Source organism: Sarcophilus harrisii, chromosome 2 (assembly GCF_902635505.1).
Source record: "Sarcophilus harrisii chromosome 2, mSarHar1.11, whole genome shotgun sequence".
Classification (NCBI taxonomy): Eukaryota; Metazoa; Chordata; class Mammalia; order Dasyuromorphia; family Dasyuridae; genus Sarcophilus; species Sarcophilus harrisii.
In genome coordinates this window covers 447992174-448209078 of record NC_045427.1, presented here as the reverse complement: position 1 = coordinate 448209078, position 216905 = coordinate 447992174, and the positions used below count along the sequence as shown (strand labels likewise).

The 216905-nt window shown below is 38.6% G+C and overlaps 2 protein-coding genes across 5 annotated transcripts; one reads left to right on the top strand and one right to left on the bottom strand.

Moving 5' to 3' along the window:
* The first annotated feature begins 7458 nt into the window (after nucleotides 1–7458).
* PSMB7 (proteasome 20S subunit beta 7) lies at nucleotides 7459–88377 on the top strand. Its single transcript, XM_003757110.3, has 8 exons — nucleotides 7459–7576; nucleotides 11264–11357; nucleotides 12171–12268; nucleotides 13875–14015; nucleotides 24589–24704; nucleotides 45311–45369; nucleotides 84352–84503; nucleotides 88160–88377. Exons 1-8 carry the CDS (start codon nucleotides 7515–7517, stop codon nucleotides 88269–88271), a joined length of 834 nt encoding a protein of 277 aa, XP_003757158.1. The 5' UTR covers nucleotides 7459–7514; the 3' UTR covers nucleotides 88272–88377.
* An 888-nt stretch (nucleotides 88378–89265) lies between these two features.
* NEK6 (NIMA related kinase 6) lies at nucleotides 89266–215983 on the bottom strand. 4 transcript variants are annotated; one of them, XM_031954281.1, is made up of 10 exons: nucleotides 215502–215983; nucleotides 170717–170821; nucleotides 149717–149857; nucleotides 147508–147570; nucleotides 142945–143055; nucleotides 127588–127696; nucleotides 126629–126736; nucleotides 110919–111013; nucleotides 94853–94966; nucleotides 89266–90808 (listed from the first exon to the last, which is right to left on the bottom strand). In XM_031954281.1, the coding sequence occupies exons 2-10, from the start codon at nucleotides 170786–170788 to the stop codon at nucleotides 90698–90700; spliced, it is 924 nt and encodes a 307-aa protein (XP_031810141.1). In that variant the 5' UTR covers nucleotides 170789–170821; nucleotides 215502–215983; the 3' UTR covers nucleotides 89266–90697. The 4 variants fall into 4 exon arrangements, with proteins under 4 accessions (XP_031810141.1, XP_031810140.1, XP_031810139.1 ...); XM_031954280.1 differs by lacking the exon at nucleotides 215502–215983 and adding an exon at nucleotides 215116–215214; XM_031954279.1 differs by lacking the exon at nucleotides 215502–215983 and adding an exon at nucleotides 186989–187100.
* Between the last annotated feature and the right edge of the window lie 922 nt (nucleotides 215984–216905).

The following is a 216905-nucleotide window of genomic DNA, read 5'->3' as shown; positions in this document are numbered from 1 at the left end:
AATAGAAAGGAAACTGAGCAACTTCCAGAATTGAATAACAAGGAGTCAGTTTGGTTCACTCTATTTCTACACCACTTGTTATTTTAATCCCCTCAGTTTCTACATGTTCATTATTTTTTCTATGCATAAATTCTGCTCTCATATTTATCATTTCTCTTTTTTTAAAAAATAAATTTATCATTTATTTTTCATATTCATTTTTTTAAATTGATTTCCAGATTCTCTCTCTCCTTCTATTCCTTCCTTTATCTACTGAGAAGACAAAGAAAATTGATACCAATTATACAAGTGAAATCATGCAAAACCTATTTACATATTAGCCATGTTGCAAAAAAAAAAGCAAGAAAAATAAAGTATAAAAATAATATTTCAATCTGCCCTCAAACTCCACCAGTTCCCTCTTTGGAGGTGGATCATATTTTTCATCATAAATCCTTTGGAATTGCTTGGATCATTGTCTTTATTATTATAACTATCATTCATAGCTGATCATCTTTACAATTATTCTGTGTACAACATTCTCCTGGTTCTTCTCACTTCACATTACATTAGTTCTTATAAATCTCTCCAGGTTTTTTCTAAAACCATTCCTCTCTTCATTTCTTATAGAACAACACTATTCCCACAAACTCATATACCACAACTTATTCAACCATTTCCCAGTTGATGGACATCTCTTAAATTTCTAATTCTTTGTCACCACAAAAAGAACTTCTGTAAATATTTTTATACATTTACACTTTTTTTTCCTTTTTCTTTGATATCTTTTGAATCCAGAACTTATAGAGGTGTTGCTGGGTCAAAAGATATACAAAGTTTTATAGCCCATTAGGCTTAGTTTCAAATTATTCTCCAGGATGGTTGGACTAGTTCACAACTCCAACAGTGCATTAATGTCTCAAATTTTCCACATCTTCAACATGTTATTTTCTTTTTCTGCCATATTAGTCAATCTGAAAAGTATGAGATGACATCTCAGAGTTGTTTTAATTTGCATTTCTCTAATTAGTAGATTTAGGACACTTTTTCCCATGACAATAGTTTCAAATTTTTTCTGAAAAGAGTCTCTTTATATCCTTTGACCATTTATCAATTGAGGAACGACTCCTATTTTTTATAAATTTGGCTCAATTTCCTATATAAGCAACAAGGTCTTTATTAGAGAAACTTATTATAAATTTCCTCCCTGAAACCATACCTTCCTCCTGGCCCCTTCCTTTCCCCTTTTTCTTCCCCTTTCCCCCCCAGTTTCCTGCTTTCCTTCTAATATTGGCTGCATTGGTTTGTTTGTATAAACCCTTTTTAATTTTATGTAATCAAAATTATATATTTTACTTCCTGTGGTCCCCTTTATCTTGTTTTTGGTCATAAATTCTTCTCTTAACCATGTAAATTTTTTCATGTTCCCCTAAATTGCTTATGATATTATACTTTATGCCTAAATCATATATCCATTTTGACCTTATATTGTTATACATTGTGAGTTGATTTATACCCAATTTCTGCCAAATTGCTTTTTAACTTTTCTAGTGGTTTTTGTCAGACAATGAGTTCTTGGTCCAAAAGCTTGCATCTTTGAGTTGATCAAATACTAGATTACTATATTCATTTACTACTGTGTATTATATACCTAATCTATTTCACTGATCCATCCCTCTATTTCTTAACTAGTACCAAATTTATTTGATGATTATTGCTTTGTAATATTTTGAAATTTGGTACTGCTGTGTCATCTTCCTTTACATTTTTTAATTGATTTCTTTGATATTCTTAATTTTTTGTTCTTCAGATGATTTTTTTATTATCTTTTCTAGGACTTTAAAATAATTCTTTGGTAGTATGGCATGTCACTGAACAAATAATTAAGGTAGAATTGTCAATTTTATTATATTGGCTCAGTCTATTCATGAGCAATTAATATTTCTTCATTTATTTAGATCTTTCTTTTGTAATTGTGGTCATGTAATTCATGGGTTTGTCTCAGCAGGTGAATTCCAAGTATTTGTCTGCAGTTATTTTAAATTTTATTTCTCTGTAGTCCTGCTGGGTTTTGTTGGCAATATATAAAATACTAATGATTTATGTAGGTTTATTTCGTAACCTGCTACTTTGCTAAAGGCATTAGTTTTTTCAATGAGGTTTTTCAGTTGATCTAATATTCTCTAAGTATATTATCATATTGTCTGCAAAGAGTGATAGTTTTGCTTCCTCATTGTCTATTCTATTTCTTTCAATTTCTTTTTTCTTGTCTAACTGCTATGGTTATAATATCAATCATAATATTGGATAGTGATGATAAAGGATGGATATGCTTGCTTTCATCTGTGATCTTATTGGGAAGGTTTCTCGCTCAAACCCATTGCAAAAAATGCTTGTTGATGGTTTTAGGTAGCTGCTACTTATTGTTTTAAGGAAAACTCAATTTATTCCTATTCTTTCTCGTGTTTTTCTAACAGGAATAAGCATTTTATTTTTTCAAAGTCTTTTTCTGTGTATTATTGGGATAATGGCATGATTTCTGTTTGTTTTTGTTGTTGTTGAAGTGGTCAATTATGCTGATAGTTTTCCTAATACTGAATCAGCACTGCATTTCTGGTATAAATCTCATCTGGTCACAATGTGTAAGCTTTGTGACATATTGCTGTAATCTCCCTAAAAATATTTTATTTAAAGTTTTTACATTGATAATTATTAAGGAAAATGGTTTACAGTTTTCTTTTCTTATGTTCTTCCTGGCTTAGGTATTCAAAACCATATTTGTGTTGTATAGGAGAAAGAAAACTATCGACCAGTTTCTTGTGTCTCCGTTACCATCTGGCCAATTCTGTTTTTTTAAGGTGCGATACCAATGAGACCAGTGAGAATCTTCTTCTTAAATATACTGAAGGAGAGAGAGGTAAGCGAGTTGGTGGACAAACTCCACAAGGGAGTGGCAGAAATTACTTAGAGGAGAGGAGAATGGATACTTCAAAAGTTCTGATTGCTTGAACGATACAAAGAATCACGAGTGACTAGGTAAATACAGGAATCATGAATAAGAGAGTGAGGGTCTGGAGTACACAGAAAGGAAAGATATAAAGTAAGGAAAGTGAGGGAAAGAGATGTTCTTTGAACAAGGGTGCAAAAATAAAATTAAAATTAATAAACAGAAATAGTTGAAGGGGAAGAGAGGAGAAGGAAATCCTTGACTGATTGAGAAGGAAAAATAGAGGGTAGTGATGAGGTATGGAGTAATTGGATGCAGTTGGCAGAAAGGGACTGGACAATTGATGGAATGACTCCCTGAAGCAGGTAGGGAAGGGCACTGATGAAGATCAGTTTAACCTCACAGTCCCTCCTTCTGTGGAGATCATGAATAGCTTTACCTTGCTATATCCAGTCAGAAATCTGAGTTATGTCAACCCCCTGAGGTTACATTTCCCCTATAAAGCTGTCTTTTGCTTATGCCATCTTTGCTGAACCCCTTTTGGGTTATAACCCACCATAACATTCTGCCTCTTGATGTCTTTCCCTTCCCTGGTCCCCTTCCCCTATGTCTCTCCCCATATCCCTAAATGCCTCTTACTGTCTCTCCTCTCATTCCACCATGCCTCATGGTGTTTTTCTCCTTCTTAGAGCTCACTAACTCTTTTTAGAGTGCTAAACTTCTCTATAGATTTAACCTGCTAGCCAAAGGCATACTTCAACCTCATCGAGTATTCCCTTTCTCTGGGTTAATTCTGAATTCCACTAAGGAATTTGTCTTTTCCATCATTAATTATTAAAATCCCTTTCCTTGCTAACTATATGCTCTCCCAATTCTATTTCATATTTACCACTCCCAGTGTCTATTTTATATCTTCATTTTATCTGTAACCTCTTCTCTTAAATAAATCTACTTTTGTGAATTCTTCACAACATTTGGTACCTACAATCTCATTATTTGGTGCTAAACCCCAAACACACCATTTGGAACCAGGAATTACTCTCCTAATTCACATCAGTAAAAACTAAAAAACAGATAAAAGTAGGAGAGAAAAAGGAAACGATAAGCAAAACTCCAAAGAAAAAGAAGTATCAAATAGGAGGAGGGGATCAAGCCTGAGAACAAGAAAGCCAGTTGAAATAATGACACCTTGTAAAAGAATAAACTAAAATAACTGAAGAGACATAGTATTATGTTTACCCTGGAAGAGGAAAAAACCTAACTTTTTAAAAAAGCCTTGTATTTTCAAAACATATGCATTGATAATTTTTAACATTCATCCTGTAAAACCTTGTGTTTCAAATTTTTTTTCTCTCCCCCTTCCTCCATCCTCTCCCCTACACAGCAAGTAATCCAGTATATGTAAAACATGTGCAATTCTTCTGTACATATTTCCACAATTATCACGCTGCACAAGGAAAAACAAATCCAAAAGGAAAAAAATGAGAAAGAAAACAAAATGCAAGCAAACAACAACAAAAAAGTAAAACACTATGTTGTGATTCACTCTTAATTCCCACAGTCTTCTCTCTAGGTACAGATGGTTCTCTCCATTGGAAGATGATTGGAACTGACCTGAATAACCTCAATGTTGAAAAGAGCCACATCCTTCAGAATTGATCACTGTATAATCTTGTTGTTGCTGTGTGCAATGGAAAAAACCTAACTTGAAAAGAACACAATATTAGAGACAAATGGAGGAAAACATAAACCTGACTCATAACTTTCAATATGAAGGGATTAAACAATCCAATAAAATGAAAAAAGAGTGACAGATTGGATAAGAAAACAAAGTCCCACAATCTGTTGCTTACAAGAGACCCACTTTAAAAAAACAAAGACATATGTATGAGGGAGTGGTGAGAAAAAAATTTACTATGCATCAAGTGAATCCAAAAAAAAGTAAATGTAGATTTCATGCTATCTGACAAAGAAAAAACAAACATTCAAAAAGTTAAAAAGGGAAATAGAGTTTATCAAAGGTTATTAAAATAATAGTAAGTTCTAAGAACCTCTACTGGACTTCAGGATCTCTTGAAACTATTTCCTGGATACCTTATTTCACCAACTTTGGAACCATTGGTTTAAGACTGGGCTTACCTAATTGTCAAATCAGCTAGTGCAAAGGTAGCTAACCTTAGACCCAAACAATGTTTCATAGACCAGGCTGGCTATTGACCCTGACATCAAACTCTTAAAAGTCCTCTCTCTACAGCCCCTTTTCATTTCTTCCTCTGTAAATAGCTAAACAAAACAGTACTACTATTACTTCTGGAGAATGTGAATCTGTTGACTCCTTTATGCCTCTATTCACTATCCCTGTGACTGTTCAAATAAAAATAGCATGACCTTGCAGGTGTATTCTTTTTCTTCTACAGGGAGCCTTGACTTCTATTTAAGGGCTGGGACCACTATTTCTGTATTTAGATTCATAGCATTAGTCCGATACACATAGTAATCCCTTAAATTTTTCTCATTCATTTTTACCAATTAACACAGTTGTACTTTGCTTATTTAGTATCTTTCAGAAATGGGCTGTTCCATAAAAGCAAATAGCATATTAAAGATATGGATTGGTCCATATTATCAGCAAGGTGTATGAGCCTTGGCAAATGATTTTTAGACATTTTGTTAAGCATTTATTATGTGCCAGGAACTTTGCTAAGCACTGGGGACATGCTTTTCAAAAGTTCTCCTCAAGGAACTTACATGGTAATTGGAGAAGACAAACTACATATATATATGTTTATATACACACATATATACATGTACTTTTGCATATCCATATATATGTACGTATAGGTGCATATATATCTGTATCTGTAGATGTATACGCATGTATGTACACACATACAATGGGAGGGAGTGTTTTGTTCAGGAAAGTCACTGAGATAGTGAGTGAAGTCACAGGGCACTTAAATAACCGTCCCTGTTCTGGAATGACAGTATTGTTCTGAGAGATGGAGATGGAAAGGAATAAAGAGAACTTGTGACTGCTCGGCCCAAAGACAGCTTAGTAAGGATAGTGTAGTTCTGGGTCTAACTAGGAAGTTTCATCACTTGGAAGCCCGGGGAACTAAGCTGGGAAATAGAATTCTGACTCAGCACAGTGGGAACATGATTAGAGAGTAGCTGTCAGTGCCTGATTGTTTCTGTTTTAAGTATTCAGAGAGGAACTTGAAGGGACTTCCTTTCTAACTGATGACTGACTCCAAATACCCAGGAGATTTGGAATTCTTGAATAAATGATTTCTAGATACACGAGATGTTATTACTGATGAAATCAGTTCATTTCTACTACTACAACTAGTCTACAACTAGAAAACTAGAATCTGGAAAATCCACAACGGCCATTCACAATGGTGAACGTTAGAGGAGGTTACAGACAAAATGAAGAGGCAAAATAGGCAGCAGGAGCGGTAAAAATGAAGAGTTTGGGAGAGGAGGGTTACCAGGGAAAGGAGTTGGGAAGAACCCATTAGGGAATATGCTATGAGGCTTGCTTACGGGCCAGCTAAAATCCGTAGAAGAGTTTGACAGACTAGGCGGAATTAGCTATAGTAAAGAGAAAGGCGCCATTGAAGGGATGAGAGAGAGTACCTGGAAAAGACTCAGCAAGGCTCTACAACACGAATGCACATTTTATAGGGGAAATAGTCTTGGAGGGAGAAGGGGAAGGATCTGGTAACTGAGGGAGGGATCAAGGAGGAGCCCGATGGAACGCACCGGGCAGACCAGATATGCTAATCGATGTCTCAAAGGTAGTTGGGATGCCCGGAGCGGGAGGGATAAACAAGGGAAGCCGACCAAGACTTCCGCCCTTACGACGACACCCTATAGCCACAGGATGCTTGCGGACTGGGCTAACCCTGATAACAGCCAGCTGGGTAGGCTTCTTCCTGACGTGGGAAGGCAATAAGCTCCAAGTGCACATTTAGTAAATGCTTAATCGTTCCTTTCTGCGCTTCTAGTTTTTTATGACCCTGGCCAACCGCTCTGCCTCAGTTTCCCCAACAGTAAAATGGGAATAACAGCGCCCACCCCAACGAGTATTTGCGAAGTCCTTAGCACGATACTTGGCGCATAATTTGTGTTTAATAGGCGCCTGTTTCCTTCCTTCGTCCCTTGCTCTCTCCCTGCCTTTCAGCTCTAAATGCAGTGACACCGTGAGATACTGTGAGACCTGAGACATTAGAAGATAATGTAACGATAGTTAAAATAGGTACCGGAGAACTGCCTAGCGGGTAAGGGTCCCCAAGCCCCGGTGTTTTAGGTCCCTCTCCCCTCGGCAATCACAATACGAAACATTAGCAGTTACAAAAGAACGATCCCGCTATGTGGGACCGTGTAAGGAACAGCGAACGCGGGGAGTCGGAAATTGGAACCGCAACTTCCTGCTTCGTAAAAGAGCCCGAGAACCTACGCGCTCTGCGTCCTCCGAAGGCCCGCCCCCTTCTCTTTCCGTGGCGCCGACGGCGGCGCCGCGCCGGAAGCACTGCGCCTGCTCCCGAGTTCCCGCCCCGGCCCCGGAAGCACTCCCCAGGGAAAGATGGCGGCCGTCTCCGTGTGCCAGGCTCCGGCCGGCGGTTTCTCTTTCGATAACTGCCGCAGGTGTGAAGTAGGATGGGCCCAGGGCGACGGATGGGCCCGGGAGGCGGAGCCGGACTCCGTGAGGGTGGCCGGGGAACCAGGCGCTGGCCGCGCCGGGCGAGGACGGAGGAGGGTTGGCGGACGCGGCCCGCGGGTGACTCAGGGATTCGAGGTGCCGAGCGCGGGGCCCGCGGTAGCTGCGGGGGCCCCCCGCCCTCTGCTCTCCGCAGCTGCTAACGTCGGGGGCCTGCGAAGGGGGTTCTCACTGACTAAGCGCCTTCCTCGTGCGCGGCACCGTCCCGTGTGGCGGGAGGACAAAGAAAGGCTGCGGCCCCCGGGGCGCTCGCAGGCCGCGGGAGACAGCGCGCTACTGCAGGATAAATCGGAGATGGTAAAAGGAAGGCGCTGGGAGTGAGGCTGATGAGGAAAGTGAGCTTCTAGCAGGGAGGAGAGCCGGCGCACCCTGGAAGCAGAGAATGAGGAGGGAGAGCCTTCCAGCCCTGTCCAGTTGAGAGACGCTGGATCTTGTTTGCGCAGAATGGGTCTTTAAGAAAAGTGCAGAGGCTCACGAAGGGCTTTGCATTTCAGAGGATGCTGTATCTGGACTTGGAAGTGAGGAGGAGTCATTGGAGTTATTGAGTAGGGGTGATTAAGGAAGATAGATCGCTTTGACAGCCGAATGAGGATGGAAAGGAGCGGGAGAGACTGGTGTCAGGCCAACCGCCAGCAAGCTATTAAATATAGTCCTTGCGCAAAGATGGGCCGGCCTCAGTTTGGGGACGGTGTCAGGGGAGAGGGGAGATGGGTTAGCTTGTATTAGATGTTAAATCGACAGACTCTGGCAACAGATTAGATTTGGAAGGAGGAGGTTGGTGAGTGTGAGGAATTAAGAAGGATAACTAGATTTTGAGCCTGTGTGATTGGGAGAGTGGCTGTATTTTTGGAAGAAATAGAAACATTAGAAAAAGAGGAGGGTTTGGGGAGAAAGATGATGAGTGGTCTGTTGAACGTGTGTATTTGTGAAAGCCTCTTTTTCCATCTTCCCCCAAAGGAAGATCACTCTAAGGCTAAAAGGGACCTCAAAGGCTTTCCACTACAACTCTCTCTTTTTTATTAATAAAGAAACTGAGGTACAGAGAAATGAACTGACTTGACCAAAGGGTATCATATAGTAAGCATCAGAGGTAAAGCTTAAACTCAGGAGACAGTGCTCTTTCCACTATTGTAGTATACCGTGTTCTTTATCCTGGTTTCCTTTTTTTTCCCTTCGTATCTCCCCAATCTCTTGTCCCTTTTTATTATCATTTCCTTTCCTCTTTCTTTTTCTTCTTCCTCCACTCCTTTTCTGTTGCCTCTTAGCATCCTCTTATTTGCATTGAATTTTGATCTTGTACTTTTTTGCCCTCCTTTTTTTGTTTGTTTTGTGTTGCTTTTACTTTTGTTATTTTTTTTTAAATTATAGCTTTTTATTTAAAAAATATGCATGAATAATTTTTCAACATTGACTCTTGTATTCCACTTTTTCCTCCACTTTCCCTCACTCCCTTCCTTACATGGCAAGAAATCCAATATATATAAAACTTAGTAAAAAATATATATTAAATTCAATATATGCACACATATTTATACAATTCTCTTGCTGCACAAGAAAAATCAAATCAAAAAGTGAAAAAAATGAGAAAGAAAATAAAATGCAAGCAAATAGCAACAAAAAGAGTGAAAATGCTGTGTTGTGATTCACACTCAGTTCCCACAGTCCTCTCTCAGTGTAGATGGCTCTCTTCATCACAAGCCCAATGGAACTAGCTTGAATCATCTCATTGTTGAAAAGAACCATGTCCATCAGAATTGATTATCAGATAATCTTGTTGTTGTTGTGTACAATGAGCTCATTTCACTTAGCATCAGTTTATGTAAGTCTCTCTGGGCCTCTCTGAAATCATCTTGTTGGTTGTTTCTTATAGAACAATAATATTCCATAACATTTACATACCACAATTTATTCAGCCATTCCCCAACTGATGGGCATCCACTCAGTTTCCAGTTTCTTGCCATTACAAAAGGGGCTGTCACAAACATTTTTGCACATGTGGGTTCCTTTCCCTCCTTTAAGATCTCTTTGTCCTCTTTTTTTTTTTTTATTTGGCAGATTATCGTATCACAATAATTTCCAGATGCATCCTTCCCCTTAGCAATAGTTTAAAAAGAAAAAAAAAAATTGAGCAAAAATAAATAACGCCCCTACCAATTTTGATAATAATATCTATAACATTGGACATTCAGTGAAAGTAACCCTTTTCAGTTTCAAACTTGGTTGTTAATAATTACACAGCATCCAGTTTCCTTTAAAAAAAAAAAAAAAAAAAAACTTCCCCCCATCTTATTTACAGTGTAGTTGTTGTGTATATTGGTTTCCCAATTCTACTTCATTCTTCATTGTATAACTCTTCCTATATGTCTCTTGATTCTTTCATATTTCTCTTTGACTTGGTAAAATCCCTTTCTTAAGATCTCTTGTTTACATCTCTGAGTACAGTTTTTTGGCCTTCCTTCTTGCAAGGTTTCTTCAGGCAGAGACTGTTTCTTTGGACTTTTGAGTCCTCACTGCAGAATGTGGAGTTTTAATGTCTTTGATAACTATTTGTTTAATTAAATTGAATCCTCTATTCTTACTGGCTGTTCTTCCTTTTCCATTTTCTCCCTTATGTACTAGGATTACTTCCAAAAAGTCTGCCCTCCTTCTTAAGCATGATGATGAGTGTCCCCACCCAATAGAATTGATTTTATTTAACCTAATCCTATGCTGATAGGTGGAGAATTTACCTGTTATTTCACTGTAGTAGATTTTTTTAGGTGCAGCCTCCAGTAGTTCATTTCTGAAAATCTGGAGAACTGGACTATACCACAATATTACATATCATGGGTAAAATTTGAATACAATTTTACTTTTTAAAAGAACAGTTAAATAATTGTTATTTTAGTTCTAAACTCATTGGTATAGTATTTTATCCAAATTTACTTATAAGCAGTAGTTTTAAAAAGAAATGAGAGTGGCATAATGATTAAAGACCTAGCTTTGGAATCAAGACCTGTATTCTAGGTTCTTTTCTGAAATACACTGGCTGTGTGACCCAGGCAAGTCACTTTGCCTTTGATGCTGGAGGTGATTCTTCAGTTTCAGAGAAGGTGCTGATTTATATTGGTTGAGGAAATTTTCTCATCCAGTAGTACCTTAATATCAGTGAAATCATGATTTTCTAAAAAAAATGTCTAGCTGTATTTTCCATTTTGCTTAAGTAGTATAGACCCTAGATCCTGGTTTGGGTATCATATAAGTCCTTACTGCTCCTCTCTTCATCCCATCCCAGTTTGCTTTTGATAAAGTGATATAAACATTTTAGAATTAGAAGGTATTTAAGAAATCATTTAGCCCAATGCTTTATTTTAGACTTGAGGAAACTTAGGTGAATGATTGACTCAATCACAGAACTTGACCTCAGGTCTATAAGATTTCTTGCAGAAAGAAAGCTTTGTGCTATACTACTCAGTACAGTCAACTAATTCTTCATCCTGTGCTCTTTCCACTCAAACAAACTGGTGCCTCCTTTTTCCAAGTTTTTCTACTGTGAATTACTTCCTCCTTTTAGCTAATCTCCCACACAGAAGTAGGATGCCGCTTAACCAGATTTTTTTTTCCCTCAATGTCAGAAATGCCATCATTGAAGCTGAGTTTGTGAAAAAGGGCTATAAACTTCCAACAGCTCGGAAAACAGGCACGACCATCGCTGGAGTGGTTTACAAGGTATAGAAAGAAAACCTAGAATGTTAAAATTTTTATCAGTCTATTAATATCTGAGAATTGTCAGACTATATATGTCATACTGGATTCTGGTGAATAAAGAGTGCTGTGTGGGAGTTAGCTATAATTTAATACTTTTTCTATCTTCCCCAATGCTGTCACATTAACGTTTACATGCTGAACATTCATTCAGTAAATACTTGCTGAATTGAAACCTTTTAATTGGAAGCATTTTGGTAATCATTTGATGAAAGTGATGTTTGATTTCCTTTTGTAATCATAAGATTTTAGAATGGGAGTGAACTTGGTAAATTGTATAATTCTCATTTTTATGGAAGAGGAAACTAAGCTCCAGAGAGATGGGTACCATGTTTAAGTCACAGAAGTGACAGAACTTTGATTTGAACCCAGGTCTTCTGATTTTAATTTGCCATTTCTTGGGGATGAGTCCAGTAAAAGTGTATTTTAGTAGAACATCTTTTTTAAAGCATGATTATAGATGTTTTATTGGGAAGGAATGCTAATTTTTTTTTGTTGTTTTGTTATCCATGATTTGTTCTTTTAACCATTCTCTTAATGTGTACAATGTGTCTGATATGAATTTAAAAATTGTTTTAAACTCTTGATAGCCTTATTATCCCTTTTTTAATAGATGAATAAATTGAAATGTATAGTGGATTTGATTCGTATGTATGTTTTCTGACTCAAATTCAGTGTAATTCCCACTATACCCCACTGACTTAAAACATGTTTTTGTGGTATGTCTGTTTGTTAAATATGTTTGCTTTTTCCTTTTTTTTTTTTTTTTTTAAATAGGATGGCATAGTTCTTGGGGCAGATACAAGAGCAACAGAAGGAATGGTCGTTGCTGACAAGAACTGTTCAAAAATACATTTCATATCTCCTAATATCTAGTAAGTATTGATTGTTCATATTTATAATTCTTAGTGTTTTGAGAGTTTGGTTTTAGTCATTTAAACTCAGTGGAAATGAAAATATTTGGATCATAAGATTTAGAACCAGAATAGACGTTAGAGATCATCTAGTTCCATTTTCCTTATTTTATAATTGAGTAGGCTAAGGCCCATTTTGGTTAAGTGGCTAAAGCCACACAATTCATATTAAGCTGAATTCTTTTTCTTCAAGTCCAGTGCTATTTCCACCATGTATAAGATCTTTCAAATATAATACTTTTCTAAAATTCCTTCCAACTCTCAATTTATGATCCATGACTTCATGAATTAGACGTTCTGTTTTAAAGATCTCATATCTTTAAGAATATTAATACTCAAAAAACATTGAAACAGAATGTCAGAATAGTAGTTCCTAATCTGTGCCGTGGAGTTACTGCAAGGAATCCTAATATGGAATCTAGGTCTAAGATTTCCTTCCACCAGACTTTTTAGTCTCTGAAAGCTACAAAATGGCATTGGCCACTTCATATAGCCTCAGTATAATCAATAAGGGAATGGCTTTTCTCTGGACTGGGTAACTAACATGTTTCAAAGATAAGTATTACTTTTTTGCAAAAGGATGTAAATTCTGTGGTTAATAAAATACATGTTCACTTAAGTTCATAATAGCTTTTTTGTTATATATTTTCCTCAGTCTCAGATGCTAATAGTATAGCTATTGTTATCCTGTGGATCCAGTGAAATATTTTGATATTTATGAAGGTTCATTATAGTTGTACAAGTTGGGACCTGTGTTAGAAAATAGAATATTAGAATGGGAAAGTTACTTTAGAAATAGGTTGTTAGAAAAGAGAATTTTGTAAACTGAGGAGCTGGACCTTAGAATAACAGAATGTTAATGCTAATAAGGATCTTGGGACTTGGAATATCTGAACTGAAATCATAAAATGTCTCCTAGAATGGACAGTAAAAATGACCAGAAATGCCCAGGTTTCTCAATAATGAGCCATGTGTCCAGACAGCGTGAATTTATTATATATCGATTTTCAGTGATAGTTGCTAATAATTGTTCTGAACTCACTAATATGACACGTGGAAGTATTTGGATGCAGAGGGACAGTGAGCAAATGTTTAAGCCCTATGTATTTACTTCCCTACTTTCTAGCTTCTTGCTAAAAATATTTGGCAGACTGTGTACTCCAAGGTCAATTAAGTTACGTTTGGATTGTAGACTGCATGTTGGATTCTCAGGATCTAGTCAGTTCTCACTTTTTCTTTTGAAAAAGCTGATTCCTTTATTAGGTACAGTGACTTGCCCAAGATCACACAAAAAGTTAATGGAGGAGCCAAGATGAAAACCACTTCATTTCATTCCTAGATTAGTGCTTTTTTCATTATACTTAGAGAATTTTAGCATTTTATCTATTGCCTTTAACAGTCCAGATCTTAAATCTAAGCAAGGGATAGATTGAGTAATTGGGCTTAACAGTCTTAATATCATAGCCTCACCTTTCTTTTTCTTTCTTTAGGAAAGTTATCTGAAAGTTTTCTATTGACTGAATGGGTAATTGAACCTTGACATTTCTAAATTGCTCCTATTTTCCAGTTGCTGTGGTGCTGGGACTGCTGCAGACACTGACATGACAACTCAGCTGATCTCTTCCAACTTGGAGCTCCATTCCCTTTCTACAGGACGTCTACCCAGAGTTGTCACAGCTAACCGAATGCTTAAACAGATGCTTTTTAGGTAACTTGATGACTTACTTATTTTCATTGTAGTATTATACTACTTACTAGGGTTTTTTTTTTTTTTTTTTTTTAAATCTTACATTAAGTGATGAACCTTGTGCTTAGATGCATTTAGAATTGTAAGGAGCTTCTGAATGAACTAGTCCAAACCCCAGATTTTGCAGATCAGACTGATTGAGTTCTGAGAGGAGCATGAGTAGTAAGGAGTAGAATTAGAATTCCAGCCCAGGTTTTTTAAATCCCTGTCCTATACCATCCATTCTATGACTTTGTCTCCTAGAATTACAGATTTAGGGTTAGGAGGATATTAGCAGAAGTATAATCCAAATCTCCCATGTTACAGGGAAGAAAGTGAGATGAGAGATGATTGTGTCCCCAAAGTCTTGTAGCCCAGGAAGTTGTCTCTTGTGAAATCCATTTAATAAAAGCAGGGCATGATTTGCCCAAGAATTTTGCCTAGGGTAATGCAGCTAATTAATAGAGTCAGGATTAGAGACTAGGTCTTTAGATGACCAGACCAGTGCTCTTTTTTGTGATATCCTGTTGTCTTCCCTGTCATTTAATGGGTTAGAATAGTTTTAATTCAGAAACAAAAACAGTTGACTGTTTTGGTAATCCATTGGATTCTGTGAGTTGTCTTTGTTCATTCATTTCCACTAACATTGTGCCCCTATTGTGTATAGAACAGTATAATATTAAGCACTTATGGGAACGCATGGTTTAGATAAGACATGGTCCCCTATCTTCCTGAAGGTTAAAGTTTGAAATATTGAAGTATATAATAATACATAATAGGTTTCAAATGCTATGTGAAATTGAAGACAGGAAGCAAACCTTTGAGCACCTTCTATGTATTAGGCCCAGTGAGAGACATTGGGAGAAATACAAAAAATAGGGTTCTTGCCCATGAGAAGCATAGTTTCTCCGGTAAGCCTAGTTTTCACATTGTGAACAAGGCAATCTAAAACAATATGATGACTGAATTTCCTTGTGTTGGTTGGGGGTGTGTGTGTGTTCTTTATGTTTAGATATGTATAATAGATCTGTTTGATTTATATCCACTTTTTTTTTCTTAAGGGGGTTTGTTAAACTTAAAAAAGGTAACTTGCTACTATGAATGGAATTATAGAGCTGGAATATCTAGACTATAGAATTTTAGAGTCAGAAGGGACCTCAAAATATAGAATGCTATTAAAACTTCAGTATGCCCTAGGCACACTCTTTAGTCCAACTGTTTTTGTATTATGCACTCCTTTGATAGTCTGATAGAGCCTACGAATCCTTTTCAGATTAATGTTTTTAAATTCATAAAAAAGAAATGATATAAAAGAAGCCAATTATGTTGAAATAGTATTATCAAAATATTAAAAAAAAAGACAATCCAACAAAAACGAACCCCAAATTCATAGATCCTTGGTTTAGAATCTAATCAAGTATGCCCTGTTTTACATATTAAGAATCTGAAGCCTCTTGATTTATCTAGGGTCTTATAATGAGTTAATAACAGAGCTAGGTCCTTGCCCCGTTTGTCATTTCACAGATATAGAATGTATGGAGTTCATAAACAGAAAGTAAATAGCTCCTTGTTGTACCTTGGAAAAGCATTGTGGAAAGACTGCTGGAGTTCAGGTTAAGATGTGGGTTTGACTCCTGCTTGCACTGCCTAGTAATATGTGCAAGCATGGGCAGATAACTTAACCTCTGAGTTTCCTCATGTTGAAGTAGCGGTTATACAGCTTGTAGTATGTCTTCCTCACAGATTGTAGGGCTCAAAAGAGAAAAAATAGTGTCTCATAAATCTTAAAGTCTAAGGTGAGCCATCCATGAATACAATTGCTTCTTCTTAGTTACCGCTAGACATCTGATTTCTAAGTAGTACCTCTGTTTCTTCCTTCTCTTAATCTTCCATTTTCCCTTTTAAGTTTCAACTTCTCTGTGAAGCTTCTCATTCACCCAGTTGTTTTTGTTCTTTCTCTCTTCAAATTAACTTGTGTTTACTTACCTGTGTACATTTTCTTTCAGTAGTAGAATAAAAGCTTCCTGAGGGCTGGCATTCTCATGATTGTCTTCACATCCAAGGCGGATCATGATACCTTGCTCAAACCAAAGACTTAACAAATTTTTTTTAATTGAATGGAATTAAACCATGGGTGTAGCCCTTTGAATTGTTGAACATTCATTAAGTGCCTACTGTTTGCCTGATGATGTGCTATCTGGATGTACAAAGATAAAACTACCCTTCTCTTTGAGGAATTTATATTTTACTGTGGGTGATACATGTTCACAGACTAAGATTCTGAAAAGGAGAGGTGAAAAGGTCAAGTATTTCTGGAATGGAGCCAGTGTGGGAAGTGAAAAATGGAATGTTACACATGGGGAATTGTGACTGGAGCATAAATTGTATAAGGGAGAATAATGTATTATAATAGTCTGAAAAGATAGACTGAAGCCATATTATGAAGGGCTTTTTTTGGAGGAAGATAATCATAAATTACTTATCTTTAAACATTCAAGTGGTTGCAGAAGAAAGATCATTCATAAGGAACAATCAAAGTGTTAATTTCTCCAATTCCATGATTCAGTCCATAAGAGAAAATTTTTCATAGGAATTCTGAAGCAGAAGTTCATGGTTCAGTTTCCAAACTTCATCATTCAGTAATTTGAGAAAAATCCTTTCACCTCTCCAAATCTCTTTATCTTTTTTGTATACCAAACTATACACACAATGCTATTGAATTACACAAATCAGTATTTAAAAAATTTCTTTGGGTGAAGTGTTTCTTAATCCTCTTATTAGAAGGTATTACACAATTCATTAATGTCCAACTTGCCTGATCCTTGCTTCCCTCCTCCCCCAAGCCATTGGGCATTTCTCTATCCCTCCTCTTACTGTCTTCTCCTTAACAGTGTTTCATTTTTGCTAATTATTTGTAAAAATAGTTTTCAACATTCACTTTTATAAGATTTTGAATTCCATATTTTTAGTCCTTTCCCAAGACGGTAAGCAATTTGACGAGAGCTATATATGTAAAATGGTGTTAAATATATCTTCACATTGGTCATGTGAAAGAAGAAACAGAATAAAAGGGGAAAATCACAAGAAAGGGGGGAAAATGAAAATAATATATTTGATCTGCATTCAGACTCCATAGTTCTTTCTCTGAGTATGGATAGCCTTTTAGGAGGGGCTTTAAATACCATAGGAATTTATATTTTATCCTAGAAGTAGTTGGGAAGCCACCAAAAAAATTGTAGGAAGGATACTAGCAAATTAGAACTCATCTAGAGAAGAGTAACCAACAAAATAGTCAGTGGACTAGAAGACTATACTTTATGGTGATGAGACGAAGGAACTTAGGATATCTAGCTTATGAGGGAAGAGAGAACTGGGGAACCTGATAATTCTTTTCATTTAGAAAATAAATTAAATTTATTTTGTGCCCTCAGTGGGCAGAACATGAATAGTGAATAGAATTTTTGAGAGAGGCAGATTTTGATTTGGTGTAAGGAAAGTTTTCCCAGCCGTTTGAACTGTCCAAAATTGGTGTGGTTTGGCTCAGAAGTTACTGAGATCTTATTGAAGTGTTTCAATTGGAGAGTAGGTGATCATGTGAAGATGAGAGCACTTTTTTTTCAGCTATGGATTAAGGAAAGACCTTTGAGGTCTTTTCAAGCTCAGAAATACTTTGCTTTTCTGAATGACTGAAAGAATATATCTACTTAAGTTTCATTCAATTAAAAATGTCACACACAAAAAGCAAGTTGATGGAAATTAAAGGAAAAATTGCTTTTTTTTTATTTTAAATTCACAAGACTGTAAGAGCTCCCTCCAGTGGCTTGTTAAATATATTACAAAATTTAAAACTGAATTCTTGTCAGAAGAGGATAGTTTAAACATTTAGAACTGGAAAGAATCTTAGACATCATCTAGTCTAAACCTCTTCTCAAGAGAAGGGAAATGACTTGTGTAAGTTCCCACAGATAATTTTCCAAGTGGGGATTTAAATCCAAAAACCCTAACTCAAAACTAAGTTGTTTTTTACCCTCTAATATTAGGTCCTTAGATTTGGTAGAGGACCATAGAGGCAATTCAGTCCAGTTAATATGTTGAGTAACATAAGAACAGAGCGAACATGCACATTTCTAGTCTTGGAATTCAATGTTCTATATATTCTAAGATAGTTATCAGATAAGTTATTCTAGGTAAAGAGCTTTACAACCTTACTAGATATTACGAACTCAGAACTCTTAGGTAGGAAAAAGTTCAATGACTTTTTCTAATGATCTCCTTATATTATTTGAAAGGACAATCATATCACCCTATATTTGTATACAGTGTTAAAATTTAAAAAGCCTTATGGAAGTGAAAGTGATTTAGGTGTTCAAAGCTTAAACCAGTGGAATAAAAGCTTAGGCTAGTTACCATATTGGAAAGGCTTTGGTATTGTGCCAGCAATAGTTTAGCTAAGAATGAACAAACTTAAGTTATTTGCTTGGTGATGAATTATTTGGCCATGGCAACTGTTGAAATGAAAAAGAAAATGGCTTTTAATTTTATTTGTTTTCACTGTAACTATAATGCAGTGGTAGAACAAAAGGAGTTTTTAAACCATTTGTAAACATTAACTTAATCTTAGATACTCTAGAAATGAATTATTTGTCCAGTGGATACCATTGGAAGAATTTAACAATGAACAACAGAAGACAAGTAAGTTGCAGTTAAAATGAAAGGGTAGCTCACAAATACTCCATAAGGAGGCAAAGGGATTGGTTTCGTTTTGTCTCTAAAGGCAACAAGAAACATTTAGTTCTCTTAAAAATATATATTTTTCATTACTGTGAACTAAAACAAACATACAAATAAAATAAAAATTTTTGTGAAACCCTTATTATTTAAATAAAGTAAAAAGATGAATTAAGAAACAAATAAAAATGCTTTTATTCCCTCTCTCCTAAATATGACCGAAGTTCTACAATTTTTGGTCTTGTTCTTTCTTTCCTCTCTCCCAGCATAATTGTAGTCAACATATGCACAGTTCTGGTTCTGCTGACTGTACATTTATTTTCATGTATATAGGTCTTTCCACATATCCTTATATGAGTCATTTTTTTATATCACAAAATTGTATTACATTATTGTACACAGCAGTTTATTCAGCATTTCTCAGGTTTTTTTACATATAGGTTCCTCATCTATTTTCTGCTATTACAAATAGAGAAACTGTGAGTATTTTTGTGCACATAGGTCTTTTTTTCCTTCCTTTTATGTGTTTTTGAGGTAAAGTGCTAGCAGTAGAATTACAGAGTTGTTAAAAGCTATGTTTTACTACTTTTAATGCATATCACTGTATTGCTCTCAAATGTTTGTACTAATCTGCAGTCCCATCCACTTCTGTTTCTCCACAGCACTATCAATTTTGGTTTTATAATTTTCTTGCTATTTTGACAATTCTAGGTAGTGTTTTAAGGTTGTCCTGATTTGCATTTCTTTGATAATTAGGGAATTTCAACAAAGTGTCATTTGTTTTAACAGTATTTACCAATTATAGTTTGTTTGTTTGTTTTTTGAGGAAGAGAGGTGAGATAGTTGGAGTTGAGTGATTTGCGCAGGGTCACACAGCTAGTAAGTGTCAGCTCACTGAGGTGGGCCCTCCTGATTCTGGGACCAGTGCTCCATCCACTGTAACATCTAGCTGTACCTAGAAACATCATTTCTTAGGACAATTTATTTTAAGGTGGTGCTTATTATGAGCATAAGCAAAAAGACTACCATAAAAATAAAATGCAACTTATGCAGTTATTATCTAATATGTTTTTTTAAGTAAAGTTTTTATTTTTTATTATTCTGAATTGGATTAATACTAGGATTATACGTGAAATTTGGACGGTATGTCTCTCTTTATATATAAATATATACATCTATATATATCTTTTTTTAAGATATTAATTCTAAAGCTATATGAGTTTCTAACAAAACTCATTTCTTGTGCAACTTTTAAAAGGACTTGATGTTCCTATTCTTTTGAATGTTCCTGTTCTTTTTTCGGCCTTATTACCCCAAATCTCCTTAAACCCTCTTTTACTGTTTTCCCTCTCAAAGCAAATTTGCATTTTGAGTTAAGTCTGAAAATATATGTCTCATTTTAGTCCTTAATTTCTTTGTCAAGAAGTAAGCGTTTTCATTTCTTAGGAATCGTGGTTGGTCATTACACTGGACACAGAGTTCTTCACTCTTCAGTTTTTCTTTACAATACTATATAGTCTCTCTATATTGAAGCAACTTTTAGGTGCAGTGAATAAAGTGTTGGGCCCCTGGTTAGCAAGATCCATGTTCAGATGTGACCTCATATACTCACTAAGTGAACCTGGGCACATCATTTGACTTCTCTTTACCTCAGATTCCTCAACTCTATAATGGGGATCAAGAAAGCACCTGCCTCAAAGATTTTTCGTGATAATCATATGAGGTATTAAGCACTTAGCATGGTGTCTTGCACATTGGAGCTATTAATAAATGCCATTATTACTGTTGTTCTCTTTGATTTACTCATTTTACTTTTTTTAGGTCTTGTTTTTATGGCTTGTTAGGTCATACAAACTTTTAAGATTTTTCTAAATCTTCCCCTTTAGTTATTTTTTTATGGATATGCCAACATCTGTTTTAAAAAATGAAAAACAGTCATTCTTTGAGGAACTTGACGAGATCTTCCAGGCAGAGTCTTTGTGTGCTTGGTTCCTCAGCAACATCAGTGAGAGAGTGGGGAGAGGGGTGAAGAATGTGGCAAAACATGACTCAGTTTTGAGAATCAACAGAGACCATATAAGCTCACAAGCTTCAGAGTTATATGTCATGAAATTTTTTTTTTTTTGAGAAAGAAAGCAAAGTGATATGGGATACATGAGAATCATGTCTTTTTTTTTTTTTTTAAAGGCAAACTATCAGCTGATAAGAGCAAAGTTTAAAATAGCCATCAAAATAGAAAGGATATATAGGAGAATATATTTTGTAAAGTTGTAACAGCTTTCAAGTTGATTTATCCAGATATATCCTTTGATGTAGAAAAGTTGGGAAAACAGGGAAAGATATTGACTCTCATTATCACCATTTCCTGCAAAAGCTCAGTATGTAAAATTCTTGTCATGGTGAAGAAACCAAAGGAGCCTGGAAATTGACTTAGCCGATAAATACTTGCTTTTCTTGCTAGGTAAAGAGCAGTGACTGCCAAGGGTAATTTCAGTTTGAACTGCAAGCTCATTTATTAAATAATACTGTAGCATGATGGAAAATTATGAGCCAGTATAGCTCTGTAAAATACTGAAAAGCTGTGGAAGTAAAAATTAATTTATAAAAGTTGGGTGTGAGAGTTAAATGAGCCAGATCATCTTGAAAGCATTCATAGATGAAACTGTAATGATGGCAGATATATTTAAAATGGAATAATTTATTGGCATTTATTTCATGACCTATTCTTATAGTCAGTGATAGAAAACACCATATTTGGATCATAGTGTTTTTGTGGCATTTAGGAAGACTAAGGTGAAAAGAGTAACTGGACCAGATCAAGTGAAAATTTAAGGAAGGTGGGAGTCTTGAAAGAATTGAGATTGATTTATAAATTGTCTCAAGGAGGAAAGATAAAAAAAAGAAAAAGGAAAAAATAGAAGACTATAGTAATGTGCCTCCTCTCTTTCCTCTCTCCCCCATCCCTCCCTAGTAATGGAAAGAACATAAAATTGACCACACTTATCAGACAGAAAAATACTTATGGAGATGGTAATTATGCTTGTTTTCTGTCTGTGCCCAGTTAGATTGTTGACTTGTTACAGTTAAGATCAGAATTAATAGTCAATCAAAGGAAAAAACAGTAATTAGAAAAACATTCAGTATGCAATGAAGATTCAAACCTGAATTATTTAAGCTCCTAATCATTAAAAATTGGAAGTGGACAGTGGAAATAATATCTCTTCCATCTATATTAATTTTATCTAGACGTTAAGACAGTGTAAATTAATTGCTACAGCAAGGAAACCAAAGAACCCCAGATAGTGCTAGTCAGTTAGCAATTGTCTTACTTGCCAAATGGAAAGAGGTAGCTGCCAAAAGCAACAATGGATTAGAACATAAATTTGTATATAAAATCACATTAAAAAAAAACACAATTTGAACAGAATCATCTTTATAAAATACAGAAGTAGTTGGGAAGAAGGAAGTTGGCAAGATAACCAGCTAAGCAAAGTCATCCCAAGGACATTAAGGATTAAATAAGAAAAGGAAATACAAACAAGAAAAATGGAAAAGATTTGCAAAAATTATTACAGAAAACTTTTCTCCCTGAAGAATAAAGAAAGAGTCACATAACTTGGATTCCAACATCATAGTTTCTGGGGAACTTAACAGAGGAAATAGAATTGACAGTAAAGAGCACAGATAAGGGGAAAGTATTTCGATTTGATCAGGCATATAGAGGAGGTTCATGTTAGAGGTGATAAAATTATGACAGCATCAAATGAACAATATATAAGATATCTAAAGGAGAGAAAGATACCAGTGACTTGAAAAAAAAATTCATACCTTATTGATACCCCAAAAAGCAAATAAGAAAATATCATTTAGAGATCTATATATCTATTCTCCAATCTATAAAATCTTTATGAGTGTTTACCATACATAAATTAAGGGTATCTTTGATGATGATAATAGTTGAGAATAAATATATATTCAGATTTATGTCACATCTTTACCACTTCATAATTGATTGTGTATTTCCTTATTTTGGAAAAAATACATTCAACTTGGTAAAAATGAAATGCCACTTTATAGGCCACTTTATAGGTTTTTTACAGCAAGGTGTCTTCCATTCATCAAGATCTTTAAGAGTCCCACATTAGAAATGACCCTGTTCAAGAACCTATTAACATTAAGCAAGGCATAATAAACAGATTTCTGCTTACCAAAAATTATGCCACCATAGTGGCAGATATATGGAAATTAAGAGTTCTTTCTAGATATTACTGTTTATAGATGACATTGTATTCATTGCTCCTACCCTTCTGGAAAAGTTTGATAATCACATAACTCAGTTTGGCCTGTTCAACAACACAGGATAGACTAAATGGATGAAAAATGTTTGCTTTCCAGATCTCTTTGTGCCTCTGAATGGCTATCCTGTAGTACGTCTATCTGGGGCAGACAATATAAAGGAACAGTGAGCTGGCTCCAGTGTTGAAAAGGAAGAGAGACGGCTATATTGCTTCAATATACAGTATTTTGATCTATAAGCTTCCTATACTTTACTAGGGCTTTTGTATGATAGCAAGATCTGGAATGCCACAGTCTCTGAAGAAGCAAAGATGGATAATCATCAAGAAAATATAAGATCAGAAAAGGATGAGAGCAGGGTTTAGCAGATGGATTGTCTGAATGTTCTCTTGATTCTCAAAACTGTAAGAAAGAGCACCAGGGAAGTCCTTCAGTAAATTAGAATAATCCTCTGATATGTCTTATGAACTGGATAAGAAAACATGGATGGGTTGTACTTTGTACCAGTGTACCAGTACGTTTTGAAGTTCACAGATCCATCAAAGCATTCTTAATGATCTCTGCATTTCAGAAGTGTAGCATTTATATATAGTGTTCCAGTTTATAAAATGTGCATCTCTGTCAGCCCCTCAAGGCATAGGAGAAGGGATTTTGTATGGCTATTCATTTGCTAAATAGGAGCATATACCAAAGTTTGGTTTGCTCTTTTCCCTTTTGCCCCCATGACTTATTTCCTCAAAAATAGTTTCATGTATGATAGAGTCAGTGGGGAAAATAGAGTTTTTCTTTTCAGGGACTCTTTGGCACTTTCTTTTAGTGTGAGGCTCCATTTTTAGTGAGTTGATTTAACAAAGAAAGACAATGTGGCATAGAAAAAAAGAGCCTGGTAGTTAACTGGTACTTAGGGGATGGTGATTTGAACCTTGTCATTAGATGTGCAACCCATTTTCCTTCTGTAGGCCCCATTTGCTGTCAGTTGAACATGTTTTGTGGAAACCAGTGAGGTGGTATCCAGTGGATAAAATACTGGGCTTAGAATCAGTAAGTCTCACTATCAGGAACTCAAATTCTGCCTCAGACACTTATTAGCTCTGAAACTTGTCCTGTTTGTCTCAGTTCCTCACCTGTAAAATGAGCTGGAGAAGGAAACGGCAAACCACACAGTATCTTTGCCAAGAAAACTCCCAAAATGGAATCATGAAAAGTCAGACAAGACATAAACAACTGAACAATAATAAGAGTTTGTAAATGCAAAATTTTATCATTGTTCAGATATGAGTAATCATTCAGAACACACCTTGAAAAAAATGATTTGGGGCATAGTTTTGGAGAATCCTACCTTTAAAAAAAAGCCCAGGTAAAAAAGAAAGCATCATTTTGCCATCTTTATATTATAAAGTGTTACTGAATGTCAGTGCCTTCCGTCTTAATTATTTCCTATTTTTTCCAGAGTATAACTTGCTTTTTTTATATTAAAATTTGTTTAAATGATGCTTTTTTTTTTTTTTTTTTAATGTATACTGTCCATTAGGTATCAAGGTTACATTGGTGCAGCTTTGGTTTTAGGAGGAGTGGATGTTACTGGACCTCACCTCTACAGCATCTATCCTCATGGATCAACTGATAAATTACCTTACGTCACCATGGGTGAGTTGAACTAGATATTTTAGAATGGTGTTCTTTTCCTTTGTTCTCTTTTTCTTGAACAGGTGTCTTTTATAGCCTTCTAACATTTCTTGACTTGTATTTTGGCAGCTACTCAAAATAATGCTTTAAAAAAATCACTTTGAAATCAAAACCTAGCTGGTTGGAGATGGTAATGACCATTTGGAGTATTGAATGCCAGGACATAGAAACTTATCATTAGAAGAGACTTTAGAATTTAAAATAGTAGATGAGACAATTTTAGAGCTGGAAAGGATCCTTGAAGTTATCTAGTCCAATACCACCCTAAACTGTGAGCCCCATCAACAGTATACAGGACAGCATCTAGTTTTAGTTTGAAAACATCTACTGATAAAGGAATCTGCAATTTCCAAAAGCAGTCTATTTTAAAGAGAGTTTTTCTTTATTGAATTAGGAGAATGAAATGATAGTTGTCAATATGTGCTTTTATTTTATTTTATTGCTTTTATTTATTTATGAGATTAATGGGCACAGAAACATAAATACAGGTGTGTGTGTATGAGAGAGAGAGAGTGAGAGTGTGTAGCTAGTTCTTTAGTAAGCTCCATAAAACTGGATGTTTTCTGCATCTTAAAATTTTAGTAATTGGTATCTTGGCACCACAGAATCTAGGAAACTACTATCTCGAGTCATTTGGAAATTGTCATTTAGAGACTCTTTAATCCCATTGTGTTATCTGTCCTCTTATAAGATTTTTACATAACAGCTGTTCTCTCTTTGGTGAGAGAATGATGTGCCCCCTAGATGCTGTACAAATGAATCCTTGTAATTATTTTTAAATGAAGGTGCTTAAAATAAATTTAGAATTGCATTCAAAACTGTTTCCTTAAAATGTATTCTCTACTGCTAGTTTCAGCCCTAAGTACTGTTTCCTTCTTTTCTGATTCCTTTAAATTGTGGGATAGTAATGGGATAGAGCTGATTTTTAAAATATTTTTTAGACAATGTAAGGAAAACGTATCTGGTTTCCTTAACCTTTGGAATCATCCTGTTTGTACCAAATCACTCACAATTTCCCTAGTATTTTATATTTTACAAAGCACTTTTCTTACATAAACACTATAAGATAATCCAACTACTACCTCCATTTCACAAGTGTGCAAATTGATAAGAGAAATAATGCTTTTTTCCCAACAAACCTATAAGAGAGTTTTCATATAGACCCATTTTATAGACTGAAAAATTTTAGCTTAGACAAAATGGTTTGCCCCAAATCACACAACTAATGAGATTATTGAACATTAATCTCATATTTTATTGGGAAAAAATCATAGTAATGAAATAAAGATTTACTTTCATAGTTCACCCACATTCTTCAATATACATATGCTTTGTATTTACCTAGCTACCGAAAACAGTTCTCATTTATAAATTGCATTGTAGGCAAGGGCTGTATGTGATTCAGTATTTCCATTTTACAAACCACTTTAATAGGTTAGAATTGCCCATATATATTTTCTTGGTTGTTAGGTTTTGTTTTTTTTTAAGCAGTATATATATATTTTTTTTCTTAAAGAATTCACACACACATACAAAAAAGAATTCACTATTCATTCACATATTTATTTATTTATGGTGGAGGCAATTGGGTTTGAGTAACTTGCTCAGGGTCACACAGCTAGGGTGTGTTAGATATCTAAAATCAAATTTGAATTCAGGTCCTCTTGACTCCAGGACCAGTCCTCTTATGTACTGCCATCTAGCTGCCCTAATTAGGTTCTTTAGAAGAACGTTACATTGTCTAATTTCTCATTCAAAATTTGTGTGGATGAGCCTTTAAAAATATACTATTTTGATTAAATTTTGGGGGACATACTTTGACCACCAGGTGGTGATATTGCTGTGTGAGAAGTAGTTTTTTTTGTGTGTTTTGTTTTGTTTTGAGGTTTTTTTGAGGGGCCATAGGTTTTAGGTCCATGATTTCCTCAGTGTGGGGAGCTAGAGTGTTAGGAAATCTTTTTGTTCCAACCATTTGGGACTTACTACCCATATGAAAAATTAAAAATGACCATTTTACTACCATTTGAAAAATTAAAAACAACCAAACCAAGAGAGAGATCAACCAAGATAGTGCTTTATATGATCTTTTGATGTGGTAATGTCAGGACCTTAGGAAATGGTAATACATAATTGCAATAATCTTATAAAAATATAGTAATATTAATCATTACTTATTACCTTTTGAAATTAATCATTTTTTAGATATGAGAAACTGAGTCTGTTTAAGAGATGATATAATTTATTTATTCAGTATCACTCTACCAAATTGCTCCTACTATTGTATGGTCATTGTTCTAAAGTTATTAACCTTCCATCTATAACATCCTGTTCTAAGTTCTAATATTTTATACTTGTAGTTTTAATAGCCTGTTCTGAGGTTTTTTAGCCGCTTTTATATTTTATTTCAAAGTCTTTTCCAGGTATAATATTCTGTGTTCAAACATTTATTTTCTCTAGTTCCATCCAGCTCACACATTCTATGATCCTATAGTTCATAACCTTAGATTGCACATTAAAAAACAAACAAATCCCTCAGGATCTTCAAGTTATAATGTTTTTATTGAAGTAATCTTTTCTTGTGGAACATTTAAATTCACAGTGGAATTTGGGTCACTCTATATGTAGAATAAGTGTGAAAATGGGATTTTAATACAGATTTTTATAATTTACTCAAACTAGAACACTTCATTTACAAGACACAAAACTAAAGTCAAACTTGTTAATTAAATTTTTGAGACATTTGACAGAAAGAGCTAGAAGCTACAAATTACTTAAAAGACAAAGGTGCTTACATTTTGTCTACTCATGGGGTTATGTTGGCAATTAGCCAGAAAGGAACCTGAAGACTACTCCTAATTTATGTTTAATTGACTATTGCTGTCTTGTTCATATTTAATATGGTAGGATACCCCTGAGTTGGACCAAGTCTTGAGTGTAAGAGCTTGGCCCTTGATTAGAAGGGGGCACTTGGGAACCTCTTAGGTGAACTGTGTATTAGTAAAATACTAATGTGTTTTAAAAGTTTAATGATGTGTAACATGTCTGTGAAGAAAGTTTGTGGCCATCCAAAGAAATGCATTGCATTCCCCCCCCCTTTTTTTTTTTTATTTCCCTCATTTTTTTTAATCCATGTAGTAGGTGGTTTTTTATAGACAAAAGAAACATTCTTATAATTCTTTAATTATATGATTCTTTTATCTTACCAGTTTTCTCAGCTTAGGCAGACCCATATAGGATCAGGAAAAGCTTAGAGGCTGTTGCTAAACAATATCTTGGCAATCCTTTTTGTACCAATCCTGACAACCCTTCCCCACTTCTCCCTAAAAAAGTTTGATTTTGCTAGCTTATTCCCATAGAAGAGTCACATGACTAAAAATTTAGACAGGATAGTTCTGCAAAATAAGACCCTTGTATATTTTCAGAATATTAACCTAAAAGAATATTCAGCTGACTCTGCAAATGTACTTACTTGGCTATTAATCTCCACTCTTGAGTAATGGGCAACAGTTGCCAGAGGCACTCATTCTTGCTTCCATCATGAGTTCAGGGTTCTTCTAGGACCCTTTTCTGCCCTGGTATTATGTCTTAGTCACCTTTCCATTCCTGAACCATGTTCCTGGCCAGTCGCTTCCCTAATGTCCGAATATCTTTCTGTTTGTCTTTTTAAGCTGCCCTGGACTAGAGAAATGCCTCATTGTGACTTTTTCTTGTTTTTTTTTTAATCAGAATTCAATAGTATACAGTTTTCTAATTGGAATTTATCTACAGCAGGACTTCTCAAACTTTTTCCACTCTCCATGATGTCTTTTTGCCCAAGAGATTTTTATGTGATTTGATGTAGAAATGAAATTTTTCTAGTGATTATTTTCTATATGTTTATCTTCAGCCATTAAGTAAGATTTCAAGAAGTGAAATATATGGTATTCTGGCCTTTTGTGAGTCTTTTTAAAGGTAAAAGCAAGTTATACAAATTTTGTAATTGATAAAAAATAGTTTTTTGATAAATCCTCCCTTTTGTTTATTTTCTTTACAAAATTACAAATTTACAAAATTACAAAATAATTTCTTTACAAAAAAATTTCTTGAAAAAATCATCTATATTCATTTTCCTTTTTTTCTTTTAAATGTTCAGCAATATGAATTGCAACCTCATAGTTAATTGAAATTTCTGTCTTTAAAGTTACATCAATATCTTAATTGATAAATCTAATACCCTCTTTATTCTTATTCTTGATTGCTGTGCAGTATTTTTGATAACTGACTACCTTCTTACTGGATACTCTCCCAGTGTGGGTATTTGTGACTCCTCTTTCTTGGATTTCCTTCTGAGTGCCACTTCTCAGTCTTTTGCTGGATCTTCATCTTTGTGATGCCTACAAACTGGGTATCCCCAACTCATTCTGGCCTCTCTTCACTGCACCAAGATAATCTTCACAGTTCTGCGTCACTTGGTAATTTTATTAATTTCCATGGTGTTGAATAATCATCTATGTCAGGGTCCTCAAACTTTTAAAATAGAGGGCCAGTTCACTATCCCTCAGACTCTTGGAGGGCCGGACTATAGTGAAAACAAAAACTTTGTTTTGTGGGCCTTTAAATAATAAAACTTCATAGCCCTGGGTGAGGGGGATAATTGTCCTCAGCTGCCGCATCTGGCCGGCGGGTCGTAGTTTGAGGACTTCTATGTAAATGACTCAGATCTATATTTTCACAGTTCTAGTCTCTTGTCTTAAACCTGAAATTCATCATTTAAGTCAGAACTTATCTTTCTCCTCAAATCTAGCTTACTTCTGGACTTCTGGATTTTGGTTCAAGATATCACTATCATTCCATCCACCCAGGTTTTCAATATTGGAGTTTTTCTCAATTCCTTACTTTTCTTATCTTACATATCTAATCTTTTGTTAAATCTTCATGTTTATACCTTCACAAGATCTCTTGTATCTGTTCCTTTCTCCTCAGCCAACATCTTAGTTCAAACCTTAATCACCTCTTATCTGGATTAATGCAGTAATCTTCTGATTACTTCTTTTATATTAAGTCTCTCCACTTTAACCCATCTTCCACATATAATTACCAATGTGATTTTCTTTTAAAATATAAATTTTATCTTTTGTTTTTATGTCACCTAAAAAAAAAGAAAAACAGAAAAATGTCAGCAAAACTGATTAAGAAATTGAAAAAAGAAAAAAACCTAATAATTTATATAATGTTCCATACCCATACATCTCCCATGACTGCAAAGAAGTGAGGAGAAAGCAGTTACTGTGTTCTTTTTTTTTTTCTTCTTTGGGGCCATTTTGTTCTTTGTAACTTTTCAATGTTTATTTTCTTTCTTAAATCAACAAGAATTAAAATTTTTCAAAGAAAAAGAGGGAGAAAAAAAACACTAGAAAAATACAAAACTGTATTATGGACCTCATTTCTGGGGAGAGGAGTTGTCTCTTCCTATCTCTACTTTGAGGTCTTGCTTGTTATTTGTAATTTTGCAATATTCATTTCGATATTTTTGTGGTGGTTCTTTGTATTACATTGTTATAGTCATTATGTATTCTGGTTTTTGACTTTGTTTACTTTACTCTGTAATAGTGTATGTATGTAAGGCCATGTTTTTCTGTATTTATCGTGTTTGTCGTTACAGCATAGTAACATTTTATTATTTGTACCTCAATTCATTTAACTGTTCTCTAATTGATGAACATTGACTTTTCCCCCCAGTTCTTTGCTATAACAAAAAGTATTGCTATAAACATTTTGGTGTATATGTGGGTCCTTTTTGTTAGTGTCCTCCTTTGGGTATATCTCTTCAGTAGAAACTCTGGGTTGTGTGCAGAATTTTTCATTTTAACCAGTTTATGTGAATAATTCCAAATTGCTTTTCAAAGTGATTATACTAATTCACATCTCTATAACATTGCATTACTATACCTTTCTTCCTATGATCCCTCTAACATTGATTCTTCCTATGTTTTGTTATCTTTATCTATTTTCTGGGTGTTAAATAAAACCTTAGAATTGATTTGCAGTATTCTTATTAGGAATTTAAAACATTCTTTTCATATAATTGTTAATATCTTGTATTTAAAAATTTTTTTTTTCTTTTGAAAATTGCTTATTCATAGTCTTTGTCCATTTCTCTTTTGGGGGGGAATGGTTTTTGATCTAATAGATTTCTGTTAGTGTTCTACATAGGTTGGCTACCAAATCCTTATCAGATGATACCAAGATTTTTTGCTCTCTGTATTTCACAACTTTCCTTCTTATACTAAATATGTTAATTTTCTTTGTGCAAAAGTTTTTCATTTTCTTGCATTAAAATTATTTTGTTTTTTTTAATAGAATACATTAAGTATCCATCTAAAGTTTTTCTGAAATGTAAGGCCTCTACTATGTCACCTCCATATTCAATAAACATCAAATCCTGGTTACTTACAGGATCAAATATAAAAGTCCTTTACTTGGCATTTAATATCTTTTATAACCTGACTCCTCCCTACTTTTACAGTCTCCTTAAATTCTACTGACCTCCACGTAGTCTTCAGTCCAGCCATACTGAACTGCTTGCTGTTTCTTGAATACAGTGTCCTTATTTCCCATTTTATTTTCTCCCTCCCATCCTTCTACTTTTAGCATCTTTGGCTTAGTTTAAGACTCAGACCTAAAGACCAACTTCTCTAAGAACCTTTTCCTGAATTAAGTATTTCTCCTTTTATTAGAACATAAACTCTTGAGGGTTAGGACTATTTTTGTTTTTTCTTTGTATCATTAGTGCTTAGATCATTGTCTGGTACATAGTTGATTGATTGACTGGAAGACTGATTATAATTAAGTGTTTGGATAATAGTATATTTCTAATTTAAGTGCAACAATAGATTGATGTCTTCTCAACAATTATACTCCTTTGAGAAATAGGAAGCTCTGAAGAAAGTAATTTATATTGAGATGTTTATTTCAGCAGTCAAAGTAGAATATATCAGCATTAAGTTTCCATTCCCATGCATTCTTTTGATTTTATATGGAAAGATAGCAGCTATTAGTCTGTGAGAATTTAATCTAGAGATTATTTTTTTTTAAAAAATAGTATGATAGCCCCTCCTGTACTATCCCAACTATTGGGCTTGGAATTAGAACACCTGGATTCAAATTGTAGTCTTGCCACTTCTTTTTGATCTTAGCTGACTTGCTTCTTAGCAGCGTGTATCTTCATCTGTAAAATGAAAGAAAGTTGGGCTAGATGGTTATTGTGTTATAGTATAAAGTTTTATAATCTTTTAATATAGTTTTTTGGTGCATAGTTCTAAATTCTGATTTCTTTATTAGTTTTTGCTTTTATGAGTTTATCTTTTATAGGATAGTAAATTTAGAATATCAAATGCACAATGAGTTGAATCTATATAAAATAGAAAAGGCTAGGCTAAAATATTTGGGAACAAGCAAGCCTATGGACTTTGAATTTAAGAATCAAAATTTTGGCCTGTTGTAAACGTGGCACAAGGCCAATAGATGGTGCCATCAGCTTAAAAACCTTTGCCTGTAAAATCCCTAATATGATTACAGGGTATATAGGGTGTCCTGCACTTCACCAATTCTTAATTGTAATTACTATAGATGAACCAAATTTCCCTTTCTGTTTCTGCTTTAAACATCAAGTGCCTTCTAGTAACTGGAATGGCCAAAGAATTGGCAAAGAGAAACACTTTCTACTTTCTTCTTGCCTCAACATTTTTGCCACAAAGTCTGTTCTCTCCATTTTGAGTTTAGTTCTCAATGTACAACTAAATAAAAGCTCTTGTCAGTGCCCTCCTTTCAGAAAGGTTAGTTCTGCTTTCTATTCTAACTCCTTTGCTTTAAACTGTACTTCAGAGAGAGAGGTTAAGTTGGGCAGCATTACCTGCCCTTGTTTCAGTGTTGGACTGAAATTATGCCCTCTGAAGAATGCCTTTATATTCTTTTGTCACTTGGTGCTTTCCTAATATCTAGTCTCTATTGTGTAACTTGAGTTGAAACCATTTTAGACATTAGTGAACTTGGATTTTAATCTGGGACATGAAGGATTGTTCTTGTTCTTTGCAGACAGATCTCATTGTTATAAGAACAATATGAATTTTTACACTTAAATACATTTAAATAATTATTAAATTTTGTGTTTCTTTCAATTGTGAGGAGTTTGAGTGATGTAAAAGAACTAAAAAGTAGAATAACCTGCCACTGGAAAAATTATTTTAAAAAGTGGACCAGGGTTAGAGATGCATTTGTGAAACCTGTCAGATCTACCTAGAATGAGCTTCCAGTAGAAGCAAAGATTTTTTCTTGAAAAGCTGATAACTAGATAAGATGCAGAATGCTGAGTGAGAGCTTCTTTTTTTGCTGGTATGGTTTAATGACATATGGATGTGATTAAGAGAGGCAAATATTAAAGCATTTTTTCCTGTGCCATTTTTCTGACTTAACTCTAGCTTTGGTAGTTATTTGTAGAGCCTTTATTTTTATTGATTTGTATTTCTGAATTTGGTGCCAGGAAACTTAGATTCAATTCTTGATTCAGTTATTTTATGACTAATATGACTTGAGCAAGTAATTTAACCTTGCTTTGTTTGTCTTTCTATCCTTGTTGGCACAATGAAGATATTGACATAGTTGGTCTGTAATATCTTTCAGGCCTGACATTTTAGGATTCTAAAAAAAAAAAAAAAATTATAGTTGCATAGAATTAAAATTCAAATCTCATCCATGTAATATCTTCCTTTCAACTAGTGATCTCACCTGTATTTCTATTCCCTCTATTTAGTCCAGCTTTTTTTTCAAACTGTTATTGTATTGTGAATGAAAGATTTTGAGAAAATTTCAGTGTTGGTATTATTTTCCTTTTGAAATACTAAATATAAAATTGTGGATTGTGAATACGTGCTATGTGCTGTATTTCAGGGGACATTGAAGTAGGCTAAATTTCCTCTGTGAAAATTTTTGTGACTTTTTAAAAATTTCTGAGACTATTTCATATTCTCTGTGCTATTGTTTTTTTTTTTTTCCTCTTACCCCTCAATTTATACATTTTCCTGGTATATTTCAAAAGTGGTCCCCGGCCAGATTAGTTTGGGAAATACTTGCATTCGTGAAAATAAAAACCTTTCACTTCTTAGGTACCAGTGGTTCTGATATTTAGTCTCCTCTGGAGAGAAGGGATATTATAATCTGTCAGGTCAATGAACCAGCACAGCAGTAATTATATGAAAAATCCCAGGTCCCTTAAAATAGTGTTTTAAATTATTTATTCTGAATAAAACTGGACTCAGTTATGTTTCTATCCATTACTAGTATAAATTGAATTAAACTCATTGGGGTAATTAGTTTTTCAGAGAAAATATCCCTTTACATTTGAAAAATACTTTAAAAATACATGTTAAATGGAAGAATTGTTTTTTTTTTTTTGTATGTTCATTGTAAATAAACAGCAAAATATCTGACATAGAGGTACATTTGCTGATGAAAAGAAAGCGTTCTTCCCTCTCACGAGGGGTTTAAATGTGATACTCAGTGCTTACTCAGGAGTGAAAACATCAAATTAAACTGTTTATGCTGACAAAGGACAAATCTGGATTTCAGCAAACGATGCAAGATTGTCTGATTGCCTGGCTTGTCTAAGGATAAAGCTTCTGGCCAAGACATAATGAAATGCATGCATAAAATTAAACCATGGAAAGGCAGTATTTCAGCTTTAGGAAGCAGTGAGATGTTCCACCGCTCTCTAGTGGCTGAACTGGGTCCCCTGGTACCCACGTTGTTTCATATTCATAAATCAGCTCTTCACGCATTGGCAATGTCGGCCTTCGGAGCCGGTGGAAACACCGAGAGACTGGGCCTCTCAGCCAGGAACCAGAGTGAAAAATGATCCCAATCGATGGGGCTGTGGAGAGCACCAAATTTTACCCAGAACGAGAAGCAAATTGACTAACAATGAGGGAGGGTGAGTAAGCGCCCTGTCAGGGAGGGCTGACACTGATGGATTGGAAAGTTCTAAATGTTACTCTTTTACCGCTGCATACATCTTGCACTGTGGCAGTCAGTGGTGGCAAACAGGTCCTTGGATGCCTAAAATGGACTGCTCCTTAGCACAAGACATTTCAGTTAGTAAAAAATCTGGCAAAATTGATTTGGAAGAAGAGCAATTGAACTCCAGTTCCTTGTAGGTGTTTTTTTTCCCCCCCTCCAGAATTCTGAGACATTGTTGAAAGAGATGTTTTTGTTTTTGTTTTTTCCTCAAACAGGGATGCTGCTGGCTGGCATAATACCATGTGTAGTTCATTGGCCAGATTCACATCTAATTGCAGTATTATTCCCTAGAAGCCAAATGGAGGAAACTAATTTTAATCAAGGTCTTAAATGTGTTTTAATTGTGTTAATTTTCAAACCTGTGCTGCCTCACATGAGTATATCATAGATTATTTGTCCCTATGCTAGGTAAGCAGTGTTAGGAATATAGTATACTTCTAAAAATCATAGAATCAAAAAATATTAGTACTAAGAGGAATACTGGAATACAGAATGTTAGAATATGGAATGTTATTAGCATCTAGATTTTTAGAATAAAGAACATAGGTTATTAGAATATTACAAAATTCAAAAGTATCTTAGAATTGAGAATAGTTTTGATCCTATTTATATTTTCTCAGAATGTTTTGACATTCTTGGTGAACATAAAATGAAAAAAACCAGACTAGGGAAATGATTTTTGTATTTCATCCTTTTATGTATTGGGCTGCTGAATTTCCCAATGATTAAAAAATTTTTTTCTAAAAACAAAACCAAAAAGCTCCTCAAACAAAAGATACATTGTTTGTACATTTTCAGAGCAAATAAATCATATCATTTTCTTGGTGCATATCAGTTATTAATGTACTATATTATGTTTTCATAAAATTGAATAAAAATTAACCTCATAATGGTAAAGATCAGGGTTCTGTTCTTGGTTCATATTTGATATTGAATACTCCTCTTTTGTCATCAATTAAAAATCCTGAATGACTTGTGGTTATCAAAAATTATATACATTTTCAGAGCCTAGAAACTGATAATATTTAAATATTATATGTTGAAAGTAATTCCAAAAGGAGAGCCCAACAAGCATTTATTAAATGTTTCCTGTGTGCCTGGTGCTGTTCTGAGTGCCACATTTTATGAAGGACATTGACAAAGTAGAGCTTGCATAAAAGAGAATAACTGGAATTGGAGTATAGCCACCACCATGGTATACAAGAAACTGTTAAAGGAACTGAAGAGAGTTAAGCTTAGAGGAGAAGGCTTAAGGGGGGGGGGGGGGGGGGGGGGGGGGGGGGGGGGGGGGGTGAGAGTGGGGTCTGGTCTGTGGAGTGAAAACTGATGCTTTCTTGAGTTTGTTTGACTCCAGAAGTAGATTGTGGACAATGAGTAGAAATTATGTGGAGGTAAATTTTGTTTGATGTAAGGAAAAACTTCCTAACAATTAGAGCTGTTTTAAATTGTATGGATGCCTTAGTACATAGTAAAATCCTTGCCATTGTAAGTTTTTTTTTTGTTTTTTGTTTTTTGTTTTTTTTTTTTAGCAGAGTATAGGTGACTACTTCTTGGAAATGTAGTAGAAGGAATGTGTTTTAAATCAGAAATGGACTAGATTCTGTGATTTTCTAATTCTAATAAATATCTAGCTTCCCAGGGTGGCTGTTTTGAAAGGAATATATAAACATAAACTCTGATATATTTGTTTTAAAAAATCCTGTCTTATAAAGTGTCATACATCATAATGAAATTCTTTTAAATCTTTCTAATTTTAGTTTAAAATTGATATATTGGTCTTTAATGAATTTCTTTTATTTAAGAAGAAAAGGCAAATATGCCAGCTATAGACTTTATTAATCAGCTGCCTACTGAAGATAGACCACATTTCTAAATAAAATTACTCTGAAAGCAAAAAAAAAAGTAGAGGTGGAGTCTGAAAGATAATGCCAGCATAATATAAATCAAATTCAAGGAGGTAACATCTGTGATTGAGCAAAATGGTATATAATTTGCTTATGGAAAATAGCGATTTCCTCAGTCCCTGATTTGGGTGTGAAATAGGCAGGTACTTCCCCCTTAGAGTTTTGTCCTTAGCTGCAGGCAGTATGTGATTATAGTCATCTACATTCAGTCTGTGGATTGAAGAGAAGGTCCTAGAAGGGAGAGGGGCAGATGGAAGAGGGAGAGTAGAATAAAAGTTTACTTAGAATATAGAGTGCTAGAAGTTAAAAGGACTTCAATAGACTATAGCATTCTAGAAGGAAATCTATAACATAGAATGCCAGAAATGAACAGGAGTTTTAGAGACATTTAGAAATCTCTTGGAAGCTTTGTTTAATTAGCATCCCTCCTTCCTACTCTCACTTTACCTCCCCCAAATAAAATGAGTTTTGTTTGTTTTCTTATGTTGCTTTTCCCTGGAAGAGATCAAGCCATTTTGAAGAGATTCTCAGAGTAAGTTATAAATGAAAGACTGAAAGGAGTTGCTATAGAATAGTTATGTTTAAATGCAATGCTAGCAAGTCCGATACTGCCTTTGGAATTGAAAAGCTGTGGGTAAGGAGAAGGAAGGGAAACTGCTTCACTTATACTATATTTGAGCAAAGTACAGAGTGTGATGATCTTTTTGTTTCTTTTTGAAAAGTAGCTGAATTCTTTGAAGTATTCTCTTAAAAATGTGACATTGGACAATACCTTTCCCTTTCTGAACTCTAATGTTGAGATGTAAAAAAAAGTTATGATGTCTCCATTTTTATTGGGTTCAATAGGAATTTGATATTTACATACATATGTGCACATGTATTTACATACACAGAGTACTTATGTAATATGCACTTATAGTTCAGTTGTTTAGTTATGTTGTATTCTTTGTGACCCATGGACTCTTAATCACACCAGGCCCTTCTATCAGTATTGTTCATGGAGTTTTCTTGGCAAAAATATTGGAGTGGTTTGTCATTTCTTCAGTGGATCACTATTGTCAGAACTCTCTATTATGTTTCTCTAGAGTAACCATGCATGGCTTAGCTTTATGGAGTTACACAAGACCTTTCCCTGTGATAAGGCAGCGATCCAGGAAGGAACACGTACACACTTGTTCATACTCAGGTTTCAATTTTACAGATCTTTTTTAAAAGATTGGCACACAAGTAATCAAGCACCAATATAAATATGCAGAAGTCTCCTGCTTTCATATTTTTATGATGATCCAAAACATCACGTTATTTTGCCATTAGATAACAAATCAAGATGACAGAACTAAAGCCTTGTTGAATTTTCTCTGTTGAAGGTCTTCAGTGATGAGGACTTTCTCCAGAAATGGTCCATTCTATTCTAGGAAAGCTCTTAAATGTTAGGTTAATTCTTCCTTTTATAAAATCTCTCTCTCCCTCTCCTTCCCCTCCCTCTATACTCCTCTCCCTCCTTCCCCTCTTTTTTTTTTTTTTTTGGCTTAGGCATTTGAGGTTAAGTGACTTGCCCGGGATCACGCAGCTAGGAAGTGTTAAGTATACAAGGTCAAATTTGAACTCAGGGCCAGTGCTCTACCTATTGTGCCATTTAGCTGCCCCTATATATGTATCTCTAGAAATATCTCTTTGCAACTTCCCTCTACTGTATCCTTTTGACTTACTTCAAAAGATTCTCCAGTCCATCACTTTACATATGCAGATTGAAGCCCCTTCCTCCTTTGCATCATAGAATTCATTGCATGCTGTGGGCAAAAATCACTATCTGTTGACCATCCTGATAATCCTTCACTTTGCTGATAAGTATCAGTATTCAAAGTCTTTCCTGTTTAGTAAGACCTGCCAGAGTATGATCTTGTCGGCATAGTCTTTGAGAAGAAAAGATTTTACTTTCCTACATTGGTGTAATGAAAAGAATGCAGATTTTGAAGTTGAGGACCAGAGTTCAAATCGCTTTTTTCCCCTACTCTCAATATGACCTCAGCTAAGTCATTCGGCCCCTTTAGGCCTCAGTTTTCTCAATTGTAAAATGAGAACATTGAGCTATCCTGCATTTCAAGACTTTCCAGCCCTCAATCTGTGACCCTGTAATTTTAATGGAAGTATGCAACTTATATAGAGTTACAATTGATCTTGTATATTTACCCGCATATAATATATGGTTTTATTAGTTGTATAAGAGAACTATTAGATGAGAGGACATCTAGTAATCCTTTCAGTGGTTTCACTTGTTATATATTGTATTTCAACATGTTGCTCAGTCTAACATTTGATAGAAAGGATAGCTTCAGAGATTTTTTTTTTTAAGGAACTAAGGATAGTTAGATCCTGAAAAGATAGTAACCGTCACAATATTTGAAGAATTGTAATGTGGAGAATAGACTATTTTATTGTGTACTAGAAGGCAGAAGGAAGTGTCAAAGAGACAGATTTCTAGAGCTACATAGGGAGATTTTATAAAAGGAAGAACTAACATTTAGGAACTTTCTTGCAGTGGAGTGGGCTACTTCTGGAGGAAGTCCCTCATCATTGAAGGTCTTTAAACAGAAACTCAATAACTGCATTGGACTTGCTATAGAGAGGATTCATCCATTCATCCAGGGTTTGGGACTGATTGCTTCTTAGGTCTTGTTCAGTTTTTTTTTTTTTTTTTTTTTTTTAATATCATTAGTTTCCTTTTTAATTTATTTACTTTATACATTTAAACATTTATTTTGAGAAGAGAGTCCAAAACTTCACTAAAGTGCCAAAAAGACTCTATGCTACACAAAAAGTTAAGGATCTCTATTCTAGTGAGATCAGAAGTGGAAACTATATACTACCTCCCATCTACTTGGTGCTATCCTAAATCACAACTCGTGGAACGAAGGCAGAAATACCTAGTGACAAAGAGTTGGGCAGCTATAGAGAGTGATTGCTGACCAGCTTTTTTTCCTCCTCCATTTGCTTCTGGAAAGGTCATTCATAGAATCCTAAAATGTTATGGTTGGAAGCACCTTAGAATGCAGAATATTAAACATTAAAGGAACCTGAGAACATAGTAGAACCTTGGATCACAGAGGTACCTCGTTGGAACATAAAACAATAGAGTATGAGAGCTGGAAAAGAACCTTGGCGCGATGATCAGATACAACCTTTTTATTTTATACAGTAGACCTGGAAGAGAAAATTATTTGCCCAATCAGGTTATGGATGTGAGGGCAAATGAGTGTATTCTAGAGGGGGAGAGAAGACAGGATGAACAGAGATAGGTAGTTTGACAATGTGCTGCTTGTTTTTCAGAAAGAAAAAAAATAATTTGGTATGGGAGATATTTTTATATGGGAAAATTAATTTTTTTTAATGGAACTTGAATCTTAAAAAAAACACTTGGTGGGGGGGAGGATTAGGAAAAGTCTTTTATCATATTTTTTGATGATTCTTGGGGTCATGTACCATAATGCAGTGGGAAAGGATTTTAAATCAAGACCTGGTTTAGATCTGTTGCTTCCTATTTTGTAATCTTGGTAAATCACCTTGATGATAGCTAACGTTTACATAGTCCTTACAATGTGCTGAGCATTGTTCCAAGTGCTTTACAACTATTATCTCATGTGATCTTCACAATAATCCTTGGAGGGTAGGTGCTTTTTTATTATCCCCATTTTACAGATGAAGAAACTGAAGTGAAGAGATGTTAAGTCATGTCCAGGGTCCCACAACTAGTAAGTGTCTTAAGCTATATTTGAATGCAGTTTTTCCTGACTTTAGGCTTATTACTCCATCTAATATTGCTTTAGAGCTCCCCCTTGGGCTCATTGTCCTCATTTTAAAATTAGAATGTTAGGATGATAGGGAGAGTGTCAATGTGAGGCTCCATTACAGCCCAACCCAGATTAAAATACAATTTGAGAAATGTTTGATAAGCAAAAAACACAGCACAATATGATGTTAATTTGATGTTTTCTAAGTTAGTATGTGGCCTACAAGAATTGAGTTTGACACCACTTGACTAGATGACTTATCAGGTCCTTCCAGCCATAAGTCACCTGATCTGTAAGTGGTTAGGTTGAGAGATGAAAACTGAAACCTAAAAGTTTTGGGGGAAAAATTGTTGCCCAAAAAAAAAAAAATCATTCATCTCTGAATTATCATTCCATCGCTCCACTACCTTTGAACTTTCCCTTCCATCAAAAATTCAGGAAGAAAAACATTCAAAACATCAAAGAGGTTTTGATTGAATATGCAGCTTTCCATACCCATAATGCCCCACTTCTTTAATAAAGGGTGTAAAATGACTTTCTCATCTCCTCCCTGGGTTTCAGTTTGATCATTATAATTATACAACATACAATTTAGTTTTTTTAAATATATATATGTTTTTGTGATTTTTTTTTGCATATTCTTTTGGTTTTATTTTACTTTTTATCATTTCATATAAGTCTTTTCATTTTCATCATTTCTTATTGCACAGTAATATTTTATTACATTCTTGTTAGCACAACTTTGTTAGCCATCCTTTAGTCAGTGAGCATTTTCTTTATTTCTGTTACTTTATTACTACAACTATGATGCATATATGGCTTTGCTTTCTTTTTGACATTTTTGGGGCATATATGTCTAGCAGAGAAATCTGAGTCAAAGGATATGGGTAGTTAGTAAATTTTTTATTAGCATAATTCCAAATTGCTTTCCAGAATGCTGGGACCAGTTCACAGGTCCATCTTTATTGCAATTATTACTTATCTTTCCACTGCCCCTCCAGAACGTACTATTCTCCCATCTTTTTTTCCTCCAACTTTGCCCGTTTCTTGACTATAAGGTCAACATTCAATTTAGTTTTATTTTTTAAAATTTTATTTTATTTATTTTTGAGTTTTGCTTAAAAAAATAATCGTCAACAAGTGTCAATTAAGAGCTTTTATGCCAGGCTTTTTTTCTAGGCCCTGGGAATTTAAGTACAAAGAATGAAACTCCTACTGGCAAAGAGCTTGCATTCTAATGAGAGATTTGCATTTCTTTTTCTTTCTTTCTTTGTTTTTTAAGTGTTCTAGAGCAATTTTTCTTTTGGTTGTTAAAATTTTGCAATTCTTTTGAGAACTGTTTATATCCCTTTGGCTACTTAACTATTTATTGATTCTTGATGCTATGTAGTTGTGTTAATTTCCTATTATTTATCAGACATTTATTAGATATAATTTAATGTAAAAATTTCCCCTCCCCCCCTTTGAACAGTTTCTTAGTTGCATTGAGTTTTTTTTCCATGCAAAAATTTTAGTTTCATATAATAAAAAATACCTAAATTTTATATTTTGTAATGATCTCTCTTCTTTGGTTCAGAATTCTCCCTTTCTCCATAACATTTGTGAATTTTTGATTGCCAGCCATTTCCCCTCTTTAAATTTTTTAATGCAACCTTTTATTTATATGTAGGTCAAGTATCCTTTTGGAACTTATATTGGGATATATGATGTTGCATGCTATTCCATCCCTATTTTTGGCCAATCTTCTTTAAGATTGTGGTTCTTGTAACCTTTATCTAAGATTTGTGTTTAGTGATAGAAAGAACATTGGATTCATATTCAAAAACCTGTGCTGAAGTTTTTGCCGTTAATATTACCAGCTTTGTCATCTCAGGCAAATAGCTTGCCCTTTCTGGACCCTATTTTTTTTTCCTATAGGTAAAATAAAGAAAATGAGATCTCTAACTTTATCTTTCTTCTAATACTCAGTTCTTCTAATACTCAGAAAATATTTTTTTTCTCATATATATAACAAGCCCATAGTAAATGTTCAGTTATTGACTAACAGTACTGTTTTGGAAATCAAATGGGATAATATATATAAAAATTGAAAACTAAAGCACTATTCAGATGTAAAGTCTACTGTCTACTACAATAATAACCTGTATTGCTATAAAACATTAGTAGTACCTTATTAATTTTTTCATAAGCATATTCCTTTTCCTCCTTATGCCCAATTGGATAACTCATCGCTGAAGTCTGAAGCTGTGTGCAGGACTAGTTCCCTTTGTTCCATAGATTAGTCTGAAGATGAATGGAGCAAACATATTTTCTACCTCTTAGAATTGCGACTTATAAATGATAAAATAGTGTGTATATATAAAACATTTTGTAAACCTAAAAATAGCTATATACTTGTAAGAGATTGTAATTCTTTACAAGAGAATGTAAGCCCTTGGAGGCCTGAACTCTTTCCTTTTTTTTTTTTTTTTTTTGGGTGGGGGGGGTCCTCTGTAAAGCCAGATCTACCAGCTTAATAGTTGCTTAATTCATGCTTTCAAATTGGATTGAATTTCAAGCTCTTGGGGACTGAGAAGATTTGTGATTTAGTTACTAGCAGGCAACCCATAGTGGAAAGCTTACTGTACTGGTGACTTTGGACAGTTTTTCACCTTTCTGTTTCTCTACTTGGGCTCTCTACTGGTACTCATTTTATTCTTCTTCAATTTGGAGTACTAATCTCAATTCTGAAATTCTCTTTGAAGGTTCCTTTTAGTTTTGCTATTTTATATTCCAAAATTTCTTCCATCTTTAATATTGTCTAATATTTCTAATATCCACGGTGCTAACACTGTATTTCCCAAGGTCTCTTCTAAGCCCAACATTAGGTGATTTTATACTGATTTGTTGTGAGAGCCCTGTTTTATATATCGCGTTTATCACCATCCCCTTTGAAAGGCTTAAGAATTCTTTAATTTTCAGTTTTAATTTTCTTAAAGAGGAGGGGTAAAAAAAGAAAGGGGAGTTGCCTATTGCTCTAGTGCCTAAATGAATAGTCATTGCTTGTAATACAGGTCCACACTCTCTGCTTCCTACTGCTCTTAGATGTGATGTATTTGGTACTGTAAAGGTAATGATCCTCAACCACAGCAATATTCTGTAACAGGAGTATCTGTCATATTCATTGGGATTACCATGTTCATTGATTTGTGTCTGTAAATCTGCTGTTTCTACCCTTTAAATTTGATCTATAATTGGACCTCCTTAAATGGTTCAGATAAGGCAGTCTGTATTTTCTCAATGTGGTGTCACTGTCAGCGGCTCCTTTTTCATTATACATTCAGTCGACTTGATAAAATCAGCAGGACACCTCATTTGAAACTGTTTAATCGCTGCCTTTTTCCTTTGCTAAAACCATTGAGGTGGTCAAGCGATGTACACAAATCATTTTAAATAGAAAATATGGTTTTCTCTGTGACCCAGCTAAATAGATAGTGGTATGCAAAACAAGTTAAAAAGTCATAAATGCCAAAAAAATCTTCTAATTGGAGTAAAAAATTGTGTCCAACTTTATTCTTGCTCCCAAAGTAGAGCGGCCTGAAATATTGCCAGGATCCAGTAAAGACAAGATGATGGTTTTCTAAAGAGTCACTCTTTTCTGAACAAAGCAAGTTTAAAATTTCAAATAGTGCTGAGCTGCTTTTTTTTTTTTTTTTGGAATATCCATGAATTGGGAGCATGTACTTATTTATAACACTGGGACCTTTGCAGTACTTTATTTGAAATGAATTTGGTAGCCAGTTACAACAGTGCAGTAATAACCTTTGAACCAATCACTGTTGAGATAATATATTTTTGTTTCCTTGTCTGTCATTTTGGGGCCACTCAGTTGTTACTTGTCAGAGCACACACTGAATATAATCGTCCCAAAGCCATGCTCTGTAGGAGTAGTGAAAAAGTGTGGTGGTAGCAGCTTGAGGTCCCATTACTGTTGCCAGGACATTACTTTCCTCCCAATGTGTCATTGCTGGTGTGCTAGTGTCCTCCCTGTGTGTCAAGGTGGCTATTACCAGGACAGCTCATTAAAACAATCTAGTCTTCTAGCATGGTATTTAGCAATATACCCAACAACCTGCCAAAGCAGAAATGTGGGCCATAGGAATCAAAGTGGAGCAGAATATATAAAGTGATGTGGCATTCTTTCTTTTTTGTGTGTTTCTTTTACACATTCTCTCTAACCTCATTTTCATGCTTCAGCAGTGTAGAATAGTTGAAAGAGCACTGGGCATAAACTTGGAAGACCTGGATTTGAGTCTTAGCTCTTATTTACATTGATTATGGACACCTGTCACCCTAGCTTTACTTATCCATATTTTTTTCATCTGTAAAATGGAATAATAATACTTATAGTGCCCATGTCATAGTGTCAAATGTTAAAGTAAATAATAAAATGCTAAGCAAATGTGAGTTGTTATTATTTTGTTATGAATAATATATTCTCACTCATGCTAGTAATTAAAGCAGGGCTTAAAACCAGGCTTTTTTGAGTTTTGTAAGTGTGAATATTATTTGAAGAAGAACATGCTGGGTATATATGGGCTAATTAGGATTGAACATTTTTTTCACATTTCAATGTGACTTTGTAGTATTTTGCCCTTTTTCAACAGCATAGACTTGGGAAATTGGACATTTTTTAGGCAAAAAAATTAAGTAAATCTTTTTGAGTGCTGGTTGAAAAGTATATTTCCTTTTCTTGTTTTAGTTTTTCTTTCTAACAAGGGGGTGAGATGGGACAATGTCTTAAGATCTCTTTCAACTCTAATAAGCTGAATCGTATTTCTTATAGGTTCTGGGTCTTTGGCAGCAATGGCTGTATTTGAAGATAAATTTAAACCAGACATGGAGGTATGTAAAGCTGCTGTGTTTCAACCATCTTCTATAGAAATTTTATAGTGGATTTTCTTTAAAAGAAAACTTAAGTTCATTTGTTTCAAAAGCACTGTACTCTATATAGCTATCTATGTACCCATCTCTCTAATGTTCATGTTAAAAATTGATAACATTCCTAAAAAATCCATGCCAAAAGAAATATGGTATAGCAGGAAGAGTTAGCCTTAGAGTCAGATGGCCTGAGTTTGAATCTAGGCTCTGGCACTTAGAAGTTTTGTAACTGTGCAAGTTACAAACCTTGTGCAGACCTTGCTTGTTTTCATAAAAATGAGTTGCACGAGATGATCTCTGAGATCTGTTCTGCAGTTCAGCTCTACCTTTTTGTCATTCTGCAAATGTTTCTTTACATTCTCTAATTGGGAATTCAAAATAAATGTGAAGTAAGTAGGACAGAAGTTTTTCTGATTTATGAATGAAGGGACTGAGATATAGAGCAGATCTCTGACTTACCAGTGGTAACAGCAGAGCTAGAGTTCAGAGAAAGATTTTCATGGTCCAAGCCCACTTGTGTTGAGTTCCCCCCCCCCCCCCCAATTCCATTTTATCTGGAGCCCATTATTAAAGAATTGATTATGGACACGTCTCTTTGCTTTACGAATCTTGGTTTTTCTCATCTGTAAAATGGAATGATAATACTTATGTTTCCTGTATCATAGTATTAAATGTTAAAGTAAATGTAAGTCAATTTGAATTGTCATTATTTGTTAGGAATAATTTATTCTCACTCATGCTAATATGCACAGAATACTAGAATGGTTAATTTTATATTTGCCCAACATTTCACTGTTATTGATTTCTGTCTTACAGCAATTAGTAGTTTGTAACCTCTTGTGGGCTATTGAGCCTCATCATCCTTTATAGTATCGGAGACTAGCATGTCATTTCACTGGAGTTTGGAGTATACATTTGTATCGTTTAGTGATTGACTAGTCTACTCTTCTGTTCTGCTCTTTGGAAATAGGAATAGTACCTGATATTTATTTAGCACTTATATTTTTAAAAATAAATTCTTATTGATTTATTTTTCTATGTTACTTAAATTTTTCCCCAGTATTCCTCTTCCTTTTTGTTTCAAGAGAGCAAACCAATATAATATATACTTTTTTTTTTTAAAGAAAAAGAGAAAGAAGAGGAAAAACCCTAAAACCAATCCCTGTATCAGAAAAATTTCAAAATGTATGTATAATCCACAATTGTGGACTTTCCACTTCTTTAAGGAGTATCACTTTGAATTTTGCAAAGTATTTGCAGGATCTTCTTAATTTAATGACATGAGATTTGAAATTTTCATAATGAAGATGAATAGATGAGATGACTACTACATGGCTTGAGGGCCATTCTCCTGGCAAGTTCTACCAATACCAGGATAAATCAAATGTCTTCCTCCCAGCCATATTAAAGGAACACCATGTCATGTGGTAAACTTCAAAATGGTGGCTGATTTGTTCTTTCACCTTGGGGTGCAAATGGCACAATTATACATGTATGATGTTAGAGTATCGCAAAATCCTGGAGGGAAGGTTCACAGCTTTTTAGGTCTGTATGGTTTGGTCCTTATCATGGCATCCGAAGAAGATGTATTCATTAATGGACCAGGCTTTTCCATAAACAGATTGGAACACTGGTTTCAAAGGGACCCTAATTTATATAGATCTTTTTTATTTCTTTTTCCAGATAGGATGAGAAATAAGGATTATCTTCTGAACGACATATCATTGAATCTTTTTTAATGATCAATATCTTTCCTATTTTCAAGACTTTCTTTGTATTCTTTCATTGTTCTCGTAATCATATTTCCGGAACAGAAAATGAAAATTGTCATTGACTCTTAGGACTTTAAAAGTAGAAAATGCATATAAAATCAAAAGAGGCTTGAGGGGCTTTAGAATAAAGAAGTTTAGACTGTAGAAATTTTAGACGTATAAGAGACTTTTGAACATAGCATGATACTATTGGAAAGGATTATAGAACACAGAATATTAGAATTGGCAGGATGAAGCCATGGTGTCGTAACTGGAGCATTGAGTTTGATGAAGAAATCCTAGGTTCAGATTTTGTAAGAACTGCTAACCATATGACTACAAGTAACTAAACTTCTTGGGGCTTCATTTTCACAATGTACAATGTACAGCACATGCACATTTTCCCTTTGTACAGTGAGGAGGTTAGATTAATGACTTCTAAATTCTTTCCTATCTCCGTACCTATGATCTTAAGCATCTAGAGCATTGAGCATAGACTTGTCACAGTTAGAAAGGACCTTAGGTCATCTGGTCTAATTGCCATCTTAATCAGAAATTATCCCTAAAATATCCATGACAGGTGGTCACACAGTCTCCACTTAAAACTTTTTTCTTCCTTATACATTGAAGACTTATTTCTGAATTTTGTAGTTTTGTACTTGTGTGATATAAAATTACTTTTAGAGGCAGCTGGTTCCATTTTTTGAAGAAGTTTAATTGTTAAGTGCTATCCTGTTAAACTTATCCATTGATGCTAGTTCTGTTCTCTTTGGTAAATCAAATCCATCTTCCACATAACATCATTTCAGGGAGTCTTCTCCATAGTAGTTTTCATGATGACATTGTAGTATATATCTTTTTAGTTGGGTGTTATTTATCTTTGCCTCGTCTTTTGAGCAGGATACTCATTTTGTAAACCATGTACAAATCTGGGAGGAAATAAGCTTGTTGGTTTTATGTTCAAGATAATTATTGTCTGTCCCTCCCCAATATTCAGTTGACTGATTTAGTTTGATTTTTAACCTACTTGATACATTTTGTTTAAAAACAAAATAGCAACCAAAAAACCAACCATTTCCACCAAAACTAGAGGGTATAAACTCTGAAAGGTTAAGAGTTTGGGATGTGAAGAATTTAGCAACTCTTTTTGTTTCCCTCCCATGTCATTAGAATTGAACCTAGAAATGAATGACATGTAGGCAACATTGTCCATTGCTACCAAATTTTCTCAGGTTTTTTTCCTTCTTGGATTTCAAGTCAGATGAAGCCTTGGGCAAGTAATTTAATCTGTCAGGATTTTTATTTCCTCAGTTGTAAAATGCATTGGACTAGAGCATTTTTAAAGTCGTTTTTCTCTTACATTTTGTGTTTCTCTTCAGTCCCTTTCCAGGTTTTAGTTCTGTTCCAGCAATCAATCACTAAACATTTATTTAGTGAGTACTATGCATTATAAGTGCTAAGTGCTGGGGATACAAAAAGGGACAAAAGATAGCTCTGCCCTCTAAGAACTTACAGGCTAATAGGGGAGACAACATGCAAACAAATATGTGATAAGCAAGGTATATACATGATAGATCAGAAATAATTTAGAAAGAGGAAAGCCCTAGAATTAAGAGGGGTTGGGAACGTTTTTCTTTAGAAGGTGGATTTTATTTGGGACTTAAGGAAGCCAGAGTGTCTTGTTTGAGGAATAGGAAGGAGGTTTAGGTTACTAGATGAGAATGTATCTCTTGGGGAATTGGGGTATAAGAACATTGGAAAAATAGAAGAGAGCTATGATATGAAGGGCTTTGAATGCCAAATAGAGTATTTTGTATTTGATCTAGGAGGCAATAGGGAACCATTGGAGTTTATTGGGGGTGGTAGGTAGGGAATGGTTGGATCTGTACTTTAGAAAAATAACCACTGATTTAATGGAGAATGAATTGGAATGGTGAGAAACTTGAGATAGGGCAGGCATACCCATCAACTGTCTATTATATTGGTTCTTAAGTGAGATAATAAGGATCTTTATGTAATTGTTTATAGCATCAGGATAGAGGAGGAGGAATATTTGAAAGATGTTACAAATGAAATGAATAGGCCTTGGCCACAGATTGAATAATGGGGGATAAGTATTAATGAGGAATTGAAGCTGATTCCCAGTTTGCAAGCCTGAGGAACTGGGAGGATGAGATAGACTTTTTTTATTTTTATTTTTATTTTTTTATTATAATAACTTTTTATTGACAGAACCCATGTCAGGGTAATTTTTTTACAACATTATCCCTTGCACTCACTTCTGTTCCGATTTTTCCCCTCTCTCCCTCCACCCTCTCCCCTAGATGGCAAGCAGTCCTATATATATTGAATATGTTGCAGTATATCCTAGATACAATATATGTGTGCAGAACCAAACAGTTCTCTTGTTGCACAGGGAGAACTGGATTCAGAAGGTAAAAATAACCCGGGAAGAAAAACAAAAATGCAAACAGTTTACATTCATTTCCCAGTGTTCTTTCTTTGGGTGTAGCTGCTTCTGTCCATCAGATGAGATATACTTTATACTAATAGGGAAGCTAGGAGCACAAGGGTTGGGGAAAAGATGTTTTTGATTTTGGATATATTGAATTTAAGATTATTGAACATTCAGTTTGAAGTGCCTGAGTAGCAGTTGGAGATGCTCAATTGAAGGTCGGTAGAATGTTTGTACTAGGATGGGTAGATTTGAGCATCAACAGTGTAGAGATAGTAATTAAATCTGTGGTAGCTAATGAGAATACAAGTAAAGTAATTAAGAAGGAACAGAGAAGAGGGCCCAGGACAGAACCCTGAAGGACAGTTATAGATAAGAGGAAGTGACTGAAATGAATATATATCTAGCAAAGAAGCAGTCAGATAGGTAGGAAGAGATCCAAGTGAGAACAGTGTCTCCCAAACCTAAAGAGAACAGAATGTTAGGAGGAGAAGGTAAAAAGCAGGGTCAGGGATCAAGGAGAATAAGGCTTGAGAAAGGCCATTATTTGGCAACTTAAGAAAATTTTAGTAGCTTTAAAGCAGTTTCAGTGGAATGATAAGGTCAGAAGCCAAATTAAAAGGGGTTAAGAAGAGAGTGGGAGGAGAGAATGTGAAGGCCCTATTCTAGAGGGCCTTTTCAAGGAATTTAGCTGCACAGGGTCAAAGAGAGATAGGATGCAATAGTTAGCAGGTGTAATAAGTGAAGGCTTTGTCAGGATGGCAGAGATGTGGACATGTTTGTAGGCAATAGGAAATGAGCCAGTCAGAGAGAAATTGAAAATAAATGAGAGTGGGGGTGGCAGACAAATGGGGGGAGCAATCTGTTAAAGGAGATGATCAAACAGGAGGGTCATTCGTCTTGGTAAGGAATATGACCATCTCATCATATGAGACAGGAATGGAGGAGAAGATAGTAATTGAAGGCATCTGATAGAAGATTAAAAAGAGGGAAAAGAGAGCTCTTTGGTTTGGCCTCAGTGTTTTCTATAAAATATGGGGCAAGATAAGAAAATGCAAGGAAAGGGAAGCATGACAGGTTTGAGGAGGGATGAAGACATTTGGAAGTCTTATTGAGGAGGGTGGGATATTGAGTTAATAAAGGAGATATAGTTGGATTGCTTAGAATCAGTTAACATTCCAGTTGAAGTTGTGGAACATAAATTTGAAGTGAACCCAGAAAGAATGATTGCATAACTTTCTCCATCTTTGTTCAGCAGCATATGTGAAGGCAATAAATAATGAGAGTAATTTAAGATTGGAGCATGAAGCTAGGGATTCAAGAGAGGAGGTCAGTGGAGAATTGAATTGGTTCACCAAGGAGTCAAATTGGGGAATGGGGAGAGTGATTATTGCAGGAGAGATGATGACTCAGCAGAGAATTGAGGGATCAAGAGTTTGAAGGTTACAATATGAATGAAGAGTAAGAGTTTGTATGGGGTAAAAAAAATCCACAGATTATGGTTAGATATGGGGACTAAGAATTCTTGAACACAGAAATGGTGTTATATTTGTGACTAATGGCAACATCAGTGATATGACTATCATTGGGTGTGGCTGAGTGGAGTAGAGGAGTAGCTCACAAGAAGTGAACGGTTGAAGAGCTTGGTGGTTGAGGTGTTTGAGGGAGAATAAGTGTGTATATTGGAGTTTCCTAGTCTAAGGGCTATAAATTGGGGAGGAAAGAAATTGTAAACCATGTCCTAAACTCATTGAGAAAAGAAGGGAAATGCTATGGGTGTCTGTAGACAAGGGCAGTCATGATTTTGGTTAGGTGGTGAATATGAATAGCATGGATTTGAGTGATGGAAGAAGGAGGAGAATCTGGAAGTAATATAGAAGAGCAAGGAATAATTGCAATTCCTCTGCTTTAACCAGTGAGCCAAGAAAAATGATCATTGAAGATGTGGGTATGGGAAAAGGGTGGGCAGAGGATATGTATCTTGAGGCAGGAGTGAAGATGAGGAGAAGGGGTGAGCAGAATAGGAGAGAGGGAGCAGATTTCAGTAAGAACTAGTAGATAAGAGAAGAAAAGGTTTAAGTCGAAGAGAGATTTATTGCCTAAGAATAAGCCTTCCAGAGGGCATTATAGAAGGCCTGGTGGTTGAAAATTTGGGATGGGAAGTTTGAGGAGGATAAGAATGGGGAATTGGGAGTTGGGGGATGTATTTGATGGTGATCTACAAGAGTTCAGAATCCCTGCCTGGCATATAACTATGATATGATTGGGATTTGGCATCTGGTATAACCAAATGTGAGAATGTTCAATGAATAAAGGGGGAGCCATTCCTCTTTCCAGTGGAGGTTGAAGAACAGGCTGGAGGCAAGTGTCACATGAAGGGGAAGCATAGTCCTGCTTCATGGCTCTTTTGTTTTTACCTCCAAAAATTAAAGATTAGGCAGGAGGAGATGAAGTTGAATTTGTACAGGAGGAGAATGCAGTTCCATTCCCCAGTGTCCTTCATTCCTCAAAGGACAGATGTAGCAAGAAATTGAAGACCTGAAGTCAGAGGATAGATTGCTCCTCTTTGCACCTGTGGTTCTCCATATTCCCAATTAGGAGATTGGACTGACAGTGGAGGTTGCCTCATACTGGCCCGTATGGCTTTGTGGTAGATGGAAAACACCTGGCCTAGCCCCTTAACTCTTCCCTGAGGGGACATGCTATGCCCAGCAAGAGGTGGAAGACACAAGGTACTTGTTCTGTCAGATTCTGTAGCTCTTCTTTTCACCTGAGGAGGCTGGCAATGAGCCATAGCAGGAAGCAAGAGACTTCCTGTAAAGTGGAATGTCCTTTTGGGCAGATGGAAATTGCTTAGGCTGGCCTGTGGCAGCCTTTCCTCAGGAGATACGTTGTGCCCAGTAGAAAATGGAAGGCGCAGTGTGTTCACAACTCCATTGAGCAGTACTGCAGTCTTGATAACACTATGCCCTGTTGTCATGTTCCTCTTGGTGAATACAGCAAGTGTGTGATCATATAACCCTTTCCTCAAGGTCTAGTAGTTTTATGAAGATGCATATACTATTTATAGTTGAATGAAACATTTTTTAATATCTTGCATACCTAGATTGTTACCCAAGACTAACTACTTCTATGAGATTAAGTTTTATAATAAAAGAAATCCTGGGGATGGAAAGAGGAAATAAATTGTGGAAATGTCTTATTCTGTCTGTACTTTAGATAGGAAATTGAAGTTCAGTGAAATTAAATGACTTGTCCATGATCATGAAACTAATAAGTCAAAATGACTGAACGCTTTTATGATGATGAGAAATTATGAGCCCAAGTTGTTTCATTAGTATCTTTTTGTATGAAACCACTTGGATCTAAAGAAAAAGAGCAACTTAGCTTTGGACTATTGTTTTGAAAGCTGCCAAATGCCTTTCTTCTGGGACCTTGGGTGCCTTGTTGGTTATATGGTTTTTCTACTGGTCATGTTTATCATTCAGTATAGTTATAGTTCATCTAAAACTACAATCATGTCCACTTTGTTGCTTCGTGAAGATCTAGACAAGATCCAAACTCTTAACTAGGTCGATTATTCTAAATTATCTGAGTCTCACTCTGAATATAAATGTAAGTTTGTGTATAGAGAAGACATTTTGTGAAAAGAACATTAGACTTGGAGCAAAGGACTTCATTGGAATCCCTACTATTAGACTACCTCGGTTGCCTTCACTCAATTCTGGGCACTCCACATACCCATGTCCATGCACACACACCTACCCATACTCTTCAGATATCATGACGCTTTATACTTTAATGCACTTATTATAGTTTCCTGATTGTGTGTCATATGCTATAGTCTACTAAATTATAACAGTATCCATTAAGGTAACTTTGTCTTACCGAAAGACAATGTGTGATGATGGGAAGATCACTAGTGTGTATCAAGAGCCACTTGTGACTAGACAAGTTTCTCTGAAAACTCATCATCTTTTTCTGTCATGAGGGAATCATTAACTCTTTAAACCCCTTGGGATAGTAATGGGAAAAGGTGCTTAATTCTTAAGGCATTATAGAAATGAGAATTATTTTATCTTTTGTTTTTAAATGTTTCTACAGAATAGAAATTTTCTTCTACTGGTAATTCTCCGTTGAAATCAATAAGTGACATTGAAGTTTTTCACCTCAGATTGTTTTTTGTATCTAGTTCAAGTACTCATTAAATGTGTAGTTCTTATGTGATGTCATCCAAATAGTTTCCCCTTTGGTTGGAAACTGTGTATCCCTTTAGTGAATTGGCATTACAAGTAAATAATTTGGTCACTATGCTCAAATTTTTTTCTTCTGTTAACAAAATGTGGCTAGGAGAGTTGTAGTTAGTGATTTTGTATTAAAAGTAATGGTGTCCTGCTCTAATTAGGAACAGTAAATAGATCCCAGTATCCTCTGTAGATGAGATTATTGTGTGGTTATATTTTCTCAATGTGAGATTATATTTTCACGTCATTTTTCTCTAGTATTCTTAAATAGGATGATTCATGAAAACGTAGAAAAAATGAAAAATGTTAAGTCATTAAAAACAAAGTTTGAAAAGTGAGCATAAAATCATAAACTGTCACATTTGTGAACAATTTTTGGCCATAAAATCTTGTAATGTGAGAACTAAAAAAATATTTAGAATATAGACTGCCTCAGCTGTAATTGGATAGAACTGGAAGAAGCTAAGAGTATAGAATATAGTATTAACAATTGGAAAGGACTTTGGAACACAAATGTCATAATATAGAATATTAAAGGGAGAAGGGACCATATCTACAGAGAAAAAAAGTGACTTGTCCAAGATTATACAATAAGTCATTGGTAAGCAGTCTCTACAACCTGGGTCTTGAACCTAGGTCACTTGATCCCATTCCATTGTTTCATCAATGACATTGTGAAATATTACTGAGTTTGAAAATCAAAGATGAGTAATTACTCATCAACTTGCAACTAGTACTGAGATTCTTTTCAGTAAAGATTTCTTATAGATATCTGAAATGGCCATATGGTACAGTGGATCTTTTGTTTTTGGAAGTCCAAATATTTGAATTTGATTCCTGTTCTACTACTTTTTGAACCTAGATACTTCACTCAAACTCTCTGAGCCTCAGCTTACCTTTTCTGTAACATTTTGTCTAATTTTTCTTCACAGGTAGAAGAAAGTACTTTGTGAATTGTAGAAATTTGCTATAGAAGCTACCATTATTGTATAACTTACATAAAGGGCTTTGTAAAGCTTAAAACACTATGTAAAGGCCAGATATTATGAGTATTTCTTTTGTGACTCTGTTCCCAAAAAGTAGAATAAAAATGAAGAGCTAAAGGTTATCATCAGAAAAATGTCAGGGTAAAAAAAAAGATAGGCCAGTTACATGATTAGATGAAGGAATTATTGGTGAATAATTTGGGTGCTCCTTTCAAATCCGTGCAATGTCAAGACAATAGAAGGACAATATCCAAGATATTGGGTGGGCAATCCTCCCATTTTCCCCTTAGATTTGTAGGAGGACATAAATGAGAATTGCACAGGATAACTAGGCATGAATAAGTTATCATCTGCAAAATTAAAGGGAATACCCTTATCAGTGAAATTATGGACCTTTGGAGTTTAATAAAAAGAGTACTGGACTTGAACTCATACTATATGATTACTAGCAGTTACCATGTAACTTTATGGTCCTTTTTTGGCTTTCATTTTCTCATCTGTAAAATGGGGATAATAATGACTTATCTACATCACAGGACTGGTGGAAGGATAAAATGAGATTTTATATAGAAAGTATTTTGCATCTGTACCCACAAACTGTTAGGTGTGTATGTGTGTGCGCGCGCACACTCTCTCCCCCCTCCCCCCCCCATTATTTTGTAATTGGATATACAGTGTATACTTTCTACTTCAGAACTATTGTAAAAAGACTTGAATTGTAATCCCACATGTGCCACTAATCCACAGAGTAACCTTGAGTTTATTGCTTCCCCTCCCTGCTTCTCTGTAAAAAATGAAGGTAATATATATTAGATAGTCTTACAGATCTCTACTGGCTCTGAAAATTTTTGTACTTGTTCATTGTGTTTGCTCATTTACTAAATTCCTGTAGAGGATTGATTATTTAAATTTGCAGTTTTAAGTGAACGTTTTTTATTCAATTAAGTAAGCCCTTTTACAAGTTACTGTAAGTGACAGACCAGCAAAAAAATCAATTGTTAAGGTGTATCTAGAGTGCCTTCTCTAATTAAGGCAGCTTAAAGTAAACAATAGGCAATTAATACTATCAACAATAGACATATGGTGCTTAGAAAAATCTTGGAGAGATTTTTTTTTCTGGGCCAATGAGTATGAAATATAGTTAGGAGTTTTAAAATTCTGATGATGAAGAACAAGACCAAGCATGCTTACAAAGCTATTTTTACTACAAATTACATTTTACTATAGATTTACTATAGATGCTTTCTAATAACATTTCATAAGTTGAATATTCAGAATGCGTAAATAAAACCTAAGATTCCTTAAATAGAAAGACATTTATTTACCTTTTTACAAAAAGGATTGAGTCAAGGCTACATCTCTGCTCTGTGTATACATTGTAGTATGTGGAGGACTTTGCAGAGCAAAACTGCATGATCAAAAAATGATGATGAGGATAATATTTTTAAAATGTGTAGTATTTTCTGTTTACAAAAAATAGTGTTTTCCTGTTCCTATTCTCTCTTTCTCCCATAATTAGATAATACATTTCTCAGACATGGTGGTAGATCTGGGGTCAGAGAACTTGGATTCAAATTATCAGTCTTTAATATGTATAAAATTGGACATCTTTGAATTTCACTTTCCTCATTTCTAAAACAAAGAGGTTGGACTTGAGGGCCTTTATCCTTGAGGATCATAGGATTTAGAACAAGACTGAACCTTAGAGGTAGTTATCTAGTTCCGTGCTCCCCTTCAATTTACAGAGGAAGAAACTTGAGTTAAAGAGACTGGTGGAAGAGCAGGTAGGAACAAAACCAGGATTCGAAACCAGATTTTTTTTTTTCTTTTAAACTAAGATTTCTTTCTGCCCTTAGATTCCACTAAAAAAAAAAAAAAAAAAAAAGTTGGTGGCAGGTGTGAAAGGAAGATCATGTTTCCTCTCTTTTCCTAGCAGCTGCCACCCTCAGACCTGATCCCATTGCCCTTTGACCTGCTGCATTTCCAACTTGTGCTGGTTTGCCCCTCCTTAGACAACCTAGTAACTTCTTGCTCTTGGCGGCCTCATTATATAGATGCTGTAATTGGACACTGGATTGACTTAATCTATTGAAACTCAGAACCTCTGAGCTCAAGTGATCCACTCTCTCAAACTCTCAGAGCTAGTAAAGGCCTGGGCTACTGTGCCCTGCTTAAAATAAACTTGTAAACATATGTTCTGTTTTTGCATGACTTAAATTTTCTCCTAAATCCTTCTTGCCATTCAATATAACAAAGAAATTTTTATTTAAAAAAAAAAAAAAAAAAAAAAAAAACAAGAAAAGAGAAGAAGGTAGTGGAGGAGAGGGACAAGTAAAATTGATCAGTGCATTGGGAAAATCTCATAGTATATGTATTGTATACGCCTGTGTGACCCTCTACTTCTGCTTCAGAGTGAAGGAAGTTGTCCCATATTTCTTCTTTGGGATCATGCTTCTCCTTTGTAGTATTGCAGCAATCATTCATTTTTAGTAGTTTAGGTGTTTTATAGTTATTGTTTTTGTTGTATATTATTATGTACAATATACAATGTAATGTATAAAATACAATGTTTTATTGTATATTGTTTTCCTGACTGCTTATTTCACTCGTCATCAGTTTATATAAATCTTTTCATGTTTCTCTATGTTCATCATGTCTGTCATTTATTACAGCACAATAATACTCCATTATATTCATGTCACATTCCCAAATAAGTGGACATCTTTTTTATTTCCAGTTCTTTGCTACAACAAAGAGTTCTGCAAATTAGCATCTGATATATATGGGTTCTTTTTATTGGTTGTATCCTTGTTATGCATATATTTGTTAATCCTTATATTTTTCTGATTCTTAAGTATCTTGGTACTGGTTAAAAAAAAATGGTAGGGAAAAGTCTATTAGAGTGGAAATAATAATACTAATAGCATTTTGCTAGCTAAAAATGCTCTACAGTTTGCAAAAACATTTTATAAATATTATCTAATTATATCCTCAAAAGAGCCTGGAAGGAAGGTTATCATCTTCATTATTATCATCCCCATTTTCCAGCAAGACAGATGTTAAGTGACTTGCCTGGGGTTACATATCTAGAAAGTTTCTGAAGCTAAATTTGAACTCAGTGTCTTCTTGTCTCCAGGTCCAGCATTCTCTAAGAAATAAGATCATACCACAAATCAGGAAATTGAGGTTCTTGTTCCAGTTAATGCTAATAATTAGTTGTGAAACTTGGGACTCCAAATTCAATGTAATACTTGACCTTCTTTGTCTCTTGGTCCTACTTGACTTTCTGGGTTCAAAGCGTTTTTGTACCTGACTCATGTATGGCATTCTCTTGGGGAATAAAGACCCTTTTTAGCTAAGCTTGTTGAAATTCTACCCATAAGTAATATAAATATTAACTTCATTTTACAGATAAAGGAAGTGAAGTTCAGGGAGATTAATCGTCATATGGTCATGTTCTTTCCAGATTATTGGGGCTGATTTGCCATCCAGATCCCCTTTATATGCCCAGTACTCTTTCTACTATACCACCCAGCTTCTCTTGGAGCATCTCATTTGGACCACTCATACTCATTTCACATAGTTTACTTATTCGTGTTTATCAGAGAACCTTAAGGGCAGTGACGATAAATATCATTTAAGTGTGTGTATCTCCTAATGGCTAACTCCTGATGGCTAGTTTAGGATCATGCATATTACTTTAGAAATGCTTTCTAAATGAATAAATAAAGCTTGCACATCTCAATATGTGGTGAATTATGTTTGCTATCTATAATATTGACAGTAATTATATTCATCTAGTGCTTGATTTTTACAAAGTGTACATAACTGACACCACACTAAGTAGAGTATTAGCTTTTTTGGTAGTGAACATGGATTTCATGAAACCATTCACAAAAAATTTTTCTTTGTAACCCTATGCATTAGCTAGTTCAAGCAATAATGTTAAGGGTACTTATCTTGGTATTTGCAAACCACTTTCTAGTGTAAATCACTCACCCAACTTCGACTATTCTGTGTGGAAATAGAAAACAACATAATTCATTTGTCAAATGAGGAAGTTGGTACTACTTGGTCTAACATTTCTACCCTTGTATATCTTGGTACCTGTTAAAAAGAGGGGTGGTAAAGATAAGAAATGGAAAGTCTGATAGAGTGAAAACACAATTATACTAAGTCTGATGATTATGGCCCTACTCTTAGTTATAATCGCTTATGAAACTTGGATCTCAGTTTCCCTAGATGGTAGAGAACTAGTTGTTCTCCAAGTCTTTTTTTCTAGCTCTAACATTCTGGTGCCAACTTTCTATGGTCACTGATTAACTCTAGCGTTCTTTGTTCTTCATGGTTCTGATGTTCTATTTTCTATCATTCTGTGTTCTGAAACTTCTGTTTGGAAATGCAGATCCATAATATGGTTTAATTGAAATATCGATGGTGGTCATATTAGAAATACTAATAAGAATCATTTAAAATGTAGCTAATTTTACTGCAAGTGAATTTCTTTGTATGGTAAGAACATTTTCATTTGGTATGTGAGAAACAAACTCTTGAAGATTATAATTCATTCAAATGGGTAGAAGATTAATATTTAGTCTGTCAAGATCAATACTGTTCCCCCTTGCACTAATTGTCAGAAAATCTTGCTCAGGCTACTGAAGGGTAGTGGTGTGCTACAAGACCACCACATCACAGAGAGAGGATTCAAAGGCAAACTGTCCTGCACCCTCTGGTATCGACTTGCAAATTAGCATCTGGAATCTAATTAAACAAGCTTAATGAAAGTAGCAGCTGAATGATGCCGGAAAAGACAATCAGCTTTTTTTTCCTCTCTGATATATATTCTGTACTATTGAAGTTGATCACCAAACACATCGTGTGAGCACAGTTAAGAAAAAATTAGCATTTATTTGAAGAAGAGGAACTGTTTCTCATTCTGTTATGCTTTTGGCATGCGCTGGCGTCCCACGAGAGCCATGCCACAGCAGAGAGTGCACAATATTTATAAATCCATGACAGGCAATAATAGCAACTTGAAAAATTCTTTTGCTAGAATTTCAAGTTGAGAGCTGCCAAAAGCAGAGAGAATCAAATCTGCACCGGCAGCTGCTGTGCCCTACAGTTAGAATTCTAGACTTTGAAGATGCTCGACTTAAAGAAATGAAGACTGCAGGCTTAGCCAATTTTTGCAGGTTTCTAGAGCCCTGGCTCTCTGCCTTTTGAAGATGAGTTGCTGAAGCTTCTACCACTGCCTGAGGCATGCTAACACCAGCAGGATGTTCTACTCTTTCCCTGTCTCCTGCTCCCCCTCTTCCCCCAGCCCCCCAGTCTTAGTGTGTCTTCAGTTTAAAGTAGCACATGCTTTGTCAATGCCAGCCAGGATGGTCCTTTCCCTGGTTGCATTGCCGGAGAGATGAGCTCTTAGCCTACACCCTTCAGAGAAAAACCACAAAAGATGGATGGTGACGTACACAAGTGCTGCTTCAGCTGTCTGATTTATGGAGTCATATTTCATCATAAGGCAAGACCTGGCCTCTTGAGAAAAAAGGCCTTATAGATTGCTAAAGATGTTCGTAGTTTCAGCCCTGTAGTTGCTTCAAAAAGATAGTGCCAAATATCTAGCTGTGGTGGAATGGAATTAATTTGTCATATAGCCAGTTGTAGAATAGAAATGGGAGAAGAGTACAGATGGAAAAGGACAATGTTAGGGCCTTGAGTCATAAGAATACTGTGGATTGTTATTTTAATAATCTCTTGGCAAAGAGAATGGAGTGATTTCCCATTTCCTTTTCCAAATCATTTTATAGGTAAAACTGAGACAAAAGTGTTAAGTGACTTGTCCAGGGTCACATAGCCAGTTAATATCTGAGGCTGGGTTGTAATGTGGGGTTTTTTTTTTTTGACTCTAGGCCTGATACCCTGTCTGTTGTACTCTCTAGTCTCAACTATCTAGGCTCTAGTTGATTTTTAGGTCCTTTTCAACTTCAAATAATGTTTATATAACCATCTTTACAAAGAAATTCTGAAGTACTGTCCCTTCATAATACACTTGTTGTTTTATATTGTTGAGACTGCTGTTGAATTGACCACTCATCAAGGAAGGCATGTTTTTACACTTGTAAGAAAATGTAAGTGTCATCACAAAGCATTCACCAGTGTTCATTTACATGGGATATTGTGCTTAGGACATAGTTAATCTCTCTAATCTAGTTTGAGGGAGGCTTCCAGTTAAATTACATGGAAAAAAATAAGCAGGCAGTGAAAATAATTCACATACAAGCCAAGAGTAAGTGCATTTTTTTTTTTTTTTGAAGATGAAATGTAAAAAAAACACAACATATTTCACCAAAAACAAGTTGGCAAGTACTTCCTTCTCAGTGGTGGTAGAGATTGGCCAAGCTACTCCCCATTTATGTGTTCTTGCCAGAAAACTGAGTTTTAAAAGTGCCTCACTTCACATATAGGAGGAGCTAGTGCAGGCCGGTGCTTGAGGAGGGTTGAAAGGAATATAGGATTTAAAAAAAAAAAAAAAAAAAAAGTTAATAAGAAATTATAAGGAAAGGGAAATTTTCTTAGGATATCATGCTTTGAGTGACCTTTGATTATTATTTTTTTTTTGTGATAGTACTTTTTCCACTGATATACACAATAATAAAGATATCAAGCATTTAAAGTTTACAAAACCCTTTGTATATATTATCACATTTAATCCTTACAAACAATCCTATGATGTCATTACTGTAAGTTTACAAATGAGGAATCTGAGCTTCAAAGGGATTGATAAGAGTAAAAAGACACTTATGAATTTGGCAATACAGATTCTATCACCTCTGTGACCTTGAGCAAATTAACTTCTGGACCAGAATTTTCTCTTTCCTCTGTAAAATTGGAACAGATGACACTGAAGGTTCTTTCTAGTGCTAAATTTATAATTATATAACTTACTCCTTCTCACTTAGCTAGTAAGTTGAACACAAGATTCATACTTAGGATGTCCAGATTCTAAGTAGAGCACTTTAACCTGCCTCTCCAATGACATCTCCCTCCCATCTTCTTTTCCCGTGTGGCTTTTTTCCATGTTTTATCATAAATTCTCTTTAGAGGATCCTACCTGGTATGCTGCAGGCTTTTCCTCTTATTATTTTTCACTCAGACAGTAATAATATCAATTCACTTTTATACAGTACTTTCTTTTAAGCTTTGGGAAGCAATCTCCTCCCAACAACTCTGTAAAATAGGGAAAGATTATTTTAATAAAAATAAAGTATTATCTTCCCCTTTCTTTCTCATGGTTCTCCTCCCCCCACTGTTCTTTGTAGAACAGGAAACTGAGTCCCAGTGAGGATCATGCGTTAAATATTGGCCCAAGGACTTGAGGCCAGAGCCTCTGAGACTCAAGTCCAGTGTGCTTTCTCCACTTTGCCACAATTCATGAGTGGTACATACTATTTTGTTAACAAGAAAGAATTTTGTTTAGATTGTAGATATTTTGTCGCTTTTAATGACTTCCCCCTCCAGTATGTTCTCTGAATTCTTATCTTCTTCAAAACATTACATAAGAATGATTTTTCCTTTATAATAATGTGAGACATTAAGAAGGCATGTTTCCCCAAAATCTATCATGAAGTTAAATTCCTGAAAAATCTTTCAATATTGAAGTTATTTTTCTGTTTCAGGCATAAGTACTACATACATATCTTTTAAGAGCCTCAATAAAAATAAAGAAAAAAGCCAAACATGTTATTTGAATGATGAGAAGAGTAATGTTTGTGGGGTTTTTCCCCTCCAACTGCCAAAACTTTTTAATCTTTGTCAACAATTGTTCTGTTCTCTGTCGTATTTCCACCGTCTCTGTGTGCCTGGGAGCTCCACAGCAATGACAGGCTGCATATGAATTCTGTATTCATTAGTGATCTTGATCCAAATGTCTCTGTCCCTGCCATAGGGGCTCAGGTGTGGAAGCTGCTGGCTAATCCCACCAGCTGACATTCAGCGGTTTAATGACTCCGTAGGAAGGTGACCACTTGCTGGGAGGCTTGCTGGCTAAACTCAGACAGCAGACAATGAAAATCAAGGAAGACTATCAGTGTTAAGCCGAAGCGCCTTCCTGAGGAACTTGAACCCACGTTGGCTTCAAACACAGAGCTTAAGCAAATGTAAAATTAAAAAGAAAAGGCTGACCTTCAGTACCTGAAGTAAACAACTGTTTTCATATTCTGCATTTCTGTCATCTGTCTGTTGATGTTTTGTTGTTCAATAACACTTTAATAGGTGCCAGCTTAATGAGGTGATCTTTAGACTGTTTTCCAAGTTTTTATATTTTAAGGTTATGTTTGTGCAATTTCATCTGTTTAGGTATTACATATGTCTACAGAGAGCCAAGAATCTTTCTGTAGATGAGTGCAGAGGACTAATGTAGCCATATTAATTTGTTTTCTTGCCCATCTTTTTTAACTGTATTTGACTATTTTTAGAATGAGTTCTTTGATTAGCTAATTTTGACAGGTGTCACTAGCTATTTTGACAGCTCTTTAGTGAGATCTGCCTTCTGATGATAGGGATTCTTACATAGGTTCAGTGTTTCAGTAGCAGGCCTAAGGCAGCACTGGAGCTACTTAGGGGAAATGGATATTGGCAGTTCTTGGTGTTCCTGTAGAATCTTCAAATCAGAGGGGATCTCAGAAGTCTTCTATTCGTACTACCTTTATTTAATGTTAAATCCTATTGATATAAGAAATACCGACAATAATGAGGTTTTGAGTAGTCATTTTTCAGAAGAGATATTTCTTAAGGTTGTTTGGGGTCTGTATCTTGGCTTGAAATTTGAATTATTGGTCTGGGCAGCTTAATGGGAAAAGTTCTGGCCTTGGTATTGGGAAAGCTAGGATTCAAATCCCATCAGTAACATTTACTTAACTCTGTGACCATTGGAAAGTCACTTAACTTTTCACCCCAAATATCATCTCTAAAATGGGAATAATACAACACAGGGTTGTGAAGCCCAAGTGAAAATGCAAAGTACCTTTTAAAATTTAATAAATATCAGTAGCTTGTTAGTATTATGTTAAAAAAGTATTTTCTCTTGAATGCCAATTAGAGACTTCCAGTGAACCAGATGTTTTCATTTATAGTAAGTTTTTTCCTTGACATGTAAAATTAGGCACTTGAATATGATTATTTAAAAGATCTGTTGTAATTTTAATATTCACTGTTCTAAGGCCTCTTCAGATCTTAAGTTTAGCATTCTAAGTCTATGATCTCTGTCCTCTTTTCAGTAGTTTCTTTCAACTTGAAAACTCAGATTATTTAATTTTGTTTACTATGAAAAAAATAGCCTTTGAATTGTCACAAACTTAAGATATTCCTGGGGTGCAATATGGAATTATTTTTTTAACAAGTATTTTAGATTTGTATAGTTCAGTAGGAGACTTGGAGATCCATTAGATTAGATTGATGATGAGGTGGTTGATAGTTAATTTTTTCATCCTAATCTTTTGTGTCACAAGTCTTCATGGTTTAAAAGTCAAATTGGTACTTTTTTAGTTTGAACTTTTTGGTGTTCTAAAACTGAGAATGCAGAAAAAGGGAAGGGCTTATTGAGTTTAGTTTTTCCCTTTAGCTCTCCTGTCTATATTTTCATATCCCATAGTATAAATATCCACATCGCTTGTTTTGATGTTCACCTGAAGATAAAAAAGGTAGTATGGTATCTCAGACTTTTCTGGGAAGAAGAGTTCTAAAACAGAGTCTCTTAAATCCAACTGCTGTTGAGATAATCTCTTTTGTTGAATCAGAAGTTGAATTTTCCTAATAAGTGGGTATTGAGAAATGTTTTTCTCTGCTTTTCAGTGTCAGGAAGTAGAATAGGTTAGATGGAGAGTTACTTTTTAATAAAATTACCAGTGAGTAGAAAGGGCTGATTGTGGACTCTGTGGTAGAGCAGGGCCTTGGGAATTCTGGAAATTAAAATTAGAACTATAGAATGTCACAACTGAAAGGAACCTGAGAACATGGAGTATAAGAGCTAAAAACATTAGAACTGAAGGAACCTTAAATAAAAATATTAAAATCTGAAAAATTCATAGAATTTTAGACCTTGAAACTTGGGATGTTTTTGTTAGAAGGAATTAGAGGTCATTTAATCCAGGGATTCTTAAACTTTTTCCACTGATGATCCCTTTTTGTCCAAGCAGTTTTCAAATATATTTTTATGACCCCCACATTCAGTCATGAAACCTCCATGAGATCGTTACCCAGTTTAAGAAGCTTTGATCTAATCATCTATGGAAATATCCTGTGTTACCTTTGAAGTTCTTAATTTTCTAAAGATCTTAAATTTATAAGATCACAATTCAGTGCCCACAGATGGCTAACTTGTATAGTTATTACCTTTGGGAAATTTGGTTTTCTTTCTTTTTAAGAAATTTTTCCTTCAAAATTTGTTTCCATACTCTGTTATATAATAGAATTTTGTTTCCTTATATTCAACCAACTTATTCAGGTGTCTACTGTTCGCTTATTATAGCATTATAATCATGGAACATAGTATTGAAATATTTTTCAGGTTACAGTGGAAATTAATTATGCAACTGTTTGTAAAAACATACCAAAAAGTCATTTTCTTATTCAGTAGATAAATATATGACAAGTAATTATTTTTGATGCATTTCTCTGGAGCAGTTTGTATGTTTCTAATACAAACTAATACAAATGGTTCCAGTTCGTATGTTTCTAATAACAGTAGAACATGGGGGAAATACACCATGTAGGTGAATATTTCATGGCTTTTCTCTAATAGCTATCTCTCCAAAAAAGTAATTTCTGTGTGAATAGAGAATTGAACTGCTGTTGAGATAATCTCTTTTGTTGAGTCAGAAGTTGAATTTTCCTAATAAGTGGGTGTTGAGAAATGTTTTTCTCTGCTTTTCAGTGTCAGGAAGTCAAATAGGTTAGGGTTAGGGTACATATTCATCTTTTTTACTAAAATAACGTCTTCCCCACTAACCTGGATTTACATTAACAATTTATGCCAAATTACCTGCCAAGACAAAACTTATATGATTCTAAGCTACCATCCAATAATGTTCCTTCTTATATTTCATTCCCAGTATTCCTCTAAGCCTCAGACATAGAAAAGCGTAACTACGTTGTTGTACACCACAAACTCCAAGTCAGATAACATAGGTACATATTCAAGGATTGGAGTTAGGAGGATGAGGATCTTAGGTGAAATTCCACATAATTTTGCAGTTGGGAAACATGACCATAAATATAGTAGAAAGAGCATTGGACTGGGAGTCAGAGATAATATATTAAAGTCCCAGTTTTGCCACTACTATGACACCTTGGTCAAGCTATTTTAACCTCTCAGTTACTTCACCTGTAAAATGTTGTGGTAGCTCATTTCCAATTTCCTTCCATCTCTAATGTTTACTCTATAATATAGTTATATATTATATTCCTTTTTAAAAATATGTTTAATGTCTTTTTTTAAAATTACCATAATTTCTCCTGAGATTCCTGACCTCCCTCACTCAAGAGAGCCTTCTTATGTAACAAATAATATTTAAAGAAAGAAAGAAAGAAAGGAAAAAAATGAGGGAGTGGGGAAATCAGCAAGACTGATTTGAGTCTGAAAACATGTGTGTGATATGTTTAACACTTGTGGACCTCTCACCTCTGCAAAGATGTAAAAGTATCTTGTTACATCCCATTTTTCAAGCCAAAGTTATTTATAATTTTGCAATATTCTGAATTTTTTTTCTGTGATAGTTCTTTCTGCTTATATTGTAGTTATTGAATATTGTTCTCTTGGCTTTATTTAACTTCATTCTGCATCAATTCGTAGAATTGACTGTGTTTCTCTGTATTTACCACTTGTCACTTCTTCTAGCACCATAATAATATTATGATTATGAATTCCAATTTTGTTTTGTTTTTTAAAACCATTTCCTAATCAAGGAAATCTATGTTGTTTCTAATTCTTTATCATAAAAAGTGCTGTTACAGATAATTTAGTGTGTGGGACTTTTGTTCATCTCATTCATCTCTTTCATTCATAAGCCTAGCCTACAATCTCTGAATTAAAAGTTCTAGTGAAATCTCAAGATTTGATTTTATTTGATCTTATTCTTAATAATGTAGAATATTCTTTCGATTGGTTAATAGCTTGCAGTCCTTCCTTTGAGAAAGTTTGTTCACATCCTTTGACCACTTATCTGTTGGGCAGTGACTTTTGGTTTTATATATATATATATATTAATTGTTTATATAATTTTGATACCAAGTTTTTATCAGAAATTTGATGTAAAGATCCCCCCACCAATTTGACTACTTCCCTTTTTATCCTTATTTATTTTGGGCCATGTGGTCAAAGGTGGGGGAGGGGCTTCTTTCTTAACTAATCATCCTTTGTCTTACTTATAACTGTTTAATTGCCATTGCTAATTTGGTCTAAAAAAGTGCATAATTTAAAGCAAATAAGATCCCTTCCTTTACCTAAATTGCTTTTCCTATTGTTCTTGTCACTATCTGGAGCATGTAATGGTTTGAAAAAGATGAATTAATATAGAGGTTAAAAATTGCAAGGACAAAAGCTTTAACAGAAATAGAGAAGCAGAAAGGTCATTCTGTCACTGCAAATCTATTTTACAAAATTTTCATCACAGCTTACTTAATAAAGGATAGTTATCACTACTATAGAGGAAGTTAAAAGAGGAGCCCTGAAGTTAACCCCCGGAATCATTAACTAAATTGCAGATTTAAGACTGTTATCTGACTTGGAGTTTGTGGTGTACAACGATGTAGTTACGCTTTTCTATGTCTGAAGCTTAGAGGAATACTGGGAATGAAATATAAGAAGGAACATTATTGGATGGTAGCTTAGAATCATATAAGTTTTGTCTTGGCAGGTAATTTGGCATAAATTGTTAATGTAAATCCAGGTTAGTGGGGAAGACGTTATTTTAGTAAAAAAGATAAACTGCTGATTAATTCAGTATAGAACTCAATTACAAATTGAAAGTGTCTCTGCGGGACTCCAGGACCCTAAAGACAGCAGATGTTGAATTGATACTCCAGCACATTTCACAGTGGTATGAAATATTAACATGGTTTATTACACTTGTGTGGGATACAGTATTAGAAAGGGGGAGGTGATAGTAAGCCTAGGACTTGTGAGTAGGACAAACTACCAAAACCCTAGAATCTAATATGCAGTGAAATACCATTAAGGACCCTAGCAAAGGAGTATGTGTGTATACATAATGTGTAGAAAATAAGTATAAAATAACATTCAGGCTTAAGTAATTGTGTGGTCTTTGTGTGCTTATATTGTGCGGGTAAATTAGCATCATAATGAATATTGTACTTTTCTTGGTCATTTAAGAGTTAAGCTTTAACTTGTTACCTGTACAAGTGAGGAAGGGTTCTTGGCTTCTCAAACAATCTTCCAGATAGTTAATCATCCCTATGTGTATTGGGCCAATAGTTTTAAATTGTGTTTGGATTCCTCTTTGCTTCCTGGCCTAAAACATTATATAGACTATATTCTTGCCACATGGTGTTCTACAAAATGCCATTTTAACTCATGTAGAAAGAAATTGTCTTCAAACAGCATGTTTATATTAACAGCATAGTGTGGTAGAATTGGGAGTCAGAGGACCTGACTCTAGGTCTAAGATTTTGTGACTTCAGTAAGTTATCTAATCTTTCTGTGCCTTGGTTTCCTCAATTATTAAAATGAGAGGCTTAATTTATGTGATTTCTAAGACTCCTTCCAAGTGAAATTGTATTTCATTTCAATACTTTTGTAATTTTATCAGTGTTGGATAATCCCTCCATGTAGTTAATCAATCTTTAGGCATTTATTAAGTTCTCAATATATGCCACACACTACTGTAGATGTTGGGGAGATAAAAGACCAAAATGACATAGTTCTGTAGTCAAAGGGTTTTATATTCTAATAGGGAGAAGGGAGGTATAACACCTACCCAGATTTCATAGAGGTGCAGGCGCTGTGCTAAACACAGGAAATACAAAAAAAAGGCAAAAATGGGTCCCAAAGCTCACGTTCTAATGGACTGTCTATATGTAAATCAAAGTTTTAGGGTGAAAGAGATGAAAGGGGAAGGAAAAGCCTGAAAAATTAGAATTTGAGCTCAGTCTTAAAAGAGGTCAGCAAGTCAGTGGCCAAGGTGAGTAAGTAGAGAGAGCATTTCAGTTAAATGCACAGATTTGGGAATATCGTGTATGAGGGACAGCTAAGAGATTAGTATACTTGAATCATAGAAGGGAATAAAGTGTAAGAAAATTGGAAAGTTAAGCAGAGTCTAGATTGTAAAGGACCAGGATTTTATGTTTGGTATAAGTACCAACCAGGATTTTATGTTTGATCTTCTAGTTAATAGGGTCATGACAATGATCTGTTTTCCCATAAGAGATAAAAGCAGCTCAGTTGAGATGGTGGTGATGGGATGGGTAGATATGGAAAGCTTATGAAGAGAAGAGTGGGATGGGAACTCACATAGGGAGAAACTAAAAGATTATCTTAGTACAGTGAGCTTTGGGTTGAGATTGGATAACAAACATTAGTGGATCAAATGAGCATTATTGTGACTAACAACAATGAAAAGGGACATGAGAGGAATCATTGCAGTAATCTAGTGTTGGGGTTTGACAGGGTGACCCTTAGAAGGTCAGAGAACAGATGATTTCCAGGCATAAAACAATATAGAATTGGGATCAAGAATAAGTAAGACAGTAACAAACTACCCGTCCTTTGATCTAGCAGTGTTTCTACTGGGCCTGTATCCCAAAGAGATCATAAAGGAGGGAAAGGCACCCACATGTACAAAAATGTTTGTGGCAGCCCTTTTTGTTGTGGCAAGAAACTGGAAACTGAGTGGATGCCCATCAGATGGAAAAAGGCTGAATAAATTATGATATATGAATGTTCTGGAATGACAAGCGGCTGATTTCAGAAAAACTTGAAAAGACTCACATGAATTGATAACTAAGTGAAGTGAAAAGAACCAAGAGAGCATTGTACACAGTAACAAAATTGTGTAGTGATTAACTCAGCTGCATGTGGCTCTTTTCAACAGTGAGGTGATTCAAGCCAATTCCAATGGTCTTATGATGAAGAAAACCATCTACATCCAGATAGTGGATTGTGGGGACTAAGTATGGATCACAACATAGTATTTTTACCTTTTTTGTTGTTGTTTGCTTGGGTTGTGAATTCTTTCCCACTTTCCCTTTTTTGGTATTTTTCTTGTGCATGATAATTGTGGAAATATGTATAGAGGATTGCACATGTTTTAACATATATTGGATTACTTGTGTAGGGGAAGGTGGTGGGAGGAAGGGATGGACAAAAATTTGGAACACAAGTGTGAATGTTGAAAATTATTTTTGAATGTATTTTGAAAATAAAAAGCTATTATTTAAAAAAAAAAATTAAGACAGGCTTTATGCCAGTTACTTAGCTGTTTGAAAAGAGAGAGAGAATGGCCTGGACGGCAGCAGATAAATTATTGCTTTAGGTGTGGGAATGTAATGAAATTTTAAGTAACAGATTGCTGAGCAACTTTTTTTTATACCTCGACAGTTTTTGTGAATTTTTGTAGTTCAGAAAGTCCAACTTTTTGATAAGCCAAGAAGTCCCGATTAAATCTGGACTTAGACACTGAACAAGTCACTTAACCACTGTTTGTCTCAGTTTCTTCTACTGTAAAATAAGTTTCACAATAGCACCAACAAATTGGGGTTGTTGTGACCATCAAATATGATTTATAAAGTACTTGGCACAGTGCCTAGTACATAGTAGACAATATGCTTATTCCCACCCAGTCCCATATACAACCAGGCTGCCTTCTACATAACCTGACACCCTACTGGGTGTTTAAAGAATCTGTGGTCATATCTGTGCAAGAAATAAGCTATGTAGATTAGTAATGGGATATATTTAGATATTTGTAATTAGATAATCTGGTGTTTCATTGTTATTTGCCCTTCATTCTCAGAGAGGACCGTGACATCAGGGAGGTGATGCCATGACATCAAGTGAATTGGATTTAAGTGAGGGAGGCTGGGCAAGGTCACCAGTCTCACCTTCTCCTCCAGAGCATCTAGGTTCAGTGGCCAGATATAGGTCACAGTGACTGGAGATTTAGAGTTGGAAGGGTCCTCAGAGTCTAGGCCAGTTATTTCATTTAACAGAGGAGGGAATTGAGACCCAGACAGGTTGTGACTTGATCCATGTCATACCACTAATAAGTGGAAGAAACCGAATTTGAACTTAATTCCTGACTCAAATGCCAGTCGTTTTGCCATTGTATGCTTTTTCTTCCTATATGTGGTAAAGTAAAATACTTATTTTTACATAGCTCTCTCCCATACTTTATTTTCTTACTGAACTAGAAGAAATATCCTTCACTTTTCTCACTTCTGTACCTTTATTTGTCCTGATTGTTATGACATGCTCTTTTCTTGTCCTCATTTCCACTTCCAATCTTTACTACCAAGTTCAAGTGATATTTCCTTCTTAAAAACTTCTCAGATTTTCCTCACTAGAAATTCTTTTACCGTCTTCAATTACATTTCCACTCTCATGAATATTTTTATTCTCTGTTTCTCATACTGAATTTTGTATTTAGGTTATTTGTATGTGGCATTCTTATGTAATATTATTCTTATTGTATGTGGCAAGTTGTAAACTCCATGAGACCAAAGATGTCTTATTTATGTTACAGAAATTTAACCGAAGAAATCCAAAATGTTTTACCAAATTTAGCGAGGTTAATGAGCAATGAAGAGTAAGGATCATTGTAAAATAATAAAAATAACATGTTCTATGACTGTATCATAACACAGTATTGACTCCAAGGAAGTGAAAATGACAGTCATCCAGAGGACAATGGCAGAGAATCTGGTGGATATGAATATGCAGTAACATGTTATATAACTAAAGAACTAGAATAAAAGATATCAAGAAATAATTTTTTAAAAAAGAAATAGGGACTGGCTACTTGATTAAGTAGGGGATAACTATATGCAATGTCAAGAGAAAGCAAGAGTGACCCCCATCTTGGTATTCTTTCTGCTCTGTCATGCTAAGAAATATTTGAGCCAATGTTTAGCTCAGTTCTCCTGAATCTCAGTCTTGAAATCTTTCCATTATATCATACTGTCTGTCTGGTAACAAATAGGCATCTGTAGTCCTATTCCCTGGTGTAGGTAGTTTTTGAAAATCACAAGTACACTTCAGAATCTTTGTATAAAACCATAAATATCTTTGAGAGGCTTATCTGTTAATTCTGTGTGTCACACACACAAAAATTATGCCATAGATTTAAAGCTAGAAAGGATTCCTAGTCTAACTTTCTCATTTTATGGTTAAAGAAACAGGCCCAGAGAATGTGAAAGTACCTTGCCCAAGGTTATAGATACCAAGTGACAGAAGCGAGATTTGAACTTGTTCTCTCATTCTGAATTTAATGTTTTTTTCAATATACCATGAACTTTGTTGTTAATGTGTAATTTCATGGCCAATGTAATTAATAACATCATACTCATCTGTAACTAGTATTTTTTTTTTAATGTGTACTAATATTTTTTTCATTTCAAACTTTTTATTTTAGGATATTTAGGATATGGCCTATAAATCAGAATAACAAAGTATGAGTTTTTAATCACTTAGCCTATATAAAAGAATTTATATGTGGAGACTCTTAAAATAAGGGCTTCTTAACCTGAGATTCATGAACTTGGATGAAATTTAATATTTCCTTGAATTATTTAAAAACATTTGGAGAATGAATTCATAGTCATCATCATACTTCTAGAGAGATAAAAAAGGGTTAAAATTCTGTGTTCTAGCTTCATTTTTAGCTCTGAGATTGGAGACCTAGAGAGAAGAAATAATTTGCCCAAAGTCATATACGCATTAAGAATCAGGCAGACCTTCAATCCAGTCCAACTTCAATTCTCATGTCCTTTCCTGTTTGCCTATCTCTCAGTAGTACTTGCAGAGAATTTCTAATTTCTCTCTTGATATAAATTGTTAATATTTGTACTTTTGGTGTATTAGCAGATTCATAACAAAATATCAGTATTTTCCAAAACTGAAAAGGATCTGTGATCTCATCAATGTGGTTATTCTCCTCGTTAATATTTATTATAACCCATCTGTGCTCATTGTTGGTGTGACTTGTCTACGCATCCTCACTGGCTCACCACCAGGAGATGGGGCTGTCACCTGATGGGTTATTCCATGACTGGCCAATCTCTTTTCTGGTCATTTTTTTCTTTGATGACATTTTTTTTTTTTTTTTATTCTGTTCATGCTAATCAAGTGTCCCCTCCATTGTCCTTTGGGGATTTCTCTGTTCAAGTTTTTCAAACAATAGTACTCTGCTACTTATAGCCTTAAAAGAGCTCTGAGTCAATATTCATGTTCAAGGACTCTCCTCGCCCAGGACAAAGAGGGGCATATGCAGGATTCCAAGAGTGCTTTAGGGCATTTGTTAGGAATTCAGTAGGTAAAACATCTTGCAAGAGAGGCCTGAAGACCAGAGGATTTGAGGACCTGTTTGGGAGGCAGGGAACAATTGTTTGATGTAGAGAGGGTGATGAAAGTGAATGTAGCTCAAACTATGGAGGGCTTTCAGCCTCACCCAGAATTTGAACTTTCCTTCAAAGTATTGGCAGTAGTGGGAGATAGTCCATAATCTTGAATAGATGAATTACACTAGATCTGCATAAATAAGAAACATTAGTTTTGTCATTCCATTGGCAAAGTCCCTTTGTCCCAACTGTGCTGAGAGAGGAATACTAGTACCCTGTGGTGGTGGTGGTGGTGGTGGTGGTGGCATTGTATCTAGAGACTGTGGAGCCAGACTTGTCTCTTGGCTTTCCTACTTACTTGTTTTTTGCCTGCTTGTTTTTTGATTTGCTCGTAGTTTCCTCCATCTAGTTCTCAGAATCCTCATTTGTAAAATGAAGTTATTAGACTATAGAAGATCTCCAAAGTGCCTTCCAGTTCTGGCTGATTTTTCTGTAATAATTTTTATTATTGTTATAACTGAACAGAACTCTATTCGTGCCTTCCATTTTATAGATGAGGAAACTGCAGCCTATGTTAAGAAAATGACCCAGCAACAACAGGGATTCAAGTCCAAGTCTTCTGACTCTTTCCAGTACACCTGCTCCCTTTCAGAATACTCCAGTTTTAGATGAGAGCATTTCTTATTATTTCTTCTTTCTCTGGGAACTCTTTATTTCTGGTCTCTCCCTTGCCGGGTGAACCAAAAAACAAATTCATTTCATTCTTCTCTGATGTTGGCTACTTCAGCCTTTAAGGGACAATTTATTGGCAGAGCTCTGTCCCTGACCAGGTACATTTTATGGTGACAGGGAATGTTTATTATCATTGGACATTCTTTGCTTTTCATTTTGAGCAGTGATTTTACTGTCTTATTTTAAAACCTAGTTTTTCTTTTATTCCTCTTATACAATTACATTTTATCTAACATAGCCTGTACATTTAAATCTACATTTACACATTTTATAGGGAAAAGGCTGCCTGATTCTTGTTCCTTTCCTCCTCCTGCTTTGTTCTTTCATTGTCCACCTGAAGCTTACTTGGGGTTTCCTTCTCCCTAGTTGTTTTGGTTACTTGCCTCCAAGAATAGGATAAAACATGGGAGTTGGTTTGAGCCAAGATGGTTTTTATATCTAGTGTTTCAAGGACTTTTCAACAGACTTGAATTCTTTTGGAGCATTTGGTAGTGCTCAAAGGATTGTAAGGAAAAGTACTGAGCAAAAAAATGATGAAAACTAGAGTTCAGGAGCTGGGAATTCTCTTTTCCTCCTAACCTTGAATCTGTATGGAAGTTTTTGGTCTTTGTGTTGACAATTATGAAATATGATAAGCAAAAACATTTCCTTAGTCTGGTTTTCAGACTACTACCTGTGTCTTAGACTTAATATCTATTATCAGTCTGAATGACGAGTTCTGGCTGCTTTCCTTCAGAAAAGTGGTATGAGTGGTGATTTCTCTTTATTATGAATATTGCAGTATTATATGTCCTCTTGCAACTTGATGCTTGGCTGCTTCTCCCTCTATAAGTTTCCATTCTTTCTCATTTTTATGTCCATGCTAGTTATATTAACATTTTAAGAGTAACATTTTAAGAGAGACTTTGACAAGGTATACTGGATCCATAGGAGGAAAACCATGATGCTAAGATCCCAAACTATGTTATAATAATCAGATTATGCAACTGAGGATACTTATCCTAAAGAACAGACTTTGGGGTGGGAAGCGGGGGTGATGAGTAGAAGGAGAGAACAATAAGATAATTTATTTCAAATATCTCTATTTTGTGGGAGAGGATTAGACTCATTTGTAATTTCATATAATAGAATGAAAAATATTCCTTGGAAATTTACAGACTTGCATTGTATCTCAGTATTTAAAAAAAAAAAAAAAAGACAATTTGAGCTTTTAAAAATACTTTTTTTTAAGGTAGTAAATTCCTAATCACTGGAAATGCTGAATTAAAGGCTGGATGACTACTTGTCAAATGTTAAGAGGTTGCACTCAATCACCTTTAATAACTCTAAATTCTTTTAAGATATCATTTTTATGTCTCTAGGGCATTAGTAATATGTTGCCTTCTACTGGATAAATTGATGAAGTCCAGGCCCTTCCCATTAGGCCTTGTGTGTACTGAGGTCATATCTCTGAAATCCTCTGGTTTGGGGTCAGTTTATGTAAATAGGCATACCCTATAAACCTCTTACGTCCCTCTTCCCTCTGTCCATCAGCTCTCATTCCCATAAATGATAGGACTTCTCTTCTGTGTGAACACCTCATAGAATCTATTCACAAAAGCCCATTGGCAGGAAAGGGAAGAGTGGAGAAAACATAGAAGAAAACATAACGACACACTTAGCCCCTAATTCCCTACTCGACAGATGCAATCAGCACCAGATGCATTTCAATTATACTTAACAATTCCCAGGTGTTTGTATAGGAATACTGCATTTACCCAAACAGCTCTCACAGAAAACAAAATCTAAATTCTTACAATCTTGCCACGCAGTCCTGGTTTCCAGAAAATTAGACCAATTTTTTTTGCCCTAAAATACTTACCTACATCTGCGATATATCAGCTATATTGCAGAATAGAGGAAGCACATTGTTTGAGTGGTTACTTCATTCATTTATTTATTTATTCATTTATTCATTCATTTATTTATTTTTTGCTGAGGCAATTGGGATTAAGTGACTTGCCTAGGGTCGCACAGCTAGTAAGTGTTAAGTGTCTGAAGTCAGATTTGAACTCGGGTCCTCCTGACTTCAGGGCTGGTGCTCTATGTACTTTACTATCTAGCTACTCCTGGGTGGTTATTTTAAACACTTTTTTGAGCTCTTTAAATGTTATTCAGCAACTTGTAAATGATTCTGTCACATTGAGTACAGTCAGAACTTCAGATCAATAAAATGTCTAGAAGCCTCTTTTATCTTTCTGATATTTTTCTTCTGTTTTTCTGTTGTGTTTTAATTTTGTTTTGAAATTACTCTATCCTAGCTTCATCCTCATAACATCATGTGGTGAGCCATCTTTTTTTCACAGATGAAACTGATTGAGAGTAGATGATGATTTTCCTGAGGTCATACAATTTATCTCTCAATAGCAAGTCTAGTGTTCTTTCTATTGTACTGTATTATCTTGTAATTGATGTATCAGAGCCAGAAGGGACCTTAAAGATCAACTACTCCAGTTGCCTTACCCTACTTTTTATAGATAAGAAAAGTAAGATGCAGTGAGTTTAAGTGACTTGCCTAAGGTCAAGATATTTCTTCTTTAGTTTCCTAGAAAAGTTATAGTGAGCAGTGGACCATGGGCTAGGTAGATCTTTTCATCTCATGTAAGCATTGTTCTCTTCCTCTTTAGAACTGTAGAATCTAAGTGTACATAGATTGATGAAATACCACATATGGAATATCAGGACTAGAAGAAGGGACCTTAGAATGCCAAAACTAGACAGAAAGAATCTCAGGACACAATTCAGAGTGGAAATGACTTGTTAGAACATAGGATGTTAGATTATCCAATGTCAGAGCCAGAAGGGATCTGACAAGATGATCTAATTTAATACTATTGGTGGGAGTTCAGAAAAGCTCTGGTCATATAGCAAGTTTATCACCAAATAAGGATTAGAATCTAGGTCTTCTGAGTCCAGGCCATTTCTTTGCCATATCCTGTGCTGTCACTTCCTTAAAGCCTTTTGGTAGTTCATGATGATTCAGAGAACAAATACCATGCAGAAAATCAATTGCTTTTTTTTTTAACCTTTATAATTTTGAAATTATGTGACTTTTGATACAATTTCATTTTCATATTCTCAAGGTTATCCCTGAATAGCCTGTCAAGTACTCTATCAAGTATGTGTGTAATTTTTCTCAAGAACTAAGTAATATATATTAAGTCCGTGTAATGGACCGCTTAGATATAGAAGAACATTAATTTGCTACTGAGGTAGCCAGTACATCCAGTAGTACAGGCCCTTAAATTTTACTTTGCTGCCATTCCAAATCTGAAAATCACTTACGTGGGAAGAGAAATTCGATTGAAGCTATATACAAGAAAAATGTGGAAAAGTTCCTTAGCTCTACTATTTTGGACCTGCACCATAGCAGATGTGGAGAGGTAATCTATCAGTTTGTGAGTGTCTACAAAATGCAACTCTCTAGATAACAGGTTTAAAGTAAAGATTTAATACAGTCTCCATCTACTATGATGTTGCCGTGACAGTTTAAAACTCATTCTCTAAATCTCAGCAGACTTTATAGCTAGCAGTGGGCCAATATAAAGTTTAATAGCATTGCAACACATAAATCATCTTTTAAAGATGCTACTAGTAGCTCCAATATTAAATGCAGACAATCGTCTGTGTTATAAATAATTTATCAAACACCATTTCAGATTAGCCTTCCATGCTGAGTTATTTATTTTAGCCTTTACTGTACTATTCCTAAGGCACTTTTTGAAAGATCCATTACTGGTCAGTTTAATGAACTTGGGGGTCTGTTTTGTCCCCTCAAGCACTCTGGTACAGCTGTGGTGACCATTACATGGCTGATCTGGACCTCTTGGTGCCTTTTACAAGTGCCGCCCATTTGTCATGTAGTGGTAAATGGAGTTGCACATTGGAGTCCTGGGACACATTGTGTGATGTAGTGATGGAGACAAACAGATAGCTCTATAAAGTGCTGCCTGTCACAGCTGACTTGTATTATAGTACATCACTCTTATTGTAATCTCATTTAAGAAGCAGTATAGACCTGGGGGACTGATATTCCCAGTTAGCTTGGTCTTTGTAGCCATAAAGCAGGAAGTACTCCTTTTATATTCTCTGAACTTTTGAGGGGAGGGTGTGCTTTTAGTTAGGATTAATTATTACAGCAGTTTCTTCATAACACTGTAATGAAGATTCGTCAGCATATTTGTTATAACCTCCTTTTCTTTGGCCTGTTGAAATGTTGCATGCCTTCGTGCCTTGTGTTGACTCTTTTTAGAAATTATTAAAATTTGCAGGAGAATGCTTGGCTTATTTATTAAAGGAAAGTTATGGCTTTGGCAAAAATTGAAGGTAGTTAATTCAATACTGACTTGAAAGTATCATGCTGCTGCTGATGGAGGAGGGTTTAGTCACTAGGACATTAGATTGGGGACATGAGGGACACGGGGGGGACTTGTGTTCTAGTTCTGTCGGCTGCTTACTAACTGTATGATGAAGGGGAAGTCACCTGTCTGGGTTGCACTTTCCTCTTCTGTGAAATGATAATCTCTAGCGCCTTTTCAGCTCTTAATGTTCTGTGTTCTAGGACATCCCTCTATGTCATGGAGATATATCATATTTATATATCATAACACTCTAAATTGTAGTATCCCTTCCAGCTAGATATTTTTTGTTCTATGCTTTAATGTTTTAGGTTCTAAAGTCTTGTCCACCTCCACTGTTTCTTTCTTTTTAAAATTATTTGGTTTTAACTTAATGTTGTTTTAAGGGCCTTTCTTTGCTGTCATTTTATGATTATATTTTTTATATGAAAACACTAGACTTGGATTCTGTTTGGTTTTGATTCATATGTCCTAGAATTCTATTTTCTTATATCAAGTTGTGTGCCATTCTTTACATAGAAAAAAAGCCGTCTTTAAGCAGTTGGACCTGCTTTTTCAGTATTTTTCCATTGGGGATAGGGTATGTAGACAGATCCATCTTTTCTCTGCATCTAATCTCTCTTGTGATACCTGGCCAGAGTTAGTAGTGCCTAGTCTGTGGCAGTTAAACCAGTCCACATGGGACTTGAATCCATGACCCTGACATCATTAGCATTGTATTCCAACCAAAATTTGTTGGTCAGAGTTAAAAATGTCAACTTTTACCAAACCAGCCTTTCTCTCAGGTAAATGTCTCCTGTGACATGGGTACCATCTTTGAACAAGTGGCACCTGCACATTTTGCCCACAGGGAATTAATTCTGAAATTAATGTTGACTGCCTTCTTTTAGTGTTATTATGGGTGCAATTGATTTCTTCTATAGATCATATTCCTTGATTTTTTTCTTGATGATTTTGCCAAAACCTTGGTAATTCGGGCGAAAGGTAATAAATGTTTTATTGATGCCAAGAGAAAATATATTTTGCACATTATCAAAAATGTTTCTTGGCTTAAGTACCTCCTTAAGGTATTTAATTAATTAAAATACTTATCAAGTATTAACCAAAGAGGAGCCCTGTAGTATATTGGAAAAGAATGCTGGACATGAAGTGAGGACATCTGGATTTGAATCCTAGCACCAACAATGATTAGAATGGACAAATCACTTTATCTCCTTGAGCTTTAATTTTCCTCATTTTAAAAATGGGGATGATGTTTATTCCTCTTTACATCATAGAATTTTAATGAAGATAGCACTGTGTAAACTTTAAAGTGTTTTGGAGTGAAATAACCATTATTAAAACAATATTAAAGAATTTTAAATATCCATATTTTTACAAATTAATATGTTGCAAATTGTTAAATAATACCAACAAAAATAACATGCAAATTATCATTGATGTCATAAGCAAAGATAGTGAGTTGCTTATGAAGACAGATGGTCTTTAATCAAATGTGTGTTGAGAAAGCATCTACAATTCTCTTCCTGCTATGGTTTTGAGTTTTCCTTACAAAATAGGAGAATTAAAATAAAAGGCATACCCTGCATCTTGTATTCATCTTTTGGTCACTGTCATATTAAGCTGTGACAATAGGAAACCTATTACCCATATGCTTTTCTGTGTCTACAGAATGCTGAGATTATCTTTGAAATAGTTGTCATTTTAGCAAGGAGTGGGAAGGAGAAATGATTCTGCTTCCTTAGGCCTTAACTTCAGGGACATGTGGAGCTGGTGATTGAACCAGAAGCAATTCTGGGAGGATTGTGTCACATTAAGACTGTTGATAGTAATGTCAGTATTGACATAATCAATGCATCTAGAACTGCTTTGTATTTTAAAAAAGTGTTTTTACATATATAATCTAATTTGAATCATTAAAATTAGCTACATGGGACCCAAGAGATCATCTGATTTGGGCTGACCCTTCTCACTTTCAGCTGCTAGTAGTGAAAAGTGACTTGTTCAAGTTCACAAAGTTAATTATATTGGGGCACTTCATTTGGCCCCTCAGTAAAACAGATTGTCAGCGATTTCTTCAGCCCTGGAGCAGGTCTCTGCCATTAGTCATTGTGGTTATTTGAGGCCACCTGGCTTTCCAGATTAAATACAGAAGCGCTGCATTTTAACCTTTATCTTAACTTATTTTAACCTAAATTCTTTAAATCATTTAAAAAAGAAAATAGCATTGTAGTCTACAGTCCCCAAATAAAGGTTTTTTCATTTAGTTCTTTATTTTTTAAAATGACTATCTCCCTAGTTTTTTCCCTATAATAGTCTTGACCCAGTTTGGCCCCTTCAAGTTATCTGCTAGTACCATCACTTAGATTGCCTCAATATTGATAAATACAGGATTGGGATTATTGCAATTTTTAGTGCCTTTTGTGTCCTTCACCATTGAGGTAATATCATGTGGTCTTAGAATCAGATTGTTAAAACTGGAAGCAAATACAGAATGTTAGAATTTGAAGAGACTTCAAACCTAGAATTTTGGAGTTGAGAAGGTACACAGTAATCACTAATAGTAATGACTGACCTGTATAGGTACAACTATATCTACTTATCTTTAAAATGTATACATTTATAAAAATTATCTCTTTTGAGCCTTATAATAACTCAGTGGACTAGGTACTCCAGTTATCATCCAGTTATTTCATAGATGAAACAAAGGTTTAGAGACGTTCAGTGACTCCTACAGTCATGTGGTCAGTATTAGTCAGATTTTCAAATTTTCTTCTCTGTTATCAATGCCTGCCTTCTTGCTTCACAAGCATCTTATGTAGTCCAGCCCTATCTTATCTTTTCTTTTCTTTTTAGAGTGAAAACAGGCCCAAAGGGGTTATATGAGTTTCTAAGCTGCCACTTCTGAATAACAGAGTTAAGATGGGAACCAGCTGTCAACACATCTGGCCCCGTGTTCTTTATTCTGTATCATGTCAAAGGTGTTTTTTTTTTTTTTTTTTTTTTTTTTTTTTATCATTTATTAGCTTATCATTTGCTTACAGCTTATTTCCCAAATGAGTTTGGAAATGCTTTAGATGAAAAACTTTTTACCCTACGTCGTGCATCAGAACCCTTTCCTACTCTTCCCTGCCTGAATTGGATGTAGCCAGTCTTTTTGTTCACTATGATTAGGAGATGTTAAGAATTTGACATTTTGCAAAGCATAAATTGTGGAATCCATTGGTGTTTATAAATATGGCATTTCAGAGCTTGAGATAGGCTTGGATTGTCACAGAGCATTTGCTGGGCTTAGGCCACCCAGATACTAAATTTTAGTGTGTCTCTTTCATTGAATCTGTAGAGGGAGCTAATGTTGCTGGAATAAGTTGTTATTGCCTGGTGCAGCCAATACAGAAAATAAAGGGGGGACATTCCTCTTCAAAGCTTTCTTGTCTGCATATTAGTCCTGATTGCCTTTTAACAGCTTCTTCCCTCATGTGTAGGTGAGTTTAAATCATGGGACTGGAATTTGTATCTGGTAGTTTTCTGCTTCCCTTAGAACATCGGAAAGGAAACAAAGGAAGAGACCCTAAAACATGGAATGTTAGAGCCTAGACTATGATAGCCAGAAAAGACTTTAGAATATAAGATGTTAGAATTAGAAGGACTTTTACAACATAGAATATTCGAACATGGAACAGAAAGTTAGAGCTGGAAGAGATATTTTATTCCTGGTCAAGAATGAAACACACCAGATCAAGTTTGGAGGTGTGACCTGGTCAGGATTTATGGATTTAGTTTTATAAGTTAGCTTAGTTTGGGGGGGGTGTACCCCAAACTGGGTTTCCCAATTCCTTGCCCAGACTCAAAACTAATATATAACCTGTCAAGTTTGGCTTCAGATACGTACCTACCCTTACTTCCTTCTAGATCCTCTCATGGCATTCCATCACTGACTTTCCTCCTACATTCTTAGCATTCGTCCTCTTTCCTTTTTCCCTTATCCCTTGTGCAGACTGTTAAGGATAGGGTCTAGATCTAGATTTTGTTGGCACAGGGAATTTGTGGATAAGGAAACTCCTACAAAGGTAATTTGGTACCTAGTCTTCAATTTACAGATTTAGTGTGGCAAAATAACCTCCCAAGAGTCATGTATCAGAAGCAGCAGCACCTGAACCCAGGTCTTCTTGTTTTTGAGGCTTAGTTGTCTATCATTACATTTTATATAATGATATAAAACTTAGATTATTATAAAATCATTATAGAATTGGAAAAGTCTTTAAAGTAGTAACTGAATTTCAAAATAGGTTTAAGCTACACATGGTGATAGGCACTCTCTTCATACCATCTTTTACCCTCCCCAGAATTGTTACACTTTCTTTTCCCAGCCCACCCTGACAGCAAAGGAAGACTTGTGTGGGAGTTGTGTTCTTTCTAAAGATAGGTCATAACTTTATTTTGAACATTGAAAAATTGATAGCATATCTCTCAAATTTTTAGCAGCACTGATATTTAAAAAACAAACAACATTATACTGTAGGGGGAAAAAAAGTGGACTTACTGCCATACAATCAGAAGTACCTTTAGGGGCTGCCAGGTGGTGCAGTGGATAGAGCACCAGCCCAGAAGTCAGGAGGACCTGAGTTCAAATGTAATCTCCAAATTAGACACTTAACACTTCCTAGCTTTGTGACCCTGGGCAAGTCACTTAACTCCAATTGTCTCAGCCAAAAAAAAAAAAAAAGAAAGAAAGAAAGAAAAAAGGTACCAACCCAATTGACAAAGAAGTAAATTGAGGTGCATGAGAGCAAAGTGACTTTCCTCAAGTCAGAGCTGATTCAGGATTTGAGACCTGCAGAGCTCCAATTCCAAGATCCAGTCTACCGATGACTGTGCTGTAATAAGCTGAAGTCAGAGAGGACCTGAAGCCATAGTCCAGCTGTGACACACTCACACACACACACACACACACACACACACATCACATCCTTTTCTGGACAATGTCTGTGATAGATGGTTGATCATTCAGCTTCTGCCTCATTTAAAAAAATTTAAACCTCATTTAAAAGGGGCCCATTTCACTGGGCCTCTCCTTCTTGTAGTTACTGCCCATTGAGCCTTGTTCTCTTCTCCCAGGCCAAATTTTGACAGCCCTCCAGCTGTTTGAAAACAGTGATTATGTTCTTTCTAAGGGTCTTTTCTCCATGCTAAAAATACTCTTTAGCTATTCCTCATGTGATACAGTTAGAAATCCTCTTACTATTCTGATTATCCTCCTCTGGAAACAGGATTATAGTACTTAGAGCTGAAAGTGACCTTAAAGACTATTTAACCTAACCCCCTCATTTTATTAATGAGGAAATTGAGGCTCAGAAGGTTAAAGGACTTTCCTATAGTCACACAGACAGTAAGTATCTAAGCTGGAATCCAGGGTTCTTTCCACTGCCTCATGCTGCCCTTTCTAATTTGTGTCACCAGATTTTTGTTTTCCAAAAGAGGAATGCTGAGCTTGGGGGTAGGGGAGGATGATGATCAAGCATGTGGATGGGAGGTTGAAGAGAGTAGGATTGGACATGGAAAGCCTTTCTAGCTTCTTTCAAATGGTTTACTTGTAACTGCACATAATTCAGTTCAGCAGACATTAAGTATCTATTTTGTGCATAGCACTATTGCTAGGCACTGGCACTGAAGCTATTATCTTTTGATTTTGCATAAGGTTTATTGACCATAAGGCAGGTTCATGTTATTTCTTGTAGTTATTAAAACAGAAGATTACAGATTGCATTCAACAATGGCAAGTATTTCTTTTTTCTTTTCTTTTCTTTTTTTTAGGAGGAAGAAGCCAAGAAACTAGTAAGTGAGGCCATCTCAGCTGGGATCTTCAATGACTTGGGATCTGGAAGCAACATCGATCTCTGTGTTATCAGCAAGTCCAAGTTGGACTTCCTGCGTCCATATGAAATTCCCAACAAGAAGGGAAATAAGTAAGCAGATTTGATTTTCCCTTGTTTAAGCACAGAATGAACTGGAAGAAATGTGAGAACATTTGTTGCTAAAATACATAATTGTGGAGCGGGAAAGATTCAGTGTAGAATGTCAGAGCATAGAACACAGAGAGATAAGAGTTAGAAAGATCTCATATGATTTCCCTCATTTTACAAATAAATAAATAGGCTCAGAGAAGGTAAGCAATTTGTTCACTAATACACATCTAATAAGTGAAGGATCTGAGATTCAAACCCAGTCATGTCTTTTAACTCTAAGCATAAGGCTTTTTCTGTTATGTCATACTGCCTTCAGTTTTTTCTTGGGTTTGGTCTTCAGTCTGGACCATTACTGTGCCTCTTCTGCACAAATACACATCACCCTGTCTATAAGACACATGACTGAGTTAGGAAAATTGTTTTTCTTATAAAAGGTTTCTTTAAATTGTGAGATTCTTTGTTGAATTTAGTTTTGATTTATATAATCACTAAATTTTACCCCATTAAAATTTGAGCTCCTTGAGGGCAGGGACCATATTTTTGTTAGCACAGTGCCAAACAGAGAGTAAGTGCTTAATAAAAGCTTTCTGACTTGACTTTCCAGGACTACAGTGTGGGAGATGGTACAGTTCAGTGAAAAGAGCACCAGGACCCAATTTCTATTGTTGACTATAAAACTAATGACATTTTAACTTAAAGAACTTGACTTCTCAGGGCTTTGATTTTCCTGTTTTTAAAATAGAAAAGATTGGACTTTGTCATTTCTCTTAGGGTCTTTATAGTGTTCAGTTTTATATTTTATACTTAAGTAGTCCATATTCCTATTTCCTTTTTAGCTCTGGTGGACTCCAGAAGTATCTTATGACTAAACTTTGAACAGAAGCTTCTGAGAGACACAGGTTTTTTTCTAGGTGTGTGTGGAGGTATAATATATAGAATTACTATCAGCAGGAAGTACCATATACTATCATGTAACAGCTGATGGCTATCTTGTGCATTGATTCTCTGTCTGATCATGTACTGGTTTTGTATTCCCTTACCCTAACCCAAGGACAGAAAACACTATTGCAGTTACTAAATTGTGCATTCAGGAAGAAAGGATTTTATTTATTTGAAGAAGCAATGAAAATAGACCAGTTAGTCAAGAAAAACAGATTCTGGGCCCAATTTGGTCACCAACTCATTGTGTGACTTTGACAAGGTGCTTCATCTCTTTGAACTCAGTAAAGGAATTGGGTTAGATGATTACTAAGGCCTTTGAGCTTTAGTTTTCTCTTAAGACCCATAAATTAGCAGAACTGGAAGTGGAAGAATATGAAATGTTAGAGCTGGAAGGGACCTCAGAATTTTAGAAATTATGTAAGCTGACTGTCTCACTTTACCAATGAGAAAATAGTCTAGAGGAAGAAAATACTCAAACATAGTCCTTCAGCTCATTGTGGCAGAGCCTGAACTTCTGACTAATTATTACTTGTACTTGTGCTCAAAACTAGAGGGAAAGCAGTCAATCCTCCTGTAAAAGAGGCTGGAGATTGGAAAGCAGGGCACTTATCCCAGTATGCTTTATCTAACAGATGTGATGTGAGGATATGAACTTGGCAACAGGGGTTGAATTGTATAGATCTTGACTTTCTAGGGGCTTGTCCTAGGTCTTTTGGGCTCTTGCCTGCAATCTAGTGTGAGGCTGAGTGGGTCTAGCCTTCACATTTCTTTGTCTTCTCCCTCTTTATGAGTGTTGATAATGACTGAAGAAATTCTCGTTGGTTAATCTGAATCTTAAGAATTCTCTTGGCTATCGAGTTTTGCAATGTGTGGTTTTTAAATGGTCTAAGGCTCATTTACATAAGGTAAAAAAGAATACTTTATATGCTGCTGAAAATAAGGGTTTTGTATCTCAAGGAGATTTTTTAAATTAAATATCAAAGAGATATTTTAATGGCTTTCTTTTTAGCCAACAAAGAGCACCTCATCCAAATAAAGGGTTTGTTCAACAGTGGTCATATTGTCACTACTAGAAAAGTGCAACATGACATTTCCTTATTCAAGCCCCCAAGAACAAGCCTGGTGGTGACTTTATACTATGAGATAATAATTGGCAAACATTTATTGCCTACAACTTACTTGCAGAGTACTTTGTTGGGCTGATCTCTAAGATTCAGAGCTGGGAAGAACTTTCTAGAGAGAGATTAGATTCTTCATTTTTCCTCTCTAAAAGGAAAATGATGATAGTTCTTAAACAGATTTCTGTATTGTTTTAATGTTTACAAAGCTCTCAAAAGTAAACCTAATGAAATTATCATCACCTCCATTTTGTAAGTGAGCAAACTAAGGCTCATAGAAACTTAACTTGCTCAAATTTTCACAAGTACTAAGTATAAGAATTTGAACCCAGATCTCCTTGCTTATTGCAGAGGAATACAAGAATCTGTTGTATGATTTCATCTGTGTATTTTGGGCACTGGTATAGAGCATAGTGAAGACTTAGATATGGAATCAAAAGACCCTATGTTCAAATCCTGCCTATTACTGTGACTTATAAGTCATCTGGCTCCACTTTTCCTCCTCCATCAATTGAATGATTTTTCTAGATAACTTATTTTTTTAATAGATTGTTATTGATACCTTGTTTTTTACTCTGCCTAAATTTCCCTCATATACAGATCTACCTCCAAAATAATTGTTGATTATGTGATTCTAGACTATCCTCAGATTTTGTAAACCAGTTTTTGGCCAAAGGGATCGCCTTCTGATCCTCAGATTAGAAGGATTCAGTTGTGGTGCTTACATTTTTTTAAAAAGCTCTTTTTGCACTTTGCATTCTTTCTAAACTATAGTTTTAGAGACTGCATATGTGGTTCCTGCAGAGACCTAGAGGTGACTAAAAAGAATGCTCTTCCACTGCCTCCTTCTGTAACAAGTTCCCATTTAGAAGTAAGGTAGATTTTTGAGGTGCGCATGTCTTATTCCAGCCAGCAGTTTTCTGAGAGCCCAAATGAGGCTTTATATTTATGGAAACGAACTTCCCAATTGGGGACAGATGGGAGGAGCAGTTGGACTTGCATTGGCATTTGACAGTGTCTTAATTCCCAGCCCCACTGTGAGGATTAACTGTACAAATATGTATCTTACAGCCTGCACAGTGTTCCTCAGATGCCTTGTTTCCCCAAGTCAGGTTGGTCTGATGTCTCCAGCAGTGCAGAGCTCAGTTTATCACAGAACAGCCCATTCCATTCTTTGACAGTGATTATTATATTGACCTGAAATCTGGGTCCTTATAACTTTTACCCATTCTATCCAGCTCCCTTTCACCTTGCAAGTGCCATGTGAGAGTTTATGCTTTGTCAGCCTAAAAAGTACATCAGAGCATTTTCAATTTCTTGCATGAAGAAGTTAAGGCAACTAGGTAGAAATATCACTGTAGGCTGGGAATTCAATGTGGGTTTAAGTCTCAAATCTGTTCCTTAAATAGTTTACTATATAATTATCTTGGGAAAAATCCTTGCATATCTCTGGCTCAATTTCCAGTTCTGTCCTAAGGTCTTTTCTAGCTCTGACATTGTCTAATATTTTCCATTCAAATGTCCTCTGGCTCTTATATTCAAAAACTGAGTTCAATGAAGCCTCACCTTTACCTCTTTCTCTCTTGTCCTTCATAGATTTGGCAGGTACAAGTGTGAGAAAGGGACAACTGCTGTTCTTACTGAGAAAGTCACTTCTCTGGAAATTGAAGTCCTGGATGAAACAGTACAAACAATGGACACTTCCTAAAAGGGGTTTGTTCATCAACTGTACCAAATCAAAAGGTTTGGGGCTGCCCCTGGATCACCTCATGTAAGACAAAGGTATCAATAATAAATGGTAATTGTGTAACTACTGCAGTGGTCATTTTATTTCAGGTTTTTAAAAGTTACTTCAGTTGCTTTATAGGATGTTGAATATTCTCAAACTATTAATAGCAGCTTATATTTTGAAGGTTCTTTAATGTTTACAGTTTTCCCATTAGGTAGGTTTATATCCCCATTTTATAAATGAGGCAACAAAACCTCATAGTTATGGAAATCCTATACCCACTATCTAATTACTATGTTATCTGGATTAGATTATAAAATAAAGTTTTAAGACTTTTTCTTTGGAGAGGCGGGGCAGAAGGAAGCAATAGGGTTAAGTGACTCTTCCAGGGTATCTGAGGCCAGATTTGAATTCAGGTCCTCCTGATTCCAGGCCTGTGCTCTCTTCCAATGCATCATCTAGAGACCCCTTAAATACTTTTTAAATAAGAAGTTCCTATGTAGTATAGCAGGTAAGATTTGGTCCTTTTCTCTTTTGAGGAGTGTCAAGCCATTTCTCTGGTTTTCATCAATAATGTTTAAAAAGCATCCACCTGAGGGCTTTGGCTTGATACATTCAGACATTACACCATTTTTGTTCATTTTACTATTGTCATTCTTAAAGGTGATTTTTACTGTAAGTAACCAAATAGAGACTTTTGCAAATGCCCAAGTTTTGAGAGAATGCTCTGAAATTATTTAGGCTCAGCCATTTTTCTAGCTGCATGTCCAACAAAGAGGCCTCCTCCAGCTTTCCTGTTCTGTAAAATAGAAAAATTGGACTAGATCCCCTAGGTCCCTTCCAACTCCAGTATTCTGTATCTCCAGCTCTGCAAAAGTCTCTGGGACACAATTTCTTCTTGTCAGATGTTAAAGGAATTAGATTAAATGAAATGACAGACGTAGTTCTATTCAGAGACACACACAAGTGTAACCACCTTTTTACCCCAGTTTTATTTCAATATTGGAGAACAAATATTAAGAAAAAAGCAAACACTGCATTTGAAGAAAACTCTACATTGTGGCCATAGAAATAATGTCACACATTGGGGGTGAGTTTGAGGCAGTATGCCAGACAGCACAAAGTCCTGCTCGAATACCTCCCCACAGCTTGACTTCAGACTCCCACCAACCAGGGAGTCCTTTTCATTCTGACCCACTGGAGCATCAGCAACTCCCAGGAATGACAGTTGTGTCGATGTGTAAAACACATTCCATCCACCTCCTTCAAAAGGTTAAGTTTACCACGAGTTCACATTTAGAAGTTCATTTTCACAGTTAATTAGACCTGGATTCTAATCCTGTTGGGGAAAACGACACGCAGAACATTTTTGTACATAACTGAGTCGGACATTCCTCTTGAATGAGGCCATCCATCATCCATAGTCTTGGTTGGCATTTGTGTATGAGAAAAAACTACACACGTTTGAATTTGTTAAGGCGGATAACGGTGGAACAAAAATATCGAGAGGAAACCTTGGCTACGTTCAAGCTGATGACTTTGGGAGAGAAAAATAAGATGATTTGTTTCTTGAATTCCTGGTAGAGCTGGGAGCCAGGAAATATGGGTTTTAGTCCTGGCTTGACCATGTATTTTGTAGTGTGACCCTGAGCAAGTCACTTTTCCTATATGGGCCTCAGTTCCTTCTCCATCACATGAATCATTTTGCATTCGAATCTTTTAGGTCCCTTCCAGCTCTATCTAATATACTATAATTCTAACTCTTCTGTACTTCTTAGCTAGCTAGTTAGTTATAAGCAGGTAAAAAAGTAGCAAAAGCTCCACTTTTCCTTTAGAAAATTTAAAACCACCAAACCAAAACTACTACTACCCATGTTTTCACTTTGCAACAGAGAACACTAAACACAGATTTTGATCACTTACAAAGGATATGAAGGACTTAATTAAATGTACTATTAACAGTTTGCAAAAGAAGCTTATTAACAGTTACACAAATTACCAGTCCGTGGCAAATCTTACATGTGTATAAACACTGACGAACAATTTGATGAAGGAGTTCTTTTTTGGCATTTCACATTACAACTGAGATACAAGAGAGTGTTTCACTGGAAGTTTCCCCGAGACACTCTTGTTAACAGACACCCCGTATTATACACAACTGTTTAGAGAAAGGACTCCTTGAAGAGGAATGGTAACTGTCCTTAGCTTGCTCCCCCTCCCCCCACCCCCTCCCGAGCTTGCACTGCCTCTTCACTTTTAAAGCCAGGACCCAAAATCCTGCAGAATTACTCGGGGCCTCTTTGCTCAATTGTTCCTCTCATGGGCCACCAGTCAGCTTCTTTGGAGAAAGAAAATTCAAGTAAGATTAAGTGATGATGGCTTTGTTGGGTGAATCGCCTCTGGATTCAAGTGCTGGCGTTCCAGATGTGCATCTGTTTGGCTAGCTGGTGCACATAGCTGATGTCAGGTCTCTGGTCAGGGTCTGGGTATATGCACATACTGACCAGTTCTCGCAACTGAAAGAGAAGCAAGAGAACTGTATCCATTACTGTGGAAGGAAATTTCTTTTGAAGTAACATTCTAAAAATTGGAGCCAAGACCTTCACTCTGCTCCTATTTACTCAGCTGCCGAACAAGGGAAGCTTCACTGGATTGAGGTCTAAGTACTATTAAATCCAGTCAATTTGAGGTTTGAAATGGGGCAAGAACCTATAAATATCGGTGGTGTCTGTATCCCCTAAAAAAATGGAGGTAAGCAAAGCTATTAAGCCCTTTTTCAGATGGAACAAAGCTATACATTTTGGCATATTAAACATTTCTATAATTTCACATTTTTAACTTCAAAAGGTTCATGACTGTCAATGTGGAATAATCTATCCATTTCTGCAGATCATAAGTTAGGGGGAGGGTAGCTCAGCTCGCTGGTTAGGTTCATCACCACAAGATATTTTAGTTAGATTGGGGTGCAGGTGGCAGGCATGGTCCATTACTGGGTCCCTAGTGAGTCAGACTTTCCATCATATTTGGAAGAGCCACTGAGAACCCAGGCTCATCTGCACCCAAGGATGAGGTTTCAGCAAAGATCTTCAGGGGAAAGAATTGACATTTTCTCACAGAGTCTCCCTTCACACTGCAGTGAAGCACTGAGCTATAATATAGACTATGGTACACCCTAGAACCCGGGAGGGTGGATGTAAAATGACAATCACGAAGATGCTAAAATCAGAGGACACAACTCAAGGATAGGGCTTATTGATCATCACAAATGCATTAAAATGCAAAAGGGTTACAGTCAGATTGCCCACCTCCCAGCCCCCTTTATTGTGCACATGAAAGACGGGAGCTTTTAATTACACAGACTAAAAGCTGCTCTTACCTCCAAGGCTGGGGAAGGAACAGCCTTGAACCTCTGATCTTCTCACATTCTTCTGATTGCCACAGTGCCAATTATTTTAACGGTAATTAAAATAATGACCTTATAAAGCACACACTTAAATTGCATCATCCCTCCACTATTTATTTAAATACCTAGCTATTGCCCAGCACCCATGGTTTTGGGGATGCCAAAGGGGTGCTTGAGCTACTGAACCGGGCTAGGGAGAACAGTACAGGAAGAGGGAGGATGGAAATAGAACCTTGCTTTGTACACATTTTGCTCACAGGGTCACAGGTTTCGGAGTTGGAAAAAGGACCTTGGAAGCTATCTGATCCAATTCATGCTTGAAAGTAATCCCCACCATACTATGTCCGTCAAGTGATCATCAAGCCTCTACTTAATGGGACCTCCAGGAAGGAGATACCTCTAGCAATAGCTCCTGAGGCAGCTCAGTTTACTTTTTGACAATTCTACCAGGAAAGATTTTTGTGTTTTTCTCCTAACATCCAGTCCAAATTGTTTGTTTCTTTTGAACTTCCATCCATTGTTCCTAATTCTGCTCTCTGAGGCCAAATATAATAGCTGACCATCAAATATAGCATCTTGAGAGGTTTCAGATACTAGACCAGGAGTTTAAATTTTGCTACAAGTAAAGATTGACAGAAAGGCATTTTCAGATGGATTCTAGCTCTAACAGCCAATAATAGCCATTGGCTTCTCTCTTCAGCCCCATTCTCTTTACCTATAAATTAAATGAATTGGACTCGATCAGGTGTGTCGAGCATACGGCTTGCATCTCCCAACAATGCTCCTGAGTATGGCCCAAGCCAGATGAAAATATAATTGGGAAATGTTTAACAGAATAAAAACAATAAAACGTAGGCATCACATTGTTAAACTAAGCCAAGATGGCTTCAAGGATCCTGTTTGTTGGTCCCTATTTCTATGGGAGTTGGACACCACATCCTGTGATCGAATATCCTTTTCAGGTCTGACATTCTCCAAGTCAGTCCCAGGTTTCAGCTCTAAAATTTTCTAAAACCTTATACTGTTAATGTAAATGTAATTGTGGAAACTGGCACCATCTACTTTGGGGCTTGGCAAATTTGAATAGCCAAAAGGAAAAATTGGCATCAAGTTGATCAATGTAGCCCAATCCCTTTCACTTAGGCATACCAATGGTGTTAGTGAGTTTATATTTTCTAGTTCCTCAAAACCAGGAAACTACAGTTAGTCACATATTTTCTTCCCCTTTTGGAAAATGACAAGTAAATATACTTCTTGCAGGTAAGAACCTCATCACAGATGGCCACAGCCAGATTCCCAACCGCAATAGTGGTAACAGTTTTTAGCTATCAAACATTTTGGCTTGGAGGACTAAAACTTCTAATGGCAGAGAAAGGTTGGTCTAATAGTCCATTCTACTGTTCTATTCAGGACCTGGTTGTTGGACAAGTTTTAAAAAGTAAATTCAAACCTAGGCATTTAAATTCCAAATTAACCTTCCCAACATAAATAGGGTCTTACTAAGAAAAGAGCAATGCCAGTGATATTTTCTCCTCAAAAAATTAACAAAGCAACATGATTTAAGGTCATTAATGATCATTAGTGAAGCAGAGACTTTATTGCCTAACATCTAAATAACCGTAGGCACAGTCCTGAAACATTTTGGGCTCTTTGCTGATTTTTAAAATGAGAAGAATAAGCTAAATGGATTTCACCTCTGAATAATGAGGCTAGCAGGAAATTTTGAATCTTAATATTTACCACACAACAGGTTTTCAACATAAAATTGGGTTAATTTTTGGGTAGGATACATGTACATAAATACATATCCAGATGTATCCAGATTGTGCATATACAAGGTATAACTTGTGGATGCATGTTTGTGATCTTCCAGATTTCCTTGATTAGAAGTGATGGATCATGCATTTCCAACCCCAAAGTATTCTAGGACAACATTATTTTGGGAAATACTGAGCTAGAACATTCAAATACAACCACCATGTTCATCCCAGTGCATAAATGATAAATGACAACGAGCTTGATAACAAAAACAGCAACCAAGAATAGAGTAGAACATTAAAAATCTTGCCCACTAGTAACCTCAAGTTCCAAAACCAAGTACATAGTTAGTTGTTGTCTGCTCCCTGGGGGAGTTAGTGGGAAAGAGAAAACGCATATCATGATGCCTCCTTGGGCCCCGGATTGTTGGAGTGCTGTCACAGAGCAGGCCTACCTCCAGCAAGGATTATTCCCCTTTGGGAAGGGACTTGCCTTCGAAGCAGTTCAAGTTGCTACTAAACAAAGCTCTCAGTCACGGCAGCGTGCCAGCCCTCCTTTACCTGGCTGTCCGAAAGCACTCTGAGTAGAGCTCACGGAAGGGAAGGCCTAGTCTCCTCGGAACAGGGGAGATTCATCTGCTTCTGATGATAAAGACCATGAAGCTAAAGACAAGGGCATTCTATTCTACTTATTCAATTTCTAAAAAGAAGGGGAAGGAACCTGGTTGCTAGGAACAGCAAATAGCAAAGCGAGAGAGTGAGAGGTCTCTTGCCTTCTCCAGCGTTCTATTAATGGTGTCTAACACCATCTGGAGCCCTTCTCTGGGACCCAGTCTTGGAAAGCGTTCTGCTCACCCTGGACTGCAGCCGTGCACTACACACACTCTTTAGCATAGCCAGAGGGAGGCACGCAGACAGTAATTGTGCAGACAGGAAACACATCTGTCAGCTCACACTAATTCTGGCTGCCGGCAGGTACATCCTCAAGTGTTCACCGTTACCGCGTGGGGCCGGCCCACGGGGACACTTCTAGCAAAGTCCACACTCCAAAGGGAGGCAGCGGCAGCACAGGAGGAAAAAAGACCCTGGGCTCGACATCAAAGGGACCGAGCGTGGAAGCCTCTGTGTTGCCATCACCCTGAGCCTAAGTTTCTTCCCAAAATGATGAAGCTGAACGAGCTCTCCTCAAGTTCCTTCTAGTTGTAACAATGTGGTTCTCTGCAAACAGTGTTTTTGGGAAAGTAATCAGGGGCCAGGATGGACAGGATTAACTGTCTTTTTCATCAGGAGGTGGTAGTACCATTGCTAGTTGTAGCCATGAAATCAGTAACTGGCCTGGCCCCTAAAACTCCTGACAAAGATAACATTGGTGACTCCAGCTAGCGGCAGGTTTAACTCACCTTCTCAGAGTAATGTTCTCCTGGAAGAGGAGGGTAGTCACATTGCTCTATCTTCTGACAAAGAGAAAAAAGATTCATTTTATCTCCATAGAAGGGACTTTGAAGAGCCGCCATCTATAAAGGGGAAACACAAAATGAATTTTCAGTCTAGCAGTTGCACAAAGCTGTTTCTAGATTCTAACAAATGTATGATATTTTGGCCACCAATTAGGACCCCTCTCAAAAAGCACTGCCCCATCCATCCCCTTTCTTGGTCAAATCACATAAATTCTTGAATCTCATATTTCCTCATCTGTAAAATGGAGATTAAAATATTTATAACCATCAGCCTTCTAGCTTTGTGATTAAAGTGCTACAGAGATTGTTATTCAGTACTCCAACAATCTATAATCTCATTGATAAAAGTAATGCTTTTCACCTTTTTTGCTTAGTAGAAGGTTTTTTGTTTTGGTTTTTTTTAGTGCTGGGCCAAAACACATTTATTATCTTGTGGCCAACCTGGTGACAATCTCCTCCATACTTAGCTAAGCTGGTTCACAGACAACAATCATGCCTCTTGTCATTTGGCACAAGGTCAAAACCTTTCAAGCATGAGAGGGCTTGCCAGTGTTTTTGCTCCACTAGTAGGATGTGGAAGAATCCTGGGTCAACCCTCATGTCAGGAGGAGGTACCAGGAAGATTTAGTGGAACATTATCAATTGCTGTTATTTCTCCCCATTTCTCCCCATCTGCCATCCTCCCCTTCCTGTGAGGCCTCCTGATAAGACAAATGGTTCCCATTTGTTTTTCTGGTTTTCACAAAAGAATAAAAGAAAGAAAAAACTTCCTAATTACACTTTATTAAAAAAACATCCATTCAGTTCTGTGAAATCCCACTGAGACATCTGACTTCCTTAGCTCACTGGGGGATAAAGTAAGCGCGTCTGGATGGGAGGAGAGAATGTTACTTCAGCAAGATCTAGAAACACCCAGATTTATAAAAGCAGACTTAGGAAAAGGAGAATGAGTATCCATCCATCATAGGAATTATCACAGTGGGAGTCCTGTGGTCTGTGATCACATGGGGCCAGAGAAAGGGTCATTTGCTCCCTGGCTGGAAGAATTAGCACCACTTACTTGGGGGAAGCTAGGATTGTTCCCTGGCTCCCCTAGAAGAGGCTCTTCAAGAGAGCACAACAATGGGGAAGGGCTGAGACACAAGTAGATAATCCAAATTACACAGGGTTCTCAGCTTTGTATCCTGCCTGGTGTCATGAGCAAAGTCTGAATGCACATCCATCCCCTTTGGAAGGATAACAGTAGCAATAGCAATTCACAACAATACAACTCTTAGCTTACAAAATACTTCCACTACAACTGCCCTCTGAAGGAAAAAGTTCAAACATTATTACCATTTGACAGATGAGGAAACAGGCTAGAGAAGGACAATAATGGCAGAGCCGAAACTTGAACCCAGGGTCTTCTTCTAACCTTTCCAGAAGTAGCACAGATTAATTCTCCTTTCTGTTAGGAACTAATGGCAGAAGACTGCTGCTTCTGGCCCCAGTTTCTCATCTGTAAAACAGGGATACCACTACTCATGCTACCTATTTCACAGGATTGGGGTGAGGGAAACGTGTAAACTTCAAAATAACAAAAAGAGCACATTTATATAGAGATTTAAGTGCCTCGATTTGTTCATTAATAAATGGATTTTTCAGTTTTCCACCCTCTTCCACTTTTTTTCATCGCCTACATTTTCACATATAACATACACTGCTGTTGATGTATGTTCACCTATGTATGTGATACATATGCATAGCCACACGTGTGTGTACATATTTCCCTCCCTCTTCCTCTGAGACAAACATCCCTTATAGCAAAGAGGAAGAACAAATCCCACAGCAAACCTAACCAACACGGAACATCCCCTGGCGGCCCACGTCCTCCCGAGCCCTCTGCACCCTCCAGATTTCACAGCCTACCTGTGCCCTCGCCGGTGCTGTTCCCAGCCCTGCTGCGCTCACCCCAAGGGATCTCCTGCTTCTGCTCCCTTCATTTTACCTCCTGCTCCCGAGCCCTCCTGTTTCACACGGTCCATTACAACCGCGTACCAGAGTTTGTTCAGCCCCCACAAAAGCACCACCACAACTATTCTGGTTTTTAATGGGACTTTTTTGCTTAAACATGGACCTTCTTGGAGTGAGAGCCTAACCTACCACTGGCCCATTTGGACAACTTTCTAGTTCTGACAACTGCATATTCTAGGGTCCCTTCTCCATCCAGAACTCTGCGAAAACGTCCCGGTCAGAGATGGCCGCTTTGTGCTGGGCCTCCCGGCCCGTCCCGGAAAGCCGGGCCCTCGAGGGTCTTCCTGTCGGGGCGCAGCCAGATCCCGGCTCGTTACAGCTGTGCCCGGGAAGCGGGCGAGCCCGGCCCACCATTTACATACGAAGGCACGAAGAGCACTAATCAGGCCTGTCTTCAAAGGCGAGCAGGGAGCTGTGGAGAGGCTCGGCAAAGCGAGCGGCACGCCGGCCCAGCATGCGGCCTGGGCTGTGCCCCATCTGCTTATTAATCTGTAATGGGATTCAAGTGTTTCTTGTCACTCTCGCTCACTGTTACCTCCAGCGCCAAACAATGGGGCAATGCCTCATCCTAATGAAGCACCGTGGGCTAATTGTGCCTGATACCTCCTCCACTCGCAGGGCCGGTTTCAAACCATTTTTTTGCAAGCTGCATCAAATCACCGAGCTCTTCACATTAGCCTTGGCTGAGGGGGATACGCGACGCTCTGGTTTTAATAAGGGGACCATTTGATAATTGTTAGGCCCTCGCTCATTATCATGCACCGGGGAGACTGTCCAAAGAACACCGGCTTGTTGCAGAAACACAGCAAGCTTCCAGCAGAGCAGTGATTTTTTGTCTGTGGGTTTTTTTTTTTTAAATAGTTATCAACCCCTTTCTTGTGTCCCCTTGCCCGGTATAGATCCGAGATGTCCCAGCAATTGTGGAAGGACACAAGGGTGTGAGGGTGGCAGAGCGCTAGGAGCCAGGGTACCGAGGGTCCCAGTCACTTGCCCCACAGCCATGGGCACTGCCACCTGCACCCCGGCTCCGCCCTGCCCCTGCTGTCTCAGGCCTTTGCTCACGTGCTCCCGGCCTTTCTGCTCAGAACTCTTGGGATACTGTGTGAACTTCCTGATATCCTTAAATAACTTTCTTATTTCTATCAGTTCCTCTTTGGCAGCCCCCAGGGGAGACGCTCCCCGAGGGCAGGAACCGGATTGGCCTTTCTATGCCTTGCACACACTAGGTGCTTCACAAATATCCGTTGGGCTTCCTGTTGCTGTTGAAGTGACAGGACGTTGGGGCTGTGCGAGGACGGGAGTCAGATACAATAGAAGGGCTTCTGGTATTCTGCAAAGTGGCAACACTCGGGGGATACAATTCAAATAATCAGAATGGTAACCAAAGTGGCACGGGTTAATTGGATGGTTACAAAAGTACATCTGTTGCCCTGGCAGAGAGCAGCTGGGAGACCAGAGGAGTCAATCTAAGTCATTTGAATACGTCACTGAGCAAGAAAGAAAAAGGATTAAGCTGAATTCTTCTGTGCCAGTCATTACTGTTCAGAGGAGGATGCCCTGGTAAAGCTGCGACACAAAGCGTCAGGAGTGACCTCCCTGCACACGGCTGTGACCTGGCAAGCGCAAACCCCCAGCAGGGTAACTCTGCAGCCACGAGAGAGCCAGACTGGTTTGGCCACTTAGTTAACTGGACAAGTTAACCTCTTGGAGCCTCAGTTTCCTTCTCTGTAACACGAGGATAAAAACGTGATGTCTCCCACAACACTGCTGTGAAGAAAGTGCTCTGCGATTTCCTAAAAGCATTATTTTCAAATCTTATTTTACAATTTGCAAAGGACTTTCCTCACAGCAACTCTGTGTGATGAGCAGCTCTCTCCCCATCATACAGATGAGAAAGCCTGGTGTAGAGCCTGGCACAGGTTCTATCTTACTCTGTTAGGCCGTGATGTGCACTCACGCTCCCTGTCGCGCTGTCGGAATCCGGCCATGTTTGTTTTCTTCCTCCTGAGCCCCCAAACCTCCTTGCCAAGCAGCTTTATCTGGGTCTTTACCTCCACCCCTCTTGCAGACAAGTGCCTGAAAGGCCTGGTGAGCCCCTCGAGAAGTCAGCGAGGCTGCCAAGGGGACGCCCGGCACTCACGGCACGGACAGCTAACACGGCTGCACTGGGCAGAAAGAAGGTGTGAGCTCAGGTTCCAGCTGGCGGAACTTGGAGTGCCTGTGCAGCGCTCACTTGCTTTTTCTGAGCTCAGTGGCTCATGAGGCAGCATGGGAGCTCTCAAACTTTTTTGGTTCCCCATAGCCCGGGGTTTTTAGTAATCCTCCCTGTATCCTCTATTCAATATGAAAAATAAATTCTAAATTTTATCATACATTTACAAATAAGAACTAAAATCAATTAGATTCAATTATATCAATAAGATAGTTTTTTTTTTTTTTTGGTTTTTTTTTTTCCCCCTATCCCTCTGACAATTTCTCATCCCCATCCCCACAGGGGTCCATGTTCCCCAGCTTGGGAATCCCTCACCCAAAACACTTTAGAAATATGAGTTGCTATTCACTAAGCTGATGTGCCTTGCACACCGTAGGTGCTTAATAAATGGCTCACCAAAATAACACCCAAAGTTTCAGGTTAAAAAAGTTCCTCATAGTAATCTGGAGGCTTGAGAGCTTCCCCAATTCAACAAACATTCCTACGGTTTTTAAGACAATGCTGAGCTACTAAAATATACAGGGCTGGCAAACCCAGAGTTGTTGGATATTTTTCCCTTTTCCCTTGTTTGGTCTTAATCACGGGCACAGACTCAGTGGCTGCTGTGCGGAGTTCGAGCACTAATTCTGGAGGGCACTGCTGGATGTGTGCCGCAAGCAGACCCCTGACTGGGACGCCAGCGCTAAAGGCCCGGATCCGGCAGCACTGATCTCGGAGATGAGCTTCCGTGTAAATAAATAAATTCTGAGGAGCCCTGGCTGCCCGCTGGGAGCCTCTACGGGGTGCCAAGGATAATGAAAATAAAGCACAGGTTCCTCCAGTAAGCGCCAGGCTCCTCAGTTTAGCCCAGAGCCTCCAGAGCTGAGAAGCTGCCCACCGATTCCAAGTGGGGCTGGTGTGTGCAGGACTTACTCAATCAGGGCCCTGGGGTCCTCCGTGGCTTGGGTTCAGGCTGTTCATACCCAAATTGGGGACAAAGGTCTGAGGCTGCCTCTTCCTCTCCTGCTCCATTCCCTCTCTCTTCCTGCCCCACTTATACAAGTCCCCTGCAGGGATTTATCCTTCACTCACTTCTCCCCTTCAAAAAAAAATGTATATACATCACCTTATCATCCAAGCCAGCCAAAGACACATTCCCTCTCCTTTTGCCTCATTCCCTGAGACTCCTTCCCCTGCCCCCTTCCATCAGGGTCAGCTCCTGCAATGCAACAGCAAAGACCCCGGGCTTCCTGTCCGCACTCGCCAAACCCTTGCCTTCTCTTTGGCTCTTAGTTACCTCATCTTTAAAAGGAGGAGGTTGGTCCAGCTTTTCTAAAGACCTGTAAATGTTTTATGTTTTAACGTTCTAGTTTACAAGTTCCCTCTCATCTCTGACATTGCAGGTCTAACATTGTTCTAAAGCCGTATGGTTTTAAGTCTCCTCCCTCCCCCCAGTTGTTCAATCATATTTTTCAGTCATGTCTGAATCTTTGTGAATTCATTGGGCATTTTTTTGGCAAAGATACAGGAGTAGTTTGCCATTTTCCTTGTCCAACTCATTTTACAGATGAGGAAACTGAGGCAGAGAAGGCTAAGGTACTTGCCCAGGGTCACACAGCTAGGAAGTGGCCAGGGCCAGAATTGAAATAGGAAGATGGGTCTCCCTATTTCTAGCTGTCCTTAATTCCCCATAGGTCCCTCCCTGCCCATCACACACACACACACACACACACACACACACACACACACACGCATTCTCTCTCTCTGTCTCTGTGTGTGCGTGTGTGTGTGTGTCTCTCTCTCTCTCTCTCACACACACACACACACACACACACACATTCCCCTGCCCCAGCTCTTGAAATGTATGACTTTATGAGTGGCCACAAGTGGCACTTTAAGAGTGCCCTGAGGGGCAGGGGAGAGAGTTGACAGAGACTCAGAGGGAAAGGGATAGAGACCAAGTGGTAAAGGCCATGGAGACCTAGGCTCTCCTCCTTGGATTTGCTTCTTTGGCTTCCAGGCAAACAAAGGATGGACACGATGCTCTCTTATGGATCCCAGGGTCCGTGGGGCACAACATATACCCTAAGAACACCAGCACAGCCCCATGCCTATTATATTGTTATAGTTGGGAATCAACAGAGCAAATGTTCCTCCCCAAAGTCTCTCTTTGTAGAGAACTCAGAATTTTCTAGCCACTCTTCTCTGCTTGGTTTTGAGGCCACAAAACATCATGCCCCTATGCTGGGGATCCTCTGGTGCCCTTTCCCTCAACCCTGTCCCCTTTCTGCTTCCTTTCGTGTACTGTCTTTCCCAGTTGGATTATAAGCTCTTTGAGGGCAGGAGATATTTTTCCTTTTATTTGTATTCTCAGTGCTTAGCACAGTGCCTAGCATGGAGTAGACACTTAATAAAGGTTGACTATCACAAAATCCAGAATTCAAAATTACTCTAGAGGGAATCCAATCCAACAATAGCTGACATTTACATTGAGCTTACTATATTCAAAATGCTTCACAAATATTGTCTCATTTGACCTTCACAAAGACTCTGAGAGGAAGACACTACTATTATCCCCATTTTACAGTTGAGACTGAAGCAAACAGAAATTAAGTGTCTGAGGCCAGCTGTTGGAATATAGGATGGAGAACATGTCACAATTAGAAGGACCCTAAATATGCTATCTATAATATATTAAGTTACTTATCATCTTAGGGAAAAGGGAAAAATTTGGAATTCAAAATTTTATTTAAAAAAAATGAATGTTAAAATAGTCTCCACATATAATTGGAAAAAAATAAAACACTATTTAAAAAATAATATAACACATTAGTGCTAATGGGAAAAGAAGAAAGGTATAGTTATAAAGTTATTGAAACAAAGGAAAAATTTCCTTTTTTAAAAACAATATTCCTAACTCACAGATAAGGAGAATACTCTGGATATAATTTATCTGGATTTCAGCAAGTCTTGGTAAAGTATCTCCTTCTATCCTTGTAGAGAATATGGAGAGATATAGTTTGGCTGATATAATCAGATGGATTCAGAACCAGCCAGATGCCTGGACTCAGAGTGGTTATTAATACTTCCACATTAACATGGCAGAAGTCTCCAGTGGAGTGACCCAGGGATCTGTTTTTGGTCTTATGCTATTTAAAATTTTTATCAATAACTTGGATAAAAACATAGATAGTATGCTCATCAGACTTGTAAATGAAGGAAAGACCAGAAGGAATAGCTAGCACAATTCAGTATCCAAAAGGATCCGAATAGACCAGAGCTGGGCTGGACTTGATAAGATGAAATTCAGTAGGGATAAGTGTCAAGTCTTACAATTGGATATCAAAGAAATCAGCTTCACAAAGGTAGGCAAGGTGGGGACGATTATGATTAGAACTGTTTTGAAAAATATATGTAAGTTTTAGTAGACTACAAGTTCAATATAAGTTCAGCAGTGTTAGGAAAGCTAATGTGATATTGGGCTGCATTAAGAAGGTCATAAATTCCAGGAATAGAGAAGTGATAGTTATAACTAATATTTATATAGTGTTTACTATGTGCCAGACACTGTACTATTTTAAAAATATTATCCTCACAATAATACTGAGGGTATTAGGGGCTATCCTACCCATTTTTTAGATTGGGAGACTGAGGCAAATACAGGTTAAATGACTTGCCCAGGGTCATACTGCTAATACATGTCTTTGGAGGAATTCAAACTCAGGTCTTCCTGATTCCAGATCTCCCTCTATTCAGCCACCTAACTTATATAAAATTTATGTAAATTGAGTCAGATGATTCAGTTAATCATTCAACTAGAATTCAACTAGAATAACAGTCTTTAAAGATGAATGGCCACTTCTAGAGGATACCATGAGGGGTTTTTCTAGATTATTTCCAAGGCTGTTCCACCGAGGTTTTGACATTCTGCATCTCGGACCTCCATCTCCAAACTCCAGGCCCAGTACTCTTGTCACCCTGCTGTTCTGCTGTGGGATGTCAGAGGAGATTGTGCCACACAGACAGAGCCGGGAGCCCAGAGTTAGGAGGAGCTAGGTCAGAGTCTCGGCTGCTTACGAGCTACAGGAGCACCGAAAGTCACTCGATTTCTGCCTCAATTTCCTCAACTTTAAAACAGGGATAATAAGAACACTTATCTCTCAGCATCCCTGAGGCTCAAAGGAGATATCTGAAAAGTGCTCAGCACAGAGCTGGGCACTAGCACGCACTAAATAAATGCCGCTGTTCTTGTTCTCATCTGTCTTCAGTGTGGACCCCATACTTTCTATGACGGCCTATTCTGCTCATGGGTAACTGATTATTAGGATATCTGTTCTTGGGTAAGACTGAGCCAAAATCTACTTCCCTGTGGTCCCACCTTACTTTTCTCCTGGGCTGAGCAACACAAGCTCAATCCTTCTTCCAAAAGATTCTCCTTTAAGTATTTAGATATCTGATATTAAAAAGAAGGTAACCTTCTCTTGGCTAATCTCAAATTCCTTCCTATGATTACTGCATTTTAATGGCTTTAAGCCCCTTCCCCAGCAAGTTTGTTAATGTCTTTGCTGAAATGTAAAAAATGACCACATTTCTCCAGGTTGAAGGGGGGGTGGGGTGGAGCTTGAATATGGGAGAACACCCAGATTCTTCTCTGTCCCAAAAAGACTTTACAGGCCTGGAGGAAACACGGTGGGGGCAGAGGAGCAGGTCAGAAGAGTGGCTCTCGTTTCCAGAGGCCTGAGGCTTTACCAGACACTTTCGTCCAACCCTGTGAAGCCGCTGGGAGGTGGACAGGGATGAAATGATCCATAATCACATAGTTGGCAAGTCAAAGTTTTATAAAATGAAGATTTAGGGAACAAATAGGTGCAAACACCTCCTTTTATAGCCAAGAAAACAGAAAGCTACAGAGATGACGTGATTAGCTTACAGTCACCTAAGTAGCATCAAGAATTAGGAACGAAATCCAGGCCCTCTGACTCAAATTTCTGCAATCTCTGTGGAGTCGGGATTCAAATACAAGGCCCTGCTTATTCTGAGGCCCGTACTCTTTCTGCTTCATGAAACGATCCCATTTTCCTCATTTTATGCCACAGGCAGCTCAAGGCCCATGGACAGAACTTGTTCCCATTTGGGGTTGTGCTAAGTTCCCTTTTGAAGAAGACAAAGGGCCGTTCATCTCTGGGATATTCCCAGAGGCTGCTTAATCCCGCTGGCAGGATTGTATTGATCTATTCCATTGACTTTCCAGCACCAATAGTTCCCTTCCTAGCTGCAAACCACCACAGCAGGCCCTTCCTCCCGTGCTCCAAACAAATAAATCAGCCCCTGTCGAACTGAGGGACTCATGACTGGTAATACACTAATGATGGGACATTACCTTGTTAAGCAAACATTTAGTTACCTCAGCTGAAGATTGGAGTGGAAGAGCTGGCTGAGTGAAAATCCAATGCTCCCTTCACTTTCAGGAGGAGGGTGACAAATGGGAGCCACATGTGCCAAGAAGGACAAAGAACCTGGCACCGACAGCAACCCCATCAATCCAAACATCACGAAGCCCACAGAGGCCAGGCAGCCGGGGCCGTGGTGGAGGCTGGGGCCATGGCGGAGGCTGGGCAGCTGGGGCCGGGGCCGGAGCCACTCAGAGATATTCAAGGGGGAAGAAGCCCTCAGACTTGGGGGCAGTGGGGTATGGCAGCAAGAAGACAGCTTGGGATGAGAAGTCTTGGGCCCAAATCTTAGCTGTTTCTGTCTGGAAGGTTTTGAGCAAGACACATCCACATCTCAGCTCTCTCCTTTTATAAAATGAAAACTAGATGACTTCTAATACTTTAACATTTTGTTTTAAAGAGTGATGTTCTTGGTAACTAGTCAATGGTCCACATGCAGTTTCTCCAACACAGTCCCTGTCCTCTTCCTCTGCCTTTGTACTAGTTGTTCTCCACACCTGGACTGAACAAATTCCTCACCTCTACCTTTTACCTTCCCTGACTTACATCCTACCTCACCTTTTCTGCACCTCTCCCCAAACTCAGCTGCTGTCTTCTCATCCCAGGATGCCTCCTACATTCTCTGTGTATATCTTTTATCCATCTTCCATTAGAATGTTTGCCCCTTGAGTACAGGCTTTTTACCTTTCTCTGTATCTCTATTACTTAACAAAGTGCCTGGTAACATAGTAAACATTTAATAAATGATTTTGGACTTGGCTTTTTTAACTTCTAAGGGTCCTGACAGTTGTAACATTGCATATTTATTTTGCCTTCAAAGAGTTGTTCCAGCTGGCAAACTATGCTGTATGTTCTAAGGACAAATGAGAACCAATGAGATAATATTCTGAGCAGAAGTACCAAATCACAGCCCACAAACTCCCCAGTGTGACCAAAATCAGATTAAAATGTAACTGAGAAGTTTGTAACAAAATGAATAAAAATATAATCCAACATAATGTAAACTTGTGGGGTTTTTTATGTCAATATGTGGCCCAAAGAAATCTGTTTCTATTTGTGCTTCACACATAGATTACTTAGTGTGTATATATGTGTGCATGCACACATATACACACATAGACATACAAACATGTGTATGCCTATATACACATGTACATATGAATATGTGTGCATTCAGTTATAATTATTATTAGGGTAGCTAGGTGGCAAATTGGGTAGAGCATCAGGCCTGAAGTCAGGAAACCTCATAGCTTCTGGAGTTCAAATCTGACCTCAGACACCTCCCAGCTGTGTGACCCTCAGCAAGTCACTTAACCCTGTTTGCCTCAGTTTCCTCATCTGTAAAATGAGCTGGAGAAATGGCAAATCACTCTAGTATCTACTAAAAAAAAACAAAATAAAACAAAACCCAAATGGGGTAATGTGCCTGAAAATGGAATAACAATTATAATTATTATTAATATCCCTTCCAACTTTCAGAATCCTGAAGTACATATATGTGTGTAATACATACATGCATGCCTTTATTAGATATATACATGTATGGATACAAGTAAGTATACACTTACTACATGTATTCCATTCTACTCTATGTCTCCTCGGAACATGTGATGGATTCTCTCCATTTATGGGGAGGATTTATGGGGAACAGTTGTCCAGGATGAGAAGGAACGACGGGTTACAGATCATACGTCACAAGAAAAGGGTGAAACCTCAGGAGGTAACAGGTCTTTACAATCAGAGGGATCCTGTACACCCATAAATGTGCCTCATCATGGCGAGGAGCTAACTCCCCAATCTGACAGGTCCAACAGGACTGAAGAGCTTCATGATGTCCATGTCTGTCAGCTTGGGATCAACATCACTAAATGCTTTCTTCTACAGGAGTCCCTTTCACAGAACTCTACAACTGTTCTCTTTCTCTTGTTTTCTTTCTTCTTCTCCCTCTCTCCCTTTATCTCTCTCTCTCTCTCTCTCTCTCTCTCTCTCTCTCTCTCTCACATACACACACACACACACACACACACACACACACACACACACACAATTTATATAGCTCTTTCCCAATCCTCTGCCACCCTCCAAGGATAGTACTTTTCCCATTAATAAATGACTTAATTTTGACTCCATCTTGCATATACTTTTCTAGGTACACACTGGCTCCCTGAGAGAATAGAAGTTCCTCAATGCCAGGCTCTTTTTTGTTTTTATCCCAGCAGTGCTGGTACATGGCAGGCCAACAATCACTTATTATGAAGCACCTATTATATGTCAGGTCCTGTGCCAGGGCATGCTCCCTGCCCTTGAGAATCTCCCATCCTAATGGGGAGGACAAAATACAAATGACTATGTTCACAGATGATCCACACTATGTAAGTGGGGGCATGCCCAGAGGAAAGGCACTGTATTTGTGGGGCAGGGGACTGGGCAGGCCTTTTGCGCCAGGGAGAAGTTGAATGGACTCTTGAACAAAAGGAGGTAAAAGAGAGCAGCAGAACATCCCCAGGTAGGGAGCGATGTGTAAGCAACAGCAGGCAGGCCTGGGCAGCCAAAGGCCTCAGAGGGGTCCAGTGTGGGACCAAAGAGGCCAGGTTGGGAAGGACTTTAAAGGCCAAATGCAGCTTTTTATCCTGGATCCCGTCACAGCAAGGGGCTGGCGGAGCTGGAGGATGGAGTCACGGGACATGATGGAGGTAAGGAAAGGAGGAAGGCGGAAAGCTGGACTTCACCGACAAGGCTGTCACAATTGGCCCAGGCCCGAGGCTATGGGCCCACACAACCACGCGGCCATGTAAGGGCAGAAAAGCCGATGCTGTGAGCATAAAAAACAAAAGGATTTGGCAACAAACTGGATGTGTGGGGAAATGAGAGAGGATTAGGGGGTAACATCAAGGTTGGGAGTTCTACAACTAGAAGAATAGTTGTTTCCTTAACTGTTTATAGAAAAATTAGGAAGAAGAGAGGGTCTGGAAAAAAGATAGTGAAATGACTTTTGTGTCAGATATGGTGAATTTGAGATACCTAAGGGTCGTCCAATAAAACAAGATGATGATCAAAAGAGAGTAGGGCTAGAGATAGAGAAATTATCTGTATAAAGATGACAATTTAACCTATGGGAGCTGTGGGCTCACCAAGTGAAGCAGTTTATTTAGAAAGAAGGGAGGGCAGGAGGAGCGTGGAGGAAACCCATGGCTTAGCAGGCAAGACTTGGGTAAAGATCTAGAAAGAGACGCAGAAAAAGCTGTCAGACAAGAGACAGAATTACAAAAACCTAGAAAAAAGAGAGGATCCAAGATGAAAAGATGATTGGTTTTGTTAAATACTACAGACTGTTCACTCCAGGCTGGCCATGGGTAAATAACTTCTTTGGCCACAGAAACTCAGAAAACAATCAATTAATATATGTTGGGGTTAAGAGGTATGTGTGTGGTGGGAATTCCCACAATGAAGAACTTATGTTCCTTTAAAATGAAGAAGGGGAGTAGTGAAGTGGTACAGTAGATAGATTAACAGGCTTGGAGTCAAGAAGACCCGAGTTCAAATCTCACCTCAGACACAAGCTAATTATGTGATCCTGACCAACTCACTTAATCCTCAGTTTCCTCATCTATAAAATAAGCTGGAGAAGAAAATGGTGAACTACTTTTTGCCAGGAAAACCCCAAATGAAGTTAAGAGTTGGACATGACTGAAACTACTCAACAACAACAAAATTAAGTATGGTGATGGGTTGAGGGTAAAGAATAGGACATGAATTTTTGGACACAGCCAATAAGAGAATTTTTTTTATTTTATGATGCTTTTCTTTTTCTTTTTCAGTTGGGAACGAAGATAAGATTGTCAAAAAAAAATAGGAAAAGAAAAAAAAAGATCATTGAATCATTTTTTTAAATGCGTAGAAGAAGAGAACAGAAAAAGGTCAGAAGGAAAAAGAGAAAAGCAGGAAAGTTCTGAAAGTTACATGTTAAAAATAATCATATACTTAAAAGGAAAAGCATTCTATATATTAGAGATTTGCAGTTCTATGTATAATCTATGGATGGTTTTATTTAGTTTTGTTAAATTCAGAATAAAAATAAAATTAAAAAGGGAATTATGATTCTCTTAGGAAAAGACAGAGATCCACAAGAATGAAATCAAGGATCCCTAAATTACTGCAGAGAATTACTTAGGCCCATTTAAAATCAGCTAAAGTTAACACGCTTCAAATTAAGGCTATTAGGAATAGAAAAATTAAGTTGCCTAACTTATGACATATGGAACAAAATAAGCTTATTACAATGTACCTGTGAGAAATTCAGGTTTTAAGGATGTGACTAGTATTACTTTTTTCTTTTTCAATTTCTAGGTCCATCCATTCTATTTCAGAGGCTCCTTTGCCTATAAATGTGCTCACCTCCCCATTTTAAATTTTTTTTTTTTTTGCTCTCCTTGTTGGCTTTGCTTTCTTTCTTCTTACTCACTCCTCAACCCTTGGCCACTCCCACTGCCCTCAGCAACATGAAACTGCCCCCTTCATTGACAGGGATCTCATGCAATGCAATCCCCATTTCTTTACTGTCTTCTCTGACCTATCTGCAACACTCGAGACTGTTCTACTTCCTCTCCCTATTGCTACTCCTTTTTTTCCTCTCTCAAGTCTCTAGGACCTTGCTTTCTCCTGGTTCTTCTCCTCAGTAAAGTCTTAGATTTGAAGTCAAGAAAGCCTTCTGTAGGTGCTTGCTAGCTGTGGGAGTCAGGGTGTCATTTAACCTTTCTTAGCTGCAGTTTCCTTAGCTATAAAATGGGTATAATAATGGTACCTACCTCGCAGCTTGTCAATGAGGAGCAAATGAAATAGACTACATCAAGAATTTAGCAAGCCACAAGTGTTATAGTTATATAATGTTAGCAATGATTATGATGGTGATGTCTTATTTGCTGGATCCTTTTCCTCCTTCCTAAATGAAAAAGCTCCATCTCTGATCCTATTCACAGAATCTGAGATTTAGAAGGGACATCACATCTCCTTCTCTTTCAATTTTATAATGGGTAAGTACCCAATTCAGTCTTTATTGGATGACCTTTTCTACTGGGAAATTCAGACAAGAGACAATCCATTCCATTTGAGGAGCACTCTCATTGTTTGGAAGTTTTCTTCTAATTCCAATTTTGGATCTGCCTCTCTGAAATTTTATCAAGGGCAAAAGAGTAGAAATAAATCATGTTTATTTCTAAATCTTTGACTATCACCTTTGTTGTATGTCTCCCAAATCTGTATCTTTTTGTTATCTCTCTTCTAAGCTCCACACCAACATCTCAAATTGCTTCCTGGCAAGCCAAACCCTACACAGGCACTTCAAATATGACCAAAACTGAGATCATTATTCATTATCCAATCTTATATTTTCTACCCATCTAATTTTCTCTCCATGTAAACTAATATCACCAATCACCCAGGCTCAAAATATCAGAATTATCTTAGATTCTTCTAGTCCTCTTATCTCTAATATCCAATCAGCTTATCAGTTCTATAAGTTGTACCTCAAGGTATTCTTCCTAAAGTCCTTACCTCAGTAATATCCTCCTAATCCTAAAGACAATCTTCTTGTTCATTCTTTCAGTTATCTCTATTTAGACTTTTGCAACAGCCTCATTAGTCTTCAGTTTCTCCCTTCCAACCTATCCTAAAATATGCCTGATTAATCTTCTTAAAGAATAACTCCAGTAATATAATTAAACTAATAAAAAAAATTCAATAGCTCCTTATGCCTATAAAAGCAAAAGGTTCCATGTTCCTGTGCAAGTAATCTTCCTATTGTGTGCCTTGATTTCCTTATTCAAAGGAGAAAATTCAACTCATTATGTTACTCATGTTAGAACTGAATCTAAAACCCTTAAACTATCTTTCAAAGCCCTTCATGGTCCCTCTCTAGCCTTATTTCCTACTATTCCCCTTCATGTATCCTATATTTCAGACAAACCAGCCTGGGTCACTACCTTCTGAATAGTTCCATGCTCTTTCCTTCTTTCCACTACTCAATTATATTCTGTGGTTTTGAATAGAGCTCTTCCAGTTAGGAAGAACCTTAAATAGCATCTAGTCCAATTCTCTCACTTTATAGATGGGGAAAATAAAATTCAAAGAGAGTAAGTTCTTACTTAAAGTCTTAGAGGTAATAAAGAACAAAGCCAAGATTGAAACATAAGCCTTTGATGCTAAGTAGCTGGTTCTTGACATATAGTTATAGCTTGGACACTGTGCCTTAAGACTTCTGGGGGCAACAATCAGTCGTGGTTCATGTCTTTACTCTCAGACACCTTTACTTTGAATATTCTTCTTCACAGCATTAAATTAAATCTCTGAAATTTCTTACCTCATACAATAAACAGCCCAAAGACCAGATATCAGATTTAAAGTTATAGCCATTTTCATGAATTCTCTCCGGGGACATGTAGTAAGGTGTTCCAACTGAAATGAAATAGGGAAAAGAAATTCACTTTTTCTTTTTGGCTAGAGAAAGAAAAAAAAAATCAGTAAAGCCTGAGAAAGCAGCAATGCAGTAAATGAACACTTAGACTGGGAGTCATGGTCTAATCTTGGGCTAGGTGAGAAAAATCATCTTTTTCACTTCAGTTTTTTTATCTATAGAATGAAAGAACTGGACTTGACAAACTCCAAGGTTCTACTAAATGTTAACTTTTTTCAAACATTCTATGTTAAAATACTTGCAATTCCAAGTTTACTTCCAGCTCTTATAATCTATGTTCTAAGATCCTATCTGCACTAACATTCTACAATTCTATATCCCTTTCTTTCTTCCCCCAAGGAATATCAATTAATTATTAAAAGATAATTTTTCCAATGGACAATGTGCTTCAAATGATACTTGTTCTCCCCCATCAGTCTGAGAGTTTATGAAGCTTTGTTGAGGTACCAAATCAGATCTTTAAATAAGCTGGAGGATGGGGTATAGATGCAAGGAGTGAGAAGAAAATGAACAACCTGTAGAAAGTATGGGTATGCTGGTGTTGTCAATCTGCTTCTAAAAAACTAATCACATAGAGGTGAACTCTCTGTTTTTCTCTCCTTCCCTCCCTTCATTCTTTTCTTCTTCTCTACAATTCATTTGGGCAAATATTCACCTTTCTGGCCACTGGGGTATTCATTTGTTAAATGATAAAAATAATCATAACTCCCTCCATATATGAATATATATAAATATACATATATATCTATATCTACATTTATCTACTCCAAACTAGCCCCATGCTTTGTCCTTCTCCTAGTATTCTATGATACCGTGTGTGTGTGTGTGTGTATGTAGGGAGAGAAAAAAGAGAGAAAGAAAGAATAATTAATAGTTCTTTTGTGTGTATATATTATAAAATATATTTTTGTGTGAATATATGTATGTATATATACATATACATACACAGAAAAAAAATCACAAAAGATCCATGCAGGCATACACATGACATTTCAAGTGTGTAGACACTCATTAAATGCCCACTATGTGTCTCTATTTTACTTTATACTTGGGAAGAGACACAGTTTATATAAGATGAAATACCTGTCTTTAACCTACTCTGTGATCAATCAAATGAAAACTTATAAAACAGGAGGGAATGCTGTGTAGCATTCAATGGCATGCTCCCCCTTATGTATTTAAGATGAAATTTCTAAGTAATAAAGAATTTTATATAGAATTTTTAGAAAATACTCCTTTTGTGAAGTGAATTTATACCTGCATATGATAAACATGGAAATATGTTTAGAAGAATTACACACGTTTAACCTATATTGGATTACTTGCTATCCAAGGAAGGAGAAGGAGGGAGAGGGAGGGAAAAAATTTGGAACACAAGGTTTTGCAAAGGTGAATGTTAAAACTACCTTTGCATATATTTTGAAAAATAAAAAGCTATTATTATAAAGAAAATAATTTATACCCCTATATAGTTAAGACAATTACTAAGACAAAGACCCATCAGGCTAGGGGCAGAGAAGGCACAGTCTACAGAGGAAGTCAGAAGGTGATTCATTATATGAAGGAAGGTAGTTTATTCAGTCCTATGTTTATCCTCTGCCACATGCAACTCTGAGCCCCAGTTACAAGTGTGAATGAGGTCAAAGACTCATCCTGGGACATCAGCATCATCTCAGCTGCTTTGTGCTCCATGCACTAGAAGAGGGAAGAACCAGCAGCCATGCTACAAATTCCCCCATCTATTCCAGACGGGTTTCATTAGTGTGCAGAGATGCTGTGAGAGAGCAGAGCACACCACAGGTATGATGGGAAGGAAGGAAACTGTGCAGTCATGGAGACTTGTCCATCAATGGCCAGTAAATTAGGAGACTGTTCCGATGCTGAAATTTCTCTTCTCAACCTAATGGCTTCCTTATTTCAGTGATGGCTATATACCACACATTGTCATTACCGGACCTAGGGAGTTTTAGCACCCCTTCAGGACCATCACTTCAGAAGCAGCCTGAATCTGAAATCTCAAAATCTAGGTTCAAAACTCAGCTGTACAACTCAGTACCACGCAACTCTGGCAAGGTCACTTTCTTTGGAAAGTTTCTTCATTTGTAAAATGAAGTTGATTTAGTTCAATTCAACAAATATGTATTAAGTTCCTATTGGCTGAGGGTACAAAAGCCCTAAGGCTCATCACAAGGAATGATACAAGATACAAAACCACTGTTTTCATGAAGCCTACATTCTCACAATAGAGCTAACACACACAAATAGGTAACTAAAAAACCATAATAAATAAATGCACTGGAGAGATAGAGAGTATTACAAGAGGGCTAAGGGGAAACTTTTTAAAAATAATAATTTACCTTTACACAGTACTTTACAGTTACAAAAAATGTAATATTTACTTTCTGGACATTCCTACTTTACAGAACTTAAAGGATTATTCAGGTTCAAAGGCAGTAATAGGCGTAATGCAAAAACCACATATATACAGTTTTTATCAGAGAATTTCCTAGTATTAAAAACAATGATAATTTTCCAAGAATGGCATGCGTTCAGTTCTCATTCTTGATTTTGGAGTTTTATTATAAGAGTGTACAGCTGCAGTACTGTCACTCATAATGCCTGATGTAAATATTCAGCACAGCTAGAGCTATGTTGAAATCATAGGATATCAGAGCTGAAAGAGCCCCAAGAATTCAGTGTGTTAAGAATACAGAAAAGAAAATGTGGAATGTCAAAACCAGAAGGGACCCAGAAACATAGAATGTTAGATCTAGAAAGGCCCTGAGAACAGAGCATTGGCGAATATGGAACACCGAATGTCAAAATGAGACGAGAGCTAACACATAGAACTTTAGGGCTGAAAGGGCCCAGAGAATATAGCACATTAGAATACAGAACATAGAACACAGAATGTCAAAACCAAAAGGGACTTGAAAACAAAGAAGGCTGGGGATGGAAGGAACCCGCGAGTGTTGAATGTTAGATCAGAGATGTTAGTGCGGGGAGAAATCTTAGACATGAGCTAGTCCAATCACCTGAGGGAATTCAATAAAGACTGCCTGACTGAACGACTGAACCCAAGCCAACAAAACTCAGGAGTTACTACTGACTGATCTTAAAACAGACAATTTGATAAGGGAATCTTTTATTGTTTCTGTTTCAACAGCACCTTCCAGCAAATCTCTAATCCAGCGCCCAAACATGGCTTCCCAATCTCTCACTTTTCTTTTTCACAGTGGGGGACAGAGCTCTGAATATGAAAGAGGAACCTAACAAATTCTGACCTTTCTTGTATCTTTACAGAGAAATCTGAGTTTCAAACAGAGAAATATCAGAGCAAAACAGGGACCTCAAAGGGGGAGCTGATTAAAGCATCCCTTCATTCCTGAGACATTCCACTCCTGTCAAAACAAACTTCGAAATGTTTTGAAATACTTGTGGGTTTGTATATGAAAAAGGCAAAGCTTTCACCGGTTTTTTTTTTTAACTCCTGTTCAACTTTTTTTTTTTTTTTTTTGAGAATAAAAATGGAATAGAAGAATATATTTTGTTAGTTATTTAGGACTCCCTAATTAAGGTGCTTTTCTGAGAGTTCTATGGGTACCTGTAGGTATCTGGTTAGTGGGACAAGCAGATTCACATAGTATTGAAAGGACAAATCTAATCCCATTTTAGAAGAACATGAGAGAAGGAAAGGAAAGAGTAGGGTGACAAGAATGAACAAAACAAGACACAATGAGGGCTGGTCAATTTCAACGGAAAATGTGACTTCTGAAAAAAGAAAAAAAGTGTTATTTATAAAATGTCAGAGCCAGAAGGGACCTGAGATCAGAGTGTTAGCACTGGGAAACAACCCAGAGCCTCGGATGGTAAAATAGGAAAGGGCCTTTGAAAATCAAATGTTAGGGACAGAGATCGTTAGTACTTTCATTCTAAAATATTTCCCAATTCCAGTATTTTATCTTCTACAGACAAAATTTCCAAATCTGAAATCAAATGATCTTCAGAACGTTTTGTTGTTCAATCATTTCAGTCCCTTATGACTCTTCACAATTCCGTTCTTGGCAAAGATACTGGAATGGTTTGTCATTTCCTTTTCCAGCTCATTTTGCAGATCAGGAAACTTAGGCAGAGGAGGGTAAGTGACTTGCCCCAGGGTCATGTAGCTGGTAAATATCTCAGGCTAGATTTGAACTCGGGGAGATGAGTCTTCCTGATTCCAGGCCCAACACTTTATTCACTGCATTCCTCAGAACGGTAACAATTCCAAAATTGTTTTTATAGGATGCATCATGGCTAGGGCTACCAAACCAAATTTTTCTAACAAAGAAGTAACTAGCCATTTACCCTTACTACGTTCAGGGAGAAAAGACAGGAACAGCACATAGTCGCTCATGGCAGATCCTAACCCCCACTTGGAGATTTAGAAAGTCATCTGAAGGTGATTTCATCTGTGCAAGAATACTTCAATTCCCAGTTGGGCAGATGCCAAAGAAAGTTGCTGATTAATAGTCCCCGATTAGGCCATCCTTGTCAAATTGGCTAAAGCAATACAGTGGTGAGCCCAGATGATTAGACTGGAAGTCCTGGGCAGTTCAGTAAGAAGCACCTCATTACAGGGGAATTCCTTCAGACTGCTGGCCAGGAAGAGACCTGGGCCCGTCTTCTCTCCCTTCCCCTGATGGTTATGCAGAAATTAAACTATTTGTTTTTTAAACAAGAAAATTGGTGGAGGGTGTGGGGAAGAAAAAGGGGAGACTGTACTGTGCATTTTCTGACATCCCCACAGAAGCAATAAGAGACTTGCTGAGGAAGGGCTGTGACCCAGACTCATACCCAACCCAAAAGCATCAACTTCAATAAGAAAAAGGACTCACTCATCACATCATTATTCACACTGCTGTGTCTGAGGCTATGAAATGACTTTTTTGAATCAGAAGGCAAGGCCATTCTGTTTGTTTGCTCTCCCAATCTTACCTTTTATGCCAGGAGGTGGGCACTAAGTGACCCACACAAACTGGATTTAAGACCAGAAGCCTCTCAGAACTTGGAAGGGCCTGGGTGAGGATGAGAACAGTGGTGAGACACAAAGACCAAGAGAGTGAGAGACAGAGAGAAGGAGAGACAAGAGAATGAGAATCAGAGAGAATAAGAGATAGAGAGAATGAGAATCAAAGAGAATGAGAGACAGAGAGAATGAGAATCAGAGAGAATGAGAGTCAGAGAGAATGAGACAGAGAATGAGAATCAGTGAGAATGAGAGACAGAGAATGAGAATCAGAGAGAATGAGAATCAGAGGGAATGAGAGACAAGAGAGAATGACACAAAGGTGAGAGAGTGAGAGTCAGAGAGAATGAGAGACAGACGAGAGAGTTTATGTTAGGCAGTCTAGTGTACTCTGAATTCCTAGAGGAAGGAAAGATAAAAAAAGATGATGCATTCCAATTTTCCAGGCACAGTCTATGAAAAACCATGTAAAATGGCTTCTCAAGAGTCTCAGTTTCCTATTCTCTAAAATGAGATTTGACAGTGTCATCTCAAAGATCACTTTGAGCTGGAAAAGTATCTTTTTAATATTTTTATGTTCTAAGGTCCTTTCCAGAGGGAATACTCCAGGTCCCTGGCTTCAAGATACTTAGAGCAAAAGAGACAAGTGGTACACATGAGGGGCAGACAGGTGCACATGCACGCACACACGTACACACATCCCATTTCACTAGTTTTCAAGACTTAAACTAGATTAGACTAAGATGTAGATGTTAGAACACCACAGACAGCCTGAAATATCTCTTTCTATTTAGTGCTCTAAGTTCACTTTCTTTTCTCATCACCAGAAGGGCACTGTGGTATAGCAAATGGAGTGCCGGACTTGGGCTGACAGGGATCTAGATTTAAATCCTGCCTCCAACATCCTCCTGTAAATGTAGTTATGAAGGTTACTTCTGAACACCCTGAAGTGGAGGAGTGAGGTGGGCACCCCCTCCAATGATAAAGATTGTAACCCATCCACACATTGCCACTGCGTAACTCTTTTCCAGATTTGTTATAACTTAATGGGGGAAAGGAAGGTGTCTAGTCATCTTGCTGGGGGCCTTAGATCTCCTAATATTAGAATATATGCAGTTTTTTATGGAAGAGTGTAGAAGTTTTCTGAACAAGTAGAAAGGTGAGAAAACTGGGGAAATAGGGGACTTTTAGAGGAATATGTGGATTGGGATTTAGGAGGGTGGGTATGACTTTTAAAGGGGTGTGGATTAAGACTGGGTGGGAGAAAGAATGGGGGGGACTGCTGAAGGGATGGATGAAGTGAGGGTAGAAAGGTATGGGGAGAAGATAACAGGTAAAAAGAGGCTGAGAAAGAAAACAGTAAGTAAAAGTAAGAGGAGGGAAAATCACAAATAGTAATTATATTTCTGAATGTGAGCAGAATCAGGGGAACATTGTATATGGTAATTGACACATTGTTTTAAGAACAATTTTGAGCAACTAAGCCATTTTAATTCTTATAAATACACAAATTAGAAATAGAGGATATCATATGAAGAGAGATACTACGTTCATTAAGAGAAAGAACTGATAAACAAGTGTATATAGAATAATTTTACATTATGTGTATGTAGATATATATCTATATATCTATTTATGTCTAATGATAGCCATCTCTAAGGTAGGGGGAGGAGAGGAAGGAACAAAAGGAAAAAAGAGATTTGCATGATAATTTCATTGTATTTTTGGAGGGAACAGCAAGTTGTACATAGTAGATTTGCAGTTTTGTGTGCAATCATCTTTTTGTTGTACTGTATTATGGAAATGCTTGTTTTGTTCCCTGAATTGAAAATAAAATAAATTTAAAAAAAAGAAACTATACAGCATAGAGGCTGTGCATCTGTTAGCTCCCACTCTCACTACACAATGGGCCTATCTGCTTTTCCAGGCTCATATCTCTTTGATGACATCTTTTATACCATTTGTTACTGTTAATAATTTAATATTCCTTGTTCGAATGAATGACAATTGGTTAACACATGACTTGCACTGTTTTTTCCTCCTAATGTCTGCTTTCCAAGCCTACTCACAGTGGAAGATGCCTCTGTGGGACCTGAGCCTTTCCCCAGGTCACTGGGCATACATACAACTGATTTTATTAAAATAGTTTCTCAGTAAGATTCTTCTATTTCGATGATTTCAGAAAGGCCTGGAGAGACTTACACGAACTGATGCTGAGTGAAATGAGCAGGACCAGGAGATCATTATATACTTCAACAACAATACTAGATGATGACCAGTTCTGATGGATCAGGCCATCCTCAGCAACGAGATCAACCAAATCATTTCTAATGGAGCAGTAATGAACTGAACTAGCTATACCCAGAAAAAGAACTCTGGGAGATGACTAAAAACCATTACATTGAATTCCCAATCCCTATATTTATGCACACCTGCATTTTTGATTTCCTTCACAAGCTAATTGTACAATAATTCAGAGTCTGATTCTTTTTGTACAGCAAAATAATGTTTTGGTCATGTATACTTATTATGTATCTAAGTTATATTTTAATATATTTAACATCTACTGGTCATCCTGCCATTTAGGGGAGGGGGTGGGTGGGGTAAAAGGTGAAAAATTGGAACAAGAGGTTTGGCAATTGTTAATGCTGTAAAGTTACCCATGTATATATCCTGTAAATAAAAGGCTATTAAAAAAAAAAAAAGATTCTTCTATTTCTTTCTGATGCTTTTGATGTTACTCTGGTTTTGATGTTTTTGGTTTTTGATCTGGATTCTTTGGGTTTTGTTCTCCTGCATTTCAAAATCATTCTTGTTTGCAGAGTTAAGAGTAAGCGCATCCCTACCTACCAATAAAGTGGGATTTCATTATCTAAATGAATTTCCCAGCTTCACTAAGAAAATGGAAGCTTGGCGGCCTTAGTCTGATAGGAGTAAGGACAACTTCTCAGGAGCTCCGTGATCTCGTGTCAGCTCCATCCCCGTGAGTCCATGGCAAAGTCATTTCCAGTCAATTGATAGGAATTTATTAAGTGTTTACTGTGTGCTAGGCCCGATGCTAAGCACTGGGGATAAGGAAGAAATGCACTCTCTTCCCTTGAGAAGATCTAATGGGAAGGCGCTGGTATCTTAGGAGACATCTAGGTAGCATAGGAGAGAGCAACCAAGAGGCCCGTAGTTCAAGCAGGACCTCCAACATAAGCTACAGGACTCTGGGCAAGTCACTTAACCACTGTCTGACCCTTAATTTCCTCCTCTGTAAAATGGGGCTGATGTTAATCTCTGCCTCTAGGTTGTTATGAGGATAAAATGAGATAATACTTGTAAAGTACCTTCAAAAACGCTATATAAATATTAGACATTAGGCCTAAATTGTCTCATCTGTAAATTGAGAGAATTATCCTTTTTGTGCCATAGATACTTGTGACAGTCTGATGAAGCCTATGGGTCTTTTCTCAGAATAATGTTTTTAGATACATAAAATAAAGTACACAGAATTACAATGGAAATTAATTATGGTGAAATGTAATTATATATGCACACAGGTATATGTATGTGCCTGTATGTGTATATGTACATAAAAATACATGTATACATGTGTGCATACATACCCATAAGTTCATAAAATCTAGGTGAAATGTTCTTGGAGATGATGACTCTCAGCTCTAGATCTTATGAAATGTTTAGTGAATTGGGTATAAGAGAGAATGAGAATCAGAGGGAATGAGAGACAAGAGAGAATGACACAAAGGTGAGAGAGTGAGAGTCAGAGAGAATGAGAGACAGACGAGAGAGTTTATGTTAGGCAGTCTAGTGTACTCTGAATTCCTAGAGGAAGGAAAGATAAAAAAAGATGATGCATTCCAATTTTCCAGGCACAGTCTATGAAAAACCATGTAAAATGGCTTCTCAAGAGTCTCAGTTCAGTCTAACTGAGTTAGATATCCATTTAAGGAAAATCAAGAAAGTTGGGGATTTGGCAATTCTCACTGAAGGGCTTGGGGACCTCTTCATCCTGCAAAGCAGCCTGACTGCTATCCTCAAGTAGCCCTTTTCCCCGACATCACAGCTCCGTTATCTTTGTAACCAAGGACCAGCCCCTGCCTAAGATCTCTCCAAGGCTGAGAACCTCAATGTTGGTTTCTAAAATGGAAATAAAACATAGGAGATATGGGAAACAAGATATGGGAGAGCAAATATATGGACTGATCCAACAATAAATGCTCTGTGAATTCATAGTCACAGATAATAAGCATTTATTAAATGCCTGCTATGTGGTGCAGTGGATAGAGCACTGAGCCTGGAGTAAGGTAAACCTGAGTTTAAATATGGCCTCAAATAGCTGTCACTCACCCTGTGTCTCAGTTTCCTCATTTGTAAAATGTGCCGGAGAAGGAAATGGCCAACCACCCAGGTATTTTTGCTAAGAAAACCCCAAGTGGGGTCACAAAGAATTGGACATGACTGAAATCACTGAACAACAATAAGACATGTGCATTCACTTATTTAGAGCTCATTGTTCTAAATAAGTGGAGAAGCCAAAAAAAAGGGGGGATGGCAAAAAATAGTATCTGTCATTGGGGAGCTCATGGTGAGATAGCAAACAGGCAGCTGTGTACAAATACTGAAGGTAAATAGGACCATGCCCTCCTGCCCAGTCCCAAATCCTGCAATGTATCAGCACAGGCAACCTTCCAGGGCGATGTGCTGCTTTAGAGAAAGCCTCATTGCCTGGGTCTCTTCACTGTCTTTCTGACATTTTAGGAGTGACAATGTCCCTGCTCTGTCTTCTCTTCAAGTTTTACCCCCATCTCAGACAAATTTGCATCCAACCCTTCTCACAACCTCCTCGTGAAATCCTACTGAGTGGTTTCAAATAGAGCCCAGTGAGGAAAAAGGTGACCCTGGAGGTAACAAGCAGCCCACCTAGGAGATCATCAAGGAAATGCTGGATGACCACTTATTGGACTTGTGGCAGAATGAATTCCTTCTCAGGCATAGAGTGGGCTAAAAGACCACTAAAGTCCCTTCCCACTCAGATTCTGCAGCTCTTGAAGCTTCAAGGGACCTCAGCATTTTTTTTTTTTTTTAGCTCACTGTTAGACAGCTGTAATTATTAGAAGACTTTTCCTCATACTGACTCAAAATTTACCTCCTTACAATTTCTACCAATTACTTCTAGTTTTACCCTCAGGTAATTCTAATTCAGAACTAATTCTTAGTTCACTCTTTCTCTTACACTGGGAGAGAGAACATTAGAATTGCCCTCCATGGTATTTCCACAATCAACCTCAATAATGATCAACATGGGCATTTATATAGCACTTTGTGTTTGCATTTTTGCATACGTGATCTCACCTGATCAGCTCAAAAATGCTATGAGGTTGTATAATCATCCTCATTTTAAGTATAAAGTGACCTGTCCCTAAGATCGCATGGATAGGAAATGGCAGGCACGCCCTGTTGGGTGACTCCCACTGCTCTCCCCTCTGGGGGTAGCCTGTTCCATGATTAGAACCTACAAGTTCCATTAACCTGCTATTCAGGGGCAGAAGGGACTCCATCTAGCACAGCTGCCCATCTTGCAAAGACTGAAACCTTCTTCACTGGGTTGACGTTTTCGGTTTGAATTTTATGGAATCTCAGGGATGGACAGGGGATCACCTGGTTTGGGAGCAGAGGTCACAAAGTGCAGCCCACCACTCAATTCCACCGCTTCTGCCATAACCCCTGCAAGAGTCTATCTGGGTGCTTGAAGATCCCTAAGAATAAGGAGCTCCCAAGGTAGCCCATCCCATGTTGGACAGCACTAATCACCAGAATCATGATTTAGAGCAAAGAGGGATCCTTAAAGATCATTTAATGCAAACCCTTCTCTCCACCAAGGCCCGTGGAGGGCTCACAGAGTGAGGAAGGAGCCCCCATCCCAGCCATCCCCACTGCCTCCCACAGCCGTCCTCCCCCACCGGGCACTGGAAGCGCCTTCCCTGGGGCCGTCTCCCCTCCCCTTAACTCTGCCCTCTGGGGCCAAGGAGAACAAATCTAATCTCTCTTCTCATGACAGCCTTTCAAACCCTCGCAGCCCAGGGATGATGTCCTCCCCCTCGCTCTCCTGCATGATACCGTTCCCCCAATGGCTTCGGTGGCTGCTGCTCTCCTTTGGCAGGTGATGAGTGCCCACTCCTCCCCTTGACAGGGCTCTCTGCCCATCAGGTATTGGCGTAAGTGGGTCCCGCCTCCCCTCCCTCTGGACGCGGACTGCCTTGCAGCAACCGGCTGCTCTTGCTCCGAGCGAGACACACGCTTGGATCTTGTGAGCTGTGTACGGGCAAATCCTTCATTTCTCTTTCATTACCCCGGCGTGTTCTGTCACTTATTTTTTCCTGTATGCAATCCTGCCTGACAAATATGATCTGCTGCCTGGTAATTCGTCTGACGCTTATTCTGTTCCTTGCTCTAATTATGGCTGCGGTCCCTGACACGAAGGCAGCCGCGCTGCCACCGCCGGGTAGTACACCTGTCACACTGGCTGTAGTATTGCCTAATGCCCTTTTATGCCAGGCTGATGGGAGCAAACACGAAATCTAAGGGAGGCAGGACTGGGGGAGAAGGGAAACAGAAGAATGTATCTGCATAAGTCCCATGTTCAATTCATGGGTCAGTCCCTTTAAAGATCAGAGATCAGCTGAGTTGCTATGGCAATGCTGCTCCACACTACTACAACACATAGTAGGTCTACCTTAAAATGAGGGAATGCATATTTAAGCAGATGCAGAAATAACCCCCCAGTCCCAACGAAGCTAGAAACAGAATCAAAGAATCAAAACTAGTTAAAGCCAAAAGCAAATCCTTGGAACAAGGAAGGTAGGGGGACAGAATACAGAACACAAACATATCACTTCACTCAAGACTCAGTTTTTTGTCTACAAAAGGAAGGATCGGTTAGACTAGATCTCCAGGGTCCCTCCCAACTCGAGAGAGCTCCGCAAAGATTAACACAACTTTGAGCTGAATTGATCCAAATTCCTCATTTTATAGATGAGGAAAATGAGACTAAAATAAATAAAGCAATTTACTTGAGGTCATGCAACAAGTTAATGCCAAAGGCAGAGATTAGAACTCAGGCCTGCAGAATGAATGACAACTAATTCAATGACTTTAAGAAGTTGGGGATTGAAGAACTGGTTCATTATTTTGGTTTATAATGAGCAGAGAGTTTCTTTTTTTCCCCTTCCATCCTTCAGCTAGAAATTTAGTAATAAAAATATGAACTGACATTCACATGAAGCTTTGGGATTTTAAAATGTTGACCCTGTTTGATCCTCAAAATCTCAAGAGACAGAGTTTGTATATTGTTATCTCTTCTCTGCACAGCAGTAAACTGAGGCTCCTGGACTTGCCCCAAGGCCATACAGCAAAGGACTAAGACTAAGGTAGAACTTGGGCTCTTCAGTCCAAATTCAAATCATCTTTCACCCCAACCTGTTCCTATTTTGCTCATGTTCAAAATAGTTTTTATCTGCATTTGGAAAAGGGACAGGGGTTCACAAAGTGGTGCTCTCCTGATAACTACATAGGAATCTTCAATTAGTCCAAGGATAAGGATGGTATGCTCAGACAGAGTCCATTTCTAAGTCCCAATTTATTCTTATTATTATAATAAGTGCAGCAGCCAAACTAGATAAAATCATATTATTGGAAAAGATCATGTTTCTGCCCGTTCCTAATGATGTGATCTTAACTGGCTCTGATCGGTGTGTGTGTGTGTGTGTGTGTGTGTGCAGTATTGAAAGAAGGCTCAAATCTGACAAGATAAAACTAGGGATATTTTAGCTGCTCAGGAGAAAAGATTGATTTCTCTCGGTTTCTTCGATTTTGTCTCTTTTCCCCATACCTCTCTTACCCTTGACATGATCACAGGGTACAAAGCAAAGTTCCACCTACCATGTATGAATGTGTGTGCACACACGTGTGTGCACGTGTGTTAATATATTTTTAAGATATTGCAGCTAATGTTCTAAAAGCAGAGTTCTATGCCTCAGTGGAATCAAAGGAAAAGCAGTCATGGGGCTGGTGTAGTAGGACGAGCTGGTGGCTGGCAGCGTGTCAGGATGCCTGAGTTTGAGCCCCAGCACTATCACTGACTCATTTTGTGAGGCTGAGCAAGTAACAACTCTTTGGACCCGAGTTTTCATATCTATAAAATAAGGAAATAGGACTAGATGATTTATCAATAAAAAAAGTACAAAAATGTACTATATGCCAACGCACATCAGGCACTGGTGATACAAATACAAAAACCCTTTTGGAAGTTTAAATTCTACTGAGGAGATACACAATCACAGACAAGTAAGTAAAGTTGTGTGAATAGCTTAGAACTGTACACTTAAGACTCTAGGCACACTCTGGACAGGACATATTCCATTCCATAAAGGGGAATGGAATAGAAACAATTCAGAGAAGGACTCATGGAACATGAAAAGAATCAAGGTTTCCAAGACTCACAAATGGGAAAAGAATACATTCTAGACACAGAGGACAGTTAGTCTGTGCAAAGATATGGAGAAAGATGGGAGAGGATGAAACATCTTATAGGAAGAATAGTCTATTTGACTAGAGCATGGAGTGTGTGAAGGGGGAATAATTTGTTATCAGTCAAGTAAGCCAGAATGTGAGAGGCTTTAAATATCAGAGGGGCTTGTAGTTTATCCTTAAGGTAACAGGGAGTCATTGAGACTTCTTGAGCAGAAGGCAGACATCTCAGACCTGCATTTTAAGACCTGCATCCCACTGTGTGGGATGGAGTGAAGTGAATAAAAGGAGACTATTTAGAAAGCTACTACGATAGTCCAGAAGAAAGGAAATGAATGTCTGAAGAGAAGTTCTAAGATTCTATTCTAAAGTTCTCTGCAGTGCTACATTATGTTCCAATATTCAGAGAATCAGATGATTCAGAATCTCATCCAACATCTTCATTTTACAGATAAGGAAGCTGAGGCTCAGAGTGCTTAAGCAACTTATCCAAGATTAGCAAAGAGCAGAACCAGGCCTAGGATTTGAACCAAGGTTCTGATGCCAAACTGAAACCTTATACACTATGTTCAAAGAGCTTTTCCATTTCTAATATGATATTCTCTAAGGTCCCTTCCAGCTCTAACATTCTGGATTCCAATGTTTCTTCCAACTGTCAAACTTTATGTTCTAATATTCTTAAGATTCTTTGAGCTGCGACATAAATATCAGAATAGCACAGGGAATGTGACTTACACTTAGATTTCACCATGAATAGAAAAGGGAGAAGGAATAAATTGGATGAAACAAACATTATCTCTTGAGACCCCCCCCCCAACTGGAATAGCCCAATATTAACTTGAGCCATAATAGTCAAGGTTAGTATCATTCCTGAACAAGATAATAACCAACCCATTAGTGACTGAGAGCAAAGCCAGCTTCCTAAATTCAAATGTTCTGAATCAGAGGGGTATGACACAGTTGGTTTTTTTAAAGCACTTTAAACAGCTACCACTGTTTGATCACCAGAATTAATAAATTTCACCAAATCATATGCTATCCGCTACAAGTCTTACAGCCATCTGGAGATATATGAATAATGCACACTAACAGTTTACATGAAAAAATCATATTTTTCAGAGAGCTCCTTCGCGTGAACCAAAAGACGCTCCCATATTATCATTCTGTTTACACTCAATGTGTGTCACTTGCACAAAGGTGTCGGAACATGAGAGACAGACCAGCTTGTAAGTTTGGGGTGAGACAGAAATGAATTGGGCCCAAAACCATTTTTAAGAGGTTGGGGAGAGAAAGTAGAATGGAAGAACTTTTCTGTAATTCACAATTTCCCTTTCCCCCATAACATTTCGGTGAAAATTTTAATATAAGTAATAGCAATAGTAACACTGTCTAGTATTTCTCATCACAACTTGGCTAAAATGGACAAGTCGCTTCCCCTCTCTGGGTCTTACATTTTCTCATCTGTAAAACGGGAGTACTGGAATAGATCGTATCCAGGTCCATTCCAGCTCTAATAGTTTAAGTTCCATGTTTCATAAGATTCTGTGCTTGAAGGTTCTCCCAGAAATTCTATGGCTTAAAAAGCCCAGAAGGAGCAAGCTTCAAGCACATTTGACTTTTACAAAAACCTGAAGAAAGGTCAAGTCCTTGCAGCAGCTGCTGGAAAGTACCAAGAAACAAGAAGCACAGGAGAATCCAAGGTTCTCCAGCTTTCTTGTATTACCTACTCCAAGACAAACTTGGGCAGAAATGTCTTCATAATGGGTCCTATCGGCATCTCTAGTCTTTGGTATTTAAGTATTTAAGAGAGGAGGAGAGGGAGGGTTAGGGAAAAGGAGTGGAGGGAGGAGGGGAGGGGTGGAAAGGAAGAGAGGAAGGGGAGAGGAAAGGAAGGAAAGGGAAGGGAGAGGAAAAAAAGAGGGAAGGGGAGGAAGAAGAATTGGGGAAGCCTTTCTTAAAGAAAGACTTACTTGCACAAGCTTTAAAATAAAAGAAAATACAGGGTAAGACTCCCTAATTCCAAGTCTCACTGACTTCTGGGAAGGCAGGGGCTTACCTAAGGAGTGTGCTGCCGTGGTCTTGGAGCTGAAGAAGCGGCCCAGCCCGAGGTCTCCCAGCTTCACCACCCCTGTGGCCGTTATAAACACGTTGGCAGGCTTTATGTCTGGGAGGGAAAGAAAGCTACAAGTCAGACTCAGATTTACCTGAACGCTCCAGAGCAGCCGAGGCCGGCGGAGCTGTGGAAAGCCCTGGGTGGGAAGCAGGAGATCAGGACTGGCTCTGTCACTGACTTGCTAGCTGGCCTGGGCCCAGTCACTTTATTTTGCTGGCCTCCCTCCCCAGGCTTGTAGAGTAACAGGTTGGGCCCCATGGGACAAAGTCCTAGGGAGCCCTTGCTCTGGAGTTGGAGGCCATGACTACAGCCTGACTGCTTTAATCCCTGGTCTCAGTTTCCTCATTTGTAAATATGGGGGAGAGACCAAGTGTCCTTGGAGGAGCCTGCTAGAGACTGGGCCTATCATCTCACCTGCTCTAGCCTTAGGTAAGTCTCCTCTGGCTCTGTGGAACTTCCTGAGCCCTAAGGTTCTGCCCCATTCTAAAGAGTCCAGGAAGGCCGGCACACTGTGGGGAACCCTGTGGGGGAACCCAGAAATCCCACCACTCGCCCATCAGCACATCATAAGAACACAATACAGCTGATGCCGGGAGCTCGCTGCACCCCCCAGCTGCAGCCTTCCACTTCTGACACTCTGCTAATGGCAGGTTTGACACTTGACTTAATACCAGTGTCTAGAATACAAAGCAGCTCTTCTTCATAATGCTCCCCTCACTCTGGACTGACTCTAACAAGGAAGCAAAAAAAAAAAAAACCCGGAGAAATCCATTTCGCCAGTGCCGCCGTCTCTCCAAACATGCGTTGGCTGCACATCAGCATAATTGTTTTTGAATGTAGCCACTTACTAATTGGAACATTATATTATTATTCAGTGAAAAGAGAGAGCGGATTAATGTTACCTCTGTGCATCACCCTGCGGGAGTGCATGTGCTCCACGGCGCTGCACAACTGCACAAAGTACTTCCAGACTGTCCTCTCGGGGATTAACCGTTTCTGCTTTTTAAAAAACTGTGGAAGAAAAAGCGACACCCAAAGAGAGGAGGACAGAGGGGAAGACGAGAGGGATGGGGAGGAGAAGGGGGAAGGGGCAGGGAGGACAAAGAAAGACAAGAGGAAAGAAGAGGGAGAAAAAAGAGGCAGGGGGAAAGAGGGAGGGAGAGAGCAAAAGGAGCAAAGGAGGAGGGAGGCAGGAGAGAGGGGAGAGACAGAATAAGAGAAACAAATAAGCAAGAAAAGGGGAGATATAGAAGAAGAAAGAGAAAGGGGAAGGGGAAGAGGAGAAGAGGAAAGGCCCAAGAGAGAAGGATGGAAATGAAAGTGGAGAGAAGAGAGGAGCAGAAGGTAAGAAAGAGAAGTAGGTGTTGAAGAGAGAAGGAAGAAGGGCAAGGAGAAGAGAGGAAGGTGGAGAGACAAGAAAAGGAAAGGGTAGGGAGGAAAACACAAGAAAGGAAAATGAGAGATGTATACAATCAGGAAAAAATATGACCAATCTCACCCTCCCCCAAATTCATCAAGTACAGTGGAAAAGAGTACTGAATTTACAGTCAAAAGACCACTTAATATCAGTGTGATCTTGGGTAGGCCCAGAATCTTAACCTCTCCTAGCTCTAGTTCCCTCATTTATACAGTGGATAATTCTTTCATATTCTTTTACATCATGTGACATAAAAGCCTGACAGGAGCTCTGAAATGAGCTAGTCCCCACAGAGGCCCACAGTGTGACATGGTCAGTCACTGACAGGACAAGGATTCAAACCCTCATTTTTTTTTTTTTAATTATATGAGGCAAATCATGAGAACAAGTACACTGTAAAGCAGCATATGAGTGCTGGAGATTTTTTGTTTTGCTTTTTTTTTTTTTTTTTTAAACTATTCAGGTTAAGTTACTTGCTGATAACTGTTCTTTCCCTATCAACTATAAGAAAAGCCAGTTCTGCCCGGTCATTACCATTCTACTCCTTCTGTGTGGTGTAAGCTTCCTACAATTCACTAATTAACAACCATTACGAAAAACATACTTAAATAGGTTTGACATTCTTGAATGGACACCAATTATAATTAGCATTAATTTCCTTAATTACCTTGTGAAACATATTTAATGCCTCAAAACAACAAATGTTGAGAATATCTTCCCTTAAGTAATAAATGGAGTTTGGGGAAAAGAAAAAAAAAAGTGTATAAATAGATAGATAGATAGGTTTTCTGACAATATTCTTTTTTAACTTTCTAATATTCTAACACTCTAATTGAATGGTCATTTAACAAGTTCAAGATTCTCCATCCCTCCACTGCCATCAAACACTTTTTTCCAAAGAAATCAGAGACTAGGAAGCTTGGTACAATGGAAAGAATGCTGACAAGATATTAGGCAGGCCTTGTTGTGGCCCTTTACAAGCTCTGTGACCATCAGGAGTAACTTCTCCTCCCTGAGTCAGCTTCCTCAACTGCAAAATGCAGATTCAGACTAGGCGATTCTCACCATCCCTTCCAGCTCTCCCAGGTGCCATTCTAAGAGCTCTTCCTGGTCTAACTTGCCAAGACTCTAAGTATGTCCTAAATTATAAAGCAACAGCAAGCACCCTGAATTTCAATAGCTCAGGGATTAAGAGAAAACCAAACAGAACTGCCCGGGCTGCCTGGCCAAGGCCCCTCGGACGCTCTGGAATGCGGGGCTGGCCCTCTCTGACAGGGACGGCTGCCAGGGAAGTGCCTGGGATTGGTAGCAGGATATGTGGCATTCGCAGGCACCAGCCAGCCCTGGCAGGAAGCCGCTTATAAACTTCAAACTGTAAACTGGGACCCCACTGGCAGAAGTTCACCAAGGAACAGTGTGTGCAGGAACTGGGCAGCCATAGCTCATGCAGTGTCAACAGAGGCTTCAATCTCTCCTTTTTCCAGCTCTGTACGGATGCCAACTGCCTGCCTCTGGCCTGAGTTTCATGAACGATGTCACTGCCAGGCTTGTTATCTGATTCAATAGATGTTCAGACCAATTCTGGCTGCTGAAATCTTCCCCCTCCTTCAAGGACCAGCTAGAGGGTCACCTTCTCCAAGAAGACTTCCCTAATGGCCTTTCCCTCTAGAAATGATCTCTCCCCTCCTTGAGTCCCTCTTAATGCATTGTCTGGAACATTTCTAGTATTCTCCATTTAATTCTCTGAATTAACCACTCAATCTATTCTACTCCCCTTCCCATGGCAGATCCCAATCCTCCAGTGACTTAGAGGCTCTTAACTTGAGGTTCATGAACTTGTTTTTTTTTTTAAAACAATTTTTGTAACTATATCACAATATGATATATTTGCAAGCCTATATATTTTATTTTACTCATTTAAAAAGATGACTCCAAGTCTCTAGGCTTCACTAGTCTACCACCAAAGGGGTCCGTGATACAAAAAAAAGGTTAAAAATCCTTATTGTGAAACCTGGTTCCACGAGTCACTGTGGCTGAAAAAAAATCTAGCCAGCAGCCAGCCTTCTAGCTCTGTAGTCTTTGTACTGCTTGAGACAGCGGGCACCAAAAATGTGCCGCTTATGCATGCTGTTTCAGCTTGCTAAGACTTGCTGGAGTCTCTGCTCCACTGGTAGAACTTTCAAGAGCCCAAGGTCACCTCCACAAGACAGCAAGGGAAGAAAGGGGGCACTTATCATACACTGTCTTATTCAGATCACAGCTTTGTGTTCGGGTGAAACAAAAATGAAAGACAATGGGTAAACGGTCTGGGAGACACAATGAAAGCCCCAAGACTTCAGAGAACCAGAGGAGCTGGGAGATGAGGATGGGGAAGCAACTGGAGGCCAGGATGATACTTAGCCAATATTAAGGGATCAATGTAAAGCTGCTAAAGTTAAAGATCACTGACAGAAGAAAAAATGGCTAGCCTAGACAAACAAGGACTCATGGAGACACGATCCCTGCCTTCTATTCTTTGGAGGAAGAGGAGGCATAGGACGGTAGAAAGATAGTTCAAGAGTTAAGAATTCTGGGTCCAGATCTTGTGTTCCCACCTATGCAACTAAGCGAGTCATTCTAACCTCTTCCTTGGCTCTACTCTCCTCAGCTGGAAAATGAGGGGTTAGCCAAGAGGCCTTGGAGGGCCCCCCAGCTCTAAATCTATAATCTTGTGCCTAAGGCCACATTTGAACAAAGGTCTTCCTGACTCCAGGTCTGGTGCTCTATCCACTAGAAAAACTTCTACTGAGCTTCTTCCAGCTCTGACACTTTGGATTCCCAAGGCTATGATCTTTTCACTGGCAGCATGGTCTGCTAAATACCAAAATATTATAAATGATAGCCCAAAAGAAAGTAGAATGTTGTATACACTATAAGATGAAGACATTTTGTCAATAGGTTTTGTTTCATTGTCTTTTCTGTTGTTACAAGGAAAATATGTGGGACAGTGCTAGATGAGGAAATAATTGGGGTATTTGTTTTGGTTTTTTAGTAGTATTTTATTTTTTCCAATTACATGCAAAGACACTTTTAAAATTCATTTTTTATAAAACTTTTGAGTTCAAAATGCTTTCCCTCTCTCCCATTTTTAAAGGGCACCAATGAAATTTTGACAAACAATAGTAGTAACAACAAAAGTAAAAGATCTGGGGGGGGGAACCCTAGAAAGTCCATTTCCTTTATCTTAGCTACTGTGGATTATAGAATTTTCAATTAAGAAAATTCACACAATTCACCTAATTCAATCTCCTCATGTTACAGATAAGGAAACTGAGGAACATTAAAGGAAATGACCACACTAATAAATCACAAAATCCGAATGCCAACAAGATCTCACTCTAAAACCAACTCACTCTAAAAACTATTATATCGTGGTCCTTCTGAACGGGCCACTCAGTTGGGGATCCTAGGCCCTTGGTGCAAATCTGACAGAGAGTGCTCTAAGCCCCAAATGGAGACACAGATACAGCCAGACTGAAAGGGGAGATGGCAAGTGTTATTTATGCCATAATATTGGTTTAATTCTCATTAAAGTATTTAAGAAAGGAGATCCTAGACTGCAAGTGGTAATTTTCTAAATGTCATGTCCAATAAGCCTTGCTTGACATTTACCAGGAAGCCCCAAACTCTCCAGTGGATTCCTGCACCACCGCATAGCTACTCCTTTACAGTCACTCGTAAATAATGTCGGCACCGAAGCCCTGGCCCGGTGGAACTGCCTGGCTCTGCACAAGATCTGCAGGTTTCTGCTGGTCTTGTGCTGGGTTAGAGCAGATGAGAAGGACAAGCAGTGTGGGGATGCAGCTTCCCTGCCACACCAGGGGAGATGCAGAGCCGTAACTAGGGATCTGGGGCCCCGGAGTAACCCCTCAAGCGATGCCTAGGAGAAATCTGGAAGTCTTTTAAGAGAGGGAGGGACAGAGATCCTAGGACCACACAGAACAAAGATATGCTACAGTGCGCTGCCCCCAAGGAGAGAAAACACCTCATCTGTTAACTTCACATTTTAAATTATTATTCTTGATAATACAGTTCTTGCTTCATATATGACACTGGAGAAACATATTTACTCAAGGATAAGGATGGACCAGTAACTCCTGCAGCAAACAAGTGCTTTGGGGAGGGGGATTAAAAGAGAGACTGAAACAAACCACCCCCCAAACCACCTCTAAAACCCTCAATGTATCATGACAAAACATAAGATCTGTAAGGGACTTAGGAATCATTCACTTTGGCCCACCAAGGAAGGAGACTTGCCCAAGGTCACAAGGGAAATCTCATTCATCTCTTACAGTAAAACTTCTTAACCTGGGAGGTGTGACCCCAAACAGGGTCCTATAATGAAATGTGGGCTCATGAAAAATCTGCCAGCAGTAAAAGGTTTTTGAATATTCTCTGCCTATTGTATCAAATATTCTGCCAAGATTTAATTCTTTACATAAAAATAAATAAGCTCATCCATCTCATTTATATTCAAATTTGCTTTCCTCTGTAATAAATGGTAAAATTATATGTAGATCAAAGAATTGTTTTAAAATAAATTTCTTTGTGATTTATTACTGTAAATGTTTCATTTATATACCTATTGTTTATACCTACCTATCTATTTGGGATTGCATAAACATTTCTTGGGCAAAGTGGCTGAAATATGATCTAAGAAAATGCCATTCTTTTTCTCCTAGAGGCACTTTCCAGTCCTTCCAGGCTGAAGGCAGGGGTCATTACCTAGGACCAGAGGCTGAACAGACTGAGTACTTTCTTGTGAACTTATCTGCTCCAGAGGAGGTGGCCCAGCAGCCTCTTCCTAGAGAAGTAAGGACCAGGGTCTTCCCCGGCATGGCGGGGAATCGGTAGCGGGCAGCTCCCATGCCCACCTCTCCCATCTTAATCTCGTCATTTGGAACCCGAGCCTGAGCCTGAGCCATGACGAGAGTCCTGAAGGGACCACCTACGGCTGAGCCTAGAACTCTGTCTGCTTCTGGGCTGGGCTGGATGCGGCTCTCATTGGCTGGGGCCTCTGCCACACCCTCAACACCAGGTCACCAGGCCTCTTTCCACTGGTCACTCCCAGGACACATTGTGGGAGTGCACTCTACATTTACTGCCACACTGGGAAAAGCCTCAGGTCATCCTACCCTAGTTCTGGTTTGGGTCCGTCTAATTTGGGTATCTGGAGAGAAGCTGAGAAATGAGGAACCTTTGACATAAGGAAGGAAATGATCTTTATGAAATACTTCAAGGATCTCGGGGCCGAAGCTTTTGTAATGGGTAATCTTTGCACAAATCAAAGACCTTCCATGTCAAAAGTTGCTATGGTCAAAAACACAATTCAAGACATATTTGGAGGGAAAACAGTACACAAGAAACATCCTTGTTCAGGTCCTCAGCCTCTTGCGCAGTAGCTTCTGTCCCTGTTTCAGACCAAGCCCCCCTCTCCACCTCCTTCTCTACCAACTTTCACTGTGATTTTCCTAGGACAGAGATCTGATGATGACCTCTCTTACTCAGACTGCAGTGGCTCCCTGTTATCTCGGACGGCAAACCCAATTAGGAACTCTCCTGTCTGGCACTATGTGGCTCCATTCTGCCTTTCTAACCTCACTCCCATCTAGCTATCAGCCCTTCTTGCTGTGGCTCACACACAACACCCCTGCTCCTAACGCCATGCCTTTAGCCAGGTTGCTTCCCTTCCTGGAACCTCACAGCTGCCTCCCTTTAGTTCTCTTCAGGGTCTCCATCAACCCTTGGCTCGTGATCCCCAGATGCCAGCACCTTCCCAAATGTCCTGGCATTTACTCTGTACATATTCCTACATGTGTGTTTGTGTACACACACAGCTCCCTCCCCAGCATTCCCCCAAGAACACAAGCTCCTCAGACAAAAATTCTCATCCTAATCTTTAATAATAGCCCTGCATCTGCAGTACTTAACACAGCGCTTGGCACATAGTAGCCCCTGAGAAGTGCTTGTGGATTGATAGTTGTAAGAATAAAGAGATGATACACAAAGGACTTTGTAACAGTAAAGCACTAGAGACAGGCAAGCTTTGACTTTTATCCCATAAAGCTGCCTTCTTGAGGAGGAGGCAAAGAGATGGGCTAAAGAAAGAAAAATGTGAAATGTCGGAGAAATCAGTACAAGGGAAGCAGAATCTCGAGGTATGTGTGTCCTATAGCGTTGGGATAGAGGAGTTAGATGTAGTTACTATGGGAAGCAGAGAACTGGCATAAGGATATGTAGGGAGCTGGAGAGAGGGGCCTAATTGGGGGTGGGGGAAGAGACAGACAGAGAGGGGAGGGGAAAGCTCAGGAAGCTAGCCGTAGCTGATGTCAAGGTCCTTGGCTCTGGGGAGACACTGAAAGCACAGGCCAGGAGATGCTACGGGAGACCATAAGCCACCTCAGCAGACAGATAATCTTCTTGGGGGAAAAGCATAAATCAATTCCAACACACCGCAGTAGGGCACTAGAAGTGAGGTGGTCTATTTACATCTAGAGGGTGAGCAAAAGAGAAAAGAGAGAGAAGGAAGACTTGGAGAAATGGAAGGAGGGTGTCAATAATTAACAATAATGGTACGCTACGGTTAGTAAAGCACTTTCTAAGAAGGGCAGTGTCGCAGAAGCCGAGGTGGGGATGCAGTATCTAGAAACAGGAGGTGGTTCACAGGGAAGAAGACTGAGAAAAGCCACTGGACCATCGATCCAGGGCTTTGTGTCCTTAGGGAGAGCAATTCCACTTTTGGAGCAGACGCTGCAGGAGGGCAAAGAGGGAGGGAGAGGTAAGGTAAAGGGGGCCACAGGTGTAGAATATTCACCTCTCAGGGTGCACAGGAAATCATGACAATAGGAACTAGAGTGAGGAAGAGGGTCAAGTAATATTTAACATGTTTTATAAGCCATGAAAGAGAAGATGGAAAAAAAAGATTCAATTAGAGTAAGCTCTCTGCTGGACCTAGGAGGCAGAAAGCAGTTTCTGGAAATTCTACATCCTACTGGGGTTAGGGGGGATGTTACAGTACATATACAGAAAGAGATCCAAGATGCTCGAGATGAGTCAAGGTAATTATGAGTGGGAAGTGATAAGACTGTCAGAGACCCCCAAGTCTAAAACCCTTATTTTACAGAGAAGGAACTTGAGGTCTAGGAAAGTTAAGGGGCTCCCCAAGGTTACACAGGCAATAAGTTTTTCTTCAGAGAGTTTAGCTTTTAAGAGGAGCAAGTTTACTGTTTCCTCACAGAAAGGAAGGAAGGAAAAATGAGGATAAAAATGGAAAACTGCTTAGGATTTAGAGTTACAGGTGAGAAAATGTGGAGTAGGAGAAAGGGTGAGCACAGAAGGAGAAATAATTCAGTTTACCAAAATATAATTATAGAGTATTACATATAGTATTATAATAGTATATACTATTATATAGTAATATAATTTTTTAGTCAATGGTCGAGGCAGAAAAGTGGTTAGGACTTTGTAATCTATTGCTGACACTGATGTGTGCTAGCTAACTAGGGAAAAACTTTGTGACTAAAAATCTCACATAAACTTCTTCCCTAATCCATGGGATTTTCCCTCTAGGCCACATACAACAACACTGCAATATTCTAATCTTCTGTGTTTGTGCTGATCCTCTGTTCTGTAGCATCTTCTCGCTCTGACAGCCTGAACATGCCATGTTCTCCAACAATGATGGCACTCTCAGAAAGAAACAGGGTGGGTCAAATGACCTGTGCGTAAGACTCCTGCAGGCTGCATACTGACTCAGTTTAAAAATGTATTATTATCTATGTTTTATTGTACTTTCTATTTATCCTGTTAAGTATTTCCCACCTATATTTTAGTTGGGTTTGGGCGGTGCTGTGGGCCACATGCCCCGTGAATGCCTCTGTTTTACAGTCTCTTTTGCTTTGGCATTCATTTTCCAGATGCTAACATGCTACACTTTAAGGTTCCTTCCTGCTCTAATCATCCACGCCCTGAGGTCTCTCTCGACCCTGAGGTACTACCATTCACTGAACATTGACTGAGTGCCTTTGGAGTGTGGAGCACTGTGCTGGGGAAGACACAAAGATAAATACGCCCCAGCCCCTGCTCGGGAACATGAGTGACTGGACGATGTGCTCTGGAGTACAACTGGCAACATCAGGCACACACTGAGAAAGACAAACTGCTGTGACATGATGATGATTTAGTACATGACCAAAGCAGGGAGGTGAACTTTTCGAAAGTGTTCATTTATAATAATCATTGAATAATGATGGAGGGAAACAGGTAAAATGCAGAGAGCAGGCTGAAAGTGCGAACAAACATGATATACCACATCTGTTCTCACCGGGGATGCGTCTGAAGATTAACATCTCTGAGAATGCATTAATATGTCAACGAAAATATAGAAGCAGGTGATGATGGTTCAACTAAAGCTGCTTTTCTGCAATACAAGTATTCCTCTGAGCAAAATAACAGAAGAGCAAAGCAGTGAACATTTTCGCAAGCCCTGGTCCCTGTGGGGAAGAAAGTCAGTAAACTTAAAGAAAAAAATGTCTCTAGCTCCTGATGGAGGGCAGCATGGCTGGGATTGCAGAGCTGGCCCAGAGAGTGGCCCAACCCCAGCTGTTGGGAAGCCCTGGTGAGAGACCATCCGCAGTCCTGCGGAGGCCCCAATAGGAAGGAAGGAGATGCAGTGGAAGAGCCATGAAGCTGAGAAAACAACAGCTGACCAGAGAAGGGAAACCTCCTCTTCCTCCCTGCCTCCTTCTTCTGGTCTTTAAAAAAGAGGAAGCCTTGTGCAATGGAGAACCAGGATTCCAGCCCAGCTCTGCCTGCCTCTAACTGGCCCTTCTCCCTGGGCCCCAGTCTCCTCGTGAGGGCCCGACAGCCAGCTGGCTAGGTCAAATTACAGTCCTTTGTAGGTCTAACATTCTCTATTCTTTGGGTTTTCTAAATGCTTATGTTCTTTGTCCTAACATTCTATGTCTCAATTCCTGACAATGCTAACTTTCTGTTCCCAGCTCTTACATCCTCTGTTGTAACATCAGGTATTCTGAAGTCCTTCCGGTGCTAACATATTTTGTTTTAGGATTCTATTCTCCAAGGCCCTTTCCAGCTCTGATATTTGGATTCAATTTATCCTGCCCCTGGATCCCATGTCCAAGGCCAACTTCCATCCCTCACACAGGGAAGAGGAAGAGGTACCACAACCTAAGGCTGCCGGCCCTCTCTTAGCGTCTGTGATGTGGGTATGCCCTCCATCAGTCCAGAGCACCACTCCAGTATGCCTTTTCATCCCGAGGGATGCTTGTCCATGTTATGCTACAGATCTGCTATAGAGGATCCACCTCACATTCTGGAGACTTTCTTCAAGGGAAATGGGGTCAAACTCAAGTACTGAACCATACTGTAGAATCTCTGCAGGACACATATTGACTTAGAAACCACATATGTTTCTATATTTCTTTTTTTATTAATATATCAACACATTAAAATCAGATAAGAACTATATTTTAATCTGGTTTGGGTTGTGGGGAGCTCTGTAGACCACATGTAGCCTATCTGGTTGACACTTCGGCTTTTATTTTCATATCTTATCAACATCGGTAGGCTGTTTGGGGATCTCCTTTTATTTATACATTACTCTATTCATGTGGCCAGCTTATTTCACGCATTTTCTTGATAATATCCCTAACACTGGACTATTAATATTAATATTAATGCTACAGCTTTAATAGCTTAAAACCGCACCAAGATTTTTGGGATTTTCTTATATATGACATAAGGTAATTTGGAAGGGAGAAAAGGCACTGGGAAATAGGGAAAGATCAGGAGAGGCTTTATATGCTCTAAGAAGGTGGCACCTAAGCTGGGCCCTGAAGAACACTAGGGGTTCTAAGAGGTTGGGGTGAGGTTTCCAAGCAGGGAGATATAGCCAGTGCAGAGATACAAACAAGATTGAATGCCCTATAAGGAGGTATATGTCTCTCCATTTCCCTTTGAGTCACTTACAACTTTGATTCCTCAGAGGTCAAGGTTTTCCAAAATTTGCAACCATATAGCATTTCCAGGAAAAATATATTATAAAAAAATCTTTAAAGCTGACTATTAAAACAGACTAACATAAAATGCAAAAAAAAAAAAACAACTCTCAATTTGGAAAACATTCCTAGAAAACCTGGGAAAATGTTGGCTTAAATTAGTTTTAAATTAACAACTCATGTCATAGACAAATATAAATTTGAAAAGGCTATATGACTTGAATATTAAAGAGCACACCTTAAAAATTTAGAGGAAAAATGGATGTAATTAATATTTAGGGTATCTTCCTAACCAAACAAGGAATAGGAATCATTGCAAAAGATAAAGCAGATAATTTCAATTACATGAAATTGAAAAGCTTTTGCATGAATAAAATTATCTCAACAAGGATAAGAAGAAAAGTGGCCAACTAGGGAAAAATCTTTGTGTGCACCTTTGACTGTGGAATGGCTAAACAAATTCTGATATGTGATTGAAATGAATTATTACTCTGCTATAAAATGATAAATATGATGACTACAAAAAGGCATGAAAAAACTTAGATGAACTGATGCAAAGCAAAGTAAGCAGAAAAAGGGAAATACTATAAACAAAGAGTAAAAATCTATAAGTGGAAAGAACAATAAAATATTCAAAACTGAATGCTGTGAAACTAATAATCAAGTTTTCCCCAAAGAAGAGACATGAATAGATACCTCCCCCTACTTTTTTGGAAAGGGATAGAGTGCTGAACTAAGGGTGTGAAATACTAATGGTAATATCAGTCTTGATCAATACATTGGTTAGTTTTGCTAAATTGTGTTCATTTTCTCTTTTTTATTCTTTTGCTATAATAGACAACCTTCTGGGAAAGAAAGGAGGATAAATCCATTGGGAAATATGATATGAAATAAAAATACCCTCAAATTTATTATTTTTTTTTTAGAAAAGATCTTAGCATTAGGAAATACTGTGGGATCATTAAAAGCACGGCACAATTTCCTAAATATCATCCAATCAGCTCTCTTTCCTCATATTTTGGGGACAATTTGTCCATCCTCAGGATCTCTTCCAGATCACAGATATATGTGCTGATGTACTAACTCAATGCACTGTTCATCCAGAAGCATTCAGTCTGGCAACAGGCATTCATCATCCATCTGGTTAATTTTGTATTAGGTTGATCTCTTTTACATAATGTTATATTTTATTGAGGAGTCCCTATAATATTCTGGGTTTGATGAAATCAGCACAGTATCATCAGCAAACCAGAAGCATCTGGACCAGATGCTCACAGGCCCTCAAAAACTCCTAGTGCAGGAGAACTAGATTAAAATGTAATTAGGAAATGTTGAACAAAATAAATACAATACAACAGAGATAATGTTAAATTTCAAGTTTCCTAAATCAATATGAAGCCTTCAGGAATCCATTTCTATCTGAGTTTGACAACACTAATCTGAAAAAGTTCATCATATATATGGGAACTCTTCTTCTCTAAACTCTGTTGAGAAACTCTCTATGGCAGTGATGAATATACATTTCCCTGTGTTGTTTGAAATAAGTCAGCAGGCCAGAATGACAAGAATAATTCAGAAGCCATTCTTCCAATGTGGCAACTACTGCAGAAAGCACTTGGGGTCTGAAGTATTGAGGAAACCATCCAGGTCAAAGTCTCAATAGGGTAAAGAGCTTCTCAGCCCTATAAGCAAGAGTTTTATCTTGATAATTATAACACAATTACCCAAAGTCACGGAGCCCCCAGCACGAGAAGCCACTCAAAGCCTAAGGCAGTGGCAGCAATCTCCCCCCAACTCTTCCTTTCCCGCTAACCCTAAGAGGATCAGTGTCCCACTTCCGGGACTCGGGTTCTCCAGTTCCTCCAACTGTAACCTCCTTTCATTCCTTTTCTTCCACTACATCTCCTCTTAAAACTCTTCTTTGTTCACCCTGTGGCTTCCAGTCATTCTGCCCCTCAAAGCTCTCCTAGGCCATCATCTGGCTTCCTGTGGCCTCCCCTTACAGATAGCTAACTCAACATTACATCACGCTCTCCTCTCAAAAGCCCTGCCCTTCACGGTACCATGCTCAGACCTTGTCAATCCTGGCTCTGGACCTTCCCCAGCATTCATCTCTACTGAGACTGCTGCTGAATGGTGCTGGAGAAAGCCCCCAACTCAGCTGACTGAACCCCAAGGCCGTGCCATCTTACTGCAACTGAGCCTTCACCAAAGCAAGGTAATCCTTTTATTCTTCACCGACTTTCTACCCTATCACACTGCCCACAGTGGTTATTCCAAACCTTTCCTTCTCTCCTTAAACCTTCCCTACCATCTTCTATCCTTTTCTCTCAGCAAAACCTCATATTTTACTGAGAAAAGAGAATCATTCTACCTGATCTCTCAGCTCTCACCTACTCTATGTCACAACACTTGACACCATTCTAGTTCCTGATGAAAAGTTGTTTTTTTTTTTTTTTAATGAGGTCAATTCCCCTACTTGTACTACTACTGATCCCATCCCTTTCTCGTCCCTTCTAGCAGGTTATCCCTTCAATCATCCCTCTCTTCTTCAATCTTCACTATCTCTATCTATTTGAGAGTATTCATTACTACCTAAAACACTCCTAGGTATCCCCCCTCTCTTTAAAAAAATCACTTACCATCACTTACTATATCTCTCCTCTTCCACAGTTAAACTTTTAGAAAAACCCCTATATTTGTTGCCTTCATTTCTGCTTCTCGTGTTTACTTCTCAACCCTTTTGTTGTTACTCAATCGTTCTTCAGTCACATCCTACTCTTGGTGTCTCTTGGGATTTTCTTGGCAAAGATACTGATATGATTTGCCAAATCCTTCTCCAGATAATTTTACAGATGAGGAAAATGAGGCAGGCAAGGTTAAGTGAGTTACGCAGGGACACACAGTAAGAATCTGAGGCCAGATGTGAACTCAGGAAATGACTGTTCCTGACTCTGTACCCTTTACATTTGCTTCTGACTTCATCAACTGAACTCTTCAAAGTTATCAATCTTTTAATTGCCAGATCATGACACCAATAAGCATCTTCTCTTCTTGGATACTCTTTTTTTTTCCTGAATTTTTGTGACATTGCTCTTTCTTGATTCTCCTCATACTTGTCTGGCTGTAACTTCTCAGTTGTCTTTGACTAATCTTCAACCATTTCTTGCCCCCTATTCCCCAGAGTTTTGTTCTAAGACCACATCAATTCTTTCTGTATACCAGGATTAAGCTTTTTGGCATAACAGTCTGGTAAATCCCATAAATCCTTTTCTAGAATAACTTTTAAAATGTGTATCACAGAAATACAATCATCAAAATATTTTTAAAAACAAGTTAAGAACTCTCACTCTAGGCTTACAGGAGAATCTGCATTATGCTATGAATTATGAAAGGAGAAGTTCAGCTTACAAACACTGGGAAAGCCTCTGGGTTAGTTTCTAGCATCAGCCAAACGGCTCCCAGGTTGGGGAGGCACTTAACCCAGAGCAGGGCCACAGCTGAGCCACTTGTGTGGTCATTTACAGCCCCCTACCCTCTGCATCTCCGAGTACCCACACCTTGTAAGCCATAAAACAAAAAATGTTCCCCTGCAACCATCCAGCTCTGCTAAAAGACAAAGGAGTACTTTAACAGAGTGAAGGAGAAGACTTTCTTTAATCTAAATTGCTCATGGCCAGACAGTTACAAGAAGGTTCTGGGAAACTGGCACTTGGGAGGCTGTAAGGCACTCAAATACCTCAGCCAAGACACCCAGCTCCCACTACAGGGCAACAGCTGTTTGCCTCCCTATCCCACTGATGAGGGCTCAGGGGAAGACAGAGGGCAGGGGCAGCTCAAACTCAGAGGAATAAAAACACTCATGTGCTGTGTTACACGGTTCCCACCAGGGAAGTGCCTCACACCCTCAACACTGTCTCTGTGGAAGTGGGGATGGGAGCTGTTGTGGCCCCCTCATCATACTTGGATCTTCATTACTATGGTGGATCCACAATTTCTGCCTGATTTGATCCTGGTCAGGAAGAAGGAGCTAATTGTTGAAGGAGGAATGCTGGTAACCTCTGAAGGAAGAATAATCAATTCCAGCGAGAGAGCGGAGAGAAAAGTCAAACATGTCTGCTTATATGCTCTAAATCCCAAAATAGTACATTTCAAAGGATTCAGAAAAAGGACAAGGTAGAATTCCATGGCCTTAAATTTGTCAGAAGAATTTGGCCCAAGCGGGTGAAGAAATTCTCAAGGAGAACATTTTGATAACACAGATACAAAAGATTCTGATTTCCTAAGTTAATTGTCTAGAGAGAGACAGAAGTGCAAATCCAGGGAACTCATTCACAAATGAGGAACTTTTAGGTCACCTATAAAACAAAGACCAAGGCTGGATAACCAAAGATAAGTTCAAAAAGGTAGGATGGTCAGGAGCTCTGAAAGTCAACATGAGCTATGGCTAGCAGGGAAATGTGAGGAACTCTTAACTGTGTTTTGCCTTCCTCAACTTTTGATGATCTCTTTGATACTGACTCAAAATTGACTTCAATCTGGCCCTCTATCTTCTGACCCTTGGGGTGAGTACCCCATTTCCCTGGGAGAATACCCTTGGGGTTTTTTGTATGTTTTAGCAAAATCAACTTAGATTTCTGGCCCTTTTGAGCTGCCTGAAGCATGATGCCTCAGCACACACTATGGGGAACTTCCTCCCCTGAACCTCCACTGTGGAACACCGTGCCATTACACTTGAGAGACTGTAATAACTATGTCTCTATCTTGCATCAGAGGCAGCTTACCTTAATCATCTGAGAGAGGTCGCCTGCATCAGCCAGCTCCAAGACAATGTTCAGCTCACTCTCTTCAATGAAAGAGTCCAAATACTTAATGATATTTGGGTGGTTCAGTTGCTGCAAAGAAAAAAATAAAAAACAGCAAAAGGTGAGGGGCACAAGGTACCAGAGTCTGAGGCTTCAGAATCAATGAAAAACAGAGAGTCTGAAATCCAGGGACTTTTGGAATCTTGGTTGAAAGACAGCTCTATAATTCAGGCAGATGTTCAGACATCTTTTTGACCCTAGTTCAGGCCCTCAGTATCCATCACCTGAACTACCATCACTTGCTAAATGATTGCCTCTCTCCAATCAATTCTTCCCAGAGTTCTCAAAATCATCCTTTTAAGACACAGATCTGACCATGTATTTGTCCTGCTCAAGAATGTTCAGCAGCTCCTTCTTACCTGTGTAATGTGGCATTCAAAGGCTTCCAGATCTGACCCAAACTAGCTTCCCAGACTTATTTCACATAGGCTGCTCTTGTGTTCCAGCCAAGCAGGCCCTGCCTGAGTGATTTTTGCATTCGGTCTCTCAATCCTTCCTTCAAAGCTCAGCTTAGGAGGCTCTTCCTGGAAGCCTTTCCTGATCACTGCCCGAGTTGTGGGTGCTATGCTACAGCACTCCATCACATGGGCCAGAGAAAGCTGAAAGAGCGTGTTAGAAAGACCAGCCATGGATGAAGAACCCATGGCCCAAAGAGATGCCATACTTGACCGAGGAAGAAAGCTAACAAATGGCAGAGACTAGGCTTCCAGGACAACAATCTTCCTCCTATGCCATTCCTGCCTATGCCTAGGGTGGGATGAACCAGGATCTGATTACAGTCCATGAGATTGCAAATTCCATAAAGGCAGGTACTATTTCATTTTAAAATTTTTTATCTTTTCCAGTCACTTAATATGTTTGTCCCACTGAGGTAAGTTTGAATGAAATAAAAATGTATTGAACTGAATGGTATTGACTTTGTAAAATGAAGGAGTTAGACTACATAATCTCTAAGGCCTCTTCCAGCTGACATTTTGTATTCTAACTTCTAACATTTAAAGATCTTCAAGCTCTAACATGCTGTTTTAAGGCCTTTCTAGTTCTAAGATTCCAAGATACACTTCCAATTACAGATCATTCAGAAATTAATGTAATACGTCTCAGGAATAATCAGTTAGTAGGAAGATAGGACTCAATTTACATAAAACTTTTCAGGAACATATCTACTATATGAAAGAGAATGCTCCTCCCACAAAAACAAACCAAAACATTTCTTTAACTTGACATTTCTTTGGCCTGGGACCATCCCCCCACGTCTCCTCAATGTCCTTGGGTTATTTAGATATAACTGTAACTACCACCAGCGTGGGAGCTATCAATTAAGGAGAAAGATGAGTCGCAGGTATTGATTTGACAAGTTATTAGCTTCCCAGCAGCAAGGAAAGCGAGAGCCCACTGCTGCCGCTGACAGAACTATGGGAACCGGTCCCTCCAACTACTCCCCAGTCCCCCAACAAGCCCCTGAACATCTCTGCCCGCCGGCTCCTCGGGGGCCTGGCTCACACCTGCATCCAGTTTTCTGAAATGCTGACCAGCAAGATGAAAAGGGGCTTCCTGAGTTGACACAGAGAACTTCCCCCTTTCTCCGTGATTGGCTCAGCTCCCTAGCAGCCCAATTCTCTCCATCACCAGAAAGATCTGTCACATTTTGTTGTGTCATTCACAGAAGGACCGATATACATTTGAAAGAAATGCCCTATAGGCAGCATTAACAAAGATATCCCCCGTGAATTGGCAATACAACCTGATTTACCCAACTGGCTTCTTAGCCCAGGCTTGAGCAGTGGCTGCTTCGAGGAAGTACTAGGAAAAAACATGGAACTCAAAATCATTAGACTTGAGTTCAAGTTTTGTCTCCTGACATCTGTATGACCTTCTGAGCCTCAGTTTCCTCATCTGTAAAATGGGAAAAATTAATATTTGCCTTTCCAACTTTACAGGTTTGCTTCTTGGAAAACATTTTGTAAACTATAATATGGCAAAGCAATGTGAGCACTGAGCACCATTTAATTTATTTCTATATGAAGAAAAATCAGTGCAAGGATTTTAGAAATATCATCATGGGTCATTTTCAGCATAATACGGTAGGAAGGATTTTTGAATGAGAGGGACTCGGTTCAAATCTCATATCTACCGCTTTCATATCTACCCAAAAAGTAACTTAATCTCTTTAATTGTCAGTTCCTTTATCTGTAAAATAAAGGTATTGGACTAAACTAGAACTGAGGTGCCTTCCAATTCCAAATATGTGATTTTTTTTTTTTTTTAAAACACAAGGCTGTCAAGAAATAGGGTGTGCAAAATAAAAGAAAGCATAGTGGTCTCAGAATCAATAGACCCAATTCAACTTCCAGGACCCACAATTACTGGCTGTCTGGCTCTGGGCAGGTCACAGCCTCTCTAGACTCAGTTTCCTCATCTTTAAAATGGAGATGATGATAATTACACTGTGTACCAACTTCAAGGCCTGCCTTCAGGATATTGTAAGGAAAGCTTTCTGTTTAATGCTAAAAAAAAAAAAAAAAAAAAAAAAAAAAAAAAAAACTATAGAAATGCTATACAGACTCTACAAAATGCTAAACTATTATTGCTATCTTAGAAAGCATAAGGAAGAAGCACAGAATGTCAGAATAGGAAAGGACCTTAGAGATCATATATTCTAATTACCACCACTAACCACATGGAAGAGGAAAAAAGGAGGCTCAGTGGCTTGCTTAGAATCAAGGACTGGGAGATATGGGGGGGGGGGGGCGGGAGAAGATGTCAAGTAGAACCCACCATAGAGCCCCATTCTTCAGAACCCCAGGCCAGATCCTTTCCCCCCCTTTCCTTTTTTTTTCATTGTTATGTAGTTTCTTCTGTCCCTCCTGGCCTCAGGTTATCCAGGAAAGCTTTGACAAATTTCTGGCCAATTAACAAGAAGCAAGTCCTCAAGGTAGCAAGAGGTAGGAAAAGGTGTGTGTGGGGGGAAGAGTTTAAAAAAAAAAAAACCCAAAACAAAACAAAATCCTACTGAATATTCAAATATCTACGTTCAGCCACAATGGAAAATAAATAAATAAGGTGGGGAAAGAGTGGCTCAGTCACAAATCTAAAGCTCTACTCAGAGGCAAGAGCAGCCAAACCCTGCCCTCAGGCCTAAGCAGAGCCAAGCATACATTTTTGATGTTCTCTGGGAAAGAATATTTCAGAGCACCTGTCACATGGCATGCAGGACCCAAGAGGGGAGAGAAAATAAATCCATATGTATAAGGCAGGAATGGAGACCAGACGATGGTTTGGTTTAATGTTGATAGTGTTTTTTGCTTCTAACTGGGGAAGAGACTGAAACAGTCTACACGGTGTGGTGGATGAAGACTGGATTCAGAGGTTGAGGCTTTGGGTTTGAAGTCTAAATTTTGCTAATCACAATCTGTGAGATCTCAGGAGAGCCACCCCATCTCTCTGGCTTTCAGTTTTTCCATCTGTAAAATGAAGGAATTGGATCACATTCTAAAAGGACCTTTCCTAAGGTCCTTTTAGAACTAAGAAATTTGAGAATGGGATCCTCAGACTGCCAATGCTCTGGAGATAAAGAAAGGAGGGATGCTTTCTGCCTTCGTGATGTGGATTATAACACCGCAACAGAGTCAAAGAATATTTAAAATCATGGAACCTGAGAGCTTGAAGGAGCCACAAAGGGCATGGGGTCTAAACCACGTCTCAGCGTGAGTCCCAGCTCCAACAAGACAGTCACAGTCAGCCAGTTTCCATTCAAAGACCAGGGAACTCACGACCTTACAAAGCAACTCTGGAGGGGAAGAAGAAGGCTCGTGCTTATTTCCCCCAGGCACGAAGGCCAAACCTGACTTTTTTTTTGGCACTTCTCTCCACAACCTTTAGGATATGACCCTACACAAAGGACCTCACTGTTTGAGTTTCATGTCCTTCCCCATCTAACCTCAGAAGGTAAATATCTGGCCTTGCAGTCAAAGGACCAGACAGAAATCTCACCTGTGAAGCTACCTAACCCTAGACAAATAACCAGACTTCCCTGGCCTTCAGTTTCCTCTTCTGTAAAATAGGGTGGACTAGAAGGCTCCAGGTCTTACAGGCTTATAAAATGTGTGTTGTTGTTCCATTAATGATTCCCCCCCCCCCCCAAGGTCAGATCAGGTACCACCTCCACCATTTTCCTGATTCTAGTTAACAGGATTATTATTTTTATGACTACAAGACCCTGCATGAGTTTCCTTCACTGAGCAAAAGTTTCCATCACTGATAAAATGAGGATAATAATATTTGTATTGCATACCACACAGGGCCACCATGAGGATAAAATGTGCTAATTCATGGACGTGGATGTGCTTTGTACTCATGGAGTACTATTATAAATGTCAGCTCAAATATGTCAGACATAGGCTCATACAGGACGAACACAGGCTCAGGGACATTCCCAGGGATAAATTAGAATATCCTAACACATTGCATAAGAAATCTTACCTTTAAGAGGTCAATCTCTTTAATGCAGTCTTGTCTGGCTTTGGCATCCATCATTTCAAATATCTTTAAAAGAAACACAAAACACCTATTTTAGAAACCAGAGAGAATAACAGAAGATATAAAAGATCACAAGTAACTAGTACTTCATAGTTCACAAAGCTCTTTCATCCCTGAGAGAGGCTATGTGCTACAGTAGATGGGGGCTTTCAAAGCTGGAAAGACCTGGCTTTAAGTTCTGTCTCTGACACATTCTGGCTGTGAGATCTCAGGCAAATCACTGTTCTAGTCAACTCTTCAAGATTATAATTTGCAGAGAAGGTACCAAGCTCATTAAGGGAGAATTCTCTGTATCAATGAAATTACAAGTCTAGTCTTTATCCCTATCCCACAGGGATAAGAAGTGAAAGTCATATTATTTCTGGTTTAGTAAACTGGGGTGAGGGCAGCTAGATGGCTCAGTGAAAGAGCACTGAGCCTGGAGTCAGGAAAATCTGAGTTCAAAGGTGACCCCAAACATTTACTAGAACACTTAGTTGTATGACTCTAAGCAAGTCATTTCACCTTTGTGAAATCTACTGGATTTGCAGTGGATCCACTGGAGAAAGAAATGGCAAGTCACTCTAGTATCCCTGCCACAAAAGCCCAATGGACAATATAACCCGCAGGGTCACCCACAAAGATCTGGACATAACTGAACAACAACACAGCTGAGATGAATCTGTGATTCAAATTTGTCATATGAGGCACTTAAGGAATGCATGAGAAATAGATGAATCTCCTGATTATATGTAGGTATAGTAAATCTATCATGAAATTTACAACTAAAATATCAAAGTCATCTATGACATGTCATTTAAAAAATGTGTTTCTTTTGCCCATTCAATTCAAATGGCTTTTTCTTCCCCAGGTCTAGTTCACAGAATTTTAGATCTGTTAGATCACAGAATATTTAGAACTGGAAAGGATTCAGACTGTTGAATGTTAGTGTTCAGCATAGTAGAGCTCTATGTGACCCTTACTGATCATTCTCTCTAGCCAAACATTCTTTTCTGAATGGACATCATCAGTGGAGGGGAAGTGACTTATTCCTTGACTCCCAATCCAGTGGTCTTTTAACTCCATCCATCATGTGCTTCTACATGACCTTTTAATTACCAGAGTAATAAGCATTAATATTCACTTCATAACTCTATATGAACAAATCAGGGGACTGTTGAAGCTTTGCTAAAGGATTAAAGGGAGATTTAGTTGAACAAAAGGATGTTTAAACCTGCCATATGTGCAATGAGTTTACTGTTTCTCACTCATGACTCATATGTGAATGTTTGTGAAATGCACAGAGAAGTATTGTCATTTTCTAAAGGGGAGTAGGAAAGAAAATTATTTTATTAATAATGATGATGGTAGCTAAAGTTCATATAGTATTTTAAGATTTGTAAAGTGTTTTATAAGCATTACCTCATTTTATATTCACAATCCTGAAAAGTAGGTGATATCGTTATCCCCATTTCACAGATGAGAAGACTGAAATAGAGTTTAAGTGACTTGCCTAAAAGCAGACAACTAGTAAATATTTGAGGCTGAATTTAACTCAGGTCTTCCTGACTCCATGTTCAGTACTCTTTCACCTGTGGCTCTGTTTTACTTAAATTTATTCTTTGGCCTGCAGTTTATTAAAAAGAAAAAAAAACTTGAACTAAAACTGCTCTAACATCCCTTCTACAACAAACATTCTAGTTCTAACATTCCTTCTTGTTGTTCAGTTATTTCAGTCATGTCTGACTGTCTGTGATCCCATTTGAGGTATTCTTGGAAAAGATCCTGGAGTGGTTTGCCATTTCCTTCTCTAGCCCATTTTACAGATGAGGAAACTGAGGCAAATGGAGTTAAGTGACTTGCCCAATGCAGTGAAAGGATCCCAGGGAAGCCGACAGCCCAGTCACCAAGGGTAACCTTTTGAGGCAAGAACACTTAGTCTGGATTTTGGGGGAGACCTGGGCCACCCTCAGTGCTGGGCAGAGACTGCTCCTCCCACATCCCAAGCCTCAGAGCCCTGACCACAGAGGACTCCCTTTGTCCAAATTGGCTCATAGTCAAAGGGGTGAGTCTTTGTGCCCAGTCTGCCCAGAGCAGTAGTAAGGGGAAGTATAGATCCGTACATTGGCTGGAGTGGGAGAGAAGAAACCAGCCTCGATCCTAAAATGGTTACCTGGACCTTCTTCAGAGCCACGGTTTTCCTGTCCAAGAGGCACGTTGCTTTGTAAACTTCACTGAACTGCCCTCGGCCTATCTTCTTTTCTATCTGGAAGTCAGCTAAGGTACAGCGATAGGGAAACGAAGTCAAATGTCTCTGAGAAAGAGAAAAAACCATAGCAAGAGTGAGACAACCGGACCAAGAGACCCAACTCTGTCACAGCAGGTGGCAGTTCTGCTTGTGGCCCATTGGCTGAGGAGGAGACCATGGTGTCCCTCCACACTGACCAGTTATCTGAGAAGCGTGGGCCCTTGGTCAGGAAGAAAAGGCTGCAAGAACTGGGGGTGGAGAGGAGGTGTTCAGTGGGAAAAATATAACCGCAGGAGGAATCCCCCAGGGAAGCCGCTTCCCAAGTAGCTCAAACACCCCCGTTCTGTCGTCCTGACATTCTGTGCTCCAAGGGCCTTCCAGCAGTGACTCTGTTCTCTGGTCACAGAAACAGAGGGGGAGGAGGGACCTCCAGGGCTATCAAGTTCAACCCACAGCTGAAAAGAAAAACCCTTTACATCAGTCCAGCAAGAGGTCACGGAGCTTTGCTGGAAGACTTTCGAAGAGGGGCACCCACTGCCTTCCAAAGGAGCACATTCCACATTTGGATAGCTATCATCTTTAGGAAGTTTTTCCTCATCTCAGATCTAAATTTGCCTCAATTGCTACCCACTGCTCCTGGGACAGTCCTTGGAAGCCCAGCAGAAATCCAATCTCTCTCCCAAAGGACAGCTCTTCAAAAACCTGAAAATATTTATTCTTCCCCCTCAAAATCTTTTTTTTTGGGGGGGGAGAGCCAAATATTCCCAAATCCCCTAACTGATCATTTCCAATAACAGGGAACTCACTATTGTCCAAATTGTCCAAATTGGCCCATTTTAAAGTTTGGAGAAGGTTCTTTATCCAGACAAGTACGTACAGCTATATAAATTGCTGCCACTGATACAGCACTTTAAAGTCTGTGAATTATTATTATTATTATTTTTTACAAATTTTAACTCATTTTGTTCTCACCCCAGGTGGCATTATCCCCATTTTATAGATGAAAAGACTGAGACAAAGAGCAGTGAGGAAATTATCCAAAGTCACACAGCTATAGTTAAGCCCCTGAGGAGAGTTCTAAACAGAGGTTTCCTGATCCTAGATCTACTTCTCCAACAATTGTATGTAGCAGCTTGTCTTGAAACCCTGTACCATTCTGGATTATCCAATTTATTATCATCATCTTTTCTACAATGTGGTTTTCAGAACAAAAAATACCCTATATGTGGTTTGACCAGGGCAGACTACATTGAGACTCTCACATTCCTAGTCCTGGTCACAATATCTCTCAATGCAGCCCAAGGTCAAGCTCACTTCTTGGCTGCCATATCACAATGTAGAGTCATACCGAGTTCATAAAACACTCAAAATGGTGAGACTTTTTCAGGCAAACTGCAGTCTAGCTGTACCTCCCCAATCTTGTGCTTATAAAGAACACTTTTTTAACCCAAATGTAAGACTTTACATTCATCTGTGTTGAATTTCATCTTATTAGATTCAGCCCAACATTTTAACCTGTTGAGGTCTTTTGGGATCCTGATTCTTATAATGTATTACATGAACCATCACTTCCACCCACGTCTGTATCATCTACAAATGCCATCTCTTCTTTTATCCAGTCACAAGTCACTGTTCAAAATGCTAAACAGCAAAAACATTACTGAGCTACTGGAAGACAATAAGCACTCAATGCCTATTTGGTGGGTCTAGCCATTCAGCCAGTTCAGGAGCTCTTAAATGTGTTTGCTGTCTTTTGGCTCATATTTCTGCATTGCATCCACAACAGGAAAACAAGAGACTTCATCAAATGCTTTACTAAAATCTGGGCAAATATACCTAAGGGGCTGAATTTGATAAATTCAACAAATATTTGTCAAAAAAATAATTATTATGTATGAGGTATTACAAATACAAAGACAAAATGGATATTTTTACCTTTGAAGAACTTATATGTTATTGGCCCTACCAATCTAGTAATTCTTGACTAAAAAAAAGGGAAATTATGTTATTCCTATATGACCTATCTTGAAACCAGGCTGACTTTTGGTTAGCATAACTTCCTTTTTTTATAGGCTCATTAGCCATCCCTTTGGTAATATAATATAATATTTTACCAAGAACCAAAGTTACACTTACTGGAATATAGTTTTAAATTTAGATTCTCTTCTCTTTTTAAAAAACTGAAATGGTATTTCCCCTTCTCCAGTCCTACTGCACTTCTTTCCTTTTTCATCATTCAAAGATGGTGATTAAACAATCACAGACACTAGTCCTTTCAGTAATCAGGATGTAACTCACCTGAGTCCAATGAATTGAATTCAAAGACAGACTCTCCTACAATCTCTTTCTACTTCTCTTAGATTTCAAATGACTTATATTATTTTTTGCTTTCTAGTCCAAAGATCATTCTCCTTAGAAGAGAAAACAGGAACAAAAAGGGGGAGGGAGGAGTTGAAGCTTGCCTTCTATCCAATCATCAATCAATCCTTCCAAGCCACAATCTTATCCTTTCTTTGGTCTTCTTTTCTTCAAATATCTTTTGAAAAAAAAAAAAAAAAAAACCTAAACTCTTTTTTCTGTTCTTAGTTTTTCTTACCAGTCTCAGTTCATCTTGAATATTAGCACTACTGACACTACTATTGTAAGGCTTTTGAATTCATCTATTGTTAGCTGTCTTTGTTTTTATGTTTTAGACACATCTTTTTAAAATCTAAGTTGGTCAGTAAGTTCCTTGTACAGCTGCATTGGTCTCTTTAAGACATCTCTCCCTTTTCATCAGAATGGTTTCTTTTTTTGTACCTTCAAAATTTTATCTTGAGGTTTCCTATGTATTTGTGCTGGCTACCAGAGAATTTTAGTCCATGACATGATTCATATCCTTTTTCTGAAACCTTAGAAGTCTGCTCTTTCAAAACAGAGGGTACAATTCAGTCTACATTTAGTTTTCTTCTTCTGTCACAAACTCCACAATGTAATGGCCGCTTCCCTCAAGGTTCCCATAATTTCTACTTAAGCAACCAGTTCCTCTTTACAGCTGAAAATCAAGCTCATAAAAGCAATGTTCCCTCCTTGCTTCCTCTATCTTTTGAAAAACAGTTTGTGCTTCTATGTTCTATGAATCTATTATTCTTAGGAAATTCTAATTGGTAGCATTGTAAAAGGAAGATGAAACTATTATTCCAAATTCTAGAGTCCTAGGATATAGGAAAATTATCATTATAATAGACAGAAATGCTCCCCAGTAACATGTCCCCCAGAATTCCTTGCCCCCAGCCTTTCCCATAAAAAGGTCTCTGTGGCCCCACTTCCAAGGTATGTCCACATATTAGCTCTTTGTGTGATTCTCTAAGTGGATGTTCAAAGTCCAAATATAACCAGAAAAGTATGCACCCTGATGGGATCTGCATACAGATAATTATCAATTCCAGCCAAGGCAAAAATGTCACTGTGTCAGAGAATTCTGTCAGAGTGTTGTAATGAAGGGAGGCATGGAGTTGTGAATTTAACTTCAGGCCATCATTCTCTTCATAAGCTCTCTCAGCTGAAGTGCCCACGAAGAGCATCTTCAAATAAAGTGACACTCCCGGTAATTATTTTCAATACTTCAAAGTCAAGGTTAGCTCAACTTTTATCTTTAGGAGACAGAGAAAGAATCGGCTTCCTAAACATCACTGATTACACAGCTCCACAAAATTGATTTTTATAATTCATGGCGGGAGGCCCAAGATTAGAATTTTAACTGACATAGAGGTTTATGGAACCGGGTTAACTTAAAATTGGCATTTATATGGAAAGGTTAGTCCTGGGGAATTGGGAAATTACTTAGGTCTTGAATTTCTCTTTAAGGCTTAATAGTGTAAACTGATTTGTGACTTCCTCAAAGGCAAGATGTCATAGTGAATAAAGTACTAGATTTAGGACCCAGGTTCAAATTCAACCTCAAGATACTAGCTGTGACTCTGAGCAATTCAACTTCTCTCAGTTTTCATCTCTGAAAAGGGATAATAATGCTTCTAGTACTTAACCCTCATTGTAAGGTCCCATCTTACAGCATTAATAATAGGCATAAATTTCAGCTATTGCTAACCTTTCTTTTGATCTAGAATACCACTTTGTACTTCTTTTATATACTAATTAATTATATTTGATTCTGCACAATAGCAATTCATTTTTTCATATAACAATTTAAGGTTTTTGTTGTTCAGTTATTTCAGTCATGTTCGACTCTGTGACCCTAATGGAGTTTTCTTGGCAGAAATACTAGAGTAGTTTGTCATTTCCTTCTTCAGCTCATTTCACAGATGAGAAAACTGAGGCAAACAGGGTAAAGTGATGTGAATCTGGGAAGATGAATCTTCTGGACTCCAAGCCCAGCACTCTACCCCACTGTGTCACCTAGCTGCCCCCAACTTAAGGTTATAATTTTTGCAAAATTATCATACAAGATGGGAGGGGAAGAATATGTCCTTATTCCTTTTAAAGCTGAGGACAATGTTTTAAAATACAGTCATTCCCCCAGTGACTATCACAGAGTTTATGGCAGCACTCAGAGATATCTTATCTAAACTCCTTATTTTATAGATGGGGAAACTGAGGCATAGGGGTAAAGTTAAACAGAGGCCCAAAGTTACACAGAACCAAGATGTGAACCCTGTTTCTCCAACCTCCAAATCTAATATTCTTTCCATTATACCATGCTGCCTTACAAAAGAAAGTGCTTTAAAAAACAACAACAACATTAGATGAATAAAGCAACATACAAAAGATATTTACAACTTCTCCTGGCAGGTAGGTGGCGCAGTGGGTGGAGGGCTAGCCTTGGCATCAAGAAGACCCGAGTTCAAATTCTGACTCAGACATTTTACTAGCTGTATGATTTCTCAGCCAAGTTATCTCTCAGCCTTAGTCCCTCGCTCACCAGGTTGCTGTGAAGATCACACAAGATAATATGTAAAATGCTTTATAGACCTTACAACACTATAAATGCCAGCTGTTGTTATAATATTATTCTACTGCTCTCCAGTTCAATTATAGACAACAGCTTGGATTCCTTTTCACACCGGAGATTCTGAATCTTTAAAAGTATACAAAGATTCAACAATTTACCAATTAGTTCTCTGAATCTGAGTATTGCCAAAATCACATATAGTGTGACAGAGCTAGGATTTCTAAAATCCAGCTGAATGATCTTTCCACTAGAGCACATATTATCATAATTTGCTCATCACCAAAGGTCTTCCCCAACCTCTTCCAGACCCTTGTCTTTTCCCCCCTTTATTTTTCAATTAATAATTATTTATTTTCTTTCCTCTCCTAATTTAAAACAAAAGCAAAAACCTTTCAACAAATGCATCTAATCAAGCAAAACAAATTTGCATGTTGTTCATGTCAGTGTCTTATTCTGCCTCTTGAGTCTGATAATCTCTTGGGCAGCAGGTATATGGCCCAGATTATCATCCCTTCTCTGGAAATACTATTGCTCACTTCACTATTCAGGGTTCTTAAATCACAACCTGGTTATCCAACTGTCAAGGCTGCTCTTCTTCGAGGAGGGGTTGGACTAAATGTCCTTTAAGTTCTCTTCCTGGTCTAGGACTACTGACTTATTCAAGATACAAAGCAAGGACAAGAGATAGCATTCAGAACTATTCAGTTCACCCAATAGCTTCATACATAATGCGCAAATGCCTCCAAAAGACAGAAATGGTGCAGAGTTCAAGTCCCATTTTCTTTGCCCATAAGATCTCTGACATCTCCCAAGTCCATGCAATCCTATGAATGCTCTTCTGTAGCCCTGCTGTAGGCCACATGGCTCTCCTATCCCTGAACTCCACCCTGGTGTCCAGACCTGGGTGTGCTGAGCTTGGGAGGTGGCCAGGAGAAAATGGATGGGATCTGGAGACAGCATGGGTCCACATCTTGGCTCTATCACTCACTGCTTGTGTGACCTGGAGCAGACACATTAACCTGTCTGGGTCTCCATTTCCTCATCTATAAAATGAAAAGGTTGGACTTGATGGCTTCTAAGGAACCTTATCAGCCCTAAGTCTGTGATCCTCTGATCTAAAATAATCTACAACCAAGAGAAAAAAAAGAGTAGGGCTGTCAGGCCATCAGTGGATGAATGTCTCAACATGTCAAAAGACCAGTAGATGTGGGGCTACATGGGATATTAGAGAGACTTTTTTTTTTTTAGAGAAGTGCTTAAACCAAAGCCCCAATGAGAGAAAGTGACCTGTATAAAGCTGTAAACAGTTTAAGAGGAAAGTCCTTCTAAGTACTCTGATACTAAATAAATTTGGTTAGTTCTAACTGTATCACACTGTCCACAAATTTAGTGTGTGTATATATACATATATATATATATATATATATATATAAAAGAATTACATGTTCTAGACAATTCTCAGACGAAGAAATTGAAACTATTTCTAGCCATATGAAAAGATGCTCCAAGTCATTATTAATCAGAGATATGCAAATTAAGACAATTCTGAGATACAACTACACACCTGTCAGATTGGCCAGAATGACAGGGAAAGATAATGCGGAATGTTGGAAGGGATGTGGGAAAACAGGGACACTGATACATTGTTGATGGAGTTGTGAACACATCCAGCCATTCTGAAAAACAATTTGGAACTATGCTCAAAAAGTTATCAAACTGTGCATACCCTTTGATCCAGCAGTGTTACTACTGGGCTTATAGCCCAAAGAGATTTTAAAGGAGGGAAAAGGGACCTGTATGTGCCAAAATGTTTGTGGCAGGTCTCTTTGTAGTGGCCAGAAACTGGAAACTGAGTGGATGCCCATCAACTGGAGAATGGTTGAATAAATTATGGCATATGAATATTATGGAATATTATTGTTCTGTAAGAAATGAGCAGCGGGAGGATTTCAGAAAGGCCTGGAGAGACTTACACGAACTGATGCTGAGGGAAATGATCAGGGCCAGAAGATCATTATATACTTCAACAACAACACTATATGAGGATCAATTCTGATGGACATGGCCTTCTTCAACAATGAGATGAACCAAATCAGTTCCAATAGAGCAGTAATGAATTGAACCAGCTACACCCAGCGAAAGAACTCTGGGAGATGACTAGAACCACTACATAGAATTCCCAATCCCTCTATTTTTGTCCACCTTCATTTTTGATTTCCTTCACAGGCTAATTGTACACTATTTCAAAGTCTGATTCTTTTTGAACAGCAAAATAATGGTTTGGACATGTATACTTATATTGTATTTAATTTATACTTTAACATATTTAGCATGTATTGGTCAACTTGTTATCTGGGGGAGGGGATGCGGGGAAGGAGGGGAAAAATTGGAACAAAAGGTTTGGCAATTGTCAATGCTGAAAAATTACCCATGCATATAACTTGTAAATAAAAAGCTATTAAAAAAAAATAAAGTCAGGTGATACTGAGAGCAAGTGAATAGAAAAAAAAAAGAATTATATGTTCTTATATAAAAGAAATATATATATCTCGGTATGGGGGCTTAAGCCTTGATGATTCCCATTGTCAGCAGGCAACTAACCTCCACTCCCAACCCCTTTCAGGAGTTAACCCCCTGAGGGTTCCTAAACACCTCAGAGGCTGACAAATTCTGGAACCTTACAAGACTACAGCTGCACATTTACATATGCAATGACCCAGATTTGCATTACTTATCTCAACCAATCTGAACTAATTGAAGCAATACCACCTCATAATAGGCAAGGAAAAATGGAGGAATATAATACTCAAAACAAAATAAAAAAACAGGAACCCCAATTAGATATCAACTTTCATGCTACCATCCATAATCCATTAGAATGGAATGTGCTAATCCCCAAATTAGTCACAGATTTCAAGATCATCCTACCTGTATGAACAATAGAGTTGAAAATGCCCTAAAACTAGAGAATACTAAAATTTTAAAGTGGCTTAGTTAGAATGTTAAACTTCAGTACATACATTTTTTTTTTTTAACAGAAAGAGAGTTTAAAATTCATAGATAGTGGTAATCTTATGCCACAGTTTCCTTGACTTGTTCTATCTCAGTTTCCCTAAATTGTTCTGTCTCAGTTCCTTGAACTGTTCTGCCTAAGTCCCCCTGGTTGCAACCCCTCTTCCTGACCATCAGAACTGATATAAATTAGGGTTGGGAGCCCTGACCACTAGCATTCCATAGAGCCATAAAATACAGATTTTTTTTTTTTAGAAATAGGTAAGCGTATCTCCTATTTCAGACATCCTGGCTCCTAGTCCTCCCAACTTATCAGGATTTGTGATCCTTCCTTACCCCCAACCCTGGAGCCCTATAAGAAGCCCTGGAATCCTTAGCACCGCTGCTGGATGCTTTGAGATGTGAGTCCAATCCAGCCCTGGGGCCAACATGGATCCTATTTTGCCCCCAGCCCAATCTCTCCCTTTAAATAAAATGTTAAAACCTCTCTAATCTCTATCTTGCTTCAGTTTCTCCAGCATTACAGTAGGAGTAAGGGAAAGGAATAACTCATCTCTCTCCCATTCAATTCTGGCTAGAACATTTGGGAAGGAAGAAGGTGATATGTCAGGGAACGGCAATGAAGAGGCAGCTTTCTGCCATTAACAATGGCCTTGGGGTAGGTAGCGGGTCCAGTTTCTGACTCCTTTGGAGTCAGGAAGAACCAACTTCAAATCCAGCCTCAGACACCAGTAGTGTGAACCTGGACAAGTCACTTAACCCCAATTGCCTCAAAAACAAACAAATCAATATCTTTCATGGAAAATTGATTTATCCTCTTAAAAGAAAAAGCCACTCCAGGTTTTCAGGTCTGTTATAGAGTTTCTAATACAGAAAGTATGGTATTATCTTAAAAGTATAAGATCAATATGTATCATTCAGGCTAGACCAATTATTTTTCTTGAAGCACTTAATTAGCACAGCGACCTTCAGGCCTTTGAAATAGCTTCCTGGTGACTTCAGTACAAAAAGCTGGCAAATGAGAAGTCAGTGGTTCCTTCCTCAGACTTCTGACCAAAAGACAATAGGGTCACCACAGAGGCAGCGAAGCTGGGCTGACTGAATCAATGCTACATACTTGTATATTCCTTCTTGGCTAAGGTTAAGTACACTTTTTTGGTTAGCTGTTAGATGGTCTATGACTGTTAATTGTGTTCCAGTTTGGAACCTGGACTGCCAGACCTTCTTGAATAGAAGCCCAAGGGTGCTGAGGAAAAGGGTATGCAATTAGCACAAAAGTAAGGTATCTGATCAGCCACATTGAAAGGAACTGGAAAGATTTGAGGATGCACAATCTCTTCTTTGAGTGTTTTCTCCTCAGGATAGGCAAGAAGCAACAGCTGGAGGCAAGATGCCTCTTTCAGCTCCTCTCCAGTCACCACAGCTGGGTCCAGGACAGATATTGATTTGTAATGTTATTCCATCACATTTGCAGGAGCACTTGTGAGTCTTCATTATTGTTGCTAAGAATTATATCTGGTTTAAAGAAGTCATATTGATGGATTTACATTTTTATATATACTAAGGTAGAAATTCCTCTGAAAGTCCATATACTTGCAAATCCAGAGAAATATATACTTCTCTTCTCTCCTCAGGAAGTTATCTGTTTACTCAGTGACATTCAAACAACTAATAAAAATCCCTTCCAAGAGATCTCAAGTTACTAGATAAGAAGGGACAACAATTGTACCCCAAAAACACAACTCGGTGCCCTTTGAATATCTAGTGGCAAATGAGTGCATAGAACTTTAAAGACTGGAGCACTCTTGTTGCTATTCAATTGTTTTAAGTCATGTTCAACTCTTTGTGACCACATTTGGGGTTTTCTTGGTAAAGATATTAGTTTGCCATTTCCTTCTCCAGCTCATTTTATAGATGAGGAAACTGAGGCAAACAGGGTTAAGCGAAATGCCCAGGGTCATATAGGTTGGCTATTACCTTAGGAAGATGAGTCTTCCTGATTCCAGGCCAGCTCTCTATCCATTCTGTTATCTAGCTGCTCTTGAATACCCTTTACACAGAACATAAAGAATGTTTGTTCAAAGGTAATAGTCAGGAATTACAGAACCTGAGTCTGAATTTCAATCCCACCATTTTTAATGTCACTTCAGACAAGTCACTTAATTTTTCTGGGCCTTCCTAATCTGTAAAATGAGAAAGCTGAACTAGATGACTTCTGAGGTCCTTTCTAACTCTAAAAGACTTAGAAGTTCAAGAATGAAAAATAAAACATGAATTAATGTTCTTGATTTAAAAATATGGGCTTCCCCCATTCAGGCACAGTCCCAGAATCATGGAACTCACATGCCACCCAAACTTTACCTAACCCTTTCCAGTGAAGGAGAGTTCACTACATAAGAATGAATTTTTTAAAAAGCATTTATTAAACTCTTTATCATATGCTAGGTATTGTGATAAGTGCTGAGGTTACTATTACAGTTATTTCTTTTTTTTCAACAAATCTAATTTCAAGACTTTATGTTAACTCCTATTTTCCATCATTCCCTTAAGTAACTGTCCTGGTTCTTATTCAGACAACTGCATGGATTACAGAGGTGGAAAGGATAATTGGGCATCAAAAATGGGAAAAGTCAGTCAACTACCCATTTCCCTAGGAGAAATTATGATTCAGAAAGAAAGAAGGGAGCAATGATCAGAATGGAAGGTGACCAAGATGTTATTTAGAGGTTTAACCCACTGGTCAGGGAGTAGATTAATTAACCTCTGACATTCCTTACACCCTTAATGAGATAGAGCTTCCTATGTATGGATTTGAGCCCACTATGATCAGATTGAATAAGAAATAAGAAATCTGAATTAATGTTGTAGTTTATACCTTCCATACTCCACTGTACTGTTCTAGGTAACCCCAAAAAGAGAAAAGAGAAATTGGCTTTTTCTGTTTGAATCTGTATGTGGTTGATGGGTTCTGCCTCCAATTATCAAACTCTGAACCCAAACTTACAACAAAATGAGGGAAAATCAATCTTTAAGTTGGCACATTTAAGCTGATGATAAGGAAGAATTTCCTAACATTTACAGCTCTGCAGCAATGGAACAGACTGACTCAATGAATGTGTTCAAGCAGGGGAAGTCACAATTTCCTCCCTCGGGCTTCTGACCAGAAGACCAACATGGTCAACACAGAGACAGGGAAGCTACATCTTATAACTATGCCATAGAAGGGGCTCCTGCATTGGGAGGGAGATTACAATAGATGACTTCTGACAATCCTTTCAGCTCTGCCATTCTATGTTTTATGCTCTAATTGTCTACAATCTAAGGATCCCTTCCAAATCTAACATTCTATATTTTATTTTCTAACATACAAGGTTCTAAAGTCCCTTCTAGTTATAGCTTTATTTGCTCGAAGGTCTTCTCTAGTATTAGCATTCTGTGACCACCCTGAGCAAATTAGGGACAGATTTTGGGGGATTCTCTTCTTTGGCATTGAGAGAAGAAAAGGACCCAAGGATTTCCCATCATCTTGCACTGCTGAAAAGTCCATTTTCCACTCAGCTTGGACTAAAGACATAAGCACCCCAGAGTGGATTCATCAGAGTTTAAAATCCTTGAATCATGATAACCTATACTTATGAATAAACACCTTTTTAGTTTTTGAAGGAGCATAACATTAAATTTTAAAAGAAAATAATATACTCGCCCAATTAGTTTTCTGAAATCTCATTAAAAAATTTGGCCTGACTAAGTCAGACTTCTGACCTGAATTTTAATTATCTTTACGCTGGATGGAGATCTTTTTTCCTTGATATTTGCAATGCATCATTAATCTTAAAGCAACTGTTTCTCTGATTTTAAAATGCATATTTCATCAGAATGACATTTACTGTAAACTAATTTCACCTTCAAAGACATATGACATTTTATAGAAGGGGAAAATCTTAACAGATTATAAAGTCTTATCTTTGTAAATGAGTGTGTCCACCAAAAAAAAAAAAAACCAAAAAAAAAAAAACCACTATTTACTTCCCAGACTAATTTTACTAATAACAGTAGCCCCTGTTTCTATTGAGCACTCCAGGAATTATAATCCCCATTTAACATATGAGGAAACTGAGGCTCAGAAAGCTAAAGAAATCCCCCCATGGTAACATGACTAGTAAATGTCACAGTATGAGCCCATTTCTGCACTATATCAGGCTGCCTCTTGATCTGTCAAAAACCAAAGTTCTTGAAATTATGACTCTCCCCCTTTCTCCAAGCACCATCAGCACCTCATGAAGGTGTACGGCGCAGCAAAAAGAACACTCCTAAAGTCAAAGCAGAAACAACTCCCTGCAACAACATCAGTGTGGGTCTCATTTTCCCCAGTTTATCAGTACTGTGTAATGTTCCAATCCTGACCCTGCCAATTACGAGTGGAGCGACCTCAGGCAGGTCATGTGGAGGGACGCCACTGGCTCCTCCGCAAAATGAAGTGGCAGGCCACTAACGTTCCTGTCCGAAAGGTCACTCCGGCCCAACTACCCATGATTCCATCACTCCTCCTAGTTCTAATAGCCCCTGACTTCATCATGCTCCACAGTTTTGCTTTGTTGGTATTTTTTTAACAGGAAAGCTTGGTACAAGGCAGAAAACAAAAACGTGACAATCCTGCTCTCCCACTCCCATTCTGGAAGGCCCCCAGGAAAAATGCCCTGCTCTCAGAACTCATTACTGGGCTCCGGACAGATGCTGGCAGGCCTGGAGAAATGTTCGCCCAATAATAGCCACATGGAGAAGCACGGCAGCCTAGAGCCCGGGTAACGGGCGAGCACGGAGTAATAGTTACTAATTACACTTAACTATGGCATTACCGATTCTAACATGTGCTACAAGATGCCACGAATGTATCTGTGGCAGCAGAACACTTCCTCATCTTGTTCATGAAATAATTACAGGGGCTCTCTCCTGCCAAATGAGGCAGTAATTAACCCTAATTGCTCAAAATGCAACTGGCTAATTCTAGGAGATTAATCAAGGGGATTCAATTATTATTGAATGACTTAATATGACAAATTGGTGCATTACCAGAGGAGACACCATTTGCAGAGAATGCAGGAAAACCATGAGAGTAGTCAGGGAGAAGGGGACTGCCCCAGAGTCACAGCTTTCTTGAGTTCTGGCTACCTAGCTTCCTGCTCCGGATTAGGACTCCTTTCCTCTTTCAGCCAAGAGTGGGAAATAAAAAAGGCACCAAGAAAGGACCCTGGACTAAAAGTCAAGAAACTAGGGTATCAGTCCCAGCTCTGCCACTAAATAAATGGCCTTGAGCAACTTAAGCAACCTCTTCTCAAACCTATTTTCTATTCTATGAAATGAAGATGGATTGGATGATACCTTAAGCATATTTTAAGGTTCCTTTGAGCTCTAATATTCTATGCTCTGTGTTATATAATTCTCTATATGATAAAATTTCTCCTAGGTCTAACATTCTATATTTTAAGATGACTTTCATCTTTAATATTCTATAAGCAACGTTCTAACATCCCATGGTCCTTCTAGCTCTATTTTCTGCTCTTAGGTTGCATCCAGCTCTTGTATTCCATATTCTAAGGAATATGGTCTTATTTTTAAGGACCTTACTAATAAAGTCTCTTCTAGGTCAAACAGTCTGATATTAACTTTCAACAGCTTTGCTAATCAAATCAACATTACAATTCAACAATTATTAATCACCCATGTGTATGTACTATACTAGGTAATGGGGGCATAAGGTGAGGGAGGGATATAAAAATAGATGGTACAATGGGTAGAGCTCAGCTCGGGGGCTTAGAATCAGGAGGACTCATCTTTGTAAATTCAAATTTGGCCTCAGACACTTTACTAGTTGTGTGACCCTGGAAAGTCACCTCACTTCCTTATCTATAAAATGAACTGATGAAAGAAATGGCAAACTAATCTAATATCTTTGCCAAGAAAACCCCAAATAGGGTCATGAAGAGTTAGAATGCTAACAACTGGAGGGATTCAGGAAAGGCTTCACTAAGGAAGTAACCTCTGAGTTGAGTCTTAAAAATTCACCACTTCCTATATGGTCTATAGCATTATCAAGTGAGGAATCTTCATGGAACTGCAAAACAAAGTATGAATCTTCTAACACAGAGTAGGTAAGCAGTGTTCTGTACGTTAGAATTCTAAGTAGGATATGCTCTTCCACTTAATAGCTGTGGGGGAGAGAGAAAAAGAGGTTCAGGGAATAAAGAAGAAACCAAATCAATGAAAGATAAACCTCAAAAACTGTATTAATCCTAATTATTTAAGGGAAAATAACATCCATAACAGAACCAATAAAATCTGTCCCATAACTAAAAGTTTTCTACTTCCAAATCAAGAAAGGTTTGACTAGAAAAATTTAATCTTTAAAAATAGTTAAGATTATGACATAATCCTAGTATCTAAGCCCCAGAGTAAGAATAAGAGAGAAAGCAGGGATGGCTCCTGGGTAAAAAAAAAAAAAAAAGAACTGGAGAACAGACTCATAGTACCACAATAAGTGTTCAAAAATATTTATTCCTTCCCAGACATGGTCTCCTCCATCCTTTCCTTGGATCCATCCTTATCCCTACCCTCATCCCACACCTCTAAAAACTGAATAAACAACAGTTCCTTGTTCAGACCTTGTACGTCACTAAAACATCATGGCACAGTCAAAGAACACCAGATTCAGAATTAGATAATGTAGCTTTGAATTGTAGCTTGAACACTTACTAGTTATTTGACTGCAGAAAAATCCTGAAGCCTCAGATTTTACATCTGTAAAATGGAAATAACAGTATTTGCATTGTCTTCTTTCCAGAGTTGCTGTGAGGAAATGGGCTTTATAAAGTACTCTATAAAGGTGAGTTATTTTTATACTTGGTGTGCTATTTTGTATCCTGCAATATGTTAGCTTGTCTCATATCCCTGACTATAAGACCAAGGGTGACAAGAAATATATCATTGAGTCAATTATTCACTTCTCAAATTTGTGGCCTCTCACAGACTAACTCTACCACCAATTAACCTGCATATATTTTGTGCTTACATCCCTGTATGCTACCCACCAGCACTACCACCACATGCAGGGGCAATTTTGTTTTATTTCTGTATCCCTGGTGCCTAGAGAGTAGTAGGCCTCTAATCAATGTTGAATTGGACAAAGAGGTCACACTTTAATAAAGATCAATCATTTAAGGAAACTTTAGAGTTGTTGTTCTTAATTTGGTGAACCCTGCGGTATGGCAAAAAGTGAAACAGACTGATTCTATATCTATATCATCCTAGATCCGAGGCTACTGTGTGTCCTACACAAGCCACCTTCCTTTTTGGGCTTGTTTCTTCCTCTATAAAATGATAAAGTTGGTCTCCCTCCTTTAAGTCTTCCCCATTCCAATTCATCCTCCACTCAATTGTCAAACTGATCTTGCTAAACCACAAGTCTGTCCATGTCTATTCAACAAACTCCAGTGGCTCCTGACTCACCACCAGGATCACACAAAAAGCCCAGGCTTGGCTCTAAACCCTCCTTACCTTAGCAGCTTCTCACCCGTCACCACCACCCTCCCTAACTCTGTGACCAGAGACACTGGCCTCCTGGCTGCTCTCCACACACAGCACCCCCATCACCTCCAGCCTCTGAGCATCATCCCTGGATGTCCCTCTCCTCCTCATCTCTAGGAATCCTCCTGGATTGCCCTAAGTCTCATCTAAAGTCTTAAACTTTTTCAAGAAGCCTTTCCTTGTCCTCCTTAATCTCAGTGCTGTCTCTCTGAGATTATTTCCAGTTTATTCTGTATATATCTTGTCTATACAAGGTTGTCTCTCCCAATAGAGTCTGAGCTCCTTGAAAGAAAGAGCAGTCTAGCATTTCTTTGTATCTCCAATGCTTAGCATGGTCCATGGCAAAGAAAGAGCATTTCAGAATGCATGTTACAAATTATCAAATGGTCTCAGAAATCATTCTACTTCTAAATCTTTTCTATGTGGATTAGAGAATGGAGCATATAGATTAAGTAAATCTTGCCCAACCCAGGACATGCTTCCATTGGGAAAAAAAGGAGAAGTCAGAAGCCACTAAAAACATTTTAGGCTGGAAATAAAAAGACAAAAACCCCAAAGATGTCTTTAAGTCTCATTCCCAATATTTGGTCTAGCAGCACATCAATTAACAGTGAAATGCTAGCAACGAGCTTTAATCTTTTACAGGCATACTTCAGAGATATTGCACATTTGGTTCCAGACTACTACAATGAAGCAAAAATCACAATAAAGGGAGTTACACAAATATTTTGGTTTCCCAGTGAATATAAAAGTTATATTTACAACTTTACTGTACTCTATTACATGTACAATAGCACTATGTCTAAAAACCCATTGTTACATACCTTAATTAAAAAATGCTTTACTGCTGTAAAATGCTAACCATCATCTCAGTCTTCAGTGAGCTGTAATCTTTTTGCTGGTGGAGGGTCTGGTCTCAATGTTGTGACAGCAGCCTCAAATGATGGCTGGCTGATCTGGGTGGTAGTTGTTGAAGGCTGGGGTGGCTGTGACAATTTCATAAAATCATACAACTATGAAATTTGCCACAATGACCTACTCTTCCTTTCGTGAAAAGTTTTTCTGTAATATGCAATGCTATTTGATAGTATTTTATTCCACAGAACTTCTTTCAAAATTGGAGTCAAATGTATAACATATATTGGGTTACTTGACATCTAGGGAAAGGGGGGAAGGAGGGAAGGGAAAAGTTGGAACAGAAGTGAGTGCAAGGAACAATGTTGAAAAATTACCCATGCATATGTTCTGTCAATAAAAAGCTATAATTAAAAAAATAAAAATCTTTAATAATTTAAAAAATATTTCATAACCAACCCCCCCCAAAAAAAAACAAAATTGGAGTCAATCTTGTCAAAACACTATTGCTGTTTTATCAACTAAAGTTATGTCTCAAGGAATACTGGTGTGGTTTGTGGTGCCCCAAAACAATTGCAATAGTGACATCAAAGATCACTGATCATAAAAGTAAAATTTTGTAATGACCAATAATGATAGACTTAGCTCTTCTCAGCAAAACAGTGATCTAAGGTAACTCCAATAGATATGGTATGAAAAATACCATCTGCATCTAGAGAGAGAAATATGGAGATTGAATGCAGACTGAAGCATATTTTTTCACTTTTTTCTATATGTTTTTTTCTATAATGGTTTTCCCCTTTTGTTCTGATTTTCTAATATGGAAATATGTTGAAAATTATCATACATGTATAACAAACCAGATTGTTTACTGTCTTGAGGAGGAAAGGAAAGAATGGGGAAAAATTGGAACTAAAAATCTTACAAAAATGAATGTTGAAAAGTACATGTAACTGGAGAAAATAAAATCCCATTAAGTGGAAAAAAATATCAATCAGATCACCATAACAGATATAACAATAATACACAAGTTTGAAACATTCTGAGAATCACTAAAACGTGAGGCAGAGATATGATGTGAGCACATACTGATGAAAAAATGGCACGGATAGCCTTGCTCAATGCAGGATTGCCACGAACCTTCAGTTTATTTTTTAAAAAACCATAATATTTGCAAAGTACAATAAAGCAAAACATAACAAAATAAGGTCTGTCTGTTCAGTTATGCTGTAGAGATGAGGGTGAAAATAACAATAGGAGCTCACATTCAGCACACCTTCTTCATCCCTGCCTGTTGAAATCTTTTTCCTTCAAGGCTCAGAACATACATACACAGAACTGGCCCTCCAACTTCAGCTGAAATGTGTTATTAGTCCTCTTCAAATTTTGCCTGCAACTCTCCTTTACCTATTACAATCTATCCTGAATTAAAGTTTTTTAGACCCATATCCTATTCCATCCCCTAATAGATAGAAATTCTCAAGAACAGAGACGGCATTATTTCTTATCTCAGCCGTGAGTACAATGCCTTGCACATAGTAGGCATTTAATACACATTTGCTGAATTGAGTCTTACAACCAAGAAGCATTTTTAGTTGCATTAATTCACTGGATCATCATCACAAAAGCTCTGTGCTGTAGTAGTGCTAGGATAAATGTCTCTGGTCTTCAGGGAATGGGAATGAGGAGATGGAATTGAAGGCTCATCAAGAAGCTATCTGTGTGGGCCAGACCAAGATGGCAGAGAGGAGATACATCTTTATCTGAGCTCTCCCTGGTGTCCCTCAGATCAACACCAGATCAAGCCTCTGAACTAGTTTTGGAGTCACAGAACCCCAGATATTTGGAGTGTAACTAATTTCCAGCAGAGGATATTTTAGAAGAACTTCAGAAAAGGTCTGTTTCAATCGGGCAGGGAGGGAAGGGTTGAGCACTGGCTGATCTCAGGGAGCCGGGACAGTGTGGGCCCCAGGAGCCAGGGAATATAACCAGAGGAATCTACTGCAGTGTTGGCTACTTTATCCTGGTTGCAAGCCAGTGGATCAGCAGATGAGCTATGAGACATCCAACACAAACACAAAAAGCAAATAGTGAGCCCAGAATAACTTGGCCTCACCCATTCAACACCAGGAGTGAGTCAGCACTGACCCAGCACAGTCACTGTCACCTGTAGAAGAAGCTTGGCAATCTCCCCTTTGTCCTAAAAGCAGACCTCAACCTTTTTTTAAAAAATGAGCAAAAAAGCAAAATGAACTCTGATGACAGATAATTTTTATGGAGAAAGAGAACAGATCTCAAATCCCGAGGACACTAAAAGCAAATCATCTTCAAATGAAGCCCCAATGGGTGATATGAGTTGGTCCCCATGTCACAAGGCTCTCTTGGAAGAATTCAAGTAGGATCTTAAAAGAGAGTTAGAAGAATTTTTCTAAATGAAACATTGCAGGAGAATTTAGAAAAGGAAACACAAATTATCTGAAGAAAACTTACAAAATAGATTTAGTGAAATTGAAAAAGCATATAACTCCTTACAAAATAGATTTGACAAAATGGAAAATGAAAACATTTTGTGAATTTGTGAAATGGAAAAAAAATCCATTGAACAAAACAACTCATTTAAAAATTCAATTGGCCAAATACAAAAGGAGTTAAAAAAAACTGAAGAAAATAATTCACTAAAAATCAGAATTGAACAAATGGAAAAGAATGTCTCAATGAGACATCCAGAAACAGTCAAATGAAACCAAAAAAAAAAAAAAAGAAAAAAAGAAAAAGAAAAAATAGAAAAAATGTAAAATACCTCATTGGAAAAACAACTGACCTGAAAAATAGATCTAGGAAAGACAATCTAAGGATTATTGAACTTCTTGAAAACCATGATAAAAAAAAAAAAAGCCTAGATTTCATCTTTCAGGAAATCATCAGGAAAATTGCCTTGATATCCTAGAACGAGAGGGTAAAAAAATAGCCATTGAAAGAATTCATCGATCACCTCCTGAAAAAACCCCAAAATGCAATCTCCAAGGAATATCATTAACTAAATTTCAGAATTATTGGATCAAAGAAGTTATTTGTGGAAGTCCACATGGCTAGATAGTTAAGTAACAAAATCAGGACCCACACATGTCTTTTCTTTTCTCTCTTAGTAAATTAATCATTAAGCAGATATCTCCCAATTCATAAATTCAGCTCTGAACTCTAATCTCACACAGAATCCATCATCTGCTGCATATCTCTTCCCAGAAATCCCATCAGGATATCAATTTCAATAAATCTAAAACAAAACCATTTTCACCACCCTCCCCCCCAACTCCAATCCCCACTTCCTAATACTTGTCTCTATTTCCCTATGTCTCATAGCCTCTTACTCAACCAGGTTTCGAACTTTGGACTCATTTTTGACTCTTCCCTCTCCATCATCCCACAAGCTCAATCAACTGCTAAATGTCAACAAAATTTCTCCAATCACTCCCTTCTCTCTGTATCAGGGTAAAGAATTTTTTTTTTTTGCCAAGAACCATTGGACATTTATAACATTATTCATGGGCCATACAAAATTATTAACTTGTAGAACTCAAGCAATGGGAGATTATTGTACCTAGCTTTCATTATATCATGGCCTGTATTGCCTTGGCAAATGATTTTGTGGGCTTCATATGGTCCACAGGCCAGACATTCCCTGCCCCTGCCCTATATACACCACTACCATTTTCATTCAGATCTTCATTACCTTTCACCCAAACTACTTGAGTTCTCTACTACTATTCTTTCTCTTTTCTAATTTGATTCCTTAAGAAACATAGTAAATCCTGTAAATGTTCATCTTACCATGTAGTCTCTAGGACAGTTTTTTTGGGAGGGGGGAATGGAGTAATTAATGCAGATTTTTGGAAAAAACATTAGACACCACATCAGGGAGCCAATCCTAGCAGAAGAATCCTGGTTCCATTACTTCTGACTAGTAGCTATTCAGTTCCTGATGGAAGATTTCTATTGAAAATAACCCACTTCACTTTGAACAGTTCTAATTATTTGTAATTTTTTTAAATTTGTAATTTTGTATTATGTGTAATTTGTAATTTTAAAAAATTGTAATTTTTATCTTCTACTGAGTTGAAATCTGCTTCTCTGCAGCATCCTCTGACCTATTCTAGTTCTGTTCTCTGGAGCCAAGGAAAATAAGGCTAATCCCGCATACATATGACAGCCTTTCAAAAGCTGAAGTCAGGTATTTTATACCTACTAAGAGTTCACCAGGCCAAATATCCCTACTTCCATCACCAAATCCTCAAAAAGGCAATCTTCCCACATTTCATTATTGTTGTCTGTGAATCACTGGAGGTCCAGAGGGTGGGGCCCCAGACAGAGCAAATGCAGCTTTCTATTCACTTAAAAGGAAGTGGTTCCCTAAAAAAGAGTCAGTGTGGCGTAGAGTAGAGATGGCTGTGATGATGTGGCTTAGAAAATGTCCTTAAAAAGGACACCTCCTTTTCCCCACCAACTTTCCCAGAGAAAGCCATTATACTTACTTGCGGGTCAGGTGGACACTCTGTCGCTGGCTGATCCCCAAGGTGACGTGCATGGCTATGTTGTCCTTCCATGGTATCATGCCAATCTTCACAAAAAAAGATGGGCTAGAGAAAGAAAAGATAAAGTCCCAAGGGATTAGCTATGAGTTTAAGCTCCTTTTAAAATTAATACTTTTTCATTTTACGTTCATTTTCTTTCCTTCCAAACCCTGACCATCCCTTAAAAAACAAAACAAAAAAGCTTATAACAAATAGGCAAAGTCAAGCCCATCAACTGGGAAATGGGAACAAATTATGGCATGTTAATATAATGAAATGTTATGATACTGTCAGAAATAACGAAGGAAGGGATTTCAGAGAATCCTGAGAAAACTTTTAACTGATGCAAAATAAAGTAACCACAACCAGAAGAAAAATTTATACTCTAACAACATAGTAAAAATAAATAATCTGGAAAGATTTAAAAATCTTCAACTAATACAATAACCAATTTCCACGGGCCAGCAAACTCCATCCATCCATTCACTAACCCAGGCTCAACAGTGAAGTAATGTCTCTTAATTCTTCCCTCTCCCTATATCTTAATCAGTTGTTATACCCTACCTCCTGTATATTAATATCCATCTCCTCTCTACAGTCACCAGCCTAGAGTAGATCCTACCTAATTACTTCTCAAATAACCCATTCTACTTTCCTCTCTCTTCCAGTTTCCCATAGGCCTCTAATCTATCCTGAACTCCTGAATGAGCTATCTGGACTATCTGAGCATGTGCTTTCTTGCTTAAAGACCTTCAACTATTTCCTACTGCCCCCAGAAGAAGGGACTTGTATTTTCTATGTGTCTGGCACTCCCCAAGGAGTTTATATTCTACTGGCAGGAAATAGCACGTACATAAATATAAAACATACAGAAAATTAGTACAAAGTAATTTGGGGTTTTGGTTTTGGAGAACAGCTGGGGAGAATCAGAAAAGGCCTCGGACAGGAGGTACCTTTGAACTGAGACTTCGAGGGACAGAGGGGAGAGAGTGAATGAGGAAGAACATTTCCAAGCACAGGGGACCAGCCTTGTATAAAGGATTTGGAGGGTGGGAAAGTAAGCAGAAGCTACTATGGTTGGAATGTTATGCACATGAGAGGAAGTAAAGTAAAATTAGTCCGGAAAGATAGGCTGACTCTTAAATGTTAAAGTATAGATAATATACCTGAAAGAACCCTAGGACATCATTTCAGTCTAATTTTATGATTTTACAGATTAAGAAATTGAGTCCTAAAAATGAGAAATGTGCCCAAGGGTCACCTAGTGAAATCAATAGCAGGGTCTCCAGACCCCTAACTTCAGGTTTTCCCCAGGACTTCCCAAGCCACTTTTATTTATTCCAACAGCAGAAAAAGCATTTGCTTTGCTATCCACTTCCTCCACACCTCTTCTGGGGACCTTTACCAGGGATGGATTTTTAAAAAGCTGGGGACCTTCCCTCACAGCCCTAGGTCTGCCACCTATTCACCCTCATGACAATAAGATTCTGAGTCAGTTCTTGAATGGAAACTCCGCCTGTATCTGGAAATCACGGGCCCCGTGGGGTAGGCCCTGGTGCTCTGGCAGCAACAGGGCACCTCCACCAAGGACCCGCTCAGCATTCAGGGTTTAACCACAGGCTAACAAAGGCCTCTTTGGAAAAGACAGAATTCCTCTGCATGTCAGGGCATCAGAGCTGGGCCTTAAACCCCAGGAGGGCATGGCTCCCACAAAGGCTGCTTTTCTTATCACCCAGGCCAGTCCAAGCAAAAGGGAGCATGGGTCTAGTTTTCTCCCCAAACGGGAGACACAAAGCTAAGCTCACAGGGGTGAGTGGGCCAGGAATTCCCATGGAGTCCCAACTCCAGCTTGCCACACGCTGCTCATGTGACCTTGGGGGAGTCACCTAAACTCCACAGCACATACTATACCTGGCACATAGTAAGCACTTAATAAATGCATTTTTACTCGCTCATTCATTTATTCCCTGGGGCTCAGGTGACTCATCCATAAAATGAAGAGATCAGATTAAATGACTTCTAAACTCCCTTCCAGCTCTAAATCTATAATACTGTGATTTCTGGTTCCCTGTGTTTCAAAAGCAGTGATAGCCTTCATTCTCAGGAATGAGATTCATAAGGGAACCTCCCCTGTCTTTGATTTTCTATAAATGAACCTTATGTGAGGCACAATCTCATTTAGGGAAAAAAAACACTAAATATCCAAGACAAAGCAAAACTTGGAACCTTGCATATTAGAGCTGAAAGAGATCTCAAAGATCACTTTGTCACACAATTACAGAATCCAATTTTCTTCTTTTATAAAAGAAGCTGAGGTGCCAAGAGAAGGATCTTTCCACTGCACCATGCTGATTCCTGCCATTCCAACTTGCCTATCCCCCTCCCTTTCTTTCTATAAATGGAGGCTGCTGGGAAAATAACAGGAAAGGTCCATGAAATGCAGATTATGTTTGATTAAACAAGGGGAAAAAGTCAAGAACACAAATTTACAAGAGTAGAAATTCAGCCAGATATCATCTGCTGAATACAATGAATCTTAGTAATTCCTTTTAAAACGTGACCAACAGGAGAATGAAAATATTTAATCACCAGTCAATAATTATTACTATACATAATTTCTTAAATACCAATGTTTTTCCAATAGTTCCAATGCAATTCAGCTTCTCTTTAGATGTTAGCTAGACTATTGTAACCAAAATGAATTGGATCTAATTGGTCTCCCTTCGATCTATCTTTCAAAAGCTACCAAAGTTTGTATATTAGGACAGGGCTGGAATGCATTCTGCATCTTCATGGGTTGGCATAAGAAGCAGCATTGGGTAGTTGAAAATGAAATCTATTTAGGATTAGAAAACTGGGTTCAAATATCTGATTTTCTATTTACTGCCTGTGTGATTTAGGGTAGGTCACTTCCCCTCTTTGAGCCTCACTTTCTTAGGGGGCAAAATAAGGGGAAAGGACTAATGTCTAAAGTCCCTTTCAGGTCAAATTCTATGACCAAGCTTATAAGTGCCTTCTTTCCCTTGAAGTTTTCCCCAATTGCTTCAGCTAAGAAATCCTGCCTCCCTTTCTTTGGAATAAATGTTCCCTGTCTCCCATCCCATTTTCTATCTGATCTCCTCCACCAAAATACCCACCTTATGCTTTTCAACACAGTACAAGCTCTAACAGGTCTAGCCAAGCTGGAAAGTCTACAAATATGAGCAAAGTGACACATAATGTTGTTCAAGGACAAGCCTAGCTAAAAACAAAGAGGTTTCTCACTGAGTTGGCTGCAAGGATGAATTTTTAATCCACAGACACATTCAGAGATCACCTATTAAGGTTTAGAATAGCAAAAGCACCTATACCAATGAAATCTCAGGAACCACATCATTTTTCATCATAATATCTCTCATAATATCCACTGCCTTGCATTTAGCAGATAATAAATAGGTGAACTAAGAAAATGGAAAATGTCCAGAGGTGAACAAAGAAAATTAAAGATATGTAAAACATTTTCAACAAGGAAATGTTGAAAGAAGCTGGAAATATTATTCCAAGAAGCAAAGATAAGTTGGTATCTTAATTATTGTTAATGAGCAAAAAAAACTATTTATTACAGCACTTTGATGTTTGCAGATGAGACACAGATTTTTCTGTGGCCAGAAGATAGGGCTTTTGTGGCCAGAAAACACACATAACAAAGCAGGGACTGTAGCCCAGGTACTCTGAACCTAACAACTTTCATGCCAATCAAAGTGGATTTGGGGCGTGAGATAGGGGCCATCTCTACAATGGAGGAGGAGTTCTTATGGGTTTCTTGGGTAGAGTTCTCAAAACAGGTTTGGAGAACAAAGGCTCATAATCAAGGATATAACATAATCTATATGGAAATTCCTAATCCTAAGTCAGAAAGTTGTCTGGGACCACACCTTCAAACCGGTGCTGGACAAAAACAGATGAAAGGACTGGCCTTTACCTGAGCCTGGGATGTTTTGCTAGCTTTTCCTGGCCGGAGCAGCTTTCTGCCTCACAGACAGGAGCAGAGAAGGCCAGCAGATGGTAGCAGAGAGCAGCCTGCTGACCACACACTGGTGAGCCGTCTACCAAATGCAGGGGGAGATGCAGTCACTCTGGGGGGGTCACAGCGAGCCCTGCCCCAGTGGGCCATATCTGCCAGCTCAGAGCCCCAGAGGCACAGAGCACTCCCCAAGGCCCGGCCCCCTCTGTGGATGTGTCTGGGCCCCCTGTGTCCTTGCCCGAGAAGCCTTCCCGCTGCTCATGGGGTCATCTCCGGGAGAATATCCCCCCTTCCCCACGCACCACACACACACCCGTGGACAGGAGGGAGGACTTTCTTCTTCCTTTTTTCTTTTGACTAAAGTGTCTTTTGTTTTCCACATGTCATAGGCCAGCAGGTAAAAGTAAACATCTCACCCATCCTTTGAGGAACAGCTTATGGTGTTGGACTCCAAGGCCTGACCCCCAAATCACAGATCTAGAATCGGCAATATCTTCAAAAGCAACTAGTTCGGCCTTCTTTAAAAACTAATTAAGGCACAAAGGGCAAAGGGCCTGGTCCAGGGTCATACAAGTATGCAAGAAGGATTTGAACTCGGGCCCTGAGACTCCAGTCATCATTCTTTCACACTCCCAATGCTCACCACTACAGTTCCTCACTTCCCCGAGACCACTGGTTTTGCAAGAGATGGTGCAATGGGTGCAGTCAGGGAAACCACCAGATTCCGGGGCTGGGCAGAACTGGCAAAAAAGGAAATTGAAAGAGTTGTTCTACAAGGCGCCTTGAGCAAAGGCACTGAAAGTGAGGATTTCAGAGGGACTGTTTTTTGCCAAGTCAGTTAACAATAAAGCGGCCCTTGCCAGAAACGCAGTCACAGGCCAACTATGTCAGGAATGCAGGGGCCTGTGGCTAATCTCAAAGGCTAAATTCTCAAAAAGTCAGTGCAAGGCAACCAACATTTCTTAAGCACATTCTATGAGTAGGGCCCTCTGTTCAAAGCTGGGAATACAAAGATGAAAAACAATATGGTCTCTGCCCTTAATGGAACTTACCATGGGGAGGAAGAAGAAAGAAGAAAGAAGAAGAAGAAAGAAGAAGAAGAAAGAAGAAGAAGAAAGAAGAAGAAAGAAGAAGAAAGAAGAAGAAAGAAGAAGAAGAAGAAGAAGGAAAACATTGGCAAAGTTTGTTTTGGAATCAAAGGATTTCGACCCCAAACCTCTGTCACTTATACCTCTGACCCTGGAGGCGTCACATTCCTTTGAGAGATTGTTCCATATACGTAACATGAGGGCACTGAGATTTTCCTTGGTGAGGTGGATGACAATGGCTATGGAAGATTGCATTCACTGTCAGACACAGCCAGCAAACACATGCTACTGTTTTGCTTAACTTTTTCTTTGTTCAAAGGGAACGGTCACTGGATAGGGATTGGAGGTGGAGTCATATATCTGAAAATGACGGTGATATAAAAACAAAAGGCATCGATAAAACTGTATTATAAAAAAGCAAACAGAAGGAAACAATTCTCCCACAAGTCTGTTCTTACTATCTTTAAGCCTCCCTTTAAAAAATAATAATAATGAAAAATAAGTGTACTAAAGTAGATGATCTCTAGGTCATTTCAAATTTCAAATTCTACAACTCATTATTAAATAAATATACACAGATAAGCATGAAACAAGATGTTATGTGACTGAGGCAATGAAGAGCTCTAAACAAGAGTTTCTTGCTCTAGGAATATCTGAGGAAGGTTAGATCAAAGAATAATGGATTAGAGAAAATGGGTTCAAATCTCTGCCTTCCTGTGACCTTGGCCAAGGTTTATGAACATCTCTAAAATTAAGGGTTGAACTAACTTCTAAGGCCCCTTCCAGTGCTTTGATCTTCTAACAAATATTCCAGTTTGGCTAGAACGCAGTTTGTGAAAGGGTATAGGATCAGATAAAGTCAGGTAGATTGTGGATTGTGGAGGGCTTGACTGCCAAACTAAGAAATCTCTATTTTCTTTCATTTCCTTAAAATTTACTGAGGTTTCAAAGAAGATTCTACATATAAGATATGCTATGGGTTTCCAGTAATTTTAAAGTCCTGTCAATTATTTTTTCTTTCCCTAATTACTTCAATACCATCACCATCTTTTTCTCCATTAATAAAAAAGATATTTCTTGGAAGGGAAATAGGAAATGAGGTGGGGGTGGAGAGAGAGAAGAAATATAAAAAAATTATCCTGGACAAATATCATTTATCTATTAGGCTTTTGCATAGATGTCAAAGAAATAATGGTTGTGATTTTAATTTGCTTTGGGCTAGAATAGTTAACTCATTAGAAGTGGGCACTATTTTAACTGTGGCTTTTTTGTTAGATGAACTTTGCTCAACAAAGTTATAGACTATTCAAGTTGGGATGGACCTTAGAACATGGAATGTCCAAACATAAGACCATATAATGTTAGGGTTGGAAGGAAACTTAGAATATAAAGTATTAGAACTGGAGAAGCCCTTAGAACCCAAAGTGAGAACACAGAATATTAGAATTTAATAATTTAATTTAATTTGAAAATAACAGTTCCTTTCCTGTCCACTTTATGGTGAGACTAGAAGTGTTGTAACTGGAAAGAACTATGAAGATGGGAGTTGTTATTATTGTGATGCCACAATAGAGTATTATGGTTTAGTGGAAAGAAGGCTGTATTGGGGGGGAAGAATTTGAGTTTGAATCCCAGTATCTTTAGATATAAAGAACTCTAGATAAATCACTTAATCTCTCTGAGCCTCAGTTTCCCCTTCTGTACACTAAGTTCCTTGAATCAGATGCTCTCTAAGGTCCCTTCCAATTCTATCTTCTTCTTCTTCTTCTTAAGGCTGTGTACAATGTAGGTTCAGAAGCTAGAGTCCTACCCCTCCTCTCACTCAGTCTCTGGGGATGCCAGTGTGACAGCTTAATCACTTGACAGGAAGCAGCAAGATCTCAGACCCAAAAACGAAGGCAGCCTGGTCAAACCAGACATTAAACTTGGAGCTGATTACATCAGATATCCTCCAACTGTTCCACTGTGAGCTGTCAGTTCCACAGAAAATAATGTCAAAAGAAGGATTGGTTTGACAAATGTTTTACTGGCAACAGATGTATAGGTTTCAGAGCCTAAGAACACATGGGCATTAAGTAGCAGAAATGGGATTCAAACCCAGATCCCTTGGTTTCAAATGGAGTATTCTTTTCAAACTTAAAGAGTGGGTCCTTCTTCCTCATACAATCTGACCCAAGGAGTACTAAATCCACATCTAAAACAAGAGCTGTGACCCAAGACATATGTTCACATATAAAACAACATAACCATTTAAACCTATCCAGGAAGATTTTTAGTTAGTTGTAAGCATTAATAAGCATCTACTCTAAAATAGTCACTGTGTCAAATGCTAGGGATATAAAGAAAAAAGCTCACAATAAATTCTGTTATCATACAGCTTATTGAAGAGGCAGCAGGGTCTTCTGAAAGGGAGTACTAGACTTTAAGTCAGGAGACCTGGACTTAAGTCCCAGCTCCAGCACTTACTAACTGTGTGACCTTAAGACCCTTCCTTTATTCAGGTCTGAAGCATTTTATCTTTGGAAGGAAGACAATAGACTGGATGATATCTAAGGTTCCTTGTAGCTCTAACAGTCTATAAGAACACTAACTTGAGTGTGATTAAATCATTTTATCTCCTTTGGGTCTTGCCTTCTCTGCAAAATGATAGTAATATCAATTCTCCCCAGGCTTCTTAAAAGTTCTTTGCAAAAAGTAAAGTGCTATAGAATCAGAGAGTGTAGAAAGGGACTTAAGAACACAGAAACAGTCTAGATTCAATATTCCAATATCCATTATGAAGTCCCCTCTAGCTCTAATAGACTATGCTATGATTATGTATCTTGGAATCATTCTCACTTATTAGTAAATGCAATCCAAATACCTCTGCCAAGTCTCCTTCTCCTGGTAATAAAATATTGGCACAGAAAAAGAAGTATCTCCTCCTCCTCCTCCTCTTCCTCCTCCTCCTCCTCCCCTAACAATTGTTTTACGGCTAAAGGTGACAACAGGAAACAAGAGAAATTATACTAGAAGTTCTCCCTGTTCCCTCGAAAAAGCCCATAACTGGTTCCATCCTCTCTGGAGAGGGGCCAAATCATTAATGTCCTAAGAAATGGCAACAAAGCAGGTCACAGTTCCATGGATTCAAGTAGGAAGAGTATTTTTTTAAGGAGTGGTGTGGGAGAAAGACTAGCAATGAGAGAAATTAAAATTGCAATTGGGGGAAAGGGGAAGCAAAAGAGGTTGTATTTGAGTAAGGGTATAAGAAACAATATTTAGGCTTTGAGCATTAGGGTTAACACCAACATTTGGTTAAGAGTAGTCAAAAGGCAGTGGGGAGGTATCTAGTAAAGAAAACCGAGATGCTCCAAGACTGTGTAACTACCAGGTAGTCATATCACCACTTTGTACTTCAATCTCCTCCTCTGTAAAATTAAGGGGTTAAAGTGAAAGACAAATACTTTTATTAATGACATGACTAACTGTGATTCCAGAGGACCAATAATAATCTGTGCTATTCACCTGCTGGCAGAGAAAGCAGATATATTTAGACAAATGCCAGTGTGAGAAATTCTTTTGCTCAACTATGCATATTTGTTAAGAGATTTCTCTCCCCCTAATTAAAGTAGAAAAATTTTTATTAACAAAATAATAATTTTTAAAGGGATTTAGATCACTAGATGATCTTTGGGATTCTTTTCAAGCTCTAACATTCAATCAGTCCATGAACATTTCACTGATATTGACAGATCATAATTTGTTTAATGAAATCATTCAGGAACTAGTAGCCTCCTCATTTAGCACCTCACCTGAAATTCCTCCACGGGGAAAACTTCATCAAAATCATTAAAAAGAATAGTCTTGGTAAAAGGACAACAACAATGAGGTTATCTGGAGCAAGAACAGACAAAGATGGAACAGAAATGTTTAAAACTATTAGTGGTCAGCCTGCCTTTGGAAAACCTATAATCCTATAGTAAATATTTCCCATATAGACCTAAGTGTAAGAACTTACATACATGAAGCAACTCTGGGGAAAAGATGGCTTGAAGGAAGGAGTAAGAGCAGGAATAGGTGGAATGGAAAAGGGAAATAAAAGAGAAGAGGGACTTAAAAGAGAAAAAGACTGAGGAGAGTTACTTTGGAATCAAAGTGGGCAGATTCCCTGAAATAGGAAGTGCTATCATACAAGTCACAGGAAGGAAAAAGAAAATTGTACAACTAAGCAAGGCTGGGCCCAGAGTAGAGGGTCACACATCCCTTGGATCTGAAGCCATCTGTAATCATTTTCCTGCTGAGGACAAACCTAATCCCAGCCTACTCTCCTATGCTAGTGTGAAGTATGGCTCTATCAACCACCTACCTACCACTGAAAAGATAAGAAACCACAAATAAAAGTTAAATAGCTCTGGGGAAGTACAGGGGATTACACTGGGTGACTTAAGACTTTGAGGAGAAAGTTCAAATCAAAAAGGTATCAGAACTGGAAGGGTCCTCTGACGTCTTCTGGTACATGAGGAACTTGAAAAGAGATCCTATTCTCTAACACATCCCACTGGCTGGAAATTCAGTACTGTTCTTGACAGCCCACCTCATATTCATACAGCTGACAGAGTCAAGAGATCTGAATTCAAACTTCAACTGTCACCCACTCATTGTGTGATGTTGGGCAAATTCTAAATCAGCATCCCTATCTGTTGAAGGAGGAGGCTGAAGATGATAAAGCTTTAAGGTTAGAAAAGCACTTTATAAATACTTTAACACCTGATCCTCAAAACAAAGCAAAACAAAACAATGGGGGTACTATTATTACCCCCATTTTACAGATGTTAGTATTATGGTCACCTAGTTAGTAAATGTCTGAGGCCAGATTTGAACTTAAGGTTTCCTGACTCCAGATTCAACCTTCTAATCTACTTCTAACCTAACCTTCTAAACCACCTAACTGGTTGGACCAGAACATCTCTTTTACTCCTTAAAACACTAACAATCTGTAATATTTTTTCCACAAAGCATTGCAAAGTTTATAAAGTGTGATAGACATTATTTTCTCCCTCATTCACAACAGCTCTATCAAGTAGATAATAATAATAGTGCTTCACATTTCTATAGTGATTCAAGGTTTACAAATCACTTTCCCCTAGACAACCCTGTTAAATAGACAGTATAGGCAAATTCCATTTTTCAGATGAGAAATTTGAAACTATGAGTGATAAATGATTTGCTCAAAAGTCACAGAGCTAATCAAAATCAGAGCTGGGATTCAAATTTAAGTCCTTCTGATTCTAAATCTAGGACTCCTCCTCTACCAAGCTATCATCCTCAATAGTGAAAGCCAAAAGAGTCGCTAAATGGTACATTGGTTGGAGCATCAGCCCTGAAGTCAGGAGGATTGGGGTTCAAAATCAGCCTCAGATACTTAACTCTTACTAGCTGTGTGACCCTGGACAAGTCACTTAACTCCAATTATCTCATCCCCTTGTCCCCCTCCCTCCTAGCAAAAAACGAATTTAAAAAATTATTTAAATTCAAAAGTATTTACATGTACCATACAAGAGACTTTATTTTACCATCCCATACATTAGATGCAGTTCTTCCTCCAATTCTTTGTCCAGTAAGAGTGCCAGTTTGCAATCTCATGGTCTCTCTATAGTCTGGAATTACCCTGGAGAGTACTAAGGGCCAGATTCTGAGCCAGCCACAAGGTGACATCTACAAAGACCTCAGTGGGCAAGGAAAAAAAAAAGCAGAAATAACTCCAAGGAATATAAAATTTGCTTTCCTAGATATTTTAACTCCTCCCTAAGCTATACCTAAAAACTAGGAAATACCAAGTAAGAGATAAAGTTTTCTGCTTTAAGGAAGTTCACCCAACCACATACTTTGGAAAGTAGTTCTTTAAAAATGTCCTCTGCTTGTTCCTTCAAGATTAGATGTATCATGGCGCTACTATAAGCACCCCATCCCATCCCTGCCAAAATTCTCTCTAGAAACAATCTCAGCAAGTCAGCTTCCAATAGACTGCAACCTACTACCCCAAAGACAAGGAGTAATACTTGAAGAAGGCCTGGAATGAGGGACCGGTCCACAAACATTACAAAATCCTCACAAAGCCAGCTGCGCTGAGCCAGACAAAGAACTGAAAATTATAAACGGCTGAAACCCACCAGATAAGAGCTAGCGGGGTCCTTCAGCAGCATCCTGTTAAGGATTAAAAAGCGGCACACACTTTTAGGGCAGAAAACAAAGGATGTTGGAACACAGAATATGGAGTGTAACATCTAAAAAGGAACATTATCTCATCAGGAAGGTACTACACCGAAGGGTAGATCCAGAAGGAACCGCAAAACACACACTCCTAGTATATAGACTGTTAAGGCTGAAAGAGGCTTTATAGAGGCCATACAGTCCAACCCTTTCTTTTTTAATAACCTGGGAAAGGAAAACTGAGAGAGAGGCTAAGGTAATTTGCCCAAGATCACAGAGAATGAGGGGTGGGGCGAAGACTAGAATCTAAACTGACCAGCCTCCAAGCTCTTTCTATTATACCCCACATTTAACTTAAGATTTATCACACCTTAAAAAATAAAACTGCTGAGAGTTGTTCTAAATCACTGGAGTGACTAAAATGGCAGCAGTGACAACTATTAATTCATCCTATGCTGGGAGGTAAAGTTGAAAAACATCACACACTTGTTCCTAGAGCTTTTTAAGTTAGTAACTCTGCCCAGGTCTCACCTAGCTTAGAAGGTGCACAGAAATTCCCACTTTCCCTTTAAAAATGAAATTACTTGTTTTATTTAACTCAACTTGCCACTTCCTACTTTCCCTATCCTCCTGGTAGTAAGGGCTCTCTCCCTCTTCAAAAATCCCATGTTTACTTAAAAATGTACCTACTGCAGAGGGTAACTCCATAAGGGTCTCAGACTGTGTGCACTCTGTGTTCTCAAGCCTAGCATTGTTAGGTTGTTTTTCAGTCCTGTTCAACACTTTGCGAGCCCTTTTGGGATTTCCTCAGCAAAGACAATGGGATGTCTTTCTTCTTTATCCAGCTCATTTTATAAAGAAAGAAACTGAGGCGAGCAGGATCAGGTGCCTTGCCCGGGTCACCCAGCCAGTAAGTGTCTGAGACAGGATTTGAACTCAGGAAGGTGAATCCTCCTGTCTCCAGATCTGGTGCTTAGTCCCCTGAACTACATGGCTGCACAGGTCTGGCATAGTGCTTACTATGATATTTGCTGAACTGAATTAAAATCCATGGGTGAAATATTTTTTTTAAAATTTTAAATAAAATTCATGGATCACAAGATCAAAGCACTAGAGCTAAAAGGGGAGATAATTATTGCTGGAAGAGACATCAGAGAGCATTGGATCCCATACCTCTCATTTTGCAGATGGGAACCTGAAATACTGGAAGGGGAAGTGTCACACAGTTACCGAACAGTAGAGGTAGGACTAGAACCCTGGTCTTCATAGGATCTTTACACCCAAGAAACCAGATACCCATGGAACCACCACCATCTTTTCAGCAACCCACTTTATATTGTCAGTTATTAACAGTCTCTGCCTGTTGCTTCTCCACATATGGAATCAGTCACCAAGTCTATAAATTTTCTCCATAACACCCCCCTAATTCAGGTCTTCATCACCTCTTTTCTTAACCATTCCCAAGGCCTCCTAAGTGACCTTCCAGCTCTCCCATTCATCCATCACCCAGAAGCCATATTTCTACAACAGACCTGACAATGTCACTTTCTTGCTGTCTCTTAAGGAGCAAGATTCCAACTGTTCTTTAATAAAATACAAAATTCTCAACAGCCCTCCACAGTTTGCCTCCCAGCCACTGTTCTATCACTGCATTCCACATACTCTCTGTTCCAGCCAAACTGGCTCCTCCATGACCTTTCATCTCTTGTCTCCCTGGCTTTGCACAGGTAATCTCCCCCAACTATGACATACTCTGTCATTTCCTAAAATCCCTAACTTACTTCAGAGCCCAGCTCCAACGCTATCTCCATCACACAAAAGCTGGTGCTCCAGCTGTCCCTCTTGAAATTGCCTTACAATACTCTGCATTTACTTACCTGTAACCGTATCACATCCCTCCCACCTCAGATGAATTTAAGTTCTTCTTTGTACCACCTGGAACAGTGCCTTGCACACAGCCAGGGCACTAACCAGGCCATCAGGAGACCCGTCAGACCTGACTCCCTACCATATGAGCACAAGCAAGTAAGTCATCATTAACATTCCCAATGGCTTAAATTTCCCCACCCTCTTATTCAGTATTACCTTTTGTCCAGAAAAGGTAGATCAATAATCTAACATTCCGTGTGCTAAATTCCAACATTCAGCTGGACCTGCTCATTTGAATATTTTATGATACTGTGTTCTAAACTGGTATTAAGGGATAATCACTGGACTCAAAGTCAGATCTGATTTTGAAATTTTGTATCTGACATTTGATGGCCTTGTGGTGTTGAGCAAGTAACTTCTCTGAACTAAGACTTCCTCATCTGTAAATGGGTAAACAACTATTTGCAGCACCCTGATTAACAAGGCTGGTGTGAAGAAAGTTCTTTGTCAATTTAAAGGATTACGGGAATGTTAGTTGTTATTACTGCCTTTGTTCTAAGGCTTCTTCTAGCTCTAGCATTCTGTGTGCTAAGGCTTTCTTTCCAGATCTAAGATTCTGCAGTTCTACATATTATTATATTAGAAGTTTTTACTATATTATTATTATATTATATATTTATATATTTACATATGTGTGTACACACACACACACACACATACAACCTACTATTCTACACAACAAGCCACATTGGCCCAGACAACTCCTGTAATACCAGTGCTATTATAACAGTCGGAAATGGAAATGAGGAGCCCAATAATTCTCCTCCCCCAGGCAGAAGGCAAACCAGGGGCCCAAAGGTTAGGGCTCCAACACGGGTCTCGAGAAATAGCCCTGGGGCTCCCCCCACCCCCCAAGAAGCTCATCGGGCTCCCACGCAGACACAGCCTCTCGGAAACAGCAAAATGATGCTAAAACATCATACGAGTAACCACAAGATCAGTGAGGACTTTCTGAGTTCTGCTGCCTGATTTTTCTTCCTCCCCCCATGGCTCTGCCACAATAAAATAAATCTGACAAGATGCTTGGGAGATAACCCATATATTTAAATGACTATCTCCGCCTCATGATTACATTACCTCCTTGGTTCAGTGTACCCAGGGCAAGAAAGGCAAGCGGGTCCTGGGAGAGTATTATTTGTGAGTGACTTTTATTGTCCATTATCTTACAACATTTACACCACCGCTAGGATGCCTAGTAGGAATATTTCACAGCAGAAATATCTCTGTCGTTAGTATTCACATCGCAATTTAGTCGGATCAACCTTTCAATCCCATCCATCATACAGAAGAGCTTTTGGCAAAGAAAGCCTCTTTGTGGAACTAAATTATTGCCGGATTCTGAGGGCCCCAGGGCCCCCTTCCAGAGTGTCCATGGCTGAGCATCTCACTGGTTAAAGCACAGTACTTTCTAATAAGGCCTGGCCATGGAGTTGTAGGATATTAGAAAGGGACCTTAGAAAATACAAAATCAGAACTGAAAGAAACCCTTGAAGATAGACTTTTACAGTTGGAACCAACCTCAGAAGACCGATGTTAGAACATAGGATGTTGCTGCTAGAATTCAGAAGGGAACTTAGCAATCAGCTAGTCTAATATCTTTATTTTACAAAATAAGAAATTAAGGCCTAAGAATCTTGGGGACTCTCTAACTGATCAGACACCTTTGGAAAGAGAGACCACTGTAGTATTAAGAAGAAATGGGTTCAATAAGATCCTGTCAATAATTGGAACTAAACCACAGATTCAATAATACTCTTTGTGACTTTGGACCACAGTTTTTTCATATGAAAAACAAGTTAGGCTAGATTCTTATTCAAAGTTCCTTTAACATTCTAGTATCTTTTTAAAAAAATTTCACATTCTATCTTCTAATGATAATTCTAGGGTACCTACACCTATATTTTATGCTATATGCCAGAATGCTAAATTCTGGCAATAACTCTCTATATGACTTTTCTTCATAAGTTTCTTCATAAGAAAAATGAGTTAGGCTAGATTCTTATTCAAAGGTTCCTTTGACATTCTAGATTTTTTAAAAATCCAACATTCTATCTTATAATGGTAATTCAAGGGCACGTATCACCTATAACATTTTATGCTATGTCCTGAAATACTTAAAAAATTTTTTTATTTTTTAAGTTTGTCTCCATCACATCATCTTAATTATATTTGTTCAATCGATGCTGTCACAGAAATGGGATATGATAAAAAAATATATATATATATAAAAAACAGTACAACCAATCAAACTGGCTTTGCAACTTTTAGTAATAATTGACATTTATGTAGTCCTTTATGGTTCCAAAGTACTTTACATATATTATCTCATTTATATTTAAAGAAATGAAATTTGAACATAAAATGTCCTTTTTTCCTTTCAAAGTCACTCTCAGGATTCTGTGTCCATTCATTCCTGTTTAATTATTTTCCCTTATGTAGCCATGGTATTTACTTGGTGCCATCAGTTCTGAATGTTTGGTTTAGATTTTTTTTGCCTCTGCCTTATTTTATAAAGGCTCGTCTATCCTTCCTCTCTCCCCTAACTTCTCAGTCTTTCATATTTTCTCAGCTCTAACATTCTATGTTCTAAAATTCACTAAACCTTAGGTAAGGCACTTTCCTTCTCTGGGATTCAGTTTCCCCAGGTGTAAAACAAAGATATGTACAATATAACTTAATGATATAATTTTTAAGGTCCTTTCCAATTAATTAAATTAGTTTGAATGGAGAAACCACAAGACCATGTAAATACAGATATACGTACACATATCCACATATATAAACATACAAACACACACACATAAATAGATAGGCAGACAGATAAGTAAACTTTTTGATTGTTCTCCTATAAAAGAGAAAAGAGTTCTTAACTTTCTCAAGCAGCAGACAAGTCTAGAAAAAAGGACATAAACATGGCCTCAGCCAATTACTTGAATTTCCCAAAGCAGTAATCAGACTTCTATCCTAAAACTGGAATCATGATGCTGGTATTATTTCCCTTGTATTAAATCATCAGGCGCTCACCTTCCAAATAAAGACCACAGATGTCCCCAGAAATGCTTCCAGAGACGTAATTAGTGATTCCCCAGCACATCTGCAGCCGCCCATCTGGAGCCCTCGCCAAATGATGTGATTCCTGGACAGTACAAAGGAGTATGAACAGGTAAGAGGAAGGAGATGGAAACTCCAAGAATGAGGGGACAGAATATTTACAACTACTGAGCACAGGATAGGAAAGTTGTGGCTTAATGGTAATTCACAGAAATGAAAAAAAAAAACCCCGCCATAATCTGGGTCTTTTTTTTAATGGATCATAAGTTTAGTATGAGCCAATAGTATGACAAAGCAGGTCCCAAAATGCTAATGCAGCCTTAGATGTCCACACCAGAGGCAGTGGGGAATGGAATAAGTAGAGGATATGAAGTTAGAGGACAACATAATGCAAGATCCAAACTGGAAACCAAGCTGATGCCATGAATTGTCTGATCAAATTGTAGCATATAAACAGAACTGTATGGTACTGTGTCAGGAAAAAAGGCATAAACTGAAGGTTCAGGTCTCCCTCAGCTCTTCATCTGATGGAACATACTAACTATCCACGACGCAAGGATATCACGTCAAATAGTCCTCTTCCCTAATTAAGACTCACAGAATATCAAATTCAGTTCCAAATGTCACATTTTAGGAGTGATGTTAAAAAGCTGGAACCCATCTAAGCTAGGAAGACAATCAGAACATGCAAGACTCAGGACCATGTTCCATCAAAATTGTTGGGGAAATGAGATAAATGTTTAAGCTAGCAAAGACTGAACTGTCTTCAGATATCTTAGTAATATATAATGTTAGACCAGAGAATGTAGAATGTAAGAACTAGAAGGGTCCTTTGAACATAAAATAATAATAGGCAGAAAGAACCTTAGGTCACAGAAAGTTGGAGCATGTAAGTCTGGTTCATAAAATATGATCTTTTCTTTAAAAAAAAAAATAGCAAAAAAGCCTGGGGGTGGGGATGGGAGAGGGACAAAGAGCAAAGAAAAGGCAAAAAAACAAAAATGCTACAGATTACAACATAGGATTCCACCACCCCAGGGAAGTTTCAGAAACATGTCTGGGTATCTGGATGTTCCCAAGTCAGACATTCATTAGGTTCCATTTACATAATGCAGAACTAACTTGGTCTGAGAGGACTGGGAAAAAGAGCAAGCTTTAGCAGGAGGCAAGGTTTGGAAACACTTGGGGTGGTCTGTTCTCTGGCTTCCTTAATAATGAAAGGGAAAAGATCATCTCCCGATCAACACTACCTTATTGATTGTTCTGGTCTTCCTGCCTGCCTCAAAATTATCTTTAAAAAAATTAGATCAATTAGACAAGTATATAATCTCCTTTAAGTGGTATAGTGCTATCGAATTTTATAGAAAAGGAAACTGAGGCTCAGTAGAGTAAGGCAACTCAGGTTCACACCAATCTTCATTCCTGATAATCCTGCTCTCCGCTCTCCCTCCAAGTCCTTCTGATCTTTGAAATCACATATATCCTGGGAGACCTTGGACAAGTCACTAGTCTGAGTCTCAATCTCATCATTTATAAAAGAGGAACAATACTTTTTGCCCTCCCCATCGTACAGGTTTGGGGTGAAGTTCAAATGAAAGGCTGAATGTAAAGCATCTTCTCTATAACCATGAAGGACTTGCTTTGCTCCCAAAGATCCATACACGACTGCTTGTGAGGCATCTCTTCCAGTGCAGTTTGCACCTGAACCTAACATAGTTCTCAGGAAGTTTTGTGGCTGAAAAAAGTTCCTCTCCTAGCAGCAGACCTTCTCTTGGAGAAATGGGTCCTTGGGTAATGGACACAGACCACAAACCGGTCTAAGCTGGGAGCCCCTGTCCCGGTAAAGACTCTCATTTCCACACGCTGGAAGTCAGCTAAGTCTTCTTGGGGGTTAGAAGTGTAGGAATGATTTACCCCCCACTCCTCACCCCCCCCCCAAATGAGGAAGCAAACGTTCAATGAGCTCAAATGACTCAATAGGTCACAGGGACATTTGGTCATAGAGTAGGGACTCAAAAGTAGGTGTCCTGAGTCCAAGGTCAGTGGCTCTGCTGCTGCCCCCTGCCCATCATGTGCAAACATGCCAAGCTGCAAGCATGACAACCATCCATGATTCTCATGATTCCGGTCAGCACTCCTGGGAGCCCCTGTTGGAACCACTGGATAATTAGGCCCTTGACCAAACATTTTAGGCTCCATTTTTAGACTTTTTAGAACTTCATGGAGCCTCCAGAGCTATAATCAAACCAGAGATTACAAGTAACTCCAAAGCAATTACATTTCCAGAGTACTTTATTTTAACATGCCTTGTAACCCCATTTTGCAGATGAGGAGATGATCACAGAGCACAGTAACTTGCTCAGGGTCACAAAGCTAGACAGTATAGGAGTCACAGGTGGAGGAGTCAGGACAAACCCAAGTCTACCTGACTCCCCACTCTAGAGCCTCTACTTCAACTTCAGGTTTGCCAATTCAAGAGAAAGTTCTCTTCATACAAAAGTTTAAGCTTTTTACTTAGGCAAAGATTTTCCCCAAGACCTATATGATGGACTCAAATGCCTCAGACATTCACTGATTTGGTTTTTTAATTTCAGCTTCACTGTAGTCAAATTCCTTATGAAATAGATCCTGCTCGGATCAGGAGATCATAATATACTTCAACAACAATACTATATGATGACCAGTTCTGATGGACCTGGCCATCCTCAGCAATGAGATCAACCAAATCATTTCCAATGGAGCAGTAATGAACTGAACCAGCTACGCCCAGAGAAAGAACTCTGGGAGATGACAAAAAACCATTACATTGAATTCCCAATCCCTATATTTATGCCCAACTGCGTTTTTTATTTCCTTCACAAGCTAATTGTACAATATTTCAGAATCTGATTCTTTTTGTACAGCAAAATAACGGTTTGGTCATATATACTTATTGTGTATCTAATTTATATTTTAATATATTTAACATCTACTGGTCATCCTGCCATCTAGAGGAGGGGGTGGGGGTAAGAGGTGAAAAATTGGAACAAGAGGTTTGGCAATTGTTAATGCTGTAAAGTTACCCATACATATAACCTGTAAATAAAAGTCTATTAAATAAAAAAAAAAGAAAAAAAATAGGAGTGAAAGGATGGCATGAATGAAGGAAAAGGTGAGAAAAATCTAGTTTGGTTAAGTACTGAGTCTTAGGAGAAAACTAATAATAAAAATGTTATTCTTCTAAAGAAAAAAAAAAGAAATAGATCCTGCTCCTCTCTCTTGATCTTGTTTTTTTAAAGTCAGATTCATGAGGGAACTTCAGTACTTCAACATTTGGTGCTGGGCTCTCTTTTTGACTCAATCCTTTGCAGAAAGCTTCATCATCCTCTTCCCTCTCTTACCTTGCTCCTTGTTCTCCATTCCCACACCTTACCTCTCTCAATCTTCACCCATTTCTGCTTCTCTTTCCTTGGCTCCCTTCTCCCTAACCCCTCTCTCCTTTTTCTATTTTCTTTTATGTCTCTGGCCTCCTTTTTCTTTGTCCCTCCTTTCTGCTGCTGTCATTGCCCGGTTCTGTCTTAGTTTCTGTTTCTGTTCTGCTTTGTGCACCCCTTCTTTGCCCTGTATCCCTAATGGCTCATTTTCTGCTTCTCAGCTTTCTGTGTGGTTGCTCTCCCTCTGAGTCCCACTCATCTTTCAAATCACACACATACAAATAAATACCTGCTACCAGCCCTGTGGCAGGGTAGGAAGATGGCTATAACTCGAAGGCCAAATGGAGTCAACAACTTCTCTCACTTAGAGGATAAAGTCCCTCAAAAGCCCTGCCCTGAACTCACACCCACTCCTTACAAGCACAAGTATAATTTCTTTTTAAAACAACATACTTGTATATAATAAAAAGATCAGTTTCTTCTACAATTCTCTTCTTGTTTTTTTTTGTATTTTGAAATGGTTATATTTGTGATAACTGCCAAATTCATAGTGAAAAAGAAACATCAAAAAATAAAGGAAGCAAACAGAGCTCAGTCAGACCCTTTACAGGAGCTAAAATAGATGTGAGGAGATGCCCAGGCTTTGCCCCACTTGTGCCAGACACCAAAACCCATCAACTGCAAATACTGGCCTAAAAGGAGCCCTATTCCCCAGAGTTTCTTCCCACATTGTTATGTCAACACTATATAATCATTAAACAAATAGAGACCCAGTGAGATTCACTATTCTCTACCTGGGAGCAAAAAGACCTGAATAAGTCAATACCCTTAAAGGTGTTCCAGGCTCCCCAGAGACAACTGAGCAAGCAGGATGTGCCAATATTTGAATAATATCAATAAAGAACTTCCTCTTCTGCTTGGAATCCTTCCCTCCACCCACATACTTCAGTTAAAAGGGCATCTATCTCATCTCTGGCCAAAGATGCTTTTTCCACCCCTAAAGATCTGCTTGGACATCATGGAATCTGGTTTATTTGTGCAGTTAGGATGCCCCAATCTGTCATCCTTCGGAGTCCGGCCTCAGTGCTCCTTGCTCCATGGACAAAGCCTCTCTGATTCCTTCCATGGACCTCTGTATCCCTCTCACACCCAAAAATGAAAATGTTGGAGGTGAAAGAGACCTTGGAACATTGAACATTAGAAAATGTGGCACAGAATGTTAAAGGACTCCAACTCATAGAATGTTATGAGTTGAACATAAACTCATTTTAAGATGGAAAAAGTGCTCAGAGGTCCCACATACTCATTTAAGAGATAGGGAATGTAAGCCCCCAAAAGGAAACTAAGATTAGAACTGCACTTCTTCAGCTCCCAGTCCAATGGGGTTTCCATGAAGTATTAGCTCATCGACCCTACTAGACTGAATACAAGAATCTTGCTTTTAATGAAAAAATGTCATATTTACATATATGAATATATAAATAAATTAATTAACTGAAGCTGTATCCAAATTAACAATTTACTTCTTGAATTGAACCCTACCAACAACCAGATGATGAAAAGAGTTATCAGGTAGACAGGTGGTTCTTCTCCCTTTACAACAGCTTTACAAACACTTGTTTCTTCTTAGCACCTTTCTTTGTGAAGAGCTAATGGTACCAGCCATAGTTCTGAAGGAGGTGACTCATAAGGTATGCTGACTAATGTGCCCACAGGTGCACTAGGGATAACTTTCATACCCAGGGTAGGAAGTTGGGATTTTCTGCCTCCTGGGGATACTAAATTTTATTTTTTTCTTCCTTGATGATATTCCTTATCCTCTTCCAAGCCTTCCTGGCACCAGAAAAATCTGTTCTAATGATGAGACTTCTATTTCTTTAATAATCCTTGATTTCAACACTGTGGATGCTTTCTCCATTGATGTAGGTCTCATTCTCTCCACACCCTTAATAGATAAATTTATGAATTGCTGTGATTAAAATAATATTAACTCATGGACAACCTTTTCGTCATAAGCATTTCCCCACATAGCTACTCTGAACTTCAAATGATGAGCATAATCCATTACTGAGCCTACAACACAAAGCTTTCCAATTTTATAGGACCTAGTAAAACTTCCACTAAACTACATACTCTTTGAGAGACTGGGGTCTCCTCTAAACCAACAAGCATTTATTAAGTGCCTAACATAAGCAGGGAGGTACAAAAGGAGAGATGGGGGGGGGAGAGAGAGAAGGAGATGGAGGGGGGAAGGAGAGAGAGAGACAGAAGGGGGAGGGGGAGAGAGGGGAAAGGAGAGAAAGGAAGGGAGAAAAAGGGAGAGAAGGAAAGAGAGAGGAAGAGAGAGAAAGAAAGGGAGAGAGAGAGAGAGAGAGAGAGAGAGAGAGAGAGAGAGAAGAGAGACTGAGAAAAAGACAGACAGAGAGAGAGAAAGAGACAGAGAGAGAGGAGAGGGAGAGGGAGAGAGGGGGGAAGGAGAGAGAGGAAGGGAGAGGGAGGGAGAAAAAGAGGGAGAGAACGAAAGAGGAAGAGGGAGAGAGAGAGAGAGAGAGAGAAAGACTGAGAGGAGAGAGAGAAGGAAGAGAGAAAGAGACACAGACAGAGGGAGAGAAGAAAGAAAGAGACCCAAGAGATAGAGAGGGGAGGAAGAGAAAGAGAGAGGAGAGAGGAGAAGAGAGGAGAAAGGGAGGGAGTAAGCAAAGAAGGAGGGAGGGAAAAAGGGAAAGAAGAGTCCTTGCTTTCAAGCAATTTATGTTACACTAAGGAGATACAATATATAAACATATAAGTAAATACACAGCTATTTAGGAAGGCAGAGAAAAGCTCCACATCATAAAGAGGCATTGGAAAAGGCCAGTGGATTTTTTTCACTTATTTTATGTTTCTTGGATGTTTTGGGGGAGAGAGGAGTTGGCAACTTGGTTAATATGGAAATATGTTTTGCATGAGTTCACATGTGTAACTGATATCATCTTGCTTGCCTTCTCAATGGATGCTGTCCTAGAGGAAGGGAGAGAATTTGACATTCAAAACTTAAAAAAGTGAATGTCAAAATAAATTAAGCATAATCTTTTTTAAAAAGAGAAGCTGTGCAGGAATATTAGTTCACATTTCACGCTTCCTTTTCAGATGAGGCTGAGGGTCGGACGTGGTATTACAAAGGCCTTATAGAATCATCTCATTTGATTTTCACCAAGTTTCTAGGAGGCAGACAGCGTTCATACCATGATCTCTACATCAGGGAAACCGAAGCCCAGAGGAGACAAGTGACCGACCCCAAGGTCCCACAGCAAACTGGTGGCAGAGAGAAACCTGGAATGCGCACCCCCTAACTCCCAGTCCCTGTGACTTCAAGCTTGGCTGCCTCTTTGAGCCAAACTTATATTTCTTGTAAAAAATAAAATCAAGTTCCAAAGTTATGCAACTTTAGCCATCATGTGATTTGAGGCCACAATTTACTTCAAAGCTGTCTCATAAAACCTCCCTATGAAACTTGCAGAGCAGCCAGATGCCGGGGCTACAAGAAGAACATTCGAGAACATCTGGATCTTGCACCTCTTAGCCAAACGGAAGCAGATATTTTTCGCTTGTGTAAAAACATTTAATTTTTGCCCTAAGGATAACTAATGGAGCATGGGGAAGCCATGAAGCCAGTCAAGCATAACATGAGAATTGATATTATGATGATGAAGAAAAATTTTTTTCATGTAATCAAATATGACTAATCCTTTTTCAAAAAATAAGACACTCTATACTCTGGGAAAAGGAGCGATCATATTTTCAGCCTTGGGAGTTTGGAAATAAACCACAGGGCCAATGGCACACTAACGCTCCCATTCTTGGGATACCTCCTGGTCCCTTATGAGCAAGTGATTGTTCAAAGAATGAACTTGAGTCATTTATCTCTGTTTTACTATGTGGTAATGAAGGAAAGCGAGGCTTGGACACAGAAGCCCCAGGTTCTGGTAGCGGCTCTGGCACTAACTCATCGTGAGAGTTTGAGTTGGGCCTTGGACCAGTAATCGCACCTCTCTGGGCCTTAAGTATTCACCACTGTGAAACCAAAGACTGTCCGATGTCTCTTAGGTGCTGTTCCAAATCATGCATTCATTCGAACAGTACTCAGTCCCTGTGTCCAGATCAGACGCTCACTGCTGGAGAGAGAGCAGTCCCTGCCCTGGTGGAGTTCTAGGGAGGGAGACAAGCTCGGATAACCAAAATGTACAACGCAGCACACTATTACGCGTAAGGAGAAAAAGCGTGTTCCCAATATGGAGGGATTGGGGAATTTCCAACTACTACTATTCTATGTTCTAACTTCACTGTGTTCTGGGTTCCGAGGTTCCCTCTGAAACTCAGAGTCTATTATTCTATGAAATACAAACCTTGGGCAATGTGCTAGTTACTCTTGAAATTTTCAGACCAAAAATTAAAAACTAAAAATCGACAAAGTGAAAGTAAGTTGGAATAGGAGCCTGGGGAGATTAATGAGCCAGCCTTTTAAGTCTCGTGAAAATAAATATATTCTGTAGCAGACAACTTAAATGATAGGCAGGCCTCTGTTCACCCTTTCCTATTATCTTTACCCTGTCATCCCAGAACTCAAAACAGTTTCTTTAACTTAGAAAAAAATAACACTAAGAAATCCAGAATTAGGAAAAATAACACAGAGAGTACTTCTCATGCCCAAGAAAAGCTCCAAGAACTTTACATATCTTCTAATTTATGCTTACATCACTGCTACCACATTGCAATGTATGTGCTTTCAGGGAAGCAAGAAATCTAGACTTGAGCCCCAGCTCTGGCACTTAACAGACCTTAGGCAAACTTACTTGACCATTCTGAGCTTCAGTTTCTTCATTATTAAAATAGGGATAATAATATTTTGCATTATCCTCTTCAAATAATTGTTTTGACAACAATGATTTGCTGTAAACCTTAAAGTGCAATGAATTGAGAGCTATTATTCCTATGGTTTTATAAGAAGAAGAAAAAAAAGTCAACATTAAGAAAACAAGTACAAAACACTAGATGGGTCAGTTTAGTTCTGGCTCTGCCAAGTTGCTATGAGACAAGAAGTCAAAAAGCACTTATTAAGCACCTTTTATGGCATTTTGTGGGCACTGTACTAACTACTGGGAATATGAAATAAAAGGCTCTGCTTTCAAGGAGCTCACAAAATAATGGGGGAGATCATATGCAAACAAGATATAAACAGGATAAATTGGAAATAATTTCATAGGGAAGGCACAAACATTAAGGGTTGTGAAAGAGAGGATTTTAATTGAGACTTGAAGAAAGTTAGGGAAACCAAAGACTGGGAATACCAAGCATGGAGATCAAACACTGAAATGACAAAGAGTTAGGAAATGGAGGGTTTTGTGGGAAGGAGAGCAAGGAAACTAGGGGCAATGGAGCACAGAGAACAAAGCGGGTACAAGGAATAAGAAGACTGGAGAGGTAGCAAAGGACCAGGTTGGGGAGGTCTTCATATTCCCCAAAGAGGGTTTTATATTTGACCCTGGATGTAAAAGGCAGAGACTGAAGTTTACAGAATAGGAAGGTGACAAGGTCCGATCTGGACTTAGAAAAATTTCCCTTTGATAGCTGACAGAGGGTCAGACTGTAGCCAGAAAAGGCTTGAGGTAGGGAGAGCAACCATTTGACTATGGTAATTGTCCAAGCATGAGATGACCAAAGTCTACACCACTTTGGTGGCAATGCCAGCTCAAGTTTTCTCACCAGCACTTTGAGAATAATAACCTTTGTACTCTTTTCTTCCCAGGGTTGTTGACCCAGGTCCTCTGACTCCCAGACCAGGATTGCTTCCATTATACTCTCATTTGGGAGGACCCAATGGTACCTACCATAGAGCTCTGAATATGATGGATGCTCATGAAGTATCTAAGAAAGGGCAAAACAACTCACATTTACGGTGCAGCAGTTTACAATTGAGGGTAGCTAGATGATGCAGTGAATAGAGTACTGGATCTGAAGTCAAAGCCCCGAGTTCAAATGTGACCAAAGACGCTCACTGGCTATGTGACCTGTCTGCCTCAGTTTTCTCATCTGTAGAATGAATAAGGTGGAGAAACTAGTCCCCTATCTTTGCCAAGAAAATCTCAAATGGGATCACAAAGATAGACGTGACTGAAACAACTGAACAACAATGAATAACTTTACAGCTTACAAACACTATTCTCACTAACACCAGTGTGCTCTAGTGGAAAATGTATAGGATTAGAAATGAGACTCATCTTTGAATACTAGTTCTACCACCCATGCAGGTCTCTGGCCCCCAGTTTCCCTCTCTGTAAAATAGCTGCATTGGAATAAATGGTCTCTAAAGTCTTTTCCAGATAAAGATAAGGACATCAGTAAACAATGCAAATATTTTCCCCTCGTTTTACAGGTGAAGAATTTCAGCTAGTAGGTAATGGAACTTGTCCAAGACCTCAAATGATAAAGAGGCAGAAAAGGGCCTTCCATTCCAATTTCTCAAAGACACTATCTGGATGACTTTCATCAAGTCACCTAATCTCCTTGGGCCTCAATTCCACCTACAGCCTAATGAAGGGTTTATATCTGAGGGCTTCAGAAGTCCCTTTCAGCTCTAGCACTACCCTAAAGGCTATGATCCTAAGTCCAAACACAGAGCTCTTTGCCTTACCCTGTGCTGAAAAGGTGTCCAGATGCCAGTATCTTGGAGGTCAGAGCAGGGTAATCCAAGTTGTCTGCTCAGCCTTCAATTCTGTAATTTTTCTTCTTTGATCTGTGGGCCCACACTCCTTAAGGTTTAAGTAATCAATTTAAAAAAAAAAGTTTTCCCTTCCAGAGACAAAATGGCATGACAGCTTCTCCTGCTCCCCTCCCACCGCCAATTCCAAAGGGCTAATTTTGTCTTCCAGAAGTTATGGCTGTAATTCCGTTAATAGGACGCAAGATCTATGGTGCGCTCAACCCAAAGTGTTAGGAAAGCGGCTTTTTCTACAGGAGAAGGAATATCACAGTTTCCCTCTGGGGGGGAAGAAAAGCATAACTGGAACACAGGCTCCTTGGGGGCCTTATTAGATCCTCAAAGAGCCGTCGCAGTTGCTAAAACCTGCTTTTGCCAGCAGAAGCTTCATTTTACAAATATACAACAGGAAAAGCATAAAAGGGTGAGAAAGCCCTAAAGATTAGGCTTCCCATTGCAGAGACTGACAGAAACACAGCTCTCTGCTGCAGCATTTAGCCTTCATGACTCCTGATTTTAATAGATGTATTTAAGTGCTTTATAACCATTTGTGAATACAGAATGTTTCCTGCTTTATTTTTTTAAGTTATTGTTTGCTAGCTGCTGGACAGGAGAGTGCTTTAAAAAAAAAAAACCTTCTCCAGACATGATAAAAAATCTTATTGTTCTCACAAATGGCCATGAGGCCTCTTGGGGATTTTTAAAAATAACGTTTTCTGACTCAGTTTCTCCTATCCCAATCACAAAGACAAACATCAAACACAGATCATCAATTTAAAAAGGAAAAAGTTTCTATAAGACATCTAAAAAGTTATTTTCTTCTGCCCTACAATTCAGGTACCAAATATTAACAACATTTCTCAGAAAATCCACTACATAGCTCAAACATGATGTAATAAAAAGAGCACTAGACTTCAAGTCAGTCACTAATTGAGACTATACTGTGGCCTAAAGTTAACTCATCTTCTCTGGGTCTTACTTTCTTTAATTATCAAATATAGAAGACTAAACTAGACAGTCTCCAACATTCCATTCCAATATTCCTTCCAGTTCCAACGTTCTATGCTCCAAAGTTCCTCCTAAGTGTACCGTTCCGTGTCCTATATATCCTAACATTTTATGTCTGAGGTCTTCCCAGTTAGGGCATTATATATTCTAAGATATGTGTCTACAATAGTCCTGTACTTAGATGTCAAAATACTTGTGCCAACAATACTCAGTAATTTCTTGTTTGAAATGATGCTTATAAGGAAAGAGTTCTATAAACTGCATGATTTTTTAAAAATTCACTTTCTTATTACAAAAGTCCCTTTCTTATTACAAAAAGTCCCTTAGTAAATCTTAACAGATATTAAGAGAAATTCCCTAATAGTTTTGGTTAGAAATAATTTTCTTGATTTCATTAAGAATTTGTGCTCCTTTACTAGATCCAAACCCTTAACACAACTGATAGGATGTCATAAATTGAATGATTGATGTTTGAAGGAAACAAAGAAGTTAGTCAAGTTAAAATCACCCTCTAAACGTCATGAAGATGAGTAGACTCATGATAGGTACTCAAATAGTACATTGTTGGAGTAGGAATCCAGGAACATCAATTCTTAGCCTTCGTTTACATTGTACCCAGTTGCCAACATATGAAACAGTCTCTGCCCAATCTCATTTTTTCCTTCATTTAAGGCCCATTTTAGATCCAATATTCACCAGGAAGTCTTCCCTAAGTGCTGCTCTTAAAGAAAGCCTCTCTCTCTGATCAGTCCAGAGTTTTCTCTCTCTCTCTCTTATTAACTTAGTCACATCCTAATCTGTATGTGCTCCACTTCTACTGAATTACATATATTTAATAGCAGGAACTATGTTTAGTGATAATAACTCACATTTCTATAGCACTTTATTGTTCACAAAGCACTTCTTCACAAAAAAACTGTACAGATATGACACAAATTTTATTATCATCATTTTAATTAATCAACAAATACTTATTTAAAACCCACTAAATTCTAGACTGAGTATCCAGGATACAAAGAAAGGTCCTGCCCTCTAGAAGTATGCAGTCTACAAAAAACTAGGTACATATTAAGATATAAACAGGGCAGACAGAAGATAAGATCCAAAGGCATCAGCCAGCCATCTTGAAAGAAACCAGGAGCTAGTGACAAGGAAGGAGAACATTCTGGGTATGGGGGACAGACAACCCCAGGCAAAGGCATGGGAATGGGAGATGTTCCTCACATTTGAGAAATGGCAAGTGTTGGATTATGTAGGTCATGGAGGGGAATGAAATATAAAAAGATTGAAGGGTAGAGACTAGGTTGTCACAAGTTTCAACAGACAAAGTGAGGATCTCACAGTTAATCTTGGAAGTAATCGGGAACTACTGGAGTTCATTGAGTGGGAAGGTAAAATAGTCAGATCTGTGCTCTAGAAAAATGATTTTGGCATCTGAGAATGGATGGTACTGGGGTGAAGCTTGAGGCAGGGAGACCAATTAGAAGGATGTTGTGAAAAAGAGAAGCAATTCGCTCAATGTCATGCAGCTATTAAATGTTAGAACCAGAGTTCAAACCCTATTCTCTCAAACTTTAGAACATGATGCATTAGAGCTGTAAGAGATCTTAGGCAGCACAAGCGAGTATGACTGTCTCATTTTACAGAGGAAAAAAGTGTTGCTCAGAAGTTAAGTGACTTGTACCAGATCACAAAATGCAGAACTGTCTCTAGGGTCTTTTAATTCCTAGTCCAGAATTCTTTGTAGGACTTTTTATATAACAATAGTTTAATAAATATTTGTTGAATTAATATGTAGTCTTGAAGTGCAACATCAAAGAATAAAGTCTGCAAGACTGTGCTCTGAGCTCTGGACCCCACCGATTCATGCTGTTAGAAGGTCCTTGGTATCATCTACCAAAGAATACCAGACGTGAAATCAAAGACCACTGTGCAAATCCTGGGTCCTACTCTCCGACCCTAACGAGTCTCAGTTTTACTATCAAATGTAAAATGGAGCTACCCCCTCACAAAATGCTCTAAGTTAAAGGGCTGTGTCAACATTCGTGGATTACAAAACTGTGAGTCATTTTTATTTTGCTATTCCTATATCAATAGCTGGTCTCAAGTCCGGGGTTCACTTTTACTTGACAAGCAGGCAGGACAGATCAATAGGTGCAGCTGGGCTCCTGAACACTCAGCAGCTCCAAGTCCTCCAGAACACAGGCTTTTATCTAACCTCTGACTAAGGAGGTAGGTGCCTTTCTCCTCTTCCTTCCCCTCCCTCTCTCCCCCCCCTTTCTCTGTCCCTTTCTCTCCCTTCTTCGGTCTCCATCTCTCTCTCTGTCTCTGTGTGTCTCTCTGAATCTCCACCCCCCTCTCTTTGTCTCTTTCATTCTCTCAATTTGTCTCTACCCCCTTATTATTTTCACTTTATTTCTTGTGTCTGTCTCTCTCTCTCTCTCTCTCTCTCTGCCTCTCCAACCCTTTCCCCTCTGTGTCTCTCATTCTCTCAATCTGCCTCTATCCCCCTTATTGTCTCACTTTATTTCTATCTTTATCTCCCTCCCCTCCCCCTTCTCCCTCTCCTTTCTCTTTCTGTGTCCCTCTCTTCTTCTGTCTCTGTCTCTCTCTCTGTCTCTATCTTTGTGTCTCTGTCTCTCCTGTTATCTCTCTCTCTCTCCTTCCCTCTCTCCCTCTCTTCCCTTCTCTCTCTCCCTCCCTCCCTCCCTCTCCCTCCCTTTCTCTCTTTCTCAACTAGGAAGACACTTGGCTGAGCTCAGTAGCTGGAAAGGGGAAAACACTGGAGCCTGTGCCAGGAACAAGGCAGCTTCTGTTCCCATCCCTGACGTGTCCCCTCCCAGCAGAGATGAACAAGCAGACGGGTCAGGCAGCCAGACAGAATCATCCCAACTATCTTATATCCGTTTTTCTTGTCATCAATTGAAAGGCTCCATTTTACAAATGAGACATGTGTGACAGATGTCCTGTACCCTGTAACAATACAATGTAAGCTCTCTCCTAGAGATGCATGTAGAGAAAGAAGCAAGGCTTGCCTGGGAATAAGAAGACCCATGTTCCAGTCACTGGCCCCCTGAGTAATCTTGGGCAAGTCATTTCTCCTCTTTGGGCCTCATTTTCTTGGCTTGTAAATGAGGGGATTTAATTAGATGATTCTGAGGTCCTTTCCAGTTCTAATACTCTGTATTCTGACATGCTCTGTTCTAATGCCCCTTCTAGCACTAACGTTCTATGCTCTAACATAAGGCTCCTTCTAGTTCTAACATTTTTTGTTAAGGATTCTTACTCTGGGGTCTGTGAATACATTTTAGAATATACATGAAATTAGATGAGGGAAAATTACATCATTATTTTCACTAACCTTTAACTGAAATTTAGCATTTCCTCCAACATTATTTTGAGGCTTCCCCAGACTACCAAACTCCTGTTCTCTGGTGATTCTCCAGGATCTTTCTAAGTTTAGGGCTTGAGGATTCAAGAGTGTGAATATGCTGGTGAAGTCCAAAGTTTCCCTGCCACCTGTTCAGTGTTCATCCCAAGAGGGTCACTGACCTGATTATTTGGTCTTTGACCCTTGTAATTTAAGAAAACATGGAGACAAATGGATATGATTTCCAATGCAGTCTCTTTTTGCTAAAGAATTGAAGGAATCAAACTGAGGGCAACATTCTTTGAGAAAAGTACTGTGAGGGCAGGGAAGGGAGGAAAGAAATAGTAGCACATATTCAGTCTATCCAGAGCCAGAATCCCCAAGTGCTATTGTTGTCCAAAAGTGATGTCAAAGGAAAATATCTTGAGACTGGCAGGAGAGAGAGAAGGCATCACTCACCTGCCCACCATGACCCAGACTTCTCTCCTCATCACAGTTACCTACTACCTGGGTAACCACAAATTATTATTATAGATGGTTTTTCAACTAATTCACTAGCCAGATATGATTGATACACCTTTGGAGAGTATATTGATTAACAAGCATTTAGTATGTGCCTCCTATTACTTAGGCACTTAGTGCTTTTAGACACATACAAAAAAAGATTCCTGCTGTCAACAAGTGTGGGAGTTAACATGTAAACAAGAAGTTACTGGAAAGATAAACTAAGTAGGTAGAAAATTGTCTGCATGTTCTCAAAAGAAGATCAAGATGAACAAAATGCTTCTGAAACTTGGGAGCATAATGATAATAAGGCTACAATAGTTACAAAGGGTTAAAGTTTATAAAACACTTTCTTCACACCAGCTTTGGGAGGTAGGTAGTTATTCAAAAAATATCTTTTGAGAGTTTGCTAGACACTGTATTAAGCAATAGGAATATTTGTTACTGAGTTTCAGTTGTGTCCAACTGCCCAAGACCCCACTGGGGGTTTTCTTGGAAAAGATACTGGAGTGATTTGCTATTTCCTTCTCTAGTTCCATTTTACACATCAGAAAATTGAGGCAAACCAGATTAAGTGATTTGCCCAGAGTCACAACTAGAAAGTGTCTATGGCTGGATTTAAACTGAGGTTTTAGAAACCTAACCTTAGGAAAGTTACTGTGTAACTGTGCTCTATCCACAGTACTACCTAGCTAATGGGAATGGTGAGAAAGTTAAAAAACAAAGTCTCTGCCCTCACAGATTTCATTGTAGAGAAACTAAGAGACACACCTAGGGTTTCCTAGCAGTACAAAAACTCAGGAACAGCAGATAAGCTAGTTGTATAGATACATGCTATATATGGAGAGTCAAGTGTGGAAAATGTATTACTATCTCCATTTTGCAGACGAAGAAACTGAGACTCTCCTATCCAGTCGATTATATTTTCAAGACTCCCACCTACAGGGGAGATGTCACTAATTTATTAGAAAGAAAAAGAGGAAGGAGAAATGAGAATGCAGAAATTTGATAAGCTTTCCTAACTCACGGTACAGTTTATCTCTCTCTGAGATCCTCTATACCAGATGGTCAAACTGCAGGATCAGATTAAAAAGTAACTGGAAAATATTGAACAAAATAAAGAAAAATACAAAAAAAAAACCCAAAGATAATGTTCATTTGTGTTTTTCTAAGTCAATATGCAGCCTGTGGGGAGAAATGTATTTCTAGCTGAGTTTGACCCCAATGCTCTAAACAATGTCTTTACAGGCAGCTGTATAGCTGTGTGAGAGCGATTATTGATTTTAATCTTAGATTAGGAATCCTATCATGACATAATCCAGCAAATTCATTCACTTTTTCTGAGGGTCCATCATAATGACTTTCATAGATTTCTCTTTCCCCATTGTCACATAACATTAATCCACAAATATTTCAACCAGATGTCATCCTGATTATTAGAACAAAACATTATAGTGCTTCTAACATGTTAGCTTCCTTTTCAAAATACAAAGATAACGAATTTTTAAGGGTTTAGTGGTCTCACAGTCTGTCTCAAAATTTTGACTCTCTATAGGGCAAAGGTCTGTTTAAAGATCCTCCAGAGTGTAAAAATGAAGCTTTCATTGTATACATTTTCAGATTCAGTTTTTTTGTTCTAATCAACTTTGTTTTAGTAGTGGTAGGAAGAGAACTAGAAGTTTCTTTTTCCCCCAAAAGCATTTTATTTTTCCAAATACATGTAAAGATAGTTTTCAACATACATTTTTGTAAAACTTTGTGTTCCAAATCTTTTCCCTTTCCTCCCTCACCTCCTACTTCCCCAAGTCAGCAAGAAACCTGATATAGGTTAAATATGTGTATCCTTTTAAACATATTTCCATATTTGCTATGTTGTGAGAGCTAGAAATTTCTAAAGACAAAACATAGAATGTTAGAGCTGAGAAAGGTCCTGAGAATATAGAAACTTAAAGGAAAGAATTCTCAGATCACAGAAAACTAGAGCAGACCAGAACCTCAGAGCACAGACAATTAGCAGAGTGGTGTAAAATAGGGACTAGTAGCAAGGGGCACCAAGGGTGAACTCTAAGCAACCTTATGGACATCTTCTCTGGGGAGGCTGTCTCTGTGGGATAAAAGTAGAAAGAGTTCACCTGGGACTTGAAGGGGTAGGGACTGGAGTACTGAGATCAATTACTACCTGTAGCTTCCCATTTTCACTGATTATAAGAAGCATTTTGGTTTATCATTCTTGCTGAGGCCTCATGGTAAGCAGACAGAGAAGTGGCCATGCAGCTGGGAAGGCCTGGATTTACCTCTAACATGCATTGGCTATGTAAGTGACACTTCTCAGTGTCAGACCGTAAGATGCAGAGGGGCTTCCAACTTCTCATCTGCAATTTCCCTGTATTCGTAAGATCAGAGGTCCAATCTCTATCCTATCCTATTCTTGCCTTTGTTGTTTATTTGGTTTCAGTTGTGTCTGACTTTTTCTGATATTTCCTTCTTCAGCTCACTTTGCAGATGAAGAAACTGAGGCAAGCAGACTTTCCCAGGGTCACACAGGTAGTAACTATCTGAGGCCAGATTTGAACTCAGGAAGAGGAGTCTTCCTAACTCTAGGCCCAGCCTTTAGGCACTGAGCCACCTAACTGCCTGATTTTTTGCTAAATAAGTGTTAATATGAGAACATAGAATGGTAGCTCTTACAGTACCTTAGGGAATATCTAGTTCAACAGCCTCATTTTATAGATGGAGAATGAAGGTTAAGTGACTCGCCAACAGCATAAAGTAAGAAGCAGAGCTAGAATCAGGATCTGGATCCCCAAAATCTAGTACAGAACTTTCTAGTTTCTCATGTGGTTTCTGTGCCACCTGATAAGGTCATTGTCCCACCAAGCTTAAAAATAACATGACACCATGATTAGACATGAGTCTTTACATGATCCAAGATCATATCTCACAAAACTTCGAGCAAACTGTAATCTAGTGTGACAGCCTGATGCAGGACATTTCTAAATCAAAGAAATCTAGTGGAATAGTGAAGAGCCAAGCATGCAACTGATGATGGGGCTCCAAAACTCCCCAGCCTCTGAATCAGATTAAAATGTACTTAGGGGATAACAATACCAAAAATACATTGAAACACAGATAATATGATGTTTTAAAAACTTAAGTCAATATGCAGGCCACAACGGTCCTTTTGTACTGACTAGTTCTCCTATTTTTTTTTTTTTTGATTCTGACACTACTGGGGAAGAGAATGTCCTCAACCAGAGCTGCTGATCTCTCTGCTTCCCCTTACCCAATATTTGCTTGCTCTGAGCATAAGTTTATAAATAGTATGTACATATGCACATACTGCACTATATACATATATATATATATTTGGACAGACCTATGCATACTTATACACACAGGGTAGATAACATGACTTAAGTGACTTGAGGGCCTGAGTTTAAATCCAATTTCTGCCACATTCTGTGTATCTCGCAGGTTACAAAGTTGGCCATATATATGAGTGGAATTCCCTATAAAATTGAAGATCTTGACCAAAGCATAGAATATGAATCAATCAACTTTATTATGTGTCTATTATGCGCCACTGTACTAGACACTAGTAATACAAACATGAAATAGCATGTGCCCTTAAGAATCTAAAATTCTATGAATAAGTTAATGTCCTTTAATATGAGAATTTGTACATAGATGTTTGAGTGTTCCTTGATATGTGAGAATATCCTGTTTTCTAACATTCTATGTTCTAAAATTGCTTCCTACTCTGACTAGTTTTTCTCCCTCTTCAACTCTTAACTGTCAACTCCTCTACGAAGCCTTCCCTGATTTCCCATTCCCCCAGTCAAAAATAATATTTCCCTTCAGATCTCACAGTGTGTTGCTTTTCTGTGCTCTCTCTAATGCACAAGAGAATGTATTTCCATAATCTAAGTCCATGTCAACATCCCCCTACTTGTAACCTCCATGAGGACAGGGATCATATCCTATCCAGCGTCTAGCGGAGTAGTCTACACATAATAGATACTTACTAAATGATTAAACAGAACTGAATTATTCCAGCTGCACTCTTTAAGCCCATTGTGAATATAATATTTCCATGAGAGGTCTTTGGGATAATTTCTGCCTATTCTGAGCCAGAGGAAGCTTTGGAAAGAAGACAAGAGAACTTCTCACCTAGTCGTGCTACTCTCCCTCCCATGCACCCCCATCTGTGATAGACAGCTGCTCACAGGTCCCAACCTCTGATTATACCAGACTCTTCAAGGAGCAGTGAACTACAGCAAACACTGTGTAAATAATTAACAAAACATCTGCCTCCTGAATTAAATACTGCTACTAAGATTAGTTCTATGCCCAGGACTCCACTCTCTCTGAGAGACACTTGTCTTCAAATTTTAAAGGCCCGCTTTTTTTTTTAAAGGAAGTGAAGGGGACAAAGGCAAAGTGCCTCATTTCTATACCTCCCCCACCACCCAGTAGACTTTGGAGACTTTGAGTGTCTAGACATTTACATTCTGCCTCTTGCCCCGAGCAGCTGCTGTCTTGTTCCTCTCTATTTTGGGGAAGGCAATTTAGGAAGAATTAGTGGCATCTGGATCCAGTTTGGGGCCTCAGTGCAGATGCCCTTGGTCACCCTTCGCACACCTCAAGTAAGACAGAGCCGGGTTTAAGTTTTAAAGATGAAGCCAATGATCAGAAAGTTTACAGGACTAGAGACCAGAAGATCTTGATTTAAGTTTACACTCTGCCCTTCCCTAGTTTTGTGACCTTAGGCAAGTCAATTAAGTCCCTGAGCCTCAATTTCCTAATTTGTAAAACAAGGGGATTGTCCAAAATGATGTCTAAAGTCCCAGACAGCCAAAGTGTCAAACAAGACTGAACCAGATTAAAATGTAATTGGGAAATATTTAATGAAAAAATAAAAACCAATAAAACATAGCATTACATTTTAAAACTGAGTCAATCTGCAGCTCACAGGGTTCCATATATGCAACTCAGTAGCCTTCATTTCTATATGAGTATGACAACCACAGTCTGCATAGAGGCATATACTGAGTTTAAAGTATTAAAATGAAGAATGTTAGGGATGGAAGGACCTAAGAATATAACAATGTTAGGATACAGAGTTAAAGTCCTTTTACAGCTCTAATAAATGCATAGAAAATGTTAAGAACTCAAAAGAATTTGGAAAATAGAATATCAGATATGGAAAGAACCTTACAATATAGAATATCCAAAAAATTTTTAAATGTTATCTGGAAAGGACTTTAGCCCATAAAATGGTAGGACCAAGAATGTTAGAGCTGAACAGAATTTAATGTATTTAATGTATGTGCTGATTCACTGAGCTAAAAGGAAAAAAAAAAAGTACTTGTCAAGACATACAGGGAAGGACTAGATGTGGGCTCAGCATTGGAAATACACAAACTCAGGTCTGCAGCATCTGCCATTTTCCACGTTGGTGTGATGTGAAAAGAGGATGGCTACTCCCCAGTGCCGTCCCCTTTCCCCCTTTCATTTCTGATAAGCCGGCTGCAGGCAGTGATGATAGGGGACCCTTCAGAAGCCCTCCGGCTCTTCTCTTTGGAGCACCACAGGGAGCTGTGCGTCACCTCTGTCGTTACAGAGAATGGAGCGCTCAATGGATTCAGAAACCCAGCTCCTTTCCAGATACAGTCTGTGGTCAGGCTTACCAATAAGTATTCTGAGAACCAGAGAGGTTCTGTTACTTGTCCAAAGTTACCCAAGAAGTATAAGGCAGAGAAGAGATTCAAAACCAAGTATTCTGGTCCTAGCACCAGCTCTCTTTCCTTTCTATGTTGTGCTACCTTTATACCTTCGAAGCTTGCTGGACCTTCCAGACAACACATGAAACCTATGATGAAAACTTCTTGGATTGATGCCTTTAAAAGCATAAAATAAAACACAATGGATTACCAAGGAAAGTAATGATGCTGAAATGTAGTTATCAAAGTATTTTAAAAACAAGTTCACAAACCCTAGATTTAATTTTTGTCCTTTTATTCTCAGCAACTAGAATAATGCCTGGCACACAGTAGGTGTTTAATAAGTGCTTGCTGATTAATCCTATTTTATTATCACTATTGATGATGTTAATAGTTCAAAGACTTGCAAAAGATTTCACATTTTATAAGTGATAAAACTCAAATTTGAAACCAAATCTCTTGACCTAGTCCAGGATTTTCTGTTTATAGTTCAGAGCTTGTGGAAAAAGAAGGCAAAACTCATGACAACTTCTGCAGAGCCTGGAATGAGGTGGGTGGGTGTGTTTGTTTTCACACCAGAAGCCCCATTAGAGAGACAGATGTCGAATTGCTAGATCATGCCCCAAGTTCATTTTTCCAAATTTAATGTCACAGGAAATTACCCTAATGACTGGCTGTAGCATGTAAATCCTGCTAATCTGTGTCTGGCAGCAAGGCACAAGAATGCTGCTTAATTCAGACCCAGCCAAATCATAGGATTGTGTTTACGTCACTAAATTCAGACAGGAAAGACTGATGTCATCTACCTGTAGTTTTCTTTTCTTTAAACTAACATTTTTTTTCCATGAAAAAATCTCTTTGCTCTCTAAACTGCTAGAGTGAAGGGAGGCAGCCAGGTACTCAGGATATAGGTGAGTTTTCCTACACAGTTTAGCCTTTTCATTAGTCAAGCACAGACACTCATAGATACATACTTGGTGGCTGGAAGCCTTCTGGCAGGCCAGCAATCATTCCAGAAATGCTTTCAGTCACAAAGTCACAGAATCTCATAGTCACAAGGGTCCCGAGAATATAGAACACTGGAACAGGAAACATGAAACATTCACACATAAAGATACCCTAGAACACAGAATGTGTTATGGAAAAGTTATCTCTCTCCTTCTTTCTCTCATAAGTATATTATATAACATGCCAGATGTAAAAGGGTCTTAGAGGGCATGTAGTCCAAATACCTTAACCTATAGTAAAGAAACTGAACCTATGAAACTAGGGAAATGACTTCAAGTGACAGAGAGCATTTGAATAGCAGAGCTGGAATTAGAACCAGATCTCCTAACTCCATTCCATCCTCAGAACATAGAATGTCAAAGTTACAAGACCTTTAGAACACAGAATCTGGTCAGATCTAGAAGGAACCTCTGACACCGCAAGTGATAATGGCCCAAATGAGTTCTGTGGCATGTGTGTGCATCTTTTTTAAGGATGACATCAGGATAAAAGATAAAAGATGAAAATAAGGACTATTTTTACCTCCCCAAATCACAGGCCAGACGGGAAAGAATCAATCAATGCCAGAAATGTGGCTGTGCCTTCCTGCAAGATCTATTATTTCACACCTTAAATTAGTGTATCTCAAAGCAATTTGCAAATGTTCGTCAATTTGCAGAATATACTTATGAGAGAGAGAGATACCTTTTCCACTTAATGCAAAGGAAACTTTAAGAAAGACTCAAAAACAAACTTCAAAGCATACTTCCTTCACAAGTAATGATTTAAGATATGAACAAACAAGGAGACATATTGGGATAGTAGAAAGAGCCCAGGGCTGGTACCTAGATTCTCATCCCTGCTCTGAATGAGCTCTCTATCTTCATAGGATCATAACATTTAGGGCTGAAAAGGGGCTTAAACCACCTCAGCCAATCACTTCATCTTAGAGAGTATCTATTAGGGGTTCTCTCTTCAGAAAGAAAGAAAAGATACATAGCTTAGCTGAGAAATAGGACCTGAAGTTCAGAGAGATTGTGACTTGTCTGAGGTCATCTATACAGGATATCGCAAAACCATTATTTGACTCCAGGGGCTGCCCCAAATCCAGTACTCTGTTACTACACATCACTGCTGCAAGTGCTCCATCCCCTCTAAAAAGCAATATATAGGGACATTATAGAATCGGACAATTTCTAAGCTAGAAGGAATTTTAAAATATAGAATTCTGGAACATGGAATATAGGATGGTCAGGGCATGAAAGGACCTTAAAAGATGTAAAATATAAGAGCATAGAACCCCAAATGCTTGAATTTTGAAATACTGAAGGTCAGAACTTGAAAGATCTTAGAACACACAATGTTAAAGACAAAACGACTCTGAAGAGATTATTTGGTCTGGCTTCTTCAGTGTACTTTCAAACTGGAGCTGAAGGAAGTAATTTGCACAAAATTTGAACCTAGCCTTCTGAGTCTCAGTCCAAGTCTCTTTCCACTATAATATCAGTCAATCAAGTTTGCAATTATGAATTTATTGTTCAGTTGTGCTTGACTCTTTGTAACCCCATTTGGGGTTTTCTTGGCAAGGATACAAGAGAAGTTTGCCATTTTCTTCTCCAGCTCATTTTATAGATGAGGAACTAAGGCAAACAGGGTTAAGTGGCTTTCCCAGGGTCACACAGCTAGTAAGTGTCTGGGGCTGTCTCTGAACTCAAAAAAACAGTCTTCCTGATTCCAGACCTCACACTGTATCTACTCACTGGGCCACCTAGCTGACCAAGTATTATGTAGGATACAGAGACAAAAGAGAAAGCCCCTAGTCTTAAGGAGTTTACATTGTAAATGGGAAAACAATATGTTGCTATATAAATGGAAGAATGTCTATCTGATTCTAGAGGTAATAGGAAAACATTGTTGTCAACTGAAGAGAGGATGACAAGGTTAGTATATAGTCTGCTCATCCTATGTTCTAAAGTCTTTAATACTGTGCCTCTAACTACATTCTAAGGCCGATTCTGCTATATTATTAGACTAAAAATCACAAGTGATTGTGGCAAAAAAAAATGTTCGTGTCTTCTTTCAGGCAAACAACTTCACTGGTCTAATCCTCAAAATATCTATCTGAAATGTTCCCAAGCAGATGTAGCTAACTCAATATGACTCCTGATCAAACTTTTATTGTTCTATTCTATCAATCAAGTCTTGTAGACTTTCTCCAGAATTCTATCTTATGTCTCCCAAAAAACTAGTAAGAGAACCAGTTAGCAATTCTAAGAGCTCTATGTCTAAATACTGGCATTGTTGTATTATCTGAATGTCACTTCCCAGCTCAGAGAGAAATAAAGAAATGGAGTAGGGAGGGATGGGGGTGAAGGATTTGGGGCAGTCTTGTTCCTGATTGTTCCTTAGGGATTATTTTTTTAAACTCTCATTTTCAGTCATTTCCAAAGCTGACGGGACCACAGAGCTTCACAAACCACAGAGAGCATTCCAACCTCCTGTGCCTTTTCTTCTGGGAAGTTGGGCAAGAACCTTCCCAAACCTTTGCCAGTGAGGATCTCTGCCAGGGAATGACTCATTCTACCCCTCCCCAGAGTTGTATTTTATTTGGGGGGAATGAAGGAAGGCTGTGCCATGATGGGGGAGGTGGAGTTTCCAGCAAACACAGAAGTGCTGTGAGTTGAGAGTCAGGGTTAGCTTTTTTTTTTTTTTTTTTTTTTTTTTTTTTTTTTTTTTTTTTTTTTAAGGGAATTGGGCCATTTTTTAAAAAAATGACATGGAACACTTGCTTCAAATTCTTTGGAATCAATTATTTGTGATTTACAGAATCAAAGAATGTTAGAGGAGAAGGACCCTTAGAATACAGAATATTGGGAGTTTTTTTTTCCCCTTTTTTGTAAAGAACCTATGATCATAGTATAGAGAAATGGAAGGAACTTTAAAGTTCATTAGGTCCAAAATGATTCATGAGGCAAGTGAGGGCCAGAAGGGGAAATAACTAGATCATAGGATCATAGATATAGGTCAGGAAGGGACCTTAGAGGCCAGAGAGTTCAGCTCACTTGTTTTATAGAGGAGGAAACTAAGTCACAGAGAAGTTAAGTGATGTTCCCAGAGCTACAAAAGTTGGTAAGTCACCTGAGGCAGGATTTGAACCCAAGTCATCTTGCCTCTAAGGCCAATATCTTACACACTATGGTCCAATGGCCTGGAAACCTCCAGGACTCCCTAAAACCCTTTCAGGGGAGAGTTCACAAAGTCAAAACTATTTTTGTAATATCAAAATATTTTCATTTCTAGCGGTAAATATCTATAACTCTATATAACAAAGCTCTGTGAGGTAGGTGTGGTCATCAATAATTTTTATAAGTATAGGAGTCCTGAGACCTAAAGTTTGAGAATTAACGTGCACTGTTGGGATCAAGGTCACAAAAGTATTAAGTAGCAAAGCCAAGGTTCAAACTAAGTACATTGGCTACAAAGCCAAGTCTCTTTTCCCATCACTTTATACAGCCAGTTTTACCAGCGGTTGAACTGCCTACCCTATTTCCTTAATTAGTCAACACAGCATGACTTCCCCAACTGAGGATCCCAGAATTTAGAGCTGGTACCTTAGAAGCTATCTAATATCCCAATCTTCTCATTCTTCAGAAAAGATAATTTGGGCCCTGGAAAGGAGAACTGACTCACCTAAAGTCACCTGTGTGACTACACAGCAGGTACAAAGTCAGAGCTGGAACTCATTCATTCCCTTTTCTGTCAATACCATAGTATAGTAGAACTACAACAATAATTTTCCTTCTGTTTGGAAAAATATTTTTTAAAGAAGCCACAATCATCCATATGCTGTGGCTGCACAAGGTAGATAACTGTTTGTATTCTCATTCAAGCATCACATTTGCATATGCAAAGTATCTCTTTCTCTCACTAAGAGAAAGCTCTCTGCCCCTCATTACCTTTTTTTGTCCTATCCCCTAATCTGGAAGAGTCAAATTTTGTTGAGTTTTTTTGAGCTTGTTTTTAAAGAAAATGGAAACATTCCATTGTACAAAAACACAGGCAAACCAGACAACAGGTCATCCCAAAAGTAACAAGAGATCTATGAGTAATAATAATATAACTTCAATAACTTTAGGCCTCATGATTTCATCAGTGTGGGCACTCCCTCAGCAAATATGGATCCAACATTTCTACCCCTCAGAAGCTAGTTTCAAAACTTGTTGGAATCAAATTATGTCATCACCAGCTAACCAACCTTGTGTGGGTTCTAACATTATGCAAAGGGGACAATTCTTTTTAGAATGCTCTTTAGAGTACCTAATTTGTTATCTCATTTAATCCTCACATCCCTATGAGGGATCTAGTTGAATTATAGTTCCTCATTTTACAAATGAAGACTCCAAGGTATCTTAAGAAACTTTCTCAAAGTAACAAAGTTAAATGGGAGTGTTGAATCCTAAGCAATACCACAGCTACTGCTTCCCAAAAGTTGGACAATTAACTTATAGAAAAGTTATCCAGCTTTTATGGCTTTATCAACAAATAATGCATTCTGATGTATTGAAAAGTGAACTGAATTGGAGTTGGAAGGTCTGGGTTCAAGTTCTAGCTCGGCCACTCACCCATTGCAGAACCTTGTTAAAAGACAGAGCTGATCTCAATTTCCTCTCGATTCTATTATTTTGTTCTAAGGTAATTCACTATTCCTATAGCAAAACAATTCATGAAACACTTTCCTGACAACACAGTTAGCAGAACTGTGAATTTTTGATGCTGATTTTACAGATTATACAGATCAGAGCAGTTTATACAGATAGGATTAAAACCAAAATTCAAATTCAGGTCCAGAGTATCTCTATATATGCTATACCATTCTGTGTTCTGAAATGCCTTCCAATGCCATCCTACAGCCTAAGTTTTCTCTGCAAACTACATCCTGAGGAAATGGAGGCGGGGAACCCATGGACACAGAACAAAAAGGCTCTCCTAATATATAGGAATCTGACAGGGAAAAGTTGCTGTTTTTATTTAAAGTCAAAAGCAGCCTAAGAAGATTCAGAAATGAAGTGTTCCTGACCTTCTGAAGGAAAGACAAGATATAAACTCCGCTAGAATAAAGCAATCTGGTTGTTTCTGTGTCACTGTGTACGCTAGAACTAAAGGCCAGGAAACTTTTACCCATCCAAATAAAGAAGACCCACAGACATCTGACTAGGGGTCAGGAGAAAACGTTCTAGGGCCCCAGGGTCGGGTGATGCCGGTGAATTGCGATTGGAAGAGACAGGTACGTGTGTTTATCACAAACCAGTGAGTCTGTTTTAATGCCTGTTTGTATATGCCAACAAGCAAACAAACAACAACAAAAAGGTTGTGATCCCTATTCAGTCTGCACAGTTTTCTCTCCGGATGCTGATGTCCCCTTCCCACCACAAGTTAAAGAAGGACTTTATTGCGTTGGCGCGCCTCGGCGCTCACCCAGGACCATCCCTCGGGCACCTCCTAGTCATCTGTAACAGTGAGTTCTCTGAACTCAATTTTCAGCATCTGTAAAATAGGCACAAAACTACCCGTAGGGCTCCTTCGCAGGCCTGTCACGGGGGGAGCGCAGAGAAGGCAACCACTACAGAGAGCTGCCCGCGGGAAGCGTGAGGCGGTGTCCGTCTCCGCGGACCGCGGCTCGGTGCCACCGTTGCTTCCTCGCTTCTGGGCGCGCACCGCGGCCCAAGCCCAGCTTCTCTTTCTGGGAGCCCCCCCGCCCCCCCGCGCTGCACACACGGCCGCGGGGCTGCGCACAGGAAGAGGAATCTTGGACTCTGCACAGCCCGGAGCAGCTGGGAGCTGTAGGCACTGAGGGAAACTGGCCGAGGGCCAAGCCCCTTCCCGCCTGGATGGAGGGGATGGGGACGACACATGGACGCCCGGGCACGGGCGCTGGGGCAAGGCAGCCCGGACAGATAACGGAGCTCGCCGACGCGGGCGCACACACAGTCAGGCGACGCGCCGCCACCGCACGCACCAGCCGACCAGACACACGCGACGCCCGCGCTCTGCCAGGGTCAAGTTCAGCGCCCCTCTCCTCCTCCCCGCCCCCCGCCCCCCGGGGGCGCTGGCCGCCCGAGTTCGCGGTGCTTGGGGCGGGGGCGGGGGGGCACTCGGAAGCGGGGCCCTTGGAGGAGGGGGCCCCGGGGCGCCGAGCCCTGGAGGAAGGGGGTGAAATGGGGGAGGGGGCGCGGGGCTCTCCTGCCGCCCCAAGCCCGCGGTTTCTCCTCTGTCCCAGCTCCTGGCCCGGCCGCCGGGGACCCGGGGCTGCCCTCCCCACCCTGCCCGCGCGGGCCTCCCCAAGCCCCCGGGGGCCTTACCGGCTCCTGCGGGCGAAGCGCGGCGCAGCCCGAGCCCCGGAGTCCCGGACGCAACTTAGCCGCGCGGCCGCCGCCACCAACTCCGCCGCCGCCGCCGCCGCCGGGGCCGCGCACGCGCGCTCCCGCCCCCCCGCCGGGGCCGCGCCTGCCCCTCCGCTCGCTGTCTGCCACGCAGGCCTCCCGGGAGCGCGGCCCCGGGGCCCACGGGACAAGCCCCGCCTCCCCGGGCTCCCCCAGGCCGCCCTTTGTCCCCTCTCTCCGCCCTCCGCCCCTCGCGGGGCCCCACCACCGTCTCTTTCTGGCCGGCAGCCCCTCGCGGGGACAGCCCCGGGAGGCCGGCGACCTTGACCCGGTCACTTCCTTGGTCTGAGAGGGGCCTCAGTTACCTGATCCGTGAAAGGGGAGGGCTTACGGCGACGGCTATCTTGGGGCCGGGGGGCGGGCACGGGGCCTCCCAGAGCCTCAGTCTTCTGGCCTACAAAATGGGGATAATAAGGTTCTTGGAGGAGCGCGGAGAAGGTGACGTTTTAAGTCCAAGCTGACTATGAGTTATTGTGACTACGTTCAAGATCCCTTTTAGCTGCGACATTCCCGATGCTACTCCTTCTCGGCCGCACCTTCGGGCTTTTCAGGGTCCTCCGGGAAGAGAGGCCGCTAAAGTTCTGCGACGCTGCGGGGAGCTGGCTTCCGTAAGCCGCTGGAAACCTCCCCACGCGCAAACAATTCCGTGAAATGAGCGAATTAGCAACTAGCGCCAGGGTGCCATTGTCCCCAAAAGAAGAAAGAGAAAGAAAAACAAATCCTAGCAAGTTATTTGCAGATTTCTGCCTCAGCCTAGGAGGGGAACGGGAAGGATCAACCTGGGCTTTTCTTACTTTTGTTTTTAACTCAGTGGGTTTTTTCCTCCCCAAGTCAAGATGAGTCACAGTAGAGCTTCTCTTTGCAGCGTGATGCTCAGAATTAGAACTGTAGTCCCAGTACGATGGGAGGCTATAATTTTTCCTCCCACGGGAAGTCTGTGTGTCACATATTTGAATGTGTCAGGGAGAAAGAGCTCGCATTGTTCTCCCCTGAGGGCTTAGGGATTAAAGAAGGACTTTTAAAAAAAAATAATAGCTTTTTATTTTCCATGCAAAGATAGTTTTCAACATTCACTCTTGCAAAACATGTTTTAATTTTTTCTCTCCTTTCTCATTGATAGCAAGTAATTCGATGTAGCTTAAATGTGCAATTTTTCTTAACATATTTCCAACTTTTATCATGTCAGCGCAAGAAAAATGAGAAAAAAACAAGCCAACAACAGCAAAAAGGTGAAGATGCTGTGTTGTGATCCCTATTCAATCTCCATAGTTTTCTCTCTGGATGCTGATGTCTCTTTCCCATCACAAGTTAAAGAAGGACTCTTATGATTTTATTATTTCTTGTTTTGAAAGAACAGATGGAGGGTAGATAAGGAAGATCATACAAGAGGTTCTCAGCGCAGAACTTTCCTATAAACTTTAAAGTAGTAGCATTTTATTTAAGATCATATATATTAATAAAATTTCTGGGATCTCATTAATGGTTTCATCTTTTAGAACAGTACCTGGCACATGGTAGGTGCATAATGATGTTGATTGATCAATTATTGATTAATTGATTGTCTATGTAGGTAGTGTGGTTTAATGGAAACAGACTGGTTATCCAAGGACAGGGGTTTGAATCCCAATTTTGCTGCTTTCTAATTATAGGGCCTTGGGTAAATTATTCCTATCCTCTGGGCATCAGTGTCTTCAAAATGGCTATAGTTC

Coding starts and splice junctions, on each gene's coding strand:
- PSMB7 (XM_003757110.3), top strand. CDS start 7,515: ATGGCGGCCGTCTCCGTGTGCCAGGCTCCGGCCGGCGGTTTCTCTTTC. Junction 14,016..24,588: donor CTTAAACAGATGCTTTTTAG/GTAACTTGATGA, acceptor ACTGTCCATTAG/GTATCAAGGTTACATTGGTG. Junction 84,504..88,159: donor CCCAACAAGAAGGGAAATAA/GTAAGCAGATTT, acceptor TGTCCTTCATAG/ATTTGGCAGGTACAAGTGTG.
- NEK6 (XM_031954279.1), bottom strand. CDS start 187,072: ATGGGCGGCTGCAGATGTGCTGGGGAATCACTAATTACGTCTCTGGAA. Junction 147,571..149,716: donor TGGCTCTGAAGAAGGTCCAG/GTAACCATTTTA, acceptor TTTCTTTTAAAG/ATATTTGAAATGATGGATGC. Junction 90,809..94,852: donor GAGAACATTACTCTGAGAAG/GTGAGTTAAACC, acceptor CTTCTCTTTCAG/TTGCGAGAACTGGTCAGTAT.